This window comes from Strigops habroptila, chromosome 1 (genome assembly GCF_004027225.2).
Source record: "Strigops habroptila isolate Jane chromosome 1, bStrHab1.2.pri, whole genome shotgun sequence".
In the NCBI taxonomy this organism is placed as follows: domain Eukaryota; kingdom Metazoa; phylum Chordata; class Aves; order Psittaciformes; family Psittacidae; genus Strigops; species Strigops habroptila.
In genome coordinates this window covers 116,511,851-116,751,269 of record NC_044277.2, presented here as the reverse complement: position 1 = coordinate 116,751,269, position 239,419 = coordinate 116,511,851, and the positions used below count along the sequence as shown (strand labels likewise).

Genomic DNA, 239,419 nt, shown 5'->3' with positions numbered 1-239,419 from the left:
ATTTGCAGGCAGTCTTGTAAATGCTTATTGTCTGCTTTGGCTGTGGGTGCAGTAGCAAACAGACAAACTGCTGACCAGCTCCATTTCCATTCCTGTGATCTGCATGCTAGTCCATTTCGGGGCCAGTGCTAGCGATTTGCAGTTCTCAAAAATCCTGAGTCAGATTTTTTTTTTTTTTTTACTCTTTTTGTTAACCAAATAAGTTTTGATTTGGAATTTAAGACTTGTCTTCTCATTATTCATTACTGACAATAGCATGATCATTTTTCACAAATACGTGAAGACCAATTTGGCCTCAATCTAAGATTCCCCAGACAGAAAGAGGTGCATACACGCCCTGTAGTGCCAATGCAGTGAGTTTCATCATCTGCTACCTCTGTGCTGTACAGATTACCTTACACTTTCTGTTGGATGGTCAGACTGGTGGTGAACAATGACTTTTATTCAAGGAGCTCTGAATGCTAGGCATCTGAGTATGCTGGTAAAGGAAACCTGAATAAGTGGTAACTCAACGTTTTCTGCAGGAACTGCAGAAACTCTTGTTTGCGGGTCCGTCTAAGATTGCATCTGAGCTGAATAAGACCCAACACATAGGTGAGCAGTCTCTGTCCTGCAAAGGCTATGCATTGTGGTGGAATAGTGAGCCTGTAGTAGGAACTGGGATGAAGATCTAGCTGAATTAATCTCAGATAAAGGGCAGTAAATGCTACTTATGGGGGGAGAGGGGGAGGAACTTCTCATAGCTAACTGCTTTTTTAGCTTAGATTCAACCGATGGCTTATGGGTGAAAAAGCTCTTTAGGTCATTAGAAATAACTGGAGGCATACAGCTCCCCCAGGCTGCTAATATGAAATCTTTGAGATGGAGGCTTCATTCCTGGAAGTTCCAGCTTATTACAATCAAATTCAGAGCCTTCTCCTCAACACGCATTGGATATTACTCCCAATCTCAATGCTACAATGAAATCTCCTGACTTATTCTTGAAGGGAAAACTTTTATTAACCAAAATATCAACGCTAAAAATGGATTAGTAATAGGAGTTAGTAATTCCGATTAGTAATAGGAATATGTGCAGTTGTATCTAAATCGAGTGTTTTGGCAGTATGAAAACATTCCAAGATTTATCATTATTTCAGGGTGTTTTTATTAACTTTTACTAATTTTCTCCACAAGGGGGGAAAAATGATGTTGAATCACAGTCTTCATTTCCACATCACGGAGCTCTCTCCTCAATTTTTTTCTTCAGCTGCTTTTTTTTTTTTTTTTTTTTTGAGTGCTACTGTAATAAAAAGCAGGTTCTTTTGCTCTATTGAAACCAGTGGGGGAGAAGAATCTACTTCACCCATTATTGTTTGTGAAAAAGCAGGGAAATGTTACTCATCAGTAGTCTGCTTTTTATGAGTCAGTAATGATGCAGTGGTGAAGTCCAGCAAAGCAAAATAAAACAACCCCGCTATGTCACTGACTAAGAGGGTGTAAGCTAAAGACTACCAAGCACAGAAGGGTAAAGACATTGCTCTCTAAAGAGCTATTGCCACAAGCTTGGAGACCGTAGTAGGTGGTGGACCTCTGGATAGGGTCCAGCGTTGATTCCCAGCTGGTATGTATTGGCAAGTTATAGAATCATATAATCATTTAAGTTGGGACGGATCTTTAAGATCATCAAGTCCAACTGTTAACCTAGCACTGCCAATAGCAGCATATAGCACTAAACCATATCTCTAAGCACCATGTCTGCATGTCTTTTAAATACCTCCAGGGATGGTGACTGAACCACTTCCCTGGGCACCCTGTTTCAATGATTGACAGCCTTTTCAGTGAAGAATTTTTTCCTAATATCCAACCTAAATCTCCCCTGGTGCAACTTGAGGCCATTTCCTCTTTTTCCTATCGCTTGCTACTTGGGAGAAGAGACTGACACCCACCTCCCAACAACTTCCTTTCAGGTAGTTGTAGAGAGCAATAAGGTCTTCCCTGAGCCTCCTTTTCTCCAAATAACCCTTCTCTCTAGACAACCCCAGTTCCCTCAGCTGCTCCTCATAAGATTGTTCTCTAGACCCTTTACCAGCTTTATTGCTCCTTTCTGGACATGCTCCAGCACCTCAATGTCTGTCTTGTTGTGAGGGCCCCAAACCTGAACACAGTATTCAAGATGCAGCCTCACCAGTGCCAAGTACAGGGGGATGATCACTTCCCTAAAGTGTTGCCCCAAGATTTTAGGCTGTTATCTGGTACATTTCAAAGCTGTTTATCTAGACTAGATGATTGAAAAGTGGATGTTTAGCTGAGCAATACAAATCAGTAACACTTGTGAATAGATGCTTTTTTCAGCATACTGATAGCAGTCCAAGTGAGAAAGACCTTCTGGGGCAGCAGTATTACAGCATTAGAAATATTATGACTAGGTAAAATGATGATTACTAAAGTTCCTATTTCTATGGGGTAATACCATCACCAATTGCATTTTATACTTGTTTATTTGAGAGGAAGGTTTTCAATGCTCCTCTCAGTTCATTTGGGTAATAAACATGTAAATGTGTGCTGCAGGGGAAAAAAAAAAAAAAAGATATATAATTTCGTGCATTGATACTGAATTTTGCCTGAGACAGAAAAGCATCCAAAACCTGTTGAACTAGAAAGTTACCCGTATGTTATTGGAAGCAACTTGACAACATCTTGGAAGAGGCAACCCATAGAGGTTTATTTCTATGGTCATAGGGATCTCGGTTGTAAATCTAGTTCTTCTAAAAGGTTTCTTGTGAACTTCCTAGCTCTCTTTCCTAAAAAATAAGGTCCCTATAACCCATCTCCCATGGCTGTTGGAGACATCAACATAGCAAAGGCTTCTGGCTTGCAGGTCACCATGCATTTCCCAGGCCATAGGTAAAAGTGCATAGAAAGTGTTCACTGCCACTGTGATCACGTGAAGGCATTGTCTTTTCACCCAAATTTCTATAAATGGAGTCTGCTTATGATGTTATGAACGTATAGAGCCCTACTGGACAAATAGGAGTTCATGTAAGCATAGTTTTCACAGCAAAGAATTTGGTTCTCTTTCAATCGGATATGTATTCATTTAATTACATTTTGTGGAAAAAAAAAGTGCTGTATGTCGTGTGCTCCGAGTAACAGCTGATGGCCCACTTGCAGTGCCATCAGTCAGTTTTCTGGAATAAATATGGCAATATGTTCTTACACTCTGAAGGACTGTTGTAAAAATAATGTTCTAAGTATTTCACTGATTTTTTTTTCATACCTGATCTGTTATTTATACAGATGTAAAAGGTGGGATAACTGACAAGTTAAGGAAATGCACTTAAAATACTATCTTTCCTCTGTAAGCAGATCATAACGTTTGTGTATAAGCTCCAGCAGATAAGAGGTATTGTATCATATTTAAGTGGAAGAATGATCTCATCATTAAGGCAATGCATGGAGAATTGCAGATGAAGCCTCTGAGGAGTACTGCAATACAGACAAGTAATACTGAAAGAGGTTTTGTGAAATTCTGTGGCTGTCCTAGATTATGTAGGAAGGGGGAAGACATTAAACCTATATTGGTTGGGACAGGAGTTGCCAGTCAATTTTTGACCCTTACTGTTTACATATAACCACATAAAAGAAGAAACTGCATAGTTACATTTCAAAGAGGAACAATGCAACTTTAATGTGACCTTGTTTAGAGCTACCTGGAGAGCTGTTAGAGAAATGTGCTTCTACTATGAAAGAGTAATTTATTCTCTTCATATGCAGGGGTCAGTGAAAGTATGTTTTTAACTTCAGCTATAGGAAAGCTAAAACCAAAAGTGAATGTTTTCCTACGAAAACCAGAACAAAACCAGCAATGATTAGACTTCATTATTTTCTGTAATATGATCCTAACAACACTCTTCAGTGGAATCTCAATATGCATTTTCAGAATTACTCAATCTTCAGCTACTCAGGCTAATCTGATACAGTAAGGAAATACTAGAACAAAAAGGGTTAGTCAGTCGCCAGCAGTGTTTTCTGTTCCTAGGATCTCATTTCTTCACTCAAAATGCATGCAAACTGGATACTGCATCCCACAATAGCTATATAATACATGAACAAACAGCTTAGCAAATATATGAAAAAGTAATAATAAAGAGTCAGCGTGACTATGGAATTGTCTAGAAGACAGGGCTTTTATTCTCTTAGTATTAATCTTGCAGTGGAGGTTTCTATTATTCTATGTGTGGCATCAGGATTTTCCCTTATTAATGGGTCTTCCAGGATACTGTGATAATTTCTTTTTAAATTATGGGGAGGGGAAAAAAAAAAGTTTTCTCTTTATGAAGAAAAAAAAGTAACTGTAATAAAGCTTAGTAAAAATGGACTGGTTACTTGGATTATGGTGAACAGAAGGTTGTTACCAGACTAGCTGCTTTATGAGCGAAAAGCAGATTGAAAACTTCGCTCAGGTGCAGATCTTGTTACCTGTGTGCATATATATGTTTCAGAAAAAACAGCTGGCATCAGTGAAGCATACGCACTTCAGGTGCACAAAGCAGGTGGACTTCTGTGAATAGCAATACACAGGGTGTTTTGAGAATTTGGCAGTGCATGCTTGAAGCGTTAGCTTTTTTATTGGGCATCTCCAGAGATGGAGGCAAATGAGCACAACTAGGAAGCTGTAACCACACATCCAATATTTGTAAATGGTGTCTTCAGTGATTTGGAAATGTAGAAACAGTCAACCTGACTTATGACTCAGTAACATATTCTAACATTTGCACCCTTCACATTAAAGTTGCATGTGTACAGTTTGAGAGAAATCAGCAATGTGAACAGGTGCAGGCAGAGCACAGCAAGAACTCTGTTCCTTGCTGCCAGAGCTCCACTGGTCCCAGTGCCTCAGTTCAACCATTCGTTCTATCATTTCATTTGCAGAGCAAGGTGAGAAACTTGCAGAACTCAAGAGTGTGTTCATGTAGAAAGTAGTCTGAAAGCTGGAAGCCTTCAAATCAAATTTCCATGTTCACTGAGAGTGCGTAGAATAAATATACATTATTAGTACTTTTTTTTAACTCCCTTTGTTACAGTCTCTGTTATTTTTTAATCCAGTTACAGCTCAGAGGATGTTCCAGCCACATAAATGGAGCAAACCTTTTTATTTTATGTATATTGCATTGAATGTGTTGAGAATTTTTTTTACCAGCTGGTTTTTTTTCCTTCCTTTCTAGTCAGAATTAGAGATTCCTACCATGTTTTGCAGGAATAAAAACAAATTAAGGAGAAATAAGGATTGGGGGAGATAAAAAGTCAGTATATTTTATTTGATAGATGAACTAATTTTCATGAACAGGTAATTGATACAGGAATGAAAAGCCATCATCAGAGCTCTTGGAGAAGCTGAAGGAAAAGATCGTTTTCAGTCAGCTCTACTACCATGTGTCAAGAATCAAAACTAATTGCTTAATCCCAATCCAAAGAGATTTTCAAAATTTTTACCACACACACAAACAAACAAACACAGTCCAGGCAAAAGGGTATATGCTGGATTGTCAGCTATGGAAGGGCAGAATGTTAATTATTCATTCTGTTTTAATAGCTATCACTTCTTGTTTTCTGTGTTGAGTAAAAGTATAAACTACTTGGTTTTATGAAGATGAAATGGAACTAAAATATTATTTGTTAATTATGGATATTGTTTACTGGCCTATGTTTAGCCTCAGAACAAAATAGGAATTTAGAGATAGAATGAGGGTTCTAAAATGAATTTTAAAACCTAATGAGAGGGTTCTGGTAGCTTTGAATAAAAGGACAACAATGGCATTATTCATACTCTTGTCTATGCAACTACTTTCCCATTATTTCCAGAAATAGTAGTTGAGTAGCTTCCTGAATAAACAGTCCACGTAGATGGAAATTTGTCTATAAAGCTTTATAAAATAAGGTTTCCTTTTTTAAACTGAACAACATAGTGAAATACAGGAAGGGTTGGGCTGTGATTGGACCGGATTCTTAAATTAGTGTTTTAGAAGGTTACGTGACCAGCTCGGAGTAACTAAATACACTTACTCTGTGGATGGCCTAGAAGTATCGTAGGGAATACATTCCCTCCGCTGCCAAAAGAAATAGCCTCTTGTAATAAAGATACCAAATCATTAATAGCAAGCCTAACTCTGGGCTTCAGAAGAAACTGTGTTTTCAACCCTCCTAGCAAGATTTTAAAATTATAGCCTTCACGATGCAGACCTGTCAAATCTCACACATCGAGAGGGAGTCTCACACGTTTAGCTCCCAACCTGCCTTCCCTGCAGCTTGACCTGTATCACACTCATTTGCAACACTTCACCGTATCTCCTCTCCCATCCTCTAACCCCACATGCCAGGCACAGCTGGATGGCCCAGTCTGCAGCCGGTCAAACAGCTGCAGCTACCATGGGGCATCAGGGAGAAAAAGAGGAGGAGGTGCAGTGCAGCATTGCCACATTGCTGAGAAGAAGAAAGGATTCTGGAGGAATTCACAGACTCATAGAATAGTTTAGTTTGGAAGGGATCTTAAAGATCATCCAGTTCCAACCCCCCTGTTACAGGCAGGAACACCTTCCACTAGATCAGGTTGCTCAAAGCCCCATCCGACCTGGTCTGGAAATATTAACAAAACCCCTTTGCAGAAAGTAAAATCTCTTCATAGTTCAGTGCTAGCATTTTTCTGATTTATGTTACTTTTTAAGTTTTCTGTTTTGGAAGTAGAGACTATGAGCTCCGAGGCTATTAAATAAAATCTTACAAACTTTTAAAGTTGTAATCTTTAAATAAAAAAATGAAAAAAATAGTGCAGATATGTTACAGGCTTAGGTCAGCAAGGCAATGACTGGTGGTAGTCTTTTCCCAGCAGCAACAACAAGGTTGGTGTCTGCCGCACTGTTCCTGGTCCCAAGTTTGCAGACATGTTAATAGAATAGGACAGGATTGAGAAAATTCACCTTCCTCATCATTCCTGGAGATAAACTGCTAAAAGTAAAGCAAACAGTAACTTTAGCAAAGCCCATCTCACTTTGAACTCAGCTCAGACACTTTAAGGATGTGGCTGTGAGTTCTGCCTTATACCTGAATTTTTAACAACAGAGCTTCAAAGGATTGAACTGTTGGGAACAAAAGGCCAAGGCAGAGACCCATCCCTCACACTCAGCACCATATGGATCTCTGGTGACCCGAAGGGCACCATTTGTGGCTTGGCACATTGCTGCTTTCACTGAAAAGTGAGGGATAACAACTTGGAAACAAAGTGTCCTCTCCAACATCTTTTGCTGTGTGTTTCCATAGGATTCTTTACTGGGCCCAGAACAAAGTCTAGTTTGAACCATCTTTCTAAATACAGCACTATCATATCGGGTTTTATGAGCCTTGGATGGGGAAATACACAATTTAATCTTAGAATCATAGAAATCAACTAGGTTGGAAAAGACCTTTAAGATCATCAAGTCCAACCATTACCCCAGGAAATGCATCCATAGCATGATACTCTATATTTTTTTGTTTTAAATTACATCTAACTGTGTTAGAAAATTAATAATTCCATTTTTTTAAACATCTTCACTATTTTAACTGAGAAAGTTATGTTATGAATAGAAACTGTGTTGTACATAAGGGCATTTTATAAAATCTGTGTCATCTTTTTAGTCTGAACCTATTATTTTTATTTCTTTCCTCTCTGCAATAGACAACATAGGGAATAGCAGGGCCAATGCTACCGTCATGAAGAAGATGCAAGTGTCTTTCTTTTAATCAGAACTCTGCACTTGCTCATTAATAAAAAATTACAAGAGAAGAAACAAAACCATAGTAATTGTTCAGCAAAAAATTAACCTGAATACTCCAGACTTTGAGTAAGATTCTCAGTAACATTGAATTTTGGAGGAGGTTTTTTTTAAGATGTGGTACCAAGGCATCAACAAAACAAAGAGGAACTTCAGAAAGGGACTATTAAACTTCTTTTTCTTTTAACTTTAGGATTACAGCTAGCACATAACTTCAGTCTCAAGAACTAAATGGAGAGAAACATTTCACATAAATTAAATTTTCTAACATGTAATTGAGGATGTTCAGTGTGAATTTCTCATTTTTCCCTGACAGCTTTCCATGAATTTTCTTAAATGTTATCTTAGAAAAGGCAATTATTATGTGGAGCATTAAGCAGAGTATAAATATTGGTACACTGTAGAGATACCGTTGACTACTGAACCATAAAAAAAGGAAAACAGCATTGTTAAATGGTTCTAAAGTTACATCAGTGCAAGTAGTGATTGTGTTGCCATGTGAAGGATACAGTTTTGGAACATGCCACAGAGGGAACTATTATGAAGTTACATTTTACAGAATGTTTCAGTTATTTCATTCACATTATAAAATCCCTAATGATTTTGCTCAGTCCACCCCTTCCCTGCTGTATGCTGCAGACCAAATAGTCTGTCCGCGTTGGTTTGTCAGCAGAGTGCGTTTCACATTACCATGAGAGTGACATACTTGGTCCATCAAGGGAAGGAGGGAAACCTCCAGAGGATTTGGTTTTCAGTGTCCCTGCCAGTGTGACTCATCAGGCAGCAGGAGCTACCTGTACCAGCAGCAGCAATTGTATGAGGCAGCACATCACAGAGCCAGCAGTATCCTCATCTCCTGCCACAGAGCAGAGAACTCTCTTATCAAGGATTAGCACTGCAACCCTGAAATATGCACCCTTGTCTTTCTAAGAGAGCTTCCCAAATTAACCAGTGTGGCTACAGCAACTGATCTCCCCAATTTTCCAGCTCTCCTAAGCCAGGGTCTTGCTCTGACAATATTAATTAGGCACAAACCCACCAGTGGCCATCAACTTACATCTGTCTCCCACACTGGTTTTGGATGCCAGTGCAGTGGGATGCCCTGCTGCCTCCAACCACATGTGTTGGTGGACTTGATCCCATTTTTTCCTTAGAAACTCTTGTCTGCTAGGTGATACAGATTAAAACCGTTCAGAGCCACCAGGTTTTCCAGGATGGTAACATCTGCCGCAAGCAGGTGCTCCTCCTACCACAACCTGATTTAAACACTTGTTCCCATCTGGCTTAATTACCTCCACATCTCTACACCCACGTGCACTCCTAACTTAAAAATGAAGTTAGAGAAGGACAAGAGCCTGACAGCCACCTAAGCCAGGCTGAACATGATTTTCTGCCTTCAGTCCCTCTGCTACGAGATAGTAATAAATAATGACAAACGTCAGATACGACTCTCTCAGTCTTTCTTTATGGAGAATCACAAATCAGAGGCAAACAAATGAGGCGACAGCTATAAGGGCCTTGCCTTCTGTTCTGCAAGGGCTTGTAGGATAGCTGCTGTACCGAGGAATGCAGATGTAGAGGTTGAATGTACCTAGGGACACCAGCCCAAGACTCCCTCCAAAGGAAAGTCTTCAGGCCAAAGAAGTGTTGATGTAGTTTGCTAGTCTGCTTGGACTTGATCCAACACGTTGAAACCAATTGAAGGGCTCCCACTAACATCCGGGTGTTAGAGTTTAAATACAATAGACTATTTAATTTTCACTAAGGAGGAGTATCAGCATAAACAGAAACAGTGTACTTAGTTACTGCTGGCACCACACACCAATTTTAAATGTCATAAGCTCCTTTCACAGCTCTGGTTGGTGCAAGTGCACAGGAAGCTACTGAAACAACGTTATGCATAGCATGATTTCTGGAGTCCATTTCAGATACTTCTATACTGAATTAAATTTTAGAACTCTCTGTTGCTAAAATCCTGATAAATAGGTGTTAACCACTCTCAGTCAGCTTTCGAAGAGGTTCTTAGTAAAAAATTCTTCATGCTTGCAGAAAGCATATTTAATAGTGTAACACCCTGGAAATTGCACTATGAGAAAACTTTCAAACAAAACACAGATAGTAGTAAACTTCCCATATTTTATTTTATCAAATTACTTAAAGAGGAAAATGTCAACATGACACACTTATTTGGTGTAGTAAATACATCCCCCACAAATTATCATTTAGAAATGGTGCCTTAGTCCACATATGTAGGGCCACGACACTCACTGTGCCCAGCTCTTCAGAAGTTAAACAGAAGAAAAGATTGCCATATTTTGTTGCCAGAATTTTCTGGATTGGCACTTGGCTGATATCCTTTGCTCAGCCTGTATTCCAGCTGGGGTAAATATTAAGGTCAATGTATAAATACCATTCTGCATAACTGCTCTGTATAATTACAGTATATCTACTCTCCATAAATCCAGTTAAATAAGGTAGGATTGCACTGCAGATCAAATGTTATGTCATATCAGAAAACTTTCCTCATAAACAAAATTGAAATTACACTTGTGCATATCTAAAATGGTGTAGATAGTACGGCCAGCTCTAACTTCAAGATCATCTTAGCACCAAATCTGTCATTTAGTCCCTAAGGTATTTTTAACTCATGCCTTTGTGCTTCTCCCTGTAACTTCTGAGTGTCTCTGCAGTGGGAGGGTGACTGGTATGACGGATCCAGCGTACTGCTTAATATTCTGTAGTCCTACTCAGCAAGAGATCACAACCCTATTTTTAGAAGAAAAAATCACAATTCAACTGTAAGCATAATGACAAGTCAAAAAAAATAAAATGAAGAAAGAACAGAACAGGAAACCTGTACTCAGAAGTTTGTTGCATTTAATTTGTTTTTAACTCTGATATGGTCCTTTTAATAGGTATAATTTTTCTAACGTTTACAACACTCTGAAAAGTTCGTCATGATCCTGGAAAGAAAGAAAATACCATTAAGGAAAGAACTCAGCTGTATGTGAGTTACGGTTGTAAAATTAATCCACTCAACTAATGATAGATCAGAAAACCCACAAGCTGTCAGGTTTTGAAATTATACCAAAATTTTTCAAATATATCCTCATAATTATATGTAATAACTGTCGTGAAATTTCTCTTTATTCTTTTTTTTTGCCATTCTTATCAACTAACCTACAAACTGTTCCAAATGTAATGTCAAGACCTTCTGCTAACCTACCAAACTGCCAGAAACACAAACCACACTTTTCTTTTAGGTAACTTAATCCCCAAAATAATAATAATAATAATCAAATGGAATTTACAGAGCTAAAATATACAGCAATACTGTTAAGAAAGAATAACAGAAAGTTCCAGCACAAAAGTATGTGTGAACTTAAAACATATTTGTTACCAAATAATGGGAACTAATGATAACAAGAACTCAGATGATATCCAGCCCCCACTGCTACAGCAGATTAAGAAAGGTCTAAGCCTGGCAAGCTTTGGGCTGCGTTGTGTGAAGCTGGCTGTTCTGATAGCACTGAAAACAGGGGTGGGGGTTTCCTCTCCTTTCAATAGTTTTTTCTTGGTCCACAACAGAAATCATAAACTTTTTATTTTAATTAATTAAACCAGGTTAGATGTTAAGAAAAACATATAAGAGTGGGGACAGTAAAGTACTGGAATAAACTGTCTGGGGGGAAGATGATAGTCTCCATCTTTGCTGGGCATTCAAAATAGGTTAGCCAGTGCAGGTGTTAGCCCATATCAGGTGAGAGGCTGAATGAGATGATCCCCTGAGGACCCTTCCAACCTAAACTGTCCTATAGTTTTAAATTTGTATTGGGATTTATACAAATGATACTGATCAAGTCTTGACACAAGAACGTGGGGCTGGTCAACCCTTTAAAGCACCATCCAACCTAATTATTTGATTAGGTGGTTTCTCCATGTTGACTGTGTCCAAACATCCACCAGCGTTACATGGGAGGGATTTTCCTTTGCATTTCACGTGCTTTTCTGCTGTGAGTGAGCCAGTAAAGGCCTAGACCACACCAGAGAAGAGCAAAGAGCCCCATCAGTAGGGCAAGAGCCTGAGGGCACAGGAAAGAAAAACTGGACAGAAGCAGGATCCTGGCTTGCAAAATTTACAGTGGCCTTTAACAGTGAGCAATTCTGGCATTGGAAAAATGAATTTCTCAGGCAAAAAAAGGTCTAAATTGGAATGAAGATCGTGAAAATGTCTTATCTAATAAATGGGGAAGTAATTTACAATAAAATTGTCTTCTATTCAAAAGACTTTAATTGTTTAAGAAGACAACAGTATTTGGCTTTACTGATACAAAAGCAAGTGAAATTCAATCTAAATACTAGAAGAGCCTAAAACCCAACTGGTCTGTGAACAAGTTGTACAGAGGTTCAGCTAGATAGATAGCCTCACAATTTTCCAAGTTACTGAAGCAATGAAGATATCAGTTGTTTGAAGGAGAGGACTAACTGGCTGCTAGCTTTTTTTTTTTTTTTTTGGTCAATCCTATATTTTGTTTTATTTAAAATTTTTTTAGTTGTAAGCCAGTGACAAAGTTACTTAGGTGATTTCAAATGTATATTTACACTTCTGGAAGCTTTATTAAGTGTAAAGAGACTTTTCATGTGCATGTCTTCCTGGAAAAGATGAAAACATTTTATTCAGAGGAAAACAATACTTTAAATGTTGTTTTTTTCTGTTTTAACTGTAACAGTTCATGTATACAGTACTCCAGCAGCTTCCAGGATTCACTGAAGGTAATGAATGACTGCTTATAATTAAGGATTTCACAGGATTTTTTTCTGTGTACCATCCAACTTCGAAAATTGCAGGTTTACTACTCTGTAGCATTGCCACTTTTGTGCCAGATTGGATCACTATTACTTAACATCTCAAAGATGGTTAATATATTGGATGCACTTTGACAGAAAACAGAAAGCATTTACTCTAAGGAAATGCTGGTAGAAGAGAACATTCATTGAGTATCCTCTCTATATAAGTGGAAATAGTAGTAATAGTGTTATTCTGCGTTGAAGGTCCATAATGGAGCTTGAATTAATTTATTTACTTCTCCCCAAAATGATGAGTGCTCTCTGCATAAAATGTCCTGAGTAACCTGAGAAGGACGTATATTTAAGTACACTAAATATTTGCTTAGTAGAAAATGTGTAGCCATTGTACTTTACTTACTATTTTATTTACTGTGATATTTAAAGCTCTTTTCCTTAATAAATTAAAATATTGGTGAAATTCAGATGAAAGCGAGGGAGTACATTTTTTTTCTTTTCTTTTGTCTGCCTGGAAGAAGCATTAGCTTCATCAGTCAGTGCAGAGATCAGAGCAATTTATCTAATATGGAAATGCCTCTGTCTAAAATGCAGTAAACACTACAGACAAGTGTAGGCAAATTATGGGGAAAAAAAGGGAAAAAAGAGCTGACCCTACCCTTTTATTGAACTAGGTTAGTTCTAAGAAAATAATAATACAAAATCTGGGAAAGGGCTTTTCACAGGAAAAAAAAAAAAAAAAACAATAATAAATATACTGGGTGCAGAACCAACTTGTTATTCCAAGAATTTGAATTGATCAGCCTGTTCTTTGCAATCTAGCAAACACATTTCTCCAGGGATACAAAATTGCCATGATACATGCTCCAAACAGAATACTGAATTGACTGCCCAAAGACAGACTCACAGTGTGATATATTGGTTTCCACTGCCATGGTCTTTCATACTTATTGGAAGTCTTTGAAAAAATAATGAGATTTAAATGGCTGCCTCATAGAAACTGTCTTTTAATAATTGTTAAAAATAATTATCTTCTGAATAAATCTATAAGAAAAATTATTATCTTTTTCTTAGTATTTTTTTGACACCAGAAAATCTATCTATAAGGCTGCAAACTCTGATTGATTTTATAAAAACTCTGTATCACTAAATGTTTCCATGTAGACTGCATCAGCAATTTGCTAAGAGGAGCTGTCACATGCTGCACAGAAGCTGTGTTGCAGAATTATTGAGTCATAACTGTGAATAGGACTATCTCACTTGGTGAGTTGAAGTTGACTACAAGGGGTGGCTGAGCAGCAAGAATCACATTTTTGAGTCTGCATGTAAAGTTGATGGTAAATTTGAAAAATTCATTAGATCACAGTAATCCTGAGGGAAAGATTTAAAGAAAAGGACTAGGAAATTGTAACAGAATAAGATCTCTTCTGAGTAGCTCTGTCTCAGCAACCAGGACAGAAAAAGAATGGCCAAAGAATGGAAAGGAAGAAAAAAATCAAGGGTCTTCAGACATGAAGAGGGTTGACAAAAACCTGGTGGGGGTTAGGTGGGTGAAAACACTTGGACGTTATTTTCATGTGGATTGCAAGTCTTCTGTATTTTCTCTGTAAGTGAAATTTAGGTTAGAGGGAAGACAACACATACTTACATAACAGTGCCAGTGCTAAATCCGCATGTTAATAAGTTGTGCTATTGTACATTTTCTGAATACTGAAATATAAGCATAGATTTCCAAGGGGAGGCTGGAAAGACCTTAGCTCTGGCGTTGACTTCATTTCCCCTGCAACAGTGGTGGCTTCCATAGTGCAGAGCAGTGCTGCAGCTTCTCCCTGGCTCTTACACAGCCGAAGGGAAGCCACGCCATTGTGTTGCAGCCAGGTCAATGTGTGTGTCTGTGTTTTCTTTCCTCTCCTGACTCTTGGCGTGTCTTTCACATGAGCCAATATGGATGCAGTGCCCCACCACATGGGCTGAGATCACCCATTCAGGGCTGCATTTGCATTTGAACAAAACGGCACATCGTTTTGCTAGGGCTATCGTGAGTGCTCAGCAAGGAGTGGGACTGAGAGAGTTAGTGGTACTTTCAGGGTAATTGGACTGAAACTAATGCAAACGCTTCATTTTTGGTAGAAGCTGTGGCTTTCAGAACGTTGCTGCTAAAACTGGGAGATCTCGCATGTCAGACACTCCTCCAAAACCATATAACTACAGACATCCAGACAATGGTATAGTGCCTAATCTGCTCAGTCTCAACAAATCAGGAATATGTGCTCTCAAGGGCTGGGTAAAGCATTCGCAGTAGCCAACACACAGAGAGGCAGGTGTATTCATCAAGGATTGATACTTGCTGGACATAAACACTACCACAGCAAGTTATAAAGTGGCTTTTAAAGAAGGCGTTATTGAAAAAAAATATATACATCTTACTTCTCAACTGAAATCTAGAAGTATATCTTACTCTGGTCTCAGAAACTGTGCAGAGCAATTACGGATATGAACAGCACAATAAAACTCTGTTCATGAGCTCAGTAGCCAGCAAGGTTTGCCCATTACTGATTGCAGATATTCAGGGCTTGTGGCTGTACCTAGCTGCTTGGGCAGGCTGCATTGCCCTCTTCCAGTAGAGGCCTTGAAGAGATCCCAGTTACCCCAGTTCTCTTCTAGAGATGGCAGTGGTGTGGGGGGTCCTCTGCATGGGCCGCTCAACTTGTCTGAAGAATTTAGGAAGGCAGATGAGTTGAAGACACATATGAATACCAATATGAAAACCATGAAAACACAGTGTCAGGATGTCTGCAGGCACAGGTATTTGGTCTGGACAGCTGTAGTTAGGGAACCCATCTCTCAGCAGGGATAGAGTTGTGGATATTAAATTCAGAAGGATTGTGGGTGCTCATTAGTTCCCCATTTTGAAGAAGAATTGGGCCTAAGCAGATTTCTTTGCCTTTGAGAAAAGATCTAAATGTCTGCTGCAGACAGCCTGCGAATTTTCTTAAGGGACAAAGAATCTTAGAATTATGGTTAAAGTAAGGACTAGGAAAGCTAGAATGAAAACAAGTCAACAAAACACTATGAACTAATTCTGAGCTGATCTTCAGACCATCAAAGTTCAGAAAAGGCACAGTCACTAAATGTGGCACATCACAAAGGGACTACCTCCACAGATGCTTACATTTGTTACTACAGTACATATTCATGCTATTTAGTGACCCATATTCCATTTTATGAGCTTCCAGACAAGTGCAGAATCAGAAGACATCCAATTTCATAGATGTCTTGTCAGTCTAAGGCAAAGACCAAGTATTAGATAAAGGCATTATAGAAATTAAAGAAACAGAGTGAGATAATGTTGTTAACTTTAGTTTACACACACACAGAGTAACTTCAGTTCTTGGGCATTGCTGGAACAGAAAGTTTTGAAAAGTAAGGTTGACCTTGTGAATATCTATGTAAGTTTCATTCCAGCAAGAGAGAAAGAACAGAGAAACCTCACTGGAAAATGTAACAAATGGCCCACAAAAGCAGTAGGATGATCAGGGATGCATACGCAGAAATAGCAGCGTAGGAGTAGACAACGAAGAATCTGGAGAGCAAAGACAAGTAACTCATTATGTAGCTCTCTAACCAATCACAAAGATTTGTCATTGATGGCTCTTCTCAGAACTTGCAGGGTGGCTGAAGCACTACCCTACACTCCAGCAGTGAAAAACTGTCCCAGATCCTGCAAACTACATAACTGGAGCACATTCTTTAAAGCATGAACTTGTCCTTGATGTAATGATTCCCTGGCTCACATCTGAGAGACCACCATCTAGAAGTTTTTAAAAGAACCTGAAAAAAATACTAATAAATTCATAATAATACCTTTGAAAGCTTTTCTTTGTTGCTTCAGGTCTGATCAGCTGAAAGACCAGTAACCCATCGATCCAGCAGAGCCTATTACCTAATTCTAACAACTGGCTCCAAGTGAAACTTGTTTTTTTTCTTTTTAATTGGAGTTACCAACAGGAATCCAAGATTCCAAATCTTAATTTTAAGGCAAATACAGAAGACTTTGTAAAGATGTTTCGTCTGCCTTGTTAGACTTCAGATGGAATCTCCAGTCCTCTGAATCTTGGGGATCTGCAGGTCATCATCCAGCTGTGCAGTTGTCTTTCCCAGCAGCAGGCAAAGGACATGGGAGGTCCAGGGCCGGGGAATTCTCACCAAGCCATGGAAGCCCTCCAGAACTGTGTTAGCCTTCAGAAATTGCTGCAATAGTCTCCCCACAGAGTTGCTTAACAGTTTTATGGGGAGAGTTCCCTCTGCTCCCACAACATCAGCCTCTTTCATATGATGAGGTCAGTCACTGTTTAGCATCCCAGTGAAATTTCTCTGTAGGCTTTAACATTTATAAATAAGTATACTTAAAAATCACATTTGAACAAGCATATGCATCTTTTTCCTGGACACTGAGATACAGGATCCATATTTCACTTGCAAATGCTGGTAACATTATCATGACCAGCAGAAGTGGCAGCTCATGATGATATAGAAGTCCAGAAAGGAACAAGAAGACATTTCTATGAAATGTACTTATAAAAGAAACTAGTTTTAAACAAATCAATAGAAAATGAGATTAAGAATTTTAAAGATTTATTCCAAAATTGAATAGTTTCTGCCATAATAAATAATGCATCTAGTGGGGGGGGGGGGAAAAAGGTGTACCAATGAGATTTCTTTTTTCACCAGTGTTGACTCTAAATTGCCCTGACTGTGCAAAATAGCTGTGAGTGGTGAAGTGTCCCTGAAGCAAGCAAATCACTGTGTGGTACACTTTAAAAATTCTAAGGACTTTATGTCCCTTTAGAATTTAAAGCAGGTCTCCATACAGAGAAGCACAATATAGCAGAAAGCGGTGATCCAATTCTAAACCAGCAACCCCGCCTCCATATTCCTCCCACACGTCCTAACCAAAACCAGGACGTTTGCAAAAGCCGGCATTGGCCAGCACTGCAGCCAGGGGTCTGTGTTCTTCACAGGGCTCCTTAAACAGCTCCTGTCCCTGCTTTCATCTCAGTAAAGTTCCCTTCCTTTCTAATGTAGGGAGCCATCGCAAAGGGACGGGGAATACTGCATATGTCACCTCTGCTCACTATGCATTTGATCGGGCTGTGACCGTTTATTTCTCACTCACAGGATAATCAAGATCAAATAAATGAGAAAGGACAGCACCTCTGCAACACAAGACAATTGTTTATAGGTAGTTCACAGCAGGGAAGTACCTATAAAATGGCTGAAATTAAAGGCAATGCTTTTATTCTTACAATAAAACATCTTTTGAAGTAACGTGTTATTATCTTTTCCTTATAAAAACTCCAGGCACTGCAACTGAGAGATTGTAAGACTGCAATAATTTCAGTATTATTTATTTTTAATTTTATAATTAATTTCTAGTCCTCTAAGTTGCATATTTGTATTTTACAGATATCAAAAACGGAAGTAAAAACAAGCAAATTTTTATATTTCCTGTGTATTTGTCTGTCTCATGTTCTGATTCCTTACATTGGAATACTAAGAATTCAGCAATACAGAGTAACATCTGTACGAATTGCATAAATATAGTAGAAAAAAGTTGGAATCAAGTATCGAGAAATCATTCTTAACTGATTTAAAATAAATTTTAGTTTACGATTTCATATTTCCACGGAATCTACTTTTCTACCATTTATATTTTCAGATTCTGATAAGGCTATCCTTGAAGGCAGCCAGTACCTGTGGAGGACATGCACAGTACAGCAACAAGATCTAGGAACCTATGCCTCAGGTTATACACACTGCATGGTTTGGTTTTTTTTTTTTTTCTTTGAAGGATTTGAAATTAATCATTAAGATGAAGATGACAAAACTAAGTATTATGCTACCATTACCTAGAGTTTATTATAAAGTGTGAGTTCAGACTCTCACATTGTCCCAGTTTAGCTTCAATGTAAAATTCTAGAGCTTCAGGACCTCACAGATAACAAGATTAGCACATATTAATTCCTTAATCTTTTCTCCAATTGTTATGAAATATAGAGTCATTATCAACGCCAGTCATTCCTGACCAACTTTTTTATCAGACATTAGGTTTTATCATCTATGCCTAAATTTATAAGCACAAACTCTGCAAAGTGTGCTAAAGCGCAGATGAGAAGACATGGACACTTCAGATAGACACCGTGACTATTATGAGTGGAGTGTTTGCATTTGTATAAATCTTTTTCTGAAACAGTTTACTATGAGAAGAAATCACCTCATTCTAGAAGAATCAAAAAAGAAATAGGCAAAACTTAGTACGCTTTATAACAAGGTTTTCCAGATATAGCCATTTTTTATGGGCTTTCATTTGATGCTGTTTCTTGTATTGTTTCAATACACTTCTAAGACTCTGAGCTTTATTTTGTAATGCTGGCTGGTAGTAATACAGATCTTTTTAATTGCTAGATAAGCCAGAAGTAGTTTAACAGCTATCTACCCTTGAATAAAATGTTTGCACTATTTAAGTGTCTGAGGAGAAAACTTACTCTAGATTTGAAGATTCTATAACTGAAAGTATAATTTAAGTTTTTGAGGAGGAAAATAAATACTTTGAATGTTGATGTTTCTTTCTCTTTGGAGGGTGGCAGTAGCCTGGAAAATTCCTGTGGGTCCTGCACGAAAGAAAATTACTGAACTAAGCTAAAATTCTTCTGCATGCTAAACAAAAGGCCCAGCATTGTCAATCATGGCATGAGATCTAAAGATGCAGAAGATACACAGAAACCGTTATTAGAATAGGTGTTTTATTTTTAAGTTGTTTGCAGACAAGAAACTGCATAGATTCTATACTGAACAGGGGATGCAAAACAAACTAGAGTAGTGGAGAGCAATAAGTAACCGGTGTACTTGTCACAACATAGAGCAGTTTTACCTGGGCGAGCTGATTCAGACAGGAAAAGCAAAGCTGGAAAGCACTCTGAGGGGGATGATTTAATATAGTTAGTTTTGCTACCCCAGCAGGTTTGGTTCAAAGGCACCTCTTATATCTCTGCATGGTATTGGCATGTACACCGCACTTAAATCATTAGGCACTGCATCAGCTGATGAGTTCAGGCTCAGAAAAGAGACAGTGCAGTCTGTTCCCTGCTCTAGAGGGTCATAAACCAGCTGAGGGTAATGAGGGAGGCAGGAGGCTTGGAGGTCCAAACCTATGGGATGAATACTTTTTTGGGACCTATCTAGTGTCTATAAAACACCTTCAATACCTGTCCCTAGCAGCCTGGATAAATGGCATGCTGCCAAACGCTGAGTTTGGTTTTAATATACTGTTCAGCTCACTCCTCTTTCAAAATGGCATTTTGAATGCCAAAATGCATTATAATGCATTTTTTATCCAGGTCACAGGGATCAAGTAAATTCCTATTTAAGTATTAAGGAAGAAGATGAACTTCCTTATGGGATGTAATTGTATAAATGCTTGTGACACAAGGAGCAGATAAGAAGCAACCAGGGCTCACAACAGATGAATCAACTGGCATTAGATATCACAGAATTACAGAACTCCCCTGGTCAGCCTGTTCCAGGGCTCTGCCACCCTCAACATAAAGTTCTTACATTCATATAGAACTTCCCATGTTCAGTTTGTGCTCAGCACTTGATGCTTGAATATCAACTAGATCTCTTGGGCCTCCGACCTTCTAGAGCCCTAACCCATGGGATTCATGCAAGCAGGTCCTTGAAGAGGCCAAAGTTAGTTCTCCTGAAGTCCAGGGTTGTAATCCTACAAATTGCCCTGCTTCCCCCATGCAGATCGGTAGATGGGAAGGGGTAAGTTATGACCACAAGACAAAACCTTCTTTAACCTCCTAAATATTTCTGGACCTGTTATGAAAGGTGCAATTAAATTTTGTGAGAATCAACTCTGGGTTTTTTGGATATCAATTCAGCTTGTGGTAAACAACCTGTCTATGGCCTGAACATAAAAAAGGTACATCATTGTCCATTTCTGCAGTGGCTAATTGCTTTCAAGGAAAACAGTGTGATAATTCAAACATAAATATATTATCTAAACCAAGTATGTTACAAAAAATGTTAAACCACTACCTACTTTATAAATATGGAGTATTTACAGAATACTCAATAGGCAGTGGTTCCTGAGATGGGTTTCTAGACTGTTGCTTACAGAAGCTGACCTGTGAACGTAAGAACTTTGATCTGTTCCTAAGTGCCGGTGCAGAATTCAATCAGGTAGCAGGCTGGTTTTAAGGACATTTGTAAGACCAGTGGCACACTGATTCTGAATGCTAACAGAATTATTGTGAATTTCTGTTTGTCCATTAACACTTTTCTTTAAAAAGAAGAGGGGGGGGAAAGCACCTTTCTGACCAATGGTCCTAACCAAGAGCATTACTGCTATATCCAATAACTGTGACCTGTCTACCACTGCCGGAGATTTACTGCCAAGACTGCTAAAGCTGCTGTCTTCTGCAACAGTTCTACTCCAGGTTTGACTTTGCAAATCTTTTTCAGTTACTATCAGATATTTCATTATTTAATATATTTTATTATTTAGTATATTTTATTCTAAAACAACATATATACCTGTCCCTGAAGTCAGTAAAAGCCTTTCTTTAGTCTTCAATCTGGATGAGATCAGACTCATAAAGGAATATTTTTACATATCTATACATAGAATTAGATTTTCGAACTGTAAATGTTTTAACACAAGAACAAGCTTTTGACCATGATAGACCTGAGCAGTTTGAATCATCTCTCAACTGCAGTAGAGCAAATGTAGTCTTGGCCTATGGAATCAGTCGATAGGCATGAATCAGTCAATAGATACAAATGCCAAAATACTTTGAAAAATAACAATGTTGCCTTTGCAGTTCTGAATGCCAATAAAATCTTCTCCTAAATCTGTATTCTTTATATAAAGACGCAGCTCCTGACAGGAAATCAGTGAACAGTCCCAGATCTGTGATGTCTGGTCTCCCAGAAACATGTGTCCTGCGTCATTAGATACCACTAAAATAATGGCCTTTCTGCAGTGCTTCCAGTTCTCCTTCATACCCTGTAAAGTCCTATGTACGCTACTTTCATCTTTTGCTCATGTCTGTAAAATACATACTAGCCAAGGTGCAGTATATGCAGTGCCTGACACACATCTATGCTGACTGGCCAGTATTGTGTGTGCTGGTGGACTAGATGGCAAACCTCACTGAAAAAACAGGTCTCAAGTTCCCGCTGCAGTTCTTGCCAAAGCCAGGACAGTTGTCAAGACTCCATTTTTTGCCCAGACACTGATTTTCATAACTTTGGGGTTTCTTGCTTTCCTGACAGATTTGATTGAATTTAGCCAAATGCAAAAGTTGCTGGAGGGAAATTATAGAAAAGTTGATGGATGGACGGACCGACAGTGCACTCACAGAAGTTTCACTAACTTGGGAAACCAAGGTGAACAAAGACAGATTCATAGCTTACGGGTATAGGCACTGTCAGCCTACATATGTGTATCATTACTGTCCGCTGCCTCCACTCATTTCTCTGACTTATGTTCATATAACAAGGAAGGCATTTGGTATTTTTATCCTTTATCTTTTAATTAGTAGAGCATATTTATTTCCAGTGATCCACCCAATGCCATCAATTAATGCAATTACTTGTTTCCTCGAGGCCTTTCTTGCAATACTTACATTTCCTCGTGCCTCACAAATGTATAATCTCTAATTAATTTAGCTACAGAGCTAAATGTCTGTAGATACAACCTGTTTTGGAGCTGGGGCTGGGGTTTCAACTGAGTGCCTCCGGAACTGCAAACCAGTGTTCTGCTCTACAGCACACTGCCTCTCTGCCAAAGCTACCATGCAGTGACCTGGTTTCGGCACAAGCCTGGATGCACAGTCCTTATCTGAAGGGTGGATGGGTCCAAGGACTTTGGCCTCACTCTCACTCCCTGTTTCCACCGGGAGCCATCTGTTCTTCTCACTGCCACTTCACTTCATGCTTGCACAGTGTCAGTCTTAGACAAGATTTTTCATCTTCCTCTATCGTTTTTGACATGCTGCCATTATTTTATTGACTATGGAACTAAAAAGTTATCATTTCCTTCCTGACAGGCTTAATTTCTCAATCAAATCTGAATGGAATTTCATAGGGCAAAGACAACGTATTTCTCTAGTCACAGGACTTCCTCCCTCCCAAATTTCTAAGGGCTTCCACAAACCAAACCAATTCATAACTATTATTTAAATGGATGAATTAGGCATCCTAAATAGAGAGAGCACTGCTCTCAGACCCACTATAATATTCACTGGAGATTTAATTTGAGTTCTTGGAAAGATTTCACCCGCAGCCACCATCTGGCTCACTGAGACAAAGCTGAAGAGCTTTCCCAGCAGATCCCATTAATCCTATCAAGCAGCACGAGGAGCTTTTGAGGAGCTCTTTCTCATCTTCTTTTCAGTCTTCCTGAAGGCTCACAAGGAATTCACAATTTGATGTCACCCTTCCAGTGCTGGATCTGATAAGGGCACAGTAGCTTAGCTGTTAAAAATTATCGCATACTGACATCAAAGGGGTTTACTGTTTTATAAATATGATTTCTTCTTTCCCTCCACTGAATACTTACATTTTGTAAAGACTGGGATGGAATTGGAGGGGAAACACAGACTTTAAAATTTTAGTTCTCATTCTACAATTATAATTTTTTTCCTTAAAGTGCTCTTGAAGAAAAGGGGGTTTGTCTCTTATTTTCCTTTTTCTTTAAGTAATCAACAGGTTTTAACATTTATTTTGCATTCTTCTTTTATTGAGTTATCTTAATGAAATTAATAAATCTTCTTTCACATCACTGACAGTTAAAGGCTGTCGGGGAAAGTGCGACAGAGTTTAGCACTTACCCTTGTGTAGGTCAGGAGAGTCCTTTCACGACATGCCCAATTTCCTCTGGCTCCACCTTAGTAATACATTCAAGGTTGCTTGTGAACTCTAGGGCCAGAGTCCAGCTGGATTCGCATTACATGTACCCCAATTTACCCCAATTTAATTTCTGTGGCTTCAGAGAATCTGTTCTTTATTTTCTGTACTATACAAGAGCAATATCTGGTCTCCTGGGAGTGCTGTTCCTTGCCTTTGCTCTGGCCAGATGCTATTAGGAACTCCCACAATTGTCTGTTGCTTTATTTTTATGCATAAACATTAGTGGCTCAAACAGCCTTCCAGTCTCTTGCAGAAAGAAATGCATCAAACTAACATGAGAGGCCTCAAAGTGTCTGCAAGAAACCTTAGAGAATTAATACTCTGTGTGACAAAATCCCTCTCAAACCTAGTTTTCCCTCTAGTTCTTATTCTTCCCCAAAAGTGGGAAAACAAATGTACAATGACCTACTACCTAAATCCCAGCAGCTGTTCTGTGAGGATGCCTATCGGGTGAGGATACCTGTCTGTGGCTCATACATAATAACTCCGTTTTCTTCCTAACTCTCTTCCAGTCTATGAATTTGTTGTGATTGCTATGAAGAATCAGTATTTTTCTAAATAAATATGCCACTGAAATTGATCTTGTCTTTGTGTAAATTTCCTTTCATTCACTTCGTGCAAATATTTGTTTATCCCTTCCACAGACAAGCACACTGGTAAGATGCATGTGTCTGTGTGTGCATAGATGAGTTTGTATCTGATTTTAGCATTCTCCTGTTTTTAAAAGAGTAGTAACTTCACTAGAAGAAAAGCAAATTCCTACTTCAACCTGGGATAAAAGGCAACCTACAAGGCACCACTCAAGTGAATTGCTTTTCCATGTAATTCTGCATTTTAAATAAAGCAGCAGTCTAAAGGCCTTGATGTAATGGAAGGTTTTCCCTGCTTACATAATAGCTCACATAGACAGTCAGTCCTTCAGAGGCTGCCACTGCAATTCAGACAGAACGAGTCCAGTCAAAAATACCATCTAGAATAATAAGGTAACAGCCGCCAGATCTTGAATCCAAAGGAGCCCCCCACCACCTTCTTCTTTTTCCCAACAATGCCCCCAACTGTAGAACAAAATCAGAGTGCCAAAGGGAAAGAAATAGGGCTGACTTTGTCTTATTAACATGGCACGCATGCGGCTGGCATTTGCAGGAACCTGCTATGAGCAACTCTAAACTCTACAAATAAGTGTCACTATGGAAACTAATCAAATGAGCAGAAGTATGAGAGAGACCGCCCCAGGAAAATGTCTGAGAGGGATAAATATTACTATAAACAAATCATTTAGCTTAAAGTCCCTAGCTGAAAAGGTTCAAGAAGCTGGCCAGGTGTCTCAGGGCTCTGGAGCAAGTTCATGACTTTTTCTCACCAGGTCAGTGGCATCCGGGACCATTGTGCATCTGCAATGGGAGAACACAGCCTGCTTCATTCCTATGCGCCCCAGAGCTCTTGGCTTATATCCTCCAAGGAGGATGCCTTCTTGGCAGAGTGGTTCATCCCTGACAGCTCATGGGGATCAGGATAAATAGCTGGGGAAAGTGGCCACTCAAATACAAATCAGAATTAAATGTTTTGAACATGCTAAGCTTGTTAGACTGGAAACCAAAAAAAACCAGGGCTTTTTTCAAATAAGTACAAAAGTTACAATACTTTTGCAGAATATCTCATCCACTTCTCTAAAGCAAACACCACCTTCATTATGTCTTTTCTGCAGTTAGCATAAGGAACTGTGCGTGCACAGCAATTTGTAAAATAATGTGTAAGGAAGAAATTGTAGTTATTCAAAATCAAATAGCAAAAAATCATAGCTTCTACTGACCCAGGGCATATGTCTTTATATTCGAATATATCCCATGCCGTATTGTACTTTGTTACAACATTGCATTGCATTACAAATAGTAAGCCTTTTGAAGAAAAGAAACCAAACCCAGAGTTTGTGTGGAAGCCAGTAAATGCTCTTATCCAGACTCAGGGTAAAACAGAAAGGTGAACATGTTGTCTCCTGGCTTTGATCAAGCAGCATCTTCAGGCAGCTCTGACCTACTACTCCTCTGATCACAGCAGTGGTCTTTAAAGCAGAACATCCAGCAAATTTTGGAAGAGAACAGAAGGATAGTCATCAGCTGAGGCTGATCAAAGTCAACATCAGTTGATTAAGACTAAAAAATGAGATAAAAGACAATTACGTTGAATACTACCAATAGCTACTTCTCAGTTTTGCACTTTCAGTAATAATTGGTAATACAAGTGTGCTCCAAAGTCATCCACATTTACTACTTATTTAAGATGGGTTTGGCTGACAGTCACCCACAGGAGACCTATAACTCGTTCTGGATATTTGGCTTTTGGAATCACTGTGACAGGTTGCAACATGCAGAAATAATCACTGGTGACGTTTTCTTGTCAATGATGGGCCAGCTCAGGGAGGTTCACCGACTGCAGCTTTGAAAGGTTTATGAATTCTTTGGTTTCCAGTAAAATGTCATGGTGGGAATTATATGTGAATTTTAAGAGGAGATTTAATCAGAGAGGTGATTAAGATGATAGACAGGCTAATTGACAGATTTTTTTGTGAATAAAAGAAGCCTAGCTCAGTGGGCATTGGTAGGTGGTAACTGCTGATCATGCTTTTATAGCTGTGACTTTCCCAGTCTTTTGGTAAATAGGGCGCATGGCATAGAAAGCCTGTGTAAGATTTTTTATGCCACTTTCTTTACTTGTCAAAAGCAAATCTTCTCTTCCTGACTGCCTGTAGCAAGTGTGAGCAATACAGGCCTCCAGCTATTGGGGAAGAGAAACTGCAACAGCATAAAGTTAGAAGATTTGGTATTTGGTCACACATATATATAACTATGGTATTTATTCTCTTTTAAGTGAAACAAATAGTTCTGTTGCACTTTGTTCCATTCGGTGTCTTGTAGAAGCAGAGGTCAGGAAGAAAGTTTTCCTTTAATCCTGCCACTAGTTGATGTAAGCTACCAGAAGTTTGCTCTGAAGCTATTGCAGAGAGCTGTGGCCCACTGTAGGTTGAAGAACAATAGGTGGTTGTCCTGGGCACTGCTGTGTACTGAAGGGTGGAGAGTGATGGGACTGCTCCAGCCATGGTTTTTCCTGTAACCCAGTCTCTTCTCCCCTGCCTTGGATGAACACTGTGGGAAGGGAAAGGAAAGGAAGAGAAAGAAAGGAGGGGGAGGGGAAGGAGGGGGGTGGGGGGGGAGGGGAAAGGAAGGGAGAGGAAAGGAAAGGAAGGGGAGGGAAGGGAGTAGACTTAAGTTAGCTCGCATGGGGTGTGAGGGACACAGAGTGTCTCTGCAAGATCATACTTGCAATTAAATTTCTTGCTCTGTCTCACAATAGCGAGTTGTGCTGTCAGTGTCATACAAAGTAACCACATTGCATAGGAGAACTCAACAAATGTATAATGCCAAGACAGATAATTTAAAAAAATAGAGTTTCAATAACTAGAAAAAATTGACCATGTTCAGTGCTCTGGGATTTTAGCAGTTCCTTTCTCTTTTCTTATTAAAACAGGCAATTGAAGTTTCAGTTCATTACAATGGCCCACCCTCCCCCCAGCCTTGACTTCTTGGTGTCGAATATAACTAAAGAGTTTTCTGTGCTTTATAAAAGCACTGAATGCATTTGCATATCCAGTAGTGTGCATATTATTTTTAAAGCGAAAAATTATATCAGTGGTAAATGTAGGTGGAAAATAGAATCAAGTATCAACTGCTTGACGGAGACAGCACTTAAGAAGCCGGCTTGTGTAACAGCTTCTTTGTGATTTTTTTTAAGGCTCTTGCTCCCTTCGGTTTCCATACAGCAGAAGAACAATTAATTTAGGTTACTGGGGGGTGGGGGGAGGTGGGGGGGTGGGAGTGGGTGGTCTGAGAACCTGAACTCTGCTCTTGGGAAAAGAGATGAAGCTTCCTTCCTCCTGCGAGCCTGAGGTATGCAGTCTCCCTCCGAAAGAGGCGCCGGCTTCTGCTGAAGAGTGGCACCATCTGGTGGAGGCAGCCAGTAGGACCTGCCCGGGGAAAGCCACCTCTGCTCCCCCTTGGAACCGCTAGTCTTTCTTCAACAGATTGCGTTTACACAGGAGTCTCCCGGTATCACCATGAGCGCGGCCTTCTGCTGCTGAGTTTGTTCCTGTATTGTTACAGGAATAAGGAAAAATAATGTTAAAGCATTCCTCTGCAACCTTTCTGCTTCACTCTTAAATTCATACAAATGCTACAATGTATGTTCTACATCTGTTTGCAAGTCTGAGAGTTAAATAGTTCATAGTTTTTTTAAATACAGGTTTACGTTGTTAACCTATTTAATTAGAGGGTGATGTTTCTATATGTGTCTCTTACTGGAATCACTCTGTTAGCTGCAGAATTACAGGATGCTAAGTTGAAGGTAGATTATTATCAGAGATGTTGTAGTACATGCTACCGAATTAGGCTAACAAGGAGACAGAAAAGCATCTAAAGTAGAATAATTTTACTACTTGAAACTCTTTTTTGTTAATATTCAATTGTTGTGCTTCTTTTTTTGTCTTTTTATAGTCACAAGCTTTTCTCCTCAATCATTATCTCAGATAACTTCAGATACAAAAAGCTGAGATTTTCACAAGTCATTTGATTCCAGGGATTTTGCATTTCTGGAAAAAACCATCTATCCTTAAATTTCATAATAATGCTTCTAATTACATGGAGAAGTATTAAAGTCAAGAGAAACATTCTAGAGAGTTGTGGAGAATATCTGGCTATATGCATTCCATCCGAAGGAGGGAAATACAAATTCTCACTGTCCAAAAGAGCAATAAAGAACAATATTACTGGACCCTTTTTTTTAATTTTATATATATATATACACAGTCTGTCCTAGAGGCAACAAAGATTCCCAGATAACTCATCTATACCAAACTTGTATTCTCTTTAGGCTTTGAGCCAACTGTTTGAAGATTTCAGATGAACAGCCTTATGAGCTATCTGTGCTGCTATCATTTCACTCGTGCAGTCACATGCCTTTCACTTAGCTCTTTCCTCATATTGATGTGGAAATCAATCCCAGGCCTAAATGAAAAGTGCATGCTTCCTTGATAGTTTTTATGCTTTGAATATATTTCATTAAAGTTATTAAAAAGATAGCTCATGCAGGATACCTTACACTGTACTCACTAGAGGCAATTTTAGAGGAGACTTTTAGGACTCTGGGAAGTTTTTACATGGTCTTTTAGCCTATATGTGCTAAGCCTGTCCTGTGCACATGTTTCTGCTTTGTGTAAGATAGCAGCTTCTAGTCAATACTCAACACAATGATTCATTAAATACATTTGCCATATTGTTCTCAATCCACCCCCAAAATTAATGTAAGGACAGCATGTATGTACTACAGTAAAGCACAATTCGGTACTGAAACTGAACTCCAGATCAGCCTGATGAAAAACACCTAAGCACGAAATAAAGGACCAAAATTCTCCAAATGTCACTGTAGAATAAACAAACAAAACCAGCCCTTCACTGTCCTCCTGCAGAACTGAAGAGAGGTGGGAGCCACTACATGCCTTCCCAAAGTTTCAGGGCCATACACTGAGACAGCTGTACATATGTGCCACATCTTGCAAGATTCAGTCTTGTGTGCTCTTATCTAAAATCAAATATGTATCTTGTCTGCTCCTTGCAGCCTTGCTTCTCCCTTTGGCCACTCTGTCCCTAACATACATTTCTCAGCCAGTTAATTACTTTATCCAGACACTACCTGTATAGTCACATTCTAGTCGTTAGCATTGCGCATTCAGTTCATGTCTAAGCTATGTTACTGTGGGGGCTATATTTGGATGTTTCCCAAGCTGCACACGCTCATTATGTATCCTGTCTACTTCTGTCATCCCTTCAAGAGTGGCATGCAAGGAAAGAAATACTTAAAATGCAAATGTCTGAAGTTATGACATACATAAAAGTATTTAGACACATAATTTCTGGTCGTACTTTCCTTTTTTCTCATTGTTTTCACCTGAAGTGTTGTCACTTTTGTAATGCAGCATCTTCCAAAGAGGACTAGGCCAGAGTTGTGGGTAACACAGAAAGGGCATGACTCTGCTGCTCCACCTTGCAGGCGTTCCTGGAGGGTGATGTGGGTAAGCAACTGTAGAAGTCCCCCAAACACTGAGATCGTGGGAACATCAGATAATTCAGGCTGGAAAAGACCTTGGGATGTCTCTAGTCCAACCCCCTGCTCAAAGCAGGGACAACCCCAACAGGCCACGTTGCTCAGGAATTGTCCAGTGGAATCTGGGGAAGCCAATCCAATGCTTAGTTATCCTCACAAGGAAAATCTTTTATTTAAATCCAGTTTACACAAGATAGGTCTGCATGGACAGACAAAAAGCTGCACACAGCTTCTTCCTCAAATATGAGCCATGAGCCAGAAGCCAGCTAGATAGAATAGGTATATGTTAATAACATTCACCTGCTTGGTCCTGACCCAACTCCTGCATCTTTGCACACTAAGACAACTACACAAATCTGGCCCTGGACTGGACTTGTGTTCATCTAGCAATGGAGACATGTCCTGAGCTGCACAGCAGAGCTGCTGGTTTGGGTGCCTGACAGCCCACCCCATCACTACAGTTGTCATTGAGTGCAGGGCTTTGTTCCCTCTCGGACAGCAGAGCTGTTAGCAGGATGGAAGAAATCAAAGCAATCTAAATCAACAGGCAAGAACTCTTGTATTTTAATTTAGTTTGAATTTGTGTGGTTTAGTAATTTTGCTAGAGAATACTGACTTTCATTGTTTTGTGAAACACTGATTTGCAGCAGATTATAGCTTTCGTACTACAATTGGTATTTCGCTAATTCAGAAGGAGGATAATCTATACCTTATATATATTTACTTAAGAAATTGTTCTTTCATTCATTTAAATACAGCAAGGGTACTCACTTCTCCACAATGCTGCTTTTGATCTCACAAATGCTTTTTTTATCTGAAACAGGAACGATCAAGGGTACAGGAAACTCTTACATGAAAACAGGGCAAAAATTTCCAAAGAATTTTTCTTTTTTTCTCCAAAGAGAATGAAAGAGAGAACATAAAAAGATATAGGTTCTGAAGAGTAGCACAGGCATGGGATTGCTGGTCTATCCATCAAATACAGGAATAAAAGAACATTTGATGGCATGATGGCGTGCTGCAAAGAAGTAAAATACATTCCTGTTTAACAACATGTATAATTAAACTGCATAACTTGCTGTCACATGAGGTTAATGAAGGAAGAGCATTATGAAGTTAAAAGTGACCATGCAGGTTCATGAGTCCAGGTCTGTGCTAGTTATTGTAGGAGTTGATAGTGCCTGCTCCTAAGTTTATCAAGTTTCATTTAACAACAGCTGCCCCATTGCTTCTGGAAGGCTGTTCCAAAAACTGATTCTTCTAACATTTGCTTTATTTCCAACATAAATACATGTCCACTTGTTCTTATACCAGTATTCCTTTTCAAATTAAGTATCTCTCCTTCTTTACTGGCATTTGTTTCCCAGCCATCTATAGAGACAGTCATACCTTCTCCCAGGACATCCATCCACACTGCACACAGTGCACCACCCTCTCAGCAATAATCTAACCACAGCCGTGCAGCCGTACAGGACCCTAGCAAGCCTGCCTCTCTCACCAAGGCACCACATGTGCTGATGTGATCATCTTTCTCCTCAGACTGGAGCTCACTTGGTCTTTGCAGGCCCGGACACCTCTGCTTGCAGTCCCAGGTTGGTATACACATGCCCCTTCAATGAGTCTCAAAGACAAAAACAAGCGCTTAACAGTGCAATTTGGATGCAAGTCAGGCACATCCTAAACATCTATCCAAAAACTCTGCTGACTTGAAGAAAGCACAGGGGTACCTGAGATACCACAGGCACAAAAAGAAGCTTTTTTTCAGGAGCAGTAGGACCCTATAGGTGCACTAGCTTGTGTGGCCAGAGCATCTCTGGCTTTGCTCACCTGGCAGACCCCTGCAGACCTCTCTTCCTCCCACAAGCTCACTTGCACTCAAGCACAGGAGACAGGAATCATTTCACTTCACTTACCACTGGCAATGAAGGGGGTCTTTACAACCAGCTCAGATGTACATGGTCTGTGGTCAGACTAGTGCCACCCAAGATACACGTATGGAGAATTTCATCGCTTTCTCCCCATGTTTGGAGGTGCATAACACACCACAGCTCTGAGTTCTGGTTAAAAATACTGCTGCCCGCATATTTATTGTCATCTCAGAGTAACAGCACTGGTTCAATAAATGAAAACCAGGTTGCAAGTCCTTCGCTGACAAATGGGTTTTCAACCCATTCCTTCCCCCTTAGCAGAAGAGCAGCCTGACTAGGAAAGGGTACACCCAGGAGCAAGCTACAGGGAAAAAAGATGTGTACCTGCTCTTGGCCTCCATTCTTGGTTAATACTGGGCTACCACACATGTCATACCTAACAAGAGCTCTAACCACTGGGCTACAGAATATATATTTAGTTTACTGTCCCTGAGGACCTCTGATGTGTACCTGTTTAACCTACAGTGGTGGACAAGCAAATAAACGAAGTGTGAGCACCTACAGAGGTGGATAGAAAGAACTGGAAATAGCATTGTATGAATCAACACTTGCACTTGAACTGATGTCCTCTGGTCAGCTTCTCTCAGAAAAGACACAGGAACTGCAGAATGACTTTAGAGATAGATGGCAAAGGAACAGAAACATAGGAAAAACTTTCAGAGATTGGGACTGTTTAATTGAGAGAGGGAACAGGAGAGAAATGAAAACATGTACAGAGGAAACAAGCCTAATTCTTTCAGTAGAAGAGCAAGAAGAAAGCCAGAGACAGCAACAAAAGTAAATCTGATAAAAGGAAACACTTCTTTACTCAGACAAATATGAAGTATTACTAGTTTGCAGAATTCATTCACAAAAGCAGGTAAAGTGCTCAGAAGAACTGAAAAAAGGATGCTTAGGAGTACTGCATGTCTTCAATAGGAATCATTCACAAATTAAAAGGAAGAAACTTTATTTAAAAAAATGAGGCTATAAACCTTTGTTCTTCAGGGAATGAGACTGATTAGGTTCTACAGGGAACTGAAAGGTAATTGTGCAGCCTCTAATGTTTTCTCTGAGGCTGGCCTCAATGTATGATACTAAATTGGGCCAGATGAACCTTTAATGTGGCTGCCACAGGCAGGAGCTAAATATTTGGAACTTATTTACCTTGGGAAAAGGAAATGTGAGTAGGGAAAAGGAAACTAATAAAAAACAAACAGAATACAAGAGTAATAAATGGTAATGTATAAAGAAAAACAAATAATAAAACTGACAACAAATTGGGTTCAAGATTAGTAAAATAATGACACATTGTTAGGTCACTGTGTCATTGGACTACTGAAATGAGTCATGAGGATGCATGTGGCAGGTTCAAAGCTTCATACTGTGATTTGCTGCTTCACAGAAATATAGGAAGAGTCAGTTCTGGAAAATTCCAAGACATATTCAAGCATACTTAAAACCATTTGTAGACAATGTGTGTGTACAAAAGAAGCACTGTCACCTTTTTCCATGGCTCAGCTAGTCCCTTGTTCTAGTCTTGTAGCGATACACTACAGTGTAAGAAAATAATGTAGATTTTCTGTATGGAGAAATCTCACCATTAAAGAGGAAAATTAAAGGAAAAAACTCCTCCAGTCATGCTCCTAAGTGGATAAATTGAGATTTTAAAAAACGAATTTGGATTATGTACACTCATAAGGAAGAAAAGCATCTCACCATAAATACAAATAAAAGAACCAGGTGTCAAGATAGAATAAACAAATGGAAGTACAGAGTCAGCCATCTGCTTCATCAAAGAAAAATTTCATACCCTGCAAGACTACAAAACATAAACACTGACTGATAAGAGATAAGTTTTGGATTTTCAAGGTCTAGAAGGTAGAAACTGCGCCTGTAGTTTGTGGGGTTTGTGCCAGCCAGATAACAAGATCAGCCTAGCCAGAGCCACTGGCTCTTCCCAACTCATGACCTTCAGATACAGTATGTTACTCTGGGAACAAGAGTCAGCCCACAACTGAGTAAACTGAGGGGTCCTCAATCCCAGCAGTCCTTCCCCAGTCATACAGGGAGTGAGTACTGCTGCCAAGGCACGTGAGGCCACTCCCTGGAGCGAGGTCTGTTCATGCAATTTGGGCTAGGAAAGCCTGCAGGAATGGGAAAAGCAGGCCTGGAAACGTCTAACAACAGAGCTGTAAAAAAGGAGAGGACTCATGCTGACGGAGGAGGCCAGCTGCTCGCAGATGGGCTGTGCCTGGCCCTGTTGCTGCGAGGTGGCTGGGTGGTGAGGCAGGACAGCAGCGCAGAGCAGGATAGTCAAGCTGGTGGTTGGGGGAGGAGACTAGAGGATAGACAGCATGTGTATGTGAGGCTGTACAGGTGAAGATGGTCATAAGGAGGCATTTTATTTCAGAAAGAAATTTAGAAAGGTTGGGATATCTGCATAACAGCTTCACAATCATTAGACTTCTTTGTCTGTCATTAATTCATTACCTCACACTATCTTGTTCAGGTCATACCTACAGTTAGGATGTCAGTTCACCAGCTAATTGAGCGTGGTCAGCTACATGGCTTGAAACTCCACAATATATTTTGGTTATTACTGTGCTATAAATAGTATGAAATCCCAGAGATAAATATGGAAAATGCCACTAACTGCATTAAAGGGAGAGGATGTCAGGTATATTAGATTAATTCACTCCAACTATACAAAGGATTAGAAAGAAGTTGGTCACTGCAGTTCCTCAACAAGTGATTGAATGCAGCGCCAGACAAAACTAACAGTGCTTATATTTAACTTCCTAATGCTTACTTACTAATGCAACATCGGGTGCACCGCAGGTGACCCCAAACAATTTAATCAGAACTTCAGCTCTCTTTTAAGGATAAAAAGGAAAATCGTGCCCTCACAGTTGTGAAAATAGCTCCCTGAATGTGAACTACTGTAGTTACATGAATGACCTGCTTAATTCTACTGTCACCTAGCAAGAAAAAATGCAAAGAAACAAGAAGAACTGAGCCTTTTGCTCATTTCTAGAATTTCCTAGATAAATTTCTATGCTCTTTGTCATCGCACGGTTGCAAGCTGGGCAGACACATGACATACTGCGAGGATGTTCTATTTGCTGGGGATGTCAAATGAAACCAGAAGTTCAAACATGCCATAAGGACAAGATCATGAACTCTCTTAATAGTCTTCTAGCAAACAGAGACCATACAAACACTGGGTAAAGAGTTACTATATAGTGATTAGCTGAAAGCCATTTTTCACAGCTCCCCGTAAAGAACAGTAAATAGCATCACAAGCATTTTCTTCAGCTGTGCACCAAAGAGGGTAACATTTTGTCTAAGCATGAGTGGGATTTCTGGGGGCTAAACAGCACCCAAAAAAAGCAAAGGAAATTAATCTACCTAAATGCAGTGCCATTTGAATCATTTTGTATTTCCAGGACTGCCACATGAAGCTGCAATATGTAGCAAAGTATGAGATTTGTGTGCGTCTGGGCAGCAGTTGGACACCAGGGAAGATTTCCTACTGCACCTAAAATGAAACCAGTGCCTATGTTTAAGTAACTGAATCTTGTCCTCAGTATAGGTTATATGTGTGTTTAGATGTGGATAATTCAGTCCTGCCCATCTCTGAGTGCTCTAATTCTGGAACAATCTTATGCAGCAGAAGGCACTTGTTCTCCCTAGGAGGAGCTCATCCTCATGTCTGCAAAAGTATTACAATACTGATCAATTTTTTGTGCATGTGCAATCTAACATCATAAAGCTATTATAGCCAAGGGTCTTTCAAAGGAATGGAAAAATTCTATATTTTTCCATCCAGTGTATACTTCTTTGCATTTACCAGCACTGAAGTTAATTCACCATCTTTTTGCTTATTTCTCTAGTTAGTTTAAATGTCAATCAACTTCCTCGCAGTTTTCTTTCATAGTGATTAACCTACATAGGTGGCTTTGTCTTCAAATTCCTTTCTCCCTTCATCTCTCTTCTTTCCAGATTACAAACAAATATATGAGGGTTTTGCAGAGGGTTTTGCATAGCATCTCAAAGCATTCTGCTGTTAATTTTACCATGCTGGGAGTTGATTTTCATTGCACTCCTTGGTTGTTGTCAACTGGCCAATATTAACTGTTGGATGTGTTACGAAATACAGGAAACCCTGATGTAAAAAAGTTTGCCAAAGTAACATAAGTATGCTACAGTACAGATCCCAAATGTTTGTATTTTCATTTCAGCCGCCACTGGACTTTGTGAGCCCTTTTTGGTGCCATCCAATCCCACAGACAAGATTCAGAAAAGGAGATAAGGAGCTGGCTTTGTTTACATCCAGCTCCTTCCTTGCTCCCTCAGAGCCAGGGAAGCAGGAGCTGCTGGTTCCCCAGCATCACCAGGGCTGCTGCTCCCATGTTGTATCTCAGTGTAGCTGCTTGGACCATGCTGGGCAGAACTACAGTCTTGCTCCCACCCAGCCCAGCCTTCCCCCCAGCTTGGTTTCCTTCTTGAAAAAGGACAGTATGATCAGACCAAATCTGTTTCTGCCCTGTCTTCCATTACGTTTTAGCCAAAATGCAGCTATTCTCCACTCCGTGTGACTTTCCTTAAACCCTGTGATTATGGGCAGGAGTTAAAAGTTTCTTTTAGTAGTTTCTTTTAGTAGTTATCGTTTTGTCCCTGAGTTCATTGTTTCCCAGCATGGCTCACCAGGAGGTGCCTGCAGGGACAGCAGGGAGCTTACTGCTGAGGTTGAAATTCTTCAATTCCATTTCCATTCAGTCACCACAGTTAACTAACCCAATACCAAAACTTTATATGCATATTTTTATTGCCAAAAGCATCAGAATGTTACCCTGTCTGGCAACTATTTGTTGTATTTGGTTTTTATTCACTAGCAATTGGAAAATTGGCAGTGAACTCACTATGACTGGTTCCAAGGGGCTATTTAAATACAGGAAAGTACTAAGAAGAATTACAGCCTAGATTTTCTCCTCCAAAATATCCACTCAAGACAAACTCATAAAAATCTTCAATAGTCAGAGAAGTTGATGTTAATAATCTAGTTTCAAAAAATTTATAAATCAAGTTAAACTGAAACATCAGTGCTAACTGAAACATTAAATTATTACATTTGTTGGTTTCTATTATTCCAATATGTACATCAAGTTAATTAATTCTGCAAGGGGAAAAACTTTCAGTCATTATCTTAATATGATTTTCAACTTGTAATGAGTGTTTAAATGCCATCAACTGAATTTTAAGATGTGAGTATATTACACTGTGACACTTGCATTTTTTGTGTACCCCTGAATATAGACTGCACTTTTCTCCATGCATGATGCAAGTACAAGGAGCGGGAGGAAAAAAAGCTTGTTTCTTTTCAATTTCATTTAAATTGCTTTACTACATCACCTCACAGAAGGGGTTTAGAATTGTTCATTTTTTGCAAGCTTTAAGCTGAACATTTCATTTATAGTCTTATATTGCATTAAGAACTGGAACACATGTAGAATCCTGCTCACGTGTTTGTTTGTTTAATGTTTCACAGGGACTGGGGGACAGAGTTAACACTTCTGCATTTTCAGACTACTAAAAAAATGTGTGCAGTTTCACTGAATACTCAAACATTTTGAATGTCTGATTCAAAACAATGAACAGAAGGTAAACAAGATAAGACAGTGAAATAACATTAGAAAACATGAAACAAAAAACCTGGCTAGGCCATAAAGACATATTACTTAATAAGCAATGTAGTGTTGGGCTGACAGTACGAAATTTCTTAGGGTGGCAATAAATCTAGATTTCTATCACATCAGCAATTTTAAGAAGAAAAAAGTTTGAGCGTAGTATTCACATACATGTTTACTTCAGTCTTAAAAATCACTGACTGGAGAAAGCTCCTGTAAGCAATCAGTAACAACACCAGAAATAAGCCTTTCATGTGTAAATTTAGGATTTTCTATGTTATAAACCTGATGATGTTATGAAGACTTCCTGTCTGAAATAATACAGTCACATTGTCACTACAGACAGTTGGCCAAATCCTGCTGACTCTGGCCCCTACCACATCCATTGAACTCAGAGGTTTCAAATCAAAGGACAAATTTTGACCCAGGATCTTTTAATCGCCCACTCTGACAGCATGACAAGTAAGTTTGTGGTTGCTGTTTTGCCTGTCCTGCTTTGTGGGTTCAGAACCCATGTTGATATTACAAAAGCACGATAAGTCTCCTCTTAAAATCTGATTGAAGTTGTTGGAATGAGGAATTTATTCTGACTGGCGAGAGGTAATTGGGTATATTCCAGTAGTTAGCATTCACATGCAAGAAAAAGAGGAGATTAAGTACATTAACTTCCATCATCTGGGAGACGACATTTCTTGCTGTGTTTGAAGTATTTTGTGAAGGAAAGATGGCACTGATTTTGAAGTTTATATTAATCAAATCTCTTTGATTTTGTTTGATGCAGCAGCTGCAGTGACACACCCTCGCTCTTTGAAAGACTTGAGATGCAAAGGCCAGGATTTAGAGGAGACCAGCTATAGCTCAGAAATGTCATCCTCAGCCTCCAGGGGGAAGGAAAGCACTTGTCTAATTTCTCCTCTTATCTTCTTAAATTTGCGTTAGAATTGGAAACAAAGGTGGGTGATTATATCCTGATACAAAGCTCTGACAGAGGTGGGTTTCTGCACCAAAGCAAATGTGAAAATTAACAGGTTACATGGCAAATTTTTTTTCTTTAAATAATTATGGTAAGAACTTGTAGATGCAATCTCTTATCAGCAAGCTCTTCCTGCCCTGAATTCACAACACTGATATATACCTGGTAAAGTGACTTCAGTGACACAAATTCATTTTATGACTTCGATTCATCATGTTGAAGTAATGTTGGGCTGAAATCCTGCAAACATTTTATGCATGCTTCATCTGCTTCAGTCCTACAGATACGTTTGGCTGTGTTCCATTTGGTGTTTGTAAGTAGTCCTGAGGTGAACTGAAACCTCCAAGGGTCTGAATTAAAGAGCATGAACTTCTGTCTGAACATCACCAAAGGTGAACCATGACAACGGAGCAAAACTGAAACATCTTCTGAAACATCTTAACAGTACATCAAAGGCAAAGATTTGTTTTTAATCAGATACATAAATGGTTTTTGTTTGTATTAAAAACCCTTTTCAAATAGGAAAAGAATTCCATGTACCCCGTTATGAGGTACAAGCCGGTCTGGCTTCCAAAGCCTTACCTAGAGAGGCTTTATTTGGCTGGAGGCTGAAGACAACTCTCCTCACGCCACAGCCCTGGTCCCACATGATGGGAAGGGTACAGAGTGCCACAGGTTTCACACCATCACACCCGAAGGAACTGGTGTGCTGGTGTGCATCATCCACTGTCCATTCCCAAACAAGGGACCAGAGACTATTCCCAGATGGGGCTCTCCACAAGCATGGTCCTGCATGGCTCATCCTGGCTGGACTAGAGGCACTTCAGACTGCTGCATTTGCCTGGGGGAAAAGAAATCTTTAAAAGGGTCAAGGTAGGTAGCACACTTTCCCAGCCACACTAAAGAAAGGAGTAGTGGCTGTCCATGTTCGTTACAATTTTTGTATTCATTACTCTTAATTACAAGAGGACTAAGGGCATGAGCTGAGCAAATGTTGGCAAGCAGCCAGCCCTGGAGAGGTGACTCCAAGTGGATTTTGTGTTTTTATTTTATTTTCTGAAAGAAAATCAAAGCCCAGAAAAGGATAAGTTTTGACCTGTTGTTATTTGTTTTGGCAGTGACTAAAAGGGATAAGGCAACTACTTGCTAACAGACTTTGACTACATTTAATTGCTAGAAATCAGATTGCGAGTGACTTGAAGTGATAGGCAAGTACTTAATGAAACTATTCAGATCAGTAACTTTTCCAGTGAGAGCAAACCAAGGAGGGTAACCAACCGTTTATTGAAGCTGAACCACTATTGAATCAACACTTAGCTATCAAAATATATTTAATCACAATTTTAACTGCTCTATTCCCAAAGAGTTACTTAGTATCTTAAAGGTGCTGGTCTTTTTTTTCTCTCTTCTGATCAGCCATCACCCCTAGGAAATCTTTTATTTCCACTTATTTCACTCTTCAGCCACAAGTCAATCACAATATGCAGTACAAGACATCAAATATTAACTGAAAGAAGCAATATTACTGTAAATGGCTAGAAGGCATTACTAGAAATATCGAGTTTTATTTAACTAGTATATGGCAGTTAAATCTTGGGAGAAATACTGCAAGTTTAGGACTCAAATTCAGCATTCATAAAGCCGCTCTCTGGCTGAAACATTTTCTCAGGAGGGATTCTACCAAATATAGGCACTGGATCTATTTTTTAGTATGTAAGTGTTATTTTGTTTCAAAAACACATTAAGACTTAGGCTTCAGATTTGAGCAGTGATTAATACTCATTACCTCAGAATACACCTCAGCCTTTTTTCTATGGTGTCACCAGAAGTGATCTTTGACATAGGTGTTATTTAACACCATTTTCAATACAATTGTGATTGCCTAAAGCAGAAACAGCCACAGATAAACACTGCCCAAACTTCTCTGAATTCTGCTTGGGCATTTGCAGTCGCAGTGTGATCCCAGCTCAATCTTCAGCTTTAACATGACTGCAGGAGTTTTCCAGCTAGCTGTAAAGAAATATTGTTTTTCCTGAAGCCTTGCAGCCCTTAACTGAGCACTGGCTCCTTTACCTCCTCTGACTGAAATACAGCCAAAACCTTACTTCTCTCTACTTTCTCTCTACTTTCTCTCTTACTTTCTCTCTACTCCTTCTCTTTTCATTTATGTGATTCCTCTCCCTGGCAAATAAGAAAGCAACAAAGGATTTAAAAAAAACATCTTCAGCAACATAAAAGAGCAGGCAGCACTGCCCTCATAAAAACCCAGTCCAGAGGATGATACAGCATCTTTCCGACAAGTGATTAGCTTTTATAGTTGTACTTATTCAGGCTCTAACATTTCAGCGTACCTGGGAAAAAACAGAGATACTTGCAATGTCCCCAGTATCACATGCAGACCCTGAGCAGCACCTGGGAGCCCACCTTCCACACCACAGCTCTGCCAGATGTGGCACGGTACAAGCAGCATTGAGAGGCCAAGAAAATTGAAGAAAATGGCAGTAGGGATGCAGGTCCACTAAAATGTGGCAGCTTTACTCTCTTTCTTACAGTTAAGCTTTTAGCCTAAGCTCGAGAGAGAAGACGAAGCAACAGTAGTAAGAACAGTCACAAGAATGACGAGAACAAGACCAAACTGAACAAAGTAAACACAGACTGTAATAAAATAGGCTAGAGGTTAGAGCTAGCCTCTCCAAAAGGAGTGCATCCACTTTCCATACTTACAATAATGCAGCTTTATATTAGCAATTCGATATTAGAAGTCCACCTCTTCCCCACAGCTGGTTCCTCTATCTGTGAGGTGCTGCTCAAGCAATGCCCTAAGCCCAAAGGGGCAATGAGGCCCCCCAAGCAGGACACCCCAACACCTGCACAAGTTTTACCCCTAACTGGCTGGTTACCTGTCGCCTGTTAGCGTTTCTTACCAGTTAACTTCTGCAAGTTTTCTTAAAATCTTACAAAAACTTCTGTATTAAGATTATTCTCTTTCTGCTATAAGATTATATGAATTATATATATCTTCCATGTGATATTTGTTTAAAATTAATTTGTCTTATTTGCTGTATTGAGTCATTAATTCTCCCGGTAAAGTTCTCTCAAAATCAGTTACTTGGAATACTTCAGGGTTTTTTTTCCTGGAAGTCATTCCTCAAACTTTTTTGGTTAACAGATCATAATGGGGAGCAACAGTAGGAAGGAATTGAAAGAATAAAGGAGAATTACAGGAGAAGCTGATCAGTCTGCCTGAACTGAAGGTGGTCCTGGCACTTTATATTACAAGACTGTTTCCACTTGAACTTCCAGGCTAAAATTTTCATGCAGAGGGTCTGCCTCCACTTGACTTACTTGAAAACTTCATGAAAAACAGCTCAGCAATATCCGAAGAAAAAGTGAAGGAGAAAACCAGTCCAAAAATCTGGAACTGCCTCAGGAGAGTCTTTGTATTTCTGGGTAGGGAACTAGAAACTTGTGAAGGCAGTTATCTAAGTGTCCAGGCTTTGTCTCTTGCTATCCTGAGAAGAGGCAGAACTGAGGAAGCCACTCAAATTGTGTTCCTCAAAATAAAAGTCTGAAGTGCATAATTTGTTAGAAATAATAACTAAATTCTGTTCTTGCACTAAAGATTGTTCTGTGAATAGACTGTCCAAGTGGTGCAGGACACAGCATTGCTACAGCAGGAAGCCAAGGGACAATCTACTTTTGTGCTCCTTGCCACCATCCCCTGACAAACCTGTCAGTGACAAAGAGCACTGGGGGCTGGTGGCACGAGGAGCAGGCAAAGAGCAGTATGCTGGGGTGAGGCAGTGGGCAGGGGCAGCAGCCCTGGGCTGGGGTATAGCCTGCAGGCAGTGGTGGCTTTGACCAGCTGAGCAAGACACCATGGATGAGGAGCTTCGGAAAGAGACAGTAAGCCTGGCACTGAAATGGGATTAGGTAAATGTGAAACAGGCTGAAGAAAGCCCAAGAAAAAGGCTCCAGGGCACAGCGGGGCACCCCGGGCTCCCTTCCCACTCCCACAGCTTTGAGACCCCGTGCCATAGCACACCATCCCTGTGGCACGAGGACAAGAGCCTGCTGCAGCAACCAGTTATTCCGTTAGGTCCAGCAGCAATGATCAGGGCGGTAAATCTGCGGGTTTCGGCCCCACTGGTGACTTGCAAGAAGAGAGAATTGGCGCTGTGGTTAAGACAGTTGAGCGTTGCCTTCCAATTCCACCCCTGCTTCTGCCACAGACTTCTTCGAGAGCTCGCCCAAAGCAGAGTTCACACACAGTCACCAACTGTAAGTTCCTCTTTTCTGGCAAGCTGAACCCACACCTTGGGGCTGGGGAACTCAACAGGGGTCCCGAACTCTCCCGCCTTCAGCCAAAGCCAATCCAAGTCAGCCTCTGAACATGAAAATTGATCTGTTCTCTGGATGCTCTGAAAGATCAGGTCCTGGAATCTTGAAAAGGTCCCCTCAGTTCTTATAATAACATTCTTAAGCTGCAGCTCTCCAACACTGGGGTATAAACAATAATAATAAAATCACACATTTGTGTGGTTTAAAGACAAATTATTTTCATAAAGCTCTGACCCTGCAATACAGTGTCTCAGCAAAGACCTAGACAGTTTCTTTTGTATTTGGGTGACTTTGCACTAAGTTATATGTGGCAAACAGTGAGTGATGAGGAATTAAATTACAGATTAAGTCTTCATTCTCTGAGTAAAAGCTCCTCTTTCTGCTGGAAAAAAAGATTAGGGTTTTTAGATTAAAAAAAAAGATGTCACAGAACAGGGGCACTGAATCAATGTCCTCTGCTATTCTGCTACATCTCCTTCTCACTTTAAATCTTTGCTGAAGCTGGAGGCAGAGTTCTGTTTTTCCAGGAAGCGTTCTGCAGCATTAAATCCCAGAGCAACTGCATGTAAAACTGACAAACTGGTGTTAGTAGTTTACAGTTAATTTCAGAGAGATTACTATTGGTTACGTTAAATAAACATGTGCATGCCAAATACTATAAACAAACATCAGACATATCTGGGATACTACAGATACTTTTTGAAATAAATTTTATCTTATATCCATAGACCCTTTTTCCTTTCCTTTCCTTTCCTTTCCTTTTCTTTCCTTTCCTTTCCTTTCCTCTCTTGCTGTTAGACATCTACACTTAATTGCAAGAATTAGATGTATCATTTCCATTTCCACACTCCACTGCTTTGAGAAGCACCTACAAAATACAGCAACACTCACTTAAATACACAAGAATCGCAGTCTTTACGCTCAAATTTGTATGCATTACACGCTGGAGCATACATCTAAGATGAAGAAATCCTATGGAATAAAAAAAAAAAAACAACTCAGAACCCTGTCAGCAAGCAACAACTTCAGACTCTTCACAGTTTGCAGGACTAGTCCCTGGATTAGCACTGACTCATCCTCAGTTGCTGGAAAAAACAGATGTGGTTCAAAGAAGTCTTTCAAAGTGGCGAGGTACTGGCGCCAGGCCAGGCCAGGCTCCAGCCAGCATCAATCAGCCAAGGGGTCTCCAACCCCATTCTCCTGATTTCCCCTGCTCCAAGCAGTGTGCCGGGTGGGACCTGCTGTTCAGGTTGCCCATGGAGGGACGGTCCTGTGCAGCTTTTCAGCCTCCCTGCCCTGACCAAGCCAACTCTTCCTGCTTGTGGCCCTTTCTGGTGGTATGAAAGCCGTGTGCTGAGCGATGGGGTGCCATCTGCAACACGCAGGGGTGCAGGGTGTCAGAAGGTGGTTTTGTGGAATTTCAAAACTTTAAATCTTAACATTATTCCTTACACCTGGTGGGTTTTATACTGGGGGGGAAGGGGAGGTGGTGGAGATTTATTGCATTAATATGTTCTAGTATTGGGCTGTCCTTGAAAATCAGAGAAAGTGTTGCCTATGGATAGCATGCTGGGTTTAACCCCTGCAATTCAGCTTTTAATGCTAGCTTTCCTACAGAGGGCTATGGTCTACCAGTCATGCTAATGTTGGCCAGCAGTAAGTACACAAGTCATCTGTTGGGGTCAAGTGAGATTGTCAGGGAGTGGTATACAGCTTTATGTAAAGTATACAAAAGTATATACATAAATAAGGCATATCTGGCCCAGTCTTTGCATGTATTTCGTATCATTTTATCCTAGTTTAAGAAATCTAATTTTTTCAAAGTAAAGTGGCTCTTCCACCCCATTCAGAAGACCTGTGAGTCTCAATTAAAACACATGTGAAACGGGGGGAGAGGGCCTTTCTCTCTACCATACCCCTAGAAAGTATTCAATATATACTATTCTCATTTTAAAAACACTTTGAATAGGCTCTTGGATGAAATTCTGCTTAATTTAAATCACTGCAAGTTTTCCCCTTTGATTTCAGTAAAATCAGGTTTTCACACGTTATCCTTTCCCAATTTAAAAATCAAAGAACAACAACAATATAAAATGCCTCACTGGACTAGGATATATGATCATCCAGTTTCTTCTGCCTGTAAATACTAATAAACTCATTCCACAGCCTGGCAGTGCCAATTGCTATGACTTTCTCCTGCCAAGACTTACACAGAGTGAAAGTACTCCCAGGATTTTGTAAAAGAAACATCTGGTACAAGTCCAGGTTATCACTGTGCAGAGAAATTCTGAAGGCTTTATTCAGTTCTTATGTGGTCCTTTGGTAAAACTTACATTGCTAAACATTCAGTGGAAGCAATCAAAGTGGGAGGCTTATTCTTTTTTTACAGCATTTTACAGCATTAATGTGCTTCCTTCTTTCTGTTAGTACTCTTTCAACAAGTCTCAGAGCAAAGATACCAGCATGTGAAATGATTCAATAGGAACGAACAGGATTTCTTGCTCCTCTTGCTACACAGTGGTTGTTCATAGTTTGGATCATTGCAGGCCAAATTTAACAAATTAGCAGTGCCTGAAAAATTAAGTATTATATTTCCAGTATTAGTCATTTTCTCTGATTAATCTTCTATTACTGCAACAGAGCAGCCTTATATAGGAAGCATTTTCACTAGCTCAATCACAGGGACACTAAAGAAAACCTTACAGCAAAGAAATTAATGTTCATTTTTGCAGTTTTCTGTGGGATTATTGTAATTTTCACTGAAGTTTCAAGTCATGTCTGATTTGAGAAAGCCTTTGCAGGAGTTCGCCCTAGCAAAAACCAGCCTCGTCTTCAGTAAAAAAAATATGAACTATTTTACCAGTCATACTGTGTTCATAAAAGTGTTATTTGTGCTTTGAAGTTGATGCTATTATAAAGCATAATAATATGAGAAACAAACACTCAGCTGAGGCAAGGCACTCTTTTTTTCATCCCTTTTCTTCTTCCCACAAATATCTTTTTCAGGGTGGACTCTGTATATCCATTCTCCCAAAACAAGATTTCCTGTCACACAGCTGTGTTCACTAGAGCCATCAAAGGAGTTAATAGATTATTAATAGCAGTTAAAGGTTATTACTTGCAATACCCTGTCCCAGAAAGAAATCCCAGAAGGCATCTGAATTCCCATTGGGTGCATTTCACATAACTATCTTGAAGAACTACAGCTATGCCTTGTTCGGCAAGACCACTCCTTTTCTAAAGAGACTTCTGCTAAAACAATAGCAAGCTTGCTTTTCTGTGCTTAGTGATAAATTGGGGAACTAAGGATATACCGTGTATGTTGAACAGATCCTTGGGGCATACAAAAGACTTAACGTTTGGGGCATACAAATGACATATTAAGGCCAACTCCTAAATATCCGAGAGTCACTCTAGATCTCCAGAACAGCGTGAGTGAAGTAAACAGACAGCAAGAAAATTCAGGTTTAACCCCTTCTAGAATGGTGTTTTTCCCAAACTTCCCCACTGCTTTACAAAGTCTGCACATTTGCACCGCCAAGGACTAGCAGTCTACAGGCTCTGTGCTTGCAAGAGCTGCATTCCTGCACAAGCCCTAGCAAAATCCAAGCCAGTAGTCATTCATCATTTGCGTTCATCACCTTAATTAAATACCTATTTGGGTGCATGTTCTCTGATTCACACAGTGCTACGTTTCAGTGCAGAGCTGAGTCCTGGTATGGAACAATCCTTCAGCAATTTTTTTTTCTTGGGTCTGGATTTGTTTCAGGATAGGGCTCAACTTGAAAGTTCAGAAATACAGTTATTCTGAAGCTGTAATATTTCATCCTGCTTTCTCACAGTGCACACATGTCTCTGGAGTGCTGTGGTAGACATTGATACCAACCGGCCATGTTCACTGCTTCAGGTAAAGCAAAAATATCATTTCCAAAAAAATACAGGACTAAGCAGTCAAGATTACTTAAAAATATACTCCTGGGTAAAACAGTTCATATGTTTCTATGAATCATTGGATTTATTTATTTTTAATGTACAGAAATACATTCCCCTACAGAGATTCTATACCTACGACTGTTTAATTGTAAAAATTCAACTTACAATAAAGGCAAATGCATTTCCTTTCTATTATATTCATTGAATTTTCCCCAGACATGGCTTTTAAACATACTACAGTTTACAAAAGGTCTAGTTCTTAGATATTTACTTGTTGCTATGTTAGATGGTTATATGATTGAAATGTAAAAATCCAGAAAACCTTCTCGTGCGTCTCAAAAGACTTAATCTTCATGCTGGTTTGTAGCACAAGGCATTGAATGAAGCTGGAAAGTGGTGTGCTCTTATGCTACTGTTAACCTGAAGGAACAATTACTATGCTAAAATCAAAGATGATCCTATTTTAAACCTGTGAAATGACCACATAGATTGCTCAGCATCAGAGATCTTTACCTATTATCTACTGCGAAGTAATAAATAGCAAATTGCTGAACTAATTATTTTATGCCATTGGGATAAAACACTGAAGCATGGCGAGGTGCTAAGACCAGACAAATTCTTCCCTTCTATGGGCTTTACTTAGTTCCTGAGCCAGTTTTGCATTCAAACTTTTATCATTAACTTGCATTTTTCCAGGGAATTTTGCCAAAAAGCAATTCTGGTTTGTTAAATTACAACACTCACTTATACACAAGTAAAATAAAGGTCATAGAAGCTTTTAGTTTATTTTTCGCAGCGGCCTGCAGAAATGCAATGTGAACGGTGATAAGCAATGCAAGTGATATTAATTCAGAGTTTCCCCTTTAAAAAAGGAAACAGGTCAAAGGATATACCCTCTAGGGTATGTGCTGGGATTACACACCTGTGATTAATCTAACAAACTGCTGGAGATGTGATTGTTTCTTCATAGAACTGCAGCTGAAACAACAGTTCTTTGGCAGTAAAATAAATGTAACCCCTTGTGGTGCCCCTAGACATACAAGATAATTACAACAAAGTACCTTCATAGGAAGTTAGGACACTCCTGCTGCATCATTAAAATAAACGGACCTGCGATAACTGATGCAGCCTTGGAAGTGCCACAGAGGAGCATGGTACTCAAGAGATGAAAGAGATCTGCTCTCCTCCCGGAACGTGCATGTGACTTCCATTAGCTTTAGTGGAAGCTGAGATTTCTAGTCCAAATCTAGCAAGAATAAGAGACAGGTTTTATCCCTGTGAAGTCAACTGCTGCTTTGCCATGGAGTTCAGTGGGGCAAGACTTCTAAAGTAAAACTTAATTATCCCAAGGCTTTTCAAGGCCACTCTGTGCCTTGCAGTGGAGCCTGGTGCAGAGAGATTTAAGCTTGCTCCAACCAAGCTAGCTGCAGGCACTGAAACTGCCTCTCCTGAGTGCTGTACCCAGGACAGTCGTTTGCTTGGGAAGAAGCAGCCTTCATTGTGCTAACATAGTCGCACTGCAGCCACGACTCCTGACAAAACCTGCACAGCTCTGCTCTGCACCATAGCGCTGGACCAGCCAGCCTGAGGACCACCATGCCGAACCCACCCAGGCACTAGAAGCATTCCCCAGTGTTTTCCCCAACATTAATCCAGTCAATACACCACAAAGGAGAAACAGTACTACCATTATGCAATTACATCAATTAAAGGATGTTCACATATATTAATATCAAATAAACACAAACTTGCAGTTTTCACAGCTTGGGTGATGACTTGCACGGCATAATAAGTGAAAGGTAGAAAGGCCTCCCAATGACTTCATGTGTCCAGCACCAGTCACACTTTGATCTGTATAGAACATAGCTATTTTCATTATAAGCATCTCAACAGCAGTGTTTCAACAACTTTCTTCTGCTAGTAATTTCCAAGTTATCACACAACCAAACACATCTATGAATCAAAATGCAATTCTTCTAGATATTCAGTTCTGTGTTTCAGGAAGTTTTCCTGGATTTCCTCATAATAATTCTTAAATTGCTCCACTTCTTCAGTGCAAATACTCAGTTACTCACAGACATTCATTCCAAGTACGAGGTCCATAAAGCCTTGCCCTAAAGACTTGCTTCTCACTTACTGGGATATTTTAAGCCAATGCATACACTGCTCTCCATCTATATCCAAAACGTTGTGAAATTGCAAAGATTGCTAACAGACTGGTTGCAATCGTGCCGGAGCACCAAACACCAACATATGACAGTATAGATAGGTCAGTAGGAGAGCTAACTTATGTTATGTTTATCATCATTGAGTGGGACATAAAACATGTTGAAGCTGCTTTCCTTCATCATTTTTTTTTCTGGGCTGGTAAGCCCAGCAGTGTCCATTTATTTGACTCCTGCCTCCTCATCCTTTTCAACTGAGTAGGTGTGCAGGTAATGCTGTAAATCTAAAGGAAAGGTTTAGCCATCACAGTAGACAATATTTTTCCCTCTGGAAACAGGAAAAGGCGCTGTAGTAGTATATATGTGAAAGTTGTCTTCACCACTTCAAGAATGAAAAATGTGATTTTTACTTTTTAAAAAAGTAAAAATGTACAGGCATAAATTCTGCATAGGTAAATGTTTATGTAGGAAAGTTTACCATGTTACAGAATCCTGTTCTAAAACAGCTAGTGCAGTATGACGCTTTAATGTAAGTTCTGGCACAGTAAATTTGCTTGTATAAATGAGGCCCTGAGCTGGGTGAACACACCAAGATGTCTGTCTCGTGCCAATGGAAAAAGAGTCTAATAGCCAGGTTACAAGGAAACGAGTTCCAGGTTCAAACTTATTTAGAAACACAATGAGAGCACATGGGATTAGTTTTTAGGGCAGAAGTAAAGGGACATTTCAGGAATATCATTTCGTTTCATCCCTGCTAACTGATTGTGTACCTCTTGGCTAGGAGGAGATTCAATTCACCGTGACATGAATCAAATGTTGTGGATAAGAAGCAAAAGGCAGATAAAAGAAGAGCTTTGTTCTTAGGTGTTCTTTTACTCTACCGCTGAAAAAATACATGGAATCTAAATACTCCCCTACTGCAAAACCTGCAAAATTCAAAATTTGGAACTAGTTTAAGAGACTAATAGCTGAAGAAAATCTTATCATGAGATTTAATTTCTTTTCAATGCATATCACATAGAGAAACAAGAAAAATATTGAAAAATTAGAAGTCTCCTAAAAGAATAAAGTAACTGAAAGTAATAAAAAAATCTTAATGTTATTTGGAACTGCTGCGTTATGTAAGATTTTAAATACTGCTTTGTATAAGAGTTTAAATAATACAGGTGAAAACATTTTTCCTTCATGAAGTCCAGTGATAGACTGAACATTCTGAATTTTACAGATGAGCTCGAAGAAAGATAATCCTACATTTTTACACCAGTAATATGTTTCCTATACATTTCTGGTTTTCTTTAAATTTGATATTCATTCTTGTCACAATTCTTGTATCGGTACTTGATACAGTTATTCCTAGCATAACCTGTACAATTGACTACATGATTATAATATTATCTCAGTGAATTCTTCTTTTGAAATAAATGCCAATTAACAATGTAAGGTAACATGATGCGTAAATTAAATAACTGACTTACTAATCTTCATAAAAGAATAATTCTCAAGCAACATCATTTTTTGAATTCAGCGGATTCCCTATTTGCAGTAATTACATTTAAATATGAAACTTTTTTGACTTACTAATGTGCAAAAATGCATCCATATGAAGTTGATGGGTTTTATTTGAATCATATTAAGCACAGCTTTCTTCACCATTTCTATCAAAAGGCTTGCTGCCCAATTACTAGGCTGTGTGAAGTGCCCTTTCTTACCAGGCCATACAGATTAACAGGACTCTACAAGCTCTATTTTATAGCTATACTTTCAGTAAATACTTTACAGATGTTTTCATTTAGACACTATCTTCTGTCTCTTGGAGTCTGCGTCATTCCTTGGATTTATTTCTATGTGTCTGCATAATTCAAAGTTCATATCAGACAAATGCTTATTAGCTTCTCTGCAGCTCTCTGGGTCTTCAGCCTAGTCAGTCACAGTCTGAGCTGGCCTCCAGAAGCCTTTCCTTTCATGGATGCCTATTTCTAGTATGTTTTGGGTTTGATTGTTTTGGGACTTGGTTTGGTTTGGGTTTGGGTTTGGTTTGGGGGGTTTTGGGGTTGGGTTTTGGGGTTAGGTTTTGGGGTTGGGTTTTGGGGTTGGGTTTGGGGTTGGGGTTTTTTTTTAAAAATAAAAGGAAGAATTTTTCAACCAGATCTTCACTTTGAGTGCCCCATATCAGTTCTCAGATTTTAACTCTTCACTTTTAGGAAATATCACAACATTGGGGTTGGGGCACAGACATTCAGGCCAGGCTCTCACCATCCCTGGCTGGAGAACCTCAGGTAATTTGTATTTATTTCCCTATCCAAACATTAAGAAAAGTCTCTCCTTTGCATCTTTTTCCTCAGCAGGGAGAAAGGGTTTGACCAAGGTCACATCCATTCCCAGGGATATTTTAGGCTTTTGTTTGGGGTCTTTCTGGTTACTGTCCCCTAGTAAGGAGTGTTTGAGTTAACCTCACTGAACCCTGACTGGAACTATCATTTGATACTGAAACTAACAAAGGACATATCCATTTCAGTCAATATGTTACTCACTTCAATAATTTCATTGCACATTAAAAAGCTCAACGTAATATTGAGCTTTGAAGTCATGCACGAAGCTTTAGGTATGGCTGAAAAATAAAAAATCTCCAGTAAACACTGTAGATTGCTTCATACAAGGTAATTCCCTCAAAAGCTGGAGCCAGCATCCAGTTCAAGCGTCCAGCCAGAATAGGTATACTGAAAACAAAAGCTAAGCAGAGGATAACAGGCTGAGCTACTGAACATGATAAGATGACCTCTCTGAAATGCTCAGCATTATCTGCCAACTGTCCTTCACAAAATAACTGTCCTGTCCAGGCAGGACTATGCTGGTCCCATCAAACTCCATCCTGCTTGGGAATGGCATCACCATGCAAGGGTGTCCCTAGGCACATACCCTCCAAAGCTGGGGCTCACCATCATCTTCCACTGTTGTCAGAAGCATGGTTTCTAATCACACACATGAGGTACTAGCAGCTCAAGATGCAAATAATGGGATTACGGTTAGAAGCATAGAGACTGTAGTCTACAGTACATCTACAGGGCCTTGGCACACAGGGGCTTTGTTTTATAAACCACTCTTGACCATGTTTTCCATTTCAGAATAAGAGAAAAATCCTACTCCAAGACCCTTCTTCGACATCCCTCTATCAGGAAGCCTGTTCCAAAGCGAGAAGCTCATGTAACATTAAAAAGGGAGTTTTAATATGGCTAAAGCTGTTTCCATCTACCGGATGAAGCATTCTGGCTGAAGTTTTCCAAACTAATACAGCACAACCCAGGTTCACGCTAAGGGAAATTTCAGTCTAAGCAGATAGCAGATGGCAGAGTTATAAACAACTGAGAGCTGAATCTTTTAGTAGAAACTAACAGGAGACCTCAATAAGAGGTCGTGCTAACATGTCTGCTCATAAAACTTAGCTTTTACATGGCATATTCTTATTTCAAAGCAGACATATAAATAGTTATCATACAATTGTGTACTTTCCTTTACAAAGCTTTATGGTTTTCATCACCTATTTCAATAGTTCTGAGATAGTCCATGCCACACTTTCCTATAGTATGAACTTATGAAAATAATGATAGAATCTCATACTATAAATCATTTGCTAAGGAAAGGAAGGTGATTTTGGTTTTGGGTTGGTTTTTTTTTAAAAGAGTCTATAGACTGTGCACATTCATTTAGGTATTTAAGTATATATAAATGTTTACATTGCTCTTTAGTATTAAATATTTGAATATTATTTAAAATATAAGAATACCATGACAGGAGAATTCAAGAGAGCATCATTCACGGAAGCACTGCCAAGGGCATCCTCCAGCTGCGAGAGACAGAATAAGTGCTAAATGAAGACTGGAGTCCCAAGCAGATAAACTACACGTGCACAAGGCAACCCTGCAGTTACCTGTGAGCATGAGCTAAAGCTGCAATTTCAGCCGCAGCCACTTATTTGCCTTGAAAATACCAGAAAAGTCACCTTCTGTGTGTTTTTGATATGAGACATTCTTTTTGATCATTCATGCCTAGCAAAGGTTGGTAGGTCTCAGGATCCTCATGGTATGGATAAGCATGGGCCTGCAATGGACAATAACCTGGTGTGCCGCAGCCATCCCAAACCCAACGTGCAAGGACCATTCCTTTGCTAATAACAAGGAGAGTGTTTGAGATCCTACCATGCAAACGGCAAAGGATTGAGAAGCTTCCAAAGCCTTGAAATATATTTTTATTAAAAAAATGGGATTTTGTTTAACATTTCTGAATTGTGGCTTATTGCCCACCAAACAAAATGTTAACAAGATAAACTTGTAATTTAAATTACTAGTACTTCCAGGATACTTAGAAATGTATATTCTTTTCATCTAGACTGATGATTAAAAATGCCTTTGGGATCATGCCTAGAATAATGTTTTACAGTATGGAGGCCAATAAAGAGTCTTTTGCTAAAAACTTGGATCAGATACACTGTTACTGTTCCCACCTCTTAATCAATTAAAAATATATATCGTAACAGCATATGCCTTGTAAGAAGGAAAACACAGAAGTTATTCTCTTCTCCAAGAACACACGTAACTACTACTCAGTTTAATGGGACATATATATATATACTGAAAGAAAAATATCTTCCAGAATATGAAGGATTCGTATATATCTGTAAATTATTACATGGTTAGGTGCAGGTTGGCCTTTCGCCATGCTAGACTCAATGCACCCAATTTTGCCTAGTCTTGGAAGCTAAACAGTCCCAGGCCTGGCTAGCATTTCAATGTGGAGACCATCTGGGAATTCAGTGTGCCATGGGCACAAGCCAAGGAGTCACAAGGTGGTGAATATTAGGCCATAGAAGCTGAATGAGTGGAAGGATTTCATTCAGCTCCATCCACACTGACAAACCAGTGAATGGCAATTTCCCCATTGCTCTCCTGCCTCTCCCTGCCTTCCCCCAGCAAGGAAATATTCAGATTAATTTTAATGGGAAGGTTGCTGGAAGCATCCAAAGTGAAGTATACAATGCAAAAAAAAAAAAAAAAAAAAGATCTATAAGCGTAACACAGAATTAGAAGTATAGTGAAGAAAATCTCAGTAATATAAGTGAGTTTTAAACAGTCAAAGTCAAGCGGATGAAATCTGTTTGCAGAAATCTGCATTATTTTTATTAATCACTCACCTGAGGCTAATGGGAGGTATTTTCTTTAACAAAGTAAACAAAAAGCCCTGTGGCTGCACACATCAAACCTGCAGTACTTATATGCACTGACCTGGTACCAAACCAAAGATACTTTTGAATTGCAAGTATATATGCATGGATGCTGGACCTCACAAACATATTATAAAGGACAGGGATGCTTTTGACAGTCAGAACATTTAACATCATGCTATGCTTCTGATTGAGAGATCTAAATAATGCCTGAGGCTATTGCAAAAAGCACTGAAGAAATCTAAAAAAACCTAATATTTTGAGCTTTAGCAGGAAGACAGGAAGCGAGAACTCCAGAAAGCCCATTTCTTTGTCTGAAGTTTGGCCATGAGAAGCAAGACATCCTCAAGGCCTTGGCAATAGCAAAGACATGGTCTTGGGAAATCAGATCTTTTGATTACTTGAATTTCTTTTTGCTTTTCTATCTCTTCATTCCACCAAGAACTGCAGAATATTTAAACCACAAACGGTTACTGAAATACAACTAAAGAATGGGTACTTGTATTTACATAGAAAACATATGAAAGGTTAATGGTTCCTAGAGTTCATTTTGCTTATACTTGAACAACTTTCATGCTGTGATTTTTTTTAAGGAAAAAAAAATAAATTATTTCATGCCATGGGCATAAACATGATGAAAAATGGAAAGAAGAGTAGGACTTATGAAGAAGAGATATTTTGCAAATAAAACAAGCCATTGGTGGCAGATTACTGGTCATGATCACGCTAACTATTCTTCCTTGTACTTCTAGCATCTATAAAGATATTCCAGTACACATCTACCCGGAACTGAAAGGGGAAAAGCTGTCTGAACCACCAATACAGCAACACTGCTGGAATCAAGGGTCCCAATTCTCCTCCCAACATTATACCATAACTTCTCAGTTACAGCTATGCAAAATGAACATGTGAATTACTAAACCAGAATAGCAGCATTTGACAACAATTTACAGTGGTGTAAGATTTCTGTGCCGTGTTCTATGCAACAAAGAACCACAGGAACTATAATCCGTTATCTGAAACTTTGCTATCTGCAAACGCAGACAGATACAAGCAAATCCTTCATTGCAAACAGCAACGGGCTTGCTGTCATTAATCACTACAAGGAGGCTATTGAAGACAGACTCTGGGATGGATTTCAGCAGCAGCCTGCAACTTTATTAGCTTAACATATCCAAGCATTTAAGTGGATCCAGTGTAGGAGTCACAGGACTCCCACCATACAACTTATAATTCATGGTCGACTGTCCTCAGCCTACTTACAGAAACCAGTTTCATACATCTGACATCTTCTCACCTTAAAGGGAAAGAGACACTATGGCTCTCCTTTTTCAGCAGTCTATCAGCAAATCCCCAGCTCTTCACTTCTGGGAGATTGTACTTCAACCTGCTACCCATGCTGGATACCAGCTTCAAGTTTCAAAGTAATTATTACACTAAATATTGCACAGGTATAAAATGTACTTAATATTTATACCCATGTCCTATGCCAGATTTATTGCCATAATGACATGAGTGGAAAACCAAACAAGATATAAAAATACGTGTCCCTCTTCAGTTTTACCCTAATAGGAAAAATGCTATTCTGACATCAAAACAGGCAGCCCATTAAATCTGTAAACTCCTGAAAACATGGTTCCTAGATTAGAACTAAAAGTCAAGAATAAAGATACAATTTAAATTAATCAGAGTTCCCAATTACAGCGCACACCACATCACATAACCTCAGGAAGCACCATCAGGCCTCCAAAACTGTGCTTTTCAAATGGTGGGAAACCTTCTTCTAATTTCTACCTAAAATTTTTTCATTGGCACTCTACACCCCCGTTGACCCAACACTGCCCATTAGCTTAAAATAGCTTTTAGGAAAAATTTCTTCACGGAAACGGTAGTCAGGCACTGGAACAGGCTGCCCCGGAAGCGGTGGAATCACCATCTCTGGAAGTGTTCAAAAACCACGTAGATGAGGACCCTAGTGACGGGGTATGTGGATTTCAACACGGTGAAGTTACCTCGTGTAATGCAGACACCTCTCAAAACAGCCACCTTCCCAATATACCCAGGAAGGTTAGCAATGGATTGAGTGGCACAAAGTCATCCACAGATGCTCTGATGTGTTTCTTCTCACCCAGAAAAGACAACAAACATTTTTTCTTAACCATTAAGGAAATTAACCATTATGAAAATTAAGATTTTCTTGATTTTTTTCTTAAGGAGGAAGAGGAGTCACCCAAACAAAAAAAGAAATGGAATTTAAAAAATGTGTTATATGGTTTTGGACCATTGGCCAAAAACTGTGTCTGAAAGCACAAATGCCTGTACCGCCAGCATCCCTGCAAGAGCTGGAGCTGAAGGGTGGGAAACACAAAACAGGGCCATAAACTCGCTGAAGGTTTGTCTTGGCATTTGTCTTTACAGATTTACAGATGCAACGAATGTTGTGTTTGAAATATCCACCCAGCTGCTTTTTATCAGTTTCAGACAATTTAGCACCCACCAGAGTCCCTCTGAGAGAGCCAGCGACAAACAGAACGTTGGACCCTGCCAGATGAGGAAGAATGGCTGATAGGCAGCAGCAAACATCACCCCCGGGCTGTGCCTGGGGGCAGAGAGGGGCCAGGAGGGGGGGGCCCAAGGGGTCTGCATCACCACTGCCACAGGAGGGCAGGGGGCCAGGGCAGTGCACAGAGCAGGTCACAGCCAGCTCAGTGCTCCACAGGAGGGACATGAAAACTCAGTAACAAGGGGCCCAGCCCAGCAGAGCAAGCATCCTGCTGCAACAAGAGGCTATTGGGAAGAGTTGACTGGACCAGCCAGGAGAGAGCCCAGACCTGGGCGTGCTGCTGCCACCCATCAGGGAAGAATGGGGAACAACATGGCTGCTGCCAGGGGCTGCATCCTCCGCCAAGTTGAGCCCCTGTGCTTTCCCTCAGAAAGAGAAACCAGCCTGGTCTTCCGTGCCTTGGCATAAGCAAAACAAGTGGCAAATCTGTGACCATTTTGCAAGTCTCCAGCAGTTTAGTGCCCCTGACAGCTGCCTTCTTTCTATAACCACAGGTCCTGGTCCAGGTTACTGCTAGAGAATTAGAAGTGTAAAAATAGAAATGCAGTTTCTTTAGGGACATTAGCTGTTAATTCCCTGCCATAGGAGGGCTCCTTTGTCAAACCTTTATTCACTTGAAGAAATAGTGGCTAGTGGAGCAATTACCCCATTAGAGAGGGCAATGGGCCAGAAGCTCCAACCTCTAATGGATAACTGGGTCTCAGGCCAGGTGATCCCACAGGCTGTGCTAGGCAGGCAACAGCATTAAGCACAGGCTGTCCAAAGGGAAACCATACACAAGGGAATAAAGCTGCTGGCAGACAGAGCCACTGCCAGCAATTGCTGGTATGATCCATGCAAAAAGCTGCATGAGCACCTTTGGGCTTCAGGACATCAGTAGCCAGCACACCACAGTGACAGCTCAGAGATCTGAAATGACTCCAGCTCTTGGACAAACCAACATGCTGGAAGGAAAGCAAGAGTGAACTACACAAATTAAAATAATCACTGTTGCTGAGCACTTACTGCAGGCAACAGTGGAAATCCAGCTCTTTCTGAACCCAGCAAGATCCAAGTTCTTGTGCAAGAACAAGGTTGCTGTTCAGCAGAAGTATGTTACAAACTGAACCGGGGAATGATTTGTGCATGGGAGGCATCGCTAAGGCTGAGCAGGAAGTGCAGCTAGTGAAAAATCAGATGGTGGAGACAGCATTTCAAAGCCTCTGACAGCAACAGAGGTGAAAAGTGGTGAGGCAGCCTGGCCGCTACAAGTCAGGGATTGACTTTACAGAAGCCTTGGTGGAAGGCAGTGAAAGGAAACAATTAGCACAGCTACAGTAATGCTGCACCAGTGCATCCTCCAGGAATAAAGGGGAGCTTGTCAAGATATGATCAACTGCAACATCAGATCGCACTTAACTATGGAGTGTTCCTGGCAGGCAGTTCCCAGCTTGAATTCCGTGAATATCAGGTAACAGCTAAGCTAAGTGATATTTTGGAGGTTAGCCTGACTGGACAGCTTGCCTAACCCTGGACATCCCCACCTGCACACCCTCAAAAGCCCAAAAGAGACATAAAAACATGCATTGGCTGCATGAGACGTAATGCACAGGCAGGACAAACACATGGATAAAATATTAGGAGCAAGACATTTCAGCAGTTTTATTTTGGATAATCTCAGGTAATGATGGGAATAAAGGACCAAGGAAATAAACTGCATATTTAGATTGTTTCAGTCCTCCAGAGTGCCTTCTGAACCTGAAGTGAGTTAGGCACAATTTAGAGGTACCAAAGGATCTACAGAGTTTCTTAAATTAAAGAACAAAAGAGATTTTAGTTCAGTTCAAAATGTTGTATCTGAGAACTGAAGAAGCCTTCACATAGTTCATTAGACACATTGAGAGTGACAACAATTTTTAAGCTTTTAAAGGCTTAAACCCTAAGAAAAAAAAAGCCAACAGAAGCCTGTAAGGAGCTGCATCCCGAGCATATAGTTAGTGAGGATGGGTTGAGAGTTTCAGACCACCACCAGAAAACATACAAAACAAAAAGACACAGGCAAAACCACAAGCACAGAAGACACCACACCCACAAAAGCATTGAGCACATTATCAGAACCAAAACCATCATCTTGTCATTTAAGAAATAAATTATCTAGGCAAAGGAAGAAGAAAAGTTGATGAGTAAAACAAAGGAACTGTTTCTGAGCCATATTTTATGTGGATTTTCAATCCACTCCTCCATCTGCAGGAGTTTGCAATGCCCCAAAATCTCCTGGTGAGATCCAAAACTGGTGAGGCTGGTAGGTGCTCTTTGATGAGTTTTCCACAGATTAAATGAGGGTTGCTACAGAACTGGAGAGTTCAATTGTTGTGGAAGTCCTCAAATCCTCTCATTTACATTTACTCAATAAGGAATTCAGTGTACACAGGCTCACAACAGCCTGTAGCAGCTCCTTACCAAGCATAGCCTAAAAAGACATCCATGGAGATGGATTCACAAACCAGCCGAATAAACATTCACAGCTCAATAGAAAACAAAAGGAAAATGTGACTGCTGTTTGCAGGGCACAAGTGTGCACAGGCTCCCTCTGGTCTCCCTGCACTGGACAAGACTGACCTGGTTACTCCTTATGTACAAAAATGTCTATCAAAGGAGATCCCAGTTTGAATACAGTATCAACAGAGCAATCACCTGGAGTTCATACAGATTGATTTCAAGGACTGAAAAATACCATCTGGAAATCACCGCTTTCTGGTCGCGTATGACACCTCTGAAAATATGTAACAGCAGAGCTGCTGAAGCATGAAAAGGAGCCTGAGACTGTTACAGACACGTTGATGAAATCCGTAATGCCGTGGTTCAGTCCATGGGGCTGCACCTATGGTGATACAGTATGAAAGCAGAAACTTCACTGCTGCTGTTAGATCTTCCTTATACAGACTTCTTTCTTTTTGAAAGAAAGTACAGCTTGTATCTGACACAATTAGAGTCTATTCTACCTTATTATGTTGCATTTGTAATTTGCAGGCAATAATGGAGCAGGAATACACAGCATACCTATTTTTAATTTTAGACAAAACCTGTCAATGATGTACAATAAGAAGACCTGGGGAGTAATTTGTCTCTGTAACCTAATTTGTGCAAGCTTCAGTCAAGGACGTTTATCATTTTGCTTTCTACCTCCTCCAGGAAACAGGCAGGGTAAAGCAGAGCAATAAGTAACGCCTTGCAGAACACACTATCAGTTAGGCAGGAAGAGGCATCCTTCCTTCCTCTTTAGGGCAACATAGACTGCTCCGGTTTAGCCAGCATTTTTTCATGTCACTGAATACCGATCTCCTCGCTACAACGTTAAGATAAGGACCAAGAACGGTCAAAAATGACAAGACAGCAACAAACAAAAGACAAGAAACAGAGACAGCAGCTCTGACAGATCCAATTCATTTACAGACGTCTATCTCCATTAGGGTCACAGGACACTTGGGTTTAATGGCATCACAATTTAATAAAACAAAAAACACTTTGATCAAGAAAACAATCCGGTTTTACTCTGTAATATGCACAGCCACTGGGCTATTGCTGCTAAACAATTAAAAAAAAATACTCATTATCACAAGAAAAGAAATGCATTTAAAGAGAAAGCTGTAAAATCAGTTTGAGCACTCAAAAGTTGCATCATAACGGCCACACAGAAGGGGGACAAAGAGGGAAGACAGCACAGGAAACATCACTCTGGCATTTCCTAATTCCTGAGCACTTGACTTCACAACCTCTGCTTATTTTTGTACATACCTTCCTAATGGAAATTTCCTTCATGCAAAGGATAGGCAGCACCCCATGGCCCCTCTCCCCACAGCCCACCTTGCCCAAAAGCATGGGATGATCTGGGGTGCCGCCCTGGCCCCTCCAGAAAGCTCAGCCCCACAGCAGCCTCTGAGGCCAGGAGAAACAAGGGCTCCAGTCAGGTCAAATCCTTGGGAGGCTTGAGCTCAAAAGCCCAAACACACTCAAACTGTAGCTGCTGGGAGGACCATGGTTTGACCAAACTGCCACACATTTCCCCAGGAGCAGCTAGAAATATCTTTCCAAATACTGTTGTTCCCCCACGTGCTGGATCATGACACCATTACAGAGAACACTACAGCTTTTTTGTAAGGTTTGGGATTTATTTTCTTTTTTGTTATCATGAACCAAACAAACAATTTTCTCATTCTCGCTTTCAGAGAAATCTGAAATCTTTTAGTTGAAATTTTCCATTGCAAGTTCTGCCTCAGGCTCAGCGTTTCTTTCGAAAGTTTCAGTCGCAGTAGTTAAAGTTTGGCTGAGTTCTAAGCATGGCCACATAATGGAAAGAGTCAGAAAGCTTAAGTTTTAAGCAATATGACTAGCTCAACCACTATACACATAGAAACAGTCATGTATCTTTCAAACTTGCTCAAATTATGTGAAGATGCACAGCTAATGACTGAATTGCCAAATAAATCATGATGTCCAAGATTTACTTATGGGAGTAGCTTCTTTAGGGTTACTCACGTCCATGCAGAGCCAGTATATATAAGTCAAAATAAACTCTTTTTAAAGCAAGGCTAACTCCCAGGGAGGAGGGGGAGGAATAAAAAGAAATGTTGTGCCTACATATCTGATTAATATAGTTAGGTTATTTGATATATGAGACTGCACAAGTGGCAGAACATCATAGTATGCTGTCATTTCATTTTGAAAGCAGAGATTTTTCTCATTTTTCTACTTTTAACCATATATAAATTATGTAATTGATAGAATAACACAGTATAAATAAATACATGATCTGCTGCTGGGCTTGTTTTGGTTAGCTATACCAAAACTACAACCAATGATAAGCTGTGGCCTCACAGGGCTCCCCCGCAACAGGCTGAAGCTGAATCTCCAGCTCGTGCAAGCCAAGGCTATGCCCTGCACCCATAAGCTTCAAGTGACAGCTTGAGCCCCACTGGAAACCAGCATTTTTTTCTCCTCCACAACATAGAGGCATATACATGGATTTCTTTGCTCTTTTTCCCTGTTCAACAGGAAGCCTCTATTGATACTTCCACTACATTCCTTCACATACCTTAATCCTTCTTCGGCTGGCATAATCCCCAGGCAATATGGCATACGAAGTCACGGCAAGTGGAAAGACAAATTATCACAAAAAATTGCATCTAATAACCTCTGGGATAAAATCACATGGCTTTTCATGCAGCTCCACATTTACTTAAATCAGCCTTTTCTGCCATACTAGCAGTGGAACAGTCCTACTGTGAAACAACACTATTTCAGCTTTATGTGCTTATCATTCTTCTTGTTCTCAAATTGACCTAGACAGGTAAGTATTACAGCTCAACTTGTAGACGGATTTTCATGCAGATCCCACTGTGATCAAGTATAGTCAGTTTGATTTTCAACAATCCTGTCAGATGAAAACTTACAGCCAGCCTTGAAACAAAGATGAATGGGGTGATCTTTGATGTTACAAGCCTGGTAGGAGGGAAAGTAGATAAAAGGTGTTTATGTGCCATCTTCTGCTGTTAAAATAATGCACAATGCAAAGTCAAAGTAAGTGTTTCAATTTTAGTAAAATCAGCAGTGGTCTGCAGAAATCTGACAGGAATAAGTAGACCTCTTGCAAAGAGAGCATGGAAACAGTCTTCCCTATGTACTTCTCTAAAAAAAAAAAAAAAAAATCTGCCTAGTGGTAAATTTTCACATATAGACACAGATTGCAATAATAACATCAGCCCTTTGTCACGACAAATTTGAAATGAAGACTAAGCCCACAAGCAGCGAACACTTTGTCAGTCACGCCTTGGAATTTACACAATTGAAATAAAACCTTGGTAAACTAAGTAAGTGGTTACCCTGGTATTTGTGCTGCAACACACTTTTCTTTATAAAATGCTTTTGGAACATACTGGGGAATTTATACCTTCAACTTGCTTTCATAAGTTTTTTTAATTTTAGCAATAGGAAAGAACCAGCAGCAGAAAAGAGCCTTTTCTCTGTCCCACAACTTTCTGTTATGATTTGGCCAAGATACAAAGCTACAAACATTCCTTTTCAGTCACATTCTCAATAAAAATGGTGGTGACACACTAAAAACGACTGAGCATGCATGTTTCAACCAAAGGCCAGGCCAAGATGTGACTACGAGAGCGACTGCAGCATCCCCTGCCTGGCCACCGCTCCCAGCATGACCTCAGGAACCCATTCTCCATATCCAAAATCAGGTTATTATCCTGGATGGGACCAGCACAGTTAGTCCTGTAACTCAAGCTGTGATGCCGGGCTGAAGGTTCAGGTTTCAGATCCTGCTGACCAGGAATGCTGCCCTCACTGGGAATTGCACATTTGGGGCAGAAAAGAGGAAGAGATTATTTTCATCTTTTAGAAAACCCAGCCTACAAAGAAAGGTACCTAAGGGTTAGGATGCTGGCATTTGGCTGCTTGCGCGGTTTTAATTTAGTCCCAAAAGCACAGAATCCCAGAGTCATTTGGATTGGAAGGGACCTCTGGAGGTCATCTAGTCCAGCTACCCTGCCAAGGCAGGGCCACCTAGAGCAGGTTACACAGGAACGTGTCCATGGTGGGTTTGGAACGTCTCCAGAGAAAGAGATTCCACAACCTCCCTGGGCAGCCCGTTTCCATCCCATCCGGGCGGGGGATGGGACAGAAAGTCCCCGCTTGTGCATTTGTAGCCCGGTGTGCCCAGCCGGCGTCGTGCCCCCCGCAGCAGCAGGAGATGCTCCCGAGCCGCCGCAGCACCCCGCTCCCGGCCTTTGAACCCGACGCTTGCGTTTCGAGCCCGGTTTCCCGCAGGAAACGAAGCACGCGCTGCTCGCCGCTGCCCGCCCAGCGGCTCCGTCCCGGCAAAACGGTGCCTGGCTGCGTAAAGCCACGAAGCTGCTGTTAGCAGCCGGGCGAAAGTCATGGGGCAGGAGGGACAAGCCGTGCCCGCTCCCCCGCCATCACCGCCCCGCGATGAGCAGGGCATGGGGGGCCGGGGATGGAGTTGCTGCTGAATGCATTCGTAAAGAGCCTGGGCCGGAGGGGAAAGCCTGTGAGGGGGTCTTGATGGGACAACTTGCATTCCCGAAGGACAGCGGAAGGACTGTGTCCCTGCCTGCTTCTTTCCCGCATCGCCCCCGGGATCTGAGCATCGCTCCGGAGCATCCCTCCGGAGCGCCTCGCAGCGCGGGAGAGAGACCCCTGCCCGCCCGAGAAACTCCCAAATCTCTTGAAGGCCCTTGCTTTGAGGCATGGTTCATTAATACACAAAGCAACACCACACAAAGCTTTTTCCCCTGGCCAAACAGCCGGCACAGCCAGCGGGTCTCCCTTCGCACCCCTCTCGCCTTAGAAGGCGGCCGCGCTCCTTCCCCGGCGCCCACCCCAGCGGAAGGGGCCGGGAGGCAGCGAGGCTTAACCCTTCCCTGCCCCCTCCGCCCCTGGAAACTTTATTAACATACCACGGCCTCTAATTGTCCAGCCGAGTTATATTGCTGAATGAGGAAAGTAAATTATCCGCTCATTGGGGAGGGTTTTTATACTGAGACGCAGATGGTAAATTCCTGCTCTGAGTGTGTGGTGTTGGTCTGTATCTGTTTGTAACTTGACTGCTTAAATAAGACTGCAGAAACGCATGTTGTTAATAATAGTATAACTGGGCTCACACCTTGCATGCTTCTGAACACTGTTATTTACAGGATCCTACAAAAAAAGACATTTGGAAAATCAACCATGTTTTCCTACGTATTTTTGTCCTGAGAATCAAGGAGAAAAAAATCAATGACAGCTACCTTGCTTAAAACCAAAGAATAACTGGTTAAGTTTATAGCTCTCCCTCTTTGCAGCTAATAGTAAGATGTTCATGTAAACAGCTGTGAATCTTATTGTGGAGCTGTTTTCATGGGACAAAACAAAAAGGGGTTTAAAGAAGGCAGCAAAAGAAAGCTGTCTAATGTAAACCAGAACAGATGCACTTTTTCTTATAGTGTTCATTGAAAGATCATCATGTTTTATTTCATCGAAAAAGGCGAATATGTCAGCTGCTGTGAGCCCAAGATGTGATCTGTGAGCTCTAGGGAAGGGCTGTTTAAAACAGAAATACACATCAAAATCTGTGTATTTGCCTAGCACCGGTGCTCAAATTTCACAAGGTGATTTCAGTACCAAGTGCATCAATATATTTCCCCCTCCATAAAATATCTGCTTTTTAACAGCTGATAGAGCACTCGGGGTTTTTTTAAGTCTAATTGATATTTAGATTAGCCAAGTGGTGTCTGGAGATGTTTTCATTAACATTTTTGTTTGACTAGGCTGAAAAAGGGTTAAAAGTAACTATAGACTCACAGTCAACAGAAAGCTATTGAAATGTTTGATTATCCCTGCAGCAAAAGAAAGAGGATAGCAATACAACAGCAATCTCTGTTGGGGTAAAGTCAAGATTTAATAATCTAGGACCAAAGCAATTGTTCAAATCAAGCAAAAGGAAGTTCAAAATATTTCCACGTACAATCTATTTCCTTGTGTTTATTTTGATCAAGATGCCCTCAGATAAATAGCCCTCTTCCACAGAAGGCAATAGAAATGTCACCATTGACTCCAGGGAGATCAGGATTGATGCCCAGACACCATGTGGGAACATTAATTTAATATTCCACAAAATAGTGCAGTTAAAGAGTCAATATTCACTGTCCATTCTCTCCCCATTTTGTCAGATATTTTTATTATTACTATTTAATCAAATCACTGTCCTAGAATTCAGTGATGGAGAAGATCTAGCAGATCGAGCGATCTGGCTTCTTTTGATGCGATGTTTCTTGGTGGGGTTTTTTTTCACTGATGCCTCATGGAGCGCAGTTTTTAAATGTCCCAGGTGATAAGGGCTCCTTAAAGCGCCTTGCAGCACATTGTAATGGATCTCTGACTATGATCAAATCCTGCTGTTTCTTGCTATGCAGGAAGTCTTTCCAAATTAGTCTAACACCAGGGCCGAGCACTGTGACTAATAGGCATAACTGCACTGTTCATGCTATCTGTAAGGCAGGTTCAGAAGGGAAAATATCAGCACCGGGAATGTGCTTGTTATTCCATGGAGTAAGGGGCAAAATCTTAGAGAAAAAACACAAGGGAATGGATTTGAGAGTTTAAACCTGAAGCATAAATAATTATGCAAAGATGCTTTACTCCCGTGGAGGTTCTCTGTCAGTAACCACTCTAGATTAACTGGAGGAAGTGGAAAACTACTTTTCAGCAGCCTCAGGGGAAGGTACCAGCACTTCAGGGTCTTCGCATGCTTCGTGAGCAGTGTCACAAAGTTTGGAATAAGCAGAAGAAGAAAAACCCTCGATGTTAAATTCTATGAATCCACAAAAAAACATCAAGTCTAAAGGAATAGGTACATTTTGTGTATTGTTAGCCATTAGATGCTACCCACTTCACCCAGTATTTTGTCCAGTAACTTGTGTCTGACAAGGGCGTAATTTCCAGGAAGGCTTAGAAGCAGCAAATAACAATGAATTAGCCACATCCCTGGGCAGTTTCCTACAAACAAGTGCTTTCCTTCACACAGTGAATTGGTCTGGCTCCAGTTTCCAGCTATTTGGTCAGGCTATTCCTTTCCCCAGTAGTTTAAAGAGACCTTCTACACCTCATGTTTCCATCTTTTGAGGGTATTTCACATAGTAATCCAGTCCCTTAAGAAAGGATATGCTCCAATAGCATCTTGTAAGACACTTTTGGAGGGGAAGGTCTCTTCTTTATACTCTTCAAAATTTCAATACCCCTTTGAAGAAAAATAAATAATGACAGTGCAACAGGGCATTGTTACCCTGCCAGGCTACAAAGTTCAGGAAATGGTTTGTAAGGGAAAGGATGGAAGTAAAAGTATAAGCTGGGAAGTTGTGAGAGAGAGAGATCCCAGAAGCCACATTTTGGTGTTGGCTGAAGATGAAATTTTATTTTGTTAGGTGCTTACGCAGATTTTGCTGTTACGTGTTTGAATAAATGTTACTCTAAAGCTTTCTTTTATTCTTCCTAATACTGCCTGTTGGCCTTCAAGATATAAAGAAAAAAATATATATTCCTAAGAGCAGAAAAAAATATCTGAAGCTCCTCTGCAAGAAAAAGTCAGGATCACCCTGTCCTTCAGTGAAATACAAAGGAAACCTACTGAGCTCCCTTTTCCGTGATGCCTTATGGGGGACAGGTGGGAAAGCTGTGTCCTGTAGACCTGTGGGCTTCCTGGGCAGCCGTGGGCAAAGCTCTGCCCAGAGAGACTCCAAGAGCCAGGGAGGTCCCAGGGCTGGAGTGGTCCCGAGGGCCTCCAGAAGGTCCTTGAGGTCCTGGTGACAGGAGCTGTGGGTCACCCCACCAGCAGCGCCGAGGTGATGGTAGCTGCATAGGTGGATCCTTGGGAAGGAGAACTGCTCCTGAAAAATTGAAGCAAACCTCCTTCCCAGTTTGAACCAGACACTGGTTACCAACGTGGGGTTCTTATTCAGATTTCACTGTTGGGAAACTATTAATCTCTACAGTCATGTTCATTTACTGTGACACTTGTTTTAGCCCCGGACAAAGAATGCGTTTGATAAAATGAGGGCAATATCTTTTTCGTTTATAGAGGCAATTAGCTACACACTCTCTGTTGTCAGAGCGACACAGCATCAATCACGGACCTAGATCGGTTTCTTTAAAAGTTAAATTCCCTGCTGTTGGCCCCGCCAGTGTTTTAGTCACATGCATTATGTTTACTTTGGGGAGAAAATGTGTTTCATTCTGTCAAGGGGAAAAAATGCTTTGGATGAGGGCTCCTTTGTCAAGGGAAGACAGAATATTCTGATGCTTTAGATAAAAAGGGGAGATAAGGTACCTGATTTGCTGCTGCTGCTGTAACCGCGGTTATTATGGCTTATTGTGACACGGTCTGCTGAAGTCTCTGGGATTGTTGCTTTCTCATGGCACAGCTTGCCCCTTCAGGATTTCACAGCCTTCCCCTCAAACGTTAGACTAATCAATAAATCGCCGTGTACTATTTTTAATTCTCTTGTGCATGAACCCTGGGGTGAAACATCGCTTCCCCTCTCCACCATTTGTGCCTTTTGAGTAATTTGGCAGGGTGCAGATTTTGGTCTCTTTTTCTAAGCTTCCAGACCATGAAAGCCTACCAGCAAGATAAACACGTAAATGCCAAATTTCGGGGGCCTTCTCTGGCCGGGAGAGACCCCGGGCTAATTTCTTGGCTGCTCCACGGAAACGTCAAGACGGAAACTAAAAATAAGGCGGCGATGAGCAGAAGACATGGCCCTTCCTTCCCCGCCTCATTTCAGAGCTTGGCTGGGCTATTTCACTTGAAACAGCAGGCGGAAGAGGGCTGGGGACCGTTCCGCGCTGGTCTGCGCAGCTCCGCGCCAGCCGCCATCACTCAGCTCTACGGCGCGGGGAGGAGGGAGCGGGAAACGGGCTTGGTTTTGACAACATTTCTCTGTTATTTCTGCCAGCGCGGCGAAGGCTCAGAGCTCGCAAGCCACCGCGAGGTCGCGGGCGCTGCGCGGCGCTGCGCGGTAGGGCCGCCCCGCCGCTGCTACTCACGAATCGTCGCTTAAAAACACGAGAGGGAAACCGTGTCTTGCTCAATGGCCTGTGTGGACTAGCTTTAATGCAGATTTGTCTTCATTAGTTTCCACCACCACCCGCACCCCCCAAAAACACATTTCCCGTCTAGAAACATGAGAAATTCGGCCCTGAATTTTCAGCTCAACGATCGAGCCTTTGCGTAACCGAGAGGCATCTCCAGCTCCGGCGGCTGCCTGCTCGGCTTCGTTTTAGAGGGTAAAAGCGGTGCAGATGCGGGTGTCCTTGGCAGGGTTCGCCGTTCCCCATTAGCCGCGCCGCACCTTCCGCGGCCACCGGCTCCCTGCGCGCTGCGCCACCTCTGCGGACCTCTGTGCCGGCGATTCCCTGGGAACGAGGGTCCTCCTCACTGTCACCGCGCCTTCCCACTAACCCCAAGAGTCAAAATAAAACCTTTTACCCGGTGAGGCCGAGGGGCGCAGAGGGGGCGCGGAGGGGACGCGGAGGAGCGCGGCTGGCGGCACCTCCACCCCCGCGGCCCCGGGGCGGGCGGGACGGGGCCTCACGGCCCTTCCCGGGCAGCTGCAAAACACAGTGTGTGTCGGAATTGTCCCCCCGCCTTTTATTTTTTTTCTTAATTAACTTTATTCGGGTTGCTCCAGGACGAGTGGCGCAGGGCAGGCAGAGGATGCTCCGCGGCAATAGCTTGCCTGCAAACGTCCCGTCCCGCAGCTGCGGAGGCTCGGCCCGCGGCTTCGACGCCCCGCGCAGCCTCCGCCCCACGTCCCCCGAAAAGAAGCTGCAGCCGTGTTGGTGTGAGTGGGGCGAACACGGCAGAGCCTCTGCCCCGGAAGCCGGCCGGACCTCTCGGTAAAGCTGCCCGGAGCTGGCAAGAGCTCTGCACGCTCCCGGCTCCGCGCGGAGCGGCGGGCACGGCTCGCTTCGCCCCGGGGAAGGACCACTTGATGGGGCGTCACTTCTCTTTTCGCTTTTTTCCCCTTTTCTTTTCTTCCACCTCCCACCCGGGGCCAGTGCTCCGGCGGGCGAGGAACCCGGTGCGGCCGCCGGTCCTTGGGGACGGTGCGAGGGTAGCGGGGACTGTCCGTACCCCGAAAACGAGCGGGATGGTCCCCGCCATGAAGCGAAGCAGAAAGAGCCGGAGGTGCTGGGGGGGGAGGGTCGGACCCCGTTAACAGCGCCGCGGCCGTCGAAGGAGCCTGTTCGGCCCTGGCAGCCCCGCCGGCACCTCCCTCGAGGGCGTCCCCTCTGCCGTTGCCCCGGCACCGCTGCCCCCGACTGATCCACCCGGCGCGGTACGGCCCGCGGCTCCCGTGTGGAAAATCACGCCCGTGGGAGCACTCCGCTCTTTACTGACGTGCACCGCAAAACAAGCGATGCTTTCACGGGAGAGGACAGAGGCGGCGGCAGCAGCAGCATCGACAGTATTTCCGGAGGAGGCCAGCGGCAGTGCGGCCGCCGCCGTCGGGCGTGACGGGGGCTCCCCGCGCCCAGCCGCGTTGCGGAGGGCCTGCAGCCGCCGCTCCTCTCCCGTTCCACCTTAAGAGCTCCTTCTCCTTTAAGGGGCGGTGCCGCCGCCGCGCCGTTGCAGCGCCGCCGCCGCCCTGCAGGGGGCGCTGCCGGCCCACGTTTGGCGGCGGCAGCGGCGGGCGGGGCTCGCGGCCTGGGCAGCGGCGGGGCGGCCCCTCCGCAGGCGGCCTCACCTCGCCCGGCACCCGCCGCCGCGGCCGAGCGGGCGCCCCCCGCGCCGCCGCCTTTGTTCCCCCGGCGGCCGGGGCGCTGCCCGCCCCGGGAGCTCCCCGCGGGGCCCCCGCGCAGGTGCGGGGCCGGGGCCGCTGCCTCCCGGTGGAGACCAGTGTGCCCCGCCGCGCCCCCACCCCGCTCCGGGCACGCTCCCGGGACCCGCGGGCGGTCTCTCCCCGCCGTGCCCGGCCATGGGGAGACGGGCGGGAGCGCCGCAGGTTTAACCTATCCCGTGTGGGTCCCGGTGCCGGTCTCCGGCAATAAGCGGGGCTCGGCCGCGGCGCGGTGCCGCCTGAGCACCCTGTACCGCCCGTCCCCTCAGGTGGCACCTCCAAAGGACAGGGGGAACGCGGGGTGCTCCCTCCCCACTCCGGTTCAGCCCTCACCGTTACCGGGTCCGTGCCTTTGTTCGAAATCCCCAACGAGCCACACCGCCTCTCCCTCCCAGTTCGAAATATAATCAGAGCGATGTTTCCTTAAGAGCCTGAAAAAACCAAAATAATCTTAATTTTAATGTGACGTGCCCCCTGTTTTTCTTGAGAATAATGAGGATGAAGCAGTCATCAATTAAAGCCACGATGTCTCCGTATAGAGATGATGATATCTACATGTGCGGAGGCTTTGAGTCATTGGCCGTATTACTCAATGTATAATTGAACATTTAGATAATCATCGGGTTTGTTTGTGTGCCTGTGTTTTAACCCGAAAGCACTAAATTTACTTGGCAGGATTGCCGGGGTCCTAATTATTTGTATTTCTGATCGCCGGATAAATAAACCCGTCCTTGTTTCTATTGTGCAAAGCAGCTACTCCTGAGCAATCCCCAGCTTGGATATCTGATCGAAAATTTGATAGCAGGGGAACCCTGCCTGGCAGCCACATTCGCTGGTTAAACGCTCCATCCTGCAGCAGGAGCCCCGTGAGCATTTTTTTCCCTAAAGATAGGAAGGAGCAAACCCAACTATATTTATTTAAAATACCTTGGCCCTGCTGCGGTCTCGGGGACTGTGTTTTGGGTCTCAGGATCTGGAGATGGGCAAACCCTGACGCCGGGCAGGACCGTCACCACACCGCAGAGATTTTGCCCTCCCATGCCACGCACCCCACTCTATTTTTTTTTCTCCCGGTTTGGTGAGAAATAGACGTTGTCTTCCAAACAGAATCTATGGCAGCCCTGACGATTGCCTCTCCTGACCCTCCAGGCTGGTTTGGACACTTTTTCTCTCACCCTTTTATTTCTCCCCTTTTATTATTTTTTCCCTCATCCTTCCTTGTCCTTTTCCTGAGGATTTGGGATATAAAACGCGTAGCAAAGGATGGAATTAAATAATATCTAATTAGTTATTCATATCAATCTGTCAAATATCCTTCTTATTAAGTTATTCCTGCACCGTGCGCCTATTCCCACCTCAGCTCGGATCAAGACTTGCCAGTCCTAGAGACATGGATTTCCTCGCATTCGGTGTTCTGTCAGCTGCAAGACTTTTAGTTTGTAAAGTTAATTTTCTCCTCTTAAATGCTGCCTAAAATCTTAATGCCATTTCTTACTCTATTTGGGGGCTTTGGGCAATTAAAGGAGCATAAAGGAGTAATTTCTTCCCTCTCTCTTTCTTTTATTTTTTTCTTAGAATTGGTATTTTCCCACTATAATTTAGAATGAAATAGGATTTTTAAAAGATCCAGAGTTCTAATCTCGGTTGATGTTTTGGTGTATTCACGGTAATGAGTCCTATTCCCTCGGGTCATGAAGCCCCCAAATGTCAATCAACCAAACTGATTCAGAAATGCCATTGTTCGGCTCCCACGTCACTCGCCTTCCTCTCATTTTACTTAACAATACCGGAGTTCTCTGATCACTCACTCGGAATATGGGCATTATCTGTGGCAAATGCACGAAGTGTCTTGATCTTTGGCTGGCAGATCCTGCTGGCGGGTTTCCGCCGAGCAGCCCGTACGCGTTTATCCTGCTTCACCCCGGACTTGAGTACAGCTCGCAGGAGCAAATTAATATCTTGAAAGCCAAACCGTGCCATAAACCCGTCAAAAATTAATTTGTCTGCAGAGATGTTACATTTCTATTTCCGTGCCCGGAGCCGGCCCCGGCACGGGCTTGCGAGGCTGCGGCCCCGCTCCGCGCTCCGCGTAGCGCCGCGCAGCGCAGACCCCGCCGGAGCTGTCCTCCCCCCACACACTCCGCGGGCATCGGGAAGGGGCTTCTAAGGTCGCGTGTCCCATGGGAAACGACACCCGCGTGTCAGAGGGCGGCGAAACAGCCCTCCCCGCTGCATGTCGTGGCAATGCCCGTTTCGGTTGTTGCGGCCGCGCCAGGGTCCCCACGCCGCCTCCCGCCAGCCCCGGGAGCGGGGGATCCCCCCAGCCGGCGGAGCTGCGGTTCCGTTAATGGTGCAGTGAGACGGAGGCAGCTCCGCCTGGGAGCCGGGGGGGTCGGTTCGCGATCCTCCAAGTCTCGGCTACGAGGGGTTCGGGGAGCCCTGCCGGGAGCCCGGCGGCGGGGCCGCGGGGGAACCGGTGCGATCCTCACCCCGGCCGAGCCCGGGCTCTGCGCTGGCTGCGAGGCATGAACGTCGTCTTCATTTAAAATTAGGGGCATAAGCTCCCCAGCCCCCAGCCTCAGCATTTAAAGTGCCTTTTGTCTCTTCATTTCACTTAAGCAAGGTTTTTGTTGCCGGTTGCCAAGTTCTATTAATGCAGAATTTAATCGGGAAGCGCTTTTCCCCGGTCCCAGCAAGACGGGAACAGCAGATTCTGAGGCCTGAGTCGGTATAAAACAGATCCCTCGGTGATTATTGCTAATACCCTGCAATTTAACGTCGTCTTTAGTAGAAACCACTTCTGTGGCAGCAACTTTTTGCGCTCAAAGAAAAAAACTGGTCCTTTATGTTTTTTCTCTCGAGCACGCAGCAATCACGCCCGACGCTGGAATACGAAACCGAAAAGGTTTTCTCTAAAGAGAAGGGCCTTAATTACTAGATTCCGTGTACAACTAATCCAAAGGCACACTTAAAAGGAAATTTAATAGCGGCAGTTTCTATTTCACCGCGAGTGGCATGTGTCCTCTGGCTGGATGCTCCCAGCCCCTCGCCCAGCGCAGAGCCCGCTGGCTTCCCTCTCCATTTTGTCCGGGATCTGTTGGCTTTTCTCAATATCCCCTTCTCCCTGCAGCGGGAATAAATGGAAAGCCTTCCTCTGGATTAAACTCTTAGATTTTCCCCTTTGCTAACCAGTAAAGAGGGAGAGAGGGAAGAGAGGAAATGAAATTGTTATGGAGATTACAGTGGATGTCCCCGGCTCTTTGGCCGGTCCGTGGGTTTTGTCGCTGAACGGTTAAGTGCAAACTTGTATTTCCCTTCACAAGAATGGACAATTTTTCTCGCTTGTTTGCAGTTTTCCAAAGTTCTACACACAAATCAGTGAACCTTAAGAGACCCTTTCACTCTTTTATTGTGAATATTTGTCAGTGCTCGGGGGCAGTGATTGCAGTGACAGGTGAATCCAGGGGCCCAGCGATGGCATCCCCACTTCATAGGTTTGGGAATGTAAAAGGCTACAGGCCCTTTCACGCGGGATGTGGCAGTCAACAGGTTCACAGTTTCTGGGCTGTAATTCCTCTCCCCTGCAGCCGAGCGGGCGCAGGGCAAACCCCAGCCCCGGCCGCTGCCCGGCCGCGTCTCAGCCTCGGCTACTGCTGATAGCCTTGTGCGGCCCGGCTACCCCGAGGACGGGGAGGAGGAGGAAGAGGATGGAGGTGGCCCGGAGGGTGCGGGGGAACCCCGGCCCGGCAGCCCCGCACGCAGCCCGGCCGCCTTCACCCGCATCCCTAGCGCTCAGGCAGGCTCCTGCGGGGCGCGGAACCTCCTCGCCCCTCCTCTGTCCCCTCTTTAATTTTCATTCCGCCTTTCAACTATTAATTAAACCTGAGAAGGGCCGTGGCGGGGGTGCGGGGGCGATGTGCGGAGAAGGACGGGAAGAGGGGCTGGGGGTAGCGGCGGCCTGGTGCCATTCCCCACCCCCCATCCCCTCCAGCGTTACCACCGGGACGCGCTCCGTCCGCCTCCCTCCGCCCCCCCCCCCGCCCCGGCGACTGAAGCAAGACCCGGCCCTGCTGCCCAGTCCCGGGGTCCCGGCTGCGGGAACCCCCCGGCGCCCCCTGCGCGGCGCCCCGGTGCGCAGCCGCTCGGCGGGGCCGCTGCCGGGGGCTGCCCTCGTCCCGCGCACCGGAGCCGGGCTTGATATTTAATCCGGCTCTCTTCGGACAAAGACCCATCTTTTTAGCACGGAGAAACGCCATTGAGATGCGGGTAACCTTTAGGATTATAGCCCAAACCGGGACCCGGGGGCATGAAAGATGCTGGCCCGGCCCTCTTCTAACCTGAACAAAAAGGATCTTAAAAAAAAAAAAAAAAAAAAGGAAAAAAAAAAAAAGAAAAAGAAGAAAATCGCATCTTTCCCCCTCCCTACAAAAGAATTCCCAATCATTTCATCTCGCGGGTGAATTTTTATTCCCGTGTCCACTCAGGGTATTAGAATCGATCGCTGCAATATTTAATATATTACTGTCTTAGAGCCCTCTCTCTGTAAGGCTGGGGTTATTTCTTGTCTGACTACGTCCCCTCCTCTCATAGCTCGTTCTGTGTCTGCGGTGTAAAATCATTACAGTCTTCATTAAACACACAGTCATTAAGAGCTGCGGTCAGTTTTCTAATTATGTGAAAAATCAAACGCCGAGTAAATAAAGGTATCTTAATAGAATAAACTCCCAATAAATTCACACGCACTGGATCAACAACCTCCACAAATACCTGAGGGTCTAACTACAACATTGGAACTAACAATTTTTTAATTATGTGAGGTTTATATAATGTACCCTTCATTTTTTGTTTAACTTTCCTATAGTGACCTGTCCCATAACCTTGTAATCCACTGTGGGATATTTCTTTCTGGCCTCTTCCCTTTTGTTGTGCCCCCACAGGTTTCCAGCTTAGATGCCTTTTCTTTCCTTTTCTTTTTTTTTTTTTTCTTCCTTAGTAAATGCGTCTTTAAAAAATATTTGACCTGTTTGACTTAGAGACGTGCGTAGCCATCTGTGGCTCGGGTTAGGCTTCGAGCTCCTACGTGATTTCATGATCTTCCCAAAGCAACACCTGAACTTTAAAAAGAATAGTTCTTCAATGTTGGGAGAAAATGCTGCATTAGCAGCGTTTGCAAACGTAGATGACTCCTGCGTATTGGGTGTGTGTGTGTCAATATACGTAAATACACGGGTTTATTATCAATTTGGGAGCACATTCTCGATTCTAGAAAATGTCCCGGCACAGCCGAGGTTTTGCCACCCTATCTTGCTAAGACTGGATGTCGCTGGACATCCCTTGGGAAAACCAGGGAGCACGCTAAAGGACCTGCGGCACCTTGGCAGAAAGTGTGAGCTGGGGAGCGGTGATTTTGCTTTTCCCACTTCCCTGGGAGCGAGGGAGGCTCCTGGCAAACGCTGTCATCCCAGTCGGAGCCAGGGGGAACCGGGCTCCAGGCTTTTATCACAGAGCAGCTCTCCTCCCGGGAAGAAACGGGTTGTTTTCTCAGGCGTGAGCTTTGTAGGTACTGGTGAGCAAAAGCTTTGCAAAATTAAGGGAAAACCGGAGCAAGGGCACTGCTGGTTCTTCATAACCCCGAGCAGAGAGAGGGCCAGTCTTGCTGAGCTCGGTGGTGCCTGCGAGGATACTCTAAGCATCTTTGCGGGCAGAGCCAGCTCTTCTTCAGTGGGAATCCCTTTTTCCCTCAGCACCCAAGCACTGGGAACCTTAGGCTGGTAGACATGCAGAAATGTTAATCGCTGTCATGTCTATGCAAAGCTATTAACGCTATTGATTCTTAACTTTCTCAGCGAAGACAAATTTACCATATGTCGATGTGTAAACACTTTGGAATAAAATTAAAACCAGCTCTGTGCAATTGTCACTGTGCTTGATTATAATACAAACTATCAGATGTTTATGTAGTTCGTCTTTCCAAATGATCAGACGCTATCGACGTTGCTAAACCAGAGACAAGCAGCGGATGTCGCGCGGAAGGCAAATTGGGGTTGCAAGTTTGGTGGAGCCGAAGCCACGACAAAAACGACCTCGCAGTTCGCGGGGCTGGGAGCTGCTGAACTCTCCGTTACCCTCCGGAGCTTTTTCCTAAAGCCGATGTCATCCGTCTCCTGTGGAAAACGGGAGGAACAACGGCAGCACGGCAGGCGGGGAGCTGGGCTCCGTGCTCCGGGCCGCAGCCTTTGCTGGGACCCTCGGCGCGGGTGTTTACCGAGGGTATGGGGGGGGGGGAGGAGGGAAGGAGCGAGGCAGAAAGGCCTCGGGAAAGGCAGGAGCCTCTTTCAAGTCCGCTGATGAGGAATTGCTGCCGGGTATCCTCCTTTTTCCCCCACAAACAATGCAAACACGTATAAAGCTTCCCAATTTCAGGTGTGTTTTAAAAAGTTGACCCCCGTTCAAGCCTCTTTAAGAAGCTCGCTTCTCCGGGGCGGAACAAACACCACCAAGTGCTCTGCGTGGAGGACAGGAGATAGCAGCGATTATCTAGAGAGCCTTTCTATTTATCGGCCTCTACGCAGTTAGATAGGGAAATACAAATGTTCCCGGACTTGATGAATGGCAGGGCTTGTGTGGAATTACTGCATTTTACAGGCCTCTTTACGGGAGAAGGATACCGAAATCATAATGGAATTAATGAGATTTTACTAGCAAAATTTGTAAACCCCAGGTAACCATTTATAAACTTCCCCTAAAACGTAAGAGAGCCTGCGAGATCACAGCCGGGGAGATCTGACATTATTTTATAGAGCGCATTAAACACCGTTCTCTCTTTTCTTCTCCCACATCATTTAGCATGAACATCTTTTTCCCTACGGCGAACTTTGCCAGATTTTGACGGGGACGATTATGTCATAGCGGGAAACAACCTGAAAATCCTTCTCTTGGTTATAACGTGCTACTTCAAACATCCGCAGCAGACAGTAAAGTTTTTCAAATGGTCTGGAAAACTGTACACTGAATAGCACGTTATCGCGATTTACCCTCGTGCAAACTATCACGTCCATTGAAGTGGAAATAGGAATTTCCAAAAGCAAGCAACCCCTTTTTATTTTTTTTTTTTTTAAATATATATATATATTTTATTCTTATTACTTTTCCATGCAGTTTATTAGATAATATTTCTGGATTTGCTGTTGTCTCGGCAGTTTACCCCTGAATCCCAGAGAATACAAAAGCATCGCGGGTAAATACAAAACATATGTTCGCACAGGTTATGTGGCAGCTTTAGCACTCGCCGCTCCATTCACACGCATCTCCACGAAGGCACAAAGCCCCTGGAAACCCCAGCCCAGGCGCTGCTCGGCCGGGAGGTGGTCCGGGAGAGCCGAGGTTTTGCTGCGGGAGCAACAGCCAGCCCCGACAAACACCACGGAGGCCGGGGAAGGGGTCCCCGGGCTGAGCCGTACCCGGCCCCGGCCCCGGCCCCCGTACTTCGCCACCAGCACCGGCTTCTCCGAGGCGCTGCTTGTTTGCTAGTTTATTTATTTTTTTTCCCCGAGAAAAGGGAATGACAGAATGAAATATAAACCAAAGATGTGAAGTGACCCGAGTGGCAGCTGAAGGCTAGGGTTTAGCCGGGACCTGTTTCCCAGCTAAACTCTTCGCTGCTCTTTGGGGAAAACCAAATGCAGGTTGATGGAAACATCCTGTTTTGAGGGAAATGGACTGTACAGCCCTATCTCGCTGCTCCGACACTACTAATCAGCCTGGAAAAGCGCTGCTAGCCCAAGTCCCGGGGAAGCGGGAGCCGTGCGTCTGACACGTTTGCAATTCAATCCCGATCCTGAAAGGCGGTTTGGAAAATCGCTGCGCTCCGAGGGGCAGGGCCGGAGCTGCGGCGGCCCCTCCGCGCCCGGCCCCGCCGGGAGAGCCGCGGCGTCCCCCGCCTGCCGAAGGGGCGAGCCGCGGAGGGGAAGCCAACAGATGTGGGCTGTGCAGAAATCCGTGAAACAAGTGCTTTAAACCCTGGGGGATTTCTCCTAATAGCGAAATCAGAGGGGGAGAGATTTCAGGAAAGAGAATAGCCCAATATAAGTTTCTAGAGTGGAATTTACATTTCATCGCGATTTGTATTTTATAATATGCAGGCACGTGCACACGGGAGGCGTTTCGGTGAAACGGCGCTTACACTCCAGCGGCGGGGGAGACCCCGCGTCCCGGGTCCTCTGACCAACGGGAGCAGCAGCGTGCCCCCCCCACCCCCCCACCTTTTGGGTCCGGGATGTGGAGTTTGGAGAAGTTCACTGCAGCACCCCAACCCCCCAAAGCTCCCTCCGGGACGGGGGGAGAAGGGGCTGGAGGTGCTGGCTCCTGTTTATTTGTCCAAGGCAGACGGAGGCGAGCGAGGCCCAGAGCCGTGCTGGAGCGCGGCGCTGCCGGCGCGCCCCCCGCCCCCGTCAAACGTGCCCTTCGGCAGGGCAGAGCACCCCGGGCGCCCCGGGCCACCGTCCGGGGCCTGGCGGGGCAGCGAGGACGGTAACAAAGGCGGGGAGCGGCCTCTGCACGTGTGCGCTGCCACGGCGGGCCCGGCCCTGTGCCGGGAGAGTCAGCCGGGCCCGCTCCGCGCCGGTACTTCCCGGGCGGCCAGGCCGTGAGAGCGGGATCACCGCCGTGCCAGGGTCCCGGCGCTTCCTTGCTGCCTGGGGGGCGCCCATGTTAGCGCGGCCCGGCCCGGCCCGGCCCCTCGGCGCACCCGGCGCCGCCGCCCAAAGGTCACCACGGCTGGTGCCGGGTTCTCGCTACGGGCCACATTAGCGGAGCGGCCATTTACTGCCCCTGGATTGCACCGGGGACCGGGTTAGCCCATAAAGCCATTCACACTCAACAATGGGGATTTTCTCAACAATTAACAAGAAACAACATAATAAAGCCATTTACAAAGCCCTCGCTATTTACTATAAATTAGCCACTCTTTAAGAGACCAGTGCGTAATTTCACACGCTTTACAGCCCCGACTGCATTTTAGACGCAAGAGCTTCTGTTGCACTTTCTGCGCTGACCCCGCTCCCCTTCCCCTCCACGGGCCGGCTCCGCGGGGGCTGCGGGCGCACGGCCTCCGCCGAGCCCCCAAGGCCTTCACCGCGGCCCCGAGGCCTCCCCCGGCGCCGGGCCCCGCCGGTGGCTCCTTGGCCGCCTCCCCGCCGGGGCCTGGCGCTGCCCGCGCCGGCCCTTCGCCCGGCAGCTGCCCCGGGGGCCCCGCGGAAGTACCGCGGGCTTTCCCCTACTCCGGGTTTTCCCTGGCCGAGGCCCCCCGCGCATGGAGAGGGCAGGTCAGGAGCCGGCGGGCCCTGGGCCGCGCCACAGGAGAGCCCGGGAAGATGGACGCCTCAGCGGAGGAGCCGGAGGGTGGAGCGGGGTGGGAGCCGCGGCCCCACCGAGAGGCCGCTTTGAAGTGCGGGAGCCCCCGGGGGTCCCGCAGGCTGCTGCGCCACCCCCGCCGTGCCGCGGGGAGCCGCTCCGGGAGCGGGGAAGCCGAGCATGGGTGCCAGGGGAAGGCTGTGTGGCGCCGGGCAAGATGGCGGCCCGAGGCGCGCTGTCCCCCGGGCGCGCCGTGCAGGGGCCGCCCCACCGCCGAGCAGGCCCGCCGCTCGAGGGCCGCGCTCGTCCCGCGCCCCGGCTTCGCTCCCTTCGTATTTTTCGCCTCCCTTTCCTCATTTTTTTCCCGCTGATTTCCCGGCGGTGGCTGGCGAGGCAGCGAAGCGGCGGCCAGCGGAGGCAGCGCACCGAGCGGAGCAGGGCCAGCGGCGGGGCTCCCGCCGGCCTCCCCCCTGTTTACAAACACAGCTGTTGCCGTATATTTGCAATGCTAAGGATAAAGCCACCAGCGGCGAGGAGCAAACGAGGGATGGTGCGGGAGAGGGGTCCTCGGCATCTGGAAAGGACAGGGCGCCTTGTTTTTGAAACTGTCAATTCTCTCAACCCCTATTGTGAGCGCTTCATGCAAAACATCTCGGGCCTTTTAAAGCGGGGGCTTGTGAGGCCGCCTCGGCGTGAAAGGCAGAGGGGGAGAGAGAGGGGCCTAGGGCACGGCAAATAATTATATCAGCGCAGTGAAAAAATGCAACGTGGATGGGCCTACAGCCGGGTAGCCGCCGTTCCCCAAGGGCTCCCGGGCAGGCCGCAGCCCGGCACCCACCCCGCGGCCCGGCCGGCGGCGGCGGGAGACCCGCGGATGCAGGGCTGGATACCGGGGGAGTGGGGAATGCCTGCACGCACGGCTTTAGCTAGGTAGATCCCAACGCCTCCCTCCTTGTTTTGCTAGCCAGGGCTTTCCGCTTTCAGGCGCTCGCTCTCCTTTTGTACTTCCAAGCTGACCAAATAGATCTCAGGATGAGCCGTTGCATATTCTTTCCAGCAATCCTCTTAACCATTAAAAAAGCACAATTAACGAGGTTATCCACGTTTCATGTTCTTTAACATGCTGCATATGTAGAATATTTTCCTGAAGATCATAGCCGTGTGTCAAAAATGGCACTTTTTGTGGCCCTTTCTGCCTTGACCCCTCGCACGTGTGAATGGTGACAAACACAAACATGATAGCATTGCTCTCATTTCTGCAGAAACTTTAATTTATTGGCAACTAAATCTGTTAGAGGAAAAAGGATCAGAGACCACGTAAAAAAAAAAAATCACCATGTGAATTGATTGAACAGCGAACTTCATACAACAGCTACCACTATTTAGCATTATTGCTAGTAGTGGCGTTTTAAATAAACAACCAGTAAAGAGATTATCCCACTGTAGTCAAGTAAGTGTAGGTTATAGAACAATCGCTTCTTAAACTAAATTGTTGTAAACGGCGAGTTACATCTTTTAAGGCAATATACCTCGTTGCTGAAGGCATTACACGTGTTCCCTTTTTGATGCTCTAGAGAATTAGACATAGTCCAAAACTTTCTTTTGTCTTCCATCTGGCAGCAGAAATCTTCCCAATAAATTTACTGGTGAACTCTACTTATGGCAAATACCTATGGAGTGTAGTCCAGAAAGTATGCACGCTTCCCTCCATTGCTTTTTCCTCTGGAAAATTCTGTCCACTTTTGTGTACACCAGGAATTGGAAAATGGTGGTGATTCAGTACTAATACATTTTCAGTTTTACCTCGTGTAAACATTGCAACAAACTGGTAGCCTGGCTCACTTTAAAAACCTTTGTTTTTCCTTGTTATTAGAACTTACCTTTATGGGGGAAAATGGGTTTTTTTTATGTAACTCGATGATATGACTTGATATTACTGAGGCTGAAATTATAATGAACTCTGCTTGCAGTAATAATTACAATACTGTCAGAAACAGTTACCAAACTACCAGAATTATGGACATAATATTGGAAGGAATACCTACTGCCCTACACACACACACACACATTTTTTTTGTTCCCCCAGTGAGTTGTTGTACCTGGCTAATTTCTCCAGTGGTAGTAAAACCACGAATGTCCTTGTTAGTGGCTTGCACTAAGCTGAGGTGTACACGTGTGAAGATTATTTGGCTGTTTAACTCCGTGCCTTCTGCTGTTGCCCGCCTGCACTGAGGGGAGCCCAGGGAGCTGCCCGGTGGGTGCCGGGCCTGGGCCTGCAGCTCCGGGGCCGCTGGCAGGGCTGGGCGCACCATATTTTATGTCCTCAACTCTGCAGAGCCTATTTGGTATAAATTTATGCTTATTCCTCCTCCTTCTCTCTCCCCCCCCCCCCCCCCCGGATTATTTCGGGAACCTGAAAAGGCACCTCTGTAATTTACAATTCCTGGCCAAATCAGCATATCTCTAATTGGAAGTAAACAGGGTCAGGGGATGGAGTTACTTTGAAAGTGATACGTTGTTTAATTGACAAGGCGAAATTTTAGGTTTCAAGTTTGCATATTGCACCTTTGCAGCTTTTGGATTTGGCTTTTTTTCTTTTTCCCCCAGTTTTTTTTTTTCTTTCTTTTTTTCTTTTTTACTTTTTTTTTTTGTTTTTTTTTTTTTTGGTGAAGGGAAGACCTTTGTGGAGCAGACTCAGCTTTCTAATGGAGTGGGGGGCTTTCCTGAGCAGTACGCCTTGTACGTATTTACAGTTCTGGGGAAATAAGGCTGTAATCTGTGCAGCTCTAAACACACGAATGTAAACATTCATCTCAGAACAACTCCAGTAAGCAGATTTTTCGTGACCATCGTAATTTCAGCAGAGCGGTTAAGTATGCAGTGCACCTTTTGCAATTGGCAGTTGGAAGTGATGTGTGTGCGCGCGTGTGTGTATGTGTGCATGCGGGGGGGAAGGGTAACTCCACTGAAAGGCAATTGTTTACTCTTTCTAAATATATTTGGCTGCAGGTATTCTTAGACTAGGCCTTTTACAATGGGAGGAAAACTCCGGTGTGGCCATAGTAAACAGAGCTGAAATCAGTTAGTGACTGCCTGGAATATTTAGAGACACGAGGGGTTGGGAGAGGGCATCACAAAAGGCAGGAATTAAAAAATTGAAACCCGGGCAGTGGATTGCCAGCAGAAATGTTGACTTTGAGTCACACAGTAAACATTACATTGTTGCTTTGTTTTCCTTTTTTTGATTTACGATAAATTATTCTCCCGGGATTGATCGATGAGTGGAATCCTTAAAATTTAATTTGGGAATGATCTAGTATAAATAAAATGCTAATCCAAAGAAAGAAACCAGCAATTATTCATCCTAAACTCTGCTGATTCAGCAACTCAATTATAACTGCCTTTCTCAAGCTGCAAACTTTGCAGGCTCTTTTCGGAGTTGCTGTACCCGGCCTCCCCCCGCCAGAGAGACCTTCCCCCGTCCTCAGCTCGGCCTCCACCTCGGCCTCCAGCCTTTCTCTCTCTCTCTCTCCCTTTCCCTCTCTCTCTTTTTAAATTCCCCTTCCCTTTCTTTTCGTGGCGTTGGGGGGGGGGGGGGGGAGGGGGGGGAAGGGAGGGAAACAGTTAACCTCTTGAAGCGTATTTCCTCCAAATAAAAACAGGGAACTTACAAGCGGAGAGGAAACCACGGATAACTCTGCAATAATTCAAAGTGTATGGAATCAGGGTTATTTTTTTTTAAACAGTGTTTTTAATTGAAAATAAAGCTAAAGCATGCTTTTCAACAGTGCAAATTTCCATAATTTTGATTTACTGCTTCCATCATCACAATATATTATACCAGCATGTCTTACCGAGGGCTAGACTCTAGAAGTCAGCCTGTTCGACTATTTCGATAGTAAGTGCAAATATAGAGAATTGCCTCTGATTGTCACGTGCAGTAGAAACGTTTCTGCTCCATCGGGAGGATGGCATGGCAAAAAAACCACCCCACGACCACAAATTTCGAGAGATGAGGGTAGAACCGGGAAGTGTAACACGGTTGAAACGCCTGAGTTTTGGTGCCAAAAAAGCTATGAGTAACGCGGTCTTCTCGGTTTGGGTATTCTCTCCACTCACGGCCTCTCATTTCACTTTCTGTGTTGTATTTACTGCTTCGCTATTTCCTCCAGCCGGCGTGAGGGGCTGGACCATAAATTGTACTGCGAGCCGGGCAAATATTTTAGTTGCTTTGCAAGTTTGTAAGGGGCATGTTCAGACCACAACTTAAGCATGACATTAGTGGGTAACAGTAACCTTATTTGAGACCTCTGGGTGAAACAAAAAGGCTTCCCAATTGCAAAGAGTGGCTGTACAAGTAAAAAGACACCCTTTTACCCAAAATAGAATTCCACATTTATTTACTGGTTTCAGAGGAGGCAGCTTTTCCCAGCGCTGGGCTCGCAGGCGGACCCCAGCCTTTCCCAACCAGAGAAAAAGGAGTAAGTGCAACTGCTCTTGGAAAAAGACACCCCTGCACCCGAAAACAAAGCTCCCGAAAAGTAGGCTGCTGCCACATTGAATTATCGTGAACCCTTACTGTGCAACCATGGAACTTAACAAACTTTAACTGAATTAACAGTTAGACTTCCATTTTCGAAATCTAGTGCATAAATTTAATGGCTCATTCTAATATTTATTATTCAACCTTTTGACATTTATTTGCAGCAGTTGAATTGAGGTACTGGTGCATTATTAGCATTTAAACAGTAAAGTGTTCCAGCTCTACCATAATAACTGAGTTTAACTTGAGTCTTTAGCCTGAAGTACTCTGTGGAATGTAACAAAAAAAAAAAAAAAAAAAAAAAAAAAAAAAAAAAGAAAAAAAAAGGCAACAGAACCAAAAAAAAAAAAACAACCCAAAACAAACAAAAAACCGCTGTTGTAATGGTAAAGAAAACAGTAATCCGGTTTCTGTCTTCACAATGTGATAAAAACAGGATTCCAAAAGTGGATATAGCATTAATGGGCTTGTACAAACCATCCTGAGGAGTTTAAAAAAAAAAAAAAAAAAAAAAACCAACAAGGAAAAGAAAAAAGAAAAAAAAGTAAGAAAGTTAAAGGTGGTTCAAGAAAATATTTTCCAAACTATTTTATTAATTAAATTTCCTGAATTTGTGGCTAGGTGGAAGAGGTATTGCAGAACCGCCCAGCTGCCATTTCCATACAGGATGGGCCTTGTGAGGTGGTTGGGAATCCTTAGTGGTGTTTAAGGAATAAGCTGGCAACAAATCCCCATCCTTGCCAATAATTAGTGATGGTGGACAGGGAAAATTTGCCATGAAATTAAATGGCCTTTTCACTGCTGATGCTACATTGCTGGCTACCCTTTTGCGTCTATTGTTAACTGTAAAATCATCCAGTGTTCCTTCATGTGTCTCGGGTTTACCTGTAGGACGTGGGCTTCGAGCTGATTTCAAATTTGGTTTGACTGGAGGAGTCTGCAGTACAGGTCGCTTTCCCAAAACCAGTGTCCTGTAATTTTTTCTCACCCTTGCTCCAAATTTATACTCCCCATCCTCAGGTTTTGGAGTACCTAAAGTGCATGAGAGGACCTGACTCTGAGTCAGTGGGTTTAAGGAAGTGGTTTCTTTCTCAGTGCATGCAGAATCTTCCTTGGCTGTTAATAAAGCGTCCTGGTTATTACCCTCAGTCACACCGTACAACTCATCCTTAGTATCATTGCACTCACACTTTAGCTTATGTGTTGTAAGATCGGGCTCATACTCGTCGTTCGCACTGCTGTCCTCTATTTTGATTTTAATGCTGTGCAGGAATGGCAATGCCTTATTGCCTGTATCAGTGCACTGGAGCTCAGCTGCGGCTGCTGCTGCTGCCCCTGGAGAAGCAGCATCCTCCTCAGGAGCCGTTTGTAAAGAGGGCAAATCCGTGGCAAATTCAATACAATGAGGGATTTTGGAATCTTTCTCTGAATTTGCTGCCGCTGATGAAGAATCATTATTTAAGAACCTAGCAGCTATTGTATTGTTATCTGCACGGTGTGTAGTAGTTGCTTGAAGGCATTTCCTTGCCTCTCTGAGTATTCTTTGTTGTGGAAATGCATTGTTTGTCTTTGGGCTAGGTGAAGAGGCCCCCTTTGCAACACAGTTAATTGTTAGGTCAGTACTCTTGGCATTATTGGAAAATTCAGAGTGTGGGAATGTGATCTCGGATACCCTATCATCTCTTATCTCCGCGAAGCAGCTCCCTAGGCCGCCGGAGCAGCGCAGCGCCGGGGCGGCGGGAGCCCAGCCGGGGCGGCCCCACTCCTCCGGCAGCTCCGGCTTGACTCCGCCGGGAGAGCCGCGGAGGGCGGGCAGCCCGCCGGGCTCCGCCGGGGCCGGGGCCGGGGGCCGGGGGGCGGTGGCGGCCGCCAGATGGTACAAGAAGTTGGCGTGGACCACGCCAGGCGGGCTGCAAAAGCTGGTGCGCCTGAAGCGGATGCTCTGCACCGAGACCTGGCTGGAGACCGAGCTGGAGTCGGAGTCCGAGGTGCTGTCCTCCTCCTCCTCCTCCTCTTCCTCCTCCTCTTCCTCCTCCTCCTCCTCCGAGCTGCCCTCGCTGGAGTCCGTGGCGCCGCTGCCCTCCTCGTCCTCCTCTTCCTCCTCGTCCTCCTCCTCCGAGCTGCCCTCGCTGGAGCTGGAGAGGCTGGAGCCGCAGTCCGAGTCGTGCGCGGCGCGGCCGGAGCAGCAGCTGGACTCCGAGTCGCTGCTGCCGCTCTCGGGGAAGGCGGGCGGCGGCGGCCCGAAGCCGCGGAGCAGCGGCAGCCGCGGGCCGCCGCGGGGCCGGCAGGGCCGCGGCGCGGCTAGGGCCCGGCGGGCGCCGCCGGGGGGGCCCAGCGCGGCGGCAGCAGCGGCGGCAGCGGCGGCAGCGGCCGCCCCGTGGAGGAGGCGGCGGCGGCGGCAGCGGGCGGGCAGGGGCGGGGGGCCGGCGGCCGGGAGCCGCGGCCGCGGCGCGGCGGCAGGCGGGGGGCGGGCGGCGGGCGGGCGGCGAGCGCGGAGGGGCGCGCAGCTGCCCGCCGGCGGCGTTGTTTCATAGTTTACGGGGGGTTTGCAAGGCGCCCGAGCGATTTCTGGGTAGCTGTGGCCAGTGTATTTACTAAAAATGTGAGGTAGATGAGAGGCCGGTAGCAAGGCTGTGTCCCCCGGACGCAAAGCTTTCCTCCTGACGGGCAGCAGGGGCCGGGGAGGGTCCCGCAGGCCCAGCCAAAGTTTGTTCTCCTTCCAGAAGCCGGAGAAGGGGTCGGTGGGTGCGAGCTCTGGCCGGAGGTCGGTGGCTGCCAGCGCCCGGCTGATTTTCCTCCGTTTCGTCTTAAGGACCCGTTCGGTCTTGCAGGATGTGTACAGGGCTTCCACGTCCTCTCTGGAGATCAGGGTGCATTTGGCGGCGTGGAAAGCGATGGAGTTGATGGCTTTGAGTTTCCTCAACTCCTCCAGGTCGCAGTGATGCTTTTTTACTTTTAAATGATCCATTCGCTTGTGCACGGTAGTTCGCGGGATGTTTTTGAGCAGGTCTGTAAAAACCTGGGAGAGTGCAAACATTTGCTTTCCTTTAATGATGAGGTAGCCGAGCCTCACGCCATCCACCTCTTCAAAACCCGACTTCAGGTCTCCCATTTCGTGAATTAAATTATTCCCAGCATTTGCAGAGAGTGAGAGAGAGGTGGAGGAAAAAAAAAAAAAAAAGGAAAAAAAAAAAGGACCAAAAAAAAAAAAGAAAAAGCCACACACACACAATCCTCAGCCAGATGCTGTATTTGTCTCAAGGCATCCTGCTAATAAAATATAACAAAGGCTGTTATTCCTGGTGAATGAAGTGCCAAACTTTAGACAAAATTGAAAAAAAAATAAATAAAAAAATAAAAATACCGTGAGGCTACAATCAATAGATAATCTTAAAAATCAGGTTTGCCAAAGTGTTTCTCTAAGTTGCTGTTGAAGATCAGTACCTGTTCCCTTTCATTCCCTGCTTTTCCATTGGAAACTATGATAATGGAATGTGAAGGGAGGAAGAGAAAAGAAATGCAGCTGCTATTCCCGCCGCTGCTTTAGCTACAAATAAAATGACAGAGTGAAGTGAGCTCGTCCGGAGACACCTTCATCAATTAATTCCCCTAAAGCCAACGCTGATTGGACACTCCTGACAGGTGATGCAATAAAAATTGATATTCCACCCCTTCCCCCAAAAAATCTCCCACTAATTAGCATACCCTTATACTGCCACCTCCCCTCCCAAAGTAAATAATACAGTTAGTATATAAATCTTTCTATTAAACAATCCGAGCTCAAACACACTCAGACCTCTCCGACTTCCTTGTCGCTAGCTTCCGAGGAAGGATTTGTACGCTTTTCCCCCCTCTCGTTCCGTGTATTTTTAGCCTATTTTGGACAAACGTTGCTCTTTTGTGCATGCCGTGATTTTAAAGGACGTAAGTCTGCCAGTAGCGGTGGAAAATCCTTCGGTAACGTGGCCGCTTTAAACCAGCGTTTTATTCTGCATTGTGTGGAGAACGAAGCTTAGCGAAAACGTGCCGAGCAGCCCGGTATTTCCCTTGTTGAGGCTCCAAAGTTAAATGCTCGGCTGTTAGCGAGAGGGAATACTTACATTTTCGAGTTTCTCTTGATTTTCCTCTTCGGCTTAATTAGCTTTTTTTTTTTTTTTTTTTTTACAGGCTGGGACTAAGGTTATTTTGCTGTCTGAATATCACGGGTTCCCGCACCGTGAGACTGTAACACTTTTAGCTGAAATTCTGCCTGTAATATTGCGGGAGGGGGGAGGAGGACGTGGGCTCACGTCAGACCCATAACAAAGCATAGATAAGCCAGAAATGTATACACTTTTCACGATTAACCGGGCTGGATCCCGAGCTGGAATGTCCTATCGTCCCGAAGCCCACGTCAGGATTCCTGCGTGCTGATTGCTTCCAGCAGAGAAAGGAGAATGCAAAATATCCAAGGTGCTTCCAGGAGCCTTTACGTAATAACAAAAAAGTGCTGGCACACACAATGTAGGGTATTGCGAGGGGCTAGGATGCTGCTGCCTCGCAGCTCGCATATTCCGCCCGGAGTAGCCCTGCCGCAGCTTTTTGATGTTCCATTGAGAGCAGCCCCTTAAAATCAATTTGAAGAAGCAGCATGGAGGTTTAACCTCTTCTTAGGGACGTGAAACGAGTCGAGTGTCAGGACCGGGGGGGTTCGCCAATGTCGCGATGGCCGCACGCCTCTCCCGTGGCACCGGGGGGGGGTGTGTGTGTGTGGATGCTCCTCCCGGGTTGCACGTTAGGCGCCGCGAAAAAAGAAATCGCCAACCTCCGCCGTGCCTCCAGTGCTCCGCTGGGTACGAACACGAGCACGTTTGGGTATCGCCGCACATCCAGAAAGACACATATCCGAGAGATGAATGAGACAGCTCATATTTCTGGGACTTGGAGGGGGAAAAAAATCGACGAAGAAAATAATAATAATATAATTAAAAAAAAAAAAATCTTCAATCCCAAACGTCAATATCCACTCCGTGTATTGGCAAGATGGTGCGTGGAGTTCGTGTTACCCCGTCAGGTAGAGCTAAAAGAAAGCGCATAATCACTCTGTAAAAACCGCGGGTTTGCACGTCAAAGCGAAATACAGGCGAGCCCCCAGTTTCGCTGGAATTCTAGAGAGAAGTGGGAATTTGGAGAAGTGCATCCGGGAATGGAGGAAGTCTATTCAAGGGAGCCTCTAACTCGGAGGGCTGAGATTTGAAAAGTCAGCCCTGGACTACTGTTGCTCCCAGTGCAGATGTAGCCGCCGCTGTTCAACTTAATCCATGTGTGTGCGAACCGCGGTGCCTAGCTCTTCCCTTTGGAACCCGGGGATAGCCTTCCCATCCGAGGAAGCAGAGCTACGGCAAATTACATTTTGTCCCTCGAATTAGAAAAGGATCATTGAGTGGATCTCGTGATATTTCAGCCTTTAAACGTAACCGAGAGGCAGCAGCGAACAATGCCTCGGCGCAGCCAAGACCATCCGCGGAGTTCGCCTTCCCTCGCCTTGCCTTGGGATCCCCCAGCCTCGCCTTCCTCTTCCTCGCCCGTGGGAGAGCCACCCTGGCGTCTGCCGAGGCTGAAAGCAAAGTTGCGAGAGAAAACAGCTGCTGGCGCTAAAAAGAAATCAGCGTAGTCTTTCTAGAGCTAGAGACAATACGGTCGTTTAAAAATTCCTCCTGATGTACTTATATGCTGCCAACACCCCCACCCCCTCCCCACTGCTCTCCTCCCCCTGCTTTAAGGTTAAGGCTATGGAGTCAACAGTAAAGGAACAGTAAACTCCGAGAAAGCTGCTCACAAGACGTTACCAAAACCCCCGATATGGGCTGAAAAGCCCGTTCTCAGCCCGGCAGTTGGGTTCCCGTGTAACCCCACGCGTGCGCCCGCAGACAGGGAGCCACGGGCGCCCGCGCACTGCCGGTGACAGCCCGGCACCGGGATGCGGCAACTCGATCAAAAACGCCTTTTCTTTGTGTGTTTCTTTCATTCCGGCGCTACCAGGCGTTTAGAACCGGTGGGAAACCCCGGGTTCCCCGAAAGGTGCGGCCAGGGGCACGGGGGGCCAAGCAGAGCCCCACTGTAAGTCCTGGGAATTGCCAGGCGCCCAACCTACATACACATCCCGCCGGCTACTTACACACACTTTGGGCTGCGGATCTTGCTCCGCATCTCGTACGGAGACCTCTGTTTCTCTACTTCTCCATCGTTTGTGGCTTTTTTGTGTGTGTGTGTGTGTGCGTGCTTTCCCTTGGCCATGAGCACACGTTGTGTATCCGGGGTCGTCTTCAAGCAGGCTGGGGGCAGATCCTGCTCAGGAGCCGACGAGGCCCCTTGCACAAGCACACACACATATGCGTGTGCAAGGGGCCTCTCCCGCTCCTGAGCAGGCAGGGGACTTGAAAATGGATTTGCACGCACACAGGGGACTGCGATCAATAGCCACCAACATTTACGGCTTAGATTGTTAATGTGAAAGCCGGCCCAAAGAATGAAAATGAAAAATTAAAGGTGTCTGGTATCAATTACAGGGAAAGTTATGCAATAATTTCCTTGCTGGGAGTCGGGGTGGATGCCTGCGTGTCCGTGTGTCCGTGTGCCCGTGGTGCACGTGTGTGCAGACCCAAATGTACATGTAGCTATTCCTCAAAAGCAAGGGAGTTTCTTTGTTAATTTTGTGGACTATGTCACCCTCGCCGGTGATCAAAGATGAACATGATTAAAGGGATGGATGTTTGTCTCACATTTCTTGAGATAAGGACTGCCGGAGATGCCCGGTTTTGCCAAACACATATACATGCAACTACAGAGAGTTGTGTGTATAGGCGCACACACACAGACACACACAGAGAAACTATCAATCAAACGTGCTCCTTTTCACGTTGAGTAGCGTGCAATCTGCAATCTACACTCTATAGTCAGTAGTATTTCAGTCTTGAAGCTGTCTGGCCGAAGGATAAACCTCATTAGAAAAGAAAGAGCTAAATAATATTCATAATACCTCGCTGTAGACCTATTCCCATTTATTGGAAATCGTATACTTTCATCTTTGTAAACTTGTGTTAAAATATATACGCTCGCGGGGAAGTATTTAACCATGTCGTTCCAGAAAGCAAATGTGTGTAACATTTAAAATACTCCTTTTACGTGATGTTTTGATTTATTTTCATAGCATGATTATGTTTAAATACCAGTGCAATTCAGCCTGACCTCTTCCTCCTGCAATGAAGTAATGCACACACCATTTACAGTCTTTCAAACGTTTCGCTAGGAAATGCAGCAGTGATGTCCACCACCGGTTGTACTAATGGGGGGAAATCTTTGGAAAATCTCCGGGAAAACCTAAGAGGTCACGTGCATTTTCACACTAGGATTGCCACATTATTAGAAGATTATTATTATTTATTATTATTATTTGTTAAGTGGTGGACCACGTCTTCAGGTATTGACAAGCATTAAATAAACCTTTTGCTTACATGGCGCTGGGCAGAAACACGTTTTTCAAATGAGAACTTGTTTTCCAACCCTACACCCTACTTTTAGGTATTCCTGGGCATATTTTGCTCAAGGAGGACACGGATAGATAGAAAGCAGCTAGAGGCTATCACAAAGAGTCCAGTAACGTAAATATAATAGGGTCAAAGAAAGTATAATAGGATCCTTCTGCTATTTTAAAGTCAGCCAAATGTGATCGTAGTACCTAAAATTTGCCGTCATGTCGAATACGACAACAAATCAGAATATATAACTAAATCTCCTAAATGTGCAGGACAAAGAAATGCCAACCATCAGCCTGAAAAAAACCCCAACCCAACCCCATAATCTGGGTAACACTCATGCCTACATGGAGTTTCAGGGTTGGTTTTCTTCTTTTTTTTCCTTCTCCTCCTTTTTTTTTTTTTTTTTTTTTTTTTTTTTTTGGTAAACAAAGCAGCAATGCAGAGCTCTGCTAAGTGCTTTTTAAGTTGTCTTTTTTATTTCCATGGGGGCTGGGGTGTCACTTGCACACTAGAATTTTGTGCAATTTAGAATCACCACGGACTAAGGCTATTTCTTGAGTTTGATACTGCCAGGAGTTTCTGGACACATACTACATGCCATGTTGTTTACTGACCCATAATCAAAATGCAGTGACCTTCTACCCTTTTTTTGCCCCTTGACCCATGCTGAATTCAATGCAGCCTTTATAAATTTGCAAATCCTTGGACGTAAAGGGGATTTGGTGAGGCTTTGTTCTGAAAGGATCCTAAAAGTTTGCATTTTTAATTAGACAAAGGTAAAGCAATAAACATTGGGAAATAAGATCCTCTCCTGCACATAGGTGATCGCTCTGAATTGCTACGCTGGGGAACCGCATCTTCAAAAACCAACCCTGCAAACTGAAAAGCGGTTGTAAGCGTTGGAGATCGGGAGGTTATGAATTGCACCAAATTAGCAATGTGGTACAAATCACTTTCGTGACGTAAGGGATGGCCAGGCCACAATCTTCCGGCGCTCCTCATCTCCAAGGACCGTGCGGATCCCGGTGACCCGGGGAGAGGGGAGAGCCAGCGAGATTTGATCCGGAGCTACAGGCGCATTCCCTTATCTCCTCCGCTATCAGTCAGTTTAAAGGACACCGTAATTATGATGGTGATAAAACAATGCCCGCTTATGTGTGCTGACTAAATAAAGAATGTTTACAGCTCCAGAATGTTTCAATTCCAATTAAACGCTATCAAAGAAAAGCCCCCCCCCCCCTCCCTCTTCCCTCGCTCTCCCCCCACGACTCCCTATTTACCTTGGTGGTTGTAATATGGCCCTATGAAATAAACCGGCCTTCCAGTTTGCTGTTAAGGCCACATCGGGAGGAGGGGGAGGAGAAGGAGGAGGAGGGGGGTGTGAGACAACACGTACTCCCGGTCCCACAATTACTTGGGTCGCCTGCATCCTCTTTTTTATTTTTTTTTCTTTTTCTTTTTTTTTTTTTTCATTTGTTTATTTTTTCAATTGGCAAAGGCGTGATGATGCGGGGGGAAAAGGCACTTAAGGATCCCGCCCCAGCCACCAGCCGAGGGAGTTGGGCTGAATTAATCCGGCGCCCTTGGGCACTGGAGGAGGGGGCTCCCCCCCCCCCCCCTTATCCCCTCCAAACCCCCACCCCCCCGGCTGGCACCCCGCCGAGGCTCCCCACCGCTCCTCTCCCCGCTGTGTCGGGCAGCCTTGGAACCGGGAGCCTGAAAACGCACCCCGCTCGCTAAGACACGAGGATCATTTCAAATATTCATTGTATCAGCAAATCTCACCGTAATCAGATTAAAGCAAGGTGGGGGGGGGGGGATCGCCGGTGTGGCTGGGTGCGAAACGCCGGCTGGACTACAAAGAAAGCGGAAAACGGGTTCCTCGCCCCTGCCTGGGTCACACGGGGGAACAAATGAAAAGCAGTAATTTTTGCGAGAAAGGGACACTTTCAAAAGCTGTAATTCTCCATTCCACCCCGGGTAGCACGCCCCCTCAGAGGTTGTTTCCCTTTAAACTTTACGCTTAACATTTCTACATGATGCTCTTATTTATTTGTTCGTTTCAAACTCCAGACAGAAACGATTCCCGCTGCAGAATACACCGAGGTAGATTTTCTGCACGCCAGTTTGCTTTTCGCTTATCTGAACTGAGGGAACAGCTTTTCTACATTCAAGTTTTAAAATGTATATTTCATTGAGTTGTCCGGGGTGAAATGTTTATATCCGTTTAGTGAAAGTGAGTGAGGAAGGGAATGCATTTTCAGGTCTGCTAGATACACGCAGGCCCTATTCCTTTTGAAAGTTTAGACCTCCAATACCCTCAATTCTACTGGCAGAATTAGGATGGACTTGGAGGGTCCTAAACGTGACCATTCACTAAGGCGGGGGGCTACAGCTTGCAACAACGTGCTCGGCAACTTAATCTTACGCTAAAAAGAGCAGGGAGCGAAAAAGAATGGAATACAAACTCTCCCGACATTTGTAGTCGCTTCCAAAGCGGACAGTGCATTTTAAAGCTGATGGGAACGCGCGTGTTTTGGAGCAAAAAGGAGAGAAGGTAAGTGTCTGTCCTTGTGTCCGCCAGTTCGGGTAGAAACAATGAAAGAACAAAGGGAACCACTTCTCCGTCTGAACGTTTCACATTTTCCCCCTCCGTTGGAGCCTCGCTGCGAAGGGCTGGCGGGGGGGACTCGCTTAAACTTTACCTCCGGAGGCTGGGCGGCGGCGGGGGTGCTGACGGCGGCGAGAAAGTTGCGGAGCGGTTTAAATATAACCCCCCCCGTCCGCCGCCGGAGCCGCCGCGGTGCCCGCTGCGAGCACAACTTGCTGCTTCCATGGCTCTGAACTCACCGGAGAATCCCCACGCCGGCGGGAGCGCGAGCGCGAGCGGGGCCGTCCCGGGCGCCGCCGCCGCCGTCCCCGAGCCGGGACCTTTGCGTGCGGGGTGTCCCCGGCCGGCCGCGGCGGCCGGGCAGGACGGATCTCCCTGGTAACTGCCGAGGTGGCGGGCGAAGAGGCGCCGGGGGGGGGGGGACGAGGGGGGAACAGGGGAGAGAAAAAGATTTGCAATTATTTGCAAATCAAATAAATTGCATCAAAGCACGAGGCGCGGGTGGGGGTGGGGCTGTGTGCAAACAAACACCGCCGGCGCTTGCTCTCCGGCCGCGCGGCCTCGCCGCGAACCGTTACAAAGGGCGGCGGGCTCGTCCGGGCCTCGTCCCGTCCCCCGGGAGCGCCGGGCCGCCCGGAGGGGACACACACACGCTCGGTGTTTACAGCCGGGGCGGGCGGCAGCCCCAACTTGCCGTGAGAGAAGCGCGGGGCGCGGCGGGGCCGGGCCGCTCCGGTCCGTGTGGCGGCGGCGGCGGCGCTGGGGCCCGCCCGCCCGCTGAGGCGCCGCCCGCCATTGGCGCGGGCGCGGGGGCTCTCGGCCGCTGACCTTTCACCCCTTCCCCCCCGCCCGCCGCTTCCTTTGCCGCCCGACCACTTTCCTTACCCACAATTCCCCGCGCCGGCCGCGCTCCTGCCTCCCGCTGCCCCCCCCCGGAGAAGCCCGGGGGCGGCGGCGGGAGCCGGGGTGTCCCTGTGGGAGAGGCTGAGGCGGGACCGGCCCCACGTCTGAACGGGGCGTGGGGCGGCCGGGAGAGCCCGCCTGGCGCCGTTGGAACGGAGGCTGACTCCCGCGCCGGGGAGAGCCTGTGGGGGAGTGCCCTCGGTGTCCGTCACTTGCGAGGGGCACACGGAGCCCCGCGGGGCGCGGGGAAGCGAAGGGCCGTCGTGGGGTCCCCGCGGCTGAGGGGAGAGGTGGTGTGGGGAGAGGGGCTTGCGTGAGCGCTCTACCTGCCCGGGCTAGGGGCAGGCGGCGCCGGGAGGAGGAACTGCCTGTTGAATATCACCGGCAGGCGTTAATCTGCTGTTTTAAAGTACCTTGTCAGTGGCTTTAAGGAAATCAAACGTGACATTAATCAAATCACACAAATGTAAACATGTATAAGTTAAATCCTAATATTATGCAATTATTTAAATCGAGCTGTGGTTTTTTTCTCAGTGTTGCGTCGTGGCTCCCGCTCCCTTCCTCACGTGCTTTGAGTTTTCCGCTGGGTCCCGGCATCTAGTTTTCCCGCTCTGTGGTGGTTTTAACGTGGCGGCAAGGAACATGCTGTTCCGCTGGACGTCGGGTCGCAGGCTGCAGGGTAGGCAGCGCTGTAGTTTAAACACTGCTGGGTCTCCATCCAGGCCCATCAGGATTAAAGCGCAGTATGCTTTGCATCAATCTGAGCATCAAACCTCCAAGCAGTACCTCACCTTGGACCTCCTTTGGGTTTTCCCCGCTGTGGGTGTGTGGAGCGGGTGATCCCGTGTGGAAACCCGAGGAGGCGGCTCTGGGGATGCAGTGAGGCACCTCAGCGGGCGTTTGGGGTGAAGCGACACGCGAAGGACCCGTTCATGGGAAGGACTCCGCTCTCTCCGGGGCTGAGAGAGCGGAGGCAGCGGGGACCCGGTGCCCGGGCGGGGCTAGCTGGGGCCAGGGCCTCGATGTAGCTGCGGCAGAAGGGGGTGAGAGCGCGGGCCCGGAGGGCTTCGACGGCAGGCTGTGGGCCCGCCACGAGGCGAGCATAGGGAAAGGCAAAGATGGCGGGAGACCCTACGGCGTGGCGGGCACTTGGCCTCTCCCCGTCGTCGTCCTCCTCTCTCCCGGCCCTTCCCGTTGCCCGCTCCCCCCGGCTTCCGCGGCGGGGAAAAGGGGATTTGGGGGTCAGGGAGGAGAACAATGCTGAGCCGCCTTTTGTGTGCAGCACCGTCCCCTGAAGGGAAGGAGCGCGCACTGCAGCGCGGGCCGGGGCGCGTCTGTAGTGCTGCTTGCTTTCCTGCGGGTAGTGCTCACGGCATGCGAGGGGCCGCCGGGCGCGGGCCGCTGCCGGGAGGTCGGGGGCAGCCGGCGGAGGGCTGAGGGCTCCCATAGGCCGGCCTGCCCGCACCGGCGACCCCGGGATAGGCTCGGGAGCTGGGGCTGGCGGCGGGCCAGCCGGGCAGCCCCTCTCGCCCTGCAGCACTGCTTCTTGCCGTGGGGCGGGAGAGTCTGGGGGCTGAGCGGCTGAGAGCGTAAACCCGTGGGTGCCCTCGGCAGCGCGGCGCTGACCTGGCAGGCTTGCCCGGGGGATTTCAAGGGTGAGCGAGGGTCTCCCGTCAGCGGGGCGGGCTCCGGGCAGGCTGCCGTAGGTAACACGGAGGGGCCGCATCGCCCCGGCAGCGAGCGGGGTGGGCGCTCGGCGCCCCCCTCCCCCGGCGAGGCCGCAGGAAGCGGCGGGAGCGGCGCAGGGCTGGGCGGTGGGGCCGGGGGAAGCGCGGCTGGGGCTCGCGCTCCTCCAGGCGCTCCCCATTGTTCCCCGGCGCCTCTTTTCGCGCCGCTTTCCGCCGGTGGGGCTTGCCCGGCCGCAGCAAGGGAAGGAGGGAAGAGCCCCCGCCGCCGCCGGGCCCCTTGGGCCGGTGTGCTCGCCCGCAGCAGCAGCGCGGGGGGCTCCGAGAGGAGAACGGGTAAAATAAGTAAAGAGAGGAGTCTTTAGAAGTGCCATCCACTGAGGGAGCTCCTGTGAGGCGGTAGCTCACGTGTTACTTGAAAGGTAAAAAAACTCCAAACCCCACTACCGCAGCGGATTTGTACATAAAGTAACATCTGTTTGTGGGTGGATTTTTAGAACAGGGCTTCTTAAAGAAATCGGGGGAAACTGCTCCGCACCACTGGATTTGGAATAATAAATATAGCTAAAGAGAATTTTGGAAGGAACTCGTCTTAATGGTCTGTTTATAAAAATGAACATTAATTTTATCCTGTTTTCCATACAAGCACCGTGTATGGATTTTTCCCCCCCAAGTGTTTGTTTGATGTTTGAGGTTTGTAAAGATTTATTTTATGGGAGAAGTGTTTGTTGTTCCCTCCTCTCCCCCCGAAAATAATTAGAAATTGTTTTGGTACGCCATTTCAGACCTGAACTTTTCTCATGTATTTTCATAGAGGATGAATTGAGTAACTCGATGTTAAAGAAATTTTCCAACAAGTGCCCTTGATCTTCTAAGGGGAAAAAAATATGTCTTTGCACGTTGTTTCTGGAAGATTACATTAAAACGGGTAGGGGCTCGTGTTTGTGATGAGGGAAGAATTAGTTCTAGAGAACTAGTTAATTTAAGAAAATCCTTTCTAGGGGAACTGTGATTATTTTTAGCAAGTTATCTTCGAGTGCGTGAGAATTTCTTTTAAAAGATTAGAAATGATGCCTAGATTTTTAGTTTTTTTTTTCTAATTAAAAATATTGCCAAGAAATTAACGTTTTGCATAGATTGTGAGCAGCAAGTAAAAGAAATTAAAAGATGATGTTTACGGATATCACCTAGTTGAAAATAATTCTGAAGTGACTTTCCTCCCCCCCCACACACTTGGGAAGTTGCATTGTTTAAGATAATACAGTTTGGGACTTCTCTTTCACTCTTTGTAAACTTGCAGGCTTTTGTGGGACTCCTCCAAATAAAAGCTCAATTCAGTTTAGATGGTAAAAAGCATCCATGTTGTTCGAAAGCTGGAGATGCAAGTAATATTTAATAGGAAAACACCACCCTGGTAACATCTGAAGGCATTAACTTTAAGATCGAGGAAAGAAAGATTTTTTTTTGGTGGTGTTGCTTGGTTTTGTTTTACTTCTCCTACTTGAGTATTCCGGAGATGCATTTTCTCTTGATTGCTGCTTGGCAATTATCAAAAGGTAACTACAAATTTAGGAAAGCGTCATTCAAAAGGACATTTAATGTTCTTGTATTTACTAAAACAATATATCGCTATTTGAAAACTATCTTATTGAAAGGGAAGATAAAAAAAAAATAGGGAGAGACTGTGTGTTGCCATTCTTCTTTGCTCTTTATTTTGTATCTGTGAGGAATGTGTTGACGCATTTCGTATATTAAGTTTTTTTCACAAAGGAGCACTGTTGTTGCTTTTAATTGGGAAGTACCACGATATAAAAATTACCCACATTCCCGACTCTGAAGTACCAGAGTAAGATTGACAAAAAGTGATCCGAGGCTTGCGTGCTTAATTCGACAGGAATGTTAAGCTTCCCAGATACACCCTATGTGGTCAACTTAGACTTTCGCTCTTAGTCAGTTTTAAATGGTCAGTCGTACCTAGAGGAAATGGATCTCTGTGTATATAAATATATGTATATGTGGAATTGAAATTAGCTGGTCGCTGGCAGTGGGAACGCAGCTCACTGATCGGAAGACTGTTTTTTTTTTTATTGCATTTGGCAACCTCTTTCTTTCAGAGACACAATACAATTAATTAACATATTCTGGGGCGTGTTTCTGAGATTGGGAAGTGGTGGCCCCTTGTTGAGAAGAAAACACTTTAAATAAAAAAGTAACATTGTTTAGTCCAAATGGTACTGGGAAAAGCAGAGTAGTATTGCTTATACAGCCCACAGATGCGGTTGATTTACTCCAATTTGCTTTAGCATCTAACAAACCAGCTTTTCCTTTCCCACGCCCGTATTAGGTATATGTGTTTCGTTTATACAAATCTATCTAAAATAAACCTGTATTTAAGATATTTGATGGGAAATTCAGCATGTCATTTCTCGTATTTAATACGCAGCACAGATCCCATTCCTAAATCGAAATCGGATAAATGTGACCTGTGACACAACGCAGCATCACTCTGCTTATCGTAACACAACAAACATGAAAAAAGGCTATTAATTTATATGGAATGTTAATTTAGCAAATCCTACATAGGGATATGTCTATAGAAGAAAAGTAATCTGAAGCTTGGTTTTAGAGTGGTGCTATGTAAATGTATTTAATAAAAATCCAGTGAATTAATAGATAGCTCATAAAAATCCAAACTTTGAAACAAAGTGTTCTTCTCTGGAGAAAAGCCCTGCGTTACATTTAAGTCGCATATAATCTAAATTCCAGAGTTTACTAACCCAGCTTCTCAGGACTTAATACAGCGTTAATATTCAATATGGTTTATTATAAGTTTATTTCAGGTTCTTTTGTATCATACTGTAATTATCATTACTTTGACTTGACTCATATAAAAATGTGGTTAACATTTAAATGCCTTTTTAATGTAGAGAATTATAAATTAACTGTCACATTTAAATCTTTAACTTCTACCACTTAGGGAATGTTAAATCTTTAAAAGGAAATAATCACTGTGCTTAAAAACATCCGTGCTAGGATTCCTTTATTTAGAATTTTGGTTTGAGATTATTCATTCAAAGAAAATCTCTTGTTTCATGTTTACTGTAAACCTCAGTCTGAAATTAACATTTAAATGCCAACATTAGTAACAGAAGCAGTACTTGAAAACCACCAATTTTGTCCATTGCTGCTAGTTAAGTGGAATTTACCAAAGTTTCCAAAGGTGATAATAGAATTAAAAGCAATAAACTGAATACAGTAGTTGGTGGAATTATTTCCCCCTCTCTTTGCAGTCTAAAGAATTACAAAATTTATAATTACATTTGCACAAAGGAAAATAGTGCAGCATATGAAGAGGCACTGTGTCCAGGAGATGCGCTGCTATGACCTGTGATGCTGCTACCTGTACTTGCATAACATGTAAATACACAGCATGCAAACTCCTGGTCAAGAAGCGACTACATGCTAAATGTTGAAACTTTTTAGTTCTTCAGTACATTGCGTTTGGATAGGTGTTAAGTACAGATTTGAGCAGTGTATTAAAGAATAGGAGGAAAAAGAAAACTTTACTCTTTCTCAGTGTAATGCAAGAGTAAGCATGTAAAGATACATTAACATGTTTAATATGGGTTCTGTAGACATGCTATATCCTTCATAATTGAACATGGATAGAAATAATTTGTTGGATCTAAGGCAGCCTGCCATTTAAAACACACTGCGTGCAAAGGTCAACACACGAGAGTTGCATTTTATTTTGTGTAAAGTGACCATTTTGCTGCTGCCTTCCCAGAAATGAAGCAAATGCCCATGATTAGAAATGTATTTCAGTGTAGACTGTTAATTATTTAAACCCATATAACAAAAGGCAGACAAGCATCAATGTATTTTAAATGGATAATCGGGAGATGTATTATTCTACCTATTGGGTATCACTAAGTTATTGCAATTTTCCTGTATTCAGTGGCTTCTGTTTAGCTGCAGTGTGTATCCTTTTTCACATAGGTAAAGATCAAAGCTTTTTCCACAAAGACCCCATCTGAAAATGGAGTAAAAATTGCTATGAGAAATTTGCTTTCTGGAAAGAAGTGAGTCTCCTCACTCTACAGCTTCAAGTCCCAATATCAGTTCATGTTTTCTAATACGGTGTGCATTTTATATGAAGTCTATGCTTTTTCTGTTATTCCTGGAAGACTCTTCTGATTATTATATCCAACTGGTAATGCGGTTTTGTAAGTGAAAGACTTTTTCTTGTTCAATGCTTCGTTTTATTCACTAAAGTTACCACATGATTTTGCATTTTTTAGGAAAAAAAAAAAAAGTGAAATTTAAAGTAAGCATTCCAAAATCTTAGCATTATTGTTGGAACTGATTGGTTTGCACTAAAAATTTAAGGTGAAAACCTCTTTATTTTTGTTGATGAAGCTAAAGTGCTCTGCACTAATATATGTTAACATTTTCTTGAGGAATTTCTTAAACTTTTAAAAACAATTTGCATTTGGAGAGTGTAATTTTCTTTCACTTACGCATTCACTCTTTTTGAAAAAGGTATCCACAAAAATAAGAAAACATAATCTTCTTGTATGTTTCTTACAATATAACTTGTTTAGCTTCTAGGTCTTGTAGGTTCCTTTTAAGAGAATTGGATTTTCTCCTTGCATTTAGATTAACAATGAAATTATTCATTCATACTCACTGAATTATATTCCTCTCTAATTATTTTAATCTCTTATATATCACTATAAGAAGGACAAGCTTCTTTTTTTTTTAAAAGAAAATTGGCCTTCTGTGTCATGTCAGTGCTTATTAAATACTACAATCATAAGAACATATATGCTACAAGATTTTATGTTCTGATTCCATAGCCGTTACAGGCTTAGTGTTTGCAGTATTTATTTAGTGGTAATGCATTTCTTTTCCTATTTTGCATTTCAAAGGTCTTCTCTAAATGATTGTTTTACAGAACTATCAAAAGGTTATCTAAATTTTTCCATCAAATATTGCACAATACCATAAGGTGGTAGTCATGGAGTTTCTTTCAGTCCATGTGCATTCTTTCTATAGAAAGAATTAAACAGAAATCCATAAAAAGACAACAAATGTTTCATTAAATAATTGAATGTATTAGGCTTGACTGAATTTTCACCAAAGCAAAATTTCAGGCTGTGCAATACCAAGCTGGTGTGTTACGTGGTGTGAGATTAAAATATTTTTATTTGAAAACTATACACTAGGTTTTTCACGAATATACTCTTGTTGCCATGGTGCAGCTTTAATCAAGTTGTTGCAAAGTGATTAATTTTTTCTTTGGCGGTGCTTCTTTATCAGACTAAAAATTGAGCCTTAAAACAGCTAACATTAAAAAAAAAATCCGAACCCACCAAGACAGGCCCGGGAATTGTACTAGTTGCTTTTCAAAGAAGAAATTGCAGGAAGACCTCCTCAATGAATTAAAAAAAAAAAAAAAAAAAAAAAAAAAAGCTGTGACAAAAATTTACAATTGTTTGTTTCAATACAAGTTTTACTAAATGTATAAATTTATCCAACAAATTAAAATATATTTAATATATTTTCATTTTAAAAGGGTATTTATTTTAATTTACCTGTCAGGGAAATAAAGGACAGATTTGCTGCTGCAGCGTGATTGTTTTTTTTTTTTTTTTCTTTTTGGTCAGGGTTAACAGAATCATTGAGAATGCTTTTTAAATTAGATGTCATTTTCTTGACAAGAATGAAGAAGGGCTGGGACACTGTATCTATCAGCTTCAAATAATTTGCGTTTTTTTTAAACCACCAGGATATATTAATTGCTTTATTTCCTTACAAAATAATTGCTTGCACCTGCAATCTTCAGGGTATTTTTACAAGCTTTAAAAGTAATAAAAAGAGTGTTGTAAGTATGTTTTATAATGTAAATAGTTTTATGTTCAAATTTGGGCTCTTCAGTATTGAGATAGGACATTAAGGTGTGAGGTGGGGTTTTTTTGGAGTGCAGACTCTGACTGATGTTACACAAGCTGAAACACAGTACATTCCAGTCCACCTGCCTCTATTTTTTACACATGCCTTAATAATTTCTGAAGTTTCAAGGATGTTGGAACATACATTTACAGAAAAATTATTAGAACGTGTCTCAAATGGCTGCATTAATTGTGTGTTTGGCTGGGCCCTTCAACTAGGAAGCTACCTTCCTGATTCCCTTTTTGCCCACCTGCCATTCTTCCTCTATCTAAATAATTTCACTTATAACTTTCAAGGAGAGAAAAGAGCTTGACCTAAGATATCCTGCACACAAACTGCAGGCTTGGATGTCCGTAGGGGGTAGGGAGTTGTGCACATCCCACCTCTCCCTTCCACGCAGTTCGTCATACTCCCGTACGCAAGTGCAGATGTTTTATTAGTTAACAATGTATAAAATATAACCTCCATATGTATCGGTCTAGGTAGTGACGTGTCCAGGAATGTAGATAATTCAGTAGTGATTTGTATGGATACCAGATCAACAGAGCCGGCCTTGCAAAATCGTTCTGAGAAATACAGTCCACGCACAAATTCTGCTTCTCCGCCTCTCAGCATGGTAATGAGGATAAATCAATGATATCTTCCTAGCCCAACACCAAACAAATAAAAAAAAAAAAAAAAAAACAAACATGCTGGGCCCCCGGGCAAGTGAGTGAGCAGAATTTTGTAAGGCTGCATTTAATTTCTCTATGCTCCTAACAATCACCACAATTAGTTCCTTCTGCTACAGGCATACCTGCTTACAATGGAGAATTGAATAGCTTGAGATTTTCCTCTCTGCTGACCACCTCAGCTCTTTCTCCCCCAGGTTTTGGATTCCGCCCCCCCCCCCTTAATTAAAAAAGACAACAGAATTGTTTTACTACCACCCCCCCCAACAAATGCCCAACTGCTAGAAAGACATATCCACCTCCAAGTAAAAGTAGAGGACAGCTGTGCTGAAGAGCACACTTGGGTTTGTGGGTCTGTGGCCTCCCTGGCTTCTCTATTTGCTGTATCTTCACCACTTTTGCTGGTGTGGCAGCAGCAGCCACGCAGCGCTGCGTCCGCACGAGGAGTTTTGGGGAGAGAGAAGAAAGAGCGGGATTAATAATGCATTAGTTTTGCAGCTCCATCGAAGGGAAAATAAACAAAATAGTAAAAGTTGCGGTGAGGGCAGGGAAGTGGCGTAATAGCGAGAATGCATTAGTGCTGCAGGCACACCGAGGGGACATAAACAGGATAATAAAAGTTGGGAGCGGGAATGCATTAGTCCTGCAGGCACATCAGGGGGAAAATAAACAAGATAGTAAAAATGATTTCTGCGGGGTGGGCGGGAACGGGGCGAGTCCTGCCGCCTTCCTGAAGGGGGCATGAGCACGGTGACATCGCGGGTGGGAGCGGGGCGCATGTCTGCCACCTCCCCGCCCCCCCTACACACACCGAGGGGAGGGGGGCAGCAATAACTCCGGCTAACGCTCGCCCGGGCGGGGAGGGGAAGCGGTTTCGCACGGGCTGTCCCGCGGCGCGGCGCGGACCGCGTTGTTAGGGTTAGGCCGGCCGGGGCGGAAGGTGTGTGTGTGGGGGGAAACACGAGATGGCGCGCCCGGGGGACGGCGAGTGGCAGCACGACGAGGTGGGTGCCCGGGCGGCGGGGCGCGGGGCGGTGGCGCGGCGCGGGCCGGGCCCTCAGGTGGTTGTCGCGGGCCGCGCGAGGGCGAGGCGAGGGGCGGGCGGGCCTGGCGGGGCGCCGCGCTGTGCCGCGCTGTGCCGTGCCGTGCCGCGCCGCGGGCTCGCGCACGCTCTCTCGGCGCGGCGGTTGGAGCCGGGGCTGTGGGGGGAAGGGAGGCGGGGGGGAGAGCGCGCGCTGAGCCGCGGCTCACGTTCCATGGGCGGCTCGTGAACCATCGCGAGGAGGCCCCGAGGCCGAGGCCTTCCCCGCGGGGGCGCGCAGTGCGCTTGCGCACCGGCCCCGCTCTCCTGCCCGCCTGCCTGCCTGCCTGCCCGCCTGCCTGCCCGCCTGCCTGCTGCGCGGTGTCCTCCTCAGTGTGCCGCCGCCGGGCTGCCCCTGCCTGCCTGCCTGCCTGCCTGCGTGACTGACTGACTGAGTGACACAGCCCGGCCGCTTGGTCGGGCCACGGCGAGAAGAGGCTCTCAGGCAGCGGTCATGGGCCCTAAATCATTGCCGTGGCGGCGGTGGCGGCGGCGGCGGCTGAGTGACTGAGGGGAGACACCGCCGGGGGAGGGGGCAGGCAGAGGGTAGAGCGTGTGAGTGTGTGGTGTTGACGACGGTGTTTTTAACCCTTAGATGGTCTCTAGCGAGCCGTTGCTGCTGCCTGTGTCACTGGAGGGCGAGTTCTCCAATAGCATGAAGGAGATGATCGGCGGCTGCTGCGTGTGCTCCGATGAGAGGGGCTGGGCCGAGAACCCGCTTGTCTACTGCGACGGGCACGGCTGCAATGTCGCAGTGCATCAAGGTGAGTGGGCAGGCGAGTGCCAGCTCGCCCGCGCTGGCCTCAAGCCTCGCTACTTCCTTCTTGATGATCCCTGTCCTCTTCCCTTGGGCCTGCTCCCACCCCCACCCCCCCTGGCCGTTTTTCTCCTCTTATCTCCCTCCCCCTCCCAGCTCCTTCTTGTCACCCATGAAGCATGTTTGCCTGTCTCTAGGACCACGTGCTTTCTGGTCTGACCTGTCCTGTCACCCTCTATCCTTCCAGTCTGTCTTTTCCCTCATCTGAGACTTCCTGTGTTATGATTTCCTATATTACGGCTACGAGAAAGGAAGAGTTCCTTTTCCATTTTTTTCTGCCTTTCCTCTTCCCCTTGTGCCTTTTCAGTGCCTATGTTTCTTAGCCTGCCTTTACACCCTCTTAACAACCTCAGCTGCAGCAGTCCAGAGACTACCTAAAACTCCTCTTCTTTGTGGAACTTCTTACTAATCTCTATTCTGGCAATTGTTGCTGTATTTCTTTCTTCTTATGCTTGATCCCTCTTGTCCCTGCCTTTCCCAAGTTAGAATAATAAATTTGAGGGGCAGCCAGTAGACGAGGAGGGTTTAGGATTGGAAGAGAGCAGTGTGTAGGAGAATCTTAGCTGTCATGTGATTTCTTCCTCTGCCTGCCTTTCCTTGAATGTCATTTGGCTGATGCTTCCTGGTAGATGGAGACTTCCTGTTGTGGCTCTGCAGGGGGAGGGTGCTAGTCAGAATGGCTGATGCTGGATTTGTTTGGATTAGTGAAGGCTGGTTGGTTGGTTGGTTTCCAGCTCAGCTCAGGAGCTGGCATGTTCCCTCTATGTGTGATTGTTTTGTTTCTGTCAGTGGGTTGACCCCTCTTGTGAGAGCAGAGGAAGAAACTGGATTCTGCTGCTTACATTGTAAGAAAGGAAGTTATGTTGACTTTTGCTTTATGATAGTAGAAATAAGGAATAAGATGGCAGTTTCTCTGTGTTAGCTCCCAAGCAGTCTTACAAGCTCCGTGGCTGGCACTCTCACTCCTTCTAAATAGTGAACAAATTGTAAGAGACAAAATCCTAAATCTGGTTCGTTGACATGAATGCCTGGTGCATGTGAAAATAGTAATGTGTGTCTTATGCTTGGTCCTGAATTGTGTTGAAGATGATACAGTAACTGTTGCAGGTTTATGCTCCTTTCTAAACTGACAAGAATTAGTGATAAATAGTAATAATTTAAGGAGATTGGCAAAAGAATTCAATTATTCTTGTTAATGTTGGATTGAACGCAGAGGGGAGCTGACAGGATCTGTGAAATTAGTCTGATTTTGAATCAGTTTTCTGTTTTCTTAAGAGCTGAGTAATGTTAACCAGTAAGTTAATTCTGCTTTTGTGGAGTCTTAGGATCATGGGAAAGAACACTAAAACGATTACTTCTAGAAGTCATACCTGAACCAGCTATTACTTTTGCATTGTCTTGGGTATCTTCCATTGCATCTAGAGCCTGGCTAATATCATCAGCGAAAAAGTCTGATGACAGCAGCAGTTTTGGAGCTGAAATGGCGTGAATGACAGAAGTCTGTTTTGGGAAGTATTCCTAATACGTAGAGACACACTTCAGTACATTAGAATATTGAGCTTTTTTTTTAAGATCAGGTGCAAATCTGAATTTGAATCTGGCAGGAAGTGTGCAAAGTACTGTTGCTTTTAATCCAGATGTTGTTGTAGAGGTCTTAAGAAAGAAGAACTCTATGTTTTCATTTACTGTATCATTGATGTTTTATGTTTTGGATTTGATGTGTCATGTGAATGAAGGTGGTAGAGGAAGTATGTTCACTATTTTTATAGTCTTTCTGTAGTAAAAGTGCTAGTCCTCATGGTTAAAGCTGGTAGTCCTTATTTGAAGTTCAGACAGCAGTATTACCTGAGAGACTTTATTAACTGCATTTTTTTTGGTATTATTTTTGCTTCAGAGGAAACTTCAAGTGTTAAGTCCTAGGCAAGTTGCGGAGGACAAAATCTCTTCATGTGTTTGAAGAAGCTTTGCGTAGTAGTGGAAGTATACACCAAAGGAAGTCCTGGAACTCAATAAACAGTATCAGAGCACAAACCTGTGGTGGACTGTTGTAGGCTGTACGTGTACTCCATCACGTTTGCAGATATAGAAGTACTTCATCTCAACTTTGGATCTAATTGCCAGCCCTGTCTCTGAGTTGTATTCTGTAATTACCTTTTTACCCTGCACTGTCTCTTGCTAATGCAAATGTGCGATTGCATATTTACAATCTCCCTCTTACTTTCTAAAGAGGAATTCAAAGTCCCTCACATCTGTGATTAATATAGATGCAAAAAAACCAAGATGTTTTTTCTCATGTTAAAGAACTTTATTGTACAGTAGAAAGGGCTTATCAAGATAGTTTGGTCTGTCAGTACTTGGATAATATATTTGAAAATTTGACAACTGATCTTAATATGACTAATGTATGTATATAATAGGAAAAGATTTCATTGACTTTCCTTTGCATCCATTTTCAAGTGGAAACTTGTACTTCATTTCGTTTACCATTGTGATAGGATTTAATGTACATGGTATAGATGTCAATTTGACTTATTAAAATGACATGAGATCAATTAATACTAAGCTTTTTCTTTAACATTCATATTAATAGTACTGTGGTGCTGCTTATGTTTGCTGAAATATTTTGTCTTGTTCAAAACAGCTTGCTATGGAATTGTTCAAGTACCCACTGGACCTTGGTTTTGCAGGAAGTGTGAATCTCAGGAAAGAGCAGCCAGAGTGGTATGTGCTTTGTTTATTAAGTAATGCTGGTTGTTACGCTTCTGTGGATAATGTTTACCCAAGTATCCCAATAATAGTAGAAAATAGCTTAGCTTTCTGGAATAATTCCATCTAGATGCTATTCAGAAATGGAAATATGCAACTGTCATTAAGTATTCTGATAATTTGTGCGTGTATGTGTGATTTATTTATTTATATCCCCCCTTCAAAGATTATTTTCTTCTTATACATGATGTGGGTTTTGTGTAATTTTGTCCGTTTAACACTTAGATAGCTAGGTAGTATGGGGAGGAAATAAGATCTGTGTCCGGTTTTCTTTTATAACAACTTTAGATTGCCAGTTTAAAGCTTCAGTCTCGGAATGCTTAACCAACAAGTAGTGTTCTTAATTTTGGAATCTAATGCTTACTTGGAATGTGATACCTCTAATTGAAGAAATATTTTCTTTCTCTGTCTTTTTAATTTTTAATAGTAAATACTGGGGGTTCAGATAATCCTTCTGAACAACAACAAAAACACCCGGAGCTTTCTTTTTTTTTGTCTTCCTTGATTATGTGAGGGCTTTTTTGGGTCAGGCTTTTATGTTATTAAGATCAAGCTGCATTTTTATACAAAGAGAATCACCTTTCTTACTACTTGGCACTTAGTTTGTTTTCCAGCAAAAGATAAAGTGAGAGTATTTGGAAAGACTAACCTGTTCCTTTGCCTCTGAAAAAATTTTCATATAAAAATGGGAAGAGAAGGTGGTGCAGCATCTTAGGGTAGCATGTAAACTTTTTCTGACTTTTCATACCTAAAGACAAATGAAGAGCTTGAGACCAAATTTTCGGTTGCTGTCAGTGACTGACAGAGTGTTTACGTGAGCCTTTTGCTATACCTATTTCCTTTTCTAATATAAAGAAATAGTAGGATGACTTAATGTTCTGTGAATTTTTGGCACAGGACTGAAGAATCTTGTTACTCTACTTTTTCCCAGCTTGCCACTGATGTTTCCATAATGCCCTAGTAACCTAGACTTTGTTATTCCTTCTGAAGCAGACCTGTTGGTGGGAGCATGGATTGGTTTGTTTCTGTGTGCTCTCCAAATGCTTGTCAACAGAAAATCAAAACTGCTGCCATTTCTAAAGAAAGGCTGTTTCTTTCTTTTCCTGGGAAGACCATCAGCAATGTAAAGTTTTAAGAGCAGCGTTTTTTTAATGTTATTGAGCTTGGTATATACAGGTTGACATCAAAGTTAAAAATATAGAAGGGATGGAAAGAGAAATGGAGGCTAGGAGAAGGAGTTTTCTGGTGCATGATTGGGAATTCTCTTCAGGTTTTAGGTTATAGTTATTCCTGGCTTCTCCTGACACAGGGATGAAGGAGAACTGTACTGAGTTCTAAAACAATGTCTTGCTGCATTCTGATAATTTCTCAAAGAGAATAGCTTTGATAGGCATTATACTGCTTTTCTTTGCTCTTTGAAGAAAGAACAGTGATGAACTTAGCTGTATTTTCTGCCTGGTGTATTCTGTTCTTGTTTCCAAGAACAAGATGGGGTCTGTTTATGGTACAGTTTAACAATTTGATTACTGATCTTGTTTTGGAAAAAAAATCTTTCCTATTTGTAATATAGCATATATAGATTTAAGTAGTTCTTGGGTGAAACTGATTGCATGGGAGGTAGAACGGGTTGCTAACAGTTGATGTTTTAACAACTACTTGTATGCTAGAGAGTTAGAAACATGGTGGTTGTCTTTGGGGTCTTGGAGAAGCCCTTAACATTCAGAAACTAAACTGAAGCTCTGACTTCAGTATGAAAACTGTAATTTTGTTGTAACCAGTTTATCAAATGCAGAAGTTTTAATGCATATACTTGCAAAAGCAAACCTCCTTATCATCACTGTAGGAGGCTGAAGCTTAGTTTTTCTCTTGGCCTTTTTGTCTAGAAACAAAACCAGAATTAAATCAGCCATATTGCATACTAGTCTTGCAGTCAAGGCTTATTTTTCCCTGCTGATGCTGCCCATGTTGTGTGTGGTTTTCTGGGGTGGTTTTTTCTTTTTTTTTTTTTTTTTTTTTTTTTTTTTTTTTCCCCAAGCTGCAGTTACTGGGCAAATAAATCCATCCTGAGAGGAGACAAGGGTTAATTGCTTGCACTAAAGTTAGTCTGGTTTTAACAACTGAAAGAAACAGACTAACTCGGCAGCATGTAACTCAAGTGGGTGGGTCACCAGAGAACTTCACTTAATAGCAGGTTAGAGCAGTTGGCTTCCAATATATTTTCAGCTGTTACGCACTGATGTCTACTGTGTTGCCTTTCTTCAGTGTGCTGCTGCTAAGCTGGTGCGTTGTCAGTGAAAGCACTGGTTGAGTTTTTTTCAGCCACACAAGCCTCCTGGCTGGTTGATTTAGGCATTTTTGATGGTGAGGTGGTAGCCAGTGTCTTGGGTTTTGAATGGTCAACTAGTAGTTGGAAGACACATTGCCAGGCTTGGCAAATTGTGGTGAGTCTTGGCTCTAGCAGGGTCATGTTTTTGTGTGTGTGAAAGAACCTGTGATTTTTGTGAACCTGAACTGTTTGGATAATGGTCATATTGAGGTGTCTGGTTATTATCTATTTTACCTTATCATCATGCATGTGTAGTACATAATAAATAGAAGGTTGTAATCCCAGTATGCACTTTTTACAATTGCTGTGTAAGTTTTTGACTATCGCTTGAAAAGTCTTAGTTTTCCCTAAATCAGCTAATTTATCTTAGCTGACCTATGGTGGGGTTGGAACAGGAATCTATTCAGGATAGGTGGCAACTCTCCCAGCTTTTCCTATGTCAGCACCAGTTGTTATTACCCTGCATAGTGGGCCCTTTTAATGTCCTCAGATGTACCTTAACTTCTGAATCAAGCAGGGCAGATACATGTTGATGTAGCAAAAAGTAGTATTAGGCACTGTGTGAGAATGTATGTACATGAAGTAGTGCATACTTAGAGGACTTTGGGCCCTGGCTTGGGAAATGGAATGCAACATATATGTTGTACAGGGGCTGATAGTACTGGTATCTGAAAAGAGACTAGAGAAGCTAGATTTAGGAATTGTAGCACAATTGTTGTTCAAAAAGACTTTTTTTCCCCGTCATCCTATTATGTGCCAAACATCTTTCTTGATGATCTTATTTTAAGAAGGATTTAATTTTAGTATATAGTGGGGTATAAATAGATAGTGTCTTTATGGTTTACTAGAAGCTGCTACTATTCATGCTTATCATAAAGGAACTGGAATAATCCGTGAGATAGAGATACCAGGCAACACAGAGGCATTTAACATTTGCACAAACAGTTAGCTTGGTTGGCTTATTAGCTACGTGTAGATGCTGGCCCTTGTGAATTCAACTTGATTCAGAGAGACCAGGAGATCTCAGCATGGAACTTCAGTGTTATGAGTTCCAGGTAGTTTTACTACCTCAGGCACAGCTCAGCTTGTACATGTGAAGTCAGATTGCTTACAGCATTGCAGGTGAGTTAATATGCTGTTGGTCTGTTTCATTGGAGTACGTATATCATAAGCCTGTTGCTGCATCTGGAAGAATCAGTTTGGACTTGGTCAAATTATTCTAGTGTTGTAAAGGTGGTGTTTTTTTCACTTCTGTGTTTTTTCTTTTTTTCCTGTGGGGTGGTTTATGAAGTCAAATGCAGAACTGGCCCAGAACCGAGTCGGCACATATGCATGACACTACGGCTTGTCTTGTATGCCACCTGTATGTTAGTGCTGGAGAATGTGTTGAGGGGGCTGTGACTCCCTGTGGAGCTAGTCACATAAGATTTGAGATAGTATTCATCTGAGTCTCAGCTGAATCTAGCTTAACTGGAGTTTCTGTACTTCCACAAGTTTCTTGGAAATTGGTGTGGAGACGGAAACAGAGTCAGTTTAGGTCATCCAGTAGTTAATACTTAGGGAGTCAGAGCTGTAGAAATGCAGCTATGCTGTTTACCTCTAAAGCAAGTTCAGGTACATTATGTTCTCATAGTGATAGGTTCCTGCTAGTAATCCTGCCAGACCTGAGCTGTTCCTGCATCTGCTGCACAGATGATTCACAGTCTGAATGCTTGAGGGTGTTTTTTTTTAATCTTTAATATAACAGCGGTTGTAGTTCTGTCCAAGTTCCCTTTTTAAAAAAATCTTTGATCACATGTATCTACAGGTTTGTTACTGTAGAGTTGCTCGTAAGAGTTGTATGATGTCTCCAAAATTTAATATCCCACCCCCAGCATTTATGTAGTATAAAATAACCATAGGTGCATTATTGCTTGCCTTTTGCCTAGACAGAAGGAGGCAAAGGAGGAGGAAATAGGAATGAAGGCTTTCGATATGCAAATAGGTTTGTGAACGGAGCTCTGACTGCTTTGGCTCAACAGGCTGCCTTCAGGTGAATGGGATCTCTGTGCCTGTGCTTACAGTCAGTTTTGGTGTGGCTGTTACATCTATAGCTGTAACCTAGAATGCACATTAATATCTATGGTCACAATACAGGTGAACTAAACTTACTTTTAGAAAAATAAAACTTGCTGTTTTCTTTTTTTCTTCAGTATGAAATACTGGCCACCAAATCATTCAGGACTAATAATCTATATGTTCTCTTTGCAGATACCTCTTGAACTAATTCTTAAAAAATTTTCAGATTAATGTGTTTTTAATGCGTAGCCGTGATTTTCCTTAAAGGACATTTTATATAAGAATATTACTTCCATTTTTTACTTCAATAAGAATATTCTTCAACTTTTAAGAATAATTTATCAAGTAGTAAAAAAAATTGCTTTAGTTCCAAGCATACAACAGAAAAGTTGACCTGTATGCTCCTGTTACTTATGTGGCTTTTACACAGCAGAATAGTAAACTTCTAAATAAGAGAAGAAAAAGTGACTGTAAAATACAAATTGCTAGTAGATTTTTTTCTAAATACGAGAAACTGCTCCTTACTAACAATATCCTCCTGTTCTGCCCTTCCCCCCCAAAAAAACCCCAACAAAACAAAACAAAACAAGCAAAAAAATCCCCAAACCACCTCAATCCAAAAACCAACAGCACAGTCTTGTCTTTTATGAATAGCTATGCAGTCTGTAGGGCAGTGAGTGTTTGTAGCTGGATAACTGGAATAAGGAGTCTGCCCAAAGATATTCGCGCAAAGCATGTTTTATTTGGTTTGCATGGCAAGGTTTTGGTAGTGGAGATGGCAACAGGGGTGGCTTCTGTGAGGAGCTGCCAGAAGGTTCCCCTGTGTCTGATGGAGCCAATGTCAGCCAGCTCCAGGGTGGACCTGCTGCTGGCCAAGGCTGAGCCCATCAGTGACAATGATAGTGCCTCTGGGATAACATAGTTAAGAAGTGTTTGGGGGGGGGTGGTGGTGGTGGAACCAACACAGTAGAAACTACAGCCAGAGAGAGGAGTGAGAACATGTGAGAGAAATAACCCCTTCACCAAGGTCAGTGCAGAAGGAGGGGAGGAGGTGCTCCAGGCACCAGAGCAGAGATCCCCCTGCAGCCTGTGGTAAAGACTGTGTTGAGGCAGGCTGTCCTGCAGCCCATGGAGATCCATGGTGGAGCAGATCTCCACGTGCAGCCCGGGGAGGACTCCATGCTGGAGCAGGTGGGTGCCCAAAAGAGGCTGTGACCCTGTGGGAAGCCCGTGCTGCAGCACGGCTCCTGTCAGGACTTGTGACCCTGGGGGTGATCCACAGTGGAACAGTCTGTTCGTGAGGGACTGCACCCGTGGAAGGGCCCCACACTGGAGCAGTTCATGAAGAACTGCAGCCCGTGGGAAGGACTAAGGTTAGAGAAGTTCATGGAGAAATGTCTCCGATGGGAGGGGTCCCACGCAGGAGCAGGGGAAGAGTGTGAGGAGTCCTCTCCTGAGGAGGAGAGAGTGGCAGAGATGTGTGATGAACTGACCACAACTCCCATTCCCAATCCCCCTGTGCTGCTCAGGGGGAGGAGGTAGAGAATTTGTGAGTAAAGTTGAGCCGGGGAAGAAGGGAGGGGTGGGGGGAAGGTGTTTTTAAGATCCACACCCCCCCCCCCTTATCCTAATCTGATTTGTTTGGTAATGAATTAATTTTCCCCAAGTCGAGTCTGTTTTGCCCATGACTGTAATTGCTGAATGATCTCTCCCTGTCCTTATCTCGACCCATGAGCCTTTGGTCGCATTTTTCTCTCCCCTGTCCAGCTGAGGAGGGGAGTGATAGAGCAGCTTTGGTGGGCACCTGGTATCCAGCCAGGGTCAAGCCACCATAGTCCTGTTTGGAGCCCAACAGGAGGAGTTTGAGATAAGGAGAGTAACTGGGAGAGGTAATGGGCAAAACGTGGACTGAACAGGGCTAGAGAGAGAAGAGTGGAATGATTGTAAAGAGTTCCTGTTCTAATGGTGATGAAGGTGAAACTTTTTGTATTCTGAAATGCTATTGATTAGGTGGTGTTTCTTGTCTGTTACGTAGATGGGTGAGTGTTGTTTGCTTTGCATTTCATCAGCAGGAGAAAATATTTTCTCCTGTTCAGTTTTTTTTTTTTTAATATGTAGTGAATCCAGACCCATAACCTTACCACGCTGTGACTCAGAAGATGACAGAATTGCTTAGGATTGCATAGCGTCTGGTCATCAAGGTTAGGAGTACAAATGGCAGAAGGTGCTGCAGAAGGGCAGTATCATTTCAGTGCGTCCTCCACGCCAACTGGCAAGCTGAACTTATGCGTTGTATTGTGTGCTGTGCATATCAAAGTGAGAGTATTAATGTTATTTCGGATTGTGCTGCCTTCCTTCATCTGTTTTGGTTTTGGGTTGATTTTTTTTTTTTTGTGTACTGCATTTTTCCCTGCTTGTATACATGCTTTCTACTTGGTTTCTAAATACACAGCTGAGTTTATAAACTTACTTGAAGCCCTTCATTACAGCAGAAAAGGTCTGCAAATATGTTTTTCCGGTTTGGATTAGCTGCAGTTTACCTAAATGTACCCCTTATTTGTGCCGTAATTTATAATTGCATTATGGATACATGGAGCATTCAGTCTTCAAAACACAGCGTTCTATCGCTCAAGTACTACTTGATAAAAATTTAACAACATATTTATCAATATAACAGGTACTTTAGTAAATGCTCTAAAGGTTCTGTGGCAAAATTACTAACCAGAGTGAGACTAGAGCAAAACATTTTCTGTTACAGGAGTTGTTTTGTGACAGTTTCATTGCAAGACTGTTAAATTGCTCATAGAAGTCTCTAAAATAAGCAAGATGCTCCTCAACTGCAAAGAGCCTTACTTAAAATGCATACTAGCATTTTATACCTAGGAATTTTTAGGGTACAACTGTGGTATGTTACAGGAGGACACTGAAGTGAACCATCGTGTACTGTGTTATCCCTCAGCTACACCGAACTGGGTCAGTAGCATACGTTCAGCCCAATAACAAAAGCTTGGGTGTTTAGCTGGAAATGCAGCCACACGTTGCAGGTATTTCTGAAGGCCTTCTGATGCTTCCCACTGAAGAACAATGTGTGAATCTTAACTTTGTGTATCTTTATCGTCTGTTTTCATGCAACATCTGGCAGGGCTTACTGGTCTTAAATATGTAGCAGGAGATCTATGGCTCTGGACTTCTGAACCTGGAGTAGCCAGGTCTTGATGCATGCTGTGTGTTATCATTATATTACATTGTACTCTATTATCCCTCTTCTAGCTACCTTACGTGTATTGAGTAGAAGTATGACTAAATGTCACCTGTAGTATGTACTGACTGTGGATGGTCTTGGAAGAATGCAGATTTGCATGTTGAGTGCCTCTAATCTTCTTGTCATAGTCTTTAAATTTATTATCTGTAGTAGATGTTTTTGACAGAGCTAACTGAATCTGCATATATTTTTGTCTGGTGCCTTGATAAAGAGAACTAGGTCGAGTCTCTGTAATTTATCCAGGTATAAAACCCGAAATGCTTCAGGTAGTCAGTCTGTTTTTCTTTTACCTGTCAAGTGTCTGCTTTAAAAAAAAGTTCTCTCCTTCTCTTGGGACAGATGACTGAATAGAGATGGGGCAGAGATTTGGCAAATTTGTCAGCATCAAGAAATGATTATTTGAAGATGGAGATGACTTAATTTCTTAAGTTGTCAAGTTGCAGAACATAGCACTTTCAAAGAGAAGTTACTGACAGTATGCGTTCGTTTGCTCTATTAGTGGTGTCAGCCAGTTGGGGATTCTTGAATGTGGCAGATGATCTTTTGATTCCTGTTGGTTCTTCGTTGTGGCTTATAAATACTGGAGACTGGTGTGACTCATAGGTTGGAAACATTGGAACTTTAGTTTGTTTCAGATACTTTGAAAAAATTGTGTAGTTAGGTACTTGCTGACTTCTGCTTCAAATACTTGCATGGTTAGAAGCTATCATTTATAGAGCCATTTATATCAAAATATTGAATTATTTTGTGGGTTTATAAGTAATGTCTTAAAATACTGCAGGTTGAGACTATAAGGTGTATTGTTATCCAGCTCTAGTTTAGAAACTGTTAAATAAGAAAATGTGGATTTGGTTTTGTAGATAGTAGTGACTTCATTGGCTGGGCCATGTATTCCTGTGGAAGCTTTGGGAGAAGGGGTTACACAATTCAGCCTTTTTGCTGTACTGAGCAAGTGGAAAATGAAGATTTGACTTTTACATCCATGCTTTATAATACTTGCCAAAGTTAGAAATACACTGTAATGGGAATTTTCAAAGTACCTAATTGGTTTTAAGGAAAAATACCAAAAAGGGATTAGTAAAAAGTAGCAGAGTAAAAGGATTTGATACGAATAGCTAGCCTAAGTTTGGTATGAATAGAGCTTCAGTAATTTCGTCAGCATCTGGCACTACTTGTGAGTTTTATTGGACTTTCTGGAGGCTTCAAGGGCTGAGAGGGTGATCATCTCTGGTTAGTCGTATGTTGGCAGTATTGGTTTGCTTCATAGAAGATAGTTTGAAGGGGTAGATGGAAAAATGAGATGTCACTGGGTTCTGAGAGCTGGGGTAAGTTATTGCCAGCAGATGTAGACATGGTCAGTCTGGTACGCATCCTGTTGCTCGGTCTGTTTTTGTACTAACTGCCTGTGAATTCTCATCTATTGATAGAATTTATGCCAAGACCTAAATTTCCAGTATACTGGTTTGCACCATTCTGCAAATATCTGTGGGTTTTTCTTCTTCTGGTGGTCTAATCTTGCAAAAAATGTTTCTTTGTAGGCTCTAAGGCATTTGTTCTTCTGCAGATACTATCTGATTAGCTGAATTTGAGTTTCCTGTTAAGTATAATCTAGTTTCTGATGTAATTAGTACCCTTTCAGTGTCTTTAGATTGTGTTTTTTCTTTATAGAGGAAGCTATGTTTACATTGGTTATTCAGTACCATATCTGCCTGAATCTAACACAAAATAATCACTAAAATGACCACAAATTTTTCCAGATTTATTAGGGGGAAAACATAGTTTTTCTTATTTTCAGTGTTTTAATTTTAGTATATGTGTGGGTTTAATTAATTAATTAATTTTTTTATTTATTCCTGTCAAAGAAATGGGCCAAAACACTAGGGGGAAGTGAGACATAGAAAGAAAAGTGTGAAGGGAAGGTGAGAAAATGTAAGACTCCTTCCTCTGGAGATGATGGAATACCAATTTCACAGTGTTTGGGGGATAATGAAAATGAATCGCAAAAATGTTTCGAGCTTAGAAGATAGATTTTCATTAAAAAAAAAAATAAAGCACTTCAACTACTTACGTATAGGTAGGATGAGGTATGTGGAGCCTTGGCACAACTGAAACTCTAGGTGTGATTTGTGATCAACTTTGTATCCAGAGCTGTTCTCAATTTTTCAGAATTTTTACATTTTTGACAACAATAGGTATGTCCATGCCAATGTTAAATTGTTTTGCATTAACTGAAAAAACCCCCATGTGGATGTCTTTACCCTTTTAAACCGTTTTTTAAAAACATACTAAGACATTTTGTGTTATCTGAAGCAGTAGCATGTAAGACTACCTAGCATATTCAAAGTCTGTAGGATTGGGAAAGATCATCTTGGGTACGATACAGAGTATTAGAGGTGACTTCTAAATGTTTCCTATTGCTAACAGATAAGGGTGAGATAAAATGATGTGGAATATTGGTGAAGGTAGGTGAAGCTGTTCCACAGAACATGGGAGATGAATACCCAGGGACACAGTCAGCTGTGCTGCGGGCTTCCACAACTACCCGTGAATGGGAGACAAGGTTCGAAGAGGATCAGGGGCTGCCAGCTGGAAAGCTATTGATCAGAAACCAGCCTTCTGATCAGCTGCTTTGCTTACCTTTGTAAACCTGTCCATGTGCTTTGGGGGCGTGTGCTTAGTTGCTGTGTTTTGATATATACAGAAATACCCAGTAGCATAGCATGCCGTAAAATAGATGTATTTGCAAGCAAATGCAGAAGTAAAGCAGTAAAATGACTTCTGCTTGGCAATGCTCTCTCTCCTCCTAGGTTAATTTTAAGAAAGTTGTAAGAATTTGATTGAGTGTGTAGGGTTTGTTTTCACAAAAATGTGAACTACAACTCACAACAAAAGCAAATGGATTTAACCAGTCTGCTGTTTGATTAATGATTAACAGGAGCAGCAGAATAAAATGTTTTGTCTGTCAAGTTTTAACTCCTGTTGGCGAAAGGATTGAAAGAGATTGCGTGTCAGGTTTCAAGAACACTGATGCTGATTTTGTCTAACTTGCTGTTTTGTTATTTGTAGCTTTAAGGGTCATGTATTGCAATCTCTTGAAGTTGTTCCTTTCAGTTAAATACTTCTTTCCTGTTGTCAAGCAATATGAAACAGTAATTCCATGATCAAAATGTACTTTAGATAAAAAAACAACTATTCTGGAAGCATATGAGTCATGCTGGGTATTGCACAGCTTGGGGAGGGAAAAATAAGCTTGTAAGCTAAACAGTTTGTGTATATGGCTGATGCCTGTTAAAATACTTGGAGTATATGAATGTCAGGGAGAGATCAAAATTGACCTAATAAATATGTCTGGGTCTGGACCCAAGAATTATGTCTATACTACTACCAGTATTAAATTTGTCTGTTTCAGGTGTAGTGTGTGGTCATTTTTTTTGTTTCTTTGGTTTTTTATTGGTTTGGTTTCTTTTTTGGGAGGAGGGTGTGGGGTGTGGTGATGGTTTGGTTGTGTGGGGTATGTGTTTGTTTCTTTTTAAGGCACTTGGTTGGAATTCCGTACTCCTCATAGCCAGCATAGAGGATGACACCTCCTGAACAAGGTGGTTGTCTCCTTGCCCTATTCCCTATCTGTGTTACAGTTACATTTTTTTTTATCTGGCATTGTTCATATGGCCTTGTGGAAAGATGGCTCAAAGAAGGGATCTGGCTGAAAAAAAAGTGTTTTATTTTTAGCTCGACGATTAGGATTTCCATATGGTCAAATGAATGCTCTTCCCAGAGCAAGGGAGGCAGTACAAAGTACACAGCAGGGGCCAGTGATCTTTTGGCAGGAGTGTGCAATTATGTTGCCTTAAAGTGAGCCTGAAGTAAAATCAGCTGGAACTGCAGACTGATGTCTCAGCTAAGTTTTAGGAACTGTGCTCTATTTAATCTGCGGTGGATCTTCTTGTGTTATTTAGGTTAACAGATCATATTGAGACATGCAGTTTATTGCCACGCTGCAATGCTCGGAATTCAGTCCTGCAGGACTTTACTTGGTTGACAGTCATTATTCAGGTGAATGGTTCCATTGGCCTAGCTTGGATCAGAATTCAGTAAATTACTTATACAAGAATTCTTTGACTTTTGTTTTCTTATAACACGAGGCAGCATATAATGGATGTCTGTAGATGATGCTGTATGAAACTTGCTCCAGATTTAGAGAACTCTCAGGGAATAACTGTGCTATATTCTACTATGCTTTTTTTCTCTCCTCTACAACTTGTATAATCTTGTTCCTACCTCTCTTTATCTTCCCTATCTACTGTGTGTCTCACTTCTTTCTCTTCATTTCAACATGAAGAAGGTAGTCTGTTGGATTAAATCAGCTTTTCTATGCGTTTCTTCTGTTTCCAGTTTAAAAATTGGTAGAGTTAGGTTAACCAAAAGGACTCAAGCAATTAGATTTGTCTAATGTTATCTACTGCTGGTTAAGGTAGTTCTTTGTCCTAGTTAGAGTGGAAAGGCATATTTATCTAAAGTAGAAGGAGAAAACTTTGTGCCACAAAGCAGTGGAAACAAATTGGACTGTAACTAATTCAGTCTTATGGTGAAGATGAATTTATTTAGCTCCTTCTTTACTTCTCTTATTTTGGTCTTCTGTTCTTGGAACTTTCTTCTGCTGGGTATCTTTAGTGGACATTTCTCTCTCTCAAAAAGCTATATACATATATATAATTATTATTATTCTTTATTTTACTATTCTTTGTTCCTGGTTATTTCTACTTTCTAATAATGACAGGAGGAAAAAAGAAAAAAAAAAAAAAGGCACATTCTTTCTCCTCTGCATGGGCCTTGCGTGCTTATGATCACTTCAGGTCTCTGCTGGGTTGCTTTTTAAAGATTGAGACCCTTAGGAGGCAATGGGTTTTTCATTAGACCCAGGCAGTCTCAGTTCACCTGGATGCTAAGGTTACAGGATCAGTTGTCTTTCACTTAATTAGCTTGCTATTTACATAGCTCAGAAGTGAGTTGTGACAGTCACACCATCAGACTCTTTCAGCTGCACAACTTTGCACAGTTTCAACTTTGAGACTGGTTTCACTTTAGTCCTCTACAGGAGACCTCATAGTCCAAAGCAATTCGTGCTGGGAGTTCAACTGAATTCTGTTTGGACAGAATCTATGTCTATGAACTTAGTCTGTTCCACCAAAAAGCTGCAAAAATGAGATGTCCATATTACATTCTTTAAGAGCAGAAAGGGACAATGTCACTTCCTACAACTTCAGTGTTCCTAGCCAGTATTTGTGTCTTTTTCCCTCTTCTTCAAATCTAATTCAAGTGGCTGTACCTGCAGCACCACATGCACTGGTGTCCCTCCCTACTATACAACTAGTGCCATTCAGCATGCTACAGGATGTGGTTATGCTCTTGGGTCATGGTCAGCCTGTTTAGTATTCACATTTGCACTGTCTAACCTGATGATGTTTATCTGAACTGTTGATCAGTCATAGCAGCTTGCCCTATTTATGTTGTGATATCTTGTGGGTGTCATGTCTGCCCCCACTAACCCTTCCCTTCGCCTGCCCCCCTTCCCCTCCAGCTTGTTTAGTAGTTCACCACAATGTTTTTGAATGCTCAGACAATAAATCTGTGTCAGAAATCCTTTGCTAGAGCTAAGACTGGCATGGTCCATGTGCTCAAATACTAGAGACCATCTGACCATAGAATCATAGAATGGTTTGGGTTGGAAAGGATCTTAAGATCATCTAGTTCCAACCCCCCTGCCCTGGGCAGGGACACCTCGCACTAAACCATGTCACCCAAGGCTCTGTCCAACATGGCCTTGAGCACTGCCAGGGATGGAGCATTCACAGCTTCCTTGGGTAACCCATTCCAGTGCCTCAGCACCCTCACTGTAAAGAACTTCTTCCTTATATCTAACCTGAACTTCCCCTGTTTAAGTTTGAACCCGTTACCCCTTGTCCTACCACTACAGTCCCTAAGGAAGAGTGTCCACCTCAGCATCCTTATAGGCCCGCTTCAGATACTGAAAGGCTGCTATGAGGTGTCCGCGCAGCCTTCTCTTCTCCAGGCTGAACAGCCCCAACTCTCTCAGCCTGTCTTCATACGGGAGGTGCTCTAGCCCTCTCATCATCCTCGTGGCCCTCCTCTGGACTTGCTCCAACAGCTCCATGTTCTTTTTCTGTTGAGGACACCAGACTGTATGCAATACTCCAAGTGAGGTCTCACGAGAGCAGAGTAGAGGGGCAGGATCACCTTCTTTGACCTGCTGGTCACAATTCTTTTGATACAGCCCAGGATACGGTTGGCTTTCTGGGCTGCAAGCGCACACTGAAGCCAGCTCATGTTCAGTTTCTCATCAATCAAGACCCCAAGTCCTTCTCTGCAGGGCTGCTCTGAATCTCTTCTCTGCCCAACCTGTAGCTGTGCCTGGGATTGCCCCGACCCAGGTGTAGGACCTTGTACTTGGCTTGGTTAAACTTCATAAGGTTGGCATCGGTCCACCTCACAAGCGTGTCCAGGTCCCTCTGGATGGCATCCCTTCCCTCCTGCGTATCAACCGAACCACACAGCTTGGTGTCGTTGGCAAACTTGCTGAGGGCTCACTCAATCCCCCCACAATGTCCATGTCGCCGACAAAGATGTTGAACAAGACAGGTCCCAACACCGATCCCTGAGGGACACCATTTGTTACTGTTTTCCAACTGGACATTGAGCCGTTGACCACAACTCTGTGTGCGACCATCCAACCAGTTCTTTATCCACCGAGTGGTCCATCTATCAAGTTGATGTCTCTCTGATTTAGAGACAAGGATGTTGTGCGGGACAGTGTCGAATGCTTTGCACAAGTCCAGGTAGATGACGTCAACTGCCCTGCCTGCCCCTGTGCATCAGTTCTGTAGCCCCATCATAGAAGGCCACCAAATTGGTCAGGCAGGATTTCCCTTAGTGAAGCCATGTTGGCCGTCACCAACCACCTCGTTGTTTTTCATGTGCCTTAGCATGCTTTCCAGGAGGATCTGCTCCAAGATTTTGCCAGGCACAGAGGTGAGACTGACTGACTCCATAAGAAAACTGGAAGAAGGAGACTGCATGGATAGAAATGTTCAAATAAGAAATTATAAGTAACTGGATTTCTGAGATACATATACACCCAACTGTCACCTTTCCTTTCTCCTGCAGAATCCTTTGTAACAACATGCATTTAAGCATTTTGAAAGTACCGAAGATGTTTTTCAATCACTTCCCAAATCCTCAGCTGAAACTACCACTTTTTTTCAAATGCTGTAGTACTGTAACTTTCTAGAACTAGTAATAAAGTGTTAGTAAAATTCTTTAGTAGTTACTTGTCTTAAGGGGTGAAGCATGCTATTCCCACCTGGCAAAGATACTGGTGTTACTGTGTGGTGCATATTGAAATGCGGGAGAGCAGAAATGGGTGACAGAATCCGAGTGTGGGAAGCAGTTAGGTTCATAAGCCAGAGGGGGAAGTGGAAAGGGTCACTGTGGCATGTTATCTTACTAGGGTGCTGCTTTATTGCAGATTGTAGCCAGAATTCCGGGCACCAGAAGTAGTCTGTTTCATCAGGGTGCAAGTGCCTCATCTCTGCACAGTCGCTCAGCTCCATGAGAGCAGAGTGCAGGCATACTGCTCCCTGCCAGGGAGATGATACTCTGTAGAACTCCTTGCACTCAAGTTTTCTTCCACTGTCAAAGCTCCCTCCTCCGCTTCAGTCTTCTGTCCTCTATCTTCTCTGACTGGTTGCAGCCAGCGCTGCGGAGGAGTAATGAGGGAAGACCTAATGGACCTGAGTCCTATTGAGAGACAAAAAGAAATTGGTTGAAGCTGAACTTCGATGGGACTGAGTGGAGCATGTTTAACTCCTCTGCATAAAGGACCGGTTCATTTCCTTGCTGCTTAGTGTCCTGTGATCATTTTAATTTTTTTTTTGTGGTAAAGTTTGCTCAAAAAGCTTTCTAATTCTTTAATTGCTAATGCTGGGGTGCAGTGGCTCCCTGCCTTCAGTTTTGCTGATGCAACTGCTTGTGGGATTATGCTTAAATTGCAACAGTAACATGACCTGAATTAAAAATGTTAAAAAGGAAAAGTTCATTTCAGTCCATTTCACTGATCTGGTTTAAGGGGCAGCCCTACAGACAGTTTGGTCAGCAGCTAAGGGAGTGGTGGAGGGAGGTATTAATAAGGGAGAGGTGAAGGGAAGAAGAGAACCTCCTAAACTGGTTTTGCCACAAGTGAAAATGTGTGTCAAACTCCTACAGGCTTGCAGAGGTGGGGCAAGGTAGATAATGTTAACAGCTTCCCTTGTCTCAGTGGTAGATTTATCATTTCTGCTCACTGGCCTTAAGCTGCCAGCTTGTAGCTTTGGGGGTGCAACAACAATATTGCACTGTCACCATCAATATATACCAGGCTTTTTGCTTGAGAATCTGGTTCAGTATATGGGGAATTCCCTGAAATGAACTCAGTATTCCTGAATATCTCTCAGCACCTAGTATTTAATGTTTGGAGAGCTGGAGTGTTAAGATACAGCTCGCATAAATACTGAGTATGTAGGATGTTATTTAAAATTAACTGATCAGTTAATTTCAGTGCCAAGGAAGTCCTTATAATCTTAACTTAGAAATAAAAAAAATGGCATAATGCTCCCAGTCTGTGGGCAGTTTACAGAATGGTTCAGAAGTTTTCAACCACTTTTGTCTCTACATTTTACCATAGACTTAATGCTGCTTTTCATTAAATTGTTGGTCATTTTAGTGGGTGAATGTGAGGGAGAGATGAGTGAAGCGAAAGGCAAAAAGCAACAGTCCTAAAGATTCTTCTTGCTGTGTGCAGCTGTCTATACCAACACACTGAGCAAAAATAATTTAAGAACTTTTCTATTCTGTTCTTTGTGAAAACCTCTTTAGTGCTAATACAAGTTTTCTTACAGATTAGGAGAAACAGATAGTCCTCGATATACTTCAGCCATATGAATTTCAGGAATGGAATCCTCATTCCTCAAATGAGTTTGGACAATCTGTTTCTGAGGCACTTCAGTATCATAGGCTCCTTTATCTGCTGACTTGCTAGTTAGCTGGTAATGGAGAATAGTACTGTTCAGAGTACACAGAGAAAATCTGTACTGCTGCCAGATGTCCCTTTGTATTTGAAGGATGTGAAGTTTGCATCTGATGATCAGACTGTTCTTCAGTTTCTTAAAAAGCTTGTTAGATTGGTATGTTTGGAGTTGTCCCTACTTTGGGAATATATCAAGTTTTTAATAGGTGATTCTTAGGTATAGGATCTCCTATAATGGTGTTCCTTTGCATGTCATTTGGAGCAGTTGAAGTGGAGTGTGTGTCAAACCTGTTCCATTTCTTTCATCTCTGAACTGGTTTGGAATTGTCTCACACTGCTCTAGGACACTTAGAGTTAAACTTGATATTAGGAACTTGACAGAGACAGTGACAGCAGAAGGATTCTACTGTTGTGATCCTGGTGTTTGTCAGAAGAATATGATGTCAACTGCATGTTTCCAGACATGCAGTTTTGGAGAATTTCAAGGATGAGTCAACTTCTCACTTTCTGAGACAGAAAGCGAGATTGTTTTTGGTCTCTCATGGTAACTGAGACTCAGCAGAGGCTGCCAAGTCAGCTGTAGTATATGCACCAATGCTGATTATATCCATGGCACGTCTTTGTGACTGACCACCTCAGTGAATACAGAAGTCCTAGGAGAAGGAAATATGGTAGGGAGTCTTTGAAGTGTGCCCAAGTTTCTTTTCAAGTGAGTCTTCCCCCATGCTGTAGTTTTTGGAGGCTTCTCTCCGGAATTCCAGGGTATGGAATCCAGGAATAAAAACTTGGGGGTAGAACTGTAAGTAGCTATAATACATATCATAAGTTTCAAGATCTGGAAGAGAAGGCTTTGTGACAAACTAACATTAATATTCAATAAAGGTTAAGGGAAAACACACCCATTCACTTTAAAGAATGGTTGCTTCCTTAATGCTTCCTTAACAGTTTCAATGTGTGTGGTTTCTTTTTCAATGCTCCTATGATCATTCCATTTTTTTATTTTATTTTTGCTTTTTTTTCCCCTAGAGATGTGAATTATGCCCTCATAAGGATGGTGCTTTAAAGAGAACAGATAATGGGGGTAAGTTTTATTCTTATTTTTTGTGAACTCTCTTATTTTGTATGAGGGAATTTGTGAGGAAAAAAAATACAGGGAGGGATGCTAAACAGAAATGCAAATGCTAGCTGGTTTGGAAAGAGAACTATTTTACAGTAACTTTCATTTGTCTAATCTAAGTTGAATTTAGTTTGAGAATATAAATCATTATTCTTAGTTTTATTTTTAGAAAAAAGTTACAATGAAGGAGAAACTGCATTTTAAGATTTTCTGGGTGAAAAGGGTAATTTTTATGTGTACTTAGTTGGAGTTCGAACATTTATAGAAAGCTGTTGAAAGTGTGCCATTCATGGAGGAAAGTGGAATGTTTACGTCTATAGCCCAGACTGAATGCACCAGTGCATTTTCAAAGAGTAGCTCTTTCATGCCTGATTTACTAATAGCTTCTGTAACAAAGATGTTAGAGCTGAAAAGTTGCAGTAGTGATTACCTGTCCCTTGCATCCTTCTAATTTCATCATTCAGGTTATCATCAGTTCTGCTCCTGCTGAGTAGAATTGCTAGAGAATGTCTCCACTGAGTATCCTGTCTTGATTACATTTATACTAATAGCTGGGTGATATGAGTGAAAAATTTCAATTAACTTTTCAATCACTTCTGGAATTTCTTCGTCTTTCTTTACTACATACTTCTAAATTCCTGTCCATCATCTGTCTGTAAATAGCCTGGTCACTTTGATACTGAGAGCTTTCTCTTACGAGAGTAGAAAGTATGATCAGGATTCTGGATTTCATTTGGACAGTCTATGGAAATTGTATTCTGGAGATTCTGTGCTGCATACCTAATATTCCAACTAATTTATATCTTAGCTTAGTGTTTATGCAGCTTGGTTGTTTCTGTTGCAGTAGGGTTGCAGGCACACAGAGCCTGCTTGTGTTCAGGCTGATCTACCCTTCTCCTTGTCTACACTTGGACCACAACATACAGTTTACACTCTAGCATTCACCATTCTAGTCTCTGCTTATCAGAAATACGTTAGTAAACTTTGTGTCATTTGTGAGTGTGGGGAGATTGTATTGAGTCTGTGTTGTCTGTGTGTCAGTAAAAGTACCAGCTTAGTGCCAGCCCAGTACTGTAGCCTTAAAACTATTCTTCCTCTCAGACAGATTGATACATGGCAGTGTTCTTCAGAAGTGGCAGCTAGATACTTGCTTTTTTAAGACATAAGTAACAAGAAAGCCTCAAATCTCTTGAAATATATAGTAAAGTTTGTGAAGTATGAAGTAGCTGATGTGTTTTCTGTTTTTATACTTAAAGAAGTTTTTGGGAATGCCTTGCTATTCTCTACGGTGATTTTGAAACTTTTTCTTTGAATAATGTCTTGAGAACATATTCTGACAATTTGCATCAAAGATCTGAGCACCCTATTAGTTGTCTCTCTTACAGGTGTATTAATTGTAATTAGGAATTCTTGTCTGAAAGTGAATGACTGTATAAGATTGAAGTTATTTAAGTTTAAATAGGAAAGATGCTACAGTGACAAACAATATTGTCCCTACTATAATTTTCTTGACCAACTATTTTCATCAGTGAAAACTTCATAACAAAAATTTCACAGCAGAGGCTTAAGAATTTGTACCACCTTTGGAAGACATCCTTGCCTCAGCAATAAATCTTGTCCATGGTGTTGAATACAGCAAATTCTACCTTATGGACCACATGTCCTGTAAGTAACAGCTTTACAGAAGGATGTGAACCTTGGAAAAAATGAACTCTGACTGCTGTTGCATTTCAGAAATCTACATTCTTAATGTGAATCTTTCCTTTCAAAGAGTTGCCTAACAAGGGATTGTGCCAGAAAAGTTCAGACTTCTGGAAATAGTGTTGAAGGTCATACAATGGGATTGCCAGTTTAAAATTATATTTACAGTAGGTCAGTTCTTGGATTTTTTTTTTTTTAAATGCTGTTACACCAGTTGTTGCCAAGGGAAATGATAAAAAGATGCAGGTATTCCTGAAGAAACCTTGAAACAAACATTTCTGATAAAACCTTCTAAGGATCCAGCTTTAGAAATTGGTAATTATGGAGCCTTTCTGTAAGTATAGAAATAGTTAAATGGTCTTAGCTTTTCAGAACCTGTGAAAAAAGTACTGATTTTATGTCAGTGATACAAAGTTACGCTTCTTCCTGCCTTCTGGCAAGAAGTAACTACTATGCAGCTAGCAAAGAATGCGGTGTTTTAAGTATGTAGATAGCTTATCTCATACGTTGTCTGCTGTGGATTGTTGTTGTTGTTTGGGGTTTTTTTATTAACAGTCTTCTGGATATTTGCTTTTGGATACTGTGAAGAAATGTGTTTTGGGTGTTGAAGGTACTGTATTTTCTTTTGTGTCAGGAACCTTAATGGTTTTTGGTCTACTGAGCTTTTACTGTAGGTTCCACAATGTTCTTAACCTGCAGTGAGAGGTTATTACTGCCTGGAGGGTCCTTGCTATGCACTGTTTCCTCCTTCGTGATGGTACTAGCATTTAAAACTTTTTTCTTTTCTTTTCTTTTTTTCCTTCCCCACTTTCCCTGAGTTGCTCTTCAGCTAAATGATAATCTTTTCCCTGACTCAGCTGACCATACTAATCCTGATATAGGGGAATGGCCAGGACTATTCTTCCATCAGCAGCCGGTACATTAGCTGTCTTCAATCGGTTCCACAACTGTAACTCAAAGCAGCCTAATCTTATAGCTCTTATATAAGGGTGTTATCTTGCCTTTAAGAACTCTGGAGCACTGTAAGATATGTACGACAAAGTAGTTCGTGAATCAAACTTGTGTTGTTTTTTAAGTACTACTGCCTGCCTGACTGACTAGAAAACAGTAATGGTGGCGTATGGTGTGGTTGTGTTGGTGTGTTGTGGGTTTTTATCTCCCTCCCTCCCCTGCCCTCCAAGTGACATGAGGTTCCTTTATGTACATTCTTCCTCCTGCTCCCTTGGCTTTTACTGGCGTGTTACTGCTTATCTGACTTTCTGGAGATTAGCACTTCTTTAGATTTACTTTTTAAGTTTTACAGTTTGGGTTGGAGACATCTACTGTACCTTACTCATGCTTATCAGTACAGTTGTTGAGGGTTAATGCTGGGTTCTCCAGTATCATCTATGGCAAATACAGAAGTACAATTTTCAGTGATACCATAAATACAGCATTCTTGGATTAGTACTCTTTAATATGTCCACTTCTGTATAAAGGTTTAGTGTCCATAATGTTGTGTGGCAAGGCATTTTGCAGTTGATCTCTACAATGTGTCAAGATGTACGCTGGTTTGTTTTGAACCTGTTACCTCACAGTTTTGTTTGATGCCACTTGGCACTTGCTAAGTGATAGGAAGTGACAAAGAGCAGTTCACCTTTTCAGTAACCTCTTCTGGCTTTATAGACTTCTGTCATATTCTTCTTTTGTGTCCATTTCAGGATGAAGGAGCTCAGACTGATTGGGCATTCTTTGTACAGAGAACTGACCATCACCTTTCCCCTTCTCTGTATGTCTTCCAAATGATACATAATCCTTACCAGAGCTGAGTATGAAATTTAGAGAAGCAAATTTGCTGTACATGATGCCATGGAATCTCTAGACTGCATAATGATTACAGTATGGTTTAGAGTTCCTTAACACAGACTACTAATGTAATTATGGGTCACCATTTTTTGGTACAAGTTTTTCTCATTAATTACAGAATATTTTCAGTAGCCTAAATATTCACACTACCTTGAAACTAGGACAGGTCCTGAAATTGGAATGAAAGTGTTGATTTTAGCAAGGCTTTTGCCTCAAGAATGTTCTTAAAACTGCACTGTTTTCTGCAATTGTTCTGAAATCAGAAGACATGGGTGATTTACATTTTGGAGGTGTTAACTATTTTTACAGCCATAGTTAACTCTTGGCTATTTGAGTTATTGGAGGTGGAGTAGGATAGGGGAAGTTCAGTTACCCTAGGTAATAGTGACTGTACTAGCCAAGTGGTTTCTAGACAGTGTTGTGGAAACGTTCCACTTAGTGTTGGAAACCCGATGCGTTTGGTTCTGTACCAGGTTGCTAGTGTGTCTGGATCTGGACGGACTAAAGAGTTCATGTGAAGTGCCAAATGGAAATGGCATTTTTTGTTGCTTGTAACTTTTTTTTGGTTCACTGGAGAGTACACAGATGCCTGTCTGTTCTTGGCTTGGTGATGGTGGCTGCTGTCAGTGTAATGGGAAACTATAGTGAGCCCAGAGAGATTGGGTTTGAGCAGAATACATCCTAGTCTGCTTTAGTGTCCCTCCTGTGCTTTCCATTGTCAAAGGCCTGAACTGACCCTGAAAAGAAGCAGCTAAGGTCTGATTGCACATGTTTGTTCAGTCTCTTCACACTGTGTGAAAACGGTCATTCTGCTCCTGCACTTGCACAGATCTTGGAAACAATACAGTTGGATTTAGCAGAGTGTAGCCTGGACTAATATCCATGGTGTGGCTTATCTGTCAGTGGGTTATCCATGCGAAGGATTACTAAGAGTTGACTGTATTTAGCTACGCATTTGATTTAATTCATTTATTACGAGTAGTGGGACATTGCACAGTTATGATCAGGGTGATTGTCAGAAATTTTAGGAATAAGCTTTGAATATATTTAAATGTTTTGGCTGCTTAATATCTGTGACAGTCTTAGAGCTGTGGTTAAGTTTTATGAACAAAAAAATAGTCTTCCCTACATGCGGACTTTGTGGAATTTGTTTTTACATAAACATTAGGACTTTTTCAATGTTCAGAGACTGTAGTTCTGTAAATTTTGTTAGGTTACTTACTGGCTTTTATTTATTAATTTTTTAATTGATACTAAAAGTAGAACAGAAGGATTGAGTTGAAAAAGGAATTTTTTTCTTTGCATGTATTTATTGACAGAATTCCTTGCTAAATTTGGCATTCATATTCTTTTAGAGGCACCACTGTGGTTTTAAACACATGACTGAATATAAAAGTTTTTTAAAACGAGAAAAACTGGTATGTATTTGAGTTGCTTATTGATTTGCTGTCTTATATGAAAGAAGGCTATTGAGAGAGAGATTAACTCTTCTTTAGCTTTCTGCTCTTGTGTGTGGATTAGTAGTTGGACAAAATATAAACACATTTTTTTAGAAACAGAAAAGCAACAAGTGAGCATTTGTTTGAAGATATTTGAGAACTGTTGGCTCATGGACATTTTTGGGCCTTTTCAATTCAGTAATGTTTCCTTAACTCTTGCAGTAATTTCCTTTGGGTTTTTGACACTCAGTGAGGAGAAAATAAAATCATCACCATTTGAACTGATTACAGTTTTTTGCATTGCAATTCTTTTATCTTCTCCAAATACTGAGTATGCGGTCTGGTTTTTAAGCAGATTGTTCACTTGTATCTAATATTGTTCATCTCCCATTTAAATAGTTCTCTTACAGTAATCTTTGTCTACAATTTTCCGTAAGCCTAAAAGGCTTGATTTTGCTGTACAAGTTGTTCCTTTGAAATCTGATTCCACTGGATGACGATCAGGAATGCTGTGTAGCAGCATTCTTTGTGTGACTTTTCACCAAGACTTCTTTCATGCAGCTGCTTGGGAAAAGGCCAGCTAACAATGCGGTGGGTTTATGTCATGGTCCAGGCCCTCTTCCCATCCCCTGGGTTAGTGTCAGGGTCTCCCAAGTCTAGAAAAACATTACATGCTAGGTTTTCTTATTGCTGCTGCTCTTACTAGAGTCAACAGCTCTCACTGTCAGGTTTACTCTTCTGATGAGTTTTCTTGGTATTAACATCTAACAGTGTGGATGGTGTAATGTCATATGTACATATTCAGGCATATGTGTTTTGCAAGAAGTACTTAGAGATGTTCTGGTCCTTTTGTGCAGATTTGCAGGAGTTTGTAACTGTCTTTTTTTTTTTAACTGGGAAAGACAGTAAAAATTGATAAACAATTTAAAAAATTTTACTAATATAGATAAACACATCACCATATAACCTACACTGTATATTTATTATTTATATTGGTAGTAATCATAATGTATAACTAGGATTTACTTTTTTTAGAGCTTTAGATAAATATTTATGACATTTCTTCTTCTAGCTGTACAAAAGGATTTCTTGAGGGAGGGGGATGAGACTCATTAATGCCATAACATGCCAGATAAAATTATTAAAGCTATTAGCTTGCTCAGTGGACCAGTGGAATGTAATCTGTAGCTGTTTCAAAAACAAACTGTTTGCTGTGTGCTGAATGATGATTCAAAGTGAATTTTTCTTGTGTACCAGCTCTTTTGTTGAGGAGCAAATTGTGATAAATGGAGAGTTTGGTGAAATTCTGTAGTAGGACTCTGCAGGGTGAAGCTGTTTCTTCATAGACAAACATTTTTTTAAACAGAAATTATCCCTTCATTCTATATACCAATGATGAGGTTGACTACCAACCACAGTGGTGAGAGCTCTAGTAGTTAATGTGAGCACCTTTTTACTCACCTTTGAAAGGAGTGGATAAACAAGATAGTGGATAATACCGTGTTAGCTGTAGCAAACTCAAAACTGTAGTAGGGTAAGGAAAAGACAGTAGCTTAAGCTGACAGATTTCTTTCTGCAAATTTTATTGTCTTTACAGAAATGGAAGATCAGGGTCAAAACAAAAGTGTATGGAACGCCTTAACGAAGAGACCTTTAACTAAATGTCTAAAATGATACTTCATCTTGCCCTCTGGCAAATAATGACAGTAACTGTCTTTTAAGTGCTGGATTCGCTTCTCAGAGTGGGGTAGGGTTGAGTCTTGGCATCTGTTAGCAGATCTGATAGTTGTGGCTACTGTGAGGGTGCACTTGCATGTAGTCTAGGACAGCTGTTGGCCTCTGCTGAAAGGAGTGGACTGTGATTTTCCCAAGAGTGAGTGTTTCTGCACTGGTGGTTTTGTGTATGGTAATCATATGACCTCAGTGTGGATATTATCACTTTATTTACTGATTACTGGAAGGCAAACTTTTGTTTTCCCACAAGTTTAGTAATCAGATGAATAAAATTGTATCTGCCCTGCTACATGGCAAGCTTATACTCCAGGGAGGAGTGCAAGGATGTACAGTTGAAAACGAGGAGTAAAGTGAGAGCTTTCCTTTCAGTGACAGCCCGTAAATGGATTGAGGTGTATCCTTAACTTATAACTTGAAGCAACCCTAATAAGAAACTAACATTTCAACAAAGGTTTTTCCATGCTGGAATAATATATTCACTTGGTTTAGGAGTAAGCCGTGTTTATAAATAAAGTCAAATTTCTTTAGTGAGGTATAATGGGCTCTTCAGGAACTTACACAGAATGCATAAGCAAATTTTACTCTGGAATCAATGCATGGTTAGGAGATGCTGATGACATCCCAGAGCTCTCTTGGGGGACCAGACTGGCACTATGGCTGGGTCTTGGTGTGACTTCATGATTCTGGCCTCTGCAGTCTGTTACTGCTTTGCAGCACAGCTTCAACATTGACTGTGGGATGTAGCCCTACTGTAGTGCCTACTCTGCGCTTGTTAGTTCACAAGCTATAGGTGGGCTTTTTGATTTGGATAGTAAGATGGATTAGAAGTCTGTTGCTGTTATTTGGTTATGAAGTAAAAGATTATAAAAACAAGGCTTCAGATTTTGTGCTAGGAGATTTAAAAGTACTATGAATTAAGGTGAAAGCGCTTGTGAATCAAGCTTTGAACACTTCTGTAGTAGTTGTAAAGGCAAGAATCTAGTTAGATGGATAACGTACTGCCTATTATTTATTACCCTGAGTTTTCTCCATTGATTTTAGATTACTTTGGTAGAGTTTGCTTCTAGAGTTCTTTGTTGGCAACAGTCTTTTGTTTGCTGATGGTGAAATTGTTAAGAGTTAGCTGTTCTTTGTTGCATTGGGATAACAAATCAACTATTTATTTTCAGTTAAGGTTCTAGAGCCTGAGATTTTTTGCTCTGAATGTTAATGAATAATGTATATTCAAATTATACCTGCCTAAGTATGTATTTATTGCTAGGTTTTCGCTGGGTTAAAAATTAGTTAGTTTGCTGAAATCTCTGCAGAAGATTGGTAAAATTTGGGTAGATTCCGTGCTGGTGATAAAACATTTTGCATGCCAGAATGAAATGTAAAAATTGACAAAACTCAGTAGTGTGTCTTTCTGAGGGATAAATTGAAATAAAAGCTGGAAGTTCATAAGTCGTGTTTAAACTTTGAAGGCTTTTCAGCATGTATTTCCAATTTCTGATATTGGATAAAACTGTTTTCATTATTATTGTTATCAGAGTAGATCTTGGAGTTGGTTTATATGTTGTTTTAATGTTGATATTGGATAAAACTGTTTTCATTATTATCATCAGAGTAGATCTTGCAGTTGGTTTGTATGTTGTTTTGATGTTGTTTTAATGTTGATTAAAGTTGTACCTTAAGATGTCTTCAAAGGAAAGTGTCTTAGCTATACATGTATGATGTATCTTAGAAAGAACAGTGGATTTGTTTTTTGTTTTCCTTTCCCTGAAAGGTAAGCAAAATTTCCCAGAGTTATCGGGCATGAAAGCAGAGTTGAAGTAAATATTTTAAATCTTAATTTGACTGTCACCAATAAGTTGTTTCTAATAAGTAATAACCAAAACCTGATGACATTTTACCATACCTGGATGGAGACATTGATGTAGAAGATGGGATCATTTAAAGCAAAAAGAGGCAGTGCATCTGCCAGCATGTGGGGGCCAGCTGCCTGTATTTTTTTCCAGTAGTTTCATTTTCAGTTCTGATAAGAATGCACAGAAACAAACAAGCAAACTCAGTGTCTGGTTTTAACCCTTATAATACATTTCTTACTTTATTGTTTTTAAGCTAAAGCCTAAGTTTATTCTAAAATAACCAAGCCAGGCAGTGTAATCTACTAAAAATACTATTGAGGAAAGCACGTGTCAAATGGCTACCTTCTCAAAGACTGAAAAATAGTCAAAGAAGGGGGGAAAAAAATTCAGAGGATAGGCATAATTTGAGGAACATTTTGTAAGATGCCAGCATCTGCATTTGCAAAATCCTATGTCACCTGCCTCCACTTCCCTTCCAGTTAAAGTTGTCCTGAAAGGGAGAGGAAAGTAAAAGTAATTTGAGTATAAGAAATTCACTAATAGTAAGGAATAGTCAGGAATAGTAAGAGTTTGTTAGCAATTACTGTAAATTTTATAAGTAAAATTGAAAGAAGTGAGTCATAAATCTGTGGACAGTTGTTTGCATGCAAACCATGCAGAACTGAAGCGAGTGGAAGCTTATCATTGATGTAAATAGTAAAAGATATGGTCTATACAGATGGCTTTAATAAACTCATTTGGAACAAGTGATTGAAAAATGGCTGAGTTTGGGTAACAGTTAAGAAAAGTCAGTATCCTGTTGTTATTTCTGTGTGGTGTTTTGGGTGAAAAGGAGCGGTGATAAAATAATTTCAGTTCCAACAGAAATGTTAGACTGTTTTAAATGTAAAAATGTTATTGACTGTGTAGAACAGTCCACAGGTTTTTTTTTTTTTAACTCTAAAACATGGGTATACAACAGTATTTTTCACACTTAAACATTGGGAAAGCTTGAAAGGACTGGATTTAATAATGTGTGTGTGAGTGTGGGGCCAAAGATGTGTAGTTGCTGATGAAATTTGACAGTTGTTCAAGCATAATGTAGCAAGTGATTCAAATAGGAAGTTTATAGCACAATCTTTATGTCTTAGATGGAGTTAATTGAAAAATACATATTTTAATGTAGCCTTAAACATTGTAAATCCTTACAAATTCTTGCTTCTATTATGGACTATATGTACAGTTTGGATGGGTGTCTCTTTAGTATGCTTCATTATCTCTGCTGACAAAGTAGGCAACTGTCATCCAGTAAGAAACAGCAGACAAAAGCACTCAACTCTGAACCTGGCAATAAGTACTTTATTATGCTGGGATTCTGAGCTCTGTGCTCTGCCTGAGAGTGGTTGTCTAAAAGTGAAGGAAGCGCAGTAGAGAATGGGGGAGGTGTTTTCTTGCTGTTACACAGTTAAGAGACCACTCAGTTGCAGAACACATTAAAAGTAAAGTCTGCTTGTATGCTAGTAGCTCGTTCTTCCATCAGTGAGATAGAGGAGAGGTATGACATTTACTTTTTTGCTTTAGGTGTCCTTATTTCCATGCTTACTCTTTGTAGCAACAGTGACTAGTCTTTTGATGCTTAGGAAAAGGATGATGATTGTTTTCTTCCTTTCTGTTTTCCTTCTCTACTGTCTGGTCCTTATATGGCGAAACTGAATCTTCTTGACCTCCCTTAAGTTGAAAGGTTCTGTGGAAGAGTCTATAGATCTTCTTGAGTTCTCCAAAGATGGAGATGCCACAGCACCTTTAGGCAGACAGTCCATAACCACACTTGTGGAAAAATGTCCTCCTTTAGGGAGAGCTGCTGAAGCTCTATTTCTTTTGGCTCTTCCAGGTGAGCTGGGTGTTGCTCTGTGACAATTTTATATTTCTTCACTAGTGAATCTTTGGACAAAAAAACATTTAAGCGGTTGTGTACGGGGCTCTGCGTGCTACTGGGAGCTGGTGCTGGAGTTTAGGCTCCTTTTATGATGTGGGCGTTTGAGGTTGGTAGCATAAGGGTGCTGCAACCTCCTCTATGGATAAATTTTTGTTATTTTTCAGCAAGGTCAGATTATCTGGGATCTAAAGATGCCAGATGGAAATCAATGGATTCCATTCCTTGTCCTAAATTCTCTGGGTGCTTATTGACCCCCTGTTCAAAAAGTGTCTTAGTGCTGCAGTACTTCATTTATTTTGTTGTATAGATACTGGTTTTGTTTTCATGCAAGATGAACGTGTGCTGTTGCTCATAGCTATCCTCGATGTGTGCTCTGGATTTTGGAAATCAGAATATATTAAGCTTATAGGTGGGTTTTTTTTTGTTTTGGTAGTGATGGCGTAATATTAATTTACAGTTACTTCTGAAAGTGGTTTCTTGTAAAAATTTTTTACTTACTGAAATTTCAGTTGGCTTAGTAAGTGATTTTTCTTTTAATGTCTCTGGTATATTTTGTATATTTACATAATATTTTTTGATTATAAGTAAGTGTAACTGGAGTACAGGGTTAATTATGTCTGTAGTAAAAGCTTTTGCCATCTGTTTATGTGTAACTCCTACTGGTTAAAGGCTTTATTAGATGAATGGTGTTTGAGTTAATTTTTTGAGAGGAGATTTAAGGAGAAATACTCACCATTAACACCATGTTAATATTTATCTATCTGTCTTTAGTAAGATGACTCTGGCTTAGGGCAGTTTGCAAGTCTTAGAAAACTCCTTATAAATTTATTCCCTGAAGATATTTCAAGTAGAGAAAAGAACAAAACAAGTCTGTGGTTTTTATAGGTTGGGTTGTTTTTTTTTTCCCCAGTCTGTCTGTTAATGATAATTTTAAAATGGTCTGTTTGAACCGTTCATAAAAGCAGCTCAAGTTGGCAGTTTATACTTTATTTTCCATACTCTTTTATTATTCTCATGCTTCTTCTGTGTGGAATAATTCTACAAACTCATTGTGAATGAAATGATGAAGTAGCACAGATACTATACTTAGTTGCAGATGAACTACTAGAATGAAGCATGTTACGTTGACTGTACAATTGTATGTGCACTTTTCATTTTGTATACAGATTATAACTACCAATGTAGTAAACAGGGAGGGAGTACCAGTTGGTTTGAAACAATTAGAAAAGATTTGTGCTTTAAAAAAGAGTAAAAAACACAGACACAATTCCAGATACCATTCCAGAATCTCAATATTACTCTAAGTAAGTACAAATTTGAAGTTTAGCTCAGTTTGAGTCAAAGTACAGTTGGATGAAGAAATTAAGAACCTTTAGATTCAGTAGAGTAGTTAAAAAGAGAAAATGCAAGATGAAAACAAAACTCAAAAAGGTCTGCAGTGAGGCAGTGTGGTGTGCTTTCTGTGGGGTTTTTTTTGTTGTTGTATTGGCTTTATTTATCTTTAATTATAGGATGCGTTCACACAATGCTAATTTAGTTTGTTTACCTAATCTAATAATCTTTTAGGTTATCTCATTATTTATGTCTGTCATATTATGTCCTTAATATTTGCATACAAGTAGGAGGAAAGCATAATTATTTTTAAGGTGTACTAAAGGTCTTATGACAAAAGACTTTAGTTTTCCTCTTAGGGAGGAACAGAATTCATGCTAAATGATTAGCTACACCAAATTCGCTTTCAGATGAGGCAGCTCTGTACTATGCAATATTACTCTAATCCTGTCATTAGTGTCAGTATCTTAATATGTTGGGTTAACTGTGTAGCAGCTTTTGCTAAATTTACAGTTAAGGCAAACTGTCCTCCACTGAAACAAACCAACTCCTCTCAGGATCTTAGTATTGGAAAAAAGACCTAAAATTAGCAGATTTCTTTCGGAATTGTTGTTTTCCCTCACCCCCATACAACCAAATGTCAGACAATTAGGAACGTTCACTTCTTGAAATATTGTTAAAGCACAGTATGGTAAGTAACTAAGCATTTGCTGATTACCCCAAGTAAATGAGTTAGATATATGAGCTGATATTCCTATGGAAAAATGAGTTGGCCTGACCTTTAAAGAAGGAAGAGATTTTTACAGGGAGGATGTGGGTATATGTGTGTTGGGATTTCTTTCTATATAGGAGTCTAGTCAAATTTGAAAGACTTTGTTTAAATAAAAAGTATACACAGAAGTCTTATATGATGGTAATGCTTGCATGAGTACTAGTTTGTTGAGATGATATTTCCCATTTGCAGGAATTTGCATAGGTTTTATGCAATGACTATGCTAATCCAAGATATTTGAAGAAATAACCTGTTTTCAGTTTGTGTGTCGCTGTTTGTATAAATCATTTGTATCTGGATTTCATGGCGTATTACTCGTATGAATTCTCCACTGAATAAACTTAAAAATGTATTACAGCTTATCTAAACTTTGGATAATATAAAATGAAATGTAAACATGACTTAAGTAACTTATGTCTTTAACATTCCAAACAGTTAAAACAGTCTGTGGAAAAAAGTATTGTAAAAGATTTTTTGTATTATAATTGAAATGTCCTTTGAGCTTCTAGAAAACATTAAAATTACAATTATAACTTTTTGTAGGTTGGGCTCATGTGGTTTGTGCTCTGTACATTCCCGAGGTGCAGTTTGCAAATGTTTCTACAATGGAACCTATCGTGTTGCAGTCTGTTCCTCATGATCGTTATAATAAGGTATAATTACATGTCTTTTTATCTATATCTAATGTGTTGATTTTAAAACTTGCGAGTTATAATAATCTAAACCTACACTTCTTAGAATGCAGTTCATGTAAAATTCATAAAGGTATGCAGTAGTGTTGTATGTTTTCTGCTATGACTTTATGATAAATTCAGGAATTAAGAAAGCTATTATTAAATTAAGCCGTAATGGTTATCTGCCATGTCTCATTATTCTTTACAGATTAGGGACTGTTTTGTTAATTAAAAATATTGTGATCTTTGAATAAGAGTTTATTTTGAAAGGAATGTGAAATATTTCCCATAGGTTAAAATATTATTACAGCTTATTTGAAATGTTATTATTAATTACCAGTAAGTCATACTGTTTTAAGTATTGACATGAACACAAGCATGTTCATAAACATTTCCTTTAGGAAGAAAAGCTATGCTAATATATTAAGGCAAAAGCTTGCAGACTTTTGCCTCTGTAAACAGTATTCACTTTAGTGGGATTATTTCCTTATAGAAGATCTCCTTCTAAATAAGTGTCAGTGAGAGGGAATGTTCTGTAAAGCACAGTGAGATTTTATCTAAAAATAAAAAAGGGGAAAAAAGCACAAAGCAAAGTAATGTAACTTAGTAATAACTTATTAATGTTCTATATCAATGGCTATATTTTTCTGCTTGTTTCATGTGCACTACCTCTGCCTCACTAGACTTAAGTACATCCTACTTTGTGTTTTCCTTTCTGTAGGCAGCAAACAGAATTTCTGATTAGTTTGATAACATATTTTTCTTATGTTGTTCCTTTTACTTCTAGTTTCTTTCTTTTACTTTATTTTTGGTGGACACTGGGGTAAAAGATGAATAGACTGTGTTAGGAAAGAAAGAAAGAAAGAAAGAAAGGCATGTATTACCTCTTGTGTTCTTCCTACAGGGAAACCAATCCTGTTCATGTTGTCTCTATGACCTCTCTCTTTTGCTGCCCCCCGCCCCCAATTTATATCTCTGGTTTACACCACACTCCCCACCTCTTTCATAGAATCATTTAGGTTGGAAAAGACCTTTCAGATAACGGAGTCCAGCCATTAACCTCACACTGCCAAGTCTGCCATGTCCTTAACATCTACACGTCTTTTAAATACCTCCAGGGATGGTGGCTCCATCACTTCCCTGAGCACTCTGTTCCAATGCTTGGCAACCATTTTGATGAAGAAATTTCTCCTAATATCCAATGTAAACCACACCTGAAGCAGCTTGATGCCATTTCCTAGCCTGTTTTCTTTTTTTCACAGTGGTCTGTTCGTTATCTGTTTCAGATTTTCACAATTGCTGTCAGTATGTTTTGCCCATCTTATTTACTGGTGTATCTGAAAAACCTGAAGTGAAAATCTAGGTTCTTGTCATGCTTTCTCACTACATAGTACCTGAGCATCTGTGTAGGCTTTTCACTGTTGGCTTCCTTCTGCATTGGCAAGAACATGCAACAGTAGGATTAAGTGCAGAGCTAATAAAATTTTCGTGCTTGGACACAAAGCAGTACAGATGTGTTGTAGCAGATGAGTTTATTTTCCTCTGTCCTCAACCCTGGGCCAATAGCACATCTGTTTTCTCAGTTTTCCTTGAGTAGTAATAATGACTTCTTTTTTCATTGTTAGTGGTTCTTCCCTAAAGTACTTCAAAGATTTTCTGGAACACTTTAGATTTTGTTTTATCTTGCACCATTTCCATTGATTGCATGAGTAAATCCTTGTAACTTAACAAAAATGTACCCTGTGTATTTTAATATTGTTCACAAAGTCCATTGTTGGTCTCTCTCTTTAGTCTTTAATTCCTTTTTGTTAGAACTTTTTTTGCTTCCTTTTTGATCTTTTCTTGTTCCAAATATATGATGTATAATTATTTTTTACTGCTAAAATTCCAATCTATATTTTGTTTTTCTGTCGTTACCATGAGTTTTTTTGCTTGCTAGATAATTAGTAATGCCATACAGATGATGTGGATAAGAGTTCCTGATGTTGTCTAGCTCTTAGTTCTCTGCATTTTTGGTGGGTGTTCTTTTTTGGGCCCATTTTCCATGTTTCTTAACAGTCAGCCTAAAACTACTTAGGCTAGTGCTTGACAGTAACTGTTTGCCATATCTACTTCTTAAAATAATAGCTTTTATTTCCCATTTCCTCCAATATTGATAACGGCAAAGTTAAATGCTTTACAAAGATACTTTTTTTTTTTTTTTTAAAGTTCAGTATCGTTTAAATAAATGCAATTTATACTGAATAGCAAGGAGGGTCGGGGATGAAATCATTGCAGGCTACTGAAAAGGGAATCAGTAGTTGTCTTGGTTTTGGGGGTGCTGCTCAAAACTAGCCCTCTCAGGAACTGATGGCAGTTTAACCACAGCAGTACCAAACTTGATCTACAGTATTCATTTATACACATTTTTATGTATTATTTTATATTTATAGTGGCCTATACAGGGCACTACAGTATACTATAAAATATAATGAGACCTATGTCAGAAATGTCAAGGTTTGGGGTCACACTCAAAAGCCTGCAAATTACTGTTTCTCTCCCCCCCCTTCCCTTTTTAAAGAACTCATCTTTTGCTGTCTTTATTTGGTCTATTTGGTTCAGGGAGATAGAAGTTGTGGATTTCAGGGGAATCAAAGAAATGCCTATAGCGCTCTTGCTGCAGCAAACCTCCTGAAACCAATATAACTGCACTTCCAACAGCAGTCTAGCTGTAACAGCACAGAATTTAAGCAGCAATCGCTGGCGGGGGGCTCTCCCAACTTGTTTGATAAGGCTGTAGCCAGTCCCAAGTTTGGTTCTGCTGTGGCTAAACTGCCACCAGTTCCCAAGTAGGCTAGTTTTGAACAATACTCCAAAACCAAGACAACTACTGATGCCCTTTTCAGGTAGCCTGCAATAATTTAATCTCCCACTATCCTTGCTATTCAGTATAAATTGTATTTTGTTTGTTTGTTTATTTATTTGTTTATTTATTTTTAAGTTCAGGAAATTTGTAAAACATTCAACTTTGCCTTTATCAATTTCGGAGGAAATGGGAACTAAAAGCTGTTTTTTTGAGAGGTAGATGTGGCAAGCAGTTCTTAAAACATTTGTTGCGCATTTGTGAACAAATGTGAACATGTAATAAGGAAAAAATGACTAGAGTTGCTTCTCTTTTTAGAGAGGCTTAATGCTAATTTCATTCTGTCTGTCAGCTCAGGTTGGAATAGGATGATTTTAAGAAGGATTTTATTTCCTGTGAAGTTCTAAATAATTCTCTGTGTGTGGCTGGACACATACAGAATGCTAGCATATGAAATTGGTGGAAAATACAGGCCGATGAAAATTAGCATAAGGGAGAACATATACTGTAGCCTTTAAAATAAGGACAAACATCACTGGAGTTCTGCCAGGAGATAGTACTTAATTTACACAATTTTTTCTATGCGCTTGTTTCTTTATTGAACACTGTGAAATATGCAATATTACAAAGTACAGTAATCTTAAATGCAAGAAGAAACATAGCAGACACCAAAGCATGCGGCTTGTCAATGTCAAGGCATTTGTCCGTTATTTCCGTGAAGTTTACCTCCTTCTGGGGCAAAACCCATCACATTATTGAATGAATCCACTGAATGACTTGCTTAGTGGGTTAACTAGCAGGAAAGCTCTTATACAGTCACTTCCAAAAGCAAATGGACTAGTAGTTGCTCTCCTATTTAGTAAATGTTTGTTATTCCTTGGGTGGTTATGCATAGATTATATCAATTTATTTTATGTGAGCTTTATTTGTCTGTTTCAGGTTCGTTGGAAAGTATGTGGTAATTGAATATGATTACTGCTTTTAGGAACCTCTTTTAAGAACTGATTAAAAAATAAGTGCATTTGGAGTTTCTTGATCTGCCTAGTATTAAAGGCAGCTGTTACACATATTTCAGTACTTGCTGCAACAATGAGAAGTTTATGTACAACTCCTAGATTCGATTCTGTAAACAGGGAATGCTGTTGGGTAGCTGTTAGGAGTAAACTCTTTCTCAGATTACTTTTTGTTTTATAAGGTATTTCTTGCCTTATATTCCCTTCTGTCTTTGCTTTTGCACAGAAGGTTTACATTTTCAATCTTTGAAGGAAAAATACTGACAGGAGCATAAAGACAGTATTGCAAAATATGTATTTTGACATTAAAGAAACTAAGATATTTGTTGCCTTATTTGGGTAAAATTTCCTTGCTGAGTCAAAAGCGTTGTATAATGATTTGCGTATTTTCCAGTGAGTTTGGGAGAAGTCTTAAGTACTTTCTTTCCCTAAGAGCTCTGAAGAGCAGCTCTGCTTTAGGTGGTGGGACACACAGTTTTACGCTTCCACATTCCAGAAGTTTCAGAGCGGGTCTAGCAATTGCATGGATTTGCAAATGCATGAAAGTCTTCATTTTCCTGCTTTGTGAAAGAAAGATAAAAGGTTCTCAGGCTTCTGTAATTGTTTGGGTGTCTAAGAGAAGGTAGAAGTATGAGAAGCTCAGCTTCAGAGAGAACTTACCATCCATGTTGGAACAGGAAGATGAACTTTCTTTGGCCCTGTTTCATATGTAGGATTAGGAAACAAGGTTTTATACTTCTCATGACTATTGTAGGAAGAATAGAAGTTCACACTGAGCTTGTTAAAATGGGTAGGCAGTCCACCATGTTGTGTTTAAACTTGTTCATAATGTAGCTGGTAGTTCGTTAGCATTTTCAATCATTTTACTGTAAATTGGTTTAAGGGGTCCTGAAACACAGGTAGTATGTAGTGTTGAAGACCAGGAACTACATGCTTACTAACTGGAATGCTTTTCTTTCTGAGCTTATGTGGGGAAAAAAATTACAGATCTGAAGGCAAGACTCTGAAAAAACAGGACAGTAACTGGAGCTTGAGTTTTATGGGGTCTGTTGAACTCTCTGTTTATAGAGGTACCTTACTTTTGAAGTTACTTACACTTAATATAGTTACTCAGATGAGGTTGGTAGATCATGACCTTGTTTGTTCCTAAAATCTGAATGTGTCAGATCATGTTATGGAAAGCTAAAAAGCAGCCAGTCTCAGACCCTGTCAAACAACTGAATTATCTGTGTGTGCTACCTTGACGTACAAAGGGAACAAGGCAAAGAATTAAGTAGGATTATCCCCTTTCTGATCCTTCAAATGTTAGGGTATGATTTTAGGATATATTAGCTATTGGGTCGAATGCTTTTTAAAAGTCTTACGGAAACCATACAAGAATGAATCACCTACCCCAGAGCCCAGCATGTTAACAAAAATGCTTTAGTTAGCTGGCATCTCATGTTAAATGTTGTTCTAAATACCTCTGTAAGAGGTTGTTCTGATCTCAGAATTTCACTCATTTTTATGGCTTTCTAAGTAATACTGGTTTTGTGTTATATCTGTTTGATATTTTTATTTCAGTGGTGTCTTGGTCCATTTTTCTTAAACTGTATTTTCTACTTCCTATGATTGATGTTGTTTTAATTTATTCTACTCATTCTTTGCCTCACAGAAGGGAGGTTGTGATACAATTGCTGTAAGTCAGTTACAGTTTAAATGTAGACAGTTTAAGGGAGGAGGGAAGGAAGCTTCTCTTTTCTCATCTAAGATCTTGTAACGGGATTTCTACAGAGGTAGCAGTGTGTTGTTGATATGTTACCTCAGCAAGGTTCTCTCTCATTTATAAACAGACACTTGACTATCCCAATGCTGGAGGATACTTTCATTAAGAATCTACTCTTATATTGTAAAATTTTACACATAAATGTGATATGATAAAATCTCTCTAAATGGCATTTTGTTAACTAGGACAGTAAAAAGTGGAAGGAGATGTATCTCCCTGAAATGATGGTGAGAGATGGTGGTGATGTCTAGTAGAATAGTGAGCTTCCCTACAGCACGTATCCACGTTTATTGGCCTCATGATAACAAAAAAAAAAAGTATTGAAAAATGAGAAAGATTTTGGATTCTTTCTGTCTTCTTTTTTTTTTTTTTTTTTAAGCTTCCGGTTTACTGACGTTTCTGAAACTATTATGAATTGCCACAGTATCCCAGTAAAACAAATTAAAAAATTGACAGAAATGCTATGATAAGATTTTCAGGTACTAGACAGGTTGTCGTTATTTTAGCTTGTTTTTGAGGTTGAAATGCACTTGATACACCAATTTAAGCTTTGTTTACAGAAGGTTCTTGCTTGATTAGTTTCTAAGATATTTATGGGGCTGTCCAAGTCATGCTGAAATTAAAGCAGAGATCTGTTAAACAACGTATTTAATTAAAAATAGCTGAGTATCATCTGACTATTGAAGCATGCTTTGAGACTTCTGAAAAATCTTTACACCAAATGTACGAATAAAATTTTGCTTGGAGTTTTTCTGTATGCAATTTTGTAGATGTATGCAATTTTGTAGGTGCATGTATTCCATATGGTATCTTGTACCATCAGGCACTCAGTCTAATTTGATGTTTCTGAATGCCATCAATACAGGTAACGTTAAATGAATGTGAAAGTTATTGTAACCTAAGAGGACATAAGCACAAACTTGAAAGCAAGGAAAATTTGGAAGCCTAAGGCTAGTAACTGTTGGCTGTTTAACTGTTTGGCTAGTTGAACAGTGGTATAGAATGTATGTAAATTAGTATTTGTACTGTGTTAGAGTTGGTGAAGTGTTACACGAATCCCAAGTGTCTACCGGGTGATCTCCTTTTGCAAACATACATAGTTAGACTTTTAAAAGAAGTTCTTATATAAGCTTAGCTGCAAAATCCAGTAGTTCTCACCCAAGAATCTGTGAGTAACACAATTTATTTGTATGCTTCTTATCATGTTAAGTGTTTTCTCTTTGATAGACGTGCTATATTTGTGATGAACAAGGCAGAGAAAGTAAAGCAGCCACTGGTGCTTGTATGACATGTAATAAACATGGATGTCGACAAGCTTTTCATGTAACATGGTAAGTATATTTTATTATTTAACATCTCTGATGTTCCAGAAAGAATCAATGCACACAATGTAATGAATAAACTCTTGATTTAGGTTATTTCTGAGTAAAGAAATGTAATAAAGTGGTCTGTGTAGAAATGCTTAACTTTTTTATAATACAGAATTTTTACTAGCAATATGGTAGTGGCAGCAAAGACAATTCCTGTGAGCTGCAAGAGCTTTCTGATAATATTCCCTTGGGTTGTATTCAGTGCCATGTCCTCCTGTGAATAAGGTTTAGTGGGTTGTTTTTTAACTTATTTTTCTTAGATGATATTTTATAGGATGTGGGAATGTTTGAGATTGTACACCTGCTGGTTTGATGCTTACTTTTGGTAAATCAGTGGGGAAAGATTATGGAGTTATACATAAAAATGCACTAGACTCACCCCTTCTTGTACAGATTTCCAGACATTTGGGGGCAGTTTACCTTACTGGTTTTATCTAAATGGTACACATCTATCCTGAACTATTGATTCGGGTTTCATGTGTAGCTGTTGAAGAAAAACAGTTGTGTCCACCATCTGATTGATTCTACTTTAAGATATTTAGGTTTGCTTGCATTCAGGAGATGCTTGTCTCCCTTTATGGACTTCTAAAAGAGGCTGGATAATTAGATTAAGCCACATGTCAACAGGTAAAAGGAAGCAAAAGGAGTTTCACACAAAAATTTACAGGCATTATTTGTTTTTCTAAATTCAGCTGAAGCTATTTTGCAATAGATAGATAGCAGATTTACATAGACTGTCTAGCTACATAATCTGTGGATTTACCCATCTGTTTTATGAGTGCTCCAGTATGCTTCTTCATGACCAGCTCAGTCAGGAAATGGTATTTGCACACCTACTTAAGTTACTTAAATGTATTTTCTTCAGTGTCATCAAGTGATACTTGGAAAGACTTGTGCAGATCTTAAAGGATATCATTCTGTAGTTTAGGCACTGATTTCTTGGCAACTCTTCTTTCAATTACTTGACTATCTGGCAGGTTTTACTCTTTTGTAAGCATCTAATTTTTCATTGGATGTGATCAATGTCAAGATTCTTTTTATGGTGCAAATGGATTTTGTTCCTCAAAGCATGTGTACCGTGTAAAGAGGTTACTTAGATGTGAAAAAAATGCATACATCCAAGTTTTTGGATGACAGTCTCTTTTCTTTCAAACACTTGGATGCATACAGGAGTCCTTTTCAATTTCTTTTTCTTTCAAAACCCTGTTTTTAGTGAATGCCATAGAGTCCATAACAACTAGGTTAAAAATGAAACTATCTTGCCAATTTTTAGTATTTTTTGATTCTAAAAAAAATGAGGTTTGTGCTATAAAATTATACCTGGACAGAGAGTACTGTGACTGAGGAGACTGAGAAGCTTTTGTAATATTTAAAAAATGGAAGAAAAATGTGAGAACTACAGAAGGCAGAGATCCAGGGTCAGGCGTATCAATTTTGGGTTAATAAAACTAATGTCTAAGGAAGAATGAGCTTGAGTCCATCTGTTTCTGCATGGTGATAAATCATCACTTAAAGATATCCTCTTAAATGTTTTTTCGAGTTGGCACCTGCCATAGGTGTACGCATATTTAGGAACCAATATTTCTGGATTGCCCAGGAACATAAAGTATAAATAAGGAGAAAGTGATTTTAAAAAGCAATGAAAATAAGCTGCCTTATATATTGTTCTTTCATTTAAATACTCCCATGCATATTTTTTACTGTAACATTGCATTATCATGCTAATGAAAATGATATGGAAAATGAAAGTGAATATTTGATTTTTCAATGTCTAAGTTGGTTTTGAAAAGAAATCAACATTGCAAATGGTGAAAAACAAATCTGATTTGAAAAAATGTAGTAGGATAAGGTAATAAATAACTAGCCCAGGCAAGGAAACTTGTAAGTCTCCTTCTTTTCAAAAGAAATTAACCTGCCACAGTCTTTTAAACCAACCAATATTGTTTGATTTATTATGTCATTGAAGTCCTATTAAAAAAAAAAAAAAAAGTTGTTTTCCTGGCAAAGCAGAGAAGGATGTATGTACCTTCAGAAAAAATGTCTTTGGATCTATTGGATCTACAGTATGTTTTGTTAAAAACTGTTCTTTCCATAGATAATTTTTTGCTTCAGTTTGAGCTAAGAATCATTGTAAATTGCTTGGTTTATTCATTTGTGGGAGTAGCTGCATAATAAATGTAGATTTTCAAGCTGTAAGCTTGTGTAAGTGGCTTAAAGACTATGAAAAAGGCATTAGGCCAAAGTATAAGCTACACATGTTTTTCAGTGGGCTACAAAGGTTGGTTATGTGCTTGCATGTCACTTGTGTGGAAATCTCTTCTGTTAAATGCAGATATAAGTATCCATACATTATCAGCTGTGATACTGTGGTGCAAGCTGATGTAAAATTGCTTTCCTTGAATGTTGTTTGGTTTATTTTTAGTGCACAGTTTGCAGGACTTCTTTGTGAAGAAGAAGGCAATGGTGCAGATAACGTCCAATACTGTGGCTACTGTAAATACCATTTTAGTAAACTGGTACGTATTTGTTAAATTCTATTAAAAAAAAGTCACTGACTTTTCCTCTCTGAATTGCTATTGATACTACAAATAATATTTTCATGTAGCTCAGAAAGTAGACTGTGTCTCATTAAAACAGTGTTTTTAATCACAGTTACAGAAGCACTAGCTGAAAATGTTTTTCTAAGTGGTTACTTTCTATATGTGTGGGTCATTCCCCTCTGCCAGAAATAGCATGCACATTTAGTGTTTTTTTTTCCTTGAGCTCCTATAATGTTTGTTTTGCTATTTAATTAGCTTGCTTCGAGGAATTTAGTTCATTTTGGAATAATCTAGAATATATTACTTGCTATCCTGTACGTTAGAGAATAAAGAAGCCCTCCATTTCTTTTTGGTGCTGAAAGAAAAAAGTGTTTTTCCTTTTGTTCTATTGCTCACCGTGTAGCCAGTTGGATATTCCTTGCCTATAAGTTCTCTGAAACAATGAAACAAAACCTCAAGGAGTGACTTGAGGTTTGATTTTTATTTTTAAAAAAAACCCAACAAATAAGCAAACAAAAAACTTTGAAATTTCAGTTATTTCAGTAGGTTTTGGATCGACCTCTGAAGTCTTTCCTATTGCTTCTTACCAGTTTGATAATTCTAGAAGTCTACTTCTGTGTGAGTGTGTGGCCTTGAAGGACTTACTGATATTTTAAAAATGTCACTTATGAATATTGAATTATGAAAATTTAAATATATCAACTTAAGTACAGATACTTCTGTAAGTGTAGTTAAACTTGCTGATTACTTGTTTTCAGTGCTAAAAAAGGTGAATACTTGGGTGACTTTTGAGTAGGTTACATTGAGGTAAAAACACAGGGCCAATGCACCATTTTAGCTTTCTAGAAGATAAGCTTGTGCTTTTGTGAATATTGATGAATTTGCTTCGTAACGAAAGTAAGTCAGGGCTTTCTAGGGCCCTTACTAAGCTAAGATTTTTAATTATCCTGAGCTAATACACATGTATGTGTAGTTAAAAAGCAAGTTTAACGATGAAGACATAATTCTATATTTAACATGTAATTAGCTTCCCATTATGAAGCTATAGCGCTAAGAACAGTAAAGACCGACAAGATGATTTAAAGTGTTTCAGTGTTTCTTTCAGGATTACTGTGACTGTTGATGCCTGGTAAATACAGGTGTTTATTATTTACTGCAGAAGATGGTGGGTGGCATATATCTACTATACCACTGAAAACTTTGGTTGGCAAAGCACTGACCTGAAGTGTCTTTATAATGCTACCTCAGTTATGATAAAATAACACTTTGAACACTGGTGTAGCATAAAGTTTTTGCAGTCCCAGACTAGGCTCTTAAAGATGACAGAAATACAGAAAATTATGTCTGCCACCTTTAAATGCATACGTGACTGTAACATTCTGTATCCTATTTTTTAAGCCATTTTATTGAAAATACTTCAGTCAGATCACTTGAATAATAAATCATGAAGCCATGAAACAGCCACCTTACAATGCATTTCAGGCATGCAGCAGTGTGGCTTCATGTGATACTCATCTGAGCAGCATCTTTTCTGTTTTATGTTATGCACATTTGAAAATGTGTCCAGCATCTTTTAACCTTTAAAAAGTGGTGTATCTCTTTCCTTTGTGGAAAGCATATCTTGCCAATTCGTGGGAGGTGTAAAAGTTAATACAAGGATAGGCTTTTTTCCTGGTATACTTTGGGTAGTCGTGTTAATTGTATTAGTGTTCTGAATTTGTCAGTTTTTCAGTAATTGAGTTGTTTTTTTTTCTTCAAGCAGTAAGGCATCTTATCAGTTGAAATGCTTTATACTTTTTATTTATTCAAATGGTTCCTTTTCTCTATCCATAAATATATTTTCTCTTTTTAGAAAAAGAGCAAACGGGGATCTAATAGGTCATATGATCAAAGTTTAAGTGATTCTTCCTCTCACTCTCAGGATAAACATCATGAGAAGGAGAAAAAAGTAAGTGGATTTGTCGTTGCTAATTATGTGGCACATCTGCTTAATAGTAGCATTTTCTGATAAACTTAATTTTTGCTGAAAAGCTTGAAGGAAATCTTGTTTCTGAAGCACTGAATAATAAATGACACAAGTGATAAACTAGAGGTACTAGTGTCCAATGAGGAAACATTTTCATGTGCATTTGTACATCCACCTTCCTATTCCTGTTTATCATCCGTTTTGGGATACACACCGAAACATATCCATTGGAAAGGCTGTTTCTCTGCAGCTTCTTTTGCTTTACTTCTCCATTAGAGATTTTTTGTGAAGCGTTTGTGATTAGGCAGGAAGGAAAAACAGGGGTAGACGTTTTAGCAAGTGTGCTGCTAAACAGGAATGTCTGATTTTGTATGTTTGAACCTGTTCTTTCTTTTTCTCTTCATCAAAGAATTGACATCTTATGTTGGCATATTGTACTGCTACTAGTGGTCAAGCCACTAGTGATGGCAAATATATTGTCATTCACCTGGGAATCTTCCTGTGAGGGTACAAAGAACATAATGCTGATTTCTATCAATGGTGTATTCTTTTAATAATTTAACTCACATATTTAAAAAATAATTTTAAATTTATAATGCTTATTTCTTCATGTGTTTATTACTGCTAGGTTAATAGTTGTCTATTGGAAATTTGTCATATAAATTCCAGTGATAACAGACAGTGGCACAATAATGCAAATTTGCTTTGACTCTTTTTTAGCCCACTAAGAATATAAGCAAAACTGCTCACTAGCATATATCCCATACAACTGACTTAATAGACTTTTCTGCAGGTGTGAGTAGACTTAGTTTTGCATTATTCAAAATCGTTACATAAAAATTGAAGTCAAAGAATGTACTGACCAAATGTGTATTGTATGAAGGGGCTATATTTATAGTGACAGGAAATTGTATAACAAATGTCAGTCTTCAGACCCTTAGTCTCATTAATATTTGATTTGCTTTTTAAGCTTACTTCCACTTGGGATGGATGTTGTATCTCCACTGTTCTTGGATAATTTTACATCTGGTTAATGGTGTAGGCAAATAGTTCCATCTTCATTTGGTAATGCAGAAGAGAGTGCATTGTCATGAGATTGTACCTCTAAACCTAAATTTATTACTAAGATACTAAAAATATGGGGGTTTGGCAGATCTTTTTTCTTAGTAACACATTGGTAGGAAAAAACCAATCTTGAATTACAGACTGCAGAATTACCTGCAAGGTAAAACCTTACCAAGATTTGCCATATTTTGACTTGGTGTGCTTAGTTTTTCACCAGTGTCATATTTCAGGTCATGTTTTGTCCAAATACATGCATGGATTTTTACTCGCATTGACAAAACTTTGAAGTTGAATTTGAAGAAACTTTGAGGTGTGAGCATGAGGCTCAATTTCAGTTTTGTGTGCCTGCGTAGTGCAAAAAACCTATTGCTGTTGGGTTTTGTTGCGTGGTGTGGCTTTTGTCGTTGTGTTTGGTTGTTATTTTTTGAAGTGACTTTGGAGATAGATACTATGCTTCTTCAGGTCATACTACCTGGAAATCTTCGGGGCATACTTGGAGGGACTTTCTAACAGTGTGTTCAGCCAGTGTATAAGCTGGTTATTTGTGCTTGCTGCTCAGCTTCTCCTGCTCTGGAAGTGTTTTGATGTGGGTCTTCTAGAAATAATTAATGTTGTGGCTTGACTTTGCAAGTCCTAGCCTTTTTCTGTGACTTGAAGTTTGCTAGAAATTGTGTGTGAAAGTTTCTTCTACCTTTCATGAACTGAAACATGGTAATCTGGAAGATCTCGTGATCTGATTTGAGTCATGGGTGACATGGTCTAGGGTGAGGCATCCCTGCCCATGGCAGGGGGGTTGAAACTAGGTAATCTTAAGGTCCTTTCCAACCCTAACCATTCTGTGATTCTATCTGTAGTACTGGGTGGAGCAATGCAGTTTGAAACACTAACCTATTACTTGACATTCAGTGGTTCCCATGGTACATTACAGCATATTCACTTACCAAGTTTAATTTGCTTTGTGTGTTGTGTAACAGCAAAACACTATTCTAGCTAAAACCACCAAGTGGTGAAAAAAGTTGCAGTTTCCTGAAGGTGTTGTTCACATAACTTTTTGTGGCTATAGACTTTTTGTTTGGCATTTTTAACCTTACATATTCTGTAGTTAAAGAATGGCCTGTGCTTTGCAAAATACTAGTCCTCAGTCAATGAATTGTATGTTGTGTGGAGGCACATTCTGTTGATAAATTTGATTACCTTCTGCATATGATATCTTATTTGATACAGTGTATCAAATATACACTCTATCTTGGAGGAGTAAGGTCTTTTTTTAGGATGACTTACTATATTTTTCTCTTATGTAAATCTGTTTGGAATCTAGATTGTTGTCATATGACAGTAAAATTGTGTATCTTTCTTCCCAGATACAGTGGTATCTCGTGTGTTGTGTCCTTGTGTCTGTCCATCCTCCGTCCATGGTGTTGTGTGTCTCCTCCTTTTCCCCCCAAGAGCACTATATTTTCTACTTTTATCTTTCATCTTTGTTCTTTGGAATTTTGGATAATGTGAACTTCAGGCATTCTTATATCTTTCTTTTTTGCTAAGCAGAAGCCATATGAGTTGAAGATTGGAACCTTTTTTATTGCTTAGACCTCAGAAGCTATGCATATGCTTATAAAATCTTACTCTTCATTAGGAAGAGGTTGGTCTGAAAATGTTGATGTGGATAGCTGTCATTTCTGTAAATAGACACTGAGTTGAAAGTATGTGTTTTCCTTCATAAGACGTATTTAGTCTCTTCTAGGCACTGTGCTCACAAAATTAATAGCAAAATACAGGGGTAGAATAATACAAAAAACCCCAAACCTTTGGTATGATTTAATTTTAATGAGGAATTTGAAGCTACAGAATAAATAGCTTAGTTATATTCTGATTACTGTTGCACTAAGTATTGTTAGTTTCTATGGCAGAGCTGTTATTTAGAAATCAATTACAGATGAGTGTGCCTCATAGGTAGGATTGGTAGTATGTTGCTTGTCATCCCGTTATAATACCCTTTTTTCAGGGCCCAGGTGTTTACCTTAACTTTTTGGGAAAAAACTTAGACCATCACGAGCTGTGGAAGAATACCTTGCTTTGCTCATATACCTGGCAACCTTATCTCTGGAAGGGACTAAAGAAGGAACCAAACACGTCTGGGACTGACCTTTGTGTAAAGGAAGTCTTTCTTGCCACGTAGGTGAAAATTAGGCAAGCTTACTAGCATATATGTTTATGACTTCTGAAAAATGTGAATTTACTACATAGTAAGTAACTACTATGTAGCAGCTGAATTACACAAATTCCTTTTCTACTAAAAGTGCTTTGGTCTGGGCTGAGCAGGAAGTGGAAATTTAAACCTCCCTGCTGTGATGGCTCATATGATGCAAATTAAACAAAAAGGGGCTTGTGACTGAAGATTTCAAATATGTAAGAAGTGGTGACTGAAGAGGGGAAAAAAGAACAAAATAGTGACAAGGAGCCCCAAGGCTCTATTGCAGGAGTTGGAGGGTGTCAGAGGAGAACCTCATATGCAGGAGCCAGGACAAGTGTTCTATACACTGAGTTACTGGCTAAAGGGAATGCGTTGCATGCATCTGCTTGCTGCTTGTCCTGTTCTTAAGGAAACGTTACACCTCCCCTGATTTTAAGGGGAGAAACTTGAACATCTAAGAAGAGTTTGAGGCACTGCATGACATACAGTGTGTCTCACTGTAACTGTGAGTTTGTTAGGTCCATGAGAAGGTAAAACTTGTGAACTGCATTCTGAACTGCGCGAACTTTCCCAATCTGTTGTGAAGGACCCTACATTCATATGTCAGGGCTATGAAATTCATTTGGGAGAAAGGCACTTGATGTTTTTTAATGTATTTTAATGCTCTGTGTGGGCTGTTACAAATCAAGTCCTAAACACTCAGATCAAGTGTTCATTATGTTGCCTCACTGTATGAATAACTGACTGTGAAAAGATAAAATTGACCTGCCATGCATCACATAAGATTCTGTGGCAAAAATAGGGACAGACTGCATTTCTTGAGTTACCATTCAGCTCCATAAGCAATGGTTTCCCTTTTTTCTCTTTAGGGGAAAAGAAAAAGTTTAAAATTTTCTGCTTTAGTCCTGAGGAATCAATTTATAGCACTGTATAAAGCAAAGTATTGCAAGGGCAGTTCTAATTATGTCATTCCTCTGTTAATTGCCTCATTTCGTAAACTTAATGCTGTTATTTGAACATTGTGGGTTTTGTGTAGCTTTTTTTTTGGGGGGGGAGGGGGAGCAGTGCCAGACTGATCTCAATAATGCAGTGTCCTACTGCATTTTTATAAGTTTTCAGAGTTTTTGGTAATCAGTTTAATAGATTTGACTGTTTAATCCTCTCAGCTGTTCTTGTAGTATAAAGCAAAATTGTAAGAATGCTGAAGATAACTAGAAGAAAAATATTTTGCAACCACTTTGAAATTACTTCAATTTTAATTACTGAGGTAATGCTAGATCAGTATTATTCAAATGAGAATGGTGTGGTATGGATACTAATGGTGATGCTTATCCATGTTGACTTCTTCCAAATTCTGCTCAGTCAAAGGGAAAGAATGCTTGTAAAACACGTTTAAAAATGGGTCAATAAGTGTATACCATATGTAGCTCAGTGTATATATAAATGGTCTTTAATATCTGTTGATGAGCTGCAGAACCTGGTTCTGTTTCCTAAGGCTGAGTTTTTGTGTGGATTTTGTGCGTTGAAAGTCTGATTACTTGGGAGGACTGGCAGTGTGTCTGTGTAAGCAAAATGTCATTAGAAAGCTACTCTGAGTATATTCAGTAATATATATCTGAAGTCTGCATGATTAAGAGCAGAGAAGGCATCTTGTTTAATTTGTTGCCTGCTAAAGTTCTGTATTCAGCTTGACACAGAATACAGCACACATTTTATTTTGAAATTTTATTTTAGTAAGAGGAAAAATAGGAACTTCTGTTTAGATTATCATGCTTGTCATGGAATTACTGATTTGACTACCTTGTAACCTTACAGTAACATGTCATTGTATTATTATGTCATTGTAACATTTGAGGCACTGGAACAGGTGCCCAAAGAAGTGGTGAATGCTCCATCCCTGGCAGTGTTCAAGGCCAGGTTGGACAGAGCCTTGGGCGAGATGGTTTAGGGTGAGGCATCCCTGTCCATGGCAGGAGGGTTAGAACTAGATGATCTTAAGGTCCTTTCCAACCCAAACCATTCTATGAGTCTATGATCTATTGTGGGAAAAAGAGTAATGATAACCTTGGCATAACAAACACCTCATAATTGTATTAAGCTTGGCACCTGGGATTAGTTAATTATTGTGAAATCAAAATGACAAATGCACCACCCTCGGGTATACCTAAAAACTACCCTTTAAGATGTAGGATTTTGTAAGGCTGCATTAGTTGCAGTTGTCCTTTTTCCCTCAAAGTACACATTTTTGTCTTCTGCTTTGCACTGTGAAAGAAAACTTAATTTTAAACCAACCCCAGCAGAACGTGTGCATGAAGTAATAGTTATTAGTAACAGTGGTAACTGTCTCTGTAGACTGTAAAACTGAAATTCCATGGGTAGCAAAATCCCCAAACATTCATCTGAAGAAATTCTGTTATTTATTTGTTTCTTTCATGGAGCTACTACTTCACTGTGATTTCTATAGGTGTCTCTAGAGCAGTACTGGGAGAATGAGAATTTTGAGTAGGTCTCTGCCACAGCAAGTTCTTCCTCTGCTCATAGAATCAGAATCATTAGGGTTGGAAAGGATCTTAAGATCATCTAGTTCCAATATCTAAAGCGGGCCTACAAGGATGCTGAGGGGGACACTCTTCATTAGGGACTGTAGTGGTAGGACAGGGAGGAATGGGTTCAAACTTAAACAGGGAAAGTTTAGGTTAGATATAAGGAAGTTCTTTACTGTGAGGGTGGTGAGGCGCTGGAATGGCTTGCCCAGAGAGGTGGTAAATGCTCCATCCATGGTGGTGTTCAAGGTCAGGTTGGACAGAGCCTTGGGTGACATGGTTTAGTGCGAGGTGTCCCTGCCCATCAAACAAGAGTTGTGTTTTTTTAAAAGAAAAATCACAGTTAGTCCAGATGTCTTCCTTAGGCTGCAGGGATCAACCAGAAGACTTTCTGGTTCATTGAAAAATTGCCGTGATATACTTGAGGTGTAACTAGGTGTTAATCTTATTTATTTTGTTTTTTATTATTTCTGCTATTATTACATATGTCCTGTTTTACACTGGGATAGAGTAATTTTCTTCCAAGTAGCTGGTGCAGTGCTGTGTTTTGGCTTTAGTGTGAGAACAATGCTGATAACACACCGATGTTTTAGTTGTTGCTAAGTAGTGCTTACCCCGATCAAGGGCTTTTCAGTCTCATGCTCTGCCAGTGAGGAGGTGCACAAGAAGCTAGGAGGAAGCAGAGGCAGGACACCTAACCCAAACTAGCCAAAGGGGTATTCCATACCACGGCACGTCATGCCCAGTATAGAAACTGGGGGGAGTCACCCAGAAGGGCAGTTCGCTGCTCGGGGATGAACTGGGCATTGGTCAGCGGCTGCTGAGCAACTATATTGTGCATCACTTACGTTTATTCCTTCTTCTCTCTCTTTATTTTCTATTATTACTACTATTATATCTTACTTTTATTTCCATTATTAAACTGTTTTATCTCAACCCATGGGTTTTTTAGATTTTTTTTCAACTCTCCTCCCCATCCCACTGGGGAGTGGTGGGGTGTGAGCAAGCGGCTATGTGGTACTTAGTTGCCAGCTGGGTTTAAACCATGACAATGTATTACTTCAGTTTCATCAGTATCTTCACAAAATTTTATGAAAAGACTTTATGTCTGATTATGATTTTGATCCTTATACAAGTTCAGTGTGTTGTAGCATCATTTACTTAACTCTCAATGTTTGTACTCTGCCACATTATAAGATAGAGGAGAGTAACATTTGAATAACTGGAGTGAAAGGTAAGCTGGACTTCGAAGAAATGTGGGTATTTTTTGGTTGAGAAAATTATGCAATGTTGTTTGTCTAAATTTAAAAACTAGATGACACCTGAATATTAAAAATAGGTCATTAAGGTTACTGCTTGATTTTTGTTTCTGTTTGAGCAATGGATCTTCATACACCAACTCCGTAGCTATAATTGAGGGATGTAGAAGCAAAAGGTGCTTTAAGATGTTCTTTTTCTTTGCTTTGGATCCTAGATTAATACAAGATTATTTGTACTTTATTGACTGCATAATATTTTCTAGAAGGTAATCTTGATAATTGTCAGTGAAGCTGTATGTATGTGTGGTTCACCAGGTACAATGTTTTGAGTGCGGGTACACCATATGCAGTTAAAGATGATCTGCAATGGTAAGCTGACTGAGCCAGGAAAATTTAAACGTATTCCTTTTGCCATTCCATTTACCTATTTCTTGACATATATTTGATGGGTCTCTTTAAGTTACCTCACAAGCAGGAGAGCATTTCACAGTATGTAACATAACACATATTAAAAAGTTTTAAATACTTGCAATTTTTATAGGAATAAATGGAGATGAGCATAAATAGTTGTCTTGCTTTAGTTAATCCTGCATCGTTTTTGAAGTTATAACGTGTTGTTCAAGTGTTTAGCACTGAGTATCTGTCACTAACCATTAATACTAAACAGTGTAAATAACAGAAAAAGCTCATTTTAATGTTAAATTTCAGAAGAGTAGCTTATTCTCAGTAAGAGTTGTGCATTAGTCTTGCATCTAAGAGAAGCTTTGGCTGGTGTTTTTATCATTGATTCTTGAGTCTTTTTACCATTGACAGTTAAAATTCTGACCATGATCTGACCATTATCTCTGTATTGAAGTGAGGTTTTTAGTCTTTTAAGTAATTGTAGCAAGGATTAGTACTTACAAACAAGTTTTGTGCTGCTTAGAGCTGACTATGAATGTATTTAAATAATGCTGGCAGTAGTGTTCTACCTCCACCTATAAACTACACTGAGCCTATATCCTTTTATTACTGTGACTGCAGCAATGCTACTACTGTATTTAATTTTCCTGTTGTGGTTTATACCGTATAAAATGATAGATAGATGAATGCCTGAGCAAGGGCCATTCTTGTCAAAACAAAATAAATTAAGATTTGAATTTGAACTTGAGGACCATAGGCATTTTTCATTCTGGAGTTGTTATGGTTATATTACTAATAGCTACCAGTCACAAATAAGAGGCTAAGCAGGTCTTGTATTGGGAATTAGCAAGAACTGTGTTCAGCTTTCTATTAAAGATGTTAGTTGTGATGGTAACAGCTCTGGATTTACAAGCTTCAGTGATGGATAGATAGTGCAAAAAATCCATAAAAGACAAAAGCACCAATCTGAGTAGTCTGTGCTAATAGAATGTTCCAATACGTTTGAATTATTTGAGGGAGTCAAAAACAGTGGCTGAAGAATTAGTGATTTAGACGTTCAGATGATTTTTCTTACAAGAATCATAGAATCACAGAATGGTTAGGGTTGGAAAGGACCTTAAAATTACCTAGTTCCAACCCCGCTGCTGTAGGCAGGGACACCTCACACTAGACCATGTCACCCAAGGCTCTGTCCAACCTGACCTTGAACATTCCAGGGATGGAGCATTTACCACCTTTCTGGGCAACTCGTTCCAGCGCCTCACCGCCCTCACAGTAAAGAACTTCTTCCTTATATCTAACCTGAATTCAAAAATGTTGTTAAGGTTTGAAAACTTAAGACAACTGAAGGTAGCAGGGGGTTATGATTTTTGTAATAAAGGAGTGGATAAAAATGGAATTTTTATTTTAGGTCAGCCCAAGCAGTTTGTTTGAAAGGCCAGTCACTGGTTCTTGCTGACACTATTCATGTGTTTTAATTCTTCCAAAGTAAAAGTTAGTCTCCTGTTCCCTGGGCAGATGAGCTCTTGCTCCTCTGTTCTGTGTCTACCTCCACTTGTCCCTGTTACTGCCCATGTTTCATGCTCCTTCATTGAACTGACCTAATTCACTAAAACAGCAGAAAACTATCCACTTTGGTTTTTGTTGTTGCTTTTTAGCAGTTTGAATTGGCGCACAGAAAGTCTGACAAGCTAAGCAGTGTGGGAAGGGTGAGAGAGGGGTCAGGAAACCCTTTTTTTCCTTTGTAACAGTGAACTGTTAAATGCCAAACTTCAGAAGGTAGCTTAATGAAATGAAGTACCGTGGTAACCTCTTTGGAGAAGGCTGTGACTTCCTGAGACAAAAATGAATTGCAAATAAGTGTAAATACCTTGAACAAGTTAAATGATACTTCCACATGGTAATGTTATGAATTAATAATGCCATTAGAGAAAAAGCTGAACTCATCCATTCCAGCTGTCCTGGAAAAGTTATAATTCACTTTCATTATTCAGTCTTCCCAGACATTAAGGTCCAAACTGTGGAAAGATAGATTTGATAACATTTATTCTGTTGATAACAGATTAGAGCTAAAATAAAATTATACATGTATCTTTGATGTTTCAAAGAGATTATGTGTTCATTCAGTAGTCTGATAAATGTTTCCTCTGAAAGTACATTAAAGAAAATGAATGAGCAAGTGCTGATCTTCAGAGTGATCCAGTGTGTAAATGAGCTAAAAACCAGAAGAGCTGGAACCAACTGTATTTGTGAAATCATATTATGTAAAAGTTTTGTAGATTGAACCTTTGTGGAAGAAATAGAAGCAATGAAAATGTGCTTTTTTTCCCCATCTCCACCCCCTTCCCCCTGTCCCGCAAGAGGGCAATGTACAGAAGGTGCTATAGAATACCAGAAATCTTGTACCATATTTGTTTTCTTATCTTGCAGCGTGTAGCTATTGGAATTAAGAAGGTATTACATAATTTTTTAGATAAGAAGCAAAACCCAAAAATGAGATCCCTAGTGATAAATAAAGGTTTCTGATTAATCATGACACATGAACTCAAGGTATTTTGTATTGGTATTTAGCTACACCATAAATCAGGGCTCTTCAAGTTCTAGGATGAATAATGTTACAGCTGCTTACCCAATGGCTGCATGGCCATTGCACCTTATTTTTCTTAAAATAAATAAGGTTTCAGGAGCTGCCTGAATCTGGTTTGTTGAGCTTCCCTGTTCGTGCACCCAGATCGAAGTTTCCTGTGTCAACTTTGTAGTTGGCTGTGTAATTTTTAATGTATTCTTTCTCTGAATGTTTCTTCTGCTAAATTCTGTTCTTACAGAATGTAGCATTGCATTTATTGGCTCTGCAACTGTCTTAACACACAGATGTTTGGAACATCTGAACTCATGCCTATGAATCTGAAAACAGTAAGTCTGAGTATATACATGGAATACATTGGGTTCTGCCTGCCCGCAGGGCTCCCTTGGCTTTCACTTATTAGCAATATTTTATTTTCAGTCCTTGTTAAGTAATTTCTCCCCTTTTTTTGCCTTGCAGTAAAGATTGTAAAAGGTCAGACATTTGATATTCCTTTCGCTAGAATGGTGGGTTTTCATGTAGAAAAGTGAAGCATGCAGTGAGTAGTCCGTGAAGGGCCAGCTGTCTGTTCTTTTTCTGGCAATAGGGAAGATGGCTAGTTTGTGGGTCCTTTGAGACAGACTTGATTGAAAGCTGTCATATTTGTTATATATTGTAGGAATTAATGTCCCTCTGTTACTCCTTTTCTAGATCCACAAGTGGATAGTTCAGAACTCTTATTATGCTTTGTATGCATCTTTATCGTGAGAAGAGGGTTCAACTGCAAGGAGTCACTTTGTGGGAGCTAAATCTCTTCATCTCAGCAGGTTGTTGCAGAAATTTTTATTCTTATCAGTGTAAAACCTGAGCATTCCTATCAAACGTTTTCCTGCAGTGAAATGTTCTCCACTTCTTTGATGTTATTTGCATCTGGAATCAATTCACATTCAGAAGTAGGACTTCTGAACTTTGGAAGAAAAAGAAAAGAAAAAAAAGAGGAAAGATTGTTACAGGAAGTAAAATCTAAAAGGAGGGGGGAATGTAGAGTTAAGGACAGGAGACCTTCGTATGAGATCTTAGTATGCAAAGGGCCTTTGGGTGGGGTACCCTTCCAGTGGCCTTGAGTGGTAACCTGTAACCTTGGTAAGCTTCCCTGGCAAGCTTTGTGTTGATGTTTTAGATCTGGGAAGAGAATTGTGGTTGCTGATGCTTCACGTTACAGAACTTAAAGCATTTTCTTTCCAGGCTCTTAGTCGTTAATGCCTCCTCCCCTCCCCCCTCCCTGTTCTTGTATCCCTCTTTCCTTCTTCTTGACACATTCTTTTCTGTAGAGACTACTATCAAAGTGATTTCAGTACATTACAGAATGTAATTTGAAGGCCTCCTGACTATTCCTTTGATCAGAATTCTATGTTTCTATGCCTTTCAGACAAAATTAACACTGGAAGTAAAGGAACGCTAGAAAGTCAACAGAACAGATTGTAAAACATGTTCATTTAAACGTTTCCTATTGTTTACTGATATTGCTGTGAAATTTTATCTTAAAGTATATTAAAGTCATTCCCCCTTGGCTCCAAAATTATAAATAAATAAAAAAAATTCTTTAGGGGGATTTGAATTTCCTAGCAAAATGATGAAAGCTAAAGAAACTTAGGCAGTGGCTTAGATTTCCATTTCATAACTTCCTTTTTGAGGCTTGTTTGAGATTTGGTGAAATTGTTTAGTTTAGATAAACATGTACACTGATGATACAGTAAGCTGGGTAACTAGCAATGATGAAAGGCTTTTGGATCACCAGATTCGAATGATAACATGGCAGTCTTGGTGTAGATGCTCCTGTTTTCATCCCTGCTTGTTTTCTAGCAATATGGGTAGCGCTTTTGGTACTGTCATAGTTAATAAACTATTGAATAGACTGTGCGGTGCATTTGTCTCTCTCCTCTCCATATTTTTTCCTTTCAAATTTGTATCTTCCAGGCCTAAAAGGACCTAAACAAGCAATTCCTACTCCAAAAAATACCCAAAAGTAAACAGAAACAACATCTGTGGTCTAAATCTCCCTTAACAAGCCTATGTTAGGTTTAAACAATTGAAATTCTACCTTGTGGTATATATTGTAATTTTGACACCTGCACACTTTGCTATGAAAAAGAAAACTCCACATTGCTATCCAAGCAGCACACGGAGGGGAAAAAAAAAGAAAAACAAGTTCACTTCAGTATATGAGAAAAACAAACACAGAAATCCCCATCAGCCTTTTGGACCTTCCTTTGAGTTTTAAGAAGTGTACAAGAATCCAAAGGACTTTACATATTGTATTCTAGCAAGTATATTTTTGCATGATATTTTGGTGAAGATGGCTTTGGTACTTTGTGAATTTTCTTGGCTAAACTGGCAAAATTATAAGTTTCATTAAATGGATTTGGGGCTGGTTAGAGACAAGATAATCTCTAAGTAAAGTAGCTGGTATTTATTGTTCATAAAGGTAGAGATAAATATGTTTTCCTTTTAGCTTTGTGTCTAGATTGTCGATTAACTAATTCTACTTTATTAGAGAATTTGAGAATCCATTCTCTTGTTTGTCAGTCTGATTCCATAAAATAAGTTTCTAATATTTCTCCCATTGTGACTGAAGTAGAAAGCTGATGCTTGATGATAACTGAATAGAGTATGCATGCATTGCATCATGACCTGATTGTGAGAGTGGTTGTGCAGTCACTGTTGAACAAATTACGTTTTCTTTAGAGAGTCTGGGTAATAATTTTGATAGTTAAAGATCAGCATCTATAATTTTTAAGATTGAAACCAGTTACTGAGTTTTCATATGGCTATTCAGAATTAAACGTTTTAAGTTGTCTTCATCTTTTCAAGCTACTCAGTGAGAGTTTAAAATGCCTTGTGTTACCCATATGTATGCATTTTTTGGGTAGCTTTCTGTTGAAGCACTCATTCTGAACAAATAGCCATAAATTATGCTGTTCTGCTGAGTTTTGTGTGTGTGTTCACATATACCTAGTAAAGAAGCAAAATACTTAAGTGCCAGTAGTTTACAAGTAACTTTCTCTGCAGTTTCCTTGCATCTTCTGATGTTGGCTGTCTAAATAAACTGTATTATGATACTATGGGAAAAGTGCCCTTGGTAAAAAAATTTAACTTGGTAAAAATACTGGACTCCTGTATTCTAAGTTGAATTGTTAATTTTGTCAGACTTGGGGTTTTTCTTTGTATTTGAATTATTTAAACAAATACAGTTTGGGTCTGCATCTGTAATCCTCAATGAATTGATGTCTACCGGTATTGAAGACTTCTGTTATAGTCTAGAGGCTCTGGGTTAAGAAATTATTTTCTGTCTGTTTGCACAATTTCACACTGCCAATGATTCATGTTGTATTTAAAATAAATAAATTCTCAGCCTCTTTTAGAAAGCAGACTTCAGTGGTATAGCTTTTCATATTCTGTTGAGTTTAACATGGAAGATACTTACTTAGTATGTAAACTGTATGCACCTTTTTGGGGAATGAAATCTAAATCAAATTTCACATTGTTATGCATGGAGATGTCAGTAGTGGAGCCAAAGTTAAAACTTGAATTAATTTGCAGTTGTATCCCAATAAAAAATACTGTGCAGGTGCAGAAATGCAGGAAGATAGAAATCTTTGGTGAGAAATGCAGGAAGAACTCTGAAGCAGAAGCCATGTCTCTGTTTTTAATCAAGTTTCTTTCGATGATTAATTTATTATTTGGAAGATGGATAATTTAACAACAGTGGAGTCATAAGTGCTGCCTATAATTGAAGAATTTCAGTTTGTGTGCTTTGAAAGAAAATATAAATATTTGATTTGCTTTTATAAAATTTTATTATAAAAATTTCAAAAAATTAATGTTGTTTCCATTAAAATAGCACAGGACATAACTACTGTCTCAAATTTTGCTAATGCTTGATGTTACATAAAATGGGCTATGTTAAAGATGAAGCTGAACTTAGGTTGTATTCTCTCTTGTAACTTCTAGAAATATAAAGAGAAAGATAAACACAAGCAAAAATATAAGAAGCAGTCGGAGTCCTCACCATCCTTGGTTCCATCTCTTACTGTAACTACAGAGAAAGTAAGTCAGTGTGTTTTTCCTCCTCTTCCACTTCAATTGCTTATGTTGAAATTTCATGATGTAATCATTCCACTATATATACAGGAGCTTTATAATGGTATAGAGTCTGTAATTATCTAGCACACTTGGTATTTTTCCTGTTGCATAAAATCCTAAAATACTTTGAGGTTTATCATATGGAGAACAGCTTAAGAGTTTTGTAATAGAGCAGTGAGTGATTCAGTGATCCCAGTCAGGTGCCACTGATGGTCCAGTAAGTTTTGTTTAATTGACTTATGTTTAATAATTTGAGAAGTTTTAGAAAATCTTTCCTTTGAAATTCACTTGTGTGTGCTGAGCTGTCACTGAACCTGTAAGCATTTAAGCTAGTAATTAATGAAATTACAGCTCATGCTTCATCTACTTGTAATATCACATTGCCTTTTTAGCAGTCTGCTCCATTAGGTTCTGTGGTCTTTCCTTCCTGTTCATGTACTAGCAAGTACCTAACCCAAAGGACAATGTAGAGAGTTAAATAATGACAGATCTCATTGTACTCTACAAGAGTGCTCCATGGGCAGCAAGGGGACAGCCTGCCCCACTATGATCCTCACCATGGACTGCAGGGGAATGGGCATCAGCTCTGGTGCCTGGAGCATCTCCTCCCCCTACTTCTTCACTGACCTTGGTGTCTGCAGACCTGTTACTCTCACACGTTCTCACTCATCTCTCTGGCTGTAGTTGCTCCTGGGCAGTAACTTGTCCTCCTCTTAACTATGTTATCCCAGGGGTGCTACCACCATTTCTGGTGAGTTCAGCCTTGGCAAGCTGCTGGTCTGTCTTGGAGGCACTTGGCATTGGCTCCATCAGACGTAGAGCCAGAAGCCACGCCTGTAGCCCCCTGCTACCAAAACCTTGCCATGCAAACCCAATACAGTGTGACAGTTTTTGTTGAGATTAAGTTGTAGAACTCTTTGAATAGTATTGACTGGTCCGCGTGATTCGTTATTTCCTTTTATTAATTTTCCTGGACGTATTCCTCTTTTATCAGAGACAACTTGCAAAATTCATAGCCCATAAAAGGAACTTCCCACCCTTCTTGTGTGGGAAGCTCCTTTAAACTCTACAATTTTTTGTTTAGGTTTTGTGCTATATATGATCATATCTTTTTTTAATTACACCCTTTTATACTTTGATTATCTAAGCATCGTTATAAATTTTAACAAAATGTTACATTATTGTATGTTGGTGTAAAAGTTAAAGAAAATATATTGAAATATTGGTTATTTTTGAGTCCTACTTATTACAATATTCTTTTAATGCTGAAGAAACAGTTAGATTCTGTTTTTCTGCTAACCTCTTTTCTAATTGCTTTGTCCTCCCTAGACTTTTCCTAATTACAAGGTTTACAGCTCAGTGGTGTACACTTCAGGAAGGTGAACAAGAGTAAAATCCCATGTTTAGCAAACTCTAGTAAACCCAATTAAGGACTGATAGTCTTGCTGAGTTGTTGGCCATACTGGTAATCCAGATTGTGCTACGTATGTTTGTATAGCAAGTCAAATTTTTGTAGTTAAATCTATAGGATTTATGATAGGAGCATTTTAAATATTTTATATGTTCTTCTGAATATCTAAACCTCACCTCTTTATAGTCTTAACAATAATTAAATAGATAACATTAAAAAACATGTTGCAACTCCTATGGTTAGTAGCAAGGTAGAGCTAGAGCAAATACTAAAGAGAACAGAAAGTCTCTATAATTCTATAACATAAATTATAACTTACATTAAACTAAAACAAATATTCATTGTGGAATTTAAATATTGGCATGTGCCCTTTTAATTTTCTTTTTTAAACGTTTTGCATCTTGTGGCATTTTTTCTACCTAAGCTATCTGCTTCATTTTCTAGCTTCTTTTTATAATGCTTCGTATCATCGGGAAAATCAGAGTTCATTTTTTTAAAATGAAGTTACTGTGATTATGGTGGTTTTGTTTTGTTTGGGGTTTTTTTTCATTATTTTTTTTTAAGTATCTACTGGATATTTGGAAGTGATTTTTTTTGTGGTTAGTTCCTTTATTTTCTTTTGAATTTTTTCACTACGTACTTTTGACACCATTTACATGTGTTTACTTTTCGGAGTCATTATTTCATAGTGTGTTCCTGAAAAAGTTGAAATTATAATGATAATAAAACAAATCTTGTTTTCTTCTGAAATAAATATTTGGTTCAGAATATTAATATGTTACTTTTGTGTGTCCTTTTACATAGAGTTGTCAGAATTGATTTGGAGTTGATGTCTTTTTTGCAGCAGTCTCTTTGCAGTGAATATGTTGGTTTATCATGGTATAAAATTACTTCTGCTACCATATTGTGGGGGGAACTAGAATTTGAAACTAATTTTGTTTTTCCTTTTTAAAGAACTTAAATCCTTTGTGATACAGTGGTAATGACCATTTTATGCAGGTGATGCCACAAAGCATGTTTTTGTCTGGATGAGTGGCTTCTTAAGGTAGATTCATGAAGGCTGCAGAATAAACTGGGGATTTATGTTACAGGCTTGCTTGTTTGTTCTGCAAAATTTAATTCCAATACATTTTGTGGAGGTTCTAGTCCAAATTCTGTGTTGACACAGGAATACATCATTTTGAGAAGCATTTTTGTGATATTTAATGTCTCAGCAAACTCTGCTTAGTCCAGATCAGTTAAGTTTGAAAAAGTTTGAAATAAGAAATTCCTAACTACTCTTTGATTAATGTACTAGGAAGTTTTTCACTTCTGGGGTATAGATACAGAATGTTTTAAGAAGGAGTAGAAAAACTTACGGATTTGAGTTGTCTCTCTCCTTTTTCTTTTGGCCTTCCTCTAGCTGGGAAAGGCTGTCAGCCATATATTTAATTCTGATAAAAGCTTCTGTCTCAGGTTTTGAGCTTGGCTTGTATTGAGAGTTTAAAAATACACATAGTTTAACAGATACAGAAAAATACAGTTGTCCTTTTTCTGGATGGGGTGAAGTGTTACTAATTAAAGCAAAACTGTAAAATACTGATGTATGCAAAGATACACAATACAGTGTATCCACATTGAAATCATAGTCAGTAACTAAATGAAAGATACTGAAAAGAGAAGAAAGTACAGCTGATTTAATTTTATCTGTAATAGCAGAGATGATGATAACCTTCCTCGGTTCACTCTGACTATCAGCCCAACCTGGTTATCAAGGGACATATCAGATCCTACCACAGTGGGGTACAGAAGAGAATGAAGAGAGTAGGGAAACCTCTGTTTGGTATGACTGAACATATCTGTCCTACAGCTGTGAGGTGTTTGTGAGCTACGGGATATGTGCTGTAGTTTTTTTTTGTTGGTTATTTTTCGCTTGGACCATGCTTTTATTGGCATTTTTTTGGAGGATTACCTGCTGTGGTCCTTCCCTTCTCTGTCCAAGAGTACCACTGTATACATCTGTAGTGGGGCTAACAGCTTCTCAAGCCTTGGGACCTACTGTGTACAGCAAGAATGATTATTGTGCCTTTACTGTAAATTTAAAGCTATCCCAGAAGTTTTAAGACTTGCTACAGATGGGTGGTATAACTCTTCAGGGTGCACAGAGTGATATATGGGGGGCATAAAAATGACAATAGCTCTCTGCGTGCCGGATTGGTAATGTGAAACTTTGCTTTTCGGGGGGAAGAAAACCTCTGCTAACTGGTTTATGGGAAGCATAAAGGAGCTCTGATGCACACAGAGTTAGCTGGTAATTTTACTAGCAAATACTGATTGATTTTTGAGAACAGGATTAACACTCACAAAACAGACAAGTCCTCCCAGATAAGCCAAGGAATAGAGTTGGAGCATCAGGGAATCTCCTTTTTGGGGGATGTCAGTACTGAAATGGAGGAAAATGACTGACTGCAGTGTGAACAGTGGAGGGGGGAAGCTTGAGCAGTGTATTCTGTTTAGAAACCACATGCTGGAAGGAGACAGCATTGTAAGCTTGGGGGGAGGGTGGGGGCTGCAGAGGCTGAAGCCAGTCAGTAAATAATCTAAGGTGTTCTGCCTCTATCCTCTGATCCTTGCTTCCTGCCACTGTCACTCTCCTGACCTCAAAAAAACGCCAAACAAACAAACAATATAACTTTGCCATGGCACATTAGGGTTTTTCTGAGACATTTCACTTAGGCCTTTGTCTTTTAGAACTTACCATTTTAGAAAAGCAGTTTTAGTGGTGGGTAGGGTATTGTATGAACTAAGTAGCTTAATAAGCTTTACGTTAGATCCTGTTGCATATCTTGTGGCTTCTCAAAGCAATTGATTTATGTGTATCTGGTTTAGAGCACTTTGCTGCAATTAAAAATAAGGAATACAATCTGGGGAAAAAAAAAATACTGACCAAACGAGACCAACTTTGGTATGGTTAGGGCATATTGCATCATAGTAGTTCGAGATACTTCGAGTAAGCATGTAGATTTCAGTACACTTTAGAGCACCTTCTGAAACACTGTTGGAACAAAATCTTCAACAGCAGAACCGTGGCATGCATACATGCTCTCCAAAGAGCAGGGCTCAGGTTATAACAGTCAAACTAAATCTCTGCATGGTATATGCAAATTAATGCCTACTTGTCATTGCCTTGCCCTGGCTGGTCTGCAGAGGTACGTTAAACTCTATTTCCCTTTAAAATAAGAAAATAAGTAAATCAAATTCCTCCAGTAACGGGGAAGAGGTACTAAATAACATCAAACTATGATTGTTGATACCAATAGAGAATTATCCTTGTAATTAATGTCCAACTGAGTGGATGGGAGATAAGAATTAGGAAATGAAGGTTTTGGATTAGAGGAGAAATCCTGGATCCTAGAAAAAGCCTGACTTTTGGTTTGGGTTACTGCATATTTGGAAACCCTTTGTTCAAATAACTCAAATTTGAACCATTGCTGCTCTACTCAGGTCAAGTGACACATCAGTTTCAGGAAAATTGAGCATTCTTGTGGCCTTTTTAATAATTCAAAAAGTTAACTACTGAACTTACTTTAGAAGAGGCTTGATTTCCATTAGAAACACTTACCAGTATAGTAATATGAGCTTGGGGTAAATAATTTTTAACATTGTACTTCAACAGATTTAAACTGATTTTTCTTCACTGTTATTCAGAAAATTTGTAGTATATATTTGTTGCAGTTCACGATAATTCATACAGAGCAGTACACAAATAGATTGAAATTTTTATCTTCGTCAAAGCTTGCATATTTAGTTGTCTGAAAAGTAAGTTCTGTTTAAATGTCTTAGCTGTTTTAGTAAAAATATGGAAAACTTTTTATACCAGCTGTGCAAAGCTGCATATGATGAAGAAATATTCTGCTGTAGGCCTAAATACAGCAAACATCTCAGGGAAGAGAAAACTTGTATGTGTTCAATTTTAAGAGCCATGTATTTGTGTGGTCTTTAATGGAGAAAAATTTAGCTACTATTTTAAACTCTCTTCTATAAAAACTGAAAAACTAAGCTTGTTTTGAACAGATGAGTGGCTTCTGTTTTGCATATTTTCTGTTGAAGAAGCTTTATACAGTCAAAAGGCTATTTTACTAGCTGGTTTGAATGTAAATAACAGTAGGCTATTATTTCCTTTTCCCTAATTTTGCATTAATTTTCTTTCTTCTGATATAAAAATTCCGCTATCATAATTCCTTCTCTCTCTCTCTTTCTCTCTCTTATGAAGACTTTTTCCATATTATGGAAAAGATTCCATACCTTTGTATGTTTTTTCTAATGCTGTGTCTGCAGTTTCCCTGCCCACCTAATTACTTTCTGTAAACCTATTTTGACTACTGTTCACCAGTATGAAGAATTCTGACAAAATTTAATGGAAGAATAATGGGCCTAAAGCTAAAATTTTGGAAAGCCCTGTGGAGAGTTGGTGGGTGTAGGAAAAGGGCTGTGTGGGGACTGGGAAAGAAATCTGCACTGGGGGCTCCAGGAGTGTGTTAACACTTTTTCCTTCCTGTCAGGCAGCACATTTGTAGGTAGCCAGTCATTTTTGCACGTGTCGTGGCCAACTGGATCTCCTGTGTCATCTTTGCTTAAGGAACTGGCTGAATGGGACGGTTCAGATGGCAAGGAATCCTAGTGTGATGATGGGAAGTGAAGATAAGGGGCAGTTGGGCTTGTTGGAATTGATTTTGGTTTGGTGTTTAGACTATGAAATCTTAAAAGTTCTGAAGCCTTCATCAGTTCCACTGCTGATGGAACAAAGTTTCCAGTTTGATGAAAGACACTGCATAAAAATCGTATTTTCAGAAAAGCATTTCAAGTCTCATTTTTTCTTTTTAATTTTGAATTTTACGCAGCAAAATAACTATCCTATTTAAATAGAATGTAAAGACTCTGTAACCATAGGTGTGAGATTAATCTACTGACCTTAGTGAAATAAAAATTTCAACCAAAGCTGACATTATTTTCATGTATTTTTCCACAAAATGAAGTTTTATGCACTTAAAATTGTTCACTTAAAATCTTAAGAATTCACTTTATGTAACTCCTGCTCTTGCTGGTTACCTTAGTATTTGAACACTTCTAAGTTTATTTGAAAGAATGGGTTTTTTTAAACAGTTCTTTTGTTACAGTTTTTTTTGGGTGACCTAACAGTTTCTTTTCTGTTATTTCTTTTCTCTTATCAAAATGCTAGACATACACAAGCACTAGCAACAACTCCATGTCAGGCTCCTTGAAGCGGTTGGAAGATACCACAGCTCGATTTACAAATGCAAATTTTCAGGAAGTTTCTACACACGTTTCAAGTGGAAAAGATTCTTCAGAGGCTAGAGGGTCAGAGAGCAAAGGCAAGAAATCTGCAGGTCACAGCTCGGGTCAGAGGGGAAGAAAGCCTGGTGCTGGAAGAAATCCAGGAACAACTGTGACTGCAGCTAGCCCTTTTCAGCAAGGTATTAATTGTTATGCTGTAACATGACTTCTGCTTTGACGTGAATTAGAAATCTTGCGTATTTAAAACTTGAGAAGTAGATCATCCTTTATCCTCAATTATAAGAATGTTGTTTCACTTTGAGGGAAAAAGTAACTTTTTTCAGGGAAAAAGTGTTCATTGTTGTAATGTGCAAAAGAAGGTTGCACATCATTAAAGGGCAAAATTGACGCTTTTGTTTAGACTGTTACTTTCTTGAAGCGGTAAATCCAGAATTTCTTTGTGTGCTGCAGAGTTAGTCTGGGATAAAATTTAACATATGAATTTCAGTCTAGGGGCCTTTCTTATTAGCTCTTTCAGGAAATAATACTAACATTTTTTAGTTAGTGCATATTAGAATGAAGCTGGACTCCCTAATGTCTAGGATGTTGTGGCCCCTAAATAATTTTTCAAGATGTAGGCGTTTAAAATACACTGTTTTCTTCAAAGTGAAAGACCTTTTTACTTTTATATTTTTGCCATTCAAATACATAAGCAGAAGATGAATACATGACAACTATATACTTTATAGTTTATTTACTTCATGTAATACAAAAAGTTTGATGTTTTGAACATGTTAAAACCCACTAAGTGCACTGCTAATACTTCTAAAAAACAAATTTTATTATGGCATCTTCATCAGACTTGAAGAAAGATAAAATTAAAAATAAATTTTATTATTTAACTAATAAAATATATTATTTCAAAACACAAAAAACTAGACCTTCTATGAAGTATTTTTTTTCTATAATTTTCACTGTGGTGTGTAGCAGCTGACTGTCATTTCTGCTTTATAATCTTGCTCTTCCTTTGAGTTTATGTGTGCAGTGAGCAATTTTAAATTTCTCTACAAGTCTTAAAGTATTTCAGACTCTTTCACTTGAAAAAGCTAGAAGCATTTTTTTCTTTAAGTTCTCAAAACTTTGAAAATTGCCTTCTGGAATCCTGCATTTAAAGAAAAATCTTGCTTACTGTGGGTGGCAAAATAGATTTTTACTGTGTGCATGTATTTTCTTTAAAGCTGCGTTAAATGAAGTTGATGTAACTTGAAAATACAAAACCCAGCAATGTCTTTTTATAATATTTAAATTGCTGTATTAATGTAAATTATATTTTAAATGGACTTCCTAATACTGAAGGGACTAATGGGAAAACACTATTTTTATAGGATTTTTTTTAATATCCAATGTCATATTTAGGAGTATTTTTTGACAGGATAGTCATCATCAGTCTGGGTTCTATAAAACAGTACACACATGCACTCACTCATACAGAATTACTAAATTTCAGTGAAGGTAGATTTGTATTTTCCAGCTGTGCTCCATTTTGTGCCTTATGTGCACTAACACAGTGATGAAATGACTGTGTTCCAAATATTAGAGAGGCAGTTTAATTCTGTTACACAAAAGATCTTTATGGTTCTCTGACAGTGCTAAAGAAGTCTTAAAATGTCAATTTTGTACACTTTTTTTCCACTTCTCCTCCTGTCCTTTTGAAAAATACCTCTTTTGTGGAACACCTCCTTAGCCAGGGTAAATTAAGTGCAATTGCTGTTCCCTTGACCTGTGTCAGACCTTTGATTTAGGCAGAATGGTAGGGAAGATTGCAGGCATAGTGTAGATTTGATCATAGCATGTTTCTATCAGCCTTCTTTTTATATATGTGTATGTTTAATAAAACCTGCTTTGACTTGCAGCAAGTGTGTGTTATGGCTTTAAAACATGAGGGATGTCAAAGTTGTTTGAGCAGTGAAGTTGTTTATTCTCCTTTTGTTCATTGTTTGTGCCCCAAATTAAAATCTGAATCTCAGACAGGAATCTGAGAATCAGATCCAGCAGAGCAAAGACCAACAGGAGAAGCAATGAGTTATCTTAAAAATAATTTCTTTAGCTCTTAGTAACAATTTTCATTAAGTCCTTGCACTTTGAAGTTTTGTATGTGAAGATATTAATCTTTCCCATCAATTTTCATCAACTACAGGAAAAAAAATCTATACGTTTTTCTTCTGTTTTTAGGAAGCTTTTTGGGCACTCCTGGGAGCATAAAGTCATCTTCTGGAAGTTCAGTTCAGTCTCCCCAGGATTTTTTGAGTTTTACAGACACAGATCTGCGAAGTGACAGTTTCACGCATTCTCAACAGGCTGCGACAACCAAAGATGTACATAAAGGAGAGGCTGGGAGTCAAGAGGGGGGTGTCAATTGTTTCACTTCCTTAATTGGTCTCCCTTCATCATCAGCTGTTTCCCAATCTAAAAACTTTGACAGCTCCCCTGGAGACATAGGTAATTCAAGCCTTACTTCTACAGCATACAAACGAGCTCAGACTTCTGGAATAGAAGAGGAAACTGTAACAGAGAAGAAACGGAAAGGAAATAAGCAAAGTAAACATGGGCCTGGTAGACCAAAAGGAAATAAAAGTCAAGAAAGTATTTCCCATCTTTCAGTTTCTTCTGCTTCCCCAACTTCATCTGTGGCATCTGCTGCAGGAAGTGTGACAAGCTCTGGTCTTCAAAAATCTCCAACTTTGCTCAGGAATGGAAGTTTACAAAGTCTTAGTGTTGGTTCATCTCCGGTGGGTTCAGGTAGGCATTTACTGGATTTGTTTTCTTACCTTAAAATATGTCTTCGTTATTTTAGCTGTAATTCTGAATGTGTTTTTCAAGAACAGAGTATCATTTAAAGTCTCTTGAAAGTCAAATTGGGGAAAAAAGTAAGAATTAGAATGAGACTGTTGGAAGAGTTAAGTTTTGTTCCATGTATAGGTGCCACTGTGCCATACGTGGCTGTAGTAGATTGACCTGTGTGTTGACCTTTTTTTAATTAATATGATATATTAATGCAGGTTTTGAGGCTGTAGGGGGAAAAGATAAGTTGCATGAAAATAGGTTCTTTGGAAATTACATGTGACAGGTTTAGCTAAAATAAGTGATAGTGTATACAGACTGTATTGTCTGTATGTTCTATTGCATAGAGGAAATCAGTACTGAAGCATATCAGCTGTGCGGAGTATGTCCCTCAATTATTTTTCCCAATTTAGCTTAACTAAAATTAAAAATGTCTGTATGAAGAATTATCAGTTTGAACACATAAAAGGATATTTTGAATATGGATCCCTGTGCAGCTGGATGACATTTTCATATTCTTGTGTGCTTTTTAGCAATTGAAATTGGCTGGTTTGTTCTTCCTCTGTTCTAAATGTTATGTGCATCTGGGGCTGAGAGAGGCTTTCCGTTCCCAGTAAACCTGTATGTGGAATGACCTTGCAGAATACAGTATCTACCAAAGTCTTTGTTGCTTTGAAGTTTCTTTCGAGGCCTTTGTGTTTGGATAAAAAAATAGCAAACTATCTGATACCTCCATTTTGTAACTTTGAAATTTTGTCCTTTTTGTTGTTTTAGGGGATTTTTTTGCCTTTTTTTGAGAGCTTGGTGAGGGGAGAGGAATGGAAAGTGAATATTTGGTTGTGGGCAGGGTTTCATGCTTTTATATTGTATATTTTCACTCCATAAGCAAGAGATACTTTAAAAATATGCACGCTTTAAGAAACAAAAAACTTTGAGAACAAGGCAGGTGCTTGAAAATTTGATCTCAAAACCATGCTGGTTTAAATCTTTCTTGGATATAGGTAAATTATGATTTTTATTACAGGTAATAATGGCAGTAGCAGTGGCAACTATATTAAAAAACATTTTTCCTGCATTGGAATCAGTAGGGAGAAATGGTGTGTGACAAAACTTACTAGTTCATTGTCCATCTTTTAGATGAAAATGCAGTTTAATAAACATGTTAATCTCATATCTTCTATGGACAGAGATCATGCAACAGATTTAGATCAGTGTTCTGGTTATTTTAGTATGAACTTTCTTATTCTATTATAATGCCTTTGAGGTGGATTATTTATTGTAGTTGGGTAATAGGTGGAAGCACAAGATCTTGGTTTGAAGTGAATGACTTATGTTTCCCCCCCCTTACATTTGTCTTAGAATACTCTGGTTTTGTCAGCTCCTAGAACAGGCCTTTCCCTGGCTAGGTCCATTCTTGCTTTCTTTGTTCTCTTTATTACATCTCCCTCTTCCATCTATAAAATGCCAGTGGTAATGTTAAACTTCCTTTGAACAAAGCTTTGAAATATGTGGATGGATGTACTGGGTAGGTTTTATTACCTTTATCATGATATTCAGCCTATAATTTCCCCTGTGTTAACCATGCTTAGATTCTTAGTAGCCAGCGTTAGATCTGTCCGCTAAACCAGTGATCTTTTCTGAATATGCCAAAGAATATGAATGAAAAGAAACAAAATCCATAAGCAAAATCACCCCAACAAACCCCAGAAAACTCAAAGAAACAAAACCAGGTGGAATGTCTTTGCCTGCAAGCAAAGACATTATGGTGGTAGTGCTGCTTTCCTCACTTCATCATAAGCATTTTCTAGGTTTAGCAGTCCATTTACAACCTTGTTACAATGAGGAAGGGCATATGAGTATTACCAGAAACATACATTTTCTCAGGTATGATATGCTGATGTTTCTCTTTGAAACGTTTCCGTATTGTCCAGTAACAGAATCTGACAAGTGAGTCTAAACGATTTGACCCATAAGCCCAGGTAAGATTTTGTGCATGTAAATATAGTGAGAGAAAAGGCAGGGGAAGTCAAGCCAAAAAGTTTTTAATAACTCGTAATTGGAATTGCCTTGTTACTTCAAAGAAGCAGAATCAGGAATGAGCTAGACCATATTAAACAAAGCTTTTGAGGCAGTTTTTCAAAGAATCTCCTCATATTTTTTTTAATAACCTTCTTAACTGTAGCTGCCATTCTTTTTCCATTTTTCTAAGAGTATTTGTTATGATCCATAAAAATTATGATAATCCTTATATCACAGACATATGATAATCCTGTTCACAGTTGATGTTCAAATTAGATGAAATGTGAAGGAAAGCTTATTTTAAAGGGTAATGCAGATTTGTCACATGCTATTTATACATAATTAAATGTCTTCCATAAGACTTTTGTTTAGAATAAGTATTTTCAGTTCATTTTGTGAAAATATCTGCCCTCTTCAAACTTTTATCCAGTCCATAGAACTTCTGTTTTCCTCTTTAATAACAGATGTACCAGGAATAGTACAAGGCCACATAATTAAAAGCTATTACAATACATAAACTCAGGTTGTATTGCAGTTGCTACTGGTCTTTGGAGTGATGTCAGGTTCTGAAATTTTTAATGGGGAAGGATTTCATATGAACTCTACAACTTGATAGAGCTGTTTAGCTTTTTAAGTCACACTAGTTATATTCTCAGTATTAAGTTAATTCTCATCATCCTTCTAGGGAATAATACTTACAGATAGATTTCTAATCCAAAGTATTGTAAAGCAGAGATCCCTTCTGCTGAAGATTTTTATATTTTTTCTTTTCACAACAGTGGTGATTAAAGAACAGAAAAACCTTCATTCAGAGGTTGGAAGAAATGAGTAGCATCTTGTCTCAATGCTTACCTCTGCTAGTAGTAGATTCTAAGATCGAATGTTTCTTTTACCTTATTTGCACTTTATTTCAGCAGTAATGCAGAGATGAATAGGGGGAATAAGTGGGAATTAAAAAAAAGAAAATACAGTTATGGTAAATAAGTTTCATACATTTTGTATTTTCCTGTCAAGCAGTTTGTGCAGGCTGTGGCTCCTGTTTGTTTGGAGTACACTCCAGTGCATGAAGAACTTTCTGAGAACTCATGTCCCACAGCGATAGGGAAAAGAATATTTATTGTGATGTACAGTACCTTCTGGCTTTTGTGGAATAATGCAGCAGGGTAAAATGAAAAGCAATCAAGTGTCAGAAGTAAACTGAATTTTCTGTTTTATGGTAGATAAAGTTCTTCAAGTTCTGCTTGTTCTTCCTGCAGGAAGAAACAGTGCTTCAAGTGTACAGAGATGCGTTTCTGTCTTTTCCAGTTCTGTTCTTGATTTCAAGAGTACAACAAATTGTATTGTATCAGCTTCAGTTGCTAAGGACTTCAGGGGATCATTTCCTTTTTAATTTTTTATTTTAATTTTTGCATCATTGATTTTATGCCCTTATGAGTACTGTAAACCCTACAAAGGTGTATAAAGCAGTTCTTTTTTTCCCATAAGAAGACTGGAGAAGGTTAAATTCCAAATTGGGTCTCGAAATGGTTAGCCCATTCTTTCAGCGCCCTTGCTGTGTCTGTATTCTGGAATTCCTTTGTCACAATTGAGGCAACCTTTTTATTTGTCCTTCTTCATTTGTATTTCTACATCATGTATCTTCTACCCCTGAGCTGTCTTCGGTATGCGCTGGTTGGTTATACTGGACAGTGTTCAGAATAAAGGACGTGTCCAACCCAGGACTGTACTTTCATATAGTAATACTTCAAATTCTGATTTAAGAAACAGTTCGTTGGTTTTTTTTTTTATAGCACAGGCCGCTTTGGGTGGATATTGTCTTGTGCAATCAAGTTCCAGTTTTATTTAGGAGATTACTAAATGCTTCAGCTTAGTCCATGTATTTTATTGTCCTGTTCTCATCTGATTCAAGTAGTGATGAAGCCTCTGCCAAGTTTTACATTCTTCTTCAAGGAGATGATCTTACTGTTAAGCTCTTTGTCATACTGATGATGTAAGAGAGTGAGCTCTGCGCTTCAAAGTAGATGATCAATTTGAAATAATTCTCATTGAGATACTGAGTCCCTCAGACCTTACGTTAAATCTTTATGATGTTATGTTTAAACTCCTGTAACCTTTGACATACTAACTAAAGCTATTGGGAGAAAGAGTTTATTAAAAAATACTCTGGAACAGTTTGTGCTGTTACATTTACCTGTCAGGTGCCCTAGAAGCCAAAGCAGAAAAAGAAGTCTTGCTGTGCTAAAAAGCCAGTTTGTATTCCAGAGGAGATAGACTAGAAAGAACAAATCGATGCTAATAGATATTAATGACCTTTTAGGATTAAGCAAACTGTGTAGAAGACACACAGGGCAAAATTCATGTGCAGAGAGTTTCATTCTTCATATTTGAGGCTCAACAGAAATACAGATTAAAATGTTAAAATTGATGATTGTTGCTGTAGAAAAACATGGAGACATTCATCAAGTAACTGGGAAGAAATCAAGAGGTAGTAGAAACTTACGAAAATGGGGATTATCATGAAATGATCCCCCAGCAATGTTCTTAAGTAAAACAGGTGTTAGCAGCAGCTGCAGCCAGAAGTAATAAATTGGCATGATGATAAATATCTCATATTTTCATGTTTTTAGACTGTCAGTGTTAAACGTCAGTAAGTCTTTAAAACTTGTGAAGTTGTAAGAGACTGGCAGGTCGTTAATGGTATGTAATTAGAATGTGTCTGATATAAGAAAGATGTTAAGAGATACAGAGGTTTAATGATCAATGGTGATTATTGTGAGTTATGGAAAATAACTTACTGGACTTTTTTTTTTTTTTTTTAATTAGTAAAAGCAATGGCATAGTAGAAGTCTAGACTTCAACTGGTACAGCATGGCATTTTAAATAAAGACCTGTAATGATAGGAAGTCAGCAAACCTTTGCCTTAAATATAGTTAATGGGTAAGTCTGAGTTTATTTTTAGTCAGAGAATTCTGAAGTCAAAGGGTTAACTTTAGGGTTGCATTATTTCCCTGTGCATCAGTTATCAACCTTATGCTATTTATTGGAAAATTCTGAAATTCCTAAAAAGCGGGGTGTGAGGACAGGGTAAATGGATCTCTTGGTAAGCAATACAAACCAGAAGTTGTGTTGGTGGAGCTAAAGTAAAAGATTATGTCTAAGGAAGATGGATGTGTACTTGCAGGACAAGGATGGCCTTCTGGGGAAGGAAGGGTTGAAAAGAAAAATGATACAGGTGAATAATCAGTTATGTCTGAGTTTCCAGTGTTCAGCTGTATTTAAAAGGATTTGAATGCATAAACAGCACACTAATGAGAAAGGTAGCTTTGTGTTCAGCAGAGTGCATCTCGTCTTTGGATACTGTGTCTAGTTCTGCTGCCTGGTGTGTGTAAAGAAGAAAGGAGCCATGAGAAGGATTCAGGACTGGAAAAAGCACATTACTGTACAAAAGCTATGGAGTTAGTTTATACAACTGTATGAAGTTCTGTACTGTGAGGGTGGTGAGGCACTGGAACAGGTTGCCCAGAGAAGTTGTGGCTGCCCCATCCCTGTAAGTGTTCAAGGCCAGGTTGAATGGGGCTTTGAGCAACCTTGTCTAGTGGAAGGTGTCCCTGCCCATGCAGGGGCCTTGCAACCAGGTGATCTTTATCCATAGATCCCTTCCAACCCAAACCATTCCATGATTTTATGATATTCCTAATATCATAATATTATATGGGTTCATATGGGGAACTGAAAACTGATACTATAATGATTCTTAACCTAGCAAAGTAAATTGTGATCGAGTGAGAGAAGGTAATAATTGAACAATTCTCAGTAATAGTTCTGAAAATTTAGAGGTGATAAACCTTCTAGAAGATACAGTTTAGTTGAGCATATTTATTCGATTTGCAGTGGGAATTTCTAGAGCTAAGAATCAAATCACGTGCTCATAGAGATTGTCGTTTGACTCTTATCTACGAACCTGATGCTGTGCTGTATTACCCTTTTGATTTCTAAAACAAAAATTAGCATGGTGAATCAGTTCAGCATATGAAATAGACTGTAACAGGGCAAAGAATGCATTTCAAAATACAGGAATTAGTAGGGAACATGGTATGTTCTATGCTTTTATCAAAGATTGGGAAGAAATGAAGAAATCAAATTTTTGCTGCTCACTGTCAGTGTTCACGGTGGTTTTTAAAAATGTATGGTGTAAGAAATGTACTCAGATCTAATGAATAATAATTCCTTGATTAAGTTTTGTAAAAAAACCCCCAAAACTGAACAATGAACTTTATAATAGAGATGTATTTTGAAAACAATTATGAAAAGCCTCTGAATAATGATGGAGAACTGAACATTATGTCATATTGAGATGCTTTAAGAAGAAAAGGTCATCCTTGTGATACTCATTTCAAGAAGGGATAGAAAAGTTATATCACTCGAAATAACTCCATGGATATTGCAGGCAGCAAAGTACTATATGGATATTGCAGGCAGCAAAGTACTATATTTAATTCTGATTAATTTTTCACTAGAATGTGCATATAGGAAAGTTGAGAAGAGGCATACAATAATCAAGATTTTGAGAATGTCCTATTCAGAAAGTCCTAAGCTCTTTGAAAACTTAAATAACTGATTTGAGAATATTTCCATTTACAAAAATGGTTAAAAGGATGATCATAATTGTTATACAGGAAGAATTAATATTCCTGGTCAAGATTTTTTCATTGGTAATTGCATACTGGTAATTGGACCATTTTCTGTGTAAAAAAAAATGTTGACAGAAAAATGCAGACTGATAGTAAGTACTTAATTAGTTGGGCTGCTGAAAACAAGAAGTTCAGCCTTTCCACCTTTAAATTCTCCAGGCTGCTTGACTTCCCAGGGAAGCAGTGGTTTGTGCATTAAATACAAATCAGTCCCACTGTGAATGTCTAGAAACTCTTGGAGCATTGCTTTGAAACAAAACTTGATTTAAAACAAAGCAAAACAAAAGAAACTTTTGTTTTCTCGAAAAAAAAGTGTAGATTTCTCTTTTTTTTTTTTTTTTTTTTTTTTTGAGTGAAAACAGGTGTGGGGGCTTTCTGAAGTGAAAAAATGTCCCAGGGAAAGGAAGGGAGTTCTCATAACTAGGGTATAGCTTGCATGTCAAGTTGCTTAGCTTGCCTATATCAGAGAAGATTTTGGGCAGCTATGGAAATGAGATTTTACCTGACTAGTTAATTTTTGTATGAGAATGTGTCTGTCAGAGTAAAATGGAAATTTTGAAGATTATGTACTTGAAACTAGATTCCCAAATTACAGTATGACTCTGGGTATTAATTTCTAGTTACATTTCAAAATATATCATCATCAATTTATTATGCTCTGATAGTCAAATAGCAAATAGTATGTTTAAATTATGATCTTATGATACATAAAGAAGATTCAGGTAGTTACTCATCAGGAGAAAAATGTAATTTTAAACAGCTGAGCAAAAGATGTAATTAATTATAAATGGTTTGAAATTTTGTTTTTATTCAAGCTTTGAGAATTTTCTACCCAAATGTGAATTTAATAATGAATAAAATAAATTGTAGATTTTTGCCCATACAGAATTATTTGCATGATTGACATCTAAATATGATATTTTTGAAACATCATAAATGTCTGTATAAATAAACTGGGGTTTTTTTTAGTTGTATGTGTATTGGCAGAGAATAAAATGGACTGGGACAGAAGGGTCTTACAGTCTACCTAAGTTAATGTACTTACTACTTTTCAAATTTAGCCATAAATCTCTCCTGTTTGGTGAGGGAAGGTTTTCCAAGAAGTCTATGAGCTTTTTGTAAACTGTTTCCTTTTAGATTATATTTGACCTATAAGCCCACAAAATGCCTTGTATAGTTTTGGTGTTAGGTTTGAATTCCTAATAAAAACTCATTTATTTTGGGCCTGGGTAGTCTGGGTAAACTACACTGTATGGATGAGAACTAGGTGACAGCTTTGCTATTATTGTTGCCTTCATAATGAACAAAATAAATGGTCTGCTTTTCCAGGGATTGATTATCTTTGCAGATACATGAAGTAAAATTATGCAGCATTATCATTATTATATAAAAAAAAAAAAAAGGGCAGAAAGAGAAAATGCACTGAAACTTCCAGTTTTGTGCTTGGATTACGTTAGTTCTTTAACTCTTTTTATAAAACTAAGAATTAGAATTTAATATAGAGAAGGCGAACAAGGAGACACTCTGAAACAATGAAAATTTATATCCTCTCAGATGTCTTTGTTGCAGAATTTTAGAGGTGTATCCCTTTTCTGAGGATAAGCAAATATTCCTTAAATGAAATTCTATCGCTGCATGGAAAATGAAGTGAGATACAGGTGTTGTTTGCTTACTTGCAACTGTTTACTTCCCAAGATCTCCTTTAAAAATTAGACTTACAACCCAACCCCCTTTCATTTGTTATCGTTTTGTGTATATATTACACTTTTAAATTAAAATATACATCTTCTTGAGTGTGAAGATTTTTCAGCATCTGGAGTCAATTTACTAGAGTAGGGCATTCTTTGTAAGTCAAATGTGAGATAGCAATCAGTCTTTTAACTCCATAAAATCTGTTAAAGGTGACACAGGGAACATAAAAAAGTGTGCGTGTGGAGAGGGCAAAGAAGATGCTTGACTATAAAAGGAGCAGTAGGGATTTTTACCCCTCCTTGAAAATTGTACTTATATTACAGACTTTCAAGTCTTCCGGGACATCAAATACAGCTGAAAAATAAGTGATGTGTATGTATTGATAATATTCGCAGGATTTTGTCTCTCTGAAGACTGTCCAATTCATATGGTAAAATTCTTTTTCTGTTGTTGTTGCCAGTCAGAGGTGATAACACTATAGTCAAGTTTTTAAAATCAGAAGGAAATGTACTTTGCATTTAAATCTTCCATTTATTTGATGTGAAGAGCTGCAGTAACAGGAGTTAAACTGACTGAGAGTTGTTTCAAGATTACAATTGGGGTCACTAACTTCTATATAAGCAAAGGCTCGGAGCAAATGCACAAACCGTCTGGAGTGGTTGTTGTTTATCATAATTTTTGAGATTCCCCTGTGAAGTTCTAAAAATAAAGCAAAATGTGTAAATAGAAATACATAATGTAGTGGTATAAGGATGACTCACTACCTTAAAATAATTGAGCTTTTAACTGAAAGATATTGCTTGAGGGCAAATCCATTAAGACTTACAGTGGACAGATTCTTATGCCGAAGTATAGCAACTATACCATGTGTATACTGTGCTCTTTTTAAACAAATATAATCAGTGTCTGATTATCACTCCACATTTCCTTGTGCTTCCTTCTTACGCAAGTAATTTATTTTACTTTTTTAATCAGGTTGCATGGATGTAATAGGACTAAGAACAGTAGTTTTCTGAAGCTCTAGATAGACTGTGCGGTGGTGTAGTGCAGTGTCTGTCACTTTGTACAGCATAGGGTCACACCATTGTATTTCCAGAAGATTACTCAAATAAACCTTTCTTTCAGGAGTATTAGGTATAACTGAAAAAGGAGCTTGATATTCAGGTATGCTGTACACACAAAGTGTGATGTCAAAATACTTAGCAAAATATTTCTTATTAGGAGTTTTGTGGTGGTAATGCAAGAAATAGTGAAACAAACTGTGTTGTTAGAAAGGTTACTTCTTGTCTGATCCTGAATTTAATATGAATTTGTTGTCCATTTTAACTGGGATTTAACACGTAGTTTAGATGCAAACCCATTGCTTCATGTTATTCTTTAAATACTTCTCATTCAGTTTTTAAATATAATTCTTTTTTTTTGGTGTCAGGTCTGGTAGATATGCAAGGTGTCTGTGAAAAGGCCATAAGGATAACACGAAGAAAACTGTTAATTTTGACAGTGATCTAGCTTGCTGCACATGTTTTCATGAGGGGGAATTCCATGTAGTGGTAAAAAGTTTCTGAAGAGGGTTCTCACTAGACTAACTAAGCTGAAAAAATTGATTTTTTTGTCCAAAAGAGTGAGCATGTCTGGTCTTTGGACCAGCATAACTCTAGAAACTGAGTTGAGAAGAGAATATGAACAAGTGTCTGGGGCTTGTGCATGAGTAATCCTATCAGATCCTTTGTACTTGACTTGGATTTATATCTATTTCCCATTGTTTATTTGTTTTGAACATTTACAAGATTTCCTTATAAGAATGACTAGATGTTCCAAGTACATTTAAAAAAACCCAAACAACCCCACAACAAAAAGTACCCCCATTCCTCCATTCTCCCAAACAATTGAAAAGGCAACTCATAAGCTGTCAATATATATAGCTTTTGTTTGGGTGTTTTTGTTTTTGTTTTTTTGCTTGGTTTTTTTTTTTGTTTGGGTTTTTTTGGGTGGGGGTGGTGAGTTTGGTTGTTTTTTTTTTTTTGTTCAACTGTGATAACTGTAATGGATAATTGTTCTAATCTGAAGAATTTAGTGGTTGATTACAGCAAATAACATCCTTTCAAGGGCTAAAGTCGCTAGGCCTTTTTCTGCCATGGGAGTAGTGGTAAGCTTAGAATTTAACTTTAGTTCTTGTATGCATAACCAAGTCCCTTAAAAACAGATAATGAACAGTAGAAAGATGGTGGTATGGATGTAGGTATTGCACAGTCAGTTCTGAGATATTTTGAAAGTAATAGAAATGAATGAGTTGGAAGCAGCTATGTCTTCCTCAGCAGCATCGATTTGAAGGAAGAATAATTGTAAGGTTTTAAAGTGAGCAATAGCAGCTTACAATAGCAGGATTAGATAAAGAAAGGAAGGATTCAGCCAAGACTGAGAGGAAAGTGTGTAAGGCAGCAGAGATGGAAAATAAAGGAAAACTATGAATGTGAAGTCCAGCTACTACAGCATGTAGCTTTTTGGTGTATTTGAGTACCATCCACCATTCCCTAACCTTTCCTGACACCTTAGCACATTGGAATTCAATAGCTTGGCTTTACATTGGGTGAGAAAACTAGGTGGCTGTGAGGGTACTTCAAGTGCAGGAAGAAGTTGGGAAAGAGGCAGTTGTACCAGTTTGTACCAAACCTGGTACGATAGAGGCAATTGTACCAGGAACCCAGACAGTAGCTCTTCTTTCCTTCCAGAATAAAACACCTTTTTTCATCTGCTTTCTTCTAATTTATGGGGTGTGGAAAGGAATAGTGGTAGGGGAACAGTTCTGTTTTGTGGTGAGGCTTTGGGGGAGTCTAGAATTAGCTCCATCACAACGAGGACTGATCTAGTGTTGGCGCTTCATCGTGTAACAGGATGAGGTCTCTATTAGAACAGTTAGTTTCAAAGGAGTTAGGTTAAATGGGCCTTTTTCTTACTAGGATTCCTTGCATCCTGTCTCAAGGTTTGGTATCTGTAGCTATTGATCTCTTCTGGGAATCTGTCTCTTCCATGAATTTGTCTACTCATTTTTGAAACCGTTTATGTTGTCAATATCTGGAATGCAAGAAGTGAGTTTCATGTCTTTATGCATTATAAAAGGATGTACTTTGTTCACAGCTGTTGCTGATCGTGTTCTGACGCTTTTCTGGAGGAAAAAAAAAAGAATAGTAATTGAAAATACTCAGCATCTTTATAGTATTCATAATTGATAAATGTCTGTCATTTATCCTGTTAACCTTTGTTTAGACCTAGATATCTTAGTACCTTTTAGTCATTTGTGCTATACCCTTCTTACCCTTTCCAGATCTCTTTTAGTGCTACTGTATCCCTTTTGAGAAGTGCAGGTAGTAGTTGAAATACAGGTGCAACATGAATTTTTTAAAGTGGCATAATTATGCTTTTTGTTTTGGTCTCTGTTCCCTTTCGATAATTAGTAACACTCTGTATTTTTTGATCATTGCATGACAGTCCTTTTACTTCCTACTGGGAATCCTAAGCATTACAAAAAAAGAGAGACTTTCAAAGTAAGGATCAAAGGTGTGAATCCTTTTCTCACACATTTGTTCCATTGATTCTACCACAGTTTGTTTCTCCGACTTAGTTTTTATGTATGTTCTTGAGCCGTTGACTAGGTCTACTGAGTTGTTTTGTCAGCTCTTGAACTGCATCTCTTACTCATTTGTCTATGAAGTATGTATCTTGTAAATTTTTTACTGGAGCATATGTAGTGTATTCTGCTTTAAAACTTTCTGAAAGCTCTGAGAGATGCCTGGGAATACCATGCATGTGATGGTTTGGGTTGATGGTAGCTCCTGTGTGGTACAATTTTAAAGAAACAAAAGTAAAAGGTGTACCTTCAGACAGTCTGGGGCTGAGCTTGTTTACCAAAAAGTAAAAGCACCCCAACCCCAAGACCCCCCCAAACCTACCCAAGAGTCCCTTAAATTTGAAAGGGACTCTCCTTCATATCAAAAGCACTAGTGGATCTAAATGGCTCCTATTTTCTTCTGCACAGAAATTGAGCATAACTGGAATGAAATGATATAATTAAAATAAAGGCTGGGGAGAGTAGTTGTGGGTGAAATGATTCTGCTCTTAAGGTCGGGAGACAGCAGTTGCATCATATCCTCTGCATCTGAGTCAGAATTTGTCGCAGTGGTATATGGTCTGTGCGTTTTTGTGGTTTTGCCTAGTAGAGTAATAGTTCTGATTTTAAGTGTATTTTTTGTACATTGTTATTAGTTGTCTGAAAAACTTCTGAGAAGGTTGATTAAAATTATCAGTTTTGTTTTTATCAGATTAATTTACTTTAGCCAATAAGCATCCATGATTTTGTATATCATGAGGTTTTTTCCCTCTACCACAAAATTTAGAAAACATTACTATATGTTTTTTTTTACAGTGCAGACTTGGTCTGTAATGTTTTAATTAGAATACTCTAAACTTGAAAAGTTATTTTTTTCCATGGAAGTATCTTTGACTAGATATTCAAGTTTAGGCAGTAGGTAAAAGGCAGGGATTTTTTTTAATGACTTCAGAATTAGTTTTGTAATATATTCTAGTATCAATGATAAAAGTTTGAATTGTCTTTGTTGTTAATTGGCTTATGACAGCAGTCTTGAATATCTGCCAGTTGTGGGGACAATGAAGAAGAGAAAAATAAAGCATAAAAGACAAGTCACCCACTTGGAACACGAACATTTATTACAGTCAGACCTTACAGGATGATGCAGGTGGAAAATTCACCCGTGGAAGGATGACAGGTGTGTTTGCCACACTCTTGCCTGCAAATTCATTCATTTGATCATCTTGCCAAACCAGACATCTAAGCTGAGAGCTTTATTCATCAGTAGTGTGAAACTAAAGTAACTTTGTACTCAAGATGTCATTATCCTAAGTATGAATGAAGAGGTAGGCGTGACTGCCATCATTCTGCAACTGGGTATAAAAGTGTTGTGTTGATGTGGAGGCTGAGTTACAGAGAGTTCCAGCTACCCAGCAAAGGATGTGAGTGTATTGTGGCACTTGGTGGTCAGAGAGCAATATTCTCTAAAAGCCCCAACCCTTGAAGAAAAGGAAGTTCATGTGAGCATCTCTTTTGCTAGTCTCTTTAGCATCTCCCAACTGCTAGTTGGGACGTTCTTTCTCCCTCCGCATTGAGTTCTTCGGCTGAGCTCCCTAAAGTCCAGGAGGCACAACTGTTTTCTGTTAAACTTCTTTGTTGCTTAAGTTAGTCTCAATCTGTCAGTGAAGCAAAAATGATGCCATGTGATTAAAATTAGCAAGGCAGCTTCAGGTTAAGTTTCTAAATTTGTTCTGGACAATGAAATTAAAATTAGTCTTTTGTTGGGAAGACTGATTGTTGCTGGAAAGTATTTGACTTTTTTATTTGTAATAGTAGCTTTAGAATGCAAGTAATTGGCCTATACTGGAATGTTCTTATACTCAATATTTAAAAGCTAACAAACACTGATAAAAGAAATAAAAATTGTAGTGGGTAGAAATAAATCCATTTTACAGTTTCAGCTACTGTAAATGATCAGAGCTGTAATACAAGAAAGATGTATTCAGGTATATTATTGTTCACTGAAATCCCTGTCTATACATATATTCTTTTGTGCGTCTGTTAAACATGATCTTAACATGAAGCCCTTTTTCTCCTAACTCAAAAGCTTTCTCGAAGTTGATGAATACCATACATAATGGTAAGTTATATTAGAATCTTTTTCAGAGGTTCATTTATCACAAAGGGTAGCCTTTTGTGGAAAAGCCTGATTGAAGGTCTGCATATTCTATGGATTGGGTGAAATGCAGGTCTGCAGTGAGTCAATTGTTCAGTACTTGAGTGAAAACTTTGTAGATTGTCTGCAGGAGCCTGATAGGTCAATAGTTCCTCAGTTCTCTTTTTATGATCTTTTTGTATGTGCACAGTAAAATGATAACAGTTTTATTCCAGTTCTGAGATTCTTTTCTTTAATTTTGTGAATAGTGCTTCTAGTTCTTCTTCTGTGCTCCATTCATAGGTGTGTTATAGTGGTGTCTACTCAGGCATTCTCCCACTTGCCTTCCTGACTACTTAAATTACTACAAGTGATGCATGTGAAGGTAGCCTTGTTTGGTCCATTCTTTGTTCTGACAGCCTGATGCTGCCCATTTGTGTCACTGATAACAGTACTATCAGTTTCAGAGGGAGCAATATTGAATCTTTAATGTATCTAATTGCTGTTTACCTTTAGTAGTCAGTATTGGCTTTGTAGCCCTAGTTCTGTATGCACTCATAGCCAGTGGAAATGAAATATATCTTATTAAATTAGAAATTGGTTTACTTTTTCAAGGCTTTTGTTCATTTGTAGGAAACAATCATAGCTATATTCACAAGCTACTGAAAGATTTAGGAGGGAATATTTACAGATAAAACGCTCTCATGAGGCTAGTTTTGAAGATGATCAAGTTTATTTCTCAATGTGATATTTAATTGGTGTCAGGTGATCTGTTAATAAAAATTGGATTTTTTTTTTATCCATTGGTGTCAGCCAAACAGAATGATTTTCTTGTTGCTGTACATGTATGTTGGAAGAGCAGTGCTGTATGCATTGCAAATTGTATTGACTTGGTGTTCAGCATATGCAAAAGAATTTAAATGTTTAAACTTTGCGTGATGAATTTCTTTGCATTTTAAACTAGGAATCACTAAGGTTTAATAGGACTTGCTTTTCACGCTGTTGGAGCCATGAATTGCATCACTTAGGCAGCTGTCTATAGTGGTGGGTCTCTTAATAATTAAAAGAATTAATATTACATTAAATCTATATTCATAGTCTACGTGTGGTGAGAAATATTGAAATTTCTCTAGATTTGCTTTGCTTTAGTAAAATAGGTTTAGCTTTTTTCCTTTTGATATAGGGTTTCCCTCTCACTCTCCCAGGTATACAGTGCTCTGAACCAGCTTTGAGATGAAGGAAAGCAAGCTCACCATTTTTCTGAACAAAAAAAAAACATCTGAAGGGTATCTGACAAAGTATGCTGAATTTGGACTTGGTGAGTTTCTGCTGTTTTATAAGCAGAGCCTTTTTGCTGTTTAATGTTGAAGAGGTATAGGTTCACAACAGTGGAGAACAGAAATTGATGGAATGCCATTTGTGATGACTTCTTTCCCCGTTGCACTTTTTTAAAAAACTGATTGTGTATTCCTAACTCCAGCATAGAAGTTGGAAAGGCTTAGAGGAAAGTGGCTACTTAATGTTATATGCTTTCTTGTCAAGCAATACTAATGCTTTGTATGACTCCTTATTGTGGGGCAGCATAATGCTAGCTACATGTTTGTTTTAGAATAGTGTTTGAGTGTTTGGACAGGATTTATCATCTAATCTAGCTGTTTTTTGGAGGGGTGGTGGTGTTTTATCTACCTTCCCATGTTTATCTAAATAAGATTTTTAAAGTTGGTTACTTTTTTCCTCCCAGTCTTGCAGGGTGGTTTTTTTTTTTTGTTATTTGTTTGTTTTTTGCATACTCTTCTGTTTTGGCAGAAGCATATACATGGGTGAAATCAATGACGGTAGGAAGAAATTTGGATAATATGAACAGCAAGCAAAGATCTTGCCATGTGCATAGGCTGAAAATAAAGTATTCAAATTGAGATAAATATTTAAATACAGGAAGATCATTTACTCCAACAGCATATTCAGATTTTAAGTCTCATAATGCTGAGGACTGTAAGAATCATCGTCTGTAAGAGTTATGATGGAGACAGTGTATCAGAAGCTTTTCTCATTGTACTGAGTTTGTTGACCGCACATAAGCAGGAAAATACCTAAAAGAAAAAAAAAGGGAGTTTTGGTTTGAGCAGAGACAAATACAAGTTCAGAGCAGAGAGGTTCATTTGATAGTTATGCTAGTATGAAGGTAATGGTCGAAGCCTGTCAGTTAAATTTGGTGCTGAGAAGATGTAAAAGGAGGAAAGATGATATCCGAAGTCTTGAACACAGTGAAAGGGTCAGTTAAAAAAAGGACTAGAAAACAGAGTCATGCAAACTGTATCTTTCCATTTCGATAACTGTCTTAACAGAAAGGAGTCAAGACAAATCAAGGCAGAAGTGGCAGACTGCAGTTTTGCCAGTAAGAGACTTAGTGCTTGGTGCTCTGTTTTTTAGTTTTATGGTCAACTTCTTCTATTTTTCATGCTTTTTTAAGAAACTTGTTAAAAAAACAACTCGCCAAACAAAACAGAAAAACTGCAGTTGAGAGGTGTGAAGTTTTCACTGCTGTTTGCTGTGTGATAACTTTGTGCTTTGCCCTTCTCAGTCTTACTCTGCACCTCACAGTCAAACTTTTTTTGACTTGACCTTGAAGTCTCATCTCTTCTGCATCGTTTTTATGGGTGTACCACTGGAGAACAGGAGGAGGGGGTACAGACATACATATCTCGTTATTTTATGTTAGAGCTAGCTGTAAATTGTAATCATTTGCTGTAGCCTTTCTGTGGCTACTTCTGTTCTTGCTCATTCTGTCTTCTGTTTTATTTGTTACTCCTGTTCCTGTTTTCAGGTTTCTGTTTTCGCTTGTTCCATCTTAGGCTAATGTGTGAGTTGCAGTGAGGAGGGTCGTAGCACAGAACAGACATCCGTCATGCCAGTCCCACTAGCACTGTGATCGCCTTTAGAAGACAGCACATTTCCAAAGAAACTTCTCAGTTCTGTAGCCTTGGCCTCCGCATCAATGCAGGCAAAGTTTAGTATACATGGTATGAGTTTTTTAACAAGATAATCTAAACTAGACAGAATCTGTACTGAGCATGTATGAGTTAAATTTTTTTAATTTAGCCCAACTTGGGCAGATATTTTATGATGGTGTTAAAAAGGCATTTGCCTGTATTGAAGCGTAGGGAAAGCAGTGCTTGACTAAACCATATAAATTTAAAAAAAGGAAGAACAAAAGAAGGGCAAATTACAAAGTCATCCTGAAATAGTTCCTTTATGCACATTTTTCTTTTCAGAATACTGAATAATGGAGTGTTATTGTTCATAACACACTGCAGTTACTGCAACCTTCAGTGTAACTACCTGTCCCTGAGTTTCTAGAATACCACTTTAAAGCTTTAGTTGTTGCTAGTGATAACTATGTGTAGTCTTTCAGGAGTTTGGACAACAGCTATTCCCTACCCCCAGAAATTACTAATCATAAAAGAATTGCTGTTGTTTTTCATTAGCCTCTCTAATGGCCCACTTTTTGAGAACTCTGGGTCAATCAAGCATCTTGCAGTATGCCTTCAAAGACACCAACTTCAGATCACTGGAATCCAAAAGAGAACTTTGGAAGTAGCAACTCCTGTGAAAGACTGTGTTAACATCTGATGTGTATGCCTCCAGTGGCTTGCCATTTCAGCACTGAGATAGTTTGCTGTCAGAATGGTTTGAAGCCATGGTAGGTTTTCAGAGATCTTATGCAAACACATTAAGTTCTCCTTGGAAATGATTAAGAAATGTAGATCATAAGTGTCATGCTCCTACTCAGGAATACTCATTTAGTGAGCCTAAAACTGCTTTGGTTTTATTATGTCATATTAAAGTAACTTAGACTTGTTTGTCTTGGCTCACCATGACAAAAGCGAACATCTAAATAAAAGTTAAGATATTTATCTATCAATCATTTCTATCTGTCTAACTACTTCTTCTTGCAAAGGTCTTTCTGTGCCATGACACATTGAACTGCAAGTCTTTCCTGTAGTTCTGAGCATATGTGGCTCGGATATGATCACGGAGCTCCTTTATCTTATTGCTCTTATTCTAGAAGAGTACTTCAGAACTTCTTCAACCAGACTAGAATTAGTGTAAAATTCTTAATGAATGTGTCTTATTTAATAAAGCTGAATTAATTATATATGTGAACCTTAAACAGGCAGTTATAAAGCATCTCAAAGTTTTATTGTGGGAAATAACATCTGGAGGAAACAAATAAAAAGGAGATTTGTCCCTGTGTCATCCCTGTCTTCCACTCCCCTGCATTCCCTCTCCCCAACCCTCCCGAAAAACCCACACAGTTTTAACTTTCCTGTGGGACATGGTAAGAAAAAGATTGGAAGAAATTCATTGGGGCAGGATCCATTCCTCAAGCTCAAAATTCATACGTTACAGATTTCTAGAGGCTGGGAGAATATTTGAGGAAAATATTCACGTTTGCCCTTTTCTTGTGCTTTTTCCTTGTGCAGCTGCTGTTGGTCTCTGTTAGAGATGGATAACTGGCTTAGAAAAATGGTACAGTTCTCCCTGTGTTCCTAGTCCAATGTGCTATTTGTCTGTCTCTTTGTGTCATGTTCAGATCTCTCCTCTTGGAGAACAAATTCACCTTGGCTCGGCTATGAAAAGTACATGTTTGAGCCCTTCTGCCGTGGAGAGCTGTGGTGTAAGATCTGTAACAGCGTCGATTAATTCAAGTTAGGAGCAGGCACACTCTGCATCAGGAATCCGCTGTAACATTTCTGGCAGAGATTTAGGCAGTTTTGAAATCTTGTATTTAAAAGCCTGCCTGTCGAAATAGAAGTATAATTGAGGCCTGTATACTGACTGATCTTGGTTTAAGCTACTCGTGTTGTTTCATATTAGTTACCCTGTATGTGTATTATTCCTCACTGTCAGAATTTATTGAAGAGTGACTTCTTTAACTCCGCTGACATCTGTGGTCATCGGTAAATGTGAGATCAAGTATAAAATAACGTTGTTTATTATAGCAGGTGGGACTAGCTGAAGAGTAGACCATTTTGTAGCTACATGGATCAGTTCTGGTCCTTCACCCCCACCCCATTATTGAATACATTTCTAAAAGACTGTAGGTAGCTGTATGGGAATGGGAGTAGGCAGAAGAGATTGACTAAACATCTTTCGCTAGCTAAGCTGTCAAGAATTTGGAGTGAATTTTAATGGAGTTTGATAACAGACTTTCAGGTCTTTGCTTTTTTTGAAGATGATAGGACCTTGTTCTGAGACCGCTGATTCATCATATGTGTGACATTGCCATGCTGAATTGTGTTCCTCAGTTGTATGAAGGTTCTTTGTCATGTATTTTGGTCTTTGACTATCAATCTGATCTATAGAATATTTTCAAAGGGAATAATTACGGCAGTCTGCCTTCTGTCAATAGGTATGAAACTAGAATAGCTGCATTTTGAAAATGTGTGTACCTGTATTTTCTATCTTCCCTCCTCCCCTCCACCCCCAGTGGTTTGTATCCTTGGGGTACTTGGAATCTGGGAGCTTTTTTTCCTTCTACCTCATTGTGGAGAGGACACAGAATGCCCTCATGAAAGGAGAGCATTGACTGTTGATCCATGGCAGAGGCTGCTGTGCCTCCATCAAAAAAGGACCCCCAGAAAAGGGACAAAAATGCTGGCTTGTGATCAGGCTGCAGATCAGTAACAATAATTTCTGTGCACTTTAGAACTGTGAATTTTTCCCCAAGTCAGAATCTTGTAGAAACCTATCTGAGAGCGAACTGTACCACTTTGCTCATCAGCAACAGGAAAACAGCTTGATTATTTGATTCTTGGGTTTCAGATTTCTTCATAAAGGAAACAGCTTGGCCCTATCATCCAAGTTATAGTTTTGATGTCTCAGATGAATTGAAATGAAATATTATTGCTAGCTTGGCAGTTTCAGACCCAACCTTCTTCTCTTTTTAGGCAACTGTGTCGCAATAACCTGGTTTTATTTGCTTGTGTTTAGCATTAGATTCACTTTATCTTACATCCATATTACAAAATAACAAGTTGTGGGATATTTCTTCCACTATTAACATTCTACTGGAATAGAACATGTTCTTTCTTGTGTAACTTAGCTTTGTTTGTTTGTTTGTTTGTTTTGGTTTTTTTTTTTTTTTTTACATGTTTAGTTACTAATTAATGGACTGTTTCATTCAAAGGCACTTTTTCATTTTGCTCTGTACAGGAAGTTGGCATGGTTTTAGGGGAGACTTTCTGAGATCACCACAGGAAGTAAAGGTGCTGAAAATGTGTATATAGGTTCAGGTTTTGTAAAGAAGTTCTTGTTCTTATAACTCAAAATTTCACTTTTTTTCTGTGAATTCTACTACAAGTCCCTTTGCAGTTGTTGTTTCTGTTCCCCCTCCCCCGTCCCTCGTATCCTCCTCCAGGTAGGAAGGTTCTGCAGTTCTCTGCAACTTTTTTGGAGTTGCAAGCTTACGTTTAAAAAACATCCTATTTCACCATATTCTGCTTATTCTTTAAGTTTTGGCAAAATGCTAGGATCAGCATATTTGAGATATCCAACCTTTGGTGGATATCTCAAATAAGTTCCTCTTTGTCACAATAGTTGCACAACTTTCAGGTTACTGACTTAAAAAAGAAAATACAGCTTTATGGTAGGGAGAGCATTTTCATAGTTTTCTAAGAAAGCAGTCTACATGTTATGTCTCTTGATTTTGGCCCGCAGTAAGCTTTGAGCCTGTTGTCCAATTTCAAACAAACTTGGTGAAGGAGTCTAAAATACATAAGTTTCTGTTGTAGGGCTGGATAGCGTATGGCTACAAGAGTAACCTCTGCTTAGATTTGTCTTTTGCTGACCTAGGCAACCAACAGCATAGAATGGGAATGTAAGGGAGCTGAGTAACAAAGGGGGCTGCAGTACTAGAGAATAAAAAGAACTGAGGATTTCGTAGCTAGATACAGAAATCATGGTGGGAAAGCTTAGTGTATTGATGTCATCTGTGAGATGCAGCACTGTTGAAGGCCAGAATTTAATTCTTCTGCTCATGGAACTACTTAGTTTTGAGATCAGTAAAATTGTTCTGTATGCTACTTGGTGTATATGGTTGCACAGCTAGTTCTGACTTGAGGCTATTTTGGATTTCACTATTCTTGAAGTTTTTTTTATTTCCTCTATTTTCTGTTTTGTCATTGATTGTCAGCAAAAAGAATACAGTTTTTTCCAATCTGCATAATCTGATGTGTTCCCTACTCTGTAGTACTACCCTCCTGTGCTAAGCAGGCACAGTTATTTGTTGTTATTTGTTGTCCAGAGATGCAATGCAGACTGTACGTGCATTTTATCTGTCAAAACCTGAAACCATGTTCTGTAGCTGTGTTAGTGGTGTTAAGCACAGTCAGACTTTACTTGAACAGTGCTACATGTCCATTTCCTCCTGTGGTTGGAGAACTGTGTTCTGTTTAAAATGCTGCGGATTGTATTTAACCATGCTGTTTATGCCTCTGGCAAATTACACGGTGCTGTTCATCACCAGCTATAGCTATTTGGCTTTTCAGTAATATGGGAAGGACTTCAAGGCAGTTTGTTTGTTTTAAACATTAATGTGGTTTATAGTGATTTGTTCAGGCTTTCATTATTATGCTTCCTGATCCAGAAAGTGATTTATCTCTCCCCAACCCCAAAAGGACAATTTGATATGTTTGAGACATTTTAAATATGTACTTTCTTGGCTTTCTAATGTGATATGCACATAGGTTTTATACAGGTTTGGGTTTTGTTTTCTTTTTATTTATTTTTTTTTAATGGTGTAAAATCCAGCATTTTTTTGTATGTTCAGCATACAGTTCTTACTTTGAATGCTTGTATGGAGTATTATCTTGGTTGCATGACTAGTTCCAGAAGGTGCATATACTTCATGTATTAAGTAAGGTATTGCTTAATAGACATACTTAGCCCAAACAAAGTGTGCAGATAGGTCATATTTGTCCTGTATTTTGCAACAGCAACAAAGAGCAAGTATTTCTGGAACTACTACTATTAACAGCAAATAATAGCTTACCTCATTCCATTGGCAAGCTAGGTTACTGCTTGTCTTTCTTTTGAAATAGTTTTATGCCCTTGATTTTACAACTATCATCTGTTGTATTTCAGAATTTTATTTCTAAGAGGAAGAATAAACCTTATAATTAACACAGAAACAGCAGAAGCTCTGCAGTTATTAAATATGTAAGATTTTGAAAAATTAAGGAAAAAAATCTGCAATAGCTTTAAAAATTTGCAGTTGTTTTACTTTTCTGGCAAAATATCTTTTGTCTTTACTACTTGACTCTCACAAAAAGATTTGTTTTCTCCTCTGTTATCATTGACATTTTATGAGAGTGATAGCATTTGTGCTGATGAGCTCTTAGGATTTAATCATAATTGTTGTGATATTTAATTACTTTTAAAATTCACAGTTCCAGATAATTGCCTGAGAATCTAATATTTTCCAAGCATTTTTGTATATTTAATTGTTTTAATGCATTTAAAATACAGAGGGTTAAAAATCTCATCCTTTTAATTAATTTGCAATCTCTGATTGAAAGCAGATTGGAAAAAAAAAAAAAATTGCTAGAGGACCTGGGTTATATTTCAGTTTTTGTGGTTGTATCACTTTTAAGAGTAGACTCAGTAGCAAAGCTGTTTGTTAATCATGTTCATTTTGCTAGTGTATAAAGACAAATCTAGAACAGGATCCATAGAATTTATAGGTAGATGAGGCAGATGTAACTGGAGAAAGGTTATAACAAAGTGAACACTTAAAAGATCTTAACTGATAGTAATGCTATAACTGTAGATTGTTGGGATGGTGACCAAAAAAAAAAAAGGAAAGGGAGGGAAAGATGACCAAGGAAGGTGTGCTAAATGGAAAAAAATATGAGGGTCAGTAGGAAGGCAGAGTAGGTATGGAGTTGTTTTGTGATGAAGAGACTTGGGGAGAAGATGACAAGCAGTCACTAACATCAGTTGGGCCGGAAAAAAAGTGTTGTTGGAATGTGTCTTCAGCTGTTTTTCCATATCTTCTTTCTCTACTGGGTCTGGCTGGTTTTCTCTTCCATTTTTCTTGACAGTTAATAGAGGCAGGGAATTTAAGATGCATCAGTGTTTGCATATTATGTGTGGGTTTGGATGATGATAGTCTCCCTTCACTGCCTGTGCTCAGAGGGATTGCTGGGTGGCGAGTGGTGTTTTAACATTGCATATCTTCTTATTGTCACTGCCTTCTTCAAATCATTATTTGTATGAGTGACAAACTAGCTCCACCCTTTGCCTTCTAACTGGCATTTCAGTTCTGTTGCTTTTTTTGATCTAACCATGTTCATTCTACTTCTGTTTACTCCCTGTGGCACTCTTCCTCTAACTGCAGTTCAGTGCTACCATGCTTGATATTCCTTGGCCAGCTGACAGCTCACTTATCTAATGCACGTGGAGCCTAACGGTTTCATAGACAGGTACTACTTCTTGTCCTGGGCTTCTGGTCAGTAGGGATTTTTCCCCAACCTATATAATGAACTTTACCCTGCATGTAGATCAACAGAAGTAATGGCTTCACAGAGGGGTATGAACTCTTCCTATTTAAATTGCTAATGTACAAATCTGACTAGTGTTAACATGTTTAGTCATTTACTTGTTGGCTGTTCTAGCAGAAATGTTAGTCAAGCATTTGTAGATCACGGATGGAGTTTTAGTTTGCGAATAAACGAAATGCCACCAGTTCTACCAGCAAATCCGAGTACTTTGTCCTCAGACTTGCTGTCAATATTTTTCTGAAAATACACAAGCAATACTTAATTGCCAAAATTACAGTTTTGAATAAATATATGTTGTTTAGAAACATTTTACTTTAAAGCTAAAAAGTATTTTTCCATTTGTATTGTGTATGTTCAGTTATATATTTATCTACTTAATTTTACAGTAATTCATTGAAAGAACAAACTCCGACAGCAGACTCAGTTGAAGGCAGGCATTTTAGCCAAAATTCCTGCTACTGTTAATATTTGAGCAGTTTGTAATGCACATAAATATTTGATTTATCACACATGTTTTACAAAAACTTAGAACTGAATCAGTCTGTGTTCCCTGAACTGTAGAATGTCAAATGATGAGAGCATTCTTATCAATCAGCATGGTTAGAATTTCAATACAGAGCTTTCTGCATTATGTATTAAGTGATCTTGTTTGTCTTGATTGATTTTCTACTGCATATTTACATGGTTACTAGAAAATAGAGGGAGGGGAAGAGAGAGAGATGCATGTAATTGTTTTTGTAATTTTTTTCAGGTATTTTTAGCAGCAATGATGTAGCAGTATCATTTCCAAATGCAGTATCTGGCTCAGGATCTAGCACTCCCGTTTCCAGTTCTCATTTACCTCAGCAGGCTTCAGGCCACTTGCAGCAAGTGGGAGCTCTATCACCTTCAACTGCGCCTTCTGTAACTACTGTTGTTGCTGCAACTCAGGTAAACTATCACAAGAGTTTAAGATAGCAAACCATGTTATTGACCTACTTGTTTTTGATGTTAAAAGAAACAATAATTTGTTTGGAAAATAGGTTGGTGAACATTGTGTTTGTTATGAAAATGTTATAGTGGCTAGAAGTTCCCCATATGATTACACAGTCTCATCTTTGTAGAGCACACAGATTTAAAAAAATGCTCTGTGGAAGTGTGTAGTAATAATGACTGTGTTATGACTAGCATAAATGCCAGTTACAATTCATCAGTGCTCTAACCAATGTCTGTTGTCAGAACAATGTTGTAAGAAAGGATTTAAGAGAGGAAAACACAAAGTTTTGCACGTTTCATGCCAAAATGCTGGTATTAGTTAAAGAACAGAGAGGTTTATTTGGAAAATTTGACGAATGAACAATGAAGGCTAGCCCTGGCAAAGAGGTGGCCAAGGCTGACATCTTGATAGCAAATGAAAGTTGACATATGTGCTATAGTTTCGTATTTGAAAGGTCATACAAATTAAGACATGTAGTTCCTGTTTGATGGTGGAGGGATAAGGGAGGCATTGGGGGAGTGTGGAAGGGTGACGTAGTTGAAGTAATGAACCAGAAAATATATATTTATGGTAGTATTTTGTATGAATTTAAGTTGGGTAAGATTGCATTTATCAAGGCAAGAAAAGAGTATGAAGTTATAGCTGTAGAAAGCCACCATGATTAGAGTGCAAGTACGAAGGCATACTGTCCTGGACATGATGGGTGTTTCTTTGTGTTTCTTGTATTCGTTGTTTTCTGATGGGAATCTGTTTTACGATTAATGTATCAAATATATCTTTTTTTGTCTGTGCACATAAGCAATCAACTTCTAGTTTATAGAGTGTACAGTGATTGAAGATAGGACATAAACCTGAAGAATTAACACCAGGCTTAATATGTACATACTTGTGTGTGTGTATGGTGCATGCATGTGTGTATAGTATGTGTATATATAGCAGAAATACTATGTGCAGGCCAACATAGAATACATTTCAATATCAAATAACACTTTGTGGTTATAGGTGGCAGTTCATATTTTTACATAATTCGTTTGGACTGGTTTCCTAGAGAAATAAGGCTTGCTTTATGCCAGTCTGTGTGACTTCAGTCTTGTAACTTTAGAATCTGTTGGCCAGTTCCACCCAAAATTGGGTGACATCTGTGTTGCACAAATTGATATAAAATATTTTAAAGAAATTAATTGAAAGTGTGATGCTTTAGTGAAAAGACAATGTAGCTTTTGTAAGGAGAGGGTTTTTTTTTTTTGTGTGGAGATAAGGAGAGAGGTAGTGTCATAGTTTAGTAATAGATTAAAAGATTTAAAAAAACCCAAACAGGTAGATGCTCAGTTTTCACAGTGGAGAGGTTTACCATGAGAGTCTTGGAAAGATCAGCCTTGTGGCCTTTTGTATGGCTCAATGTACTAATAAATGATCTAGGAAAAGGAGGAGGAGGAGAAACTATGTTTGCTGGTTATGCTAGGTTATGGAATGAGCTATTCTGAAGATGAGCTGTCACAAACTGCTGAAAGACCTCACCAGTCTGTGTTGACAAGGTGGTAAGAGGGCAAATGAAATTACTGTTGAAAGGAAAAGGCAGTTTCTATTCAAAACAGATAGAGTAGACATCAGAAGAGGTACCAGAAGAGCCATGGTAGTGAACAGTGGCAAGGAACAGCATCTTTATAAGGAATGTGTAAATAGAGTAAGACTCATGGCCTGAAAAAGAGACACTGAGAAGAGACAAGACAAAGGTGTTTAAAATCACAATTGACATGGAAAAATTGAGTAAGCAAGAATTGTGCACCGTCACTTCTGTTTGTTAAACTCTGTCAGAGGATAAACAGATTCAGTAAGCAATGGGACAGAGCCCATATTTAGCAGGCAGGAACAGAAATATCACAGGATTTTTTTCTTCATATTGTTACAAAAAGCTGATGTATACCCTAGGAGATGCACTTCCTCTTAGTGTGTAGATGAATTAGAGAGCCCTCCATAGGTTAAGTACTTAAAATTCCTGTTCTTCCTTTGGTTCTGTTTTCTGGGAGATGTGTCATGTTTGTGGTGTTTTTCTTTTTTGGTTTTTTTTCTTTTTACCCCTGATGTCTTCCCCCATCACCCATCTCTGGAGTTGTGTATCTTACCTGAGTACCTGTTTTCAAGTGGTCGCAGATTTACTTGTCAGGATCTCACTCAGAGGTACAACCATTTAAAGAGTCTTTTGGTTCTGAACTATAAAGGAAGGTTCCAATGGTGAGAATTTTTGGCTGACGGCCTCAAAAGGGCTGTCTGTGTTTGCACAGACAATTAATGTAGTCTTATGCTGCTTCAGTGATTCTAGGACTACACTAGGGTAACTAGTGCCTGCCAGTAGGAAATTGGTAAAGGCATAGTCTTTGAATTTTTTTATATCAGTGGTGTCAACACATAAATTTGAACACGGCCCTTCCAACATCTAAACTGTTATACAGGCGCTGATATTCGACCAAATATCATGCCTCAGATAAGCTGTGTAGCATGACATGTCTCTTAAGTTATGCTCTACAACCAAGGCACCTATATGTACTGTCCCAATCTTTCTTCACTTCTGTATTCCCTATCTTCACCATTTGCAGTTAGACTGGCACTTTTCCTTTTTGTTTGGCATCCAGTAACATCCAACAGGTTACTGTCACCTTTCTGGTTTGGTGTTTGTTTTGTGGTTGTTATTTTTTTTGTTTTTTGTTTTTTGGGGGGTTTTTTGTTGGGTTTTTTTTTTTTTTTGGTTGGTTGGGTTTTTTTTATTTTGTGGTGGCTTGGTTTTTTGGTTTGGTTTGGTTTCTTTTTTTTCTTTTTTTTTTTTTTAACCTTGGTGGTTTACGAGTTTCGAGAGAAAGTTCCTACAAAGAAGCTGTAGTTGCAAGAGGTGAACCGTCAGTTGGCTTTTAAGGCCCTCATTCAATGGGGAAAATGAGTTGCATAGTACTTTCTAGCATGGAGGAGAAAGAAGATGGATATCTATTATGAATTTTAAAATATTAAGTACTTTCATGTCCTGGTTGTGGTTTAGGATTGGTGCTACTTCTGTCATTGCACCAGCACCATTGGTGCTTTTTCTCGCCTTTCAAGGTTTGAAAATACCAAGCAGGTCTTCCTGCTGGAAGTGTCTGTGATTCACACTAATTCATTACAACCACCTGTAATGTGCCTTTGTTTTCCTGGCCTCTGGGATCTTTTTCAGTTCATGAGGTCCTTAGTAATGTTTGAAGAGACTCGGTCAAGAGAGCCTATTCTGCTATTTTTTTCCATGCAGTTATCATAAATGAGTGATTACACTTCAGGTGTTAGGGTTTACCCTATTTGGTTCTGCAAAGTTTCATCAGAGTGCTGGGCTCTTGTGGATATATTCTCAGTGTTTACCCACCTCTTGACCATGAAAGTCTTCAAATAACGTTGTGCTAGTATATTTTTTGTGTAGTGTTGTAATTAAATCAACCAAGATTCTTGGTGTACATACAATGGTTATAAGTTAAGGTAAACTTGTGCCTCCGTAGCAGATAAAAAGTAAGATTTAAAAAAGCAGATTTTATTTAAACTATTAGTTAAGAGAGCAAGTGTGACCAAACCTTGGTTGCTCAGCTGGTTGCTCAGGATGGCAGACATGCAGTTGGAATAGTACTAGAAATTGGAATAACCTCAAAGATGTGCTGCTAAGGTGCACTCCTCTGAGATTTCAGCTGTTAAGTTTTCTTAGATCTCTTTTGGGAGATAGAATTACAATTTTGGGAACATCATGAATTTGTCTTTTTTGGATGGATTTTTTGCATCCCTTCTTTTTAAAGCAAGGGTGTTAAGAAATTCTAAAGAGAAAATCTTGGAAAACAAAAATACTTCCATAGAATTAGTCTCAAAATTGGCTTGACTGTTTTGCTTAGGAGATTGTGGTAGACATCTAATATAGCAAATTTTGTTCTTAGTATTAAAAAAACTTGGAAGCAATTGTTGGCAAGTGTCCTAAAGTGAGAAAATTAGGTAATACTACTGTGCCTTTTGTTATTTTTTAATAACTGCTATGCCCATATAAAACCCCCAAGTGCTGCTTTTTCCTTCAGCAACTAAACAATGCTGATTTTAAAGCTTAAACAAACTGCAACAACTTAAAATTCTGAATTTTGGTTATTTCATTCTATTGTCTAGTATGATAGTTCCCATACTGTGTTTTTTATTTGTTTGTTTTTAAGACAAAAGCACAGTATGGGCCTTGCTGCAATCACCTTTTCTTTTGTGTCTCATTTTCTTCTCTCTCATGCCACTCATAATTTTTATTCCAATCTAATAAATCCAGAAGAGATTATTAGCTTGTGTTCCATGCTGTGACATAACTGAATTTAAATGCTGGTGTTCCTCACCAGGTGGGAATCAGTTGTTTACTAAAAATGTGACTTGCTGGAAATGCAGATTTTTTTTTTTGCATCCTCTTCTTCTTTTTTGTATGTCTTGTGCATAGACTCAGGTCACACTGCTTAATTCAGTGAGGCTTTATTAGCATAACAATACATTTAACAATTGCAAGAGTACAGGAAAAAAAGGGATACAGGAAAGAAGGTACAACCAACACAAACATTTGCTCCTTGATGTTTGTTGGTACCACCGGTTTTGCATGTTACAGCAAATTACTATATCCCATGCTACTGTCTTTTCTCTCAGAAGCCTGTCTTCAACTTTTGCATGAATATCAATGTGTGCTCTGTTGTGGAGAAAAGTCACTGTTTTGCATTTGGATTTTTGTTAAGCCAAGTCACAAGTTGTACCACTCTGAGGTCCTATGCTCAGTTTTTCTCTCCAAGATTTCGTTGTGTTTCATAATTACAGCAGAAATGTTTGTCAGCCTGTTGTGTTGTTTTGGATTTGTTTTCTGCTGATCAGGAAATGCTTGTTAGATTAATTTTATTTTTTTTTTAATTTTGACTTTGTAGATTTAACGTTTTATAATGAAATGTTTGCTACTTGAGATTGAGATTGAAATTGCTTGAGCTGTCTATTCTTCTTGATGACTTAAATGAGTGAAATTGCCCTACTAGAGCACTGTGGCTGTTTGTTTCTGGGGTCTCTGTTCCGAACACAGGATCAGACTGCAGAAATGGGAATCAGAGTTTTTGACTGGGTTTTCTTCCAGTCAGTGATTATTAGAGCATCTCTACGACTATATTCCTTTTAAGAAAAAAATGCATTTAAGTATCAGGTAATCTTATTTCAGTAGTATTTTTAGGGAGAGTAGAAATGGCATGTAGTGTTTTGGTGGTTTTTTAAAGACATACAGCCTTTTATTTTAAACGTTTGTAGCTCACTGACTCTTTGGTGCTGATATTGTGTGATTCAGTAATACACAATCTTTACAATATCGTAATCTCAGATTATTCAAAATTTTTCAGGATTTATATATATATATATATATATTCGAAAAATCCTGGCAGTCAGGGGAAGTTCCCAATGACTGGAAGAAGGGTAATATAACCCCCATTTTCAAGAAGGGGAAGGTGGAAGACCCGGGGAACTACAGACCAGTCAGTCTCACCTCTGTGCCTGGCAAAATCTTGGAACAGTTTCTCCTGGAAAACATGCTAAGGCACATGAAAAACAACGAGGTGGTTGGTGACAGCCAACATGGCTTCACTAAGGGGAAATCCTGCCTGACCAATTTGGTGGCCTTCTATGATGGAGCCACGGAACTGATGGACAGCGGCAGAGCAGTCGATGTCATCTACCTGGACTTGTGCAAAGCTTTCGACACTGTCCCACATGACATCCTTGTCTCTAAATTGGAGAGACATCAATTTGATAGATGGACCACTCGGTGGATAAAAAACTGGCTCGATGGCCGCACGCAAAGAGTTGTGGTAAATGGCTCGATGTCCAGTTGGAAACCTGTAACGAGTGGTGTCCCTCAGGGATCGGTGTTGGGACCGGTCCTGTTCAACATCTTTGTCGGTGACATGGACAGTGGGATTGAGTGCGCCCTCAGCAAGTTTGCCGATGACACCAAGCTGTGTGGTTCGGTTGATACACTGAAGGGAAGGGATGCCATCCAGAGGGACCTTGACACGCTTGTGAGGTGGGCCGATGCCAACCTTATGAAGTTTAACCAAGCCAAGTGCAAGGTCCTACACCTGGGTCGGGGCAACCCCAGGCACTGCTACAGGCTGGGCAGAGAAGAGATTCAAAGCAGCCCTGCAGAAAAGGACTTGGGGGTGTTGGTTGACGAAAAGCTTAACATGAGCCGGCAGTGTGCACTTGCAGCCCAGAAAGCCAACCGTATCCTGGGCTGCATCAAAAGAAGCGTGACCAGCAGGTCGAAGGAGGTGATCCTGCCCCTCTACTCTGCTCTTGTGAGACCCCACTTGGAGTACTGCGTACAGTTCTGGTGTCCTCAACATAAAAAGGACATGGAGCTGTTGGAGCGAGTCCAGAGGAGGGCCACGAGGATGATAAGAGGGCTGGAGCACCTCCCATATGAAGACAGGCTGAGGAAGTTGGGGCTGTTCAGCCTGGAGAAGAGAAGGCTGCGTGGTGACCTCATAGCAGCCTTCCAGTATCTGAAGGGGGTCTACAAGGATGCTGGGGAGGGACTCTTCCTTAGGGACTGTAGTGGTAGGACAAGGGGTAATGGGTTCAAACTTAAACAGAGGAAGTTTAGATTAGATAGAAGGAAGAAGTTCTTTACAGTGAGGGTGGTGAAGCACTGGAATGGGTTGCCCAGGGAGGTTGTGGATGCTTCATCCCTGGCAGTGTTCAAGGCCAGGTTGGACAGAGCCTTGAGCCACATGGTTTAGGGCAAGGTGTCCCTGCCCATGGCAGGGGGGTTGGAACTAGATGATCTTAAGGTCCTTTCCAACCCTTACGATTCTATGATTCTATGATTCTATGATTCTTATTCTGGAAATTTAATATGCTCAAATTGTGACTTTGTAGATAATTTTTTTTTTCTTCTCCCATGTGATGGTGTCTGTGCTCTTAGTGACTCCAGTAAGCACATCTGTGAGGCAGTTTCAAGCAATATTGCACATACTTGTCACTAACCTGTTTTACAGATACAATCCAAAAGATTATTTTGTCTTTCGTAGGACAGGGAGAAAAATGGTTTTTGCCAGTAGATTCCTCTTTCTTCTTTAAGCTGTTTTTCTTCCTCTGCAGCTTCTGTTTTCTTTCCTTCCTAAGTTCCCATCTCTTACTTCATTTGCTGTGCTTCCTTTGCCTCAGAAGCAGCTAACAAAGAGAAGGAAAAGGACAAGAAGTGTCTGTAACAGCAGTCCTTATGGCTTGCACAGAGATAGGAAAACTGAATAGTTGCTGTTTGTTACTCTTTTTAGTCCAGGATTTATTTGTGATGGCATGATAGTGTAATGAACTACTGCCTCCATGGTGGAGAAGTGATAATTGGGAATGTAGGTGCTGCTACTCAGTTGCCATTCTAAGTGAAGTAAGTTTACTTTTATCACTTCCATTATCCCTTCTGAAGTTTGTTTGGCTTTACGCCCCTTAGGAGCAGTAGAAAAACGGCAAGGTTTTCTTCAGCATTCATACAGTGGTGGCTATCCTTCTTTGATCCAGCTTTTAGAGGGAGATAAGGCTTATTTTTCCAATAGTTTTGGAGTTATTTGTTAACAGTATAGGAATGTGAAAGCTCAGGAATCTTGAGATCTTTTGATTCTGAATGTAGGGCACCTGGTGTTTTAGATGCTTCTATCCTGTGGTGGTGATTTTCTCATGTTCTTAATCAGTCTAGTCCCTAAATTTGTATCTTTCTAGTCCCCTGTTCTTTCTGCATATCACTAGTTTACACTACTTTTGGCTTTCTGTTTTAGTGGGGTTTTTTCCTTGTCATAGTTTAAGTTTGCTTATCATTTTGCATGCTATGAAGGGAAACTTTCTCTTCTTTTTTTTTCTATTCTAGCATCCATGGGAAAATAAGTGAAAATACAGGAAAAAGGAATTCTATGCTTGGTTCTTGTCCCTATCAGCAGAGAAGTTAGGAACATTTTTGGGAGCAATCTTATTTATACCTTGCAAAACAGCGGTGTAATTATGAAGAAATTTAAGAGTACACCTCCAATGAGTGATCTTTGTTGAAAATTCAAGTTGAGAGGTTTTTTTGCAAGTCTTTATTAGGGAGATTTGGATATTTTCATAGGACAGTACTTGATTGATACTTGATTGATACTGCTGCTGAGTTTGCAGTTGTAACCTTAAAGTATGGATCTCATATTCTCAAAATCAGCGTGGGTAAGGAAGATACTCCTGTCTTGCTCAGAGAAACATACCCTGTTTTCTGCCTTTTTTTTCTTTTAATTAGCTATTCTGCTCAAAGTAAACGTAAGGAAGGATGTTTCTTAACCTGAAACATAAGTTTTTGGGGCTGGCAAGAGCGTAAGTCCGTTTAAGGGAATTTTCTGTACCATTCTCTCTGTGGGTACTCTAGAAAATGTGAGGTCTGTTAGCTGTTGGTGTTTAATTTACTTCTCTTTGGGGTGTACAATGAATACACAAAAAAAAGACAAATTGTCCTCAGTTCTAGGACATTCCTATGTGACACTCTCAGACTTCAAGTAACCTGCACTAGTAGATGGTTGGCTGCTTAAGTGAGCTTCATGCTTCGCTCCCCACGGTACACATCATATCTGAAGTTAAGAATTTAGAATTTACATTGCCTTTAGATTGGGACATTTTAAGACTTAAAACTAGAGACTTGGAAATGATACCAACAACTTGTGTGAGCAAGAATCCTTTCTTGCGATGTAAAGTAACTTATCCTAATTATGGTAAATTACATTAGACATGTAATCAGAGATATTTCCGTAACTTAGGAAGACCCTTATGCTTTTTTAACATTTTTTCAGGTCACTTCCTGAAGTCTGTTTCTTACTATGGAAATAGTTGAGATGTTGAATGTCAGAATAGCTCTTATGAAGTCCAGAGTGCAGATTGTATAGATTTCTATTGCTTATCTGCAAAGCTAGTAATGGGTGGGTGACTTGTGGAGAAACTTCTTATGCTTTAGACCAGTCATTTATGTAAAGCATAGACAGCACTTATGACAATATGTTAGTATATTGCTAAATTTCTCCAAAATATGCTTCCTCTGGTAATCATGTGATGAGGTCATACCAGTCTTTGCCTTTTGCTGATACTAAATCACTCGATGTAATCTAGAATTAAGTGATCTTTCCTGCAGATAAGCAGTATGATTTGTAGTTGAATTTGTGGTCAGTTTAGTTGTATTTTCTGGATTTGTCTTTCTAAGGATGATTTGTACGACCTTAAATATGTGTGGTAATTAAAAAGAGAATAAAAAAACATCTGGAGATCATGATATTGCATGGTTTAAGCAGCATCCTTCCAGAAATGGGAAATCAAATCCTTACTGCAGTACTAGAATTATCTAATCAATAGAAATAGCAGATACATGAAAACCAATTAACGTATTTTATGTGACTATCAAAACACTTCGTGATGGTAAGATAGCTCAAAAGAGGTTCCTACCCACTGGGTCAAAGGTAAAATATGAACATGGATCACAGACTGTTGGATGCTTAAATTACTCTGTTCTCCTTATAACTTAAGAAAAAGATATAAAAGGAAAAGCCAGCACATCCAGAACAAAAAGAAATAATTCTTAATAGACTGTGTTGCTCATCCCTGGGACTCGTTGCCACGGGAAATTGCCAGTGCTGATGGGTTTAGAAAGTGTGCTAAATGCATCTCTCAGTACGTAGTAGACAGAGGGGTTTGGTTTTGTGGTGCAAGGTGTCAGTGCAAAATAGTGACTTTCCTTCCAAAACCGCCAAACCATATTCGTGTCACAGCCACTTAAATTGAAGTCTTGCAAAATTAAAAATGTGAATGAACGAGGCTAGTAAAGGCTTCTCCACCTAAATTTTCTTGTTTGTCACTTAAAAGCTGTTTTAATTCTTTTTTACTTCTAGGCCAAACAGGTAAAAATCTAATTTTCTTCTCATTTGATCTAACTGAGGATTTTTGGAGTGGGGGTGGAAGAGAGAAGCAAGGAGGAAGAATTTACAGCCAGAGGGAAAATTCCTTCTAACATGTGACTCAACTAGAAGAACAAAGGAATCATAGTTGCAAGTAATCTAGTATTTAGCCCAATTAAAATCTTTACTTTTCGTATTTTCCTCTAGCTTCAGTGAGATTGTCTTCGCATAGACTTAGTGCAATATACAGGTAGTCTGAAAGGCAGTTACATGATTTTGCACAGTGCTGCATGCTGAGACAACTGCATCAATGTTTCGGTCTAGCAATAAATGTTTTCTGCCTTCAAGCTGAAGCTTATTTAGCTTGGCTTATCTGGTGCTGCTGTAGCAACCATCAGTCTCCAGGCAACTGAGGCACATTGACCTCTTCGTTGAACTGAGTGTAGCACTACTTCAATTTAGCTGCCTGAGACAATAGTAATGGTGTTGAATGTGAAAAATGTGAAATTTTCTAGTCTGTATGCAATGGAAAGAATAAATAAAAATATTTAGATGAAAAAAAATGTTTAGGTTTGAAAAAGATTTCAAGTTTACATGGTATATGCTTCGTTACAAGCTGCAAAGTTCGTTGCTGAGGCAGTGTCTTTATGGGCCTCGTATAAAATGTTGAGAATCTTGCAAGCATGTTTACACAGCAGTAATTCTGCTACGGTAGGTGTTTGCTTCATCACTTAGTAAAGATTATTGGAGTTCATTTAGAAAGTTAAAATGTCTGTGTTTTTGAATAAGTGGCTGATTATTATTACTATTTTTGAAATTATAGATGCTCTTGAACGTAGTTACTGTTCTTTCAAATCCATTGTTTGCTGTATTAGAGTGTCTGGCTTTCCTTAGAATACTCACATAAAGAAAATAAATTGCTATATGGGTATACTGCGTTTGTTTCCTAATCAAGTCATTCTTTCTGCTAGTCAATATGAGAGTAAAATTGTGATTCCTGATACAGAGGTTAATGTTCTTAAGGAAAACAGATTCTTGGGTAAGATACTGCTTTCATTGTCTATGTAGAGCACATACAGGTTAAGTGCTATGAAAACAGAGGTAGATGGAAAGGATGGAGGAACAAACTTGAGGTAAAAGGGATTTGTGTTGAAATGATAGCTTTGGTTTCAGTTAGGTTTGTGGGGGAGGTGGAGAAATCACAGTCTTATCTCTGTAAAGCCTCCTTTTTTAAAAACCAAAACAAACATGCAACAAACAAACCCTCTTAATGAGGTAGTGGTCTACTGAGTTTTTATACAAGTGTCTAATTTATAAATAAATAGATTTTAATTGCTTCAAATTTTATATAATGTTCAGCTTAGCATGGAAGAGATGAGTAAACTGGTAGTACAGTCGAGGTTATAGCTTTTGTACATTATTGGAAGATAGGCCTTCTACCCGTGTGGTTTTTAATGACTTGATGTGCCCTTGTTGTACACTGGGCAGAGGTATAAATTAGTTTCTGTAGGTGTGCCATTAATTTTTCATTTTGCCTTTCAAATCCCACTGTGTTTCCCAGTTGCATTCATTCATGCCCTTCTTCTAAAATATTTGAGTGCTGCTGTTTGAAGGTTAGATGGTTTCATTTAAGGGAAGGATTTATTTGTACATTCACTCAAAACAGTTGATTCTCAAAGACAGTATTTGATTATTTGCTTATTTGTAAGCAAGTGTCTTCATTACAGCGAGAAGTTCAAAGTATTTTTACTACTAACATAAAAAGTACTAATGATGTGAATAACGTACCCATCAGATGATTTTGCATGTCATGTATACAGTTTTCCTGACAGATTTTAATTACAATAATTTGTAAATTTGTAATTAATGCTCTTTTTGATTGAAAAGTTGCTTCTGTCTTTTAAGATATTATGAACACTTTTTCTGATTTCATTTTAAGTTTTCCAGCCTCCTAATTAAGCTTTTCAGTTTATTCCTTTATTTTAGCCAGTTAATGAAAACACTGATTGTAAATTTGCACCTTGATTATCTGTTTTAAGCAAACCAAACCCAAACTTTAAGGACTTTAAAGTGCTTGGATGGTAATGGTGGCATATGGGAAGGGTTATCTTTTCAATCTCAGTATTGCTTTCATAGAATGAATGAGTAAAAGAGTAAAGTGGATGTTTGGGTGATGTATGTGTGATAGCAGATGAGGTGGGGTTACCTGTAGGAAGTGCACCTTCTGCTTTCAGTCATCAATAGTGCTGGAAGCTGTTTTAGTAAAGAAGTCAATATAGTTTGGTTGATTATGTTCAACTTACAACTGTGAAAGCCAAAATATAAATTAAAAAGATGTAAATGCAAGTATCGGTTTAGTTAAAATATAGTATTTATCATGCTGCATTTTAATGTTATTTTGTGTTGTGTTAGTTGTTTTGAAAAGTCATATGATGGTTTTCAGAAGAAATGTGGAAACAGTTTTTTAGTAAGGAATTTCTGTGTTGTCCTCAGTTCCGTCCTTGACTCCATCTGTATTTCTTGGCATATAGGAAAATAAACAGGAATTTGGATTTTTTTTTTTTTTTTTTTAATTGGAAACAAGGTCTAGATAAGATTTATAAACAAATTCCATGTTTGTGGTGAAAATATTCAATCGTTGTGATGCATGAAAGGCTGTTGATGTGGCAGAACTTAGGCTTCCTAGAAATTTATTTGCATGGCTGCAGTTAACTTCAGACTGACCACTCTTCTGTGGGGTGGGTTGCCATCCCAGATGAATAATAGATTTCAGAGAAGGCAAGTGATGATGTGTAGCCGTGGTCCCCCGACATCTCCTAAATGAAGTTAAAGATGGTACCAGAAGTACTGAGACAATAAAAGGAAGCATTAACACATTCTTCCCGTTGCATTGTAAGAAACAGCAAGAAAACCAAGAAAGAACAGCAGTTACATGTTCTCCATAGCATAACTGGCCATAAAAATTCTAGGGATAAAAAATAACTTTTCTTCAGTTTCCAAGTTAAGCTAGGAAACATAAGGCGAGGTTGCTTTTGCTGCTCTCACTTGATAGGCATCTCTTCTCACTTCTCAAGTAAAGCAATTAATTTATATATGTTATCATTTTTTATTATAATTATGTACATAGCATTAATATGTTTTCATATCTAAGATCATTTAATTGCAATGCAGGTTTTAATTTTGATGTTTTCAATATTACATTGTTCAGATAAATGTTGCTTGCCATTGACCAAAATACATCAGCTTAAGATAACTTCTAAAGCAAGCAGTTGGCCTAGTGCTTGAATTTCCTTCCATAAGTCATGAAAATAGGCAGTTGTATGGAAAGCATTAGTAACGTCTTCTCAGAAGTGTAGCAGGATAGCTTGCAGAAAATTTAGCTTTAAATTCATGTGCATTAACTTCATTGTGCTGTGATGAAGAACCTGGTATGATTGGTAAATGGGATGACCCCAGCCACATTAATCTGGTACTTATACTCTAAGGGGTATAGACAGTACAGGAGCAATGTTTTTATTTTAAACAAGAAATAAAAAGAACCTTTGAAATTATTGTTGACAAATATATATTGGCTGAAGTAGGTAATTACGTGAACTGTCACTAATTGTAAAGCATCACCATGATATAACGCTAAGCTACAACATAGCAGTGACTATTTTAAAGCAGAGAGGAAATAGGATGTTGACTGGATATAAACTGATTAAGAAGCCGTCTTGGAATTGGTTGTTCCGGCCATCCATGTTGTCCTATCATGAAAAGAGGAGAGTTCAGTAATGGTTTAACTACAATTAAATCCCTCCCCTTTCTTTATGGAAACTCAACTGTAGGCATTTCAGCATTAGCCTAAACAATGGTTTTGAATATGTTAAGCCCCTAACAATTAGGGAGCAGTTTGGGGCATTGAATAATGTGGAATGATGCAATTGAACCTGACAGCTTCAACAGTCAGCCTACTCATGGGACCCGAAAGTTGTTCACACTTGGTTTCATCTCTCATCACACGCTGAGTATTAAAACCTTACTGGTGTGGAGCTGATGCAGAAATGAGGCCTGTTATCAGAAAATATTTCATAGCATAAAACTTGAAAGGAACAGGGGAATAGGCATGCTCAAAGGTTCTCAAATTTTTGAGACCTAATCTAATTGCATACAGCTAAGTATTGTATCATTTTTCTCCCCTTTGGTTTTTGTTGGGGTTTTGTGGGTTTTGTTTTTTTTTTTTTTTTTTTCTTAAAGAACATGTAACTTTTGAAATGAAGAAAGTGTTTTCCCTGGAAATTTAAGTAAATATCCAGTTATGAATGTAGATAGTTGTCAACTTGGGAAACTTTGTAGTCATACTGTTACAGTAAAATATTATTAGATTGATACAAACAAATATAAAATTATTTTAAATATTTCAGAGGATATGTATATATGCAAGTTAAATTTAGTTAACTTGCAAGTCTCATTCTTCTAATTAAAGAATATACTTGCACTTTCTTGCTGTAGAGGAAGTGTTTTTAAGCATCAATCAAATATCAATCATTTATTCTTATTGCACTTGGGCATTCCGTGAATTACAGTGTATCTTCCTTCAGTGCTGCTCTGCTGCTTATTGCTTTACTGATTTATTGAACATGCCATAAATGAAAGCAGGGTATTCTATACCTCTAAATATGCTGAAATCCTTCTACTAAAATCTTTTCAGCAAAATTTGCTGCCTTTTCAAAATAAATACTTAGCAGTCTATTTTATTAGTTCAGACATTTTGATCACGTATTGTGTTGACTATTTAAATAGAATCAGCTGAAATAAAGAATCCTACAGCTTTAAAAGTTCTACATTTTAGAACGTATTTCAGCCCTGTGACCTTAATATGTATTGACAGGATGATTGCGCATTTTTAATAAATGCTAGCTATAGCTTGTTTCGACTGTGAGTGAAACATGAAGCTTCTATTTCACCTTTAAATAATGTAGCACTCCTCCACCTCCTCTACTTTCCTGTCAGATGAAGTCATCACATACATAATAAAGCTTCGCAAATCGTTATTCTTGTCATTTTACCTTGCCATTTAAGAAAAGTATTTTCAAAGTTATTTACCTCCAGCTTACTTGAACAATTTTATTAATGTGACTTTTTTCTTTGAGAGTTGCTTAGGATACATCATGGCACTAGAACTTTTGTAGTTCCAACTTGTTGTAGGACAACTTTACTATTATTTTAAAGTATAAACAGAGGTTAAGTTTAGGGTGAACCACCACTTGTGAAAAAACTCAAGTTCTTAGATATTGTTTAAATCATGCTAAGTCTTTTGATCTGTTGTATCAACCCACTTAGCAAACATTGTTTAATTCCTTTGATGTCTTTTGTTTTGTGATGTGATGGTTACTCAACAGACTTTAGCAACTCCTTTCAAGATACTTAGATACTTTTAGAAAGTTCTTAAAGCTATTTCGGCATGTTTCAGTCAAATAAACGTGTATTCGCCTTGCCGATTATAGCTGCTTTTCCATCATAAATGAATATATAGTTGCTATTGCACAGTTTTAAGCAGCCTTGCAGTAAGGCTTACACTGAGTAAGTATAGCAGCTTCTGTTTAAAATAGGAGCAGTAAACTTACTAGAATTGAGAACTATTTTATAGAAATAGTCAAAAACTAAACAGAAATAAGACCTGGTGCTTGTAGTTAAAAAAACAAAAAGGCACAAACTGTATTAGTAGAATTCATAACCTCAACCAGTTTATTTAAAAAAAGTATATATATATTTTATTTTGCTAGTCTTGTCTCTTAGATATGGAATCAAAGTGGTTGAATCTTGTAATATTCCATTCTATAAGGTTTCTTCAATGAAAGGATTTGGCAGAAAACGACATTGTTTTTGAAGTTAGTTTTGGTTTTGAGAGGAAAACAGCTGAAGGTTGCTAAAATAGTTGAGTTGGAATCATGCTATAGGCGCTTATTAAGGAATATAGCAGGAGCTGTGCGGTATTGCTGCCGTCATCAGTGTTACAGTATTAATACGTACTGCACTTCTGGAAGCTGTTATATCTGGGTAGGTGGAAATGCCTGTAGTATTTTTAAGACTTACAACTAATTCACATTAATTCTACAAAAGACATGCAATTCTTTAAAAAAGGGAAATAACAGCCACATTTGGAGTGAAACTGTATTTCTTGCAGCCCTGTGCATGTACCTTTAAACTGAGGAGTGAAAAAGCTCTGATCATTGTAAATAATTACTTGTGGCTTTTTCTAACTTTGTGACAGTAGAAGAATGTAAGTATCAGGCACAATTTCTCACCAGTATATAGTAAATAAAGCATCATTGAAAACAGTTGTGTGAATTCATAAAAGTCCATTCATCAAGTTTAATATGTTGGCTGAAAGCCAAAACTTAATGGTAGTGTGTGATTCTTTCCAGAGACATAGTTTATACTCTGTAATATTTTGCTGTAATAACCAGTGTGTTTCCCCTGTCTCTTGTGTGCAGTTATACATGTCAAAATGTCCCACAAATTGAGTTCCTTACCGTTCACCTTCTTTTTTTGTTCCCCCCCCAAAGTAAAGATTGTTTACATTTTCTTAAAAGATTTATTTTAAGACCAGAGATAACACCAGTTGTGTATCTTTGATTTTCCCCTCCCCCAAGTATTGCCATCTTTGCTTTATTCTGAAGTAATTTTTTTAATCAGGTAGGAAAATGCCTTTTTAATAAGGCAGTGCCCTTTTTTTTTCTTTGATTGCCTGTCTCTGCAACTCGGCATTTGACACAAATCTTTTCTTCGAAAGGGAAAAAGCATAAGCAGCCAAGGAAGAAGGTATTTTTATTGCGTTGGATTATGCAAGATTTTGGCCAGCCTCCTTAGCTTCATCTGTTTAAGGGTTCATTTTCGCTTGTTTGGCACAAGTCCCAGCAGAGACCTTCAGAATTGTGGTTAGCAACATGAATGAACACAAACTTTGGGAGCTCTTCAATAAGTAGAGCTGGCCAACTGCCAAAAATACAGTTCCTTATATGGGGTCAGGGCAAAGCTGTGATTCCCCGAGCCCCCTATTGTATAGAAAACATACTTGTAATGGCTGTTTGCGTTCTTTAAAATAAAAACAAAACAAAACAAAAAAACACCAGGCTTCCAAGTCTATCAAAATAGGAAGTAACAAAATAGTGTGCAGGTTTTACTAATGACGGAGTTGAGCAAAGGAAATATGGCTCTCTGTAGTTGAACTATAGAGCTGAAAGTTGGACCTTTTGACCTCCACAGCCGGCTTGTGATGTAAGGAACTCAGGCATTTGTGAGACATCTGTTGTCTACCTGCCCTTATTTTGTAAATGGTTTAATAAGATTAAATAATTAGTAGGATAACCACATGGTCCTAGCATTGAGTGCATACTTCAGGATTGTGGGGAAGTCTACCCGTCCTGCTACACTGGGGTTGTTTTAAAAATGCAATTTAGGTATTTTTTAATATTTACTGCAGTAATTTTTTTATTGGAAGGGGTTTTTTTTTATTAACAGCTCTTGCCAATAACAAGTAAATCATGCTTTAAGACCTGATATATTTTCAGAGTACTGCAATTCTAATTCTGTACGCGGAAATGGAAATGGATATTTTTTATTTTAAATATATGCAGTTTTTCGAAAGCATTCAACTTAAAAAAAAATAAAATTGTGCATTATGAATATATTCTTTAAAATATATTTAGCATTTCTCCCTCTTTTTTAAAAAAGGGATTCAAGTGTTAATTGGTTTCTTGCAGGCAAACACCCTACCTGGATCATCTCTCAGTCTGCCTCCATCCCACATGTACGGCAATAGGCTGAATCCAAATTCGGCAATGGCAGCACTGATAGCTCAGGCTGACAACAGCCAAGCAGGTAAGCTTCCCACTGCTGGACAAAGGTGCAACTTTACAGACTTCAGTGTTCTGAAAAAGATTGTGAAATTCTGTTTTCGAGCTCTGCTCAGTGTCTGTATGAAGTTGTGATGTGTTGGAAGGAAATTCTTGGTTGTCCTGCAGAACAGCGCGGGTTTTCTCCACACCTCCCACCCCCCTGCCTTTTTTCCCCCCCCCTTTTTTTTTAGTGCCTGAAATGTAAATGTTTAAGCAGAGCCATCAGCAGGCAGGAATGCAACAATGTCTCCTGTGACTTCTGTGATTGATGTGTTCAGTTCGGAGCTCTTTGCAAGGAGAGTAACACAGCTCTGGGTTTTGTCGTGAATAGCTGAAACCTTTATTTGCATAATTCATGAAATTGCATTACATACAACTCGGTGTGAAAGAGATCCCGTTAGAGAACTTGCGCAGCATTTAATAATCTTGTGAATATTTACCGATTGGCATTTGGGTCCACTGGCTCTCCTCGTTGGTTTTAATGAGCCGCGGGCTTTGCTTTGTCTCCTTCCCCCTTAAGGATTTGTTGACATGTCCTGGTAGCCATGCCTGTCTGGGGGAAGGGAACGAGTTTAGCAGTTTACCAAGAATGGATCAGTCATGTCTTTGCCCTCCAAGAGGTCGGAGGTCGCTTGACTCAGAATAGGGGGAGGGCAACCTTGAAGGGGGCAGATAGGGTTATTTTATTGAGAGGCCATAGGGAAAATAACCCTTTTGAGTCCTTCCAAGCAAAACGTTTTCGTATATTTAATGAGGCCTTTTTTGTTTGTTTTACTACCTTTCTAGCAAGGGACTTTCCTATGCGTCTGCTTATAAATAGGAATTAGTGAATTACACACTTTCATAAAGTTTTCAGTAAATTGACAGAATAAGGTGTGCTTGTTAGACGGCAGCAGCAAGTTTAATGCGTTATGTATTTTATGAGTTGTTTTGGGATGCAAAGTGTTAAAAAAATACAGAGCATCAGGATTTGCTGTGATAAGCATACAGATTAGCTGTCCACAGCTGTGATTCATTACTTTCACCGTACAAATTAAAAGTGGCTGAGGGGAGGGTACTGCAAATGCAAACCACGCTTCTGTGCTGTAAAACTGAAAGGAATGAAAGAAGTGAACATAATCCATGGCCTGGTACAGCCTCAGAAATGTGTAAAGACAACACCTTACATGCTACAGTTCAGCAATCTTAAACTAGTTACGTATTCGCTCTTCAGCAGTAACTACAGATAGAAGTTGAGTTTGAAGGTATTTTTAAAACATCTACATCAGCTTTAAAACTCTTATCTAAGACGAGTCGATTTATCAGCTGTGAAATATTTACACTGCAGATCAAGATCTCGGAGATAATAGCCGCAGCCTTGTTGGCAGAGGAGGTTCACCCAGAGGAAGTCTCTCACCACGGTAAGCGTTATTTACATTGGAGAGTGCAGGCGAAGGAAATGTTTTAGGATTTGAAAACTTCACTGTCTTTTTACTAGTAATACATAAGTGTTTTAGAAGCCTGTATATTTGTGTGTGTATGTACACACACGTGTATATACATTTATTTTTATATAGATACACCCATCAAAAAAACCCCCAAAGCCCTAATATGTCCAGATAGCTAAAAATTGTGCTGAAACTTACTTTTATATTAACTGAAATTAGGTTTACAAATGAAGGACTTTACATAAGAAATGGAGACTTGCTTTAGAGGGATTTATCTATGATTTACTCCACATGTACTACTTATCTCAGATTTGTTACCATAATCATATTTGTAATCATATTTGCAAAAATTCCAAAATCCTGTAGATTTAAGACTTCAGTGATCACGGGAATAAGATGGTCTGAGAAGTTAAATAGCATTAAAAATTTCAATCAAATATTTTCTTCGTTTTCCATCACCACTTCAAAATATGCAACAATTCTCTGGGGGGAAAAAAAAAAATCTTTTTCATCCTGCTGCATTTCACGTCTACTACAGAAGTTTGGCATGAGAATTCTGCTGGAATTAGATCATGTTATTTTGTTTTAAAATACTTGCTGTTAAAATTTCAATATTGTGTTTTAAATACTTCAGTAATATTTTCCATGTATTTTAAGTGAGCCTTTGTTTTTAAAGGGCTTTATTTTCATTCCATATGAATTAGATTTTACAGTGTTATTACTATTTGGTTTTGGTTTTTTCTATTTTTTTTTTTTTTTTTTTTTTTTTACTGGGGGGCTCACCATGGGGATTTTATCTTGAAAAGGATTTCAGGGTACCTAAAAAAATAATAGTTACACAGATACAGCATTGTAACAATGAATTTGATTGTTACAGCATGTGTTTATTACAGTAATTTATAATAAATACCTCCAAATTAGATAATTTAATGTACATGCCTGGTGTTGTTGATCTTGTATTATATTCCTTCATTAATCAAAAAAGATTTCTTGTTGAATGGGGTGAGAATATCCATTATAATACTTAGGTGCTGTTAACTAGTAATGAACTGGCTTTTCAGCTTTCCAATATGTGTTGCCTCTAAAACAATAAAAAGAGAATTTACAAATTAGTTTAGATTGTGTTCTTGGTATAAATACATATATTTACATTAGCGTATAAATCTTTATATACATAAGAAATGGGTCTGTATATATACAGCCAAGTAAGTTAAGAGACTTTTGCAGAGGAAAATGCTCAATAATTACGAAATTCCAGAACTTCTGATTTTGATTAAGTAGTCCTTCTCCACATACATGTTGTGGTAATTACAAGTTTTAATGCCTTCTTAGTTAATATGCAAAGGCCTGGTCTTTGTACGATTTGCGGTAGGCCATAAGTTGTGTTCAGGCTGTATTTAGGTAGAATATTTGAGAAGCTAAGCTCCTTAAGTATGATGCTTCTATGGAGTGTGCGTTCAGGATATATACATTCCAGTACTTACAACATGGTCAAATTTCAGCTGGTTTTGATGATACAAAGGCCACCTCAGTCCACAATTGCAGAGCTTCCTTCAGCATATGGAAGCTGTAGTACTTCGCAAAGAGCAGATAGCTTTTGCTTGGCAGTAGAGTTGTTCAAGAGCAAGCCAGAAAAGGGGGGAGGGAAGGGGGAAGGGATGGTAGAGGAGAAATTACTGCTGTAGTTCCAAAAGTGAAAGATAGAAAAACTTAGTCTGAAGTACCTAGCATGGAAAAAATTTAGATAACTTACCCATACGGTTAAGTTCAGTAGTCAGCAAATTTCACCCCTGGTTTGTGTAATAAGAAAGATCACACGTATGTCAGTGTTTCTAAAATGTGTGGCAAATTCCCCACCTTCCACAATTAAATAAGTTGTTATGTATATATGTAGTGTACATATAAAAATGATTATTTAAAGTATCGTTTCTAGTGATTTAAAAGGTAACTTCAAAAATCTGCTATCTGAAAACTTTGCAACTCTGAATGTTACCTGCTTTATCTATTAACATGATTTTTCTGCAAGTTCTGACTCTGTTCCCTTTGAAGCTTATGAGATACATAAATAACACACTTCTCCGAAAGAACCATGTCATTTTCGAATAGTTGCTTAAAATAAAAACACTTGCAGAAACAATTGTTTGCTGTTGATGACGCAGCTTTTTGGAGAAGACATATGTGCCTCATGAGCTGTATGGTCATTTCAGATCCATATTGTTGTATCTTTGTTCCTCTATATAACCACAGTGTTTGATGTTTAAGCTGTCATATTTGAAAATTTTAATATATATGAGAAATATAAATATACTTGGTATATGTGAGCTGTTTGTGTTTTGCAAAGGAATTGCTGCTTTTCCCAGGGTGGCACTTGAACTTTTTTTACCCCATACTTAACATTAGGTTTTAAAGCGTATTATGTAATACCTGCATAAAAATATGTACGTATACCTGTATCTAAATGCCTGTATGCCTCAATGTCTAAATTAAAATTAATACTATAAGAGTATGAATAACTGTACCCCAGAATTGAACAAAAACCAGGTTTGAAAGTAAACAAGGTATAAAACATGAAGCAAGGGATTCCCCTCTCAGTGACAGCATTGGACCTGTGCATACAGCACATTTATAATCTTACTGGAAACTATGGTCAAATATTATTTGGAATAAGGATTTAACCCTATATGCAAGATCATGTCTAATGGATAAGTTCAGCTGGAAGAAGGATGGACTGACTGATGTTGCGATACATAAAAATCTAGATTTGATTTTTTTTCTCATTCTATAAAGACTTCCAGTGAAGGATTGCAGAGGCTTATAGTCATGCGTTGCTTTGTTTCTATCTTTGTGAAATTGATAGGAAATAGTCCTAAGCCCAACAAGAATTTTGTTGGTGATTTATAATGCAAATGGTGCAATCTGTTAGAGTAGCTTATGCGCCCTTCAAAAGCATGCATACAGAACAAGAAGTTGCTGGGGGGATTGCCTGGTGGTTTTCTGTATTTGTTTTCTGGTTTTGGTTTTGTTTGATTGTGTTTTATTTTTCTTTTGTTTTTTTATTTTTTGTTTGTTTTTTTTTTTTTTTTTTTTAAAGTGTGGTGTTTGTGTGGAGTGTAGTACATCTGTTCAGAATGTTTCCGCATAAACCTTCCTTCTTATCACTTCAGCACATTGTGTAAACAACTAGTTTTAAGGGTGTTTTTGCCATGTCTGTGCTGAACTGTTAAATGCTGTTGAGTTGTCATCTCTTGTCAAAAAACACTACCTTGGTTGCCCATTCATCAGGGCTTTTTGTTTTAACAAGTGTTTTTCTTCTTTCATCCTGTATGCAAAAAAGGAATTATTTATAAATACTTTCAGAGCTCTTAAGTCACCTATTTAAAACCTTTTCTCTAAAAATCGCTTTGCTCTGGTGCCTGCAAAATGCTTGACAGTCATTAGGTAGCTAATGTGCTGTGACCACTGCTTATTACGGTAATCATAATTAACACACTGATTTCCTGAAGTCTATATGTTGTCCTGTACTGGGACTATGATGGTCTTGTTGGTAAGTTTGCTCTGCATGTAGAACAGTATGGCTGTGATCCTGTTATGGCACCAATAGTTACTGCTCAGAGTAATAACTAATATACAAGAATCTGAATCTGAGCTCACTGCAGTTGTTTGAAATACAAAACAAACTAACCAACCAAAAATCATCAACCAGCTGTTAGTGGGCTTTGGTGTTGGTCCTGTGTGAGAAATGGGACCATGCACACATGAGGCCAGAATCCCGAGTCAGAAATACACTGAGCATCTGGTTTTGCTCACAGGTTAAATTCTGCCCCATCTAATGCAAAAGTAGCCTTCTCATGGGTCCTGAGAGGGAACAAGTTAGGCTGTGGAATTATATATGGCCTTCCTATGTAGAAGTACCATTACTGTGCTGATTTTAATAAAAGGTTTTTATTTTCCCAGTTTTCTCTGGGAAAAGTTTGAAGGTTTTTTTAAGACAAGTGTTGTATGTATCCATATACAATGTTATCGTGCTGTAGAAGTATGTGTTGTATAATTTAATACAATGCTGTTTGTCTGCTAGGTGTTACGTTAGTCTGTATGCAAGAAGAGGTTATGTGCTTTCTCAGTATAAATTCTCTTGCTGTGCAATATTACATCTTTCTTTTATTAATACCTTGGCAGTGAGAACTAGGAATTTTTAGTGATTTTGAGGAATTAACTTAGTCTTGGAATTTTAAGATATGTAGGTGCTAAGGGTTGATATAAGAAACTTGAACAGCCTTTTACTAATGCATTTCCTTCCACCCTTTTCTTTAAACAATAAATGGCAATATTTTCAACAGATCCCCTGTAAGCAGCTTGCAGATTCGCTATGATCAATCAGGGAACAGTTGTGGGGAAAACTTGCCCCCAGTAGCAGCCAGCATAGAACAGCTTCTGGAGAGGCAATGGAGTGAAGGACAACAGTTTTTATTAGAGCAAGGCACCCCTAGTGACAGTAAGTACTCACATTCCGTTTATTACTGCTTTTGTTAACTGTTATTCAGAACAACCATTTCAGTGCTTGTCCAAGAACTTAAAAAACCCTTATTTTCTGCTGTGAATAGAAATGTAACTGTAGTGTATAATGTAACTGTTGTGTATAATTGTAACGGAGTTCTTAGTGCAGCACATGGCTTCAGTAGATTACAAAATAATTCTTTATAATTATCTACATTTTTATGGATGGGGAAATTGTGTCGTGCAAGAGGAAGTGACTTGCAGATCCAGCTGGTTGGTTGCAGAGTTTGGAAATGAATTCTGGAGTCTTAGATCTACTACTGTAAATAGCACGGCACAGTTCCCCACTTTGCTTTACATTGTGTGATATAAACTGGCATAATAATTTATTATTGTTCATTTTTTAAATCTGAACTGCCTACTTCTGTTGCTGTTTTAAAAAGTATTTACAAATGTTAGGCAGGTGTCTTGCTAGGCTTTCATATCTTTATTGTGTTCAAATTCTCAAAGCAAGCAAATCATTATTTTCTCCAGTTATGTTTAATAGAGTGGCATAGTCCAAGAATGAATATATTAAAAGCATGAGTGATGAGTATCTCCATATTTATCTAGATCTCTATATTCAACAATATATCAGCATTAAAGACAATGATTGAATACATTTTTTAATTATTATTTTTTAATATCAGGTTAGAGTTTATGTTATTTTTTATTGAACATATTATTCTTCTCACTGGTAGTGTAAAGTGGTATCTAGTTGGTATTTTTATGAATGGTATCCTGACAAAAATGCTAATTGTGAGGAAATTCATGCAGGGATAATCCTTTAAACATGATAGCTGGAGGACAGGTTTAGCTAAGTCTTATTGCATCTCATTTGGGCTCACTGAGGGTTCCTTTGTATGTTCTTGAAGAGGAGGGATAAAAGCTAAATCCTTGGGAAATGACCAGATGTGCCTATACCAGTAGACTTATGTCTGTAGTAGGCCCAGAGGTCATGTTAAACAAATACAATTTAGAATTAAAAAAAAAAAAAAAAAAAAAAAAAAAAAAAGAAGGCTCTCCCTGTGGCTTTACAGTCACACTCCAGCACCGGTTGGGAAATGCACGTCCTGAAACCAGAGTGGAGTTTGGGAAAACTCTGCTTGGTAAAAATCAGGTTAGTACAGAAGATGATGCCCTTTTTATGCAAAAAGGGGTGGTAACTGCAGTGCTCACACAGTGCTCCCTGCTGGGTGATTTGTAGATCGCCACTCACAGCACATGGGAGCTCCTGCTCCCACCAAGGTGTGTTGTGATCTCTTCGCATTGGATAGCATTTTATTCGTTGTTTCTGTGAGTTTATGATTCACTGTTCGAGGCGTTAAAGCAGAAAAACTCCTTTTTCAAACTCGCTTGTTTTTACTACATGTTGTTGGTTGGCCGTGTTGGTAGTTGAATGCATTTTTGTCAAACTTTTTGTTTTGATACTGTTTAAAGTTTCTAATGCTGCAGCTGAAATAGATTTTTCCCAACTATGCAATTAACCTGTGCTACTGGAATAATGCTATTTTCATATTGTGGTTTGGGGATCAGTTATCATGTACTGCTGTTTGCTTAAAATGACTGTCAGCCCTAATGATGTGACTTTATCTGTATTTAAGCCAGGATGTAGCTATATTGCAAAATTACTATCACATGCTGTGTACTTTTTTCCTGCACTTTAAATTACACAAGATTGATCCCAAATCTTTCCACTTAAAGTCAAATTTCTATAATGTATCTCTCCGTAATTTTATTTATATTTTCCATATGACTTAATGCTAGTTTAAATTGTAATACAGAAATTAAAAAAATTGAGATATTATTCATTCTTTGAAAGTGGTTGTGAAAGATAACGTGCATTTTTACCTTAGTTTTAGGAATGCTGAAATCATTACACCAACTTCAGGTTGAAAATAGGCGGTTAGAAGAACAGATAAAGAACCTGACCGCTAAGAAGGAGCGGCTTCAGCTACTCAATGCACAGCTTTCAGTGCCCTTTCCAACAATAACTTCAAATCCTAGCCCTTCTCATCAAGTACATGCCTTTCCAGTACAAGCAGGTAAGTAGAGGAGAGTATGGAAGTGTCAAAGTAACTCGAACATGTATTGCTATGAAATGCCTCTTTCATCCATGTGTGCCATTGATGGGGGGATGCATGTACATGTAGGTTGAATATAGACCTAAGTGTTGTTAATGTATTTAAATGTTTAAAATGTTTAAATGTTTAAAAGTCAATGGGAAGATTTGTAAGAGCCATTACTGCTTGTTTCAGTGCAGGTTTTTTTTTACTTCAATCTGGAGCACATCTGTTTGAATCTGTCGATTCACCAATTATTTAGTTAATATTTTACTCTTTGGCAATGATTTTAAGGTTGACTGTTTCTATGTTTACCTTTGACGTTATTTTGAAATAATTATTCTGAATCTTTTTACATGTTACAGAAATTTAACCTCTGTGTGTTTTTTGAAATAATTACTTTAGCACCTAGCACTGATTCCTTGAACAGCAGTAAAAGCCCTCATCTGGGAAACAGTTTTTTGCCGGACAATTCTCTTCCTGTATTAAATCAGGTAATTTTTATTTGTTTTTTCCAAACTTAAACTCGTTACAAGTTAACTCCTCATAGTGCTTGCATTGTGCTGTTAGGTGAAATCTTATGCAGCTGAGGGGGTTTTCTTGTTTGTTTTTACACTAGGAGATAACCTCCAGCGGACAAAGCACCAGCAGTTCATCAGCTCTTTCCACTCCACCACCTGCTGGGCAGAGTCCAGCTCAGCAAGGCTCAGGAGTCACGGGAGTTCAACAGGTCAATGGTGTGACAGTGGGGGCACTAGCTAGTGGTATGCAGACTGTAACCTCCACCATTCCTGCAGTGCCTGGTGTGGGTGGAATAATTGGAGCACTGCCAGCCAGCCAGCTGGCAATCAATGGAATTGTAGGGGCTTTAAATGGGGTAATTCAGACCCCAGCAACAATATCACAGAACCCTTCGCCTCTCACTCATGCAACCGTGCCACCCAATGCAACGCATCCTCTGCCAACCACGTTAAATAACAGGTAAGAATGTGCTGGTTTTGTTTTTCCTAATAGTGCCTGCTGTTCTTCAGCTTAGCTAGATTTTTGAACTGTCCTATTCAAAATGTGTACTGTTTCTTCCTTAGCCTGTAGTTGTCAAACTAGGTTGTGCTCCTGATCTGTGAATGAAGCTAAGAGGACATTTAATGGAAGCATGAATAGTCAAGTTAAAGAAAAAATGTTTTCTGTTTAACTTTTGGGAATCCTAGTGCCTGTTTTTTAATCAAGTCACATTCCCAAACAAATGTAATTATGCAAATGTGCTTCAGCTCCTTTTTTTTTTTTAATTCAGAAAACAATATTCTTTCTTCTGCCAATTGTTCTTCCAGGATTAAAGGAGCGCTGGAAAAGCTACCATTTGTTCAGTAAGAGGGGGGGAGGAGGAGAGGGAGAACAGTATACGGTCACGTAATTAAAGATGTAACAAGCATAACTAACCAGAGTGGTAGCACAGTTGCATGGTGTTTTCAGTTCTCTGCATCTGACTCCAAAGACAACAAAATTAGTTTTTCAAGTGGTGTTCCTAAGGATTTTTAAATGCATAAAAAGATCTATGTTTGAGTATTTGTAACAGCCCTTCCCCAAAACCAGGTATCCTCACCAGCATAAACTGCTGCTGCTTGAGCTGCAAGGCAAATGGGTAACAAAAGGAGACAGCTGCTTTCCCCCAAGGGGAATGGACTGCTTGGTCTGGAAGTATTTTGGGATAGAGCAGAGTCTGGGATAACTCATTCTCCTTCCTCCCCTTCCCCCCACACATCGTATTGTCCTTTGCTTAGGAAGGGGAACTATGGTTCTATGTAGAAAGGAATGCCTGCAAATAGGGAGTGGGTTACTTGTCTTTAAGTAGAGTTTATTTTTGGAGATTATGGTGGATTACACACGAAAACTGGCATATGTGATTGGAACGATGCAAAGGTTCCCTAGTTATGTAGTGTCTTTTCCCAGTTTCTTTCCTTCCTGCTTGTTTGCCAGCTCCTGAATATGTGTGTACCGTATCATTGTGTGGTATTGCTTCAATAGGCTCATAAAAACTGTACTGTGTTGTTTTGATGTGCTATTACATTTTCACTGAGGAGGTTCTATTTCTCATAGTCTGTATCATATGGGAACGTAACATTTCATAGGTTAAAAGACATTTCATTAATGAAAAGTTGTTTTGTTTTTCTTGAGTATCAGAGGTCTGCTGAAAACACAAGAATTTTACATTACTTTCCCCAAGTTTTTGAGGAGGAGTGAGAAATAACTAGGCAAAATCAATAATATTAACCAATTGTATAATGCTTTCTGCTTTCAGGTAATGCCAAAATATAGTGGTCATGCTTTAGTTTTCTCATTCAATTTTGTTTATACATAAGTTATTTATTTCTGACTACATTGTAGAAGTTCTTTTGTTGCTCTTAAATTATTACTATTTTTTATTAATATCTGTCTTAACTGCTTTTACTTTTGAATGTGTAGCCTAATGGTAGACTACTCTGGTTCATGCAGAATACTGCAACTAGTATCCTGTTCATAAGCTCTCGTTTTAACTCTTAGCATAGTCTGGAATACTCCAATGATTCCCTATTTCCTGTTGTTACAAGCATATGATGTACAACTCTGCCAGCATTTCCGTTTCTCTGTTTCTGTTCTTGCATGATCTCTTTCTGCAGTGCTCCCTCAATAATACTTATTTAAAATTAATGTTTATATTAAATTTAAAAGCAGACTTTTCACACCATTCTCTGCTTTATTGAGCTCATGCAGATGATTTGCTGGGCCCCTTCCTTTTGAAGTGTTTCACAATTGCCTCCATTTTCTGTGAGTTTTCAGTATTTCTAATTTAGAAGGAACTAGTTTAGAGGAAAAAAGTTGAGGCCAAGCAAGCGCTAATGCTAATGAGTGCTCATGTGATTTTAGTAATGACATGTACGTTCCTCATTCCTGTTTCTTCCATTACAAACACTTCAGTGAAAAATGTGTAAAAACTTTCCTGTTGCTGGGAACTAAGTTGTGAGGAGGCTCTGGGATGACTTTGAATGAAGGCAGGGCCAGGAGAAGTATTTTCCACTGCTTGAGATGATTGGTTCTGAATCTACATGGGACACGGCTTGCTCCTGCCACTCCTGAGCTCAGTGCTGTTTCAGTGGCAACTATTTTGACTGTTTCTTTAATGTTAAATTCCTCTCTAGGTATCACTACTCTTTGAACTGCATAAGTGGGAAGGTTCAATGGTAACAAGCATGTGCAGGCATGCAGGTTGGCTACCATGCTGCTGTGAGCTCTCTGAACTTGGTTAGATTCTGTGGTGGTAATCAGTTTGGAGGTGCTTTAAACTGGTATTCACCAGATGATGGAAAGCCACGTGAGAGTTCAGCCCTATTTTCTAACTTTGTGTCTTGTTCTGCCATTAAAAGACTTCCCAGATGTTCCTGTAAGTTGTTACTTACAGTATCCTCCCAAGCTTCGGAACCTGTTTGGACAGTTTTGTGTGAAGAATAGCTAGATTATTCAGCCATACAGGAAAACTTCATGCATATTGTCCTTATAGGACTTACTCAAGTCCTATTCATGCATATTGAGCTCTTTAACTGTGGGACATAGGGAGGTGACAAAACACTGATTTGCACTCTGCCGTTTGAGAGTTTCAAATTTTATGTAAAAGAGCCTACATTCATTTGGCAGAGAAAACTACTCGAACCTTTTCTGGGAAAAAGATGGCTTAATACAGATTGCTAGCAACAGGGAGATTAAGTAATTTGAGGAAAAAGATAGGATCATTTCTTTACATTCTCACAACCAGAGAAGACTGTAGGATGGAGAGTTTCAGACTGATCATGTACCTTTTAATGAAAGCTAAAAAGGTTTACATTAACATTCCAAGCTGAGCTGGTTTAGAGAAGGCTCTGGTGAAATCCAGTGAACTGAACTGCTGCTTCTGTGAAGCCCGGGAGCTGCAGTGTTTTGTAGCTGAAGGTATTTTCTTTCAAGCGCCAATGCAGAGCAAGAGGCGAAGGCAGAGCAGATAAAGAGAAGGGAGAACAGCAGCAGGAAAAAGAAGTGCAAAGGTAAAACATGATATAGGAAAAAACGAAAGAATGGAATAAACGAATGAAAAATCAGTGGACAACATTCATTCCAGTATAGAAGAATACAGAAACAGTGAGGTAAAAAGAGAAGGAAATAATGGTAATATTAGGCTGAAGGTGCTTATTTCTTGCAGTTGTTACAAATATTTTGGATACAATTTAACTTAAAGCTGTTTGAGGGAATTTCAATTAATCGATAAGTGTCATTGTTTAATGTCAAACATATGCACAGTTCTAGCTTGTTAGGCCTGAGTTTTCCTGTTGTAGCTCAGGAGAAAAAATCTAGGAGTTTCCTTGGATAGGTGAAGTGTCATCTCTGCTTTCATCAGACAAACATTGCTGGTAGTTATTGGAGAATAAATAGAATGGTGTTACCCATTTTGTTCTCTGTCACATTAAATCCCTGGTGTGTGTGCACCTGAATATTATGTGCAGTTCTGACTATGGGGTTTCAGAAAACTATATAATTCAAGGGGAAAAACAGTACAGCAAGAAAAATCAGAGGCAAATGGCTTGTACAGAACAAGGTCAGTAGAATTGACTTCTTTGCTAGGGATAAAGACCATTGACAGGAGGTTTGACAACCAGGAGAGTGGTAAAAATGATACTAAAGTAGATGATGGGAAATCATAGATTCATTTAGGTTGGAAAAAATCATTGAGTCCAGCTGTTACCCTAACACTTCCAAGTCCCTAAACCATGTCCCTGAGCACCACATCTACACGTCTTTTAAATAGCTCCAGGGATGGTGACTCCATCACTTCCCAGGGCACCCTGTTGCGATGCTTGATAACCCTTTCAGTGAAGAAATTTTTTCCTAATACCCAGTCTAAACCTCCCCCGGCACAACTTGAGGCAATTGCCTCTTGTCCTATCAGGTGTTACTTGGGAAAAGAGACCAGCCACTTGCTCCATCCTCCTTTCCGATAGTTGTAGAGAGCAGTAAGGTCCCCCCGAACCTTCTTTTCTCCAGGCTGAACAACCCCAGTTCCTTCAGCTGCTCCTCATCAGGCTTGTGCTCCAGACCCTTCACCAGCTTTGTTGCTCTTTTCTGGACCTGCTCCAGCACCTCAATGTCTCTCTTGTAGTGAGGGGCCCAGCACTGAATGCAGCGTTGGAGGTGCAGCCTCACCAGTGCTGAACACAGGGGGATGATCACTGCCCTGGTCCTGCTGGCCACACTGTTTCTCATACAAGCCAGGATGCTCTTGTCTGTCTTGGCTGCCTGGGCACAAGCTGCTCATGTTCAGCCAGCTGTTACCAAAACCCCCCAGGTCCTTCTCCTCTGGGCAGCTTTCCAGCCACTCTCCTCCAAGCCTGTAGTGTTGCATGGGGTTGTTGTGGCCCAAGTTGTTGTTGTGGTTGTTACAACCAACCCAGCACTTTGCCTTGTTGAACCTCATGCAATTGGCCACAGCCCATCAATCAGCCTGTCCGGATCCCTCTGCAGAGCCTTCCTGCCCTCCAGCAGATCAACACTCTCACCCAACTTGGTGTTGCTGTAGACTTACTGAGGGTGCACTCAATCCCCTTTTCCAGATCATTGATGAAGATATTAACCAGAACTGGCCCCTGGGGAACACCGCTTGTGACCAGCAGCAGCCAGATTTAACTCTGGTCACCACCGCTCCTTGGGCCTGGCCAGCCAGTCAGTTTTTACCCAGTGAAGTGTACACCCATTCACACCGTGAGCAACCAGTTTCTCTAGGAGAATGCTGAAGGAAACAGTGTCAAAGGCAGCATCCAGATAGACATCCACAGCCTTTCTCTCATCCACTAAGTGGGTCACCTTGTCATAGAAGGAGATCAGGTTAGCCAAGCAGGACCTGTCTTTCATAAGCCTGTACTGACTGTGCCCAGTTGCCTGGTTGTCCTGTCCATGCCACGGGATGGCAGTCAGGATGATCTGCTCCAGCACCAAGGTCGGGCTGGCAGACCTGTAGTTCCCTGGATCCTCCTTTTGGCCCTTCTTGTAGATGGGCGTCACATTTGCTAACCTCCAGTCAACTGGGACTTCCCTGGTTACCCAGCACTGCTGAGAAATGATGAAAACTGGCTTGTTGAGCACTTCTGCCAGCTCCATCAGGTGGACCCCATCTGGCCCTGTGGAGTTCCCACTGACGTACATTTCTCATTCCCTATATGAAATAGTAAGTGCAGCCCAGCACGTTTCCCATAGCACTGAGGCCATCCAGTGAAGATGAAACAGAGTTTGTGTTGCTTTCCCTGTCCCAGCGAAGAGATTGGTGATGCTATGTGTATTTTCATTCTCTCTGGTTAAAACAAAGTTAAGCGTTAAAGTGATCCTGGAGCCAGCCTACAGTATGCCAGCTACTGTAGAAAGGGAAAATACATATTATGTCCTAAAGGGCTAAATGATTGTCGCACAATTCCACAACTGTGTGGAATTGTGGCTGATTTAAGTTAACTTAATTCCTTGCTACCAGCCAGAACAAGCAATCCTGTTGTCCTGTTGGTCATCCTGTGCACGCCTTGCTGGTAGGCAAGCACTAGTGCTTGTGCCTTCACACAATAACCTCATCTACATTAATCTTCCAGTGTGTTTTGTATTGGCTTCAGATTCAGCTTATTTCCCACAAGATGCAACTCATTGTGCAAGAGCCAGTGCGAGGGTGCGGGGGGGACGGAAACCTACAGCTGAAAGGGAATACTTAACCTTTCAGTAACAGGGTAAACCTATTGTGAAACTACACCTCAGTAATTCAGTGAGTGTTTTAAATTAGTAAAAGGTAACAGTGGTCCCGAAAAAGTAAATCCAGCTGTACTCCTGGTCTTCTCTTCCAGAACCACCCTTGTTCTTGCTGTTGGTCTTGCAGTGAACTGACACAGCTGAAGAAACCCTTTATTTCCAGACCAGTTGTCAGCTGGACCAGTTCCCTGCCCTGTTTCCTAAATAGCTGCAGAAAGTTTTATGTAGGCGTGAAAATAGGGACTGGGAGCGAAGTAGTAGGCAAGCACAGAGGCAGCCTGCTTCATTCCACAGCAGCACCAGCTGGCCCACTTCAAGGCTGAATGTGTTTGCTGAATTACAGACAAGGTACAGGCAATAGTTATAAGTTTGAATATAACAAAAGATGAGAATTAGAAGGAAATCAAGGCAAAGCAAATGTTAGTTAACCAAGTGTTAAAGGTTGGCGAGAGCTGTCTTATAAAATCTGGCCTTTCTGTATAATGTCTTTGGAAAAAATGTAGAAATGTAATTATTATCAGAGTTTAAAATAATGTGCACATTGTAGACTTACGTTAGAGGAAAGATGTTGCTTGGCATAAGACTGGGGTGGTGATGGTAACATCTAGGTGTGTATCAAAATTGCAAGTGGACAGACAACCTGACAGTATCCAACCAAAATGCTAAATAGGAACTGTCTATTTATATACCTATTTTCTTTGTTTCAATGGAAAGCTGAAGTAGAAAGTTGCCATACTTACATACAAACTACAGTATTACCCTGTTAATCTCTACAGTGCCTCGGGACTAGGATTACTTCCTGACCAGCAGAGACAACTTCTACTCCATCAACAACACCAGCAATTTCAGCAGTTACTAAGTAGCCAGCAACTCACATCAGTAAGTTCACCGGTTAATTATGATTTATTCCTCTATTGCATTCTAAGGCATGGATAAACTCCATGGATAAACTAGAAATGTGTTTATATTACAGAGTTTGATAATTTTTTAGTTTTTCAGTTCCTTCAACATTTTTGGATCATAGTCATGCTAAATTACAGGGTATCATTGGGCTGTGTTTATTGCTGGAAGAATCATTCCCTAGTGCCTTCAATCCTGTTTAGTCCCATGTGGACATAGTGGTTTGTCTCTCTCAGGATCACCTGTGGGCAGCAGAGTTTGGGACCATGTATGGATTCTAACAGTATCCTTGTGAACTGTCTTTGCTGTGCCTTGCGCTATTCGTAGAGACCATTAGGGAACTGGTTTAGCCATTTGTAGGGTTAACTGTGTAGTTTTATTACTTTGACAAACATGGTTTCATGTTCTTCTCAGGCTTAGTTGTGAATTTATGCTGAGCTACTGATTTCAGGGAATTTTATAGGCACTTTCTTCTCGTTCCGACAGTCTTGTGGAACTTCATTAGTGTAACCTAAATTAGCTGGGATTAGGTTAAGGGTTGCACTAACTGAAGATCTGGATAAGCGAGAACCCTGGGAGAGGCTATTTTTCAATAACTAATTCTTGATTTATTTTCTGTTCTCTCCTCCCTCTCCTTATATTACTCAAGGAACAACATCAGGCCCTTTTATATCAATTAGTGCAGCAACAACATCACCACCACCAACACCATCAGTCTGAAGTACAGCAATTGCAGATTACTGGAGGAGCACAGATACCCATAAACAACTTGCTTTCAGGCACACAGGCCTCACCACTTAATGCAGCTTCTACTAACCCATTCCTTACAATTCATGGGGATAATGCAACTCAGAAGGTGACAGTAAGTATATTTCTCACCTCGTTTTCAATGTAGTTACTTCCATGAGGTAACTACAAGATAAGAATCAACTCATGTGCTTGAATTTGCAACTCAAGGGCAGTGGATATTTTTCTTTGTTTTCTTTATTTAACTTTTTTCTTGAGCCTTGGCTTGCACTTAGTGAGGTTTAGAACTTTTGTGAATGTGTAGTCACTTACACCTAACCTGTCTGCTGCACACTCCTGCTTCCTTGGATCAGGACACCAATCCAGTGACACTTGCCTTCCTCTTGTAATTATAACTGTGGCCCTAGTCCCCCTCATCCCACCTTCTTCCCCAACTTTGTGTCCACTGTTTTGTAGATCATTCCTTGTATCACCTTACTTGAAGGAAGAGTTTGTCCTGGCCAGGCATCAGGCACTGTGGAGCTGCAGGGATCAGTTGACTTAGGAGATGAGGAGCCCATTGTTGGGAAGGTGAAATAAAACCTTTTCTAGACAGATAAGGAAACAAGGCAAAGATGTTCCATTGTCTTCAGCATTTGCCTGGAAGCTCTATCCCCAAACCAGAAATTCTTTCTTCAGGGAGTCAGAGAATAGACTTAATTCTGTAAGGGTTATACAGTTAAGAGAGGATGAAGGGAAAGACTTTGGTCTGTTGTTGTGATGTCGTGACCATTCTGCAAAGTGCAGGGCTCCGCGAAGGTCACGCTCCATCCCCGTCACTGACTGACAGGGGTCTGTCACAGGGCTTTGCTCAGTGCCTTGCCTTCACTGGGAAGTGGTCATGATTTGTTCTGGTATGTTTAATTATTTCCCCTCATTTTCTAAAAATTAGTGAACGGAATTAAGTGAATGGAATATTCGGGTTACATCAGAACAAACTATTCTCTGTGACCTTAGTTTGAGTTTCTTGAAATGGCTGTTACTAGGTTTGGGCAGCGTGACCGGGCACCACTACTGTATTTTATAAGTATGGTGCTACAATTCTAGGTTTCGTTCTTCTAAAAGTTAGCTGTAAACAATTCCAGGAAATCTCAGAACATCTTTTGAACAAAACTCTTAGAAATAAATTTCTTTTGAAATGGCTTTATTTGTATTTTAAGGTTAGGATTGAAACAGATTGCATTGGATTGTTGAACTATTTTAATCAAAAAAGAATTTCTGACAATTCTCTATTTGCCAAAAGTTTGAATGTTTTAATCTCGTTTCTAGTTAGAACAGGTTTTCAAGCACTCCTGAATGCTCAGTGAATGAGATGAGGTTTGTGCTCGGTCCTGTTCTGTACTTGCAGGAAATGTCTTTGTAGCAATTTGTGACAAACAGACAATTGTGGCAGGGGCAAAACGGAAATTGTATTTCTATTCTGATGGAGGAGTGTAGGTTTCAGCCCTCTCCAAGGGGTAGCAGGTAGCAGGGGTCACCTGGTATTTGTCTTGACCATCATGCAGTTCTGAGGAGGGACCAACAGCCAGGAACAGCAAGTCTTTTGGAATGGAAGTAGAAGCAAAATTGGTGTTTTCTAATTCTGGCTGCAATGACCGTCCTGTGAGTTGCTTCAGTGTAGGACTACTCCATTAATTATTCTTTCCTACTTTTTCTTTTACAATACATGACAATTCCTTACAGTGCAAAAGTTACCATTCAGGTAACTAGTAAACGTACTCATCCGCTTCGTCCTTTATATGAATTTAATTTTACTTCCCTCTGTATGTTATAATCTGATTTTTAGAAGTATTTTCTCTTACACAGAGGCTCAATGATAAAACTGGACCAGTTGCGTCAGAGAAGAGTTGACGTTTGAATGCTACTTGAGAACTGCACGTCCTGCTGTTAAAGCACTTCATCTGGCTGCAAGCTGCAGTCTGCCTTTCTGCAGATTGAAGAAATGCAACAAGGAACTCACTGCACAGCAAAAGGTTAATCATGTTCATAAGGAGATTTTTTTGGTGGGCTTTCATTTGCTTTCTTGTTGCACTAAAATGATGTACTTTTTAATGTTTCAGACTGTGAAGTAGATAAAACTCTGCGAACCATAATTATTTTGTCAATATGATGGTACTAAGTACAAATTCAACCATAGCAAAACATGTACTTGACTGTTCAGTCCTAATCTTAGAAATTTAAAGGCTAGAGAACTGTCTGCAGTCCTGCAGTATTTTGGTTTTGGAGCAGTTTTTAAAACCAGACTGACCCAACCCTGCCAGTCTGACCTGCTGCTGCAGTTGCAGTGTATCCTTCTAGACAAAGCTTATGATGGCAGCTGGGACTTGCTCTCTGTTGTTTCTTTTTTACACGCCTGTTTTGAAACCTGACTCATAAGGGAATCCACTTCTGAACTTTTTATTCCTTTAAGTTCCTGTTGTTATATAGTGGAAGTTTTTCCTGAGTAAGAATTACAGTACGGAATCCAAAGTTTATTGATTTTGGTGTAGGTTTTAGATTCTGAGGTTTTTAAAGGAACCGGTGTGGTTCCAGTGACAAAATTTTCTTACCAGATGAGAAGGCCACACTGGAAGAAGTATGTGTCGTGTCTGGCCTAAACCAAGTGCCTGTTGCTACCTCCATGTTGTTGAAATGGCTGCAAACAGCTGATCATGCACTAGACGTGTCCTTGTTAGCAGCGGGAGTCTTCTGTGTTGCACCAGCAGCCTTGTTCTGCCTTTACTAGAGGTGTTTATACCACTGTAGATAGCTCAGGCAGATTGTTACCTGGGTCCATTTTCACTAATAAATTACCAAAAAAGTGAGTTGTTATTGCCCACTAACATTTAGCAGTGGTTGAAACGGGTGAACTTGTGTTCCAACGCTCGCGACAGTAGCTGATTGATGGCGTGAGTCTATGCAGTGTGGTGAAGGACAGCTTCAATGGGGTAATGACCACTACCAGTACTAAGGTGGGAGTTATTAGAGGAAACGACCCAGCTGTAGTTAGACCTCCACTGTGTACTTACTTGGAAGAACATGTTAATTCTGCAATATGTTTCTTAGTTAAACATTGCACAGTTCTTACCTCATTTCTGTAAATAAAGTTTTGTGAATCTGTTTTGTATTGTGAAGAATTCATAAGAAAACATTGATATTTTGATTTGTAATATTTCTAATTAGTAGATTTAATTGACAAAGGAAAAAAATAATTTATTTTTATATGTTCTGGGGAATTTTTTAAAAATGTCACAAATCACTTTTGTAGATACTTTACAAAAGTAACCCAGTGGTTTATTTTACTTACTCAACCCACTGGTGGATATTCTGTAACAATTTGTACAAAAGGTAAGATGGAAATGTGCTGTTATTTTCACAAGATGTAAAATTCCAAGTGTATGAAAAGATATGTACAAAGCTTTTGTTAATAAACTTTAATAATGTTTATAGCCGTATACACTGCTTGTGTGCACATCAGTCTCGTGGAAGAACAGACTACTGCTGTTACCATCACAGGACAGGAACCATTTTAATGGCACGTGGCCACTAATGTTTATTAAGACAGTCTTTAAAATGTTTTTCATGTCAGTTTGTGTTTCCCAAAGGCCTGATGCAGCTGCAGTGCTGGACTTGTGCTTGCTGAACATAAATGCGCTGTTGCAGCCCTGTGCCCTAGTCCGATGTCAGGGCTTTTTGCTTTCATCCTCAAAGAGGAATTGCTGTGGAGCTGCAGGAGGGGGAGTGAGCTGTTGCTGTCAGGGCCGCAGTTCATTTGGAATAGCTTCACAAGTGCCCCGTTAAGATGGGATGGGTGCTTTATGGGTGCGGTGCCTGTGCAGAGGTGACAGAGGCCTTTGGTTGTTGCTGTAATTTTTGTACTGTGTCTTCTGTAAAACCAGCTCAGTGTTTGTTCTAGGAATTTTGCTTATTGTCGTCTACGGAGGGGTTGGGAAACAGAGGTGAACTCATCATCTTTTAGTTCCCTGTCACTTGAAGATAAACCATGAGGTTGTGGCAGACAAGGGATGCATTCTGGCTTCCTCACAATTTTTAGCCCCTTGCTGATCAGGCAGAGCCTCAGGCTGAGACTTAACTTTTGGAACAAGCAGTAGGAAGATGGTGTTGCCAAAGGCCTGTGCCATTTGTATATTACTGCATCTGCTCGAGGCCTAGGGATGGAATATCTTTATTTTCTTTTCAAATGGGTAAAACTAGGGTGATGAAAGAAGATGGGTAAATGAGCAAGCTCAGAACTAACACTAGGAGAATGTGAAATGTCATCTGGCGCAGTGAGGGGCACCACTAATCCCTACCTTGCTCCTGGGCCATCAGGCCTAGGAACAATTCCCTACACTCCTGGGGTAGTTGATTGGGTGAAGAGGCTCAGAAAACTGGGTGTTTCACTGATTAAACCTACACCATCTAGACAAGCTCTAGCACTGGGTGCCACCTTTCTTCTGGCTCTGTTGTTAGTCGGTGCTAAGGACGGAGACTATATAGCACCTATAGGCTGGGCTACTGGTCTTATACTTCACACTGCTAGACCTGTAAGAGAGAAGCAAAGCCCAATATGCCCACCAGCATGAGGCCTCCAGGGAGTCCTGAGTGTCCCTTTGATTGAGGTCACAGACAGGAAGGTTACATTACTGCTGCTTTATTCACAGACCTAAGCTGAAGCCAAAAACTTTACCTGGTACACAGGAGGTTATCCGTCTGTTGTCTTGCTCCTGTTGGATCAGTACCATAGGAACCAGCAGTAGTGGTAAGTCCTGCTTTGCCTTGTGTGTTTCTTTGATTTGAGAGGGACTGCCTGAACTCTGGTGTCAGTCTCCTGGTAAGATGTAGAGAAGCAGGAAAGGGGCAAAGTTGGAAATACTTGTGAAATTTTCAGGACATTCTTAAAAATCTCAAGCCCAAGATGTTTTACAGCACACAGAGTCCTGATGGACCAACAGCCGACAGCAGAGAAATAACGAAAAGGACAGTTGTGACATCCAAACAAAAATCCAATTCGCTAGCCCTGTAAAGAAAGAGACCACATCAAAGCCAAGTTCACATGAGGGCCAGATGCAGTCAAGTCCAACCTTGTTTCAATGACTGTGCAGATCCTGACATCAAAGATGATGGGCTGGGGCTGATCTGGCACCAGTTCAGTAGAACCCGATGCTGCCGTCCCTGTGGAATGCCTCTGATGCCAGAGCAGTCCGAGCTGCTGCACGGCCCCTGGCAGTAAAGTGGGTGGTGATGGAACTGCCCTCCAACGTGTTGGGAACTGCTCCAGGTTCAGTGTCACAAGAGCAGCACAGGCCACGTGCGCTGCGCTTCAGAAGGGTTCCATGTTAATGGGCTTCTGAACTTCCTGCTGCTTTTTCCCACCAAAATCCAGCTTTACTGGCAACAGTGACAACACACCTTACGGCTTACAGCAGCCAACTATGTCTGCACAGCCTGTGGCATCTCCAGTCCTGGTTTACCAACTTTCTCTATTCAAACTGTGTTAAGCAGGAGCTGCTCTTTCAGCCACATCGCGTGATGTTTAACCAACCTATTTTCTGGTGCCTGTTTTTCATAAGCTGCACTAAGATCTCACTGTTCACTCTGCCTGAAGGCAAGCTCTTCTAAAGCCAAACACTCCCTGTTTCTGTTGTTTTCAGACCCTGTCATCTCACAAAGAGGTCACATTGCAAGATCTTCCTGAATCAACTTTTTAATTAGCTCATACACTGACAGCTGTGAAGTTGAGAATGTAGCCCAAACAGTTAGATCTACAGAACACTGCACAACAGCATGTCAGTCTTTCTTCTACAACCAAACTAACCTAAATTAGAGCACTATTAACCTTTATCATATCTCAACCATATTCTACTTACTTACTTGTGTACAGTTGTCCAGCTGCAATGTTACCAAACTCCGATGCTGCAGCTTAGCATTTGACCCGTATCTGTAGCAGTGCAGGGGAATACTGCCCTCCTGGGCAAGTCTGGCCCCAGTGCCTCCTTCCAGAGTGGTTTGCCACCAACAGGGACATGCAAAGATGTTCAAAACAGACTCAGCTGATTCAGCTGCATTATTATCCTCCAGAGCCACAACAGACAAGTACAGCTCTCCATCAATAGCATCAGGGAGACACAGAGACCACAAGGTGATCACAAAGCTCTCCTTTTACAGACTTGAGGATTTCTCTCTCTTGCTCTCTTGTGTAGAGCAAACACCAGCAGTTCCCTCTGTCCTTCCTAGCAATGGTGCTTTGTAGACTGGATCATTCTTTTTGCTGTCTTCTGGATGACCTGGATCTTCCTTGAAGTGTGACACGCTGACCCGGGCACACCACTCCAGGTGAAGGCTTGTAAATCCAGAGTGGAGAGAT

At 40.4% G+C, this 239,419-nt stretch overlaps 2 protein-coding genes and 1 long non-coding RNA gene across 15 annotated transcripts; 1 reads left to right on the top strand and 2 right to left on the bottom strand.

Moving 5' to 3' along the window:
• Positions 1–84,359: 84,359 nt before the first annotated feature.
• SKIDA1 (SKI/DACH domain containing 1) lies at positions 84,360–92,696 on the bottom strand. 2 transcript variants are annotated; one of them, XM_030488201.1, is made up of 2 exons: positions 92,584–92,696; positions 84,360–89,382 (listed from the first exon to the last, which is right to left on the bottom strand). In XM_030488201.1, the coding sequence occupies exon 2, from the start codon at positions 86,896–86,898 to the stop codon at positions 84,379–84,381; it is 2,520 nt and encodes an 839-aa protein (XP_030344061.1). In that variant the 5' UTR covers positions 86,899–89,382; positions 92,584–92,696; the 3' UTR covers positions 84,360–84,378. The 2 variants fall into 2 exon arrangements, with proteins under 2 accessions (XP_030344061.1, XP_030344050.1); XM_030488190.1 differs by lacking the exon at positions 92,584–92,696 and adding an exon at positions 89,944–89,993.
• Positions 92,697–93,336: 640 nt separating this feature from the next.
• On the bottom strand, positions 93,337–94,966 carry LOC115608834. Its single transcript, XR_003991667.1, has 2 exons — positions 94,800–94,966; positions 93,337–94,296 (listed from the first exon to the last, which is right to left on the bottom strand). It is a non-coding gene; the product is annotated as an uncharacterized LOC115608834 (long non-coding RNA).
• An 8,944-nt stretch (positions 94,967–103,910) lies between these two features.
• MLLT10 (MLLT10 histone lysine methyltransferase DOT1L cofactor) lies at positions 103,911–236,507 on the top strand. 12 transcript variants are annotated; one of them, XM_030488104.1, is made up of 22 exons: positions 103,911–104,132; positions 104,805–104,973; positions 107,668–107,747; positions 125,544–125,598; positions 138,763–138,872; positions 145,741–145,844; positions 148,306–148,399; positions 150,276–150,371; positions 164,424–164,519; positions 171,185–171,440; positions 173,473–174,039; positions 198,536–198,714; positions 208,699–208,707; positions 216,450–216,567; positions 217,912–217,984; positions 222,349–222,503; positions 224,401–224,589; positions 225,013–225,101; positions 225,227–225,588; positions 232,164–232,266; positions 232,937–233,149; positions 234,880–236,507. In XM_030488104.1, the coding sequence occupies exons 1-22, from the start codon at positions 104,094–104,096 to the stop codon at positions 234,922–234,924; spliced, it is 3,201 nt and encodes a 1,066-aa protein (XP_030343964.1). In that variant the 5' UTR covers positions 103,911–104,093; the 3' UTR covers positions 234,925–236,507. The 12 variants fall into 12 exon arrangements, with proteins under 12 accessions (XP_030343964.1, XP_030343948.1, XP_030343970.1 ...); XM_030488088.1 differs by having other exon boundaries at positions 234,863–236,507; XM_030488127.1 differs by lacking the exon at positions 103,911–104,132 and adding an exon at positions 104,427–104,712 and having other exon boundaries at positions 104,816–104,973; positions 234,863–236,507.
• The last annotated feature ends 2,912 nt before the right edge of the window (positions 236,508–239,419 follow it).

Coding starts and splice junctions, on each gene's coding strand:
- SKIDA1 (XM_030488201.1), bottom strand. CDS start 86,898: ATGGGAGACCTGAAGTCGGGTTTTGAAGAGGTGGATGGCGTGAGGCTC.
- MLLT10 (XM_030488088.1), top strand. CDS start 104,094: ATGGCGCGCCCGGGGGACGGCGAGTGGCAGCACGACGAG. Junction 104,974..107,667: donor CAATGTCGCAGTGCATCAAG/GTGAGTGGGCAG, acceptor TGTTCAAAACAG/CTTGCTATGGAATTGTTCAA. Junction 217,985..222,348: donor AGAGGAAGTCTCTCACCACG/GTAAGCGTTATT, acceptor TATTTTCAACAG/ATCCCCTGTAAGCAGCTTGC.